The sequence below is a fragment of the Chionomys nivalis genome, chromosome 25 (assembly GCF_950005125.1).
Source record: "Chionomys nivalis chromosome 25, mChiNiv1.1, whole genome shotgun sequence".
NCBI classification, from domain to species: Eukaryota; Metazoa; Chordata; class Mammalia; order Rodentia; family Cricetidae; genus Chionomys; species Chionomys nivalis.
In genome coordinates, this window is record NC_080110.1 from 28,447,009 (window position 1) to 28,674,428 (window position 227,420).

The window sequence follows — 227,420 nt, forward strand, 5'->3', positions numbered from 1 at the left end:
AACACCGTCTATGTTTTTAAAAGGATTTGAAGAATCATCTGTCATGGAATTAAATACACTTGTTATTTCTCAAACAACTTTGTGTCTGTAGCCAGGACCTTATGCATGCTAGCTCTACCACTGAGTTATAGCCTTAGTTCAAAACTTTAAAAATTTGCCGGGCGGTGGTGGCGCACGCCTTTAATCCCAGCACTCGGGAGGCAGAGGCAGGCGGATCTCTGTGAGTTCGAGACCAGCCTGGTCTACAGAGCTAGTTCCAGGACAGGCACCAAAGCCACAGAGAAACCCTGTCTCGAAAAACCAAAAAAAAAAAAAAACTTAAAAATTTGAGGGTGGCAGTCTCACCAAGTTACCCATACTAGCCTTGAACTTGTGATCCTCCTGCCTCAGCCCCCCAAGCAGCTGAGACTACAGGCCTATGGCACTGGACCCGGTTTGTGGTTTCTTAACTTCTATGTGTGTGCTATTTGTATGTATTCATGTGTTGGAGGTATACTTGCATGTGTGTGTGTGTAGGTCAGAGGTCAACCTCAAGTCTTCCTCAAACTGTCCATCTTTGCTTTTCATTTTATTACAGTGATGTAGTGTGTGTGTGTGTGTGTGTGTGTGTGTGTGTGCATGCATGTCATGTGTGTATGTGGAGGTCAGATGGCAGCTTGGAGGAATTGGTTTTTCTCCTACCACGCGGGTGTAGGAACCCAGGTGGTCTTTGCCCACTGAGCCATTCTGCTGGCCTCCACTCTTGTCTTTTTAAGACAGGATCTTCCAATGTGTCCTTGGCTGGCCTTGCACTTGCTATGTGGACCAGGCTGGCCTCTAACTCATTGATATCTGTCTGCCTCTGCCTCCTGTGTGCCGGCCCAAACTCAGGTTCTTGTGCTTGTACAGCCAGCTGTCTCCCCAGTAGTTTTAAAACATCTTGCTACATAGCACAGGCTGGACTTAAACAGTCCTCCGCCTCTGCTCCCAGAGTTCTGGAATTACAAGCACACGTTCCCGTGCCCAGCAGCTTTTACTCTGTGTGTGTGTGGTGTTGGGTACAAACCCAGGGCTTCACATGCCAAGCAAATGTTCTGCCACTGAGTTACGGCCCCAGCCAGTCCTCAATGATGTACTTTTGACAGTGGCGGGTACAGGCTATGCCCCTCTTGGAACATGGCTTTATTGGACCAAACGATGTGCCGTAGTTAGGTGGGTGTGGCAGCTCAGTCATCTGCCAGCCTTTCCCCTACCCACAGAACCATCCAGCATTCCTGGTGGCAGTGCACGAGCCCTAACGGGTTAACATAAAACTTCCCCAGTCCCCTCTCTAACTTGGAATAATTGCGACCCAGTTAGAGTCAGCAAGATGTGAAAGGAAGTCGGTTGGGAACTAGAACATGTAGAGAAAGCAGTTAAAGCCTGGCAGGCAAGGCGGGGCACGCTTTTGATCCCAGCACTCAAGAGGCCAAGGCGAGAGACCTCTGTGAGTTCGAGGCCAGCCTGATAACAGTTCTAGTTAGCCAGGACCAAGTGAAAGACTCTCAAATAAAGTACCTTACTGCTCTAGCAGAGGACCCAAGTTTGGTTCTCAGCACCTCCCTGCTGGCTCACAACAGTCTAATCCAGTTCCAGGGATTTATCCAACACACTCTCCTGGCCTCCGGACACTGAACACCAGACATGAACATGGTACATATACGTACAAGCAGGCAAAATGCCCATACACGTAAAAAGAAGTCTAAAAAATCATTAAAAAAAAAAAAAACACATGGAGCCAGACAGTGGTGGCAAATGCCTTTAATCCTAACATGGGCAGGTGAACCTCTTGAATTCAAGACCAGCATGATCTACAGAGAGTGTTTCAGGACAGCCAGGGCCACGCAGACACGGCCTGATCTACAGAGTGTCTGGAAAAACAACAAATCAAAACAAACAAATCAAAAACGACATATGGGTTGGAGGGGTGGCTGGGCAGTTAAAAGCACTGGCTGCTCTTTTTTTTTTAAAAAAAAGATTTATTTTATTTATTTATTTTTTTTTTATTGAAAAAAAAATTTTCCACCTCCTCCCCGCCTCCCATTTCCTTTCCCCTCCTCCCGCCCCTCTCCCCCTCCCCCCACTCCTCTTCTCCTCCCTCTCCAGTCCCAGGAGCAGTCAGGGTTCCCTGCCCTGTGGAAAGTCCAAGGTCCTCCCCCCTCCATCCAGATCTAGGAAGTTGAACATCCAAACTGTCTAGGCTCCCACAAAGCCAGAACCTGAAGTAGGATCAAAACCCCGTGTCACTGTCCTTGGCCTCTCGTCAGCTCTCATTGTCTGCCATGTTCAGAGACCAGATGGTTTCAATGCGGAATTCTACCAGAACTTCCAAGAAGACCTAATACCTATACTCCTAAATGTATTTCACAATATAGAAACAGAAGAGTCATTGCCAAATTCCTTTTATGAAGCTACAGTAACTCTGATACCAAAACCACACAAAGACTCAACCAAGAAAGAGAATTATAGGCCAATCTCACTCATGAACATTGACGCAAAAATCCTCAACAAAATACTGGCAAACCAAATCCAAGAACACATTAGAAAAATTATCCATTATGATCAAGTAGGCTTCATCCCAGAGATGCAGGGCTGGTTTAACATACGCAAATCTATCGATGTAATCCATCATATAAATAAACTGAAAGAAAAAAACCATATGATAGTTTCATTAGATGCTGAAAAAGCATTTGACAAAATTCAACATCCCTTTATGATAAAAGTCTTGGAGAGATTAGGGATACAAGGGTCATACCTAAATATAATTAAAGCTATTTACAGCAAGCCGACAGCTAACATCAAATTAAACGGAGAGAAACTTAAAGCCATCCCACTAAAATCAGGAACATGACAAGGCTGTCCACTCTCCCCATACCTCTTCAATATAGTTCGTGAAGTCTTAGCCATAGCAATAAGACAACATAAGGGGATAAAGGGGATTCGAATTGTAAAGGAAGAAGTTAAACTTGCGTTATTTGCAGATGATATGATAGTGTACATAAGCGACCCCAAAAACTCCACCAAAGAACTTCTACAGCTGATAAATACCTTTAGTAATGTGGCAGGATACAAGATCAACTCCAAAAAATCAGTCGCCCTCTTATACACAAAGGATATGGAAGCAGAGAGGGAAATAAGAGAATCATCACCTTTCACGATAGCCACAAACAGCATAAAATATCTTGGGATAACTCTAACCAAGGAAGTGAAAGATCTATTTGACAAGAACTTTAAGTCTTTGAAGAAAGAAATTGAAGAGGATACCAGAAAATGGAAGGATCTCCCTTGCTCTTGGATTGGGAGGATCAACATAGTAAAAATGGCAATTCTACCAAAGGCAATCTATAGATTCAATGCAATCCCCATCAAGGTCCCATCAAAATTCTTCACAGATCTTGAGAGGACAATAATCAACTTTATATGGAAAAACAAAAAACCCAGGATAGCCAAAACAATCTTATACAATAAAGGAACTTCTGGAGGCATTACCATCCCTGACTTCAAATTCTATTACAGAGCTACAGTAATGAAAACAGCGTGGTACTGGCTTAAAGATTTATTTATTTAGTATGTGTACAGTATTCTGTCTCCATGTATGCCTGCATGGCCAGAAGAGGGCGCCAGATCTCATTACAGATAGTTGTGAGCCACCATGTGGTTTCTGGGAATTGAACTCAGGGTCTCTGGAAGAGTAGCCAGTGCTCTTAACCTCTGAGCCATCTCTCCAGCCTACACTGGCTGCTCTTGCAGAGAACTCAGGGTTCCATTCCCAGCACTCATAGCCACTCACAACTATCTGTCACTCCAGTCCCAGGGGATCTGACACACCCTCTTCTGAACACTGTGGACACCAGGCACACAAGTAGGGTATGGCAGTTGGCAGGTAAAAGGCCGATGCCACATAGGATTTTTTTTTTTTCTTGAGACAGGGTGTCTTAGAATTCTACTGCTGTGAAGAGACACCATGCTCAGGACAACTCTTCTTTTTTTTTTTTTTATAATTTTTTTTTTAAGATTTATTTATTTATTATGTATTCAGTGTTCTGCCTGCATGTATCTCTGCAGGCCAGAAGAGGGCACCAAGTCTCATTACAGATGGTTGTGAGCCACCGTGTGGTTGCTGGGAATTGAACTCAGGACCTTTGGAAGAGCAGGCAAAGCTCTTAACCACTGAGCCATCTCTCCAGCCCCCATCAGGACAACTCTTCTAAGGAAAACATTTAATTGGTGGCTTATGGTTTCAGAGGTTATGCCATTATCATCATGGTGGGACATGGTGGCATACAGGCAGACATGGTGCTGGAGAAGGAACTGAGAATACAGTCCCTATGATCTTCTTTCTTTCTTTCTTTCTTTCTTTCTTTCTTGTTTTTTTTTTTTGTTTGTTTTGTTTTGTTTTTGTTTTTCAAGACAGGGTTTCTCTGTAGCTTTGGAGCCTGTCCTGGCACTAGCTCTTGTAGACCAGGCTGGCCCTGAACTCACAGACATCCACCTGCCTCTGCCTCCCGAGTACCAGAATTAAAGGCGTGTGCCACCACTTCCCAGCACTCCCTATGATCTTATAGGGGCCAGTCACATTCAAACTACCACACAGGGTTTCTCTGTGTAGCCCTGGTTCTCCTGGAACTTGTTCTGTAGACCAGGCTGGCCTTAAACTCCCGAGATCCGCCTGCCTCTGCCCTAGTACTGGGACTAAAGGCGTGCGCCACCACTGCCTGGCTCGTCACACAGTGCTGACACTCCTCACATCAGGTATGCTGATGGCATACATGAGTTTGATCCCTAGACCCACGTATAGATGGAAAAAGTTGTGGCCCACACAAACAAAATTTGGGGAGGGGTTGTTTTTTGAAAGCCTCACTTTGTGGCCCTGGCTGGCCTGAAAGTCACAGAGACCTGCCTGGGGAGTGGGGGGAGGTCTTTGAGGAGCTCCAGGCCAGTCAAGGCTATACCGTGAGACTTTGTCTCCAAAACCCGATTTAATTAAAGTATCAGTGAGTTGCCTGGAGCCCAGCGAGTCATTTCCCTTCTCTCACAGCATCTATTTCAAATCTTTACCCCTTCTGTGGTCATCTCCTCCCACTTCCTCCTCAGCCTGTCAATCACCTCCCCATCTCCAAGGTGAGAATGTAAACAGTGAAGGCAAGGCTTCCAACCTTCAGGCCTCCTGCGTCCCTCCCTGCTGACTCTAGTTGTAGAGGCAGATCTGCTCTTGACTGTCTACAAATATTTCAGGACTGTGTGTGGCCCAGGTGACTTGGTTCTGCTTGATGCTGGACAGTGACAGTGTGTGTGCATGTGCATGTACGTGCATGCATGTGTGTATTGTGTGCATGTGCGTGTATGTGTGTGCGTGTGCATGTGCGTGTATGTGTGTGCGTGTGTATGTGCATGTATGTGTGTGCATGTGCGTGCATGTGTGCATGTGCGTGTATGTGTGTGCGTGTGCATGTATGTGTGTGCCTGTGCATGTATGTGTGTGCGTGCGTGTGTGCATGTGCGTGTACTGTGTGCATGTATGTGTGTGTATATGCGTGGATGTGCATGAATGTGCTTGTATGTGTGTGCGTGGTGGAAGAGGGCATAAAAGACCAAAGGAACAACCTGAGTAACCGAGAAGGTTATCTTTGAAGATCTGCAGGCAACTGGGCGCAGCTGGACAGAAATGTGGTCAGTACAGGAAATAAGTGTTTGAAGTCGAAACTGTGTTCCTTTCATGGTCTGTGCCGGCACGCTGGGCAAGAGCTCAGCCTGATCTATACCCGCCCCCTAATCTGTATCAAAGCACATGAAAGCTGATAAAAGCTGGTCATCACAGGAGGCTAAGGCAGGCGGACTGCCACAGTTTGAGTTCCAGGACAGCCTGGGATACAGACTAAGATCCTGTCTCTAAAAACCAAACACCCACGCTGTCTCACAACAAAACAAAAACAAAGTATGTGCAGACCGGGTTATGAATATGGAAGGATTTCAAACAGGGAGATGACATAAGAAGTACATTCCGAGGTGGGTGGGCAAACTGGCTCATCCGTCAAAGCCACCTGCCACCAACTGCAATAACCTGAGCGTGACCGCAGAACTCACTCAGTAGGAAGAACCACATCTTCACAAGTTATCCTCTGCCCTTAGCACCCACCAACCTCCACAAAACGAAGAACTTTTTAAAAGTACATTTTGAAGCCTGGGTTTGGTGGCACATGCCTTTAACCCCAGCACTCAGGAAGCAGAGGCAGAGGCAAAGGCAGGAGGATCTCTGTGAGTTTGAGGCCAGTCTGGTCTATATAGTGAGTTCAGGACAGCCTGGACTATAAAAAGAGACCTTGTCTCAAAAAAAAAAAAAAAAAAAAAAGTACATTTTGAAATGATCATTGTTTATTAAAGCCGAGATTACTATGTGTTCGGTAGTTTGTTCTCTGTGCTGTCTAACAGGCTAAAAAACTACAAGAAGACCGGGTGGTGGTGGTGCACTCCTTTAATCCCAGCATTCAGGGGCAGAGTCAGGTGGATCTTTGTGAGTTCGAGGCCAGCCTGGTCTACAAGAGCTAATTCCAGGACATGCTCCAAAGCTACAGAGAAACCTTGTGTCAAAAAACAAAAAATTAAAAACAAAAAACAAACAAAAAAAACCCTACAAGATTTCTAGGCCCAGCACAGACCTTAGAAGCAATCTGTGTTTGCTGGCACAAAAAGTTCCCAAGAGATTTTAAAGAACAGCTAGTTCTGTGACTTCTGCCTTAGAAAAGGAAACTGGCTTTATTTATATCTATATATTGCATCTCACACAGGTCTATAAAAATAACCCAGGAAGGGTTTCATAAACTACAGATCATAGGACTGCTCTATTACCCTTCTTTTCATTGCCGGTCAGCTACTGTCTTAGCAGCTGCGACAGAACCCCATGGCCGACATCAGGTTGGAAAGGAAAGGGTTTATTTTCTTATACCTCTGGGTGACAGTTTATGGTGAGGGAAGTCAGGACAGGGACTCACGCAGGGCAGGATCCTGGAGGCAGGAGCTGATGCAGAGGCCATGGAGGGGGCTGCTTACTGGCTTATTCTGCCTGCTTTCTCATAGAGCCCAGGACCTCTTCCCAGGGATGGCAGCACCCCCAGTGGGTTGGGCCCTTCAACACCACTGACTAAGAAAATGCCCTACAGACTTGTCAATCCCCTAGAGGCATTTTCTCAACTGAAGTTCCCATCTCTCAGGTGACTCTAGTCTGTGTCCAGTGACCTCAGACCACCAAGGATAACTGACCCCTCCTCAGCTTGACACACAAACATATCACCTTTCCTTTCCTGTTCATTTCCAGGCTCACACATTAATATCAACATCACAATATAAAACTTCCTTCCCGGGCGGTTAAGAGCACTGACTGCTCTTCCAGAGGTCCTGAGTTCAATTCCCAGCAACCACATGGTGACTCACAGTCATCTATAATGAGACCTAGCGCCCCCTTCTGGCATGCGGGCATACATGGAAGGAATGCTGTTGTACACATAATAAATAAATCTTTAAAACAAAACAAAACAAAACAAAAAAACAACTTCCTTCCTCCCGTATTGTTTTTTGATACCAGTTTCTCTGTGTAACAGCCCTACCTGTCCTGGAACTAGCTCTGTAGACCAGGCTGGTCTCGAACTCAGAGATCCACCTACCTCTGACTCCTGAGTGCTGGGATTAAAGGCATGTGCCACCACTGCCTGGCAAAACATCCCAAAATTTAGAAGTTCCATAGACTTAGACTTTAAAAACTCGAACACTAGGGCTGGCAAGAAGACTCAGTGGTTAAGAGCACTGGATGATCTTCCAGAGGACCTGGGTTCAATTCCCAGCACCCACATGGCAGCTCACAACTGTCTATAGCTCCAGTTCCAGGGGACTTGGCACCCTCACACAGACATACATGCAGGCAAAGCACCAATGCATATAAATAAATAAATTTGGGGGCGGGAGAGATGGCTCGGAGGTTAAGAGCACTGATTGTTTTTCCAGAGGTCCTGAGTTCAATTCCCAGCAACCGCATGGTGGCTCACAACCATCTGTAATGAGATCTGGTGCCCTCTTCTGGCCAACAGGCATACATGCAGACAGAACACTGTATACATAATAAATAAATCTTTAAAATCAGTAAATAAATCTTCACAAATTCACATATAAAAGTCCAAAGTTCGAATATTTAAAATGTTCAAAATCTAACTGTGAGCTCCTGTAAAATAAAAAATATAGCCAGCAGTGAAGACGCACGCCTTTGATCCCAGCACTTGGGAGGCAGAAGCAGGCGGATTTCTGAGTTTGAGGCCAGCCTGGTCTACAGAGCCAGTTCCAAGACAGCCGGGGCTACACAAAGTCTCAACCCCCCACCCAAAGTTACTTTCTTACATCAAGAAGGAAGAAGCAGTTTACAGTACAATCTGAACAAAGCAAAACTAAATTCCAACAGTGTAAACAGTGTCCAGTGTCTGAAATTCATGCCCGATCTGCGCTCCTCCAAAGGCTCGGGTCACTTCTCTGGCTCCACCCTCTGCAGCACACAGGGCCGTCTACTGGGCTCAGGCGGCTCCACTCCAATGCCGCTGTGTTCTTGGTGGTCATCCCTGGCACTGGCATCTCCAAATGCTGGGGTCCTCTCCTGCAACTGGGCTGCGCTTTCACCAACAGGCTCTCCTGGGCTCTCTTCAGGGACTCCAGGCCTGCCGCAGCGTCAAACCTCAGCGACTCTTGTACAGTCCCTTTATGTCTTCAAAGCGGTATCAGTGGGTGACTCTTAACACCACCAAGTTCAGCTGCCGGCATGAGGCTCAACCTTGGCTGCCTCTGGACCACAGCTTCAGTGCGCTAACGCGGAGGAAACACTTCCCGGGAGAGTTTGACCCAGTGAGTCACAGCTGACCCTTCAGCCCCCGCTGGCCAGACAGCAGAGGCCTCGCAGGGAAGGCTGGCGTCTTTGCTTCCTTCGGAAACTTCACTAGCCAGGCCTCCGCGTTCTGCACTGCTCCTATGTTTGTGTCTTTCCCACAGAACAGCCCGCCTGTAGGGTCCGAGGAGACGATGAAGACCCCCGACTTCAACAGTATGCGAGGGCAAAGAGCATTTAACATTACACCATGCAGGGGACCCTGAGAGAAGTGCGCAGGCTCCTTTTAACATAGCTAGTGGTGTTCCGGGGGACAGTGAGGTCATCACACCCCTAACTGGTCAAGTAAGCAGCAGTTACATTCTCTTATTTCTAATTGACTGAGGTTTAGTCTTATCATTTTTGGATTTCAAGGGGGTTGCAGGAACTGTCTTTGAGACCTTGTGGGGCAGACTCAGGCCTATGATGTGTGTTTTTCCTTTACCCCAATGCGAGGATGCAGTGGATAATTGGTTCTTGGCTGGGGAGGGGAACCTGTGTGTCCTCCTCAGAGACTCCAAACTGAAGTTCAGTTGTGAGACTGGGAGCATTTAACCCCTTCACACTGGGCTCTGAGCACTCAGCGCTTTTCCAGACCAGAGCTCAAATGCTATCACCGTCCTCCACAACCAAACAGCTAAGGCACACAATCGCTGCCCCAGGGATGGCACCACCCACCATGGGCACCCCCCCCCCCGCCCCTTGGTCACTAAGGGAATGCCCTACAGACCCATCTTCTGGAGGCACTTTCTCAGTTGAGGCTGCCTTCTCTCGGATCACGCGTTTGTGGCAGGTTGACATAGAAATTAGCCAGCCCACTTATCTTGGCTAACAATTTCTTTCTGTTGCTTTAGAAAGTAGGTGTTCCCCCCACCTAAGCTACTGTCCATCTAGTGTTTAAAAACCTAGTTGTATGGGGGAACCCATTACCCAAGTTTCTGAAACAATGCGCCGCTGTGCAGTCACCAAAACGTCTTCCCTTTCAGGGCTATGGGTGTTGTACAATCGGTAGAGTGCTTGCCCCGTGCAGGAAGCTCTGGTTCAATCCCAAGAACCTTGTAAACGCAGTTACTGGGGTAGATCACTCAAGGTCAAGCACACACCTCTAACTCTGGCACCCGGAAGGAGGAGACAGGTGGATCCCTGGGAGTCCAGACCAGCCAGTGAGGCCATTTAAAAGGAAGCCATGCCGGACGACCCATCTAACTAAGAGCATAGGTTGGGCTGCGTGAGATCTCTCCCAAAACACAAAGTCTTTCTTTGGGGGGTGATGGAGACTGAACCAGTGAGTACAACCGCTCTGCCTCCAGCCTTCTGTACTGTTGCTTCGGGGACAGCGGCTCGCTATATTACCCAGGCCGCAGTCCTCCAGTGCTTGTTTGTCCTTCCTCTGCCTCCAGACCGAGCTCACACATAGGCACCACCAAGGCTTCTTCACTGATTTTTCTTTCTGGTTTAAGACAAGGTCTTCCCGTGTCCCAGGCTGGACTAAGACTGCACAGCTGAGGCTAAATCTGAACTTCTAATTCTCTGGGTTCCACCTCTTGAACGTTAGGATTGTCGGTGTGTGCCACCACACCCGCTTTATCTAGTGCTGACCCTTGAATCCAGGCCCTTACAAACGCTAGGGAAACCCCAGTCCAAGAGAGCTGTTCTCTTTAGCTCCCATCTCCCCCGGATTCTACCACAGAGATAAATTTCAAGCTCTCGATTTTTTTGTTTTTGTTTTTTTGAGACAGGGTTTCTCTGTGTAGCTTTGGAGCCTGTCCTGGAACTTGCTCTGTAGACCATACTAACCTTGATCTCACAGAGATGATCCACCTGCCTCAGCCTCCCAAGATTAAAGGCATGAGCCACCACTGCCTGGCTGGATTTTTAATATATCCATTGGAAATGTGTATTTAAATTATATTGAGACTAATATTAGAATAAAGTGGGCATGGTGATACATGGCTACAATCATGGTGAAGTTCTGGACTCTATTAAAAAAACACTTTCAAAAATCAACTTCAGTGCAAGTTCTGAGCTAACGCGTCACCTACATACAAGGCTTTTCTCTAAAGAGTCCTGTAACTACATTAACGCATTCCTTCTCCCTCTCCCATTTTTTTACACCAATGAATCCTTCAAAAATGTGAAACAAGCCGGGCGGTAGTGGCGCACGCCTTTAATCCCAGCACTCGGGAGGCAGAGGCAGGCGGATCTCTGTGAGTTCAAGACCAGCCTGGTCTACAAGAGCTAGTTCCAGGACAGGCTCCAAAGCCACAGAGAAACCCTGTCTCGAAAAACCAAAAAAAAAAAAAAAAAAAAAAAAAAGTGAAACAAGGGATGTTGGGCATGGGGGCACAGCTCAGGCCCTCCAGCACCTAGAGGCAGGAGCTTCAGGAGTTAAGGCAAGATGGGGTAACATGAGACTGTCTCAAACAAGAAGAGGCCAATAGACATGCTGACGTTGGGAATTTTCTTTGCCGTGAATGCAGCATGTACACTCCATTCTGTTGTACAGATTTAATATTGCCTGACTATGGGGCAGGTGAAAACGGCTCGGTGGCTAGGAGCATTGGATTGCTGGGCGGTGGTGCCCACGCCTTTAATTCCAGCACTCGGGAGGCAGAGGCAGACGAAACTCATGAGTTTGAGGCCAGCCTGCTCTACAAAGCGAAAAACAAAGAAAAACCCTGTTTCAGGGGGAAAAAAAAATCAAAAGAGCACAGGATTAGGGTTCAGTTCCCAATATCCACCCTGCAGTGTAGAACTTTCTGTAGCTTCAGTTCCAAGGGATCCAATACGGTCTGGGACCTTCCCAGGCATCAGGCATGCAACGGCGCACATACATACATGCAGGGAAAACGATGTTCACTCATAAAAATAAAGGTCACTCATAAAAATAAAGGCTTGGGCACACGGTGGCACAGGCCTTTAATCCCAGCACTTGGGGGGGGGCATGTGGATCTCTGTGAGTTCCGGGATAGTCAGACCCTGCCTCAATAAACGAACTGGAAAAATGTTACCGTGTCTAACCACGAGAGTTATTTCATGGGACCAGAGAGACCACTCTCTCAGGTCCCAGTCTCAGGTGCACAGCCTCCAGGAATATGGTTTCCTGTATCATGTTATTTCTCTCCTTTCTGTTTTCTGAGACAGGATCTCGTGTAGATCAGGCTGGCTTGAACCTCCACCTCCTGAGTGCTGGGACCCGGAGCTTTGTGCTTGGTAAGCAAACACTCTATCAACTGAGCACCCATCCCCAGCACCCGTACAGTCCTTTTACTCTTCGGAGCTTTCTCCAGCTAGGGAGAGTGTGTCTGTTTCTGGCCACAAAGTTGGCTCGAGCCTCATTATTCCTACGGTGTCACTGGCAGTTTTCTACCCTGAGCTATTTCTGGTTCACTTGCTTTCACAGGCTCTAGTATGGGGCACCCCGCCAGAGTATTTACTCATCTGGCCCGGGACAGTGGTCCAGTTCCCTCTGCACCCAGACCTTTAGTAACCGCCAGGGAGAAAGGGCGAGCGCCCAGGCTGCAGAGCCCAGCGCGATATTTTCAGGGCATCTGTGAGCACGGGGAGGCCTCACCAGTAGCGTCTGGGGCACATGACCCGGCTTAACCGCAAATCTTAACATTTATTTCAGGAACCAGCTTCCTAAGAGCAAATGTAAAAATGAAAAAAATAAAAAAATTCAAACTTTACAGCTTCAAGCCACACAATTCCGCGGGCTTGGTTCTTAGCAACCGCAGGGAGGAAGCGAAAGCAACCTCCGCCCCGCCCCGCCCCCCAGGCTTGCAGGCATCCCCAGGCTTGCGGGCGTCCGTGGGCCCCGCAACGGTGAGGACCTGGGTGGGGACCTTCAAACCCTTTCAGTTCCGGAACCCGCGCACACTGCGGAGCCTGAGTCACCAACTGCCACCGCGGGCCGGAAGTCACCGCCACCTCTCACCGCGGGAGAAAGGTTTCCTGTGAGCCAGGGAGCGCGCACGGACTACGACTCCTGGCATGCTCCGCGGCCGCCGCAGTTAACCCTTCAGGGCCCAGAGCAGCCCTGCGTCTCGCCCCCGCCCCTTCCTAGCACCCGGCAAGGTAAGTTTTGCACGGTTGGGTGGGCCTTCTTTTCTCTAAGGTTTAGGAGTGTGAATAAGAGAAACAGGTGTGTTGTCTGCAGAAGGATTTCTTATTTTCCAAAAATGGGACAATTTTCAGTAAAAAGATTCTGACGCCCTTTTACAAAGGCAGACACATTATCACTCCCCAGGGCCTAAGTGGAATGACCGGTCTCTCAGAATGCTTACCTAAATCTTCTTTCTCCAAGAATAGAATAGCCAGAGCCTGCTCCTAGTTCCCAAACACGACCCCTCCCCTTTGCCGCGACTCAGAGCCAAGCTCAGGTTTTCATTCTGCTCTTGCTTGGGGTGTGGGTATGGGAATACCTATGGACCAGTCGGGATCCTGTAATCTTTCGGATTAGAGAGTCTAGGCTCCTGTCTCCCAGAGCCCTCCCTTTGTGTGTGTGTGTGTGTGTGTGTTCGTGTGTTCTCTCAAAGCTCCTTGGGCACCCTAGCCTTTTTGTCTGATTTGAATAACAGTACCTTGTGAGAAAACATTCTTTCTTGGGAAGTATATGTGGCAGATGTTAAACCTTGTCTACACCTGCGCCCCTAAGTCAGCACCAAGTGCAGAAGACGGGGCAATGCCATGTATCGGTTGCTGTGCATGGCTCCAGGTTGGGGGTAGCCTAGGGACTACATGTTCTAATGATCATTAAACTATGGGAATGGGCAGAAGAGAGTGGAAACACACCCCCCGCTTTATTTAAAAATTTTCAGAATTTATTTAAAAATTTCCCACTACGTTCCTAAACTGGCCAGCTCCCCACTCCATCCCCAAGATCTCCAATGCTTGGGCCTTCCACAATCTGAAGCTAACACAGCGGTTTTTGGAGACAGGGTTTCTCCGTAGCTTTTGGTTCCTGTCCTGGAACTAGCTCTTGTAGTCCAGGCTGGCCTTGAACTCACAGAGATCCACCTGCCTCTGCCTCCTGAGCGCTGGGATTAAAGGCGCGCGCGACCACTGCCCTCTCTGCGTTTTTTACCCCTCTTCCCTTCACTCCCTTCTCGGTAGCACTGGCGAACACCCTATTCTCATCCTGGAGGTTAAATCTGAGAAGTCTCCTGTTTCTTTCCCCTACCCTTAAAGGAAACAATGTTCTTGTCAGCTTTGGGGGAGGAGTGGTAGAAGGAAGAAACTTTGGGACAGGAGTCCTGAACTACAGGAGGCCAGGGGAGTGAAGGCAGACAGGCGTAACTCTCCTGTCCCTCACCCTTGCCACTGCCAACTGGCTCCCTGCCCCGTCCCTGCCCCCGCCCCTTGACATCCCAGACTCCCTGCCTATTTAAACAGAGATGGGTGTCCCATCGGCACACTGTCCTTTGGCCACCTGACATCATGCCTCCCAAGAAGGATGTTCCTGTGAAGAAACCAGCAGGGCCCCCCATCGCTAAGCCTGCTGCCAAGTCTGCAGCAGGGACCCCTCCAGCCAAGACCAAGGCTGAGCCAGCTGCCCCCCAGGCCCCTGCAAAAACCCAGGAGCCTCCTGTTGATCTCTCCAAAGTCGTGGTGAGTCCCAGGAAAGTGTGGCTTGAAAGGGGAGGTTCAAGGATGCGATCCAACCCAGGGAATCGGGGGAATGGGCGGGAATATGAATGAGCGCCGTAGGGAGATTGGGGGTTCCCAGGCCAGTTTCAAGGTGAAGGGAGAGCGGCTGTCTGCCCCAGGCTGGCTGTTTAACTCAAAAGACCATGTCTCTGAACCTCAGGAGGGGAGACCAAAGAGGACAGGCTTGTTAGACAATCACAGCTGGGGGCAGGGGTAAATTTAGCCTTTGTTCAGCCCCCAGTTATGTGAGGGATGCAGGACTCAGGGCAGTGGAGGGAGGGGAACAGGTGGCATGGGATTAGCTCTGTTCCCAGGGAACCGTCCCCCTTTAATTCCTCTTGGGATTCTCCCAAGGCCCGAGCCCGGGATGGGACCAAAGTGGCGGGGCTCTCAGCCTCATCCCTTTGGGCCCCTCCCCAGAAGTGGCTGCCAGTGGGGTGGGCGAGCCAGAGAGGGATTGAAAAGGCCCTGCCATCTCTCCTCTCCTCACTTCTTTTTTTCCCCCCTACAGATCGAGTTTAACAAGGACCAGCTGGAAGGTGAGGAGAAGCCATTTCCTAAACCCCACTGTCTAGTCCCAAGCCCCTGGTCAGAGTCTCTGCTCTGCAGCGCTGACCTTGAAGCCTCCCACTCTTGTCCTGGTTTCCTCCCTTGTTCTGCCCAGCTGCAGCACACAGTGCTTTGCCCAGCTCTAGCATAAGATGTCCAGACGAAACCTCCCTTCCATCTGGAGGTGATGGGACTACTCACCATCTCTCACCCTCTCCTCACACCTCAGAGTTCAAGGAGGCCTTTGAGCTGTTTGACCGAACAGGTGATGGCAAGATCCTGTACAGCCAATGTGGGGACCTGATGAGGGCCCTGGGCCAGAACCCTACCAACGCCGAGGTGCTCAAGGTCCTGGGGAACCCCAAGAGCGATGGTGAGAGGGACCCTGGAATATGCGGGTTCTCAGTTTTCCTCTTCTTCGAGATTGTATGGGACGCTGAGCTCCCTGTCTTTCTTATCTCTCTTTCTTTTGTGTTTTTGAGACAGGGTTTCTTTGTGTAGCCCTGGCTGTCCTGGAACTTGCTCTGTAGACCAGGCTGGCCTCAAATTCACAGAGATCCACCTGCCTCTGCCTCTTGAGTGCTAGAATTAAAGGCGTGCACCACCACCGCCCCGCCTCCCCTTCTTTTTTAACATGGAACGCTTCACGGATGTGCCTGCCGCCCTTGCACGGGGGCCAGGCTAAGCTCGGTACTGTTCCGCTTTTAAGTACCTGTGCTGCCGAAGCAAGCACCACAGAGCTCCATTTCCAGCCTGTAGCTTTCTTTCGTGCCCCTCTCCCCAGGACAGGGTCTCTATCCTAGCCAAGAGTGATTTTAAATTCTGATCCTTTACCTCCTGTCTACTTCTGCCTACCAGAGTGCTGGGATTACTCCTGTTTATGTGGCGCTGGATTTGAATCCAGTGCCTTGTGGAAGACAGGCAAGCCCTTTATTACCGAACCATAGCCCTGTTCTTTTACTCTTTGAGACAAGTTCTCTCTAAGTTGCTCAGGGTGGCCTTGACCACACTGGCATCTGCTGCCCTTGAACCTACAGCTCTATCCCAGCCCAGGTTGTTCTGGGACTAACTATATAGGCCAAGCTGGCCTCAAACTCACAGAGCGCTGCCTTCCTCTGCCTCTGAGTGCTGGGAAGGAAGGTGCGAGCCATCACCCACGGGTTAGCAGTTTTCTCTTTGTCTTGGGTGTCCTCACACTTCACTGGTCCCCAGCGCTCCCTTTTTAATTTTTCTGCAGACATGAGGAATCACTAAATTGTTTGGCTGGCCTTGAGTTCGCCTGGCCACTCTGCTCCCCACAGTGGCACTTTTCCCTGATGGGTAAGGAGACTAGGATGCCAGGCTGGATCTCAGGACTTCAGAAGCTGTCAAACACAGGGCAGGAAAACATCCTGAATGCTGAGGGGGATGGCGCTACCATGACAGGATGGACGTAACTGGATCCTCACCTCAGTGACCTCTCTCTCACCTCTCTCATCTCCAGAGCTGAAGTCCCGACGGGTGGACTTTGAGACGTTCCTGCCTATGCTCCAAGCAGTGGCCAAGAACCGGGACCAAGGCACATATGAGGACTACCTGGAGGGGCTCCGAGTGTTTGACAAAGAGGGCAATGGCAAAGTCATGGGGGCAGAGCTCAGACATGTTCTGACCACCCTGGGTGAGGCAGGGACCAGGACTGTGGGGTGGAGAAGGGGGTGGACCAGAAAGAGTCCGGTAAAGCCTGGAAGGGGATTGCTGTCCTGCAGTCGTGGGCAGGGACTGGAAAGGCACAATGGGAGGAACTGGCTCATCCAGAGGCTGAGGTGTCCCGCAAACAAGCAGAGAAGAGGGGATAAGGCGGGAGCCCCACGCCCCGCCCCGCCCCTCCCCCCCCCCCCCCCCCGTTTGCAAGCTGATACCATGCAAGTCTCAATCCACCGGTTCCAAGGCACTGTGGCGTGGGCCATGTGGAAAGAAAAGGGCAGGGTGGGAGGAGGAGAGGCTTGAGCTCATGAAGCGCTCTGTGTTTGGGGTTCAGGAGAGAAGATGACTGAGGAAGAGGTGGAGACTGTCCTAGCGGGCCACGAGGACAGCAACGGCTGTATCAACTATGAGGGTAAGGGGGCAGGAGCAGACCAGAGGATGAGGAGCCTTCTGTGTGGGTGGGGGCACCCTCAATTTCCTAAAGTTCGATGGATTACCCTGAAGTCAATTTCTGAAGTCCTCTCACCCCCTCTCGTGCAGCCTTCCTGAAGCACATCCTAAGCCTCTGAGCTCCCCAGAGTCCTCCCCGGCTAGTGTCGTCTTGAGGCTCCTCGACCAACCAGACAGAAGAGCAGGCAGTGCGTTTTCCCGATATGTGCAGCTCAAGCGCCAGTGCCGGACAACTTTCTTTTCCCGACACAAACCCAGCCGGGTCGGATACTTACCACCTCCCAGGCGGCTAGGAGCGCATTCCTGCCACTAGGCGGCACTTAGAGTTTTGAAATAAAAACATGGTTCCTGCTTTGGTCTCCGACTGTTTTCTTTTGAGAAAGGGGAAGGAGGGAAGTAGTCCTGTCTTCTGCCAAAGCCCAAATTCCCTGTTCTTTGTGCAGCTCTGGAGAGAAGCTTCCAAACAGTCACAACCCAGGCCTGGGGCGTTTCTGAGCGGAGGGTGGGGGCTTCTCACTTCATTACTAATGTAGTGATGTCATCCGCATGAGCCCAGACTAGCATTCCTATTGGGTGAAACTGCAGGTGACGTCGTACGCCATGGGACGTACTAAAGCTAGGGCTGGGTCGGGACTCGGAGCCATTACTGTCGGAAAAGGTCCTGCAGAGCTGAGCAGCCAAGATGGTGGGCCTCGGGTATCGGGAGATTAGGGGATTTGGGGCAAGGAGGGAGCCATGGGTCGGGGGAGAGAAGCCAGTGGATGTGGACAAAGGCAAGCCCAGGTCTTGGAAGGTTGTACGTGGGGGTCGGAAGGTCTAGGGCTCTGCCTCAGGAAGCGAGCCCTCACCTTGAAATAGGAGTCGGGGTTCAGTTTGTAAGGCCGGGATAGAAGCTTGCGGGGTTGGACTTGAGGTGCTGACCAGTGCCTTCTTCTCCGAGCAGTGTGACTTCACCGAGGACCAGACCGCAGGTAGGCAGCCTCTGGCCTCCAACTGAGGTCACCCTTACCGAGGGGGACACCCTCCGCTGGCGTCTACTCTCCGATCCCAGCTTGTCAGCTCTTCAGCATTCCCGGGAGATTGCCACATGGATTTCCTTCTCCTCCTCTCTGGATCCTCCATTTTCTTTTCTCATTCTTTCTTCCTTCCTTCCTTCCCCCTCCACTCCAGATCTGAGCCCCAAGCACTGGGCGAGTTTTAGGTGGTGTGGGTATGTCAAACAACTTGTTCGGTTACTGCCTGTTGTGTGTCGGGTCTACTTATGGCTGTCTTCTGCCCCTTCTAATCCGCCACTTTTGCCTATCCCGTGATAACTCCCCCCTCTCCCCCCTTAAGCTTGGATTGCGAATACTGTAGAGAGCAGTGCCTTGGTAATTGTGAAGATGGGTTCTGGGGTGTTTGCTAACGATGTGACTTAACTTCCCCCCTGGACCTCTGTAAGGGGAAGGGTGGGAAGTGGCCCGCTAGAATGACCCTAGATAGAGTCTCTAGCCGCTGCTACTTCCTTATATGGACAGGACCTAGCAGGGAGGCAACAAATTCCTAGGGAGTAGTGTAGTAGTGGAGAGCCTGCCTGCTGCGGGCTGGGGTGTGTAAACAGACAGGTGGATACCTCCTTGTGGCTGTGTCTTTCTGCGGGACATTTGAGTTGGTAGAAATAGATCCCTATGGGCAGTCTCGGGTGTACAGGACAGGGGATCCGGTTTCTCTAGCACGATTAAAGTTGAATTGGCAGCAGAGTTCTACAGTCTGGACTGGCTTAATTCCCAGTGCTATTGTTCATTTCAATCCTCAGAGTTCAAGGAGGCTTTCCAGCTGTTTGACCGAACAGGTGATGGCAAGATCCTGTACAGCCAATGTGGGGACGTGATGAGGGCTCTGGGCCAGAATCCTACCAACGCCGAGGTGCTCAAGGTCCTGGGGAACCCCAAGAGCGATGGTGAGCTTCTCAAGAACTTAGTGCGCCAGTGGGTTTATGGTTGTTCAGCTAAAAGCACCCCTGTATCTTCATAGGCTCAGCCAGTCAGTCCTGCAGACTCTCCCTTCTCCGCCACAGCCGTCTGTTCACTTGTGTCCCAAGAACACGAGTGGTTCTCTTGGCTGACACTTGTACCTCCTACACGCAGAGATGAACGTGAAGGTGCTGGACTTCGAGCACTTCCTGCCCATGCTGCAGACTGTGGCCAAGAACAAGGACCAGGGAACTTATGAGGACTATGTCGAAGGCCTTCGTGTGTTCGACAAGGAGGGGAATGGTACCGTCATGGGTGCTGAAATCCGGCATGTCCTTGTCACACTGGGTAAGGCTCTGTGACCTTGCTCTGGAGCTGGGCTGCCACCCTGATACACCTCACCTGTCACCCAGCTCTAAAATGACCCTTCCTCTGCAGGAGAGAAGATGACAGAGGAGGAAGTGGAGATGCTGGTGGCGGGTCATGAGGACAGCAACGGTTGTATCAACTATGAAGGTGAGTGTCCAGCTGTCAACTGGAGCCTTTGAGGAGGAAGTGGTCTTAGGGCACGTTAAGGACGGCACCTGAGGTGTTTTCTCCCTAGATTTGGTTCCAGAAAGGAGTCAAGGGGCAAGGTCCAGTCCAGCCTGGGAGGGGGCTGTTGGGTACACAACGATGACAGAAGGGTGGGTTATGAGTGGGAAGCAAACAGAACGTCTGTCCCCCACTGCTGACCCCTTCACCCATGTCTGTGTCTTCACCATTAATGTCTCTTCCTTCCTGCAGCATTTGTGAGGCACATCCTGTCGGGGTGACGGGCCCATGGGGCGGGTACGGCTCCTCCCAGCCTCTCCTCTAGTGTCTCCCTGGTGTTTCCTTTCTTCCCAACTGTGCTCTCTAGCCCCCGCCCATAGCTACTACCAACTGACTTCCTCCTGGCATGATTCTGCATGGAGCTGGCTCGGGAGGGGAGGGTTCCTCAATAAGGAAGCAGCTTGGGGATGTGGTACCTCCTTACTTCTCTCCGGTCTCTGAGGTTGGACTTACTTGGTGCTGGTGTCAGGGAATTCTCACCAGCTCGTCGAAAAGGCTTGCCTTATGGTGGGTCTTTGGCCCTGGAGCATGGAGAGTTGCAAAGGGGGGGTGGGCTGCTTGCCCCGTTCTGCTGCTATAACAAAACGGTTTTCTCCATCCCTCTGCTGGACAGCTTGGAGGTACCTAACCCAAAACTGTCCTCTCCTGCCAGTGGCTGACAGTAGCTCTAGGCGTAGTTGAGAACTCCTGCCTCTGCTGTGTTCTTGCTACTCAGCGTGGGGTGGGGGCTAACAGCTTCTGGGAGGGGAGCCAGGGACAGAGAGAACTGGTCACTCAAGGTGGCTCTTGGCAAACTAACCCCAGGGTTGGTTGCTGTGGCCATGTTCCTCATGCCACCTTCATGATCCGTGGTCTCCTGGCCCGTGGTGCACCCTCCCGAGCCCTTTCCTTGGCTTACTCCACCTCTCCCCACAGAGCTTGTCCGGATGGTGCTGAACGGCTGAGGACATTTCCAGACCCCGAGCTTGTGCCTTGCCCAGTGTGGGATCTCCCTGTGGCCCCTCCTAGGCTCCCTTGTCACAGCACCTTGCCATCTGGTCTCTTCTGGATGTCTGTCTTCACCAAATAAAATTCTCTCTTTGCCCTATTTGATTCCATTTCCTTTCCTGGTCAGGGTGAGGGAGGAAAGGGTGAGGCGGTACTGATGTCTGTTCTGAGACAAAGCTCAGGGCTGGGGGTGGGGTTTAGGGAAAACTGGATTAGGGCCTCATTAATGAAAGGTTTCCCTTTGGGGAATGAAGAAAGTCAAATCCCTACAGCTAGCGGTGTGCTTGTGTGTGGGGATCCTTTTGCTCTATTCTGGGTCAAGTTACATTTCTTGGCCTTAGGGCTTCTTTGAAACAGGTCCCCACCCTCCTAGGTACTGATCGCCTTTGTGGGAAAGCCTGTGGGTATTCACTGGAGCTAAACGGCCAGGACATATTAGCACAGCTACCGCCTGTCTTGTCCTGTCTGCAGGGCTGGGGGCCAGTGAGGACAGTGGGAGGCGAGTGCCTGCCTCCTCCCTAATAAGGGAAAGAATGTAGCCACTGTCTAAAAGGATTTAGATCCATTCTTCCAAGAGCTATTTCAGGGCAGGTGAGCACGGCTGCTGCAGTCCTAAATGCTGGGTTGCCTTTGGCCTTTTGTGGCAGGAGACTGACATCTGTGGGCCTGTGGTAAATGCCCAGTGAGGGACTCCAGGAAGGCTGCCCCCTCCCTAGCAGCCACAGGTAAGAGAACACAGGCATTCACAAGATGGAACTGAAAGCAAATTAATTTATAAAAAAAAAAAAAAATTAAGAAAAAGAACAAAGAAAAGAAAATTTCACAGAAAACTTTGAACAGAAGAAAGGTGCCAGGATGCAGAGGAAAAGAAACACCGGGACAGGAGGAACAAAGGGCCTGGCAGGAGGGGCCAAGCATTGGTGTGGAGCCTGGGATCCTGTCTGCCTCACGAGGAGGGTGAGGAGAAGGAACCGGAGTGCAGAGGCACTGAAGTTCAGGGAGCAGGGCCATGCCGTGCTGCCCCCAAATCTTTGTCCTCATTTGGGGAACTCCTAGCTATCAGTGAGGGTCTGTCAGGCTTGGTGGGAGAGGGCAGAAGTTAGCAGAGTGTCCCCACAGGTCTTAAGTGCTTTTCAAATTTTCAGGGTTTGCAAACTCCCCATCCTCTTAGAGCTCCCGCTTCAAGCCATCTAGGCTCTCACAGATACAACCAGAAAGAGCAGGAAGAACAGCCCCAACTGCGGCCCTTCCTTCCTCTATCGTCTACCATGGAATCCCCCCAAAATACATATCCCCACCAAATACACGTACGCTGACATCAACTAAGCAGGTGACTTTTAAAAACAAACACAGCTGACATTCAGAGGGAAGGTCATTGCTGAGCTGTGGCCTAAAACGGCAGCAATGACAAGCAGCGGGAGGCTCAGCATGGTAAACTGGAATGGGTGAGGGAGCTGACTTAGTGCCAAGGGGCTCAGGGAGACAGGCTTGGTACCCTAGGCCATCCCCATAGCTCGCCCCCAAACCTTAATTCCCCTTAAAATCTGCCCTTCCCCCTCAAAAAAAGTTATTTTTTGTGGACTCCAATATGTCTTTTTAAAACCTCCCTTTTAAAGGGTTTCGTTTTCACGATATCCACTTCAAAAATACAGTAGTCTGAAGGTGGCACCCTCAGAAGTGGTTAGCAGAATCTCCTATAAACATCTTTCCCTAGCCCTTCCTTTGAGGGCTCCATTTCCATCCTAGCCTCCCCAGGCCTGTTCCTCTCCCAGGCATGAGGAACATCTTTTAGTCAGAAGTCCGTGGATAAGATCTGGATATAAAACTGCACACCTCTGATGGGCATGGTGGGGCGGTGAGGGGGCATGAGGAGCTTTCCTTACGTAGTGATGAACTCTCCAGGCTCAGAGAGGTCCCAGAAGTGGGGGAGGGCTGTTCCTGGAACTGTGACCTCCATGGGGAGTGAGGGGGAAAGATGGCTGGCTGGCTCCTCACTGTGGAGGTGGCACAGGGGTGACTGTGCCTGGGCTCGGAGCTGTGGGGTCTGGAGGCAGGGGGGTGCTGGGGTCTGTGGAGAGAAGGAAGATGAATGAGCTGGAGCAAGCAGAGGAAACGAACCAGCCCCAGGCTCCACACACAAACTGGGCATGACATGCAGTGGGTGGGTAGATGGATGAGGTACCCACGCTGTTTAGCTTCTTTTCCCCAATACCCCTCTCCACCTGACACTGGGAAGACCCCAAACCATCTTCCTGCCCCCAAGAACTTTAGATAGGGCATCTGAATGTGGTGGGAACAAGCAAAGGAATGCCATCGTCATGCGTATGGGCAGCTAGTGTCCAGGTTTACAGCGGAGGTCCTCTGCGCACTGGACTCCTCCATGACCCACCAGTGAATGGCCCCAGCGTCATCCCAGAGGTGGCAGCTGCCAAATGGGGAAGTGGAGGACAGCCAGAGAGGCCCTTCCTCCTGTGTTCTAGTTTTACCAGAGTGCTGAGAACGGCTGTGGAAATTCTAGTATCTAACCCTTCACCCGCCTGCCCTCCTTCCCACCATGTGGAGCCCTCTCCCTCGCCCTTCTCCCCTCTTGGCCCCTTCTCACCTGGCAGTGGGCTGGCACTGGGCAGGAGGTTGCCCTGAACAGCTGCCACAATGGCAGGGCTCTGGGCTGCGGCGGATCCGAGCCCCGGCCCGAGAGGCAAGGAAGATGGCATGGTGGTGGTCGCCGGCAGGTTAGGATGTAGAGGGTTCGCCATGGACACAGGCAGGTTAGGTGGGGGGATAGTGCCCGGGGCAAACGGGAGATGGTGGTGATGCCCATGCAGGTTAGGAGGAGGAGGGTTAATACCAATGGAGTCAGCTAGACTACCAAATGGGATGATGGATGGAGCAGCAGGAGGAGGAGGAGGCGGCATGCCAAAAGGCAAACCCAAAGGAGCATTACCCGCCACGCCTGGGTGCCCGCTGCCTGGCACTGCCCCTGGCATCATTGAGGGAGGAGTTTGTTGGTTGGGGAACGGTGAGGGGCCTAGAAATAAAGAGAACAAAGACGTAAGAGGAGAAAAATCTTACACAGCAGCTCAAGCTTCCCTAGCCTGACACCAGAATAAAACTCCAGGTAAGTCTGGGAAGATATCCCTCTGGTCTGTGGACATAATAACGGAGTCCACCTGTAGAAACTTATCGTGGGCCCAGCAGGAATTCCCTTCAAAGGAACCAGAACATTGGCTTGGCTCTCTGCAGCCAACACACACTGCAGGATGCACACTCACCGTGGGGTCCAGGGGGGGGTACCCCTGGTGGGACTGCCCCAGGCTGGGAGGCTCCAGCTGCTTGTGGCTGTTGTGGCCCTGCAGCTGACCCTGCTTGCCCGATCTGCTCAGAAGGGCCCAAGCTTCCAGGAGGGGCCCCACCGCCAGCAGGAGCAGGGGCCACAGCTGCTGGAGCCACAGCTAGACCGTGGGCCGTGGGAGGCCCAGCAGCCCCAGGCGGGGGTATGGGCTGGGAGCCGGGGGGCAGGGTTGGTGGCTGCTGCTGCTGCTGCTGCTGGTGCATCTGCTGGAAGTGCTGCTGCCGGGCCCTCATCTCTGCGTACTTCAGCTGCTCCATGTGGAAGGCCTGCCGGTCAGCCAGGAGCTGCTGCCTCTGGTACTCCAGCTGCCAGTGCCAACAGAATACGGTCAGCAGGTCCAGATCCTTGGACGGACGCCTCGGCCCCACTTTTTCTTTTGGAAGACCCTATTGCTCAGGCTGGTGTATTGCTCAGGCTGACCCTTGCGCACACCCCAGTCCACAGACTCTAAGACCATCATGACTCCCGGCCACCCATGCTGCTCCTCCCTGCACTGGCCTATCTTCTGGTGTGGTTCCGGTTCATTTCAGTCCCAAACTCTGAACTTGTTACTACTCTGATTTGAAAATGCTTCCAGTTCTTATGAATTCAAGTTCTCTTCTCCCTTCAAGACAGGCTAAAAACTTAACTATTCTAGTGAGTCATCCTACATGGATTCACTGACCTCTGAATTTTGTTTTTGTTCTGAATCTCCCAGATTTGTTTGTTTATTTATTTTTAGAATCAGGGTTTAACTGTTATCCCTGGCTGTCTGGAACTCACTATGTAGACTAGGCTGGCCTCAAACTCACAGAGTTCTTTGCCTCCTGAGTGCTGGGATTAAAGGTGAAGAGTTTTAAAGTTACTTTTAACGATGTGTATGTATCTGTGTGGGTGTCCGTGAAAGGTCCCCTCGGGGCCGACATGGGTCTGTTCCCAACTGCTAAGCCAGTCTATGCCTTAGAAAATCTTCTAATATCAATTTTCTGGGTAGTTTAAGTATTGTTAACTGTTTCTGATACCTCCTATTAAACATCTGGTGTCTCTGGGGTCCTCATCTTCTACTTCTTTTTAAGTCCTCAAAGAAACTGACTTGATACTTGTCTGTCCTGTCTATTGTCCAAATTTACCTCCCCAGTATCTTATCACCTCTTAAATCCGGTCACTCACTCAACTCTAGGAAACTCTAGTAGAGAGGAAAGCACTCTCTAGACTAGAGATGCAGCGACCAGAACCCAGCCGCAGTCGTAGAGAGGAAAGCACTCTCTAGACTAGAGATGCAGCGGCCAGAACCCAGCCGCAGCCCACCTGCCCTACTCTCCTCAGCCTCACACCCGAGTCCAGGCTCTGGCAGGGCTCCAGGTTCCTGCTGACTCCCAACTGGAGCTACTCACTGCTTCTCGCTCCCGGTCCATTATTGTCTCTAGCTCCTCAAAATGGCGGAGTTTAATCTCTAGTTTCTTCATCTGGGTCTCCACCAGCAGGGCCACCAAAGACTTGATCTTCCTCTCCTCCACTGCAGCCAAGTGCTAGGTAAGGAATGTGACAGGGTCAGCCAGAGGACTCAGCTGCAGACACTCCAGGGGGAGAGGGAAGGACGGAGGCTGGCAGGTTTAAGAAGGAAGTAGCTGTGACCACAACTCAGAACACTATAACTATAATTTTTTTTAAATATTAAAAGCATGTAGAAAAAGAATAGCAAGAAATAAGACAGGTAAAAGAAATCAAAAGGCTGGAAATAGCCAACATAAGAGATTTAAAAGGTTAAAAGAGATGACTAACTCATTTAGGATAAAAATTCAAGGGAAGAGGCGGCCCTAAGGAGTGAGAAGGGAAGGTCTAGGTGAAGCGAGCAGCGTCTCTGAGGAGACCCTCACCTTGGCCTTGACCGCGGCAGCGGCCAGGGCAGCGGCAGCAGCTGTGGAGAGGTTCCCCTCACCAATGTCTCGCTCCACCTTTGTTCTCCTCTCCCCCTCTGACTCCACCGCCTCCTTCAGCACTTCCTCCTGTCCTTCTTTTGGCTCCTTGTCTTTCTCAGGATCAGCTGTGGCAGGACAAAGGCTGACTCAGCCTTCTGAGTGCACATCCTGCTCCTGCCCATGCGCGCCATGCTGGGCAGCTCACCTGCCGTGTCCCCGTCGCTCTTCTCGGACTCCTTCTCACTGTCCCCATCTTTCCCTTTCTCCTCATCCTTCTTGGGAGCCTCACTGGCTTCCTCCTTCGCTTCTTCCTCTGCAATACCTGCTCCTTCCCGTGGTTCCTGCAGTTCCAGAAGAAGAAAGGAAGACACTGGAGGATGCAGTTCTCACAGGCCCCGGGCTGTAACTGACTCTGACTTACTGCTCCTCTGTGTACGTGTGAAGTGTGTGCTGCATGGACATGTATGGGTGTGTAAACCTATGTGTGAACATGCCGAGTTCAGAGCAGGACAGGGGTATCTCACTGCTTTAAAGACAGGTCCACCTTCCAATGGTCCCACAATGGTGTATCAGGAACGTAAAACGATGCCAAGTTTTGTTTTTTTGTTTTTGTTTTTTAATGTATACAACATTCCTTCCATGTTTGCTTTCATGCCAGAAGAGGGCACCAGATCTCATTATAGATGGATGTGAGCCACCATGTGGTTGCTGGGAATTGAACTCAGGACCTCTGGAAGAGCAGTCAGTGCTCTTAACCTCTGAGCCATCTCTCCAGTCTCTTGTTTTTGGTTTTTCAAGATAGGGTTTCTTTGTGTAATAGTTCTGGCTGTCTCAGCCCCACACGACCCCTCCTTCCAGGAGACGGCCCCTCCACTGGATCCCTTATTCCACAGGCTGTACTCAGCAGCCTCATCCAGACCCAGGTCTCTCCCTCCGTACCTTCGGCTCCTTCTTCTCATCTGCCGCCTGGCCCTCTGCCCGGGCCTCATCAGTCCCACTTTCCTCTGGACCCATGGAGAAAGGTGAGAAAGGAGAGAAAGGAGAGATGTCTGTAAGTCCCATCTATGTGACAAGTTCCCAGTAGACAGAGCCTCAAGGACAGGACCAGAAGGAGCCACAGTCCCTAGAGTGACATCACGAGGGCAATAAACCCGTGGATTCTCTCCCATTTGTGCTGTGATGGGCAGACCACATGGGACAGCACAGGGCAGCCGGCTGGAACTGGCTCTTGGTGACGGGGAGAAATCTAAAAGCCGCTGCTCACCAATGCGCTCAGGCTCGTCAGAGGTGGTTCCCGCAATGCCGCTGCTTTCCAGACCAAAGGCGGGATCTGCCTTGCCTGTGACCTTGGCTGCTTCTTCCACTTTCCGCACGTGGGCTTCCACCAAGGCTGTGGGCACCTCTTCCTTCATTTTGGAGAACTCTTCTGTAAGACCCAGAGGGGGAGAGGCTGGGACGAAGCAGGAGGCCAGTTCTGGTCATCCCTGTGAACGCTTTCTCACAAGCCCATCTTCCTCTAAGAGCAACATGGAGTTTAGACAGGTGCCTGACCTAAGGCAGCAACAGACAAGGCCAGCAGGGCAGCCAGACTTGAGAAGGTTTCACTCTGAGTGTCTAACCCTGCAAAACAAACCAAGAGGGCCGGCCCCCACACCCCAAATTACCTAAGGCTGACTTCGCAGCAGCAGAGGCGACTCGGGGGTCGACGACAGAGGCCAGGAAGGCAACAGTGCTCATAACAGGGTTGCCCGACTGACTGAAGGGGATGGGCTGGTAGGCCAGAGGGCCTAGGGAGGCCTCCGAGTCCTCCAGGTATGGGTCTTCAATGGGAAGGCGAAGAAAATGCAAGATGCACTCATCCTGCGTGCGGCTCCCGACATGTTCAGACACTTTGTTCCAGTCATCCTTGTACATTTCCAGAGCCTGGTGGGAGAGGTGGAGACACAACTCCGCTTACTCAGCCACTTCCCTCCAAGGTCAGCTCCCCCCATCCTACTAAGGGCATCTGGCTTCAAGGCTCTTTGTGTTGTGGTATTTCTGTACTCCAGCTGGATCCAAGGGGGATCTCCAAGTAGCACTAAGAAAGGATATGGGATGATAAAAAGGCCCAAGTCCCTGACCTGGAGCTGTTCCTGGGATGGACCTGGTCATGCTCCACTCACACCAGAATGCACGAGAGCTCCCCACTCAGGGGCAGCTGGCACCCCAGCCACTTTGTCCTCACAGCAGAGCTCTCCTTGCTTTGCCCGAATTACCTCCAGGAGCAGCAGCGTCTCCTGTTCTGTCCACTCCCGAGTGGCGCTGGCTGCAGCTTTGCTCTGCAGAGAAACAGGTTCGTCAGTCAGAGTTAAACTGTGTGGAGCCAAGGCTCTCAAGCCCAGGCCGACTGCACCTCATACCTTGGAGGCGACATTCTTCTTTGTATACATGTCTGTGCGCAGTCCAAAGTTCTGCATGTCCGTGGGTTTCTCTTTGCCTTTGTCAGGAAAGTTGAGCATTTGCTGGGAAGCAGAGCTCTGCTATTTATGGAAGGGGAGAAGAAGGGCACATGAGTATAAGTGGTCACAGGAGGCAGAGAGACAGACAGACAGACAGACAGACAGACAGAGAGAGAGAGAGAGAGAGAAGGAGCTTCCTCCCCAAAGCCAGGGGTGCCCTGGCAGGACTTCCTCCCTCACTGCTGCAGCTCCTCGGCCCTCTGCTCTCTTGTCTCTTCTTTCCAGGCAGGGGCCCCCCAGTGAAGGGGCAAATAAATAGCCCAGCGGGGTCTGCACCCCACCTACCAGCTCTGGCTTGCCCTTAGCCGTCTCTGGCACCAGGTCATCCAGCTCTTTGCCCTTCCGCCCAGCCTTGGTATCAGCATCAACCTGGCGGCCCTGGGGGACAGAGCTCAGCGTCATGGAAGCTGGGCAGAAAGTGGCCAGGTCAAGGCCTTGGAGGCCTAGAGGTGCACTGGGCGGCCACAGCTCTGGGAACACTCATGCCACTGTCCCATGCTGCCTCCAAGATTAATTAGACATGTAGTTGGCATGATAGACATTTGTAGTGACATGTATCTACAGATGCTCTAAGGAGCTGGACGGCAGATCCTAATCCTAGATTCAGTATCTTGTATGAGCCACACAATGTTTTCTTCTCTGTCTAAATAATGTATGAAATGGAAATGGAAAAAAACAAGGTGACAATAATTATGAGGCAAAAATGAAAAAATATGGGAAACATGACAAAGTGTAAAAACTTCATACGAGTTATGGCAAGCCATGTCTCTCTCTGTTCTGTCTCCTGCGCTAGCCTGTCTGTGCCCTGGGATAAGGAGCAACTTCTCTCCCTCAGCAAGTGTCAGAGCTAACAGAAGGACGAAGCACGCGGACTCCTGCGGCCCCTTTCCAGCCCTCTGCTCAAGAAGAAGCCCTACAGCACCCCTGACTCAGTACTCTCAAACACACACAAATAAAAAGTGAACAGAAAAAGAAAAGTCCAAAGAAGTCCCGTCTTACCCACCCACCCTTGTCCCCAGTGCCCCTCACCCTACCTGTGGGGTCTTGGGCTGAAGAGGAACCAGCCCTGATGGTGTGTCCGCCAAGACATGGAAGTGAGACGTGGGTGGAGGCCCCATTGGGGTTGGTCGGCTCTCAGCATCTACCTGGTAGTTAATAAGACCCCATTGTTCCAGGAAGGCATGGACCCTGTGAGAGAAAGGAAGGGTGGGCCATATGGAAGACTAGTACCATCACCCACTGGTCACCGAGAGTGACATCCAGGTACACACCCCAGCCTGGACTTCTCTCCATGACCATCTCCTAGACGGCTGGTAACGTCCATCCAGCTGCCTTTCAGCTAAGGACACAGCCCTCTGTCCTGTTTTACATCACATTTCCGATCCCCTAAGTCCTGTTACATATGGCAGGGGCTTTCTCTAGGTGTGTTCTCCTGCTTATTCCCTATTTTCCTGAAGGCATCTGTAGCTCTGCCAAGACACACACAGCCGTCCTCTCAAACTCACTCTCCACGGAAGCAAGACCCACCTCATGATAGCGCAGACATCACCCGCCAAGTTCCGCCGACAGGCAGTGGATGTTAGATACTCCTGGGGATTCAGTCGGTAAGTGTCAATCATGAAGTTTCGATATGCCAGATAGCTTACAAGAGTCAGAGAGACGAATAAGAGGAAGAAAATTAATGTTTGTTGAGGCCCAAGGGGAGGAAAAATGAGAAAAGTGCTACCAACCCCTTCTGTGTGACAAAGAGTGAGCCAGGGCTACCTAACTCCACAGAGACGGCAAACCAGGTTCAGGAAAAATGTCTGTTTCCTAAGACACTAAAAAAGTCCTTGCCCAGCCGGGCGGTGGTGGCGCACGCCTTTAATCTCAGCACTTGGGAGACAGAGGCAGGCGGATCTCTGTGAGTTCGAGGCCAGCCTGGTCTACAAGCGCTAGTTCCAGGACAGGAACCAAAAGCTACAGAGAAACCCTGTCTCGAAAAATAAAAATAAAAAGTCCTTGCCCACGCAACTAGCTGATCAGCCTGATGCTGGAGAAGGACCTTAAAGGCTGCTTTTTTCATTTTCTTTTTTTTCTGGTTTTGAGACAGGGTTTCTCTGTATATCCCTGCCTATCCTGAAACTCCATGGGTAGTTCCAGGCTGACCTCGAACACAGAGATCTGTCTGCCTCTGCCTCCCAAGTCCTGGGGTTAAAGGTGTGCACCACCAGTGCCAAGCTGCTGATTTACTTTTTTTATGTGTATGGGTGTTTTGCCTACATGTATATCTGTGTAGTACATGCATGCCTGGTGCCCAAGGACGCCAAAAGGGGTTCTCGGTTCCCCAGGAATTGGAGTTGTCAACAGATGTGAGCCATCACGTAGGTGCTGGGACTCAAACCCAGGTCCTCTGCAATAGCGGTCAGCCCTTCATCGCTGAGCCATCTTTCCAGCCTTTACTGGTTGCTTTTGTTTTGGCTCTTGAAATTTTTACTTATAATTTTTTAAATTTATCATTTTCTGACACAGTCTTGTGTAGTACAGGCTAGCCTTGTGTAGACGGTCTTGTGTAGTACAGGCTAGCCTTGTGTAGACGGTCTTGTGTAGTACAGGCTAGCCTTGTGTAGACGGTCTTGTGTAGTACAGGCTAGCCTTATGTAGATGGTCTTGTGTAGTACAGGCTAGCCTTGTGTAGATGGTCTTGTCTTGCGTAATACAGGCTACCCTTGTGTAGACGGTCTTGTGTAGAACAGGCTAGCCTTCACCTTGATCTGCAGCATTACACATCCCAAATGCTTAGACTATATACCACCATCCTAGCTTTTAATTATTCATTTTTATTTATTTACTGATTTAGAGTCAAGGTCTCACATAGCCCAAACTGGTTTTAAATCTGCTAGGTAGCCAAGGATAGCCTTGAACTGCCTCTGCCTCCCAAGGGCTAGTATTACAAATATGTAACACTGTACTTTTTAAAGTTAGTTTTTACATACACTAGTTTTCTCCATTATTTACGCTTATGTATTCTTTACCTGTACGCACTCGCAATCCACAGCACACCTGTGGAGGTGAGACAGCAGCTCTCATGAGCTGGTTCTCTTCTGCCAGCACGGGGGACCCAGGGACCAATCGCAAGTCAGACTCAAAACTGCTAAGCCGTCTCACTCCCTCTCTCTCTCTTCTGTCTTTTTAAAACTCCATTATTTCTTCACACACTTCATACATTTGTATTTGCAGTTGTGTGTGTGCATGAGTACCGTGTGGATCCCACCAGGACAGCTAGCTTTCTCTTGTCATTTTTTTAATCAATTGTGTGTATGTGTGTATGCTCCAAGGCACATGTATGGAGATCAGAGGAGCACCTATGGGAGTCCACTCTCTCCTGCCATATGGATTCTAGGAACCCGTGCAGCTCATCAGGCTTGGTGGCAGGCACCCTTACCCACTGAGCCATCTCACAGGTCCTTTTTTGTTTGTTTTTGCTTTAAAAAAAAAAAAAAGATTTATTTTATTTTAGGGGCCAGAGACAGGGCTCAGAGGTTAAGAGCTTCCTCTTGCAGAGGACCTGCCTCAGTTCTGAGCACCCACATGGAGGCTCATAACACATGTAACTCCAGTTCTAGGGGATCTGATGCCCTCCTCTGACCCCAAAGGCACCTGCACATACATAGAGCATGTACAGAATACATGTATGCATGCGCACATAAATATGTTTAAAAATATCGAGGCTCATTTTATTGTTAATTATCTGTGGGGCATGCACATTGCATGCAGGATCTGAGTTGTAAGTAGTTGAGAGCCACTTGACGTGGGTGCTGGGAACCAAACTGGTCCTCTGCAAGAGCCAGTACACACTCATAACAACGGATTATCTCCAAACAACACTTCTTGGTTTTGTTTTTTTGTTTTTGTTTTTTGGTTTGAGACAGAGTCTCACTACATAGCACTGGCTGCCTTGGAACTCACTCTGTAGACCAGGCTGGCCTTGAGCTCACAGAGACCTGCCTGCCTCTGCCTCCTGAGTGCTGGGATTAAAGATGTGTGCCACCATGTCTGGCTTTTTTTTCCTCTTGAGACAGGATTCACTTTGTAGTTCAGGTTAGTCTGGAACTTGCTTTGTAGCCTAGACTGGCCTGGAACTTGTGTCTTGCCTCAGTCACTCAAATATTGGGATGTAATTTATATTTGAAGTTAGAAAGATTTAAAGCCAGATGCCAGTCTTATCATGATAATGATGTCAAGTTATCCCTAACTTAAGACCCCCCTGGTGTCACATGGGATGTCCGTGGGGAGCTACCTGTGTCTGGCGTATTATAGCTCAAAAATGGCAGCTTCTTGACTAGAGCTACGCAGATCCCAGCGCAGGCACTGGACCACTCATGGCGGCCTCCAGCTCCAGCTCCAACAGATCCAATACCCTCTTCTGGCCTCTGTGGGTTCTGCACCCACATATACATACACACAGACAATAACTTAACAAATAAAATAAATCTTGCCAGGCACCTTTAATCCCAGCACTCGGGAGGCAGAGACAGGTGGATCTCTGTGAGTTCTGGGCCAGCCTGGTCTCCTGGTCTACAGAGTGAGTTGCAGAACAGTCAGGGCTACACACAGAAACCCTGCCTTGAAGAAGAAAAAATACAAAGCCAAAAAAAAAAAAAAAAACCCACTCTTAATATTAAAAAAGGTAACTGTTATAAAGTATAAAATCAGACTCTGAGCCAAACTACAGGTCCAGACCCTGGTTTTACATCTTACTAGCTGTCAGGTGACACTGTCATCTGCTCCTCCTGCCAGCATCCTAGTGTATAAGCTAGACACAGTGGTCACCAGCCTCCTGAGACTAGTCAGTGCTGGGGCCGCTCTCGGGGACGTCAGCAGTTCTCATTCTCCGTTCCTGAAAGCATGTGTGGTAAAATGGGACCATGCCGTCTGGTAACCAACTCCCTGTCCTTCTGACGAACCCCGCCCTCCTCAAGAGGGAGAAAAGACGCCCCAACCCCGACCCCGACCCCAGCACACAGAGGGAGGCTGAGCAGCAGCAGGCGCAGAGGGAGCACCCCAGTCCCAGTCTCACCGTCCTGTCTTACAGTCAGGTGTCTTAGAGCCAGAGGGAGTGTGTTCCACATGGTACGCGTGGCACACAGCAGTGATCAAATTCAATAAACACCAACACACAGGCCCTCACCCTGGCCCTGGCTGGCACCAGATGTGTGGACGAGAGTGACTCACAGAGGTCTGCAGACAGCGCTAGGACACAGCTCCTGTGCACATCAGGCCCGGGTTCTGCTTTGGAGCCACATCCCCGCCCTGGACCTTACATACTGCTCTTCCAGAATGCACTCTCTCTGGTCCTTCCCTTTAGTTCCTTCTCATTTTTTCTTCTCTTTGAAAAAGTCTAGCTAGGAAGCCCACACTGGCCTCAAATTTGAGTTCTCGTTTCAGCCACCCTCCCACGTGTTAGGTCCACAGACAGACGTGAGCCACCAGGGCTGGCCTTGTCTTGTTTTCTTACCAGGATTTCAACCTAGTCCTAGTCATTTACATTTTAATTAAAGTTGCTGCACACACTAAGGTCATGTACATCACAGAGAACAATTATGACTGAAATTCTCTGAAGTCCACAGAAGAGCACACCTACTCATCAATCTCAGGTACACCTGAAGACCATGCTTTAAAGGCTCAGGCTGCAACTGCCTAGTGGCATCTATCATGTGTGCAAAAGCCTAACAGAGAGCCTGCCTGGATGTTGCTAAATCTGGAAGGGTGAAAGCAGAAAAGGCACCAAAAGACAGCCATGAGCTGAAATCTTACATCTCTGGAGTCTTGGACTTGTTCTTGCCGTTGAAGAACTCAGGGAGAGCCCTCCGCTCAATGGCGTGAACACTGTAGGAGAAATCACAATGGGTCAGGAGAGGATTTTAGGGGTGGAAGAGGAGTCCTAAAGGAAGTGTGGTCACGAAGCAGCCCTAAACTGTAGAGGGGCCAGAAACTCCTCAAGTGCTGGAGTGTCTCTGAAGGCAGTGCAACACCAGCCTCACTGAGGCAGAAGGACTGACGGACGGCTGGCCGTACCTGTTGTAGTCAAACCAGGCGGCGTAGCTGGGGATGATGATGTGATGGGTCTGCTCGGTTACATTGTCCTCGTGCAGGTCTGGATTCTTGGTCTGCTCCCCCTTGTTGCCTGTGCTGCTCTCGTCCTCATCCTATGATACGGAGGCTGCTGGACACACAGCATTCCCACTCCCCACCTAGCACCCCTCCGGTTCCTACACCCAGGAGCATGGACACTAAGAGAGGTGGTAAGGACGAGCACATGGGCCCTGGGGCTGTGAGCGGGCTGTAGCACTGAGCAACAGCTAGAGGACTCTACGGTGGGAAAAGCCCAGGCAGAAGGAACTACAGTCACAATCACAGAGAGAGGTAGAGCCCCTCTAAACTGGCTCCACCTTGCCCGTGGTCTCCATGCTTTCATCCTCCTGTTCATCTGAAATGGAAAGAAGGTGAGATGTAAGGCTGGAGCCTCCTCTGAGAGCCAGAGGGCTAGGGAGGCACTGAGCTCTCCTGCCGGGCACTGCCCACCTTAAGGCTGTCTTACCCAGGTCAGTCATGGTGCCTCCTTTAACTGGAGCTGACTCCGAGTCCTTCTTAGTGTTGACTGCCAGGAGAAAAGAGCCACTGTATTAGACATGCTGGCCAAAACCAAGCCCTCAATTCTCAACTGTTAATACTTTTACATGTCTTGCTTTCTCAAAAAACTCTAAAACAGACTTGTTAATTTACTGCCCTTACCCAACCAATGATTTCATTTAGCTTCTTTATCTATGTGTGTGTGAACTCCTGACTCGCCTGCCTCAACATCCTGAGGGCCATCTTTGACTGGTCCTTGTTTCCCTACATAATCTTTTATTATGAATTTGAACTAGATCATTCTATAGATAAGTAGTTAGATGCTATCCCTTGATGGCCTGGAACTGACCTAGAGCCTCATGCATGTACGCAAGTACTCCACCAGGGTTACAGCTTCAGCCCAAGCCTCTTGTGTTTGTTCTTTTTAAGAGTGTCTCATGTATTCGAGGCTTCCAACTCTCCAGCCCCAAGTGCTGGGGTACAGCCGGCATCACTACCACGCCCAGGTCCCCAGCACTCTTCCTTTTTTTCTTTTTCTCCCCAACTTTTTAATTTTGGCTTTGGCTTTGTGAAACAGTCTTATGCTGGAGAGATGGCTCTGCAGTTAAGAGCACTGGTTGCTTTTTTTTTTTTTTTTTTTTTGGTTTTTCTTTTTTTTTTTTTGGTTTTTCAAGACAGGGTTTCTCTGTGGTTTTGGAGCCTGTCCTGGAACTAGCTCTCGTAGACCAGGCTGGCCTCGAACTCACAGAGATCCGCCTGCCTCTGCCTCCCGAGTGCTGGGATTAAAGGCGTGCGCCACCACCGCCCGGCTTTTTTTTGGTTTTTCGAGACAGGGTTTCTCTGTGGTTTTGGAGCCTGTCCTGGAACTAGCTCTTGTAGACCAGGCTGGTCTCGAACTCACAGAGATCCGCCTGCCTCTGCCTCCCGAGTGCTGGGATTAAAGGCGTGCGCCACCACCGCCCGGCCACTGGTTGCTTTTACAGAGTTCCTGAGTTCAATTCCTAGCACTCACATGGTGGCTCACAACCATCTGTAATTGTAGTCCCATGGAATCTGATGCCCTCTTCTGGAGTGCATAGATACATGCAGACACCATATACATAAAATAAATCTAAATAAATCTTTTTTTTTTTTAAAGAAACACAGACTCAATTAGCTCAGGTAGGTTTTGAATTCACTATGTGGCTAAGACTGGCTTTGAACTCCTGATCAACTAGCCTGCCAAGCGCAGGATTACAGTGATACAGTTATGACTTTGCTTCTTCTTTTGAGATGGATTGGCTTTAGGAGTAATTCCCAGCCCAGGAAGGCCTTACACTACTTATCCCCTCCCGCCTCAGTCCTGCAAGTGACTGGGATTGTAAGAAGCCTATGCTATGCCACCAGGCCTAGTTGAATGGTTAGAGCGTAATTAATTTCTATTATTATTATTATCATTATTATTATTTTGGTTTTTTCAAGACAGGGTTTCACTGTGTAGCCCTGGCTGTCCTGGAATTCACTGTAGACCAGGCTGGCCTTGAACTCCTAGAGATCCATCTGTCTCTGCCCTCCGAGTGCTGGGATTTAAAACTATCTGCCACTAAGCATGACTTAGATAGTTAAACAAGGTTTTTTAAAAAAAAATGCAGGACTCTGCACCCCCGAGGCAGGTGCTCCACAATAAGCTGCACCCCAACCTAATCTTTGTTTGTTTGTTTTTGTTTTTTTCAAGGCAGGGTTTCTCTGTAGCTTTGGAGCCTGTCCTGGAACTCTTGTAGGCCAGGCTGTCCTCGAACTCACAGAAACCCACCTGCCTCTGCCTCCCAAGTGCTGGGATTAAAGGCGTGAGCCACCACTGGCTCGGCTCCCAACCTAATCTTAAACATCTTAAAGCAAAAGATAATTCTCCTCATTAATTCATACACAAACACTCTGGGCATACAGCTCTGCAAATCTCACCCTGGTCTGCATTTCTGGAAGTTCTGAGGCTAGTGAATGGGACAGAGACTGCAAGCCAGTACTGGAGTACAGCGGTCTCTATATGGGACCCTCATACAGCACAGCAGATGTCACCTCCGACATACAGAAGAAATGCAGGGTTTCTCTTTAGTTATTCCTGCTGCCCTTTACATTTTTCTTTTTTAAAAAATATTTGCTTTATAGCTATATGCGTACATGTGCATGTATGTGAACATGTGTAACATGTGCATGTGACCATGTGTAACATGTGTATGACCATGTGTAACATGTATGTATGTGACCATGTGTAACATGTGTACATGTGTGAACATGTGTAAAGGTGCTCCTGGAAGCCAGAAGAGAGCATTGGGTTCCCTGGAGAGTTTTTATTTAATGTAAGCCATCTGATGTGGGTGCTGGGAACTCCAGATCCTCTAAGAGCAGCATGTTCTCTTAATTGCCAAGCCATTTTTTAGCCCCAATGTTTTTCTTCTTAAAAAATTCAAATTTTTTTAAATACCCCAGTCTAGAGTTCTTGGGGCCACAAAACGGACACCATGCGGAGAAGAGGGAGGAGAAACCGCACTGGGACGTGACATAGATAAATAAATCTGCCAAAAGAATTAAAAAAAAAAGTTAGGCCAGGTGGTGGTGGCACACGCCTTTAAACCCAGCACTTGGAAGGCAGAGGCAGGCGGATCTCTGTGAGTTCGAGGCCAGCCTGGTCTACAAAGTAAGCTCCAGAACAGTCAGGGCTACACAAAGAAATCCTGTCTTGAAAAACAAAACAAAAAGTAAATAACTTTTGAGATGTATTTCTATGTGTACGAGTGCTTTTGCTAGAATGTGCTCCTCCTGCAGCTGTGCCAGAAGAGGGTGCTGGGTCCCATGGGACTGGAATTCGACAGCTGTGAACCATCACTATGGGAGCCAGGAATCAGACCAGGGGCCTCTGCCAGGGCTCAGCTCTTAAACACTGAGCCAACTGTCCAGCTCCCACCCCACTGTCCAGCTCCCACCCCACTCCATTTCTTATGATAATGTTTGCATAAGCTTTATAATGGCTTAAAGTAATGTTTTTGTAGTATAATTTGCATAATTTACCTTGAAATATATATATATATATACACACACATGTATACACATATTTAATGATTTATTGCATTGGTGTTTGCCTACACGTAGGTCTGTATAAGGGTGCTGGATCCTCTGGACCTAGAATTACAGTCAGTTGTAAGCTGCCATGTGGGTGCTAAGAATTGAACTCTGGAAGAACAGCCAGTGCTCTTAACGGCTGAGCCATCACTCCAGTCCCTTTTGAAATGTATCTTATTGATAGGAATGAATAATCAAAGCTATTAGGTTAGAGCGATAGCTCAGTCAGTAAAGTGCTTGTTGCACAGGCCTGAAGACCTGATTAGTCCTTAGAATCCACGTACAGGGCCAGGCACAGACATGGTGACATGACCTTACAATCACAGCATTGGGAAGCAGAGAAAAGCAGACTAGCCTGATCCTGAAGACCCAGGTCTCAAAACCCAAGGTAGAGGCAAGATAGTACAGTGAGTAACGGTACTTACTGCCAATCCCTGGAGCACAAGGTGAAAGGAGAGAACCAACCCCACAGCTGTCTTCTGACCTCCACATATGCACTGTGGCAAGTTCTCTCTCTCTCTCTCTCTCTCTCTCTCTCTCTCTCTCTCTCTCTCTCTCTCTCTCTCTCTCACACACACACACACACACACACACACACAAAATGTAAATAAATGTTAAATAACAAGGCAGAGGCTCCTGAGGAACGACACCTGAAGGTGCCTCTATATGCTTGTTGTGTGTACACATACACAAAAGGATTTGGAGGGCTCCGGCTGTAGTTCTGTGGTAGAGCATTTGCTAGGACCCAGGAGGTCCTAGGTTCTATCCAGAAAAGGAAAACAGGAAGTGTGCAGACAACTGCCATCAGCTGGAAGGATCAGACACGGATACAAAGCAAGAGAATTTCTCAGGGTAATGCTAATTTCACTGACCAGCTCTGCAGAACGGAAAGCTACTTTAGATCTGGAGAACCCACCCTTTCAGGAGCTTGGCACAGCAGGGACGGGGAAGAGTGGGTGTTGGCCATACCTGCTTTGGGGAGTGTCACCTCTTCTACATTTGGGACTGGCGAGGGCTCATCCATGTCTTTCGTCAGCTCTTCTTGCTCCTCTTCTCTGTGGCCTCGCTTTGACTTGGTGTAAGGTGTTGAGGGTCTGGGAAGGAGAGGAGAGAGAGAGTATCAGGGCAGAGATGGGCGGAACAGAGCCGTCCGCATAGTGATGGATGGTGCAGAAGGCTTCCTTCAGTGTAGGGACTACCACCATCAAGCAGGCATGTGAAGATTCCCTCCCCGTCCTCTCAGACACCCAGCCAGGGGCAGTGACTTCAAGAAGCATGCCTTTCCTTTGGCATGCACCACGTGGACAGCGCCTGTGGGCGCTGGCAAGGGGTCGCATACCCTTTCTTGGCGTTCTTCTTCTTAGCTTCTGGGGTCGGCGAAGGAGAGGGAGAACGCTTCCTCTTCTTATAGTTCCCCCCCTTCTTGTCCCGTCTGTCTGAATCCGGGCTGTTTACCTGTACATCAGAGAACTGGGATAAATGTCAGCCTCCAGCTCCCAGTGAGGCCTGTTCTGAGGTTTAAGTTAAATGCTCAAGAAAAACAAGCAGAGCCGGGCGATGGTGGCGCACGCCTTTAATCCCAGCACTCGGGAGGCAGAGGCAGGTGGATCTCTGTGAGTTCGAGACCAGCCTGGTCTATAAGAGCTAGTTCCAGGACAGGCTCCAAAGCCACAGAGAAACCCTGTCTCGAAAAACCAAAAAAAAAAAAAAAAAAAAGAAAAACAAGCAGAATTTCACCTCATCTGTTAGCGTCTTCGCCGAGATCTTCTTCCGTCGGGAAACAGGGCTTTTGTCATCATTGACTTCATAGTCTTCCTCATTCATCCACTCATTGAAGGTGTCTGTGTCGAGGATCCACTTGGCGTGAATCTAAAGTGCAAAGGCAGACCACATGGGGAGTTACCAGAAGAAAGGGCTCTGTCTAGAGACTCAACACAAGCCCAAGTGCACAGAGCCCCTGCCCCTACAGAGCACTAGTGCAGGGTGTTACTCCAGGGGTGGAGCGTAGTAAGGCTCACCTTCCGAGGTTTCTCAGGCGTTGGAGCATCTTCCACAGATGCTTCAATTTCACTAGCTGGGATCCACGTATCGTAACTGCCGGAAGAGATTCAGCATGAAGTCGAGACAACAGGATGGAGAGATGGGAACCGAGTGCAGCCTTGCACTTTCCTTTTCTTTCTCTTTCTCTTTTTCCCCACTGCACAGAGATGATGAAACCCTGGGCCTCTACCACTGAATTGTATAATTCCTGCCTTTTTCATTTACAAAAAATATTCAGCTTTTGATTTGCCCAATTAAATTGGGATTCTTTTTACCACAAAGCAATAAAAGTATATTATAAAATATTTCAAGCAGTTGGGTGTGGTGACTTATGTCTATTATCCCCACACTTGGGAGTTGAGGCAGAAAAACAGATGCAAGTTCAAGGCCAGCCCGAACTATATAGAGAATTCAAGGGCAGCCTGGTCACTGTAGTAAGATCTTGTTTCATAATAAAAATGCAAAAGAGGGCTAGAGATAGCTCAGTGGTGTGTAACTGGAAACACACACTCCTGAGCTCAAGAAACCATCAACAACAAAACAGGCTCAAAAACACTGAAGCCAGGCTTGGTGGTACATGTCTACAATCCCAGCACTCTAGAAGACAAAGCAGGAAAATCTTGTGTCTGTGGAAGCCTGAGGAACATAGTGAGACTCAGTCTCAAAAACCCAAATAGAAAACTAACCAACGAACAAAAACACAGAAGGAAAAAAAAACTTTAAAAAAAGTATGAAAATACTCTTAACATAGGCAACAGTGAGAATCTGAGGCAGAGGATTCCCTTGAGTCCAAGGCCAGCCTGGTCACACAGTTTGTCTTGGGTACCTGCGTCAGCTCATACCACTCCTTCAAAAATCATTGCAATTATGCCTGGAAGTGATGGCGCACGCCTTTAATGCCAGCACTCGGTAGGCAGAGGCAGGTGGATCTCTGTGAGTTTGAGGTCAGTTTGGTCTACAGAGTGAGTTCCAGGACAGCCAGAGCTACACAAAGAAATCCTGTCTTGAAAAACAACAACAACAACAACAACAACAACAAAATAATTACAATTACATTATACTTGGTATTTGTTTTCTTTGGCTAACTTTTTACAATAATTTTCTCTTAATCTTACATGCTTTTTTTTTTTAAACCCCTGAAAGGGAGGTCATACTATGTCTCCCTGAGGGATTAGAAGTCCTAGATTCAAGTGACTCTCCTTCTGGGTATCTGAAACTATAGATGCTAACTAGCATGTCTCACTTAAATTTGCCTACAAACTATGCATATTATATCACTTTAAAGGCTGCATAGTAGCCCAGGGTAATTATATACATCTTCAGAAACATTCATTTCCTTACTATCACACTGTTTTAACTTTTGTTTTGAGACACAATTTCACATAGCTTAGGCTGGCCCTAAACTTCCCAGAAAATCAAGGATGACTTTGAAGTCTTTGGCTTCTCAAGTGTTGAGATTACAGGTGAGTGACAACCTACAGATGTCAGACCGCAGAATGGCTCAGTGGGTACAAATGTTTACCACACAAGTCTGAAGACGTGAGCTGGATCCCAGAAACCCCAAATGGAGTGAAAGCACTGACTCCCAATCCTGACTTCCAGATGTGTATCTGTATACATGCAAGTGGGAGCACATACACACAAGTAAGAAAGAGAAGGCCAGATGTGGTAGAGCAATCCTTTAATCCCAGCACTTAGAAGGAGAGGCTGGTGGATCTTTGTGAGTTTAAAGTCAGTTTGGTTATAAAGCAAGTCAGGTTAGCCCTAGCTATAAGTGAGACCTTATCTTAAACAAATATGTACGCATGTATGATAAAAAGGAAAATAAATTGACCCAGGGAATGACACAGACAGCAAGGTTAAAGACCTGAATTCTATCCCAGAACCTATATGAAAGTTCTGGGCATGGTGCTGAGGAGATGGCTCAGCAGTTAAGAGCAACTATTGCTCTGGCAGAGGACCCAGGACCAGTTCCTAGCACCCACATTACGGCTCACAACTATCTGTAATTGCAGTTCAAGAGAATCTGTAGGCACCAGGCATGCGTGTGGTGCACACACATAAATGCAGATAAAACACTCATAAACATAAAATTAAACAAACAATGCTAGGCATGGTGGATTATGTTTGCAACCCCAGAGCTTCAGAGGTACAGACAGTAGGATCCCCAGGGCCCTCTGGCCATCCATTCTACAGCAATTGGTGAGTTCCAGGCCAATGAGAAACCCTGTCTCAAAGGAAATGGACAGCATTCCTGAAGATGACCTGAGGATGACCTAGGATCACCCCCCACACATACATGTGCATGCACACACGCAGAGTAGAAACACACATTAAAAACATTTGGAGTGGCGGTGCATGCCTTTAAATCCGGGAGGCAGAGGCACACAGATCTCTGTGAGTTCAAGGTTAGCCTGATCTACATGGTGAGTCCCAGGACAGCCAAAATTACATTAGTAGAACCCTGTCCTAAAACAAAACAAATACCAGGAACTGGGCACTGGGCATGGTGGTGTTCGTTGGTGACACAAGCACCAAGGAGGCTGAGGCATGAGTTCCAGACCAGCTTGGTAGAATGACCTGGTCTCAAAACAAACACCAAACCAAAAAGCAGTGGCTAGAGAGATGGCTAAGCATTTAAGAGCGATTGCTGCTCCTACAGAGAACCTAAGTTTGGCTCCTACCACCCATAAGGCGGCTCACAACATCTGTAACTCCAGTTCCAGAGAATCCGATGCTCTCTTCTGACCTCTCTAGGTACTAGGCACACACATGGTTCACAAACATACATGCAGGCAAACATTTATACACATAAAATAAAATAAAAAAAAATCTAGAAAAAAAGATCAAAGAAAAAGGGAACACACACAAAGTCAGTGTGATGGCGCAAACCTTTAATACCAGCATTGAGGAGGCTGAGATAGGAGGATTGCTACAAGTTTGAGGCCAGTCTGAGCTACACAGCAAGTTTGATGCCAGCCTGGATTACATAGCAAAATTCTGTACTTAAAAATACCAAAACAAGGCCGGGCGGTGGTGGCGCACGCCTTTAATCCCAGCACTTGGGAGGCAGAGGCAGGCGGATCTCTGTGAGTTCGAGACCAGCCTGGTCTACAAGAGCTAGTTCCAGGACAGGCTCCAAAACAACAGAGAAACCCTGTCTCGAAAAACCAAAAAAAAAAAAAAATACCAAAACAAGGAAATAAAAAACCCATAAACAGTGCCTTCTTGCTCTGCCAGATGGCTTCTGTGTCTGGCTGCTGCTGCTTCTCCTGACTACCCTGAGAACCCATCCTCACCTGTCAGGGTAGTAGCCCCAGTGCAGAAGAACTTGCTTGTCTCTCTTCATAACTGGTCGTACCCATTCCTCTGAGGATAGAGACAGAGAAGAGAGAGGTCAGCTGGAAAGAAGCACAAAGACCGACCAGACAAAGGCACTGAGCAGTCTCCTATTCTAGCAGGAGATGCAGGGTTGCAACGCTCAGAGCCTCAGGTGGCATACAGTGAACTAAGCTGCCCTTCATCCACTAGCCCAAACCACTGTAGCAGAGGACGAGAAAGTGGGTCTCACCTTCTTCTAGGTTCCCTGGGACAGGATACACAACATGGGAGGCACTGCTCTTGTCCTCGGTAACAGTTCCCTGGACAGACAGCACAAGAAAGAGCAGGTAAATTTACTGCCTTTTCAATTACTCTCAGGTATAAATCAAAGAATTAAAATGAAATCGCAGATTTGCCTCTCTAATGACATCTTTCATGCAGGGGTATTAAAATCAGTTTGTATTTCCTAGCAATACCACCTAAGTGGCACAGAAACACAGTGGCAGTGATGTGCTCGCACTGAGAAACGCCAAAGAGCTAAATGTCCCCACAGACAGCCCTCTGCACAGGATCTGCGGTGGACAGGTGTGGTGCTGCCTGTGTGTGCAGAGGCTCGAGGTCAACATGTGTCCTTTATTACTCTCCATCGTGTTTTTGAGACAGTGAACTCAGATTTGACATCTCAGCTATGTGAGTTGGTTGACGAGCCCCAGGATGTACTCTTGTTTCTACTTCCCAGCATTATCGGCATTGTCGGTCTGGACCACAACACCCACGTTTCACGTGTTCTGAGGATCCAGACCCAGGTCTTCATGCTTGCATAACACACACTGAGAGCCATCTCGCAGCCCTACCCATTGGAATTTGTTTTTGTTTTTACTTTTTTGTTTTTTGAGACAGGGTTTCTCTGAGTAACAGCCCTAGCTGTCCTGGAAGTCACTCTGTAGACCAGGCTGGCCTCAAACTCACAAAGATCCGCCTGCCTCTGCCTCCTGAGTGCTGGGATTAAAGGTGTGCGCCACCACCACATGGCACCCATGGGAAATTTAAAGTGGACTATATCTGCCTATCCATAATATCTGCTTCTTATTAAAAACTAGTTCCAAGCACTCAAAAAAAAGTTCCAGAAAATAGAGATTTTTGTTGAGGCTGTTTTAACAATATCACTCTATAGTCCAGGCAGGCCTGAACATACTATGTTGTCAAGTATGACTTTGAACTTTTGATCCTTGTGCTGCTACTTCCCATGTGCCAGGGCATATCACTGCACCTGATCCCAAGGCTGCATTCATCAGAAATCAGATATGGCATGTTCAGTAGAAGGTGTTCTCCTTCAACCATGACGATGCAGCCAAGGGGAGCAGTGACAACTCTATCAAGCCTGGGCACTGGAGCAAACGGGACAAGCACCACTCAAAGATGCTAGCTTTCCACTGAGTAGACAGGGCCACGGTACAGAGGAAAACGTGCCACAAGCTGTTTCCTGATGGAAGACACCATCAGTCATGGAGGAAGACAGTGTAACCATGGTAACAATGTGTAAACCAGTCAGGAGTTCAGAAGTCTCTGACTTGCCTCCCTCATACTCACCTGGTGTCTCTTAACAATGTCTTTTAATTTCCCTAGCAGTTTGGGCTCAATCTCTGGGCACAGGAAAATGTTAGGTCGAGACAGGCAATTATTCTGTGAGGAGAAGAAGTAGCTGAGATGAGGAAAGGCTGTTTTATGTTCTCACTGTGGAGAGGGAAATGGAGAGGGTTGTGTGCTGGAATTTTACCTGCACCAAGGACTTCTCAATGGTCATGAACATTTCCACATTGCGGTCCATGCGGGACGGGTTCTGGAAATCGTAACGCCGCCTTGTAAAGGGACAGTAACCTAGTCAGTTATATTCTTTGTCTGGGGAAAGGAGAGGGTGCAGGATTTTTTTCTCTCTTTTTAATTTATATTTTTATTTTACATGTATGACTGCTTTGCCTGCTTGTATGTACCATGTGTCTGAGGAGGCCAGAATAAGTCACCAAATCCCTGGAACTGGTTACAGAAGGTTGTGAGCAGCCATGTGGGAATGGGACCATGTCCTCTGGAAGAGCAGCCAGGGCACTTAACCACCACTGAGCCATGTCTTTAGTTTTGACAGTACATACTTTTGTCTTTTTTGTTTATTTGTTTGTTTGAGATAGAGTTTCTCTATGTAACATCCCTGGCTATCCTGAAACTTGCTCTGTAGACCAGGCTGGCTTTGAACTCACAGATCCACCTGCCTCTGCCTCCTGAGTGCTGGGATTAAAGGTGGGCACCATTGTCCCGTTTGGTACATAACTTCTTACCAAGGGAAATCAGGAGGTAATCTTGTCACAAATTTTACCCAAATCAAAGGGAACGAAGGATTCCTGGTCTCAATCCAAAAGGACAAAGTTTGAGATGTCCACCTAAGAGGCCTCTTACCAGACTTCACACCCCTCCCTCGTTCTTGGGGACTGTTCTGGCTGTGGCAGCTATTTTTCTGACCTATCAAAACAAAAGACTCGTAGCATTTCTAATGTGTTCTCTCACTTCAGAAGGACCCCAGAAAATAACAGGAATTGTCTCTGAACTAAATAACAGAGAGAAGGCGTCTCACCACCCCTGGTCGCTCTTGAATTTGTAAGCAGCTGCAAGAATGTGGCACAGGGATCCTCCTGCTTTGAAATCCAGGAAACATTTGATCTGCAGATTGAGACGCGGAGAGGTGTGAAAGTTACATTGTATATTTTTTTTTGTCACATAAAAATCCTGAACTGATCTCCCTCTCAAATGTTTTGTTTGCTTGTTTTTTCCTTTTTTCTTTTTGTTTTTTTCAAGACAAGGTTTCTCTGTGTAACAGTCCTGGCTATCCTGGAACTTGATTTGTAGACCAGGCTGGCCTCGAAGTCACAGAGCTCTGCCTGCCTCTGCCTCCTGAGTGCTAGGATCAAAGGTGTGTGCCACCCTGCCATTTGCTTGTGTTTAAGACAGTGTCTCACTATGTAGCCCTGGATGGCCTAAAACCCACACGTAGACCAAGTTAGGCTGGAGCTTTGCAGCAATTCCTCTGCCTCTATCTCCCGAGCTCTGGGATTAAAGGCATTAAACCCACGTGTCGTTGCACCACGTGACCTAGAGAAGGTTAGAAAAGAAACCAATATCCATTTTCAAAATGTCATTTTGGACCAAGCATTCTACTGGATTACCTCATGTAATACTGATGAAACGCTACAAAGTAGGCTATCAAATTCATGGAGAGATGAAATCATTAAGACTCATAAAGGTTGCCCCACAGCCCATGGGACAGAACCAGGACTAAACACAAGTTTATGCAAACTCACATCTCATTGCCCCTTCTCAGGGATTGCATGTATTAATTTATTGTGTCCATGTGTCCTCCTGGAGGTCTCTCCTTCCAGTATGTGGGTAGCTGAAGGGAACACTTTATCCACTGAGCCACCCCCTGTGTGGCACTGCAGACACAATTCAGGGCCTCTCAGGGCTAGGCACACGCTCAACCAGAGCTTTAGCTCCGTCTGTAGGCTTCCTGACTCAGCCGACCCAGGTTTATTCTTCTTTTTGCTCTTTTTTTTTTTTTTTTTTTTTTTTTTTGGTTTTTCAAGACAGGGTTTCTCTTTGTAGATCAGGTAGTCCTACCACTCACAGAGATCCACCTGCCTCTGCCTCCGGAGTGCCAGGATTAAAGCTGTGCCCCACCCTGACTGGCTTGACTCAGGTTTCTAAGTGGTGGGTATATCAGATGTGCGCCGCCATGCCTGGTCTCAAACCTCACTCTATTTGACTTTTTTCAGATTTATTTATGTGTATGTGTGTTTTGCCTTGCATGTGCATCACGTGAGTGAGTGCCCATGATGGAGAATCAGGAGGCCGTAAACTACCACGTGGGTACTGGGAACCAAACCCAGGCCCTCTGCAAGTGCTCTTAACCACCGAGCCAGCTCTCCTGCTCCCAAAACTTCACCCCCTTTTAAGAGGGCAGCAGGAGAGAGACACCGAAGGACTGAACCCCACAGTCTGAGATTGCATGCTTTTTCAAAATAACAGGAACAGTCAACTGGGGCTAGTTTAAGCCCTGATGCCCTGACCACTAGTGGCGACTTGCTGTAGGAAATAAATCTACCAAAATTATGAAATTTGTAAAAAATAAATAAATAAATAAATAAATAAATAAATAAATAAATAAGTGGGTTTTATTTTTGTTTTTCTTTTGAGACAGGGTCTCACAATATGGCACACACCGTCTGAACTGCTATGTGGGTCAGGCTAGCCTCCAACTTTTGATTCTCCTGCCTCAACTTCCCTAATTCTGGGATTACATGCACGCACATAGGGGGAAAAAAAATTAAAAAGCAAAACAATAAAAAAACTCCCCTTCCAGTTGGGAGGCCTCGTCCCCTCCCTTTGCACTCACCGGCAGTTTGGTAAGGGGTGCGTTGCTGACATGTTTGCCAAAAACCTCTTCCTGAAACTGGAGCAACTGCACAACCAGGCTCGACAGGGACTTGTTGGTCGGTGGTTCCGCCTGTATGTACTGGGGAAGGAGGGAAAGGAAGACAGGGATGGCCCACCGATTCTCTACCACCTCCCATTTCTTCCCCGTGAGTTCCTGGAAGCCCCTGGGGCAGACATGTCTTGTCTATATACAGAGGACTCCAGCACTCCTGAATTGTAGCTGCACCCCGACACTGGCACTGCAGGACACCCTGATATCTGGCCACCTCGTCCCCAACCAACAGTAAAATCTGCAAGGTTTATATAGAGCTCAAGGCAAGAAAACAAACATCCCTTTGAGGCTCTAAGTGACACAACGATGTATTTCTTGGGGGACCATGATAAAGGACCAGGTTTCCACACATACTGGTGTCTTAAAAGGGCAAAAGGGAGAGGCAGGGCAAGCGGACTTACAAACTAAGCCCGTACGTTTTGCTTCTACTGAAGCCAAACATGATGGTCATTGTTGGGTCTCCTCTCTAGCAAGGAGCGCAGACACTCCTACTTATTCCTTTCTGAGGACAGGAGACCTCAGACATTTCCATAGCCTGCTACCTGGGATCCTACCTTTCGGTCCTGCTCACAGAGCCAGGAGGCTAATTTTCTCTTTACCTTTTGACCCCTATTTCCTCTACCCTAATCGGAGTCAGCACCTCTCGGTGGGAGGTGTAAAAAGATCTGTTGTAACAAAAGAGTTAAGCACTTGAAAGCTGAATCAGGTCACAGCTGTCAATCCCCTTGGGGTTACAGACTTAAGACCCTAGTCTGGTCTCCCTTCAAAAGGTCAAAAAAAAAAAAAAAAAAAAAAACCGGAAGACTGGGAACCAGAGCCTCACGCTGGGGGTTCAAACAAGTCACAGAGGCAACAGCTGTTTGTCAAGAGTCTGACACCCACAGAGACCTCAAACGGTTCCAGGGCTAAACTCAAACCAGGATTAGAGGTGAGTTCTGAAGCTGTCCACTATTCTGACAGGCTGCAAAGCCAGGGTAGGAAGAAAGCTAGAGGGGAAAAGAGCCCTTAGCCAGGGGTAGTGAGGAAGCAGGCCATATCCAGGAAAAAGAAAAATGGCCTAGGGACAATGAAGACACGAGAATGAGATTTGTGTAAAAAAGGGGAAAAAGACAGGTAAGGGCTTCTGAACCCTTTTGTGCACCACCTCTATTATTTCCAGTTACGGGGTGGGGGTGGGGTCTAGCGCTAGGAAGCTTATCCCAGCCTCTGGACCTCAAACCCAAAGCGATGCTAGGCTGGGTGGCAGAGCGACTTTATTGTGAAGCCAAGGGCCGGGCTGAGGGGCTGCTGCCCTGGGACTCGCACGCCCCGTCCACCCTGAGGAGGTGCGGGGACGAGCCTGGGAGACAGGTGATTCCCCAGGTAGAGCCCCTTCCCACGGCCTGCTCCGCGCCTGGATCGCCCGCTGCTTTCTCCGTCTGTCTCCGGACGCACACAAAGCCAGCACCGGGGAGGCCTGGGCCGCGCCGGTACCTGGCTCGGCGGGGAGCTCCGGCGGGCGCCGCGGCTCGCACACCGGAGGAGAGCAGGCGCGCGACGGCACCCGGCCAGCCGGCCCCGGGCCGGTTAGCCGGGAGGGCGTCGGCTATCGCGCCCCGGGCCGCCCCGAGCAGGGGGCAGAGGGCGCAGAGGGGCACGGTGGGGGCGGGGTGGGGGAGGGGCGCGGAGGCCGCGGAGGCCGCGGGGAGGGGCGCGGCGGCCCGAGGGTGGGCCGGCCCCGGGGAGCGCGAGCCCTTTGTCCCGGCGGCCCCGGGGCGGCCCCCGTGCGGCCCGGCCGGCGTACCTTCTTGTAGTTCTTGCCGAGCCAGAGCCGCACGTTATCGAACTGGGTCACGGTGTCCGCGGCCTCGTAGTACTTCACGTTGGGGCCGCCGTCCTTCTTCCGCACCGCCATCTTCTCGGGCTCGGGCCCCGCCGCCGCCCGCCCCGCTCAGCTCAGCTCCCGCCTCCTCCTCCGCCCGCCTCCCGCCGCCACGGCCGCCGCCTCCCGCCGCCTGGGCCGGCCCCGGCCCGCCGAGCGCCCCCTGCCGGCGGCCCGGCACGACGCAGCGGCGGCGGCGGCGGCGAGAGCGGACGGACGCGGCGCACCCGGACCCGCGACGGGGCCTCCCGCTTGGTTTCGCGGCGGGAACGGGCTTCGACTCCCACCCCGCGGGGACGCGGGTCCCCGGGAGCCCCGCCCCGTCGCCCGAGCGGCCCGCACCGTGCACGTTCCGGAGGCTCCGAGCCCTTTCGCTCCCCAAACTTCCTTCACTTATTCGCATTTCTCTGCCAAGCCCACGGGCGCCTGACGCTGCGGGGCCGGTGCACCCAGCACCCTCTGGCGCCACCCCGGGGGCCTCGGTGTGATCTCCGGGTCCAGACAGTCGTCTCTGGTTAAGGAATCGGTTTGCCAGCCCGGAGCCCCCGACCCTGCCGGGCGCGGCGGGAGACGGGAGGGCGCGGCTCAAGGTGTGCGCCTCAGGGCTATCACCGCGACGGGGTCGCGGCCCCGAGCGGCCCCTTTCTGTAAGCGTGCGGCGAACCATAGTTTTGGGAGTCACGGTGGCCGAGTGGTTAAGGCGTTGGACTCGAAATCCAATGGGGTTTCCCCGCACAGGTTCGAATCCTGTTCGTGACGATAGGTTCCTTTTTCATTTCCCCTTTTCATCTACACGAGGAAGTAAAATAAATGGTCGCACCATTTCAGTAGGTTAGGTTGGGGTGGCAGAAACTCAATTATGAACACTTGTATTGGATACTAGGCCCTTTGAGATTATATGGGATAATGAAGGATATTGTTAGGGTGTGTGGGTGTTGTGCAATGATAGTTAAACCTGAAATTTCTAGGAAAAGAGGATATCTCCAAAATTTATGATCAGGCCTAGGAGGAAACCTATTGAAACTTGAGCGCTGTAGATCCCACGACTAAGATGATAACTTGGTATTCAATATTTATTAGGTAACAGAAACAGGTTCAAGCTAAGAACTCATCCTTTCTCAACCTCTTACCTTTCACTGTCCCCAGTTCTTGGAAACCTTGTTCTTGCTATATCTCATTTCCTGCATCGCAAAATCTTCTCCAAGAAGCTCTGAGAATTCATGGAGCTTTCTTGTATTTGTGCCGTTTCCCACTGCTTCCCCGCACCCTTTTAAACACAGTTCCGCTGCCTCCCCATCACCAAATGTCCGCATTCCTTCAATTCCACATGCGCTGAATCGCTCCAGCTGGGACCTGTCGTCCTCCCATCAACAATAAGTTGCGTACAAGGAATCTTTTTATTCGTTTGTTTTTTGAGAGAGTTTCACTGTAGCCCAGGGTGGCCTGCTGAGATTCCTTCTGCTTCCGTCCCCTGACTGTTTAAGATGATATGTTTGAGCCATCATACCCACCTTGAAAGGAATCTCTTCTTGTGTAACAAATTCTATTGATTCCGCCTTCTAAATCAGCCTAGTTTTCTCAAGGATGCAGTGCATGGAGGTTCTACCGCTTGTCACTAATCCAGCACTCAGAAGGCAGAGACAGGAGGATTTCTGGGAGTTCAAGGCCAGCGTGGTCTACAGAGTGAGTTCCAGGACAGCCAAGCTACATAGTGAGACCCTGTTGTAGGAATAAGGCTGCTAGTTAGTTCCCGGCCGCTTAGCCCCGAAATAATCACATAGAAACTGTATTATTTAAATCACTGCTTGAAAAAAAATCACTGCTTGGCCCATTAGCTCTAACTTCTTATTGGCTAACTCCCATATCTTAATTTAACCCATTTCTAGTAATCTGTGTATCGCCATGTGCCTGTGGCTTACTGGCAAGATTCCAACCGGCGTCTGTCTCTGGTGGGGCTACATGGCTTCTCTCTAACTCTGCCCTTCTTCCTCCCAGGATTCATCTTAGGTTTTCCTGCCTAGCTAAGTTCTGCCCTCCTATAGGTCCAAAGCAGTTTCTTTAATCACAGCATACAGAGGGAAGTCCCACATCACCCTGTATACCTCTGAGGAGCCGTTTATATATTTATATGTTTGGATATATTGGAGTAGCCACGCAGCCACTAAACCTTAACCCCTGCCACGGCTGCTTGTGTGGCATGACCTGACTCTTAACCACTCTTAGCAGGTTTTTACTGCACTCCGTCCCCTGGTCATCTGGCCTTGTCCCGGCTGTTTTGTGTTGACACGCTCTTCCTCATCCTTACTGTCCTCGGTCTCCTCTGGTTGGAGGTGACTTCTCTCTGGTGCACAATCCCAGCACTTCGGAAGACGAGGAGGAAGATTGCTGTTGGTTCAAGGTCAGGCTGAGTTGCACTGACTGGAGACTCAGCTCAGCTGGTTGAGAACTAGAATATGTGAAGCCTAGAACTACGTGAACTGGGTGTGATGAGGGCATCGGAAGTTCAGAATCATCTTCTGCTACAGACCCTGTCTTAAAACCACTAAAACCAAAACCTTCCTGATCACCTGCTGCTCATCCCATCCTCCACCCTAAACCATACAGGAAGTCTTTCTTCTGCCAAGTCCTTTTCCTTGCTATGTGAATGAATGCACGTGTGTTTTCGTCTTCATTCCAACTGGACTCTGGGTGTCCTGAGAGTTAGGGTGGTGTTTGGTTTTGCCTTGTTGTTTTTCGTTTGTGAAATCTCTTCAGCAAGGCTTTAAACACAGTTGTGATGAAAGATGTAGCACAGTAATTAGCAGAGTCTTCCCCTACCCCCCCCTTTTTTTTTTTTTGCATGCTTTCAGATTAAAAATCTGAAGCGTCAGAAGAACTGGCCAGCAGAGGGCAGTCGACAGCCATGTTGTGAGGCAGAGAAGGCCCCGCAGTTTACAAAATGGAGGTTGCAGAAGGAGGAGGAGCTCCCCATGCTTGGGAATTCATGAAGATCATCCCTTCCGCTCTCAGATACTCACCCCAGAACCTTTAGGTGTGAGACGCCAGGGTTTCTGACATGGGTGTGCAATAGGTACTTCGAATTTCTAGTTAGGCACGGTAGCACATCCTTGTGACCCCAGCAAAGATGAGGCTGAGTGAGGCAGGAGGATCATGAATGAGAGGTCAACTTGGGCTACATTGCATGTTAAGTTCAAGGCCAATTTGGGCTGTAATGAGACCCTGCCTAAAAAAAAAAAAAAAAAAAACAGTTTTAAAAGAATTTATTTTATTTTATTTTATATTTTTGGTTTTTCGAGACAAGAGTTTCTTCTGGCTGTCCTGGAACTCACTCTGTAGACCAGGCTGGCCTCGAACCCAGAGAGACCCACCTGCCTCTGCCTCCCGAGTGCTGGGATTAAAGGCGTGTGCCACCACCATCTGGCTAAAGAATTATTTTTATTGTTATATTATTTTACCATTATAGACATACTCTTTACTTTTTTTTACCCTTTTGTCTGCCCCAACAGACTCTATCTGTCCTTTGACTTCATGTTGAAGTAGATGAGCCGTCCCCTCTCTCGAATATTTACACTCCGCTCAGTGTTTGACTTCTCAGCTCATCTCCTCCCATTTATCTTCACTGAAGTTTACAATCCTGCTGTCCTGGCCGCCTATGAAATCTTCCATAACATCTTTGTCTTAGGGTTTCTATCGCTGTGACGAAACACACGACCAAAAGCAAGTTGGGGAGGACAGGGCTTGTTTGGCTGACTCTTCCACATCATAGTCCATCAGTGACGGAAGTCAGGACAGAAGCTCTCACAGGGCAGGAGTCTGTAGGCAGGAGCTGATGCAGAGGCTATGGGAAGGATGCTGCTTACAGGTTTGATCAGCCTGATTTCTTATAGAACCCAGAGCCACCGTCCCAGGGATGACATGACCCACAATGGGCTAATTAAGAAAATGCCTTATAGCTGGATCTTATGGAAGCATTTTTTTTCAATTGGGGTTTCTTCCTGTCAGGAGACCATAGCCTATTCAAGTTGTGTTGTAGAAAAATCTTTTTGTACACTATGAAGATGTGTAGCTCTCATTGGTTTAACAAAGAGCTAAGTGGCTGATAACTAGGCAGGAGGAAGTATAGGCAGGAGAGCCAGGGAGAACTCCTAGAAAAAGGGTGGAGCTGCCGCTCAGACACAGAGGAAGCACGACATGGAGAAGGTGAGGTAACAAGCCACGAGCCACATGCCAGCATGTAAATATGGGTTAATTTAAGTTAGTAATAAACCTAAGCTATCTGCGAGCATTTATAGTTAATAGTAAATCTCTGTGGGGTTCTTTGGGAGTTAACTGGTGAGACAAAAACTGCCTACAAAGTTGGCATAAAATTAGCCAGCACCACCTTGAAATTCTCCTGTCCCCCTGGATCAGTACTTCATGAAATCAGGACAGACAGAACCAGGCACCTTCACTTGGAAATTCCAAACCACTATTTTCTTGTTTGTTAATTTACTTAACTTAGACAAGGTCTTATTAGGTAGCCCAGGCTGTCCCAGAATTGGCTGTATAACCCAGGCTAGTCAAATCTATCCTCTTCCCGCAGCCTCTTCAGTGTTGGAATTGTAGGCAAGCTCCACCACCCCTGTTGGTTTGTTAGTCTGTGTTTGTTTGAGACAGAATCTCATTGTGTAGCCCTAGCTGTCCCGGAACTCACTATGTAGACCAGGCAGGCCTTGAACTCAGAGAACCACCTGCCTCTGTCTCTTGAGTGAATTAAAGGTGAGTGCCACCATGCCTGGCCTGTTTTATGTTTTAGGGTTTTACTATATAATCCAGGCTGGACTGAAATTTGCTGTGTTGTCTAAAATGGCCTCCAACTCCTGTCCCCTCCTGTGCTGGGGATTGAACCTGAGACTCTGCCAAGCAAGTCGTCCCCTGAGCTCTATCTCCAGCCTGGACATGAATTGCCAGTCCTCTCGCTCCAGCCTTCCACATGCTTGCAGTACAAAGGTCTAACACTGCCTAGTCCTTGAACAGCTCCCAGGACGGACCTTACTGGGGCATCTAGAGATTGAAGAAATGATGGCTACCCATGGACAGAAACCAGTTGAGATCGCGTAGACAGGGCTCTCTGATGGGGCAGCTACAGCACCCTGGAAGCTCAGGGTGTTTATTATATACAGTTGAACAGAGAGGCAAGGGTCAGGTTACTGAATATATCTGAAGGAGGTGTCTCTTTTTTTTCTTTTTTTTTTTTTCTTCTTTTTTTTTCTTTGGTGCCGTGACTCGGATGCGTGAAGGAGGTGTCTCAATTACAATATGCTGCTGAACGAGGAAGTAGGTCTAGTTCATCTCAGTAGAGGTCAGGGAAGAGGGATAAAGCTAAGGTAGACATGCTCTGTACAGACTACCAACTGCACGTGGATGAGAGGACGGCCTTGGCATCCCTCTGAGCCTCATGGTGGGTGTGACATCCTCCGTTCCCCAGGAAATAGAGTCTTTAGTGTGTGTGTATATGGGGTGTATGAGTACCTGCCTGTGGATGTGAGCCCGCAGCCTTCAGGGGTCCTCTCCACCGTGTGGACTCGGGGATCAAGCTGAGGTCTTCAAGCTTGGTGGCAAGAACCTTTCACTGCTGAACGATCTTACAGTGTTCTGTTTGGTTTGGTTTTTGGTTTTTGATTTTTGGTTTTTCCAGACAGGTTTCCTCTGTGTAATTTTGTAATTGTGTAGACCAGGCTGGCCCTGAACTCAGAGATCCGCCTGCCTCTGCCTTCTGAGTGCTGGGATTACAGGCTTGCACCACCACTGCCTGGCTGACAGTAGTTTTATTCTTATTTTTCAGATAAAATATTTGTCTTTTTAAGACCTCAACAAAAAGCCAGCCACACTAAACCTTATTGAAGAGAAAGTGGGGAAGTACACTTGAACGCATTGAACCACTTCCTAAATATAACCCCAGCAGTATAGACACTGAGAGAAACAATTAAATAAACGGGACCTCCTGAAACTGAAAAGCTTATGTAAAACAAAGGACACGGCCAAAAAGACAAAATGACAGACTACAGAATGGGAAAAGATTTTTACTAACCCCACATCAGACAGAGATTTGATCTCCAAAATATACAAAGAACACAAGAAATTGGTCATTAAAAAACACATAATCCAATAATAATAAAAAAAAATGGAGTACAGCTCTAAACATAGAACTCTCAACAGAGGAATCTTTTTTTTTTTTTTTTTTTTTTTTGGTTTTTCGAGACAGGGTTTCTCTGTGGTTTTGGAGCCTGTCCTGGAACTAGCTCTTGTAGACCAGGCTGGTCTCGAACTCACAGAGATCCGCCTGCCTCTGCCTCCCAAGTGCTGGGATTAAAGGCGTGCGCCACCACCGCCCGGCTTCAACAGAAGAATCTAACATGGCTGAAAGACAGTTAAAAGGAAATGTTCAGCATCCTTAGTCATCAGAGAAATGCAAATCAAAACAACTCTGAGATTCCCTCTTACACCTGTAAGAGTGGCCAAGATCAAAAACACTGATGACAACTTATGCTGGAGAGGTTGTGGGGAAAAGGGAACACGTCTGCATTGCTGGTGGGAATGCAAGCTGGTATAGCCCCTTTGGATGTCAGTGTGGTGATTTCTCAGAAAATTAGGAAACCACCTTCCTCAAGACCCAGTGATACCACTTTTGGGTATATATCCAAAGGATGCTCAATCGTGCCACAAGGACATGTGCTCAACTATGTTCATAGCAGCTTTGTTTGTCATAGCCAGAACCTGGAAACAACCTAAATGCCCCTCAATTGAAGAATGGATAAGGAAAATGTGGTACATTTACACAATGAAGTACTACACAGCAGAAAAAAATAATGACAGCTTGGATTTTGCAGGAAAATGGATGGAGCTAGAAAACATTATTTTGAGTGAGGTAACCCAGACCCAGAAAGACAATTATCACATGTACTCACTCATAGGTGGTTTTTTAACATAAAGCAAAAAAAGCTAGCCTACAAACCACAATCCCAGAGAACTTAGACAACAATGCGGATACTAAGAAAGAATTACATAGATCTAATCTACATGGGAAGTAGAAAGTACAAAAGGACAAGATCTCCTGAGTAAATTGGGAGCAAGGGGACCTTGTGGGAGGGTTGAAGGGTGGAGGATAGAGGCAGGGAGGGGAGCAGAGAAAAGTGTAGAGCTCAAGAAATATCAATAAAAAAATCAGAAAACAAGTTTGTCTCTTTGCCTTTAGCTTCCCATTATCTGAATATCTTTTGGATTAAAATTATTCTTTAATTTAAATTTCATATATTTACAACAGTTCTCCCTTCTCCTACCAACTCATCCCATGTAATTTCCTAACCCTTAAATTCATGGCCTGCCTTCCTTCCTTCCTTCCTTCCTTCCTTCCTTCCTTCCTTCCTTCCTTCCTTCCTTCCTTCTTTTCTGTACCCCTTCTTCCTTCCTTCTTTTGAGGCCTGGTTTCACTACAAAGCACAGACTGGCCTTGAATTTATTATTTTTTTATTTTTTATTTATTTATTTATTTTTTTTGTTGTTGTTGTTTTGTTTTTCGAGACAGGGTTTCTCTGTGGTTTTGGAGCCTGTCCTGGAACTAGCTCTTGTAGACCAGGCTGGTCTCGAACTCACAGAGATCTGCCTGCCTCTGCCTCCCGAGTGCTGGGATTAAAGGCGTGCGCCACCACCGCCCGGCTATTGGCCTTGAATTTATAGAAATACACTAGCCTCTACCTCCTGAAAACTGGGATTAAAGGTGTGCACCACTATGCCCTATCTCACTTTCTTATTGTCATTCTCTCTCTCTTACACACACACACACATGAGCACACACGCGCACACACACACTCATATAAACATAAACTGAGCGTGGTGGCATGTCTTTAATCCTAGCAGCACTGGGAGGCAGAAACTGAAGGATCTGTGAGTTTGAAGCCAGCCTGGTCTACAGAGGAAGTTCCAGGACAGTCAGGGCTGTACAGAGAGACCCTGTCTAGAAAAAAATAAAATAAATATAACCTGGTCTGGAGAGATGGCTCAGAGGTTAAGAGCACTGGCTGCTCTTCCAGAGGTCCTGAGTTCAATTCCCAGCAACTTCATGGTGGGTCACAATGATCTATAATGAGATTTGGTGCCATTTTCTGGCACGTATCAACACTGTATACATAATAAATAAATAAAAATCTTAAAAGAAAAAAATAAATATAACCTGCTGAGTTTATGAACAAACAGTGTTGTTCATGTGTTTTATGGCTAAGCACTGATTGGATAACTAGTTAGGGGGCTCAACCCTGGGAAAGACCAATTCTTCCTCTCTCAGCAATCATTAATTGTTTGTAGCTTTAAATCTAGAGGTGGGGCTCCACAAGATTTCCCTCATCCATGTTGGCATGTCAGCTGGTGTTGGACTTGTTCTTGTTTGGCCATATTGATGAGGATCCTTGGGTGCAGCTTCCTGTCGTACAAAAGACACAATCTCACAGCAGATGTCCTGTCCTCTGGCTCTTACAGTCTTTCCACCTCCTCTTCCTCAACGTCCCCTGAGCCTTAGATGTAGGAGTCGTGTTGTAGATGCGTTCATTGGTGCTGGGCACCCCGCAGTCGTTTCTCTGCACTTTGATCACTTGTGGCTTCCTGGAATGGTCTCTTGTCTGCTTCAAGAGGAAGCTTTCCTTGTGAGGGGTGAGAGCTATACTTTTCTGTTGTGGAGAATTAGCTAAAGATGCAAAGATGGGTTGTTTATGTTACGTTTGTTTGACTCTGTAAAGCTGTGTTACTTTGCCTGTCTAAAACACCTGATTGGTCTAACAAAGAGCTGAATGGCCAATAGCAAGGCAGGAGAGAGGCAGGGCTGGCTGGCAGAGAGAATAAAATAGGAAGAGGTGAGAAAAGAGGACAGAGGAGGAGAGGAGGGTGCCAGGGGCCAGCTGCACAGCCAACATGGAGTAAGAAGTAAAGACAGAATATAGAATACAAGAAGGTAAAAGCCCAGAGGCAGGAAGTAGATGGGACAATTTAAGTTAAAAGCTGGCTAGAAATAAGCCAAGTTAAGGCTGTATATTCAAATGTAAGACTAGGTTTCCATGTATTTGGGGTCTGGGTGGTGGGCCCCCAAAGAGTAAAGATTAACAAACCGACTACACTCATCTGTGGGTATTAGGATAACTATTTGGGATGCAGTTGGAAATTACACTGGTCCAATAATTGCCGATGCTAGGCCCTCTAAGCCCCATGACCTCACTAGCCACAATGGTTGGTCAGAGTCACCAGGCGTGAATTCCCTCGTCGAATGGGCCTTAAATCCAGTTCAACTCCCACTATTGCATGTTTCGGGTTATCCTGCCATTCTGGTCTTTGTGGTCTATAGATTTTATAGTTGGCAGGACTATTGATTGGTTTCCTCCTTTGGCAGCTTGCGCAAGACCTCCTGGTGTTTTGAGAGCTTGTCCTCAGCAGAGACTTTTGGATAGGATCCAGACCCAGGTTGATTTCTCTACGTCCTATTGATTTTTATTTATTTATTTATTTATTTATTTTTGGTTTTGAGAGACAGGGTTTCTCTGTGGTTTTGGAGCCTGTCCTGGAACTAGCTCTTGTAGACCAGGCTGGACTTGAACTTACAGAGATCCGCCTGCCTCTGCCTCCCGAGTGCTGGGATTAAAGGCGTGCGCCACCAACGCCCGGCTCTACGTCCTATTGAAACCTCTTCCTTTTTAACCTTTGTTTGTTTTTTGTTTTTTTAAGACAGGGTTTCTCTGTGTAGCTTTGGAGCCCGACCTGGGAACTCGCCCTGTAGACCAGGCTGGCCTCAAACTCGCAGAGATCCGCCAGCCTCGGCCTGCTGGGATTAATGGGGTATGCCACCACCACCTGGAAACCTTCTATTCTTCCCAGTAAAATATTCCACACCTAGGCAGGCTGGTGACATGTGACTCCATACGACAGCCAGTTCCTGCTGTCCTCATGGTTCTTCTCATTCTAAACAGCAGCAGGCTAACACCACTCTCCAGACCTCAACTACAAACCAAAATAGTTTTATGTAACTGATAAGATTCTTAAAAGTAATTAAATGTTTTATTTCTGAAAAAAAATGTTTTATTTCTGTGTATATTTGCATGTATGTGTAAATGCTGGTACCCAAGGAGGCCCAAAGAAGGCGCCAGATCCTCTGAGCTGGAATAACAGACAGTTCTGAGCTGCCCAACATGGGTCCTGAGAACTGAATTCAGATCCTACGCAAAAACAGCAAATGCTCTTAACCCACTGAATCACTCTAATTCTACACACCCACATACACACGGGGAGGGGACACAACCGTAGGAAGAATCCAGCACTCATAGCTTAATATCCCCTTTCAGTTTAATGACTTGCTTCACATTTTAAAAGGCTTGGCTAAGCGTCTGTGGTTTATCCTAAAGCAAATCAGAGGACTTGGGGTAAACCGACCTTACCCTACAACTGCTAGGCAGGATGGCATGCACGGACACTTGGGGAACTCCTGACAGCTGATTTACAAGCCCGCTTGCAATGATCCATTGCTTCAAAACTGTCAGTTTTACCATCTCTTCCTTTGTTCTCTGTAATTTACCTACGTCCCGTTCATTGCCTTCTATTTCTTTGTGCGTCTTCTCTAAGTGTAGCTTTTTGAGCTTGGTTCCAGGTACCTTGGGATCTCACTAAATGGCAGATGAGGTTAATTTCTGTCCCTCTCGCATTTACCTCCCACAAACTGGGAGTACAGGTGTCTCACCACAAGTAGCTTTATTATGAGGCAGGGCTGCTTGGTACATGGTCTGTGCTTGCCTCGTACTCACGGCACATTTCCTATTCCACCTGCGGAGTGTCGGGTGTACAGGTCAGCACCAGCTACTCTATCATCAGTACCGGTCCCTAGAGAGTCGGGATTACAGGTGAGCACCAGCTACTCTATCGTCAGTACCGGTCCCTAGAGAGTCGGGATTACAGGTGAGCACCAGCTACTCTATCGTCAGCATAGGTCCCTAGAGAGTCCAGATGACAGGCGGGCACCACCTATTCTCGTCTATCATTACTATCAGTCCCTAGCATATATTGATAGTCTCTGAGCAAATAACCCCCAAATCCATCTTTTATTTTTGAAAAAAATTATTTTGTGTGTCTGTGTGCATGTATACTCCATGTAAGCAGGCGTCTCCTTAAGTGCTTAAGTAAGCACTCCATTGGGCAGCAGTGACTCTTTTGTTGTTTATTTGTTTGTTTTCGTTTTTTCGAGACAGCTTTGGAGCCTGTCCTGGAACTAGCTCTTGTAGACCAGGCTGGCCTCGAACTCACAGAGATCCGCCTGACTCTGCCTCCCGAGTGCTGGGATTAAAGGTGTGCACCACCACTGCCCAGCACGGCAGTGGATCTTGTGAGCTGTAGTTACAGGTGGTTGTGAGCTGCTTGACACGGGTGCCGAACTCAGGTCCTCTGGAAGAGCAGCAAGCATTCTTGGCTGTTGAGCCATCTATCCAGGCCCAGCTCCATCCACAGCCCCCCTCCACCTCCACAACACACACAATTACTTTCTGGGTTTGTAAGCAGGCCTATCAAGGTCAAAGGACAGCGTGTCGGAGTCCCTTCTCTCCTTCATGTCTGTCCCAGGAATCGAACTCAGGCCAGCAGGCTCAGCAACAAGCACCTTTACCCTGCTAACAACCTTGCCAGTCTGGCTTTTCTGAGACAGGCTCTTTTTTTTTTTTTTTTTTTTGGTTTTTCAAGACAGGGTTTCTCTGTGGCTTTGGAGCCTGTCCTGGAACTAGCTCTGTAGACCAGGCTGGTCTCGAACTCACAGAGATCCGCCTGCCTCTGCCTCCCGAGTGCTGGGATTAAAGGCGTGCGCCACCATCGCCCGGCGGCAGGCTCTTACTTTAGCCTTTGGAACTCACTATGTGGATCAGGCAGGCCTTGAACTCAAGAGAGCTGCTTGCCCTTAACTCTCCAGTGCTGGGATTAAAGGGAAACACTATCATGCTCAGTTTGTTTTAATTTTTAATATTTTTGTGTTTTTGCGTATGCAGCCCCTGTGTATCTGGTCCTGTGGAGGTCAAGAGAGAGAGTCAGATTTCCTGGGTCTGGAATTATAGATGGTTGTGAGCCACCTTGTGGGTGTTGGGGGTCAAATCTCGGTCCTCTGCAAGATTAAGTGTTCTTAACCCCCAAGCCATCTCTCCAGCCCATTTCTTTTAAATATTTATTTATTTATTATGTATACAATATTCTGTCTGTATGACTGAAGGCCAGAAGAGGGCGCCAGACCTCTTTACAGATGGTTGTGAGCCACTATGTGGTTGCTGGGAATTGAACTCAGGACCTTTGGAAGAGCAGGCAATGCTCTTAACCACTGAGCCATCTCTCCAGCCCTCCAGCCCATTTTTTTTGTTTGTTTGTTTCTAAAAGATTATTTTTAAGAAGTTGTGTGTGTGACTGCTTTACCTTGTGCATTCCTATCAGGTTCCCTAGAACTGCAGCCACAAATGGCTGTGAACTAACATGTGGATGCCAACGATCAAACCTGGGTCCTCTGCAAGAGCAACAAGAGCTCTTAACACTGCGCCATCTCTCCAGGTCCCCTGAAAAGACTTTTATGTGTGCAGCTGTGCATGTATGTGGAGGCCAGAAGAGGCAGTGGATGGATGGGAACTGGAGTTAGCGGCAGCGGATGGACAGGAAGTGGAGTTAGCGGCAGTGGTGAGCTGCCCAAAGGCTATGAACCACTGACGTTTTGCTAATCCTCAGCCTACTCTTTAGACTTGCCAGGGTCAGGCTGGCCTTGAACTCTCAGTCCTGTCTCAGCCTCCGAAAAGTGCTAGGGTAACAGGTGTGGGGCACTAAGCTGGGGATCAAACCTAGGCTCTGTGAATGCTAGGCAGGCACTCTACTGAGCAGGCTTCACCTCTAGGCCTCTAAATGCATGTCTTTTCAGCCCCTTCTTTAATCCCAGCACTCAGGAGGCAGAGGCAGGTGGATCTCTGTGAGTTCGAGACCAGCCTGGTCTACAAGAGCTCTAAAACTCCAGCGAAACCCTGTCTGGGGTGGGGGCTGAAATAAATATTTTTTAAAAAAAGTGAACTAGAGGATGGCTCCTGTGGACAGGCAGCCTTTCTCCTCAGCCGTCCCTGTCACCGCCCAGTGGGCACACGAACAAAGTGGCCACAGTGGCAGAGATGGAGGCTATCTATTGCTCAACAACATGGCTACCACTCACCGAAGCTGGACAGGCTCCAGCTTCGACCCAGGGGCAAGCGCTGACTACGCTGGACCACTTCCTCCCCGGAAAGGACAACTCTCCGTCCTTACTGGAGTAGATACTTGTTCTGGTTATGGATTTGCCTTCCTGCATATAATAATGCCTTTGCCAAAACCGCCATCAGTGGATTTACAGAATGCCTTATCCGCCGACATATTCCACACAGTATGGCTACCAAGGAACTTACTCCTGAGCTACAGAAGTACGACAGCGGACCCGCGATCATGGAATTCACTGGTCACCACATGCCCCACCATCCTGAAGCAGCTGGCCCCATAGAAAGTTGGAATGGCCTTTTGAAGACAGTTACAGTGCCAAGGAGTTGGCAACAGCATGGAGGGGTGAGGCGGGGTTCTCCAGAAGGCAGTATATGAGTGCTTCCAGTCAGCATCCAGTATATGGTACAGTTTCTCCTCTAGTTAAGATCCACAGGTCCAGGAATCACGGGGTGGAAAGGGGGATAGCTCCATTATCACCCCTACTGACCCTCTAAGAAAAACGCCGCTTCCAGTTCCTGCAACCTTAAGTTCTGGCTTCAGATTAGGGAGCGCTTCTGCCAGGAGAATCAACATTTCCTTGAACTAGAAGCTTAGACTGCCTCTTGGCCACTTTGGGCTTTGGATGTCCTTACACCATCAGGCTAGGAACAGAACAGCAGTGTTTGGAGGGGTGACTGATCCGTATCACCATGAGGAAACTGGACTGCTTCTCCACCATGGAGGTAAGAAAGATTTTGTCTGGAGTGCAGATCTTTCAGGTTATCTTTTTGTGCAACCATGTCCTGTAAGTAAAGTCGATGGGAAACTACAGTCTAATCCAGGCAGGATGACGAAGGGCACAGGCCCTCAGGAATGAAGGGAAGGGTCACTCCTTGAGGAAAAGAATCAAGACCCGCTGAGGGGCTTGTTGAGGGTAGAGGAGATACAGAATGGGTGGAGAAGGCCGAAATAATACCAGTTAAGGCTACGTGACCAGGTGAAGAAATTATCATAACTGACCTTTCTGTCTGATTTTGTTAGGAATGTGTGTGCCGAATAGCTTTATGTCAACCTGACAAAAGCCAGCACTGCAGGAGCCGAGGATGCTTCACCTGAGAAAATGACTGTGGAGCCTGTAGGGCATTTTCTTAGTGACTGCCGGACGGGCTTGGGGGAAGACAGCCCATTCCGGGTGGGGCCCTCTCTCGGTTCATTAAGAAAGCAGGCTGAGCCAGCCATGGGAAGCAGGCCAGTAAGCAGCTCCCCTCCACGGTCTGTGCATCAGCTCCCGCCTCCAGGTTCCTATCCCGCTTCAAAGATGAACAGCGATGTGGAAATAAAAGTCAAACAAACTCTTCCCCACAAGTTGCTTAGTCATGGTGTTTCATCCCAGTAACAACCCCGAGGAAAACACCGCACTTGCACAGATATTTGTTTTCCTTCTTTGGGTTTTTTGAGACAGGGTTTCTCTGTGTGGCCCTAGATGTCCTAGAATTTACTCTGTAGTCCAGGCTGGCCTCAAACTCAAAGAGATCTGCCTGCCTCTACTTCCCAGGTGCCGGAGTTAAAGGTGAGCCCTACCACACTGGCTCGATTGATCATGTAATGTAGCATCAATTAAGAGACGGTATCAGTATTTGTTTTGAGTTACCAAGAGAAATATTCTTCAATTTACAATGTGTTTGTAGTTATATGAGGGATAGTTATATCATGTTAGGCATGACATTGGAGATATGATGGTATGTTACGTTGACAAGGGGTGGGTTTGTAATGGCTGCTCTTGGTTGTTAACACGACTACATCTGGAATTAATTAAAACTCAAGCAGCTGGGAACACCTGTGAGGGACTTTTTTTTTCGCTTAAATCATTTGAAGTGGGAAGAGTTACCTTTAATGTGGATTAAGGGGAAGACACACCCCCCCCTTAATCTGGGTCACACCTTTTCTTTTAAAAATATTTATTTATTATGTATACAATATTCTGTGTGTATGCCTGCTGGCCAGAAGAGGGCACCAGACCTCATTATAGATGGTTGTGAGCCACCATGTGGTTGTTGGGAATTGAACTCAGGACCTTTGGAAGAGCAGGCAATGCTCTTAACCTCTGAGCCATCTCTCCAGCCCTGGGTCACACCTTTTAGTGGCAGCCTAGAGAAAGGACATGGGGAAGGTGGCTCTTCTTTGCCTGCTTGCTCTTGCTGGCAGGTCCATTCCTTCGCTGGCACTAGGGCCTCCTCCTTCAGGATTCCAGCACTTGCTGAAGACCTGATGAGGTATGCAGCCTCAAGGAACAACTACTAGATTCATGGACTTTTCCATTGCCAGGCAGCCATTGCTGGACTAGCTGAACCACAGCCTGTAAGCGACTAATAGATCTTCATATTTACCATCGACCTACCTATCTCTCTACCCACTTACATTCTATAAGTTATGTTCCTCTAGAGAACCATGACTAATAAAAGACCCTTGTCTCAAAATAAAAACTCTATGGAGCATGTGTGGTGGCAGAGATCTCTGTGGGTTCAAGTCTGTGGAGGCTACACACTGAGACCCTATCTGTAAAAGAACTGTATAGCCTGGAAAGAAGACAGGGCCATTTAAGGCATTCAAAATTAACTGTGGGGGATGGAGAGGTCGATGTGGAAAGTTCTTCTGTATATGTGTTGTTTTATTGGTTAATGAATAAGATGATACTTGGGCCTGTGACAAGTCAGAATAGAGCTAGGCAGGAAAACTAAACTGAATGCTGGGAGAAAGAAGGCAGAGTCAAGGAGAAGCCATGTAGCCTCCATAGGAGACAGATGCTAGACAGAATCTTACCTGTAGGCTACAAACATGTGGAGATACACAGATTAATAGAAATTGGTTAATTTAAGATATAAAAGCTAGTCAAAAAGAAACATGAACTAATAGGCCAAGCAGTGTTGTAATAATACAGTTCCTGTGTTATTATTTCAGGTCTGGGTAGCTGGGAACGAACAAGCATCCTCCAACTACAAGAGATGGCTCAGTGGTTAAGAGTACTGACTCCTCTTCCAGAGGATGACCCAAGCTCAGTTCCCAGCACCTACATGGTAGCTTCACAACCCTTGTTTAATTCTAGTCCTAGGTGATCAAATGCTCTCTTCTGCTGCTCTTAGACACCATGCATACATGTGATACACAAGCACATATGCAGACAAAACTTTCATATACTCATACTTTAAAAAAAAAAACTGCTTCAAGGGGAAAAAGTAACAGGATTTGTCTGACACAGACACATACTTTCTCAGTGCTCCACACTGTGATTGCCAAACATTCTCTCTCTCCTCTTTCTCCTTCTCTCTCTCTCTGTCCCCCACCCTCACCCCAATACGTAGCACAGGCTGGCCTGGAACTGTGCAGAACAAATGGCCTCTGACTCAACAATCTTCCTGCTTCAAACTTCAGAGTGCTTGGACTACAGGTGTGCATCACAGCAGAAGGCTCGACACGGCCCGGGCATCACAGCAGAAGGCTCGGCACGGTCCGGGCATCACGGCAGAAGGCTCAGCACGGTCCGGGCATCACGGCAGAAGGCTCAGCACGGTCCGTGCATAGTGGCAGAAGGCCCAATGGTCCAATCAGTTTCTGCGCATGAAAGTGTGGACTCCAGAAAAAGAACATCCTTTCCCCAACTCCTGTGTCAGGAGAACTCCAATAGAGTCACATCAGCTCATGATAAAGGGTCAACTAGTTGACAGAGTTGAGGGTTAGAGAGATGGTTCAGTGATTAAAGAGCACTGGCTGCTCTTTCATAGGACCTGGGTTCAAACCCAAGCACTCACACGGTAGCTCCCAACCATCTGTGACTCCAGTTCTAGGGGATCCAATGCCCTCTTCTGGACTCTATGGGCAACAGCCATGCATGTGGTGTACAGACATACTACACACAGGCAAAACACTCTTTGGTGGTTTCTCACAGTAGGAAGAAAGTAGTAATAAATATGTTTAGCAGAAGTATGTGAGCACGTATTTGACATGTGTGTGCATACCCATAATTTCCAGGTGGTCAGAAGAGGATGCTGGACGTCCTGTTTTATTACTCTTATTCCTTCAACCTTTTGTTTTGTTTTTCAAGGCAGGGTCTCTCTGTGTAGCCTTGGCTATCCTGGAACTCACTCGGTAGACCAGGCTGGTCTTAAACTCACAGAGACCCGCCTGCCTCTGCCTCCCGAGTGCTGGGATTCAAGGTGTGCACCACCACACCCAGCTACCTTATTCCTTTGAGACGTCTATCACTGAACTTGGAGTCAGGGTAGAGACCAGCAAGCTCCAGTGAGCCTCCCATCTCTGCCCACACAGAGAGGGAGTTAAAAGACGATCTTGGCCATGCTCGGTTTTTCTGCATGTGCTGGGAATTTGAGCTCAGACCCTCATGCTTGGGCAGCAAGAATTCTTTCCTCCAGAGCTACCTCCCCAGCCCAGGGGAGTCCTGACCAGGGCTGAAGACAGCAGGATAGTGGTTCCCGCCTCCTTCCCTACAGGTATGTCAGGAGACCCTAGGGAGCAGAAACTTCCTCACTTGCTGTAGGCTTCCAGATTGAGTGCTGGCAAGTCTTCTTAGCGTCCCCCAAATGCAGGACCATTTAGGAAAGCAGAATTCAGGCCAAAGGCACACACTCCAAAGAGAATACAGTTGAGCTGACTGGAGGCAGGAAGGACAGAGCACGTGATGGATACACAGCTCCACAGACACTCGAGGCTTCGCAAAGTCAGTTTAGGGGACACCCGGCAAGGAGGGTGGGCAATGAAAACGCAAGGTCAAAGCAAGGAAGCATTCTTTACATAAGGGGAGCGATTAAGAATTTAAAGTTGAGTGAAAGATTTATTAGTGCAGGGAACACACGGACAGCAGAGAGAGCACAACAGAGAAGGGCAGACACCGGTGCGGAGGGCACGGAAGCTTTAGCCTCCTTGCTCATCCGAGAGTTAGGGAGAGACAGTGTGGGCCTGGGCGAGGCAGGCGGGCAAAGAGGAATGAAGAAATGTAGCAATCCAACTAAGTACAGCAGCCTTTCGAATACCTGAGCAGTGTCCTGGAGCTGGAACACCTGCCTTCTCCTTACGGTCCTCAAGATATATCCCTCCACCCCAACCCTAAGGGAGCCATGACTCTACCTAGACCAACAGCTGCCTGGAATGAAACTCCTGGAGAGAAGCTACTGTATGGTGAAGGGGAGCCCAGACACCGCCATTCGCACTCCAACCTACTGTTCCTCCTTGCTCGCCCTGCCAGTCACACAGGGACCCAGCAATGGCCCAGGGAGCCTTGAGTGGACCCGGGTCAGGCAGTGCATTCAGGCTGCACTTGGAGACATCTGATTTGTGCCCCATTTGAAGGTCAGGACCCAGATAAGCAGAAGTTTCCTCAGGAAACGGGAGAAGAGTCGCCTTCAAAATGTATATGCCGATTCTAGGGTTTTTACAAGATAAGGAGGGCAGGAACAAATTCTTCATGGGACACAGGTATTGTCTCAGATAGGGTGACGGGTGGGGGAGGGGAGAGGGGGGGTCAGAGTAGGTATCAGACCAAAGACTGTGCTGGAAAGGAAACATATAAGACAGGTCCTACCCAAACCCACCCTACCCGGAATCCCCACAACAGGAGCAGCAAAAAAAAGGTTTTAAGTTTTGATATTTTTTTCTTTTTTTTCCTTTCTTAAAAAAAAAAAAGTAAATAAATTAAATTGCCAACAATGTGGCCGTGCTGGAGAGCAGGAGAGCCATAATCAGGCCATTCTATGAGAACAAAAGTGGGTAACAGAAGGGATTTGTGGCTGCGAACATAAACAATGTTGAAGGAAATCAAACTTACTACAATCACAGGGCTGGGGAGGGGCCTATGGAGGTACCATGGACACGCCATGAGAGGCAGTGCCTATCCTAGCCAGCAGAGCCAGACAGCAGCTTCCTGCTGAGTGTATGAACCCCAACATCTACCTCCACCCCAGCCCTGCCCTTCCCTAATCATGAAAACGGGTGGGAAAGGAGAGTTCAATGGGCATCTCAGCGTCCTAGCCTGCACGGCAGGGGGCTGCATAGGGGTGCACTCGGCACAGAGCTCCAGTCTTCCCCAAGAGCCGTCAGTGGTGAGCAGGTCCTGACCTCGCTGCTTACTAAGAGGCTGAGCCCGCCTGCTCAGATGCCCTGGTTTCGGAGGAGAGGAACAGTTAGAGATTCCTCACTCCGCCCTGATCCTCTAGGGAAAACAAATGTCTTTGTGCTTTCTGAAAATGTTTGGGAGCCAGGGATCTTAGGCAGGAGAATACAGAAGTGGGGATTTCTCCACCCAGACTGAAACTTTACAGACATTTGGGGGAATGAATATGGCAACAGGCAGGAATTTGGGTTCACCCACTGAAAGGCTGACCGAAGTGCCCCAAGGTCCTTCGTGCCAGAAAAGCAGGGAGTGTGTGGCTCAATTACAATCTGTGGCATAAGGACAGGGGAGAACTCAGGGCTCAGCGGCTGGAGCAGTGGGCTCTCCAGTTCTACCTCTCCTGGCAGCCAGTCATGCTCTCTCAGATCTCCTCCACACCGTGCGCAAATATCATGACGAGCCCCGGCTCCTGTACCATGTCATCGCCCATATGCTGGTTCTCGCAGGCCATCACCACAACGGCCTGCTTGCCAGGGATGCGCTTGGCCACGTAGTTCTCATAGTAGCGCCGGTTCATCTGTCTTGTCTCTAGTGTGGCCAAACCCTGGGGCCAGCTCCGTTCATGGGCATTTTCAATCAGCTCGTTGACAATAGAGGCCGGGCAGCCACTTTCCACCAGCGAGCGCTTGATTACAGCCTGGAGCACGGCATCAGGCGTGGAGATCATCCCTCCCCAACGGGTCACTCTAGCAGGCTGGAGGGAGTTCACCCACCTGTGGAGAGGGTTGGGATGCTCATTCCAGATCATGCCTTCCTCTGCTCTGGCTTTTTCTCCTAACAGAAATGACTACCCGCTCTGCAGGGTAGTTGACTTTCTTTGCAGCACTGGTCCAGAAAACCTGAATCTTTGCCTAGTTGGTCCTGTCCAGGTCCCATCACTCACCATATTCAGCCCCGCGATCTAGACTGTTATTCTCTGGGTCCCAATGTGTGCCTAGCACGCTGCAGGGCCTGCTCCCCCCGAGCGTACTGGATGAAGAGCCTCTGTGCTCCAGTCTCACACTCACAGTCTGGGCATCAACTGTGCAGGCCTCCTCAACCTCCCCTGTTCACCTGCTGGCTTTCCCCGCACTTTAGATGCTTTCCCTGGACACACCCTGCCTCTCTGCTCTTTTTGTTGTTGTTTTTGAGACAGGGTTTCTCTCTGTAGCTGTGGAGCCTGTTCTGGAACTTGCTCTGTAGACCAGGCTGGCCTTGAACTCACAAGGACCTACCTACCTCTGCCTTCCTGAGCGCTGTGATTAAAGGCGTGTGCCATCACTGCCCGGCTCCTCTGGGCTGCAAATTATCCGTTTGGTTCTGAGTACCCCTCAGCTGACTCTGACAAACTGCATCCTCAGGTAGGGGTCCTCCTCCATTCACCCCAATGAACAAGAGATCAGTACTGGAGCTTAGGGTTTTGCTCCTCTTGCTGCCCGTCCTCCACCCAGCAGTGGCCCTGACCGATTTCTCTTATTGCTCTCCTTTGGGGCCTTAGTGCCAGGCCATGGAGCGAGAGACTGCACACCCATCCCGAATGACACTCACTCGAGAATCTCGTTGTACTCGATTGTCTCCTCCAGGTTCTGAAGGTTGGGGTTGACGCTGCGGATTGCACGCATGTAAGCCTTCAGCAGCTGGATGTCTCGCTTCTGTGGGGGGAAGGACAGCCAGAGGGGACGGTTGGGCCAGACAGAAATCTGAGAATGAGGGTGCTTGGGATATCTGCGGAATAGTACTACAAATCTCTACGAGAGGACAGGCAGGGCTGTCTCACCCCAGCTGTCTCCCCAGGACTTAGAAGAGTGGCTTCATGAAGAAGCCACTCCGCGGGTGTCAGGTGACTGAGTAACGTGAGTGGATGTAGGAAGTGAGGACATCCCAGCTGATTCTCTAGTGAGCTGTAGGCAGAGTATCTGCTGTGGTCTCACGGGGGAGTCTGTGATGGGCAGATTATTTAGGCATGCCCCCTCACTCGCTGGGCCCCACCTGTTCCGCCAGCTGGTGTTTGTGTTCAGCCGATGTCTTCTCCAGTTCTGCGATTCGCGTCTGCTGCTGCTGCACCACGGAGCGCAGGTGCTTAATGCAATTGTGATTTGGCAGCTCATCTTTGGGCATCTCCAGGCTGCAGTCCAGAGTGGGGTAAGAGAGAACAGGCTATTCAACAGGACATGCGTGCCAACGGCTTGTTCAGCTTCTTCTGTGACAGAGCGCTGCAGAGAGAGCTGTCCGCTGCTCACGCTCACACAGCCAACAATCTTTCCAGCCTCCTCTCTTCGTTTTCTTCTCCCAAACATGCTCCTGGCCCCATACTGAACTTCCACCCATCGAGACAATGTTGCGGAGGACCCCACCCCCACCAACACCTTAAGACAAGGTCTCGTGCGGCCCAGACTGGCCTCCAACTTGTGCCAAGGATGACCTTGACACTTCTGATCTCCCCCACACCCCCAACTTTGTGTATAGGAAGCAAGCACTCTACCAACTGGGAGTAACACATCCCCACCCCCACCCCATCTTCTGAGCCTCTAAGAGCCTGCCCGATTCTTAGGATGCCGTTCTAAATCAGGAGGGAAACTGCTGTGTCCTGTCAGGCTACTCTGTGGGAGTCTACCAGCACACATATTTCTTCTGGGCAGTTCTGGATCGCTGTTCCAGGTACCAGTGTTTCATCGAATATTTCCCACCCCACACAGACAGAAAATAGGGCAGAAGGGAACATGAGAGGCTAGAAACTAGAACAGGTAGCCTGATAGAGAGGATATTGGACTGGAGAGAAAGCAAAGTGCTTCCATCTTCAGTGTTATCAGAGGGCTGCTGTCCTCTTTTTTTTTAACAATACAAGAGCAAAGTGAGATCTGCGGGCAGGGAGCCGAGGAGGTCAGAAGTGTCCCTGCCTATAAGAGCGTAAATGGGAAGGCCTTATCTGAACGGGGTGGAGGGAGGGACTCTCACCCACAGCCCTGTTCACAGGTCACGGGCCGCTTCGGGTTGTGCTCACAGTCACTGAGGTGGGACATGAGGTTGTCAAGCCGGACAACAGCACTGCAGCCAAACACAGCGTTGTCACAGGCAATCTGCAGCTTTGACAGCATGTTCCGCATGATCCGGGGCACGGGGCGCAGGTGGGCGACCGTGACAACGCTGCGGTCTACCGGACACGTCTGCTGCTGAGAGAACCATTGGGTGATGCAGGCGTTGCAGAAAGCATGCTCACAGTGAGGTGCCTAGAAGGGACAGGGAGGCGCAAAAGGGACACAAGGGAATTATCAGGAGCTGAGAGCCTGGATCTGATAACCACGAAGCCAGCCAAGCCTCTGAGCTGAGAGCCTGGATCTGATAACTGTTAAGTTGGAAGTGTAGCCTCCAGCCCCTGGCATTCATTCCAGCCCCCTGGCCTGGGAGTTGCATTGTTCTGAACTCCAAATCCCAGCATGCCAGGGTATTTAAGTGGGCTCCCAGAGGAGAAAAATGTGGTTCTGGGTTTGCATGGGCTCCCTGCCTTTCTGTTTCCCCGCCATGTACTCAGCCACCCTAGAATGTCATTCTTTTTTTTTTTTTTTAAATATTTATTTATTTATTATGTATACAATATTCTGTCTGTGTGTGTTTGCAGACCAGAAGGGCTGGAGAGATGGCTCAGCAGTTAACAGCACAGGCTGCTCTTCCAGAGGACCCAGGTTCAGTTCCGAGCACCCACATGGAGCTCACAACAACTTCTAACTTTGGTTTCAGGGGTTCTGACAGTTTCTTTTCTAAATCCATGCTCGTGAATACAACCATCGTTACAGATGGTTGTGAGCCACCATGTGGTTGCCGGGAATTGAACTCACGACCTTTGGAAGAGCAGGCAATGCTCTTAACCACTGAGCCATCTCTCCAGCCCCTAGAATGTCATTCTTAATAAAACAATGGGTATTTTGATTTGGTTTGATTTGACCTAATTGGATTTCTTGCACCGGTGGAGCCGCCTTTCTTATTTTTACTTAACAATAACCATAAAGCCAATCAAGCCTCGGAGCAGGTTCTAGGCCCAGAGGTCCAGGGGTTGGTCACAGGGTCATGGCAAATTATAGATCTATTTGGGGCAGGGCGTTTTCGGGTCAGGCATCCGACTTACTTCTGTGTTTAAGAGTACAAATGAGTTGTGAGTCAAGATAAACAAGGTTATACAACAGTAAGAGACATAAATAACACCCAGGACAGTGGGTGATGACACAGGCATCAATCACTAATTGCTGACAGGACTGGACACACAACAATTGCTAAGACGTCTACAGGAAGGCAAGGTCGGCCACAGCAGATCCCAAGCTTGAAGAGGATTCAGATGCAGTTTAGAGGGGGCAAAACCTCACTAACCACAGCAGAAATAAGACAGTACAAGAGCTGGGTGGTGGTGGCACCACCTTTAATCCCAGAGGAGGTAGAGGCAGGAGGATTTCTGTGAGTTCCAGAAATCTATCTTAAAAAATCAAAGAGAGAGAGATGAGGGAGGGAGGGAGGGAGGGAGGGAGGGAGGGAACAAGAGTTGCTTGTGGCCGTGCATGGGCTCAGGCAGAAGTCTTGTGAGTGCCTGCCCTAGATGGCAAGACCTTGTTAGCCCAGAAACCAAATGGAGCTGGTGGATGACTCGGCAGGCTAAAGCCCTGCCAGCTGCTGCTGAGCTCCAGGGACTGCGTGTGTATTCACGAGCATGGACAGACACACTGAACAAACACGCAAGAAAACAATCCAGCTATGGGCGCCCATCTCTAATCCCAGCTCTCTGGAGGCAGAGGCAGGCAGATCTCTGAGTTCCATGTCAGCCTGGTCTACAGAGTGAGACTTTGTCTCAACAAACAAGCAACTGTCCCCTGGAATCCCTAAACAAACGGGCTGGAGAGATGGCTCAGCAGTTAACAGCACAGGCTGCTCTTCCAGAGGACCCAGGTTCAGTTCCGAGCACCCACATGGAGCTCACAACAACTTCTAACTTTGGTTTCAGGGGTTCTGACAGTTTCTTTTCTAAATACATGTGGAATTCTCTTTTCCCTCCCTCCCTCCCTCTCTCTCTCTCACACACATACACGTAAATAAAAATAAAAAATATTTTTAAGACACGAAAGGAAAACAAAAGATCCAACAACAAAGCAAATGACCAGAGTCAGGAAAACTTTCTTGAGAGGTCAGAGACTTGGCTATGTAGCCTCATTGTCCTTAGGCTTGTCCTACCTTTCCCACTCACGGCTGCTACACTGGGCTCCTAACCCAAGGATCTCAAGGTCCTGGCTAGTTGGATTACATAACCATACCCTGTTTTAAAAACCAAAGCAACCCCTCCTCCTAACTACCTCCCACAATATATATATACTCATTTCTTTGAGAAGGTTGGTGCCCTGGTCCCTGAGACAACACTTTCTGGCACTCAGCAATGGGCGACAGTACTTAAGTCAGGTTAGCTTTTGACTTCTTGGGTGTGCAAGTGCAGATGAGCCGTGGAGCTGCTCCCCCCTCCACCGTGGCTCCCGGAGACTGAGCTCGCCATCAGGCTTGTGTGGAATGTGCTTCATCCATCTCACAGGCCCAGGTTTCACTTTTTAGAGATTCAGAGACAGGGCTGGGGAGACCCAGCCTGCTGGAAGCAAACTGTCCTTTGACCACCACATGTCATGGCACACTCATGCCCACTCACATACACACACAAAATAATTCGTAAAATGTTAGTGGCCCCATGTTTTTTAAAACAAAGTCACTTTCTTATTTAGCTTCTCTAGGATCCCAAATTATATGCTCAATGTCCTTTATTTATGGCTAGAAACCAATTATGAGTGAGTACATCCCATGTTCCTCTTTTTGGGTCTGGGATACCTCACTCAGGATTGTGTTTTCTTTTTCTTTTTTTGGTTTTTCGAGACAGGGTTTCTCTGTGGTTTTGGAGCCTGTCCTGGAACTAGCTCTTGTAGACCAGGCTGGTCTCGAACTCACAGAGATCCGCCTGCCTCTGCCTCCCGAGTGCTGGGATTAAAGGCGTGCGCCACCACCGCCCGGCAGGATTGTGTTTTCTATTTCCATCCATTTGCATGCAAAATTCGAGAAGTCATTGTTTTTTACCGCAGAGTAGTACTCTAATATGTATATATTCCACACTTTCTTCATCCATTCTTCCATTGAAGGGCATCTAGGTTGTTTCCAGGTTCTGGCTATTACAAACAATGCTGCTATGAACATAGTTGAACAGATACTTTTGTCATATGATAGGGCATCTCTTGGGTATATACCCAAGAGTGGTATTACTGGATCTTGGGGTAGGTTGATCCAAGTCAGGACCACGAGGGGTGCACCCACCAACTGTGACAGTGGAACTGATCTATTGGGAGCCCACCAAGGCCAGCTGGACTGGGACTGAATAAGCATGGGTTGAAACTGGACTCTCTGAACATGGCAGACAATGAAGGCTGATGAGAAGCCAAGGACAATGGCACTAGGTTTCGATCCTAATACATGAACTGGCTTTGTGGGAGCTTAGCCTGTTTGGATGTTCACCTTCCTGGACCTAGATAGAAGTGGGAGGACCTTGGTCTTCCCGCAGGGCAGGGAATTTGGACTGCTCTTCAGTATCGAGAGGGAGGGGGAATGGAGTGGGGGGAGGAGAAGAGGAGTGGGGATAGGGGGAGGGGAGTGGGGGAGGGGCAATATGTGGGAGGAGGGGGAGGGAAATGGGAAACGGGGAGCAGGTGGAAATTTTAATTAAAAAAGAATAAAAAAAATAAAAAGAAAAAAGAAAAAAAAAACAAAGTCACATGTGGGCTATCCTATCTGTGAAGCAGCTATGTAGGGAAGGCAGGTGCCAGCACACCTGGTTCATCTTCAAGCCTCTAAGACAACAACCTGAGATCTGTCTGCTTTTCTCCTCTATTGCTACGAAACCATTCCAAGTTCCTATCACACCATCTCTGACCTAAATTCTTAAGCATGCCTTCCAACTGGTTTCTCTTGCCTCTTCTTATCCAGGCTGCATCTATCAGTCAGAACCATCATTTGAAAGGGCAACCGGGCTGGGGATACAGCTCAGTGCAAAGAACCTGCCTGGCAAGAACAGAGCCCGGCTGCCATCTCTAGCACCACAAAAAAAAAAGAACAAGAGAGCTAAATTCCTGGCCTCCCTTAAACACTTGCTGTCATCTGTAAGGCACTAACTAGAGAAGAATTGGTGAGATAGCTCGGAGGGTGAGGGTGCTTGCCGCACCTCATGTTTAGCACCCAGGACTCCTGTCGAAAAAGAGAATTGAGGGGTCTGGAGAGATGGCTTCGTGGTTAAGAGCATTGCCTGCTCTTCCAAAGGTCCTGAGTTCAATTCCCAGCAACCACATGGTGGCTCACAACCATCTGTCATGAGGTCTGGTGCCCTCTTCTGGCCTGCAGACATACACACAGACAGAATACTGTATACATAATAAAGAAATAAATATTAAAAAAAAAATAATAAAGAAAGAAAAAGAGAAATGAATTTCATAAGTTGTCCTCTGACTGGTGTGTTCGAGGACACACACGCACAGACACACTCTAAATGTGATTTTTAAAAATGTAATTAAATTACATTAGAAGATAACTTCTTTTTCTTTTCTTTTTTCTTTTTTTTTGTAATTGGAAAAAGATTTTTCACACAATCTCTTCTGAGTCCTTCAACAGGGAGTGAGGGACCTTGGAACACTCAGTCTTAAATGGGAATCTTCATCAAAGCCCTCAACACAGGGCTCAGGGGATCCTGAAGAGGAGGTGGGAAGATTTTAAGAGCCAAAGGGGACGGAAGGCAGCAAGGAATCAAGGCCTGCTAGACAAGACTGAGGCAGCATGCGCAGGGCCTGGGCCCAAGCCAGCTGGCATCCCAGCACTTCCCAGGGGAAGCGGACACGAGCCCCATTCCTAACTGAGAACCACCACGAAAGAAAAATTAGTTTTCCCTTGACCTTTAACAATTTTACTTTTATTATTTTCAATCATGTGTAGCTGTGAGTGTCTGAGGGGGACATGTACGTGAGTGTGGGTGCCCGAGGAAGCCAGTGGCTTTGGAACCCCTTAAAGCTGGAGTTAAAGCACTAGAAAGCCACCAGACATGGTGCTGGGAATTAGTCTGGGTTCCCTGGGACATCAGCGAGTCCTCGTAACCACTGCAACATCTCTCCAGCTGCAGCTTGATTTCAAAATCATTTCAATGTATTACCCATTCATAAATAAGTAAATAGTTCCGTGGTAAGACAAGCGCACACAGGCCCTTAGAAACAAACCGACTACCACGAGGGCCACCTGCCTACTCCCTGAGGAGGGGAACACTGGATACGGGGGCGGCTCCTGACTTTGGGCTCACTAACAACCATTCATCTCTACAGGTGATTCTCCTTAAATGACGGTGCCAGGGAGCAAACAATGCCCTGCCAAGACCGGAGGGAGCAGGAACCCCTGTGACCTCTTGACACCACTAGACAGTTGCTCACATCCATCGAAAGTGCCTTTAACAGCAATAGGCTCCAAAGACACAGAAAAGGGCCCTGGTTCCAGGACTGGCAGCCATTGTGGTAGACCTGACTCTGCTCCGTCCGGCGGCTGAAAACTGGAGAGGAAGAGTCAGCTCAGTCTGGAGGGAAGCCAGCCCTGTGAAGAGTCTAAAAGCAGCAATGAGATGACTGTAATTGGTGTCCTGGTTTGGAGAATTGTATCATCTCAATTGGCCAAGTGGCAAAGGAATAATTGGTATTTGCAAAACGAGGGCAACAAGGCTCATGGAGGAAGACGTCCCGTGCTCGTCTGTGTCAGGGAGATTCACATTACAGTTTGCCTGGCAATTCTGAGCTTCTCAACCTATCCCCGGAGAAGACAAATGACTCAGAGCCTGGTTGGGCTGGTAGAGAAAATGACCTATTGGCCTGGCAGCTTTCACATCAAAGAACATGGCTCCACCAAACCTCCCAGTAGCTCCCAGGAAGAAAATGGGGTCCCCATCTGTTAGATGCTAGACTCGAGGCAGGCAAAGAGGTTCCAGGGAGACAGCTGGGCACACAAAGCATTCGCTGTCGGAGTGCAGCACGAACTGATCAAACAAGCCTAGGTCATTCATGGACAGAACACAGACCTTAGAGTTCTTACAAAAAAAGCAACTACCAAGCCATTGTGGGAAGAAATACACAGCTGATTATTGGACACCACAAATATCTCAATGACCTCAGGATATCTGGCCCAGTTCTATATATACGCCAGGATGTCATTATTTTCCTTGTAACCACAAATTCTCCTCTGTATCAAAGCTCTCTGGGGGCAGAAAAGGGAGAAGAACACAGGGACCCCCAGGAGTCCATTCCTCAAGAGTATGTTCTTTGGTAGTTTTACCAGCATAGGCTGCCCCCGCAAACCTGCCCTTAGACCCACTCACCTGTACTGGCTCCTCCAAGACTCCACTGCAAATAGGGCAGATAAGGTCCTCGTCAACGTCCCCCTGGAAACGCGTTACGTCATACCCCATGTCTCATCACTGAAACCCAGGTCCTGGAAGCAGTAACAAGAAAAAGAGGTCACTTCAGAAAAAGCCGAATCGATGTGTTCAAAACACCTGCTCACTGCCAAATCCCATCATTCACTCAGTGGACATTCACTGAGAACCTGGCACCCGAGGGGTGCGAGGACTAATCCAGGGAGAGCAGACATCACATTAGCGCACACACATCACGATGCGATGCAAGTGTCCCTAGAGGCTGAGACAGACAGGACTGGAAGAAGGGAGCTTCTGAGACAGTTTCCAGAAATGTGTCCTCAGGGCAGTAAGAGCTTAGCTAGGTGGAAGGCAGGCCTGAGTGGTACAAAGAGCTGTCAAGACAGAGTCTAAACAAGCCAGCAAAGCCCAGGTCACCAAGAATTCCACGTGGAATTAGACTCCGGCACAAAGGCCATGAGATGTCACTGAAAGGTTTAACAAGGAGCTGATAACATTTTTCTTTTGTGCTAGAGCGCTTGTTTACTGTGCACGAGTCCCCGGTTCAATCCTCAACATCAAAAACTATCGCTGGGTGCCGGGCGATGGTGGCGCACGCCTTTAATCCCAGCACTCGGGAGGCAGAGGCAGGCGGATCTCTGTGAGTTCGAGACCAGCCTGGTCTACAGAGCTAGTTCCAGGACAGGCTCCAAAGCCACAGAGAAACCCTGTCTCGAAAAACCAAAAAAAAACCAAAAAAAAAACAAAAAAAAAACCCCTGTCTCGAAAAAACAAAAAACAAAAAAAAAAAACAAAAAAAAAATAAATAAATAAAAAAAATAAAAACTATCGCTGGGTACAGTGGCGCATACCTTTAGTCCCAACACGGGGAGGCAGAGGCAGGCGGATCTCTGAGTCCAAGGCTAGCCTGGTCTACAGAATCAGTTGCAGGGCAGCCAGGGCTACATAATGAGACCTTTTCTCAAAAAACCAAAACCAACCGAAAAGAACCTCATTGTGCCAACAGGGGAACGACTGGAGACAAAAACTGTAGGTGATGGTGAGAACCTGAACGAGTGCTTGTGACAGGGACGGAGAAGAGAAGAGCTGCTCTGCTGCCTTGGAGCTCACAAAGGTCAAACCCAAAGAAGTCAGGTTGAACACTGTCCCCGGCCTCTCTGTCCACCCGACCAACTGGTCAGACTTGAGTTGAACACATGATGTTGATGCTGATCCCTCAGCCTGTGATGGTCTTGAAGAGATGAGTCAGTTCTCAGGACTCAGAGTCAGAGCATCCAATTTTATTTTGTTATTATTATTGTGTGTGGGATGGGGACACACATGCCATAGTACATACATGAGGTCTGTGGTGGTTTGGATGAGGAATGTGCCCCACAGGCTTTAACACTCGGTCACCAGTTGGTGGTGCCACCACCTCATTTCCCATTCTCTCATTCCCTCTCTCTCTGTGTGAGGATAGAAGATGTAACAGTCAGCTGCCTGCTCCTATTCCTGCCAGCATCCAAGGCCTTCCCCACCTTCACAGACTCCAGTCCTCTAGAACCTTAATGCAAGACACGCTTGCCGTAAGTTGTCCTTGGTCACAGTGCTTCATCACAGCAACAGAAAGGGACTCGACAGTTATGTTTTGGTAATTTCCAGGCTCCCAAATTTTAAAAAAGTTTATATAGAAGCAAAACAACACCTTAGCATCACCTAGGAAGGCTGTAAGGGAGAATGAATTAAGAACCGCGTGTCATCTCAGCCCTCAGGAGGCAGAGGCAGGCGGATCATGGCAAGTTGGGAGGCGGCCTGCTCCAAACGGTTCCAAGCTACAAACTACACAGTGAGACTCTATCTCAGAAACAGAGCAGGCTGGGGAGATGGCTCAGGAAAAGTGCTCTAAGTGAGGACCATGCTGGGGAGGCAGAGATGGGAGCCCCGGGGCTAGCCAAATCGGTGAGCTCTGAGCTCAGTGACCAGTCCTGTCTGAGAAGATAAGGAAGGGAACAACTGGAACACTGGTCTCTACACGCATGCTCACACGCATGCACACAGCTGGTCAGGGCTGATGCTTCACTCACTGGGAGTATTTGGCAGGCACATCCATTGCTGTTCAATCTCAGCATAACAGAAAAATGAAAAGTAACAGTTTAGTTTTAAAAAAAAAATCTTCCCAGCGGCAGATTGGTGGTGTAGGGCAGCGGTAGACTGCTTGCCTATGTGTGCAAGCAATCCCCGACACTACAGAAAGGAGAATCTTTCTAGCTAGTGTACGGACACATCCCTTTATTCCTAGCACTGGACAGGCAGAGGGAGGAGGCTCGCCACAAGTTCTAGGCCAGCCTGAGCTATACAGTGAGTTCTAGTCTACCCAGAGAGACCCCATCTAAAAAGAACAAAACCACCTTCCTAACCTATAGTGTACACTCACACACAGACACACACACACACACAGAGAAAACATTTGCTGAGTACCACCTACACATCAAGAAGCATAGCAAATCCTAGCTCCTCTAAAGTGACTAATGGAGTCAACACAAGCTTTAAGGAACATGAATGCCTTCAAAAATTGACCCAAAGCCTTTAATCCCAGCACTCGGGAGGCAGAGGCAGGTAGATAGCAGTGAGTTTGAGGCCAGGACTGCCAAAGATACACAGAGAAACCTTGTTTCGAAAAACAAAACAAAAAGAAAGAAAGGAAGGAAGGAAGGAAGGAAGGAAGGAAGGAAGGAAGGAAGGAAGGAAGGAAGGAAGTTACTTGACTCAAAACTGACTTTCCAGATAACTTTTAAACAATTTTCTCAGCCTAGGCAACACAGTAATTTGGAGCTAGGAAGTTCTTTTTTTTTTAAGTTTCTCAAGACAGGGTTTCTCCGCGTAACCACCATGGTTGTCCTGGAACTCACCCTGTAGACTAGCAGACCTTAAACTTAGGGAGATCCACCAGTCTCGGCCTCTGCTTCTCAAGATCTGGGATTAAAGGCGTGTGGGCGGCTGCCTTGCACACTGTAGAATGTTAAGGACCTCTGACCTCTGCTGCTAGAAGTCTAGAGCAGTCCCCAAATGTGACAAACAAGCACCTTTCTGGACTCCGAGAGAGAAGAACTAGCCCTGGCTGACAACCACTGCTTTAGGAAGATGAAGTCAGCATTGAGGCGTGTGACACAGGCCTCTGACACAGATAAAAGAGCAAGAAGCAAACCACAAAGCTGTCTGCACGGGACACAGCTCAGGGACAGAGTGCTTGCCCAGCGTGCATTAAACCCTGGGCTTGATCTCAGCACTGATCAAAATAACAAAACAGCCAGAAATCAAAAGCAACTTAGTGTTGCGTAGTACAAATACTGAAGAGATGGAGGCAGGTGGATTGTTGAGTTTGAAGTCAGTCTGGGCTTCTCTGTCAGTGAAACCTTAACTTAGAAACCAAAAGCATGCCGGGTGGTGGTGGGGCACACCTTTAGTCCCAACACGCATGCGTCCTGGCACACTGTTACAGCTAGAATTAACCCAGAGCTCTGGTGTCCACTGAGATTGCCATGATGAACATAAATTGTTATGTTTTTAACTTTTTACTTTGATGATTCTGACTTATACTGACTTCATCCTGATTCTCAATTTTTTCCCCAAAGACAGGGTTTCTCTCTGTAACAGTCCTGGCTGTCCTGGGACTAGCTCTTGTAGACCCGGCTGGCCTCGAATGCAGTGATTCACCTGCCTCTGCCTCCCAAGTGCTGATTAAAGGTGTGCGCCAATACTACTGCCTGGCTTCTCAATATTTTTAAAATTTATTTTTATGTGTTTTGGTGTGTAGCTGGAGTATTTCTCTGTCCCGCCCAGTCCGCTAGACCAGTTTTTTTCCCGCCCACTGGATCCTGCAGCTGCTTTTAAAATAATCACTTAGAGGCTTAATATTAATTATATTTTTTTGGCCAATAGCTCACACTTCTTGCTGGCTAGCTCTACACACAAATTAGTCCATTTCTAATAATCTGTATATCGTCATGTGTCCCAAGCTTACCAGTAATGTTCTGGTATCTTACTCTTCTAGCAGCTGCTGGTGTCTCCCTGACTTGCCTTCTTTCTCCCTATATCTCTGTATGTATTTCCCACCTAGCAATATCCTTTTTAAAAAAATATTTATTTGGGGCTGGAGAGATGGCTCAGTGGTTTAGAGCATTGCCTGCTCTTCCAAAGGTCCTGAGTTCAATTCCCGGCAGCCACATGGTGGCTTACAGCCATTTGTAATGAGGTCTGGTGCCCTCTTCTGGTCTGCAGGCATACACAGACAGAATATTTATTTCCTTATGTATACAGTTTATGTGAGGATTAAAACATTCTTAATTAGAAAGGGAAAGTGTAGGTGCTTGATCCGTTTAGCTAAAGACATTTGGAGGTGACCTGACATGGCATGGTTTTTTCTGATACTTGATGAGTTAAGAATGGGGGGAGGGGAGGACAGAGGTGGGGGTGTTGTGCTTGCTCACGTGCTCGCTCTCTCTCTCGCGCTCTCTCTCTCTCTCTCTCTGCCAGATGTGAACAGATTCTGATACACAGGTGACCAGGTCCACAGCATGTAGTAATAGTATGTACACACACCACATGCCTGTATTATGTATGCACTTCACATGCATGTCTGGTGCCCATGAAGGCCAGAAGAGGGTGGTGGGTCCTCTGGAACTGGAGTTACAGATGACCTTGAGTCACCCTGTGGGAGTTAGGAAACAAACCCAGGTCCTCTGAAGAGCAGCCATTAACTACTGAGCCATCACTCTAGCCAATTCTCAAATTGTTAATATTTTATCACATTTGTACGTTTTTCTATAAAAACATGTAAGTGGATGTATTGTAGCTGAGCATGGGGCTTTATACACATGGGGCACAGAATACATGCGGGCAAACCATGCAAACACAAACAATAAAAATAGATTATCTCTAGAGGAAAAACTCTGAGAATAACATTTAGACTTAACACCTTTTAACGTAAACTTTGTTCATTGACAATTTCATACACTAAATGTTCTGGTCCTTTCTCATTCTCCTCCTTCGAATAACACCCTCCTCCCTAGACACCTCTCTCTCCCCTATCAACTAGTTTTAGCTTTAGTGTCCCCAGAGTTTAAGTATGGCTGTCTGTGTAACCTTCAGATTGGACTTTCATGAGAGATTGCTGGGCTCACCAGTAGATACACAACTGGTTTACAGAGATCATTCCAGAACAGCCAGGGTTACTCAGAGAAACCGTCTTGAAATACCAAAACAAAATCAAGCAACAAAAAACTGGCTAGTTAAATAAGAATACTGCTCATTTTGGGTTTGTCTAACATTTTTTCTGTACTAAACTAATGCTATTTGTGGTAAAACACCGGGAAGTGCTATCTGAACTCAGGGAATCAGACCAAGAGCAGAACTGCAGTCTGGATGACGCCTGTGACTCTATCTGTCCTGTAGCTCAAGGCTGCTAATGGTCTCTACCGCTGGGTTGCTACTTTTCCTTGGTGATGAATAACCGTACAAAGAGACTTTTGAGTGTGCATATGCCTAAAGTATTCTATGCAAGAAACTGATATGAGTTGACCATGGTGATGCACACTCTTTCATCCCACCACTCAGGAGCAAGACGCAGAGGGATCTTGGAGTTTGAGGCCAGCCTCACTGGTCTACACAGTGAGATTCAAGAGAACCAGGGCCTATATAGTGAGTCCCTATCTCAGAAGAAAAAAAAAAAAAAAAGAACTGATACGATCAATTTTCTTGATTTTGTATTTTGCTTTGTTTCTTGAAACAGGGTTTCTCTGTGCAACCTTGGATGTACTGGAACCAGCTCTGTAGACCTCAAACTCAGAGATCTGCCTGCCTCTGGCTCCCAAGTGCTGGGGAACTAAAGGTCTGCGCACAGCCAGCACTATCGCCAAGTGTTTTGTTGTCTGTGTATGTGTTTGCTTTTTGGTTTCTTTTTTTTTTTTCAATGTGCTCTGATGTTTTGCCTGTATACCTATGTGAGGGTACTGGATCCTGAAGTTAGAGACAGGTGTGAGCCACCATGTGGGTGCTAGGAATTGAACCCAGGTCTTCTGGAAGAACTACCAGTGCTCTTAACCATCTCTCCAGCCCTTTTGCTATTTTTTGTTTGTTTTTGTTTTTGAGGCAGGGTTTCTCTGTAGCTTTGGAGCCTGTCCTGGAACTCGCTCTGTAGACCTGGCTGGCCTCAAACTCACAGAGATCCATCTGTCTCACTCTCCTGAGTGCTGAGATTAAAGGTGTGCACCACCACCTGGCCTTTTGCTGTTCTTTTAAGACAGAGTCTCATGGAATACACAGGAACTGGCTCTGTGGTGGACTACCTTGAATTTCTGATCCTCTTGCTTCTGCCTCTCGAGTTCTGGGGTACAGACATTGTGCCATCAGGACCAGCTAGCTCTCTGTTTTTAACTTGTAAGAATGTGCAAAGGCAAACCAGCAAATTTAACCTCTGACCTCCTGCATTCCCTCCCTGGTTAGGATGCTAAGCATGTGCCTGAGGCCTACTTTATACAGGGCTGGGGGTGGCCCTGCGTTCCATACAACTGAGCGACACTCCTAGGTCTTAAGCCTTGACTACGAGAGAGTCTTGCATTCCCCTCATGACTGGAAGTTTGCATGGCTGCCAAATTTCTTCCTGAAACAAACTGCTGCAGTTAAAGCTCTGCTTTTAGTGCAGAAACAAATCTTTTTCCTGAAGCAGGTACAGGTTCCATGGGATCAGGCACCATCTTCTGTCCTCCATGGGTACCACGCTCACATGTGGTACACAAACCTACACTCAGGCAAAACACCTTACAAACAAAATAATGTTTTTGTTTTGTCTGGAACTCACTAAGTAGACCAGGCTAACCTAGAAATCACAGAGATCCACATGCCTCTGCTTAGAATTACAGGTATACACTATTATGCCCAGTTAAAAATAAATTTAAAACAAAATAAAAAAAAATAGCCCATGTAGTAGGGAGGGAAGGTGGTGGAGGAATCAAAACACATTATATGCACCTATGAAATTGTTTTAAAAAAATCTATCAAGTTAAAAAATCTAAAAAGTCAGAAAACTTTTTATGCTTACTTTGACAGCACGCATACTAAAATTGAAACAATAAAGAGAAGATTAGCAGAGCCCTGTCAAGAACTATGAAGTGTTTTTTTTTTAATTATGAGTGTGTGAGGATACAGCGTGTATGTATATGATGGAGGCAGAGGTCAGCATCAGCGTCTTTCCTCCTTATGTTGTTTTTTAATCAGTTAATTTTGCCCATGTGTACTAGGTCTCACCTGCATGTCTATCTATGTACCACATGCATGCGGTACGCAGGGGCCAGAAGAAGGTGTTTGGGTCTCCTGGAGCTGCCTTACAGACAGTTGTGAACCACCATGTGGGTGCTGAGAAACACTGAACCATCTCTTCAACCCTTAAGTTTTGAGAGAAGTTTTCTCAATGAACCTAGAAGGGCTAGACTGGCCAGCAGACCCTAGGGTAAGGGGCAAAGTTCAGTCATTATACCTGGCTTTGACACGGTTGCCAGAGATCAGAACTCATGTCCTCATGTTTGTCTGGGTGGGCACGTTACTGACTCTACCTGTCCCAGAGTTAGAAGACTTAATCAGTATTTTCATCTTATTTTATTTAAGTTTGTGTGTGTATATATGTTTGTAGGCACATGCACACCATAGCTTGAATGTGGAGGACAGAGGCTAACGTATGGAGGTTGGTTCTCTCCTTCCACCATGTGGGTCCTGGACTGGACTCAGGTGGCCGGCTTAGGGGATAGGTTCCTTTATACACCGAGGCGTGTCACAGCCCAAGACTTTCAAGTTTACTAGCTAGAGTGGAGGCTCACACTTACAATCCAGCATTTAGGAAGCTGAGGCAGAGGGCTGATGAATTTCATGGAAGCCCTGGGTATACAGACAGACACGGCTTTAAAAAACATCAAGTATTTAGAGCTAGAGACGTAGCTCAGTTGGCAGAGGACTTGATTAGCATGCAGCCAGCCCCAAGTTTGAGCCTCAACAGCACATAAACCAGGTATGATGGGAAACACCTAATCTTACCACTCGGGTAGTGGGCACAAGACGATGAGAGGCTCAGGGTCATTCTCAGCCACACAGAGTATGAGGCCAGTCTGGACCACGAGATACAGTCTTTAAAAAAAAAAATAATAATCCATGCACGCAGCAGTCACACCTCTGAGAGGTTAAGACCCGTTTAATCTACATAGTGAGTTTCAGGCTAGCCAGGGCTTCACAGTGACACCCTATCTCAAGAATAATAATAACAATAACCAAACAAATACATAAATAAATAAATAGACTATCTGGGACTGGAGAGATGGCTCATTCTGCTCTTAAAGAGGACCGGAGTTCAACTCTCAGGACCAACAGCACAGTTCACAGCTGCCTTTAGCTCTAGCTCCAAGGGATCATATAATTAAAATACATTTAAAAATTTACTGGTGTGTCTGGGGTGCTGTTGAGATGGTTCAGCAGTTAAGAGCACTTGTTGCTCTTATAGAGGACCCTAGCTCTATTCCCAGAACCCACATAGTGCTAAAAACCACTTTAATGTCAACTCTTTTCTGCCATTCACTGGCACTACATGTACACAGTGCACAGGAAAAAAGACCCCACACATAGAATTACATAAATTTTTAATACATATGCACGCAATAGTAATTTTAAATGTTAGAAAACTTCACTGACATTTGTTTTATTGTTTTTTGCCATACCTTTCCTACAGTGATAATGGCTTGGGATTTGTTTGTTTGGGAGAGAAGAAGGGTCTCAGAGAGCAAACACAGAATATCATGTTTTATTCATACTGAGGAATGACGAAACCAACATTTACTGACCTTTACTATGTGTCTGTCATGATTTTAAGCACTTTTAGCCTATTAACTAATCCTAGACAATTCTCTGATGTAGACACTATCATTATTCACATTTTAATGAGTGACAGAGGCACAGAACTTAAAAAGCTTGTCCGGAATCACAGGACAAACTGGTGGTCAAACCAGATTCAATCAAAGCCAGGCAGACCGGCTCCAGAGCCGTGCCGCTGTGCCACAGCGTGGAAACGCACGCTATAAACTGTGCACTGCAGCCCTGTCTTTACAGACGCAGCCTTTACAGTGGCGCGCACAGGGCTGGGAGGGGCTCAGGGCACGAAGGTGTCTGGTGCTCAGCCTGATGACCTGGGTTTAATCCTTGAAACCAACACTGTGAGGAGGGAAAACAGCTTTGTTTTGGTTTTTCAAGACAGGATTTCTCTGTGTCGCTTTGTCGCGTGCCCTGGAACCAGTTGTTGTAGATCTGCCTGCCTCTGCGAGTGCTGGGATTAAAGGCATACGCCACCACTGCCTGGTAAGAAAACTGAGTCTTACAAGTTGTCCTCTGATCTCACACACGTACTATGACATACCGAGTACATGCCCACACATGAACATACACACACTTTTTTATGTAATAAGAAACCAAGATGGTTTTAAAAGAAATCTAGATGTTAGACTTCTGTTTTAGCTCAAGTGTTACATTTTTGCAAGATTTACTTAACAATTATCTTTTTCTGTCTTGTTCTTCCCCCCATGTACATATGTGTTTGTGTGTTTATGTGTTTGCCTGTATGCATGAGGAGTCATGTGTACCTGTATGTGTGCAGAGGAGGCTCCAGGCTGACACCAAGACTCTTCTTCCCTTGGCCAAAGCCCAGCTCTCACAATCACCACTTGTGCATCAAGTGGTGTAAACGTGGCCGTGGAGGTCTCCCCTCGCCCTTTCTCTTATTCTATTTTTTTTTTTTTTTTGATTTTCGAGACAAGGTTTCTCCGTAGCTTTTTTTTTGGTTCCTGTCCTGGTACTAGCTCTTGTAGACCAGGCTGGCCTCGAACTCACAGAGATCCACCTGCCTCTGCCTCCCGAGCGCTGGGATTAAAGGCGTGCGCCACCACCGCCTGGCCCTTTTTCTTATTCTTAAGTGGCAACACAGATAGCGGCTCACGTCTCTAGTACTAGCACTTGAGAGGTAGAGGTAGGAGGATTCCTAGTTTGAGCTAACTTTGCCTACATAACAAATTCCAAGACAGCCAGACTACACATCTAGAACTACCCCGAGGCCCCCTGAAAAAGCCAAGCATGGTGGCTCACACCTCAATCCCAGCACTTGAAAGGCAGAAACAGGAGGGGTCTGAAGCTAGCTTGGTCTATATAAGGACCTGTCTTAACAGCCTGCCTGCACCTCCCTGTGCTGAGATTACAGATATGCACCAAGTTTGGTTTTATGTGGTGCTAGGATCAAACCTGGGGCATTGTGCATGCTGGGCAAGCGTTCTAGCAACCAAGCTTCAATCCCAGCACTGCTAGGCTAGGGTGTAGCTTAAGGGAAGGACACCTGCCTAGCAGATCTAAAGCTCTGGGCTCAATGCCTAGCATAGAGACATGCAAGGAGGGAAAGAATTAAAAGAGGGAAGGAAGGAACGAAAGGCAAGCTAGTAACGCCTTAAAAACACAAATTACATGAGATTCTCATGGCCCTAAAAAAAATACCATGGCATGTCCTCTGACTACACAGACAGCCAGGGGAACAGAAAGCTTCTAGTGGTTAAGGAATTTGCAGCCCCTCATGGTCCCTACTTATCAAGCCAGAGTTATAACAGCCTGTGGAGATGCTAGGTGTGTGGTTTGGGATGTAGCTCCTTGGTAAAGCACTTGTCGGGCGTGCTCAAGGTCTTAGGTCTAGAACAGAGCAGCAAAGTCAGGTATGTTGGTGTCCCATTTAATCCCAGCACTCAGAGGCAGAGGCAAGTGGATCTTCTGTGAGTCTGAGGCCCACCTGGTCTGCATAAGAAGTTCCAGGACAGCCAGGGGTAGTAACCGAAAGTCCTATCCCAAAAAACAAAAACAAAACAAACTTACCAGCAGCACAGGCATGGTTATTTCTTTTTTAAAGGTGTGCTAGCTAGTTTTATGTCAACTTGACACAAGCTAGAATCATATGTGAGAAGGAGCCTCAATTGAGAAAGTATCTGTGTAAGATTCGGCTGAAGGCAGGCCTGTAAGGCATTTTCTTAATTAGTGACTGATGTGGGAGGGGCTATCCCAGACTGGCGGTCCTGGGTTCTACAAGAAAGCAGGCTGAACAAGCCATGATGAGCAAGCCAGTAAGCAGCTCTTTTCCATGGCCTCTGCATCAGCTCCTGCCTCCAGGTTCCTGCCCTGCTTGAGTCCCTGTCCTGACTTCCTCAAGTGATGAACAGTGACACGGAAGTGTCAGCCTCTCCAACTTGCTTTTGGTCATGGTGTTTCATCACAGCGACAGTAACCCTACCCACGGAGAAAGAGGTACCAGGGTTATGGGGTATATGACCATGTTGCTTTTGAGAGGATTGTGGGACGACTTGGGGACTATGGGCTAGGAAATCCACTGAGTGTTCAAAGCTGGGGGCTCTGTCCTGAGGAAGAGAACTGGGGGGGGGGTGCCTGGCTCCTGAACCTGCAGAGGGAAGTGACAGCCACCTAAAGACTCTATCGGGGTCAGCTGGAATAGAGAAATTAGCAGTGACTGAGACAAGACTAGCATCACTGAGGGTAAGAAGACCAGGCTGGCCTCAAACTCACAAAAATTTACCTGCCTCTGCCTTTTAAGTGCTGGGACTAAAGGTGTGTGCACAGGCCTTTAATGCCAGCACTTGGGAGGCAGATGCAGGCAGATCTCTGAGAGTTTAAGGCCAGCCTGGTCTACAAATTGAGTTCCAGGACAGCTGGGACTGTTACACAGGGAAACCCTAACTCAAAAAAAAAAAGGTGTGTGCCACCATTCCCAGCTCTTTAAAGCATGCACATTCATTCACAAATGCATTCACACATGCTAAGGCAAGCATTAGAGCAGCCATCTTAACTCATGACATATTTTAAGGTGAATGGGCATGTTGTCCCCATTCTCAACAAATGGGGAAGGGCAAGTGAGAGGTAAGCGATGCAGTCTCTCTCCTCCTCCACTCCCTCAAAATATGTCATCCTATCTCTGTCTCCTAATAAACAGATCTAGAAAGAAGTGATATTCCCTTGCATTAATCCTCACATACAAAAGGAACTTGAGATAACCTAATGCTAACTACTCAGTTTAAAATAGCCAGTCTCTACTTCATTGGTTTTCATCAGCATCTCAAGTCAAACTCTCGTGCTCACTTACTTTACTTTTTTTGAAGTAGCCTGGTTCAGGAGCAGAAAATAAGGCTGCTCAGGGCTGGGTTTCATCTCCATTACTTCACGTAAGATGGGGCTGGTGAGGTGGCTCAGCAACTAAAGGTGCTTGATATACAATCCTGGTGACCTGAGTTCAACCCCTGGAACCCACATAAAGGTGGAAAGAGAGAAGCGACTCCACAAAGTTGTCTCTGACCTCCACATGTACCAAGGCACAGCTCGCGCACCCTGTCATGCAGCCACACTACACCAATTCTGAGTCTGAGCCTTAGGTCTAATGCTATCCTGACCAATCTGTACCCTGGACATCAGTTTTCTTACACTGTGTAACAAGAACATCCTGGCTATGCAATTTCCAAAGCACTCTATAGTTTTTTTGATTTTGTGATTGAGAATATAAAATATAAAACAAAAATGGATATGAAGTGGAAATTATATTACAAAAGGCACTTAGCTTTCCCACCAACTAAACTCCTTCCTCAGCAAATCTCTTGAAAGGAAGTGTGCTGTGGTATAATCTTTCTGTACACTGTGAATATATGTTGCTCTCATTGGTTGATAAGAAAAGCTGCTTTGGTCTATAGCAAGGCAGAATATAGCTAGGTGGGAAAGCCAAACTAATACAGGGAGAAAGAAGGGCAGAGTCAGGAGAGATGCAAGCCAGCCATCCAAGAAATAAGATTTCAGCAGACCAGTAAAACCCATGTATCACCCATGGCCACGTGGTGATACATAGATTAATAGAAATGGGTTAATTTAAATGTAAGAGCTAGTTAGTGATAGGCCTGAGCTATCAAAAAAAAAGGAAGAAATACAGATTTACAAAAATACAGTTAATCAAAGTTATAGCCATGTTAGTTAGGTTTCCTAGATATACAAAGAAATATTTCAGATAGCTAGGTATTCTTCAAACATTTCAAAGACCTACAGAATATGCTATTTAAAATGTTTTAATAACTTAGACTTTTCATGACAGTGAGACACATCTGCTCCTAGCAGCACCAATATATTCCAGAGAAGATGATGGGCATCAAACAAACTCCATATGAAAATTGTTCTCTTTATAGCAAAAGTTAGCCATGTGGGCAAAGAAACTGCCCTTGCTTCAACTGTTAACAGTTACTGTCCAAACTGGAACAGCCGGAAACAAGAAGGCAACAAACTGCTGAACTTTGCTAAGACAAGGGAGAACAGTACTTCAAAATTCCCCGCTTCACAGAAGAGTCTGTCAGACATGCTAGTCCGGTAGGTCAAAGATGGATGCCTCAACATTGCAGAGGAACCTTGGTTGACTGTTCAGGCAGCCAGCTGTTTCTGTCATTTCTTATATTTTTGGAAGTCACTTCCTGTTTACTCAGGTAATATTATTTCCTCCTTGGGTCTTTAATGGAGTTGAATACTAGCTAGTTATTATCATAGTTTTTCTTAATTATAAATAAGGTAAATTAGATATAAAACTTTAAACTCACCAAAATAGGATAATTATTTTAATTTTGCCTAATACAAATAGGCTAGATATAGTAACTGTAATTCTTACTTGATAACTGTTTTATTGTCTGTAATTTCACTATATTAAAGTTGAAACTTTTCTTTTTGATTAGACAGAAAGGGGAAAATGCTGTGGGAAATCCTTCTGTATGCTGTGAGTATATGTTGTTTTCATTGGTTGATAATAAAAGCTGCTTTGACCTATAGCAAGGCAGGAAAGTCAAATACAGGGAGAAAGAAGGGCAGAGTTGGGAGAGACACAAGCCAACCTCCCAAGAAATAAGATGCCAGCAGACCAGTAATGCCATGGCCACGTGGCAATATGTGCATTAATAGGAATGGTTAATTTAAATATGAGATAGTTAGTGATAAGCCTGAGCTATAGGTAAAACAGTTTGTAAGTCTCTGGATGATTATTTAGAAGTGGATGTGAGAACAGAGAAACCTCCATTTACAGAAGCAGCTTCCTATTATAGCAGGAGAAACTGTAAACTGAAACTCTCTTCAGAACTCAGTTTGCCCCTTTATGAGATGGGGGAGCAGGGCTGCCTGGCTTCTCAGCTCTATTTAATCCTAGAATGCCAGAACTGCCATTTACCAGAGATAGGTTCTGAGTATGCAGGCCTGCTTGTCCTGGACAATTCACATTCACAGCAATCCACCTGCTTCTGCCTCCCAAGCGCTGGAATTAAAGGCGTGCACCACTACACCTGGCTCAGAGGACTTTTAAAGTTGAGTTTCTTTAGTACATTTAATTGGGAGTTCTTCCTCTCTTCCTCCCTCCCTTCCTTCATGTGTGTGTAGTATGTGCCAGTGCCACTCCTGGGACCTGACTAGCTCTAACCCCCAATGTCTGTTTATAAGCTTTTACAGCTAGTGGGGATTTGAACTTGGGTCTTTTTGCTTTCACAGCAAGAGCTCTTATGCACTGAACCATCTTTTCAGCCCTAAATTCACTTTCTTGAAGAATTCAGAGGGCCTACAGTTTTTTATTTGTTTGTTTTTCGAGACAGGGCTTCTCTGTGTAGGTTTGGAGCCTGTCCTGGAACTAGCTCTTGTAGACCAGGCTGCCCTTGAAATCACAAAGATCCTCCTGCCTCTGCCTCCCAAGTTCTGGGATTAAAGGCATGCGCCACCATTGCTGGGCTGGGCCTATAGTTCTTTAAGAACCAATCAAATGTCTGATTTAAGGCCTGCCAGGCTTCGAAAGACAGCAGGGACTCCCAGCTGTCCAGCGGCTCACAGCACTGTTTGTGTGGTCAATCCAAATCTCCTTTCATCCTAAGTATACAATCTTCTTGCCAACCGAGACTTGTAGGGGAAAGAGAAAACATGACTCTCTTCTCACTAAGGAACAGGTATAATCCAGTGAGTGTACAAAATGAACAAAATAAAACTATCAACAATGAGTGAGGTAACCCAGACACAGAGACAATTATCACATGTACTCACTCATAGGTGGTTTTTAAACATAAAGCAAAGAAAACCAGCCTACAAACCACAATCCCAGAGAACTTAGACAACAATGCAGACACTAAGAGAGACTTACATAGATCTAATCTACATGGGAAGTAGAAAGTACAAAGAGACAAGATCTCCTAAGTAAATTGGGAGCCGGGGACCTCGGGGGAGGGTTGAAGTGGGGAGGGTAGAGGCAGGGAGGGGAGCAGAGAAAAATGTAGAGCTCAATAAAAATCAATTTAAAACTATCAACAAAATTAGAGACACAAATAGGATAGCATGCATTCATTGCAGAAAGCTTCAGGGAACCAGGTTTTCGAGGTCAGGAGGAATCTTCACAGAGAAAAGAAGCAAGTCTGAAATGAGATTCCAAATCCAGGCTGTTTACCTTCCAGGTGGTGGGGGCAGGCTCCCTGTTTACAAGGTTCCAACCCCCTGATGCCTCCGCTCTGGGCTACTCAGGAAATGCTCCAAGGATTCCATCTTGTTGGCTATTCTCCAACTGAGCCTTTCTTCCTAGTGACAAGTTTCATGGCCAAGGGGTGGGTATGATGTCACAATCAGGAGTAATCTAAAAGGAACAGGGAAGAAAAAAAATGTCAGTAGGGAAATGATTGCCATTTAACAGTAGGGGTGGGGAATGGGACTTGTGGAGACCTGGTGGGCGGGGCGTCCAGGTGGGCGGGGCATCCAGGTGGCAGATGAGAAACTCCTCTCAGGGCTGCAGGTTTCTGTACCACTCTACAAACGAGGGACTTGGCCTAGTAGAGTAAAACACAGCGAGTGGAGGGAAAGAGACAGCAGCAAAGGTAGAAAGCAAAGCTACTGGAGGCAAGATTTGTTTAAAAATATATAGGAAAAGAAAAAGGAGGGTTGAGTCTGTAGCTCAGGGGTCGATTGCTTGTGCCTACAAAGTCATGAACTTCATCCCAGCACCACACAAACTGGGGGAGGGGGTAGTGATGCAGGCCCATAATCTTAGTGTTCTGGAAGTAGAGGCAAGAAGATCAAACTTCAAGGGTACCTGGGGCCCTGACACACACACACACACACACACACACACACACACACACACGGACTATTCCTTTACACTGTGTGAATATATGTCGCTGTGATTGGTTTGATAAAAAAGCTGACTGGCTGATGGCAAGGCAAGGTTTTCGGGGTGGAGAGAGTGCTGGCTGGGGAGAAGGCAGAGTTGTAGGACACACGAGACAGAGAGGAAGCAGGGTGGGAAGGTGTGCAGAGGAGGTGAATGAGCCTTGGAGCAGCACCAGATGAAAACGGTTGAGTTATAAGCGCTATAAACAAGCTGAGCTATGGTTGAGCATTTATAATTAATAGTAAGTCTCTGTGTAGTTATTTTGGAACTGGTTGATGGGGATATACATACGCATTAATTTTAGAAAATTATTTTATCTCACTTTTTATATATGGGGTACAGCCTCCTAAGTCTGTGCATCACACTGTGCCTGGTTCGGGAACTCATCCACTGTTACTGGAGTTACAGACAGCTGTGAACTGCCTTGTAGGTTTTTGGCATTGAACCCTGGTTGTCTGGAAGAGCAGTCAGTACACTTAACCACTGAGTCATCTCTCCAGCCCCTGTATTTATACTTCTTTATTCAGCATATGAATTCTTATTTTTCCTGTACTAGCCTCAAATGTTTGCAAAGTGCTTTCTCGCAAATTATTTCCTGTCAAAAGAATTCTGGAGACCATGAGTGGGTAGGTAGCTCATGCCTGTCATCCCAGCACTCAGAAGGTGAAGTAGGAGAATTCTGAGTTCGAGGCCAGCTCCAACTACATAGCGAGCGTAGGATGCATGGCCAAACCTTGTCTCAAACAAAAACAAAACCAAAACTGCTGGCTTGAGATGCAGCAGCAGAGAGCATTTGCACTGCCTGGCATTTACAGGGCACTGGGACCCAATCCTTAGTGCCACAGAAAAAGCCCTGAGCTGGACAAGATGGCGCATGCCTGGAAGCCAGGACTCGAGTGGAAAGGCACTGAGTTTCAAGCCAGCCTGGACAGCACAGAGACCCTGTCTCAATAAATCAAGAAGTCTATTTCTAAAATGTGTCCAAACCCAGTTTTCAATAAGAGAGAATTAGGTCAAAGCAGAAATGCTGGTTCACACCGCAATCCTCGCACTTGGGATCTTGGGATCAAGGGCAGGAGTTCAAGGTCAGCCTGGCCTATATGAGACCCTGTCTCAAAGAAAAAAAAAAAAAAATTTTAAAACTTTCAAAACGCAGCCGGGCAGTGGTGGTGCGCGCCTTTACTCCCAGCACTTGGGAGGCAGAGGCAGACCGATCTCTTGTGAGTTTGAGATAGGCTTGGTCTACAGAGTAAGTTCCAGGACATCAGGGCTATACAGAGACACCCTGTCTTCAACAAAACAAAAACAAAACCCAAAACATCCAGGTCCCACCTTCCATGTGGAGAACATTATTTGACAGAGACAACCAAGAATGCAGCTATAGGTGCAAACTGGGAAATACTGCTGAAGGAAATCAGGCTTTAAAAAAGGAGAGAAGGGGGGGCTGGAGAAATGGCTCAGAGGTTAAGAGCACTGCCTGCTCTTCCAAAGGTCCTGAGTTCAATTCCCAGCAACCACATGATGGCTCATAACCATCTGTAAGGGGGTCTGGTGCCCTCTGCTGGCCTGCAGGTATACACACAGACAAAATATTGCATACATAATAAATAAATAAATAAATAAATAAATAAATAAATAAATAAATAAATAAATAAATAAAGGAGAGAAGGGCTGGAGAGATGGCTCAGTGGTTAAGAGCATTGCCTGCTCTTCCAAGGGTCCTGAGTTCAATTCCCAGCAACCACATGGTGGCTCACAACCATCTATCTGTAATGAGGTCTGGTCCCCTTTTCTGGCCTGCAGACATACACACAGACAAAATATTGTATGCATAATAAATAAATATTTTAAAAAAGATTTAAAAAAATAAAATAAAAATAAAAAAGGAGAGAAGAGGGGTGGGGGCTGAGACAGGAGGATCACTGCAAATTCAAGGTCAGCAGGGGCTACAGGGTTGGGCTACAAGTAGGTTGACCCTTTCTCAAATAACTGGTAAGGAGGGAAACGTGGGGTGGTGTTCCAAGGCGGGCAGCTTGGCAGGTTAGAGCAGCGGGGCTGGGCTCACTAGAGGCAGAGCCATGCCTACAGAGATGGAACCAAGTCCAGGCAGTGACAGAGAGGAATACTAACCAAACTCCTGCTAATCATGCTTCTTGCATCATTATGGTGTGTGTACCAATAGTTCAAGGGCTATGTTGGGATGAAATAGGATAAAGATTTTTTTTTCATTTTTTTATTATTATTGTTGGTTTTTCCAGGCAGGGTTTCTCTGTGTAGCCCTAGCTGTCCTGGTACTAGCTCTGTAGACCAGGCTGGCCTCGAACTCACAGAGATCTGCCTGCCTCTGCTTCCTGTGTGCTGGGATTAAAGGCGTGCGCCACCCCCACCCAGCGATGATACCCAGTGATGATGACGACTTTTATGAAGAACATACAGTCTCCATCTCCCGAATACGGAACATTTGCTCATCAGTCCACACACTCAACTGCAGCATGCTCAGCGTGTGTTCTCCAATGAAGAGACGAAGGTGTAGAACCTGGCCCTTTCTCTTCCTGGCGGCCCAGAAGAGAGTGCAAGAGCTGATGCTCCTCTCCACTACTTGTTCCCCCGAAACACACACATAACACGGAAGACGGAAAGCTTCCTTCCTTTGCACAATACTCCATTTCCCAACAATCTGGCACACACACCTGGACCTCAAAAAATGCTTCCAGGAAGAGGGATTATTGGCTATACTCAGTCTCCTAGGGTCAAGTTTCAGACCCAGAAACGAAAAGGCTTCCGGCACTGGGAAAACGGACCAGAGACTGTCGAGCAAGCAAAGAGCCCGGAGAGAGAGGTCTTGGGTTATTCCAGCCATAGCTCTGCCACCCGACAACCAGACAACTTCAGATAAGCCATAGTAACCTTTTAGTTTTCAGTCTCTCCAACTGTCAAACAGAGATGAAGACACTTCCCTTATCGTACATAATATCATCTCAGAAATCAAACAAGATAATGGATATAAAAGGAGATTCTAGACTGCTATTAGTTGTGGCAACAGGAAAGGATAATAAATTCACAGGGACAAGAGGAAATGTATGACATTGTATGTTCCTTCTTTTCAGTTACTGGGAAGCAGGCCCTGCCACGGGGTCTACTGGAAACAGAGACCTACCAATACCTTCTCTTACCCCTCACCTTCTCTTACCGCTATTCAATCCCATTCTTTCTTGAGGAAATACTAGCAAACAGCAACACTCTTATTAGCTAAAACTATTGAATAAGAAGTACCTGCCAAGATTCTCACAGGTCAGGCTCTGACAACAGTGGCCTTCGTGACCGCCACATTTGCTACCGGTTGAGACGAAGCTAGCTTCTTAGTAGGAAAAGTGTATGCTAATCCAAAAACACGCTCAATCCTTCTTGCTTTCGGCTCTTTCTCCTGTTCCCTGCTCTCTACCCACCAACTGTTCTGCCTCCTTGGGCTGGGGTGGGTTCCCAGTGTATAAAGTGAGGAGATGATCGTTCAGACGGGAGAGCGGAGCTGCAAATCATTCAGGGGCAAGGATGTAAGGAATGTAAGAGTCCTCCACGGAGGGGTGGGAGGGGAGAGGAGCGGCGAAGGAATAAAAGAGAAAGACAAGGCTGCCAAAGACAAGGCATGGGAAAGAAGCCAAGCTATGGCGCTCGGAGGGCGGAGGTTTGGGTTCCGCGGTTCCTGCCAAGGCTAGCCCCCAGAACGTTCCCTTCCTCGCCTCCAGGCCCGTCAATCATTGCCATTTAAACTCCACGTTGTCCCCTAGCCCGAGCGGTCTGCTCCTCCCCGGTCCTCAGGCCAGCACCAGGCCACTCCCGCACTTCCAAGGCTTCCCTACTCCAAAGGACCTCCCCAAGCTCCAGAGCCCCCAGCTCACCACCGACTCCTCCCAGCCGAGCTAGCTCCCTTCCTCCATTTTCCGCTTCCTCTCGACCCCCGGCACCTCCGACCCTGGCACCAATCCACTGGGACCTCGCCCCCTCCGCTCCCCTCCCCTCCCACACCCTGGGTTAGAAGCTCGCTCAGGCGCGTTACGCACCGCTCTGGACGCGGCCTGGGTTCTCCGGACGCGGGGCCAGACTGGAGCTGAGGCCACGGCGGCCGCGGGGTAGCCTGGGTGCCGGGTCTCAGCCTTTCCCGGCAGGGGAAGGGAAAGGGAAGGATGGGGAAGAGGGTTCCGACCACTCCTGGTTGTCTTGGACTAACCCTTTGCCACGCCCACTGCTGCTACGCAACGGGGCGGAAGCCCGTCACCAAACCCCGCCCCTTTGTTTAACTCGGTGGCGACCCGACGCTCCACGCGAGCTGCCTACGCGGGACCTGGGCTAGCTAGGCCTCCGCTCGGGGCCGGAAGTTCTTCAGGACCCCAGCTGGGACTTTATAGCCGTTTGGGAGGGAGGACTGTGTCCTTCAGGTGTGACAGTCTGGGGCGATCCTGGGTGTACCGCCCTGCTAAGTCGCTCCGCGTTCGATAATGCACGTCTCAGGTGCTAGAGCTGATGCAACACCGGGGCGAGACAGCCTCGGGGCAACTGGTGACCTGCTGTCCTCCCAGCCCCTCAGTTTCCAGAGCTGTGGTCAGCCTCGCCGAGCCTCCCGACCTTGTGACTCACTGTCATGGGAATGGATAACAGCAGTTAACTTGGAAGGCTGCGGGGTGGGGAGGGAGTGTCTCGCCGCAAAGCTTTGATCAGGGGTGTTCTAAGGGTCGCCCGCCTTCCAGCCGCACACTCTTGCAAGCATCCACAATGCCTCTTCAAAAAACCCAGAGCTCCCTGAAACACTAAAGGGTTTGATTCCCTAAGGGTGCGACGCCGTGATTGGAAGGATGTGGGTAGGAGAGAACCTGGACTTTGAGGAAAATCATGGTGGAGTTTAAAAGCCTCTGTGATAGGTAAGGGATTAAGCAAGACAAAAAGTGAAATTACGTTACCTCTTAGGCTAACTTGTGTCAAACAGTATCTGTTATAGTATCCTTTCACAAGGGAAATACACATTATTACATAGGTAACTGGTTTATTTATAAGAATACAGAGCTAGCGGTGCGGTGGTGGCGCACGTCTTTAATCCCAGCACTCGGGAGGCACACACAGGAATGTCTCTGTGAGTTCGAGGCCAGCCTGGTTTACTGATTGAGTTCTAGGACAGGCTCCGAAGCTACAGAGAAACCTGTCTCAAAACAAACAACAACAACAACAAAAAAAAACCCAACCAAACAAACAAACAAAGCAAGCAAAAAAAGAATACAAAATAATACAGAACTTTTGAAGACACTCTTGACAATCCAAGGAAACAAAGTTCTGAGTGGTTTCGTGCTCCAGGAAACCATAAGGTCCAGTGAGAAAAGAAAATAGGAACCAGACATGCCTTGTGAACCAAATGAAACTTGCTTTTTTATGTCCTGGGTTCTATTTCTGCCACAAGGAGACTGAGTTTGCCTAATGCCTTTCTATGGGTAAATGCCATTGATGCTGAGGTCGAATAGTGTATTAAAGATGAAGGCACCCTATGGGAGGAGGTGGAAATTTTAAATAAATAAATATAAATAAATAAATAAATAAATAAATATGAAGGCACCGTTTGCGTAAATTCCTGCCCTGTCTTAGGCATCGCTTTTTATCGAACTTTCCATTTTCATGTGTAAAAATGGAATTTGTTTAAGAATCGCAGAGAAAAGAAGCGAAGAGACAGGCTGGGATTCAAACTTTTGTCCGCTGCATTCCAAAACCCTTGGACCTTTTCTCCATTGTGCCACTACTTGAAAAGGAAAAAAACTTGAAGTCCTTTCTCTGAGCCGAAGGAATGAGTGATAGTTGAGGCGCCCCCTGGTGGTCCGTCCATCTTTTCTCCTACGGAAGTAATCTCCCGCAAGGCTCCTTTAAAGCCTAAACCCGCCCCGTTCGCGGCGCATGAATATCGGAGTCTGATTGGAGAGGCGGTAGCTGGAGGCGGGACACTGGAGAGCGCATCGGTCCCTATTGGCTGGAGGAGGTCAGGGGACACTTCCGGGAATGTTTGCGCTCCCGCGTTCTACTCCGCAGCATCCGGGGGCAGCTAGCCCCCTGGCTCCCCCTGCGGGTGGCTTGGCGGTGTGCACGGTCCCGCCTGCCGGCTGGGTGGGTGGTGGGCTGTGGGTGGGGAGGGGATGGTCCGAGTTCTGGGTGTGGGATGAGGGTTCAGGAAGATCTGCGGAGTAAGATTCTGGTCCCTGGCTCTGCACCGGGTTCCCTAGGAGTCTCCTTTAGCCTCCCTGCTTCGGAGCGTGAGACTAAAAGCATCCTGACCGAGGGAGGGCCAGCCCCTAAGCATCTTATCCAGAGATCTCTGAGTTCTGATCTTGAAGTACGAGGCCCCCAGGGAAGTTCATTTCTCATCTCCTAGAAGGGTTAGAGAAGGACCAAGGCTGCCGGATCCCCGCCTGGTGTGGTGGGTAGGCCAAGCGGGAGCATGGGGACGAAGGCTCCAGACCTTGAGCCTTCATCTCCCGTTTCCACTTCCAGCGGGGTGCCGCGGTTCGGGAAGCATGACGACCGAGACCTTCGTGAAGGATATCAAGCCCGGGCTCAAGAACCTGAACCTCATCTTCATTGTACTGGAGACAGGTGGCTATGCATGCGCAGTGGACTCGGGGGGTGGGGGGCGCAAACGGGGAGGAGCATGGAGAGTGGGGGCACACGGGACCACCGCCTGCGTTCTGAACTTGTTGCCTGCACTGGGCGGACACTCCCCAAGGCCCTCTAATCCCTCAGACCTGCTGGCACAGGAGCTAGCTGCCCGTGGGAAGATAGTAGCCAGAACTCTAGATAGCCTAATGCCTCAAGAACCACGCGGGCCTTTTCCACTCAGGGCTCTCTCCATGGTGCTGGACCCTCCTCTCTCACCCCCACACCCACGCATAACCTCCTGCCTCCAAGGAGGGATATGAGCATATGAGCTTTGCTCAGCGTCTACACTTTCGCCTCACTCAATACCCAGACTTCCGCTACCACCACCCCACTTGTAAGACTTTAATTCAACCCCCCATGTATTTCTTCCCTCAAAGGCCGAGTGACTAAGACCAAAGACGGGCACGAGGTTCGGACCTGTAAAGTAGCAGACAAAACGGGCAGCATCAATATCTCAGTGTGGGACGATGTGGGCAACCTAATCCAGCCTGGGGACATTATCCGACTCACCAAAGGGTAAGTCAAGGCTCCTAGCAGCAACAGCGGGAGGGTGTGGTTAAAAGTCCCCACGCTTTTCTCAAGACTGAATCCTGCTTGCCCCTACTCCACCCCACAGGTATGCTTCCGTGTTCAAGGGTTGCCTGACACTATACACCGGCCGTGGGGGCGATCTGCAGAAGATTGGCGAGTAAGTTCTGCCTTGGGAATTTGGGTAAGCACTAACTGCTCCAAGTCGGAAAGTTACGGTTTCCCAGAAGGCATCGCAGACAAGCCTGTGCAGGCCACACACCTCAGGGCCGGATTTGTCTGTGGCCCAAAAGATGGCTCCAAGGCTTTGGCTTCTTTCCTTGCAGATTCTGCATGGTTTATTCCGAAGTTCCTAATTTCAGTGAGCCCAGTCCAGAATATAACACTCAGCAGGCGCCCAACAAATCGGTGAGTCCCGGGTCTGGAGAAGAGGTGCAAATCAGCGTGGTGCTGAGGAGGGTCTGAGTGTGTGACCGACCAGCCTGTCAATCTGTGCTTTCAGGTGCAGAACGACAGTGGCCCTGCTGCCCCGCCAGCTACCACAGGACCCCCTGCTGCCTCTCCAGGTAAATAAGCCCATTTCTTTCTGCCCACCTGTCCCTTCTCTCAAGGCTTTTCCGTCTACCACCTAGGTCTCCCTGTGCCTTCATTTGCATACCTCTTCAGTAGTGGAAAGATGTGGAGACCTGTCCCATCCACGGACAGAACTACAGGGCTCTCTCCTTTTGCCATGAGTCAAAAATAAAAGGGAAATGCTTTCTCCACAGTTGCCAATGACTATTGAGAGCAAACAAGTTTATATGGACCATATTTAAAATATTCTTGTAATAAGTCCATATATACACACTCGTATATATAAATATACGCAGTCATAAATTACTAAGTGATGGGACTATATTCGGAGAAAGAGTTACATACACACATCCCTTGATTGTGTGGCCTACTACATCCCTAAGCTATGTGGCATGACCTATGGTTTTCTTTTTAATTTGTCGTTTTCCTTTTTCTTTTTCTTTCTTTTAATACAAGGTAGGCCAGGCTGGCCCAAATTCACAAAGAATTCCCTGCTTAGGTCTCACTAAGGGATTAAAGGCATGTGCTACAATTTTAAAAATCATTATATTGTTATTTAAGTTTTCATGAGCATAATCCCAGCACTGGGGAGATGAGACAAAAGAATTGTCACAAGTGCCGAGCAGTGGTGTTGCACACCTTTAATCCCGCACTTGGGAGGCAGAGGCAGGTGGGTCTCTGAGTTCAAGGCCAGCCTGGTCTACAGAGTGAGTTCCAGGACAGCCAGAGCTACATAGAGAAACCCTATGTTGAAGAAACAAAAACTAAACAAAAAACAAAAAGAATGCTAAATACTTACGCAGTAACATATGATCACATGGTAACTGATTATAAGTGATATGATCCATAACTGTGTGCTGTGCCTTTTTAAGGCCCACTGCTCTTCAGGCTGCTTTACACCACATCACTGCAAACACATCCTGTTGCCTTATGCTGCAACTGCTCTGGCTGCAGTAGCAGTAGGCAATGGGAAGTTTTTGATCTGTTGTAGCCAGCCAGGTCACAGAGCTAGTTCCAGGTCAGCCAGGACTACACAGAAAAGCCTTGTCTCGAAAAGAAAAAAAGTGATATTTTTTTAATCTATTTTTACTTTATATGTATGTTTTGCCTACATGTATGTCTGTACCACATGCATGCAGTGCCCAAGGAGGCCAGGAGGTCATAGATCCCCTGAAACTAGAGTTACAGATGGTTGTTAGCTGCAGTGTGGATGCTGGGAGCCAAACCTGGGTCAGCTGGAAAAGTAGCCAGTGCCTAAGCCATTTGTGGCCGTCTTGCTCTGTCTGGCCGTTGCTGACTGAGACCAAAGGCCATGTATCCAGTTACAAGCAAAGAGAATGAATTTGTGCTTTCATGCTGGAGCTCTTAGAATAGGCCACCCAAGCCCGGCACAGCAGTCTGCACCCTTGATCCCATCTCTGTGAGTCACCAGCAGGTGGATCTCTGAGAGTTCAAGGCCAGCCTGGTCTACTTAGCAAGTTCCAGGGCAGCCAGGGCTATGGTAGAAGGAGTCTGTCTCAAAACAAAACAAAAAAAAATGAGCCACCCACAGTGGACTGAGTCTTCCCACGTGATTAAGTTAATTATAGTCCCTGGCAGACAGGCCCACAGGTCAACCAGTGTAGACAGTCCCTCATTTGATATGTGACTGTATATATCACCTACTGGTTCTGGCTTTGTGGAGAACCTCCAATGGTATAATACAAATCGATGCTATTTCATTGCACTATAAAAATTAGCATCTGCGGTGGCACGTGCATTTAATCCCAGCACTCGGGAAACAGAGGCAGGTGGATCTCTGTGAGTTTGAGGCCAACATGGTCTACAAAGTGAGTTCCAGGACATCCAGGGCTGTTACACAGAGACACCCTGTCTCAAACACACACACACACACACACATACACACACAATCAGCATCTCTGTTTTCAGTTGAAAATGACTTAAGGGCTAGAGAGATGGCTTGTTGGTTTAGAGCACTGACTGCCCGTGTAGAGAGCCTGGTTTGGTTCCCAGCACTCTTTCATGGCAGCTCGAGAATCTGCAACTCTAGTTCCAGGAGATCCAGCACAATTTTTGGCCTTATGTGTCCTGGTCGGCTAATGTGGGCACTCATGTGGACGTCAGAGGACAGATTGTGGGTGTCATTTCTCCTACTGTGTGGGTTCCGGGGACAGAACTCAAGCCGTCAGGTTTGGCAGCCGCTGTCCTTATCCGCTGAGCCATCTTGCCAGCCTCATGACGGTATTGTAGTAGTGGCGATGGTGGCTGTTTTAAAATAGATCTCATGTAGCCCAGGCTGACCTCCAACTGCTAGGTAAGGCCTAGAACTCCTAATCTCCCCAGTGTGTGTGTTTGGGGGGGGTTGCAGGTAGGGGGCTCCATGCTCAGTGTCTTGCTAGGGGTCAGCCCCAGTGATTTGTGATCGCCAGGCATCTTAGTTCCCCTCTGTTGTCGTAAGTTATCCTGGCAGCTAGCAGTGTAGGGGAGGAAGGACTTTCTCGTTCACAGTTACAGGTTACATGTAGTCCATCAGTGAACGGAAACAGCTGGTCACATGATGTGCACGGTCAGGAGCAGAGAAATGGTGCTGCCCACAGCGGGCTGGGTCTTCCCACATTAATTACAATCTCCCATAGACATGCCCACAGGCCAACCAACACAGACGTCCTTCTTGCCTCTTACCATCCTCCCGAGTGATTCTAGGTTGTCAAGTTGGTATAGTAAGAAACCATCACACATGCTGGGCGGTGGTGGCGCACGCCTTTACTCCCAGCACTCGGGAGGCAGAGGCAGGAGGATCTCTGTGAGTTCGAGGCCAGCCTAGGGAAGGGCGGTGATGATACAGTAACTGGCGTTTCACCATCTCACATTGGTGACTCCATTTAAATATTTAAAGTACAGAGGTGTTGGGATCAGCAAGACGGTTCAGGAGGTACTCGACATCAAGCCTGACAACCTGAGTTCAATCCCCAGCGCATCCACGTGGTAGACTTCTGAAAGTCGTATGCATGTACACACACACGGGCGTACACACAGTAAATACGGAATATTTGTGGGGGGACAGGATGTGATGAACAGCTAAGAGGCTCCTTGGTGGTAGAGGGATTTTCATTCAACAGAAACCTCAGCCCTTCTGCCCATGTTGCTCCATTTACAATCACCTTGGGCCTTAGGACATTTTTCAGAGGTCTTCGAGCCTTGAACCAAACAGCTAATTTCAGGTGTGATTCCCAAAGAACATATACCAGAGTTCATGTAGCAGCTCCCAAAACTACCAAAGGTTCCCATTCATATCTGTAATCTATTGCTTACTGCACTCTATTTATTCAGAACTGCCCGCCTAGGGGATGGTGCCACCCACAGTGGACTGGGTCTTCCCACAGCATTAATTACAGTCCCCTTTATACACACCCAACAATGTAGACAGTCCCTCACTGACACTTCCCAGGAGACTCTAGGTTGTGTCAAGTTCATAGTTAAAATTATCAAGCCTTCCCTGTCGTGATGGTCATGGACTTCCCGCTGAACTGGAAACCCCAATAAACTTTTATTTATATAAAAAAATTGAGGCTAGGGCCCCATTCATACTCACAACAGTCTTTTTATGCTTGGTCAGCATTCAGGCAGCTGTGCGTGATGACCCATTCACACGCGGGGGTGTGGAAGTAGGCCTTGAGGATGGGCTCTTACCTTAACTAATTCTGTGTTTCTTCTCCTACAACCAGCTTCTGAGAGCCAGAACGGGAATGGACTAAGCACCCCACCAGGCCCTGGTGGTGGCCCTCACCCCTCTCACACTCCCTCACATCCCCCCAGCACCCGAATCACTCGAAGCCAACCCAACCACACACCTTCTGGCCTTCCCGGCCCCTCCAGTAACCCTGTCAGCAATGGCAAAGAAACCCGCAGGAGCAGCAAGAGATAGCAAGAAATGAGTTCTCTCCTTCCACCATGACCACGACCCACGCGTCTCTGCCAGAGAACAAGACAGTCTTCTACTAGGCTGCTGGCTTTGAGACTGGAGGGTGGAATCGATTGTATTTCAGCCACTACGTTTCCCTGAGGGGTGCTGAGCAGTGGCCTTGTGCACCTCAAGCTCATGCCTTCCTTGTCCTGCTGTTGCTGCCTGTCCCCTGGGATCCAGGGCCCTCTGCCTGCCCTCCTTCCTCTGGAAAAGACAGTCTGCTTTTTTGTGTGGGATATGAGGGTCTAACTGAGAACCCTTCCTAATAAATGCACCCAACTCTCTTCTGGACTCTGTTTTTTTGTAGGAAAACCAGTTAGTTAGCAAGTGTGCTCTTAGGGAGTGTGGCGCCCAGGCAAGGAGGCCTTAGGCAAAGCAAGCCTGCCCCTTTAAGGTAGTGTCCCTCCCCTACCCCCTCCCTGCAGTGACCCTTGTCCAGCCTTGCCTGCCACAAGAAGGCTGGGTGCCCCTTCCTCTGGTGTCCTGTCTCTTGGCCTGCTGTCAGGTAATGCCAACCTTAACCCCCCTCCCCCGGCCAATCACTCTAATCAGACTTTGATCCCCTGATCTCAGGCCAGGTCAGATGTCAGAAGGGAGCCAGCCCTGTTCTGGTTTCTTTTCCTCAACAGGGTTTCCCCTTCTTCGTTCATTGATTCCAGAGTCGTGAGTGCGGGCAGGTAGCACTTGCTGAAATGGGGAATTGCTAAGAGCGGTTTCCCCCTGAGCGCATCTGCCAGTGCTACTTACTGCCTCTCCCCCGACCCTCAGTTTAGGGGCACCTTGGTCCAACTTTCCAGGGAAGGAGGGGATAGGGTTGGAAAGAGAGGAAGCTCAGTACCTGATGTAAGGTACCTGGGGAGGTGTGTTTTCAGAAGGCTCAGTGGTACTGAATGGGCTATAAATATTTAAGAGGAAAAAATCTGAGAACCCATGTTCCTAACCATGTGGCTTCCTTAGGGCAGGTGGTGGCCCCTCCCCAGTCAAGACCCAGTAGAGACGACTTTTGACCTCCTCATCCCAGAGACCAGTGAACCATTAACTCCTATATGAACCTTCCCACACTTGCCCCACCCCTAACTCCGCCCCAAAGCAGCTGGGAAAGGGGGGACCTGTCCATTTCAGCCCTGGACAGGACTTCCATTGCATCCGAAAGGTTGAACTCCTGACTCGGGAATCTCTTAAAGTCCACAGTGAGGACTTCCAGGGACCTGCGGGTGACACCTCTCACACTGCCAGCGGGGGTGAGGCCCTGCATATTGAGGGGGAATAGGGAGGCGGGGCCAAGTGAGAGGTGGGTTTGGGGAATCTGAGATGTTGGTCTACTCTGGGCCAGATGGAGGGAGAATGCCGGTCAGGCTGCTGCTGCAGAAGGCAGAGGAAGGGACAGGAAGCCTGAGCGTGCAGAGCCTGCTGACGGTCCCAGCTGAAGCTGCATTAAGTGCACGCGACCACTCTCCCCAGCTGAGCTGAAGAGCAGAACCGACCTGACCCCACACCCTCCTCCTTGTTCTAGGACACAATCCTCAGCATGCTCAAAGGGAAATAGAAGTCAGAACCAGAGCCTCTAACCCGTACCGCAGCGATGCGGCCCCCCGTGCACCAGCTGTTGGCTGGCCTGTGCATGGGGGTGGTCTTGGGCTGGGTAGGAGGCTCAGCCCCCAGCCTGGGCCCAGCTGAACAGGAGCAGAACCACTACCTGGCCCAGCTGTTTGGCCTGTACGGCGAGAACGGGACACTGACGGCAGGGGGCCTGGCCAGGCTCCTCCACAGCCTCGGGCTGGGCCGAGTTCAGGGGCTCCGCCTGGGACACCACGAGTCTCCGACCGGGCGGGCTGCACCCCCAAATGGCGACAATTTCACACACAGGTATTAATCTCTCCCAACCCCCAAAAGTCCCAGCTCCCAGCTCCACTCAGGGCTCGCAAGTTGCCTACGTCTGGCTTCTTGAATCCTCTAGCACCCAACTGCTCAGTATCCTTGAAGGTCTTGCTAACCTTTTCATTCTCCCCTCCAGATCCTTAGGGTCGTAAAGTCCTTGCTCTTGGTCTTAACATCTCCAGGCTTCTCGGCCCCAGGCCCACAGCTACCCATTCTAGGCTCTCCTGTAAATGACAGCTCTCAGACTTTCCTGGGACTGACTATGGCTGTCTCTCTCCTTCACAAAAGCTCTCAGGAGCCGGGCGGTGGTGGCGCACGCCTTTAATCCCAGCACTTGGGAGGCAGAGGCAGGCGGATCTCTGTGAGTTCGAGACCAGCCGGGTCTACAGAGCTAGTTCCAGGACAGGCTCCAAAACCACAGAGAAACCCTGTCTCGAAAAAACAAAACAAAACAAAAAAAAAAAAAAACAAAAACAAAAAACAAAAGCTCTCAGGAGACTCTCAGGGCAGATGTCTGGGAACTTGGGGAAACTGACTCTTAATCCATCTAATCTAGACTACAGGAACCGGAGCTGAGTGTTCATGTCTGGGCAGGAATGCCTCTGAGTCCTTCAGGCTGGGGTGACTTGGAGGAGTCAAAAGCCCCTGACCTGCCCCACGAGCCAGGGCCCTCGGGCCTAGACCTCTTTCACAGGCTTCTGCTGCTGGACCATTCTTTGGCTGACCACCTGAATGAAGATGTAAGTGTGATGGCCGCTAGAGAGGGAGCAGGAGCACGGGACTAGGTGGCCTCAAGTGTCTGAAGTCAGTAATTGTTAGGATACGTTATTCTAATAGTGAAAGATATCTCCTCTGACCAAATTGCCACACTTAGCACACACACACACAATCCAGAGAAGTAGCTCAGGGTAGGTGTAGGTCAGTGATGTGGAGTGTCCCGGAGATGACAGCCCCGTCTATCTAGAGAAAGTCATTTTTCCCCTCGTTCCACATATACAAGAAGGCAAAGCTGTCAGAGCCTGAGATTAGTTGTCACGCCCCATCAAAAGCAGCACCCGGCCTAGGCTGGGTCGACACACGACAGGGATGTTGACTACAGATGTCGGGTTCCTTTCCCTTCGAGGATTCTGGTGTGGCGGGCTCTAGTCTAGACGCCAAAACAGCTCCATCACTAGAGCAAAGAAACTGCCAGAGCATGAGGGGGATCGACAGCAGTGCCCACCAGAAAGCTGAGAAATTTGACTAGTAGGACTGAGCCCTCACCAGTGACTACAGACATTGGTCATTCAGTTCCCTTATCTGCCCCCCCACCCCGTCTCTAATGCATGTGCCAGTGTGAGCCAGGGGGATCCTGACAGAACTGGGACTCTGTGGAAGACACATGTCAAGATCTTGGCTGTAGTTCACTGTGACTCCCTAATACACAGTCCTCTCCTCAATCCCAGTGTCTGAATGGTTCCCAGCTGCTGGTCAACTTTGGCCTGAACCCTGTTGCTCCTCTGACCCCTCGTCAGTTTGCTCTGCTATGCCCAGCTCTGCTTTACCAGATTGACAGCCGTGTTTGCATCAAGACTGCAGCTCCAGCACCTCCAGGAGATGTACTGTCTGGTCAGTGAGTGACCGAGTCCCTCGCTAAGAAAAGGGGCTCCCTGGGGCCCACCCTCTCTTTGGTGTCTCTGCCCACATGGTGCCTCTGGGCCAGCCCTTGCCTGACATTAGCCCCAATTCTTCCTTCCCAGCCCTGCTTCACAGTGCCCTGGCGGTCCTGCTGCTCAGCCTCCCTGCTCCCCTCTCCCTGCTGCTGCTGAGGCTCCTGGGACCTCGTCTGCTGCAGCCTGTGCTAGGTTTCCTGGGGGCCCTGGCCGTGGGCACTCTTTGTGGGGATGCATTGCTACACCTGCTGCCTCACGTATGTGAAACTCCATCTTCATACCCTGACCCAGTGGCAGTTAGCTAACCTCCATGGATCCTTGTGCTCCTAGCCATAGGACCCCCTCCCCAGGTCCTTTCTGTCAGCTCCTACATCCTAGCCACCCCCCACCCCCCGGCCCCTGGCTTCAGCCACAACTGCCTTCTACTGGGATATGAGTAAAGCTTGATACCCCTTCTCTGGGAGAAGGGGATGCTATGGGGTGGGGGGGTCCCAGGGTCTGCCCTGACCTACTTTCTGACAGGCGCGAGGAGGGCAGCACACAGGACCTAATGAGCAACCAGAAGAGGACCTGGGTCCGGGGCTGTCGGTGCTTGGTGGCCTCTTTCTGCTCTTCGTGCTTGAGAATGTGCTAGGACTGGTGCGGCACCGAGGGCTCAGGCCAGTGAGTGACACCTTTTCTACTCCTGCTAAACCCAGAGTCCTAGCGGAGCCAGGACCGGGGCGACATGTGCTCCTGGGCCTTGGCTTGCTTGGCCAAAACTGCACAGGACTTGTCCGCTACTGAGTGGGTACGGGTTTCTTAGCATAGACCCAGGACTTCTGGCCAAATGGCTTTTCTGTGGTTCATATCAACAGTCAACAGAGTGAAATGCCAGCCTGGGAAAGGGAGGAGGTCAAAAAGCATTCTCCAGGTGCTGGAGGTGGAACCAGGTGTTCATTTTCCCAGCTGCTGGCCCAGTTTCCCCTTAGCCCCTGGCTCTGCTGCCTCCTCCACCAGGAGGGATGCCCTCCCATTTCAGAGATGCTGCAGGCACAAAAGGGATCTTGGAGAATCGAACCTTGACCCAGAGGATGGCAGTGGGATGGTCCTTCGACCCTTACAGGCAGCTCCAGGTGACTAGAAGAAAACACAAGTATACTACCAGCCTGTGGTTCCCACTTGCAGTTACTAACACGTGTCCCGGTCCTTCTTACTGCAGAGCCAGAGGTTCAGGGTCAGAGGGAGATCAGCCAGTCCCCACCAGCTCCAGCCCCTCCTGGGCACCGAGGCCACAGTCATGAGCACCAGGGTGGCAGCGGCACCAACATTGCATGGATGGTCCTTCTGGGAGACGGCCTGCACAACCTCACGGACGGGCTCGCATTAGGTGTGCGGTCACGGGAGCAGAGCGGGGAGGGGGCTCTGAACGAGCAGGACAGTGAGGTACCAGGAAGGTACGAGAGGTGAGGGAACCAGAGGGAGGGCAGACAGCAACTCCCATCTTCAAGAACGGATTCTGGATTCTGCTGTGCCAGGTGCTGCCTTCTCTGCCGGCTTCTCCAGCGGCCTCAGCACCACCCTGGCGGTCTTCTGCCACGAGCTGCCCCATGAACTGGGTAGGAATGGCAAGAGGGGGGCAGGTGGGGCAGAAAGGAGACCTCCGCAGAGTGGAGCTTGGAGGTGAACAGACACAAGTGAGGGGCAGCCCGACTCACCCTCCTGTCCTGTCCCCCAACAGGTGACTTTGCGATGTTGCTTCAGGCAGGGCTGTCCTTCCGGAGGCTGCTGCTGCTGAGCCTCGTTTCTGGAGCCCTGGGACTGGGGGGTGCGGCCCTCGGGGTGGGGCTCAGTTTGGGCCCTGTCCCCCTCACTCCGTGGGTGTTTGGGGTCACAGCTGGGGTCTTCCTCTACGTGGCCCTTGTGGATATGGTGAGACGTGGGATAGGACAGACAATTCAAGGATAGTGGGTAGGTGGGTGTGGGGGAGAGGAAGTGCTAGCTTATTCTTCTCCACCTCGAGGTCTGGAGAGGATGGCCCAGAAGTATCCAAAGGTGGGGGGGCATAGGATGGGGGCAGGCTTGGTGGCATACACCTTTAATCCCATTACTCACTCAGGAGGCAGCCTGGTCTACAGAGTACTGTAGGCCAGCAGGGCTAAACAGTGAGCTCTTACCTCAGAAGTAAACAAGTATGTCACAGGTAAGAGCAGAGATCTGAGAGTCTCCTTCCTTCCAGCTGCCAGCCCTGCTCCGGCCTGCCGAGCCCCTGCCTGTGCTCCACGTCCTCCTGCAGGGGCTGGGTCTGCTGCTGGGGGGCAGCCTCATGCTTACTATAGCCCTGCTGGAGGAACAGCTACTGCCCGTGGTTCCTGATGGCTGATGGGGGCCAGTGGCAAAGGATCCAGATTGCCCTTCCTTCCCCCAACCACAGGAACGGAGGCCAGACACAGGGCCAGTAGGAGCAATAGGATTTTAATAAACAGAACCCATCCCAAAGCCATGACTACGACAGTTGTACTTGCACCAAAACAGCATAGAAAACCAGGGTGTGGTGGGAGGGCTCAAAGCAGGTTGGGGGAGGACAAGAGTGGGGGCCTGGAGAATGTGGGGTGCATCAGTCTTCAGGGATAGCATTGTGCTTTAGCCCAGGTAGGAGGGGGAGGGGCAGGGCAAATGCACCAAGGTTCCCGTTTGTGTTTTTTCTGCTGCCCTCAGCACCCTGGGGTGCAGGTATCTGGGCTTTATTGCTGCCCACCAGCATTAAACACCCCTGACCCCAACACTAGCACCACAGGTGGATCCGGGATAGGGGGAAGGGCAGGAACGGGGAAATTGCTTAGAGAAAGATTCAACTAGAATCCAGTGAATTGTGCTCAGTTCTCTTTACTTCCTACAACCGAGTACATGGGTCACAGGGTGGAGGGTGCGACAGGACATGGAACATGCCCCTCCGTGCCCCCCAACACACCTGCACACAGGATGGTGGTGTCTGCAGCATCACAGGTCATGCAGGGCATGGGGAAGGGGAGGTTCACACACACATAGTTGCCCACAGTGGGTACCAGACAGAGAACACCCCTGAATATACACAGCTGTACATGGGGAACCCCAGGTCCCCACCCAACCCTCTCCCCTGTCTTGCTGTTCCCCAGCAGGGGAACTGTATTGCTTTGAGAGAGCCACCCTGGGGCTGCTCTGCCAGGCACCCTCCCCTCCCACCCACCCCTATTTTGGCACATCTGCAAGACACACGGCAGCGAGAGTAGGCACCCTCCCTCCCAGGCTTCTGTGGCTTGGAGTTGGGGAAGGGGGTAGGAGATACCACCCTCCGTCTTTTCCCTAGCCCTTCCCAAACCCCTGCCAGACCCACTCCAGCCAAACCCACCCACCCCCGAAACACACACACACTCACACACACAGCTGAGCTATCCAGGAATACGAGTGAACGAGATTGTCCAGGATGGGAGCAGAGGCGGGAGGAAGGACTGGAAGCAGAGGCCCCACCCTGGCATGGGTTAGACTGGCACAACAGCTACTTTAGTGCAACTGGAGGGGCGCCCAGAGCGAGGTGGGAACAAGAGGGCCCAGGGTGGGTCCCCTCGTCACCCGCCATCCTCTGCCCTCCCAAATGCAGTGACAGTGTCCCCCTCACACCTACGTGGGCAACAGCAGCCTCAGAGTCAGTACCTTCAAGTAATTCAAAGAGCAGACCCTCCCCACCCCAACCCCTCCCATCTCTGGGAATTTGGTCGCTTCTCTACAGGGCTGGGTTGGGAGGAGAAGCCCCAAGTCAAACCCTTCTTCTCTACCTCCCTCCTCCCCGGCCACTGGGCTGGTCCTCAAAGACTCCTTCCTCTGTCCTCGCCCAGGCTGGGTGCAGGCCCAGAGGGTTGGAGCCACACAGAAGGAAGAGGCTGCATTGCTCCCTGCCCCTCCCCAAAGGCAGGGTTCAGACTTGGCAGGAGAGATGGCCATACTGGCTTGCCCCGGGAGCAGGGCTAGGGTCTGTAAGGCTATTTTCCTTTGCGGTGGGAGGGGGGCAGGGAATGAGTACTGGGTGTGGTAGAGGGTGAGAAACAGCTGAATGGGAAGGAGGAAGAGGAGGAAGGGGCCTCCCCGCGGAGCATAGTTACAGGAGTCATTTCAGCAAAGAAACGCTCGTGTGCATAAGATACACAGTGTGCGCACTCCCAGCCTGCCAACCTGGCCCCACCCCACCTCTCGGGACCCCTTCCAAGACCACAGAGAGGGTTTTGGGGGTACAGTTGTAGAACCACCCCCATCCCCAGCCTCTTCTCCCCTCTGGTCCGGGAGGAGGAGGAGCTCGGCTGGCGGACAGCGGTGGAAGCGGTATTGTTTTCCTTTGGTTACATATTGAAGGCAAAGGTGAGCTGGACTTACAGTCAACACGGACAGGGTGAGGAAGGAAGAGGGGCCATGGCTGGGGTCAGAGAGGGAGGCGGCCCTCCTCAGCCCCTCCACCCCAAGGAACACATGTCTACATGGGGTGGCAGTCCCTCAGTCTCATGTCTCCCACCCCCCACAGCACCAAACAAAAGGAGAAGCCCCCTCCCCCAAGGGCTACTCCCCACCCCAACCTGGGCTGTACATTCAGTGGTTCTCAGCAGTCCTATGGCTCAGGGGGCCATGGGGTGGGGGAGGTGGCCCACCAATCTTAGAGTCTCAGTTGGACAGTGGCAGTGACCTGGGTCTGTGGTCCATCCCAGGACCCACAGTTTGTGCCATTTGTTTTTTCTGAAGGATGGTACACAACCCTACAAAAGCCACCGCCCAATCAGAAACATCCCCCTAAAATCGGAAACTAAAAACTGGCTCTTCTCATGTCGCCCCGACTCACGCGTCTGTTTCCCTGTCTCCTATGTAGCCCCGCTCGGCTCCTGTGCTGGGACCTCGGGCTGCCCCGGGTCTCACGTAAAATGGGTCTTTTCACAAAAGTGCTTATTACTCGATGCAAGTGCTTTAGAGCTGCGGTGGGGGAGGGGAGGGGAAAAGGAGCGGGAAGGGGATATTCCCTCCCCACCCGACCCCCTTAAGATTGGGGGGCATTCTGCCTGTTTTACTTCTCCACACCCGTTTAAGTCAAAGAGGTTTAAAACAAAATCTTAACATGACAATAAATATGCAGTGGCCATGAGGATGGTCAGAATGCTTCAGAGACAGCGGCGGGGAGCCCAGGGGGTGCGGGATTTCCTTTGGCATAAGGAGAGGAGGCTGCTGGCCCTCCAGGCCCCCTCACACCACATGAGGGACAGAGGGCTCCCTGTCATATTCCCAGCACTGCTGACACTGTGCTCAGGACAGCAGGGAACAGACAGCCACCAGAAATCTCATCTAGCAAAACCAAACAATGGGGCTCCTGACAAATGCTCAGTCAGGTTCCTTCTGTCATCGTCAAGCAGTGAAAGGAGAACACGACTGATGCCCCAAGTCATCCCCAGGGGAACCATTTCCCTGCTCCCCACGCCCGCACCACCTAATTCCCAGCACCAAGATGAGAGGGAGGGGGTGAAATGGGAAGGTTTTAGGGAAGAGAATTGAAGTTAGGGGCAAGCTATGCAGAACCAGCAGGGTGGGAGTGGGGGCGGCAGCCCTTAAGAGAGGTCACATTGATTGTCGTCTAGGGAAGGAGAGGGCATGAAGGGACGTGGGCAAGAGGGGCATTGCAAGGCCCTTTGGCTTTGAAAACAAAAATAAAAACTAAAAGCTGCACAAACAATCCTTCTCACCAATATGGTCACGCGGAAGCCTTGAAATGGTTTAGGATCTGAGGTGGGGTAGCAAGACACAGAGAGATAAACAGGGACCACAGAAAGGAAAGTCGAACACCCCAGGCTTCTGGGAACCAGCGTGAGGTATGGTGCAGGGTGTCTGTGGGGGGAAGGGCTCCCTGGGACAGCCCCTCTCCCATCAGCTCACCCTCGGCAAGGGTGGCAAGACATTCAAGGGACACAACTGAGAAACGGGTAAGAATGTGAGTAGAGCGAGTGGGGTAGGGAAGGAGGTGGAGGGGTCCCTGGGAGAGACCCCTGGACTGTGTAAACGAAGCCCATCCAGTTCTCAGTTCTCAGGGGGCAATACTGATGGCAGCCAAACTGGGCAAGGATGCACGGTGGGGGAGAGGGGCAGGAGCTCTATTCAAGTTCTGTGTCTTGGCCCCTGGCTGAGGTATTGCGTGTGAGGAAGGGACACTGGGTTACGGGACTGGGTCCGACTGTGCAGAGGCTCACCAAGGAGATGCATGGACGGGCATCTGAAGGGACCAGGGCCAGACGCAATGCTACATTTAAAGAGAGCACCGCCCCTTCTCGTTCCAGCCCAGTTTGGCTTCTCAGGTACATTCTAGGAATCGTATCCGTGCAGCGCCTACTCAACCCCATCTCTCCCCACGCTAGGAAGGCAGGGACTGAGCCTCAAGGTCCATCTGTTGCTCCCTTGACCAGTGCTTCTCCTCACTGGAGGAGGCCTGGTTCCCTAACAAGCAGGCCCTACACTGCCCCTGTCCTTCCCACCATCTTTGGCTTCATATCAGGAACGACTGGGGCAGTGGGTACTCTCGGACATGACAGAAGGTGGAGACAGACAGGGGCATGGAGGAACTCCAGGACTGGGGGACACAGGAGGAAGAAATGGTCCCTACCTCCACTCACATGCAAACACATGCCTGAAACACAGGACACACTAGGGCTGTACTTTTGAAATGGGCAGGATATTAATTTGTTTCTTCCCCTAAAGAATAAAATGCTTACTTAAAAATTCATGACAAGCCTCAGAATTCAGGGAGAAGAGAGCCAAGGAGGGAATGGCCACAGGCTCCCCTCCCCGAAAAGAAGTTAAAAGAAAGAAGCAAGGTTAAAGTGCGTGGTTGGAGGCCAGGCTAGAAGTAGGGGAGGGAGCAGGCTGTGGGGGCAGAAGCAGCCCTTGGTTTGCACATGAGGAGCCAGGGGAGAATGTGGGATGAGGGCCAGGTTCAGTAGTTGCTGCTTCAAGTGTCTGCATTTGAATTTTAGGGATGATAGGATATGGGGGGGAAGCTCTAGGCCCCAGTGCTAAATACCCTCCCCCCTCATCCTCTAGCTGCCCCTGAAGGGGGAGGGGGACACCCCCAGAGTGCTCACACAGTACCAGAAATTAAGGCTTCTCACTGCTGCAGGGATGGAGGGGCCAAGCAGGAAGGCAGTGATGGGTATGGAAGAAAAGGGGGAATCTGCCTGGCAGCAGGGGAAGGGGGGACAGAGAGGACAGTCAGAGGGAGAGTTGGGGGAGCTGGCAGCAAACAGGGGAAACTGAGAGATGGAGTCAAGGAGAGGAGCCAGGCATTTAGCAATCATTTTGGGACACTTGGCAGAAGGGGGTGCCCTGGGGGTACCAAGAGCCTGGGGTGCTCCCTGTGGGTCCCAGACCTCTGCCAGGCCAGGATGGTGTGGCAAAGGGGTAAGCAGCTGCTCCCCAGTGCTTCCTCCCCCACCCCACCGCCCAGTCGTGTTCTCCTTTAAAGTGCCCAAATGTTTAGACTTCCTCTAATAAATAGAATAAGGTATCAGCCGCCGGCAGGGAGAGGGACACTGGAGGGGCTACTCGGAGTAGCAGCCATCTAACCCAATGGCGCCATGCCGCTCCTGGCTGTAGGGACAGGAGGCCCCATGAGGCAGGGCGCCACAGCCACCCACCGTCTTGGCGGCTGCGATGCCGCAGTTCTTGAGCAGGCTGAAGCTGAAAGGACTGACGGCGTCCTTGGGTGGGAAAGGCTTCATGGTGGAGAGGATCAAGGCCAGGCAGTCCGCCACATCCTTGTTTGGGGCGCAGGCCAGTGCTGGGGTGTGACCTGCGGGCCAACGGGAAGGACTGAGTACTCTGGGCACTGGAGGGGTACCAAGAGGGGCAGGTGCCCACCGTAGTCAGAAATCCAGGTGGCAGGGGCTGGAGAGATGGCTCAGCGGTTAAGAGCATTGCCTGCTCTTCCAAAGGTCCTGAGTTCAATTCCCAGCAACCACATGGTGGCTCACAACCATCTGTAAAGAGGTCTGGCGCCCTCTTCTGGCCTTCAGGCATACACACAGACAGAAGATTGTATACATAATAAATAAATATTTAAAAAAAAAAAAAAAAAAGAAATCCAGGTGGCAAGGGCCTAGGGAGGCCCACGGCAAACTCTGACTGCAGGGTAAAGGGCAGCAAGCACACAGACAGCAGACTGGGGTGTGGGAGGCCTTCCTGACCCTGCCAGATCCACCTCATTCCACCAGATCCCCTGTGAGACTTAGAACACTGGTATTGGGCCCTGATCTCAAGAGGTCCCCCGGGAAGAAAATCTCACTTATGGCAAGGTGAAGAAGTCACCTCCTGAAGAAGGCCCCTGACCCCAAACCCAGGAGAGGCAGAGGGCTCTGGATCCCACCCACCTTCTTCATCCACAGCCAGCACTGTGGCCCCACGACTCAGCAGGGCCTGCACCACAGAAGCAAGTCCATTCCGGGCAGCAATGTGGAGTGGCCTTAGAAGACAACAGAGAAGGGGACACTGAGTAGGATGCCAGGCTGTCTTGCCACCCCACGGTGGGTGACAAGGACACTGAACAAATACTGTGAGCTCCAGGGAGCCCCTGGAGTATAGGTTGCTTTCTTCACCCACCTGCCTCCCCCAGCCAGGAGCCCCTTTCCCCGGGCACTCACATCTGCAGCGCACTGTTGGTAGCATTGATAAGGCCAAGGTCTTGGGTTTCTGCCAGGATCATGAGGGCACATTTCTCATGGCCCTGAGGAAGAGGACAGAAAGTGGACACTTGTGGAGTAGAACCCTAACAGACCACAGGGCAGGAGCAGTCTATCCCACAACCCTGAGCCACTTTCCCGAGCCTGCTCTGGGCAGTACCTTGCTACAAGCCAGGTGCAGGGCAGTGTTCTTGTTCTCGTCCAGCACAGTCAGGTCTGCCTTCCCGCGATACAGCAGAAATTCTACAAAGGGAACAGGACAGACTGATGCCTTCCCCAGAGCAGTAGCCAAACCACTCACCCTCTGTCCACAGGAGGTGGGACACCCCTTTGGGTTTTTTGTTTTGTTTTGTTTTTCAAGACAGGGTTTCTCTGTAGCTTTGGAGCCTGTCCTGGAACTAGCTTTTGTAGACCAGGTTGGTCTCAAACTCACAGTGATCCACCTGCCTCTGCCTCCCAAGTGCTAGGATTAAAGGTGTGCGCCACCAGTGCCCGGTGACATCCTCTTGTATTATGAACCTCAGGTCCCCATATGCCCTCCAGGATGGGCTGGCCCACCCCATCAGCATCCTGTCACAGTGGCCCCTACACACCCACAGCAGCAGTCTGTCCGTTCTCGGCTGCCGTCATTAGCGCAGTGCGGCCAGTGTGGTCAGTGGCATTCACTTCTGCTTGATGTTGCAACAGCATCTGGAGCCCAGAGACATTATCCGCAAAGGCAGCGGCGTGAAGGGGGGTCCTGGAGGGGAGGCAGAGTAGAGTGAAATAGGGAACACTCTTCTGCAGGTGCAGAAACCAGAGGATTCCTGTCACTCACCGTCCTTTGGCGTCTCGGCTGTTCACAATCTTGGCACCCAGAGCTCCCAGCAGCATCTCTGTGGTGCTGTCCTGGTTATTAATTCTGGAGAGGGGAGGAGGGATCATCAGAAGCAGTGAACTAGAGGACTCCCTGCCTGAGCCCGGGTCCCCCCGGAGAAGGTTGATGCACATACACTGCACAGTGCAAAGGAGTGAAGGGGTTTCCCTCCAAGTATGAGAACGGGCTGTGTTCAAGTAACAACTCCAGACAATCTTCATGTCCTGGCACAAAGAAGAAAGCACAGTAAGGGTGAGAAAAAGCAAAATCCTCCATCTGTCCTGTCCTACCTCTGGCCCTCCAATCTACTTCCAGATCCCCTTCCGACTACATAAATCCCTGTGCCTGCCAAAGGCCCCACTCGTACCAGTGTAGGAGGCCCAGTGCATGGGCGAGTATCCACTGTAATCGACACCAGCATCGAGGGGGTCTGTGGAAAGGGCAGCCTGCAGCAGAGTCCGCAGCACTGCAGTATGGCCACAGGCTGAGGCCAGGTGAATAGGGGTGCGGCCCTTAAAGTCTCGGCACAGCACAAATGCATCATGGTCCAGCAGGGCAGCCAGGCAATCCTCACAGCCAGTCACTGCCTGCAGGGCACACAGAGGTCAAGTGGTGAGAAGCCACTCTTTTTCCAGTTGCTAGTTGCTGGGGGCTGGCCCAGCAGCAAGAACTATTTCCAGGAATCCGTCCTTTCCACGATAATTCTAGTGTTAGGGGCAGCAGCTACTTTCCTCATAGGCAGAGTGGCCAGAGTCAATCCTGAAACTCTCGGAACAAAAGACCAAGCAGAGGGTGAGGAGACTGAGGCCCAAAGGATTCTGTGGTTCTGAAAGCCAGGCACACCTGGAGTCTTAGTTACTCAGGAGGCTGAGGCTGGAGGATCCCTGGAGCCCAACAGTGGAGAACCAGCCTGGTGACAGAGTGAGACCCCTCAAAATCAAAAGAGCTGCTGGGCGCGGTGGTACACACCCAGCACTTGGAGACCAGAGGCAGGCAGATCTCCGAGTTAAGGACAGCTTGGCCTACACATTAATTCGGAGCCTGCCAGGCTCCATAGCGAGATCCTATCTATTAAAAAAACAAAACAACCCAACCCCTCCCTGAAAGGACAGCAGCAAAGGCGAGAAGGGCAGCAAGCACAGTCTGGGTGGGCAATGGCTGAGCATGATGACAGACAATGTCACCAGAGCGGAGGGGCACTCAGAGCAGACAGGCCCGGGAAGACTCAGAGGCAGAATCCTATTCTAATTACTGACACTGATGCCCTGCTGCCGGGGGTCCTGTGCTCCCACCCGGAGCCTGTAGGTAAGCAACCTTATCCCAGCAGCCCACTCACCCCACGGTGGAGGGCGGTGCGGCCCCGGAGGTCAGCAGCATCAGCCGTGGATCCTTTCTCTAGCAGCAGATGTACACAGTCCACGTGACCATTCATAATGGCCAGCATCAGTGGGGTTCTACAGAGCAGGCAGGAGAGAGGTGAGGGAGAAAGGACAAGGGTCTGGCAAAGGGGAACACACACCCCTGGCCCACACTCACTGTCCATAGGCATCCATGACATCTGTGATGTCAGCTCGCTCCCCACTGTCAATCAGCAAGTGCAGGGAGTCAGTGTGGCCAGAGGCAGCTGAAAGAGAAGGGGGCCTCTGTCAGGACAGTGTCGGGAGGGAAGAAGGGCTCAAGGACTGAAGTCCTGCAATGGCCTAGGGCAAGGAGAAAGCTTCAGGTAGGAAGCCATGAATCAAGACTTGGAGTTTCCGTCCTCCTTGCCCTAGAGCACTTCCCAGCCCTACTATTCAGGGGGCCACTAACCAGCAGCATGCAGGGGTGTCCACTTGCGTTTACGCTCCTTGATGAGGGCAGAGGCACCGTGGGCCGTAAGCACCTCCACACACTCCGTAGAGCCTCGCTCCGTGGCCAGGAAGAGCGCGGTCCGGCCCTTGTGGTCCCTGACATCCAGATTCACCAGCGTTTCCGCCAGAGTCTTCAGGGCTTCACAGTGACCGTTGTAGGCCTGTGGGCAACCGACAGTCAGCTGATGACCGTCCTCTTCCTACTCTGCTCTGGGACTCAGGGGAGCTCCAAGTACACACAGTCCGTGCACTCTTTCCAGACAAGCCGCCTGCCGCATCCCAGTGAGAATGCAGACACAAGCCTGGCGGGGGCTCAGCGGGGAAAGGTGCTGTACAAGCCTGAGAACCTGAGCTGCAGCCCTGGAGCCCAAACACAGGTAGGAGAGCTTCACAGGCACACCATGGTACACACATGTCCATGCACACGTCATCATCATTCACACACACAATCATACTAAGTAAAAAACTTCAAGTTATTCTTGACACCTGCGAATGGTCGGGTCAGAACAAGAAGGCACAAGAAGACATGGACTCACAGCTAAGTGCAAAGGGCTGACAGGAATGGTGCTCTCCACATCCTCCAGGCAGTTAAAGGACATTTCTAAGAGCTGCAATGAGCAGGAAAATACATGCTGAGGTTCTGGAACATCCAAGATGTGGGCCCCCCTGCCACTTACAGGAACCCCTTAATCTCCCAACTCAACTGCCCCTGGCTTTGCGACCACGAACCTGAAGGCAGACTACAGCCCTGCTCCTGCCCCCTCCCCCAGGCCAGGTTCTCGTACGTACCAGTTCGAGGTTCTGTCTGTTGCCATAGGCGGCTGCATAGTGCACAGCTGTGTAGCCCTGCCTGTCCCGCAGGGAGGGGTCTGCACCATTATCCAATAAGAACTCCAGACAGCTGGGAAGCCAGGGATAGATTGTCAGGCAGGGATAGGCCCAGCCCAGCAAAGGTGCAGCTGAGGGGGGGGGGGGGCAGGGAGCAGGGGCAAGGGAATCCCGCAGGCCAAGTTCTGTTCTGAGCAAGTTCTCTAAATCCTGCCCACCTCGTCTTCAACCCTACACCTGGGCTACCAGCTCCAACACTGTCCTTTCCTCTGTACCCTCTTCCAGAGAACACGGGCACATGGTTGGCTAATAGCCTGCTGGTAGAGGTGGGTATGCTCATTCCTGCCTCCAAACCTGCTCCTCCCCAAATGGCTAAAGTCCAACTCACTGAAAACTCAGACTGCCTTGCTCTGCTGTCTGGGGTCTTCCAAAATACCCGTTTGTTCCCTTCTCAGGGTTCCCTTGGTGCTCTTCGCTTCCCTTAGTCAGAGTTGTAACAGTAATGGCATTTAGCAATTACTCTGTGTCAGATACCGTGTAGTAAGCATCTCTGCCTATCCATTTAACTGTTGCAATCATGCTCAGAGCTAGATATTTTCATCCCTACTGGAGCTGAGAAAACCTAAGCAGAGGGGGAAAAATACCCTCCAAAGTCGCAGAGCTGAGGCTCTGACCCCTTCAACATCCCCGCCCCAGGTCTTTCTGTGTAGCCATTGAACTCACTCTGTAGACTAGGCTGGTCTCAAACTCAGAGATCCATCTGTTTCTGCTTCCTAAATGCCAGGATTAAGGGTGTGCGCCACCAGGCCTGGTTTTCTTGTTTGCTTTTTGAGCCCCTGTAGCCTAAGCAGGCTGTAAACTCACACTGTAGCAAATGACCTTAAGTTCCTGACCTTCCTACTGTATCTCCTGAGCACTAGAATTAAAGGCCTGTGACACCATGCCCTACGTTTTCTGCTTTTAAAGTCAGGGCCTCATTTAGTAGCCTTGGCTGTCATGGAAGCATCCATATAGACCAGGCTGGCCTTGAACAGAGATCTGCCTCTGCCTCCCAAATACTAGGATCAAAGGTGGGTACCATAATGACCAGCTCTGTTCAAACTCAATTTCTGAATTCTAAGACTTGCAGACAAATCACGAGGACAATGAGCTTCCATACACCTCACACTCAGTCTCCCATGGCCAACTTCTTACATCAGTGATACGAAAGCTCTTTACCTATGGTTTTTTCTTTTAGTTTTTTCTGAGACAGGGTTTCTCTGTGTTTCTAGCTGTCCTGGAACTAGCTCTGTAGACCAGGCTGGTCTTGAACACACAGAGATCTGCCTGCCTCTGCCTCTTGAGTGCTGGGATTAAAGGTGTGCGCCCCCCCCCCCAGCTGTTTCAGACTTTTTAATGAGGCTTATGGAAAAACAATTTCTCCTATTCATTTATGTCACTAGTTTTCAACTAATTTTGCCCTCTAGGCAAACAGTCCTTGATTGGAAGCGTCACCCCAGTCCCTGGCATCCATTCTGGGATGTTTGGTCATAAATATCACCTCAGCTCCTTATCACACCCCTATATCCAAGAGTCTGGAATGTAAAGCTGGGGGCATCACCCCAGCCCTCTAACACCCCTATATCCAAGAAGTCTGGGATGACTGGAAGCCCCTGGCCTGGGAGTTGCCCTGGCTTGGACTCCAACTCCCAGCTTGCCAAGCGCTGACCCCTCCCCGGGGAGGGTCGGGACCACTCCCCCAGGCTATTTAGACTTGCGCTGCAAAGAACACTTGGTTTTAAAAAAAAAAAAAAAAAAAAAGCCGGGCGGTGGTGGCGCACGCCTTTAATCCCAGCACTTGGGAGGCAGAGGCAGGCGGATCTCTGTGAGTTCGAGACCAGCCTGGTCTACAGAGCTAGTTCCAGGACAGGCTCCAAAGCCACAGAGAAACCCTGTCTCGAAAAAAAAAAAAAAAAAAAAAAAAAGAACACTTGGTTTTGGGTTTGTGTGCCTGTGTGCATTTTCTTTCTTTTCCTTGCCGTGCTCTCCCGGCCACCCAAGTGTGCCATCTAATAAAGCCGGGCACTTGATCTGTTTTAATCTGGTCTGATTGGATTTCTTCGTGCCGACACATAGATTTTTCCTAACAGTACTGAAGAAATTTTTGGTCGTCACATTGTTTTGATGTTGGGAACTGTTTTAACATTGTACTCTACCCCCACACAGCCGTGGAGTAACTCAACTGTCCTGTTTTGTCTGAGAGAGGTCTGACTGTGTAGCCCTGGCTGACCTGTAACTCACAATATAGACCAGGCTGGCCTCAACCTCTGCTTCCCGAGTGCTGGGAATAAAGGTCCATCTTTCATCCTTTAGTACCAGCTAGGAGGTGGCCCAGCAGCATACTGCCTGCCCAGAATGAACAAAGATCATCCCAGGATCCATCCCCAGCACTCCAGTACCTAGAGCCACACCTGGAACACGAAGAATGAACATTCGGTTAAGAAGTCTCATGTATGTAGTTTTCCCAGCTTTCTAAGGGGCACTTTTAAGCCTCTCCCTCAGGACAGGGGCTATCTGTCATCTTTTTTCACCACAGGCAGGGCCCTATCACCCCACACTGCTAGCTAACTGACAAGGCAGCACTGGCGGTGGCCACAGCAATGAAGACTCAAAATGGGCGGGAGGATAAAGGGCAGGTGGCACTGCAGGGAAGGCCCACGCCAGTGTCCTCCGTACTTACAAGAAGGCCTCCTTCCTGCGGGATTCCTTCAGTAGCTCATCCTCTTCAGCATCGTGGCTGGAAGCAGTGTGGGGTTCCGCTCTGGCATAACAGAAGAAAACGGTTAGGAGATCTAGGGGAGACAAAGGGTTTACAAAGAAGCAGGTAGGAGCCTAACCTCCGGTAGGTGTCAGAAGCAGCAGCGTAGTGAAGAGGAGAACAGCCTTTACAGTCAGCCTCGTTGACGCCCGCCCCGGCGGTCACCAGTGTCACTGCGCACTGATAGCTCCCGTTGGCAGCTGCATAGTGCAATGGGGTCCTGGGGAGCATGTTACAGTATGAGTGAGAGACTCAGGGACAGATAGAGCAGGCCCAGACGTGTAGTAAAAGAGTACACAGTAACACGCTCCTCCTCCTCCCTCCATGGCCAGCCCTGGGCGCCCTGCATATGAACTTGCCTTCCAAACTTGTCTCTCCTTCTCAGGTCTGCCCCACTGCTCAAAAGCAAATTAAGACATTCAACATTCCTAAAAGAAGACCAGGCATAAGACTGAGAGCCTTGAAGCTGGGCCACCAACCCAAGGAGAAGCTGAGAACGCAAAAACAGACCATCTCTATCGGAACTACATTTACTGTTCAAGGTAAGAGTCGGGCAGACAGTGGGGACCCATGCCCAGCTCACAAGGCCTGGAAGGAAAGGACTCACCCTCCAGAAGCAGCAGCATGAAGACAGGTGCGGCCAAGGCTGTCAGGTGTGTTGATGTCAAACCCAGCAGAGAGCACATGCTCATTGCTGAGTGAAGACACGATGCTGTACAGCTGACCTGGAGGAGCACACCAGCCACATATGCATCCAGGAGCCTCAGCCTCCTCTGCCCCACCCCCGCCAGTCAGCACATACCTGAGGAAAGAAGCTTCCGGCAACAGTCAGAGAATCCAAAGAGAACAGCTAAGTGCAGGGGAAACATGTCGTGGATACCGCGCCTGGGAAGAGGTTGAGGGGCTCAGCGCTGGGGCCAAGGAAGGACCAGTTATAGAGCTCCTTTCTGTGGTCTCTCACTGCCACCCTAGGAGTCAGGGGAAGAGGGTCCCCAAACTTCCCTCTGACAGCATCTTAGGGCCTCTGTGTTTGATGTGAACCGCACGCACAGTCCCGCTGCGGCCGCAACTCACCGGGCGGTGTCCGCGCCATTGGTCATCAGAGTGCTGATGAGCAGCTCGTGTCCGTAGCGAGCGGCCACATGTAGTGGTGTGTTCCCAAATTTGTCAGCACAGTCGATCTCGCTACCTGAGGCCAGGACACACAACCCAGGCACACCTCAGGCTCAGGTCTACTCACACCAGGCAGGGAGCACTCGAGGGCTCTTTATTATAGGTTGGACTGAACTAGGCATTCTCCATGCTTTTTTTTTTTTTTTTTTTTTTTTAAGCCTCAGACTGGGAAAAGGTAGAGTTCCAAACACCTATCTTGAGTGGAAGATGGGGTGGAAGGAAGCAGGGGGTTCTAGGTCCCCTGGAGGAAGAGAGCACAAAGTCTGAGCCCTACCATTCTGAATGAGGATCTGGGAGCGTGTGAAACGGCCATGGATAGCAGCCATGTGCAGAGGACTTTTTCCTTCTTTGCTCTGTGGAGACATGTTGGTGTTTGTTAAACGTAGAGCAGAAACTGCCCTGTGTCCTCTTTGAAGAGCACATCGACCAGGATGGAAATGTGACATGGTTGCCCAACCACAGTCTCAAGGCCCTGATAAGACCTAACCACCCAGGAGACCAGTGGGTAATTGCCCCAGGAGAGCTACGTGGAGCTATTAATATATGTCTCCTCCTCTTAGGTACCTGGTAGTTGACATCAGCCCCGTTATTAACCAACAGCTCCAAGCAGAGGGCGCCATTGGTGGAGACAGCAGCCACATGCAGCGGTGTGAAACCCTTGTCGTTCGGCTGGTTGACGTTGGCTCCGGCGTTCACCAGCTCAATGGCCACAGCATCCTGGCCCAGGTAGCAAGCGATGTGCAAAGCTGTGTTTCCAAAGGCGTTGGGCTCATCAATCTGGGTTTCCAGGGGAGGGTATGGGTTATCAGTTGAAACAAGGCTGGAAGCAGCCAATTAGCCTAAGAGTCCTAGAAATCCCACCACGTCAGTCCCTTCGGGTTTCTGCTCCAAAAGAATAATGCCATTACATAACATGAGCCTTCTTCAGGCCCTTCCACCGTGCCCTTCCAACCTTCAGAAACCACACCAATAGCCCCAGAACCGCCCATCTCTACAACAAATTCTGACTTCCAATTCCCTGTCCTGAACACCGAGACACAGCGTTTACTGCTCTGACCTCAGCCCCCATCCGGAGCAAGTACTTCACCACTTCAATCTGGCCGCTGGCCGCAGCTGTGTGGAGCAGCCCGTAGCCCTTTCGGTCCTTACAGCTGAGGTCTGCTCCACGTGCCACCAGCAGTTTCAGGACCTCCAAATGCCCTAGGGAAAGGAGGGAAAAAAAAAGTTGGCATAGGGTGAACCCAAAGGCCCCAAGCTCCTCCCCAAAGGCCCCAAGCTCCTCCCCCAAAGACCCCAAGCTCCTCCTCCCAAAGGCTCCAGGCTCCTCCCCTCCATAGACTAACTTCCTATCCCTGTCCCTTTCCCTATGGTGTCTCTCACCTAGGAAAGCTGCCCAGTGCAGCGGCTGCCGCTCCTTTTTATCACAGACATTCAGGCTGGCTCCCTTATTGAGGAGCAGGTTAACCGTCTATATGAGGATAAAAAAGACACAGACAGGTTCATGCCCTCAACCTACCCAAGGGCAGAGCCTGCTGATCTCCTGAAAAATAGATGGCAGCCTGGCATCTTTTCGCTTCGTGTTTACAGTGCCTGGGTAGCAGCTAGTGCCTCTGTTCCTGAGCAAAACAATCTGGGATGAGGCACCACAAGATGCCACTGGGTAGCAGAAACGAAGGCTCTCTTGGGTGCTCTGCCGGCTCTCAGAATCTGACGGGTCTCTGCAAATGTGCTGGACAACATGGACTTTCTCATCATAAAAAAAGACACATACATAAAAAAATTTCCAGTGCCCCACGCCTTTAACTCCAGCACTCCAGAGGTAAAGACAGGCAATCTCGGAGTTTGAGGTCAGCTTGGTCTCAGAGTTAAGTTCCAGCTCTACTTAAGGAAACCATGTCTCAAAAAAAAAAAAAAAAAAAAAAAAACCAAAATAAAATACAAATAAAAATTTCCATGGAATCTCAAAAAGTCCTCCTGAAGCCGGGAGATCCCAACACTCGGGAGGCAGGGGCAGGCGGATCTCTGTGAGTTCGAGACCAGCCTGGTCTACAGAGCTAGTTCCAGGACAGGCTCCAAAGCCACAGAGAAACCCTGTCTCGAAAAACCAAAAAAAAAAAAAAAAAAAAGTCCTCCTGAAGTCCAAGTCGAACTTCAGGATAAGTATTGTGGCACATGCCTGCAGTAACTTAACTAGTGCTCAGGCAGGAAAACTGTCACAGTTCAAGGCTGTCTCAAAATAATAGCTAAAAAGAGGGATGTAGCTATGGTTGAGTAGTTGACACTCACCTACCAACGAAAACAGCAGAAAGCAAAAGAATTTCAATCTGTGGGTTCGGAGTGCAGCTCAGTGACACAGCCCTTACTGAGCATGTAACACAGTCGTTTAATAAAAAACTCAGAGCCGGGTGATGGTAGCGCACGCCTTTAATCCCAGCACTCGGGAGGCAGAGGCAGGCGGATCTCTGTGAGTTCGAGACCAGCCTGGTCTACAGAGCTAGTTCCAGGACAGGCTCCAAAGCCACAGAGAAACCCAATCTCGAAAAACCAAGAAAATAAGCCGGGCGGTGGTGGCGCACGCCTTTAATCCCAGCACTTGGGAGGCAGAGGCAGGCGGATCTCTGAGTTCGAGGCCAGCCTGGTCTACAAGAGCTAGTTCCGGGACAGGCACCAAAGCTACAGAGAAACCCTGTCTCAAAAAACTAAAAAAAAAAAAAAAAAACAAGAAAATGAATAAATAAATAAATAAAAATAAATAAAAACTCAGTGCAAACTGGTGATGGTAGTGCATGTTTTTAATTCCAGCACTCAGAAGGCAGAGGAAGGGAGACATAGGTGAGTTCAAATTCAAGCCTGGTCTAAACTACACAACAAGTTCCAGGCTAGCCAAGCATACGTAGTAAGACCCTGTCTCAAAAACACACAAAACAGTCGGGCATAGCACACGCCTTTAATCCCAGCACTCGGGAGGCAGAGACAGGTGGATGTCTGTGAATTTGAGGCCAGCCTGGTCTACAAAGAGAGTTCCAGGACAGTAGAGCTGTGACATAGAGAAACCCTGTCTCGAACAGACAAAACAAAATCCCACAAAACCCTCAATCTAATACAATCATTCATTTGCTGCTTGAGCCCAGATGTTCGTTTAACTCTCTGAGCTACTCCTGCCCCAGTCCGGAAACACGTGAAGAGTAAGTGGGTGGGGAAGGGGAGACTGCCCAGACCAGCATGGTCCTCACCTCGAGATGCCCACTGTGTACTGCATGGTGCAGAGCACTGCGCCCGCTCCTGTCAGCCACATTGAGGCTGCTCAACAGGGGTGCCAGAGCCTCAGCACACTTGGTGGCCCGGTTGGCAGCAGCCACATGCAGTGGTGTCTGCCACAGCTTGTCCCGGGCATTCACATCAGCTGAGTGTGCCAGCAGCAGTCCCAGCACCTTCTGTGGAGGAGCAAGGGACAAGAGAAGATAAAAGGAGAGCAGGAAGTAAAACAAGAGGGAGGAAGCAGGAGGGTTGGCCGCGCTCCTTCCCAGGGTAGCCTCTTCCTCTTCTTTTCCTCTACACCGTTCTCTAACCTGATCTCAGCTTAAACATCTTTGCAGAGAGAAACAGATCCTTCTTCCCCAAGCCACCCTCCGATCATCCTCTATCCAGCGCCTAAACATCTTCACTCACACGTACCCCCCTCCCTAGGTGAGCCCATACACCCCAAGCCTACCTGCAGGAAAACCAAACGCTCACACTACATTAGTGGCAAAAACACCCTCCCCACAGCCCTTCCTTGGGCACCAAAATCGAATCTATTACCCCAACAAACATACTGGATCCTCTCCCAACTCCTGCCCAAAATGCCCCCCTTAGACACTGCACACATCATTCTACCTGACCTCAAGCTTTTCCCCGCCTAGCAGCTGGAGCTAAGGAAGTGATGGAGGATCCAGGAAGAGGTCTTTCCCTCTTTTCAAGGTTGATGACACCATGGCACGGGACTCCACAAACGAGTTTGGCCCCTTATGCAGTCGGCCTCCATGTTGTGTGAGGGGCAAGGACGCATCACTACTTGCCACCCCATGACAACTAGAGAAATCTTAGTGCCCAGAGGGGGACCAGACTTAAGGTGGCCCCCTGGGGAGGGATGACTCACTCAGGCCTGGCAGCAGGGCCCCCGCAGTCTGCCAGCCCAGTGTTAAGCTCTCCCTGACGTCACATCAGCTGGCAGCACTCAGCCCCCCTTACCAGCCAGTTCTAGGGGCAGGAAGGAGGGGCCAGAGCCTGGTCTCCTCCCTGCATGGGGCAGAATAGTCCACAGGGCAGAGAGCTGAGTTTCTCTAGCCCTTCAACCCATCCTTTGTGGAAAGGTGAACTGAGGTAGGGTCCATACCTCATTTCGGGAAGCAGCGGCACGATGAAGAGGGGTCAGCCACAGTGTGTCCTTAGCGTTGACATTAGCACCTGTGTGGACACAGTTTCCTATTTTGTTGGGATTGAGGGGTTGGGGGAATGGGAACCTCAATGGACAGAAAGGCACATTCCTGGACCAGGCACCCGCAATCAACCCGTGGGTATGAAGAGTCTTCTCCCCTCCCTAGGTGCCACACCTTCCTGCTCCCCACTTTCACCTGACATTAGTAGCAACTGGAGGATGGGGACATCGCCTACGTAGGCAGCAGCATGCAATGGGGTTCGCCTCTCTTGGTCCTGGAAAGGCAGAAAGAGAGGCAGCTGCAGAGAGAAATTATTCTGGACCCTGGCTCAAGTATGAGAACTCCAAGCCCTTCCCTACAAATCCCTTCCTCTAGGTTCTGCAGGGTCTCAAATCCCTATACGGGGATTCAAAAGGCAGCATCCTGGGAGGGTGGAGTCAGGGACACCGACTGAGAAACCTACTCCTTTTTCCAGGAGGGGTGGGGGCGCTGCAGACCCCGATGGTCGAGAGGAGAACATCGTTCTCTGGGTATCCCCAGAACCCGTTGGTCGGTGCTCCATGCCTGACCAACCCTTAAATGCGGAGCAGGCTCTCATTTCGAAGTAGAAAGAGCTGCAGTTTCATCACAGCAGAGGAGAAACGGAGCCGCCCCACTTGTGGGGAGGGGTCCCGAACACCAGAGCCCGGATTCCGGCTGCCATCCTCCCCAACTCACCAGCACATTGATGTTCTCCTTCTGCGAGAGGAGGGAACGCACTTCCTCCACATCTCGGCTAAAGATGGCCTGGACCAGGGGCGGCTGCAGGGAGAACCAGCTTTCAGGGAGCGGGCCAGAGCCAGAGCGGAACCGGGAGGTGGGGGAGCACACAGGTTGGAGGGGGGCGTCGCTGGAGGGGCTCCGCTACAGGGGTCCTGGCTGCAGCAGATTCCGGCGGTGCCTCCACCGGTCGCCAGGCCCCCAAGGACACCGGCTCCGCGGACGGCAGCACGGCGTGGGGCGCGGCGGGAGCCGCGGGAAACCCCGGGCTCGGGCCCAGCCTAGGCCGCACATCCCCAGGCTCGCGTGGCGGCGGCGCCGGGCCCTGGAAGGAGGACGTGGGGAAGGGCAGGAGGGCTGACCTGGTCCGTGATGCTGAGGATCCCCATGGCCCGGCCCAGGCTCCGTCCGCATCGAGCTCGCAGCGGCGGCGGCGGCGGCAGCGGCGGCGGCGGCGGCTCCACCGGGGACACGGGGCGGCCCAGGCGGCGGCTGCGGCGGCGGCTGCGGGGAGAGGGCGGCCCCGCCTACCGGGGGGCGGGCGAGCGGGAGGCCGCAGCGCTCCCTGGCGGCGAGCCTGGGCCGGGCCTCAGGGCGCTCTCCGCACCGGCTGCCCAGGCCTCGCTCCCTCCGCCCGCGCCAGGGCGAGCGGGGCGGCCCAGGCTCCTCCGCCAAGCGCGGGTTCCTCTGCTCCATCGCCGGCTGCGCCGTGCTCGCCGCTGCAGCCTGGCGGCCCGAGAGGGCCCCACAGGGCCATGGCACGAACTCGGGTCTGATCCGCCGGGGACTCCCAAACTCAGGACCATGCTGCGGGCTAGAATCCACACAACCCACATTGCCCCAGCAGAGCAGACGCCTCCCGACCGCACTCACACCCTCAAGTCCTCTACAGATAGGAAAAACTCGGTGTATGGCGACCTGAGGCTTATATAGAGCCCCAGAACGAGTCTCCACTGGGGGGAAAGAAAATAGCAAGACTGCTAAATTGCAGAGAAATCCCAAGAAAGACTCCTGTTTCAGGAAGCCCCACAAAAAGCAGAACACCTGGCAGCTGGAGAAAGAAGGCCTCTAAGACCAACAGAAGGGACACCAACCAACTCCATTAGTACCCCGCTGCTGGTTAGGGTAGTAACGCTTTAAAGAGTGGTCAGTAAAGGCAAACTCCCCTTTACCCACTGGAGAGGAGGGAGGAAGAGAGGAAGGAAGAGAGGGAAGAAGGGATGAAGGAAGGAAGGAAAGAAAAGGGGGAAAAGGCAGTTAATCAGGGACAACTGGTTGGAGGGAACTGGGGGAATAAAGAAAAGTGGAGTTTGGTAGATTAGTACAATTTATAAAAAAAAAATGATCCAGAGACAGGCATGAATCATGCCTAAAATTCCTACACACTGGAAACTGAGGCAAGATTGTGTGTTCGAGAACCATCTGGGCTAAATAATGAGACGCAGTGTAGCCTAGTTTCTTTTTGGGTGCTGTAAGCGTTACTACCAAAAACGACTAGGGGAGGCAAGGGTTTATTTCATCTTACACTTCCAGGGCACAATCCTTCTTCGAGAAAAGTTAGAGCAGAAACTCAAACACTAGCCAGAACGCAGAGCCAGGGAGATGAACGCTGCAAGCGACTCAAGTTGAACTAGATTTCTAAGCCAGCTCAGGACCACCTGCCTAGGGATGGTACCACCCACAGTGGGCTGGGCCCTCCTACATCAATCGTCAATTAGCAAATGAGAAAGTGTTGGGGCTGGGGAGGTGGCTACCCTTCCAAAGGACCCAGGTTCAATTCCCAACACCCACATAGCAACTCAGAGCGGTTTATAACTCCAATTCCAGATAATTTGGTAGGCTTCTGGCCTCTCTGGTCACCAGGTATGCATTTGGTGCAGACCTAGATATGCAGGTGAAACAATACATGTAAGTTAATAAAAGCTTTTGCCGACGGGTGGCGGCACGCCATTAATCCCAGCACTAGGCGGCAGAGGCAGGTGGATCTCAGTGAGTTCGAGGCTAGCCTGGTCAACAAAGCAAGTTCCAGGACATCCAGTACTATTACATAGAGAAACCCTGACTCAAAAAACAATAATAATATTAAATTAAATTAAAATTTTAAGTTAAATTGAAAAGAAGGAAAGGTCGGGCGGTGGTGGCACACAGCTTTAATCCCAGCATTCAGGAGGCAGAGAGCAGGTGGATCTCTGTGAGTTTGAGGCCAACCTGGTCTACAGAGCAAGTTCCAGGCCAGGACTGGCTGGCTCCAATAGCTACTGAGAAACCCTGTCTCGAAAAGCCAAAAAAGAGGAGAAAAAAAGAAAAGAAAAAAGAAAATCCTTTGGCATGCTCTCAGGTGAATCTAATCTAGGCAATTATATCTCTCTTTCTTTGTTTTTTTGAGACAGGTTCTCACTATGTAATGTAGCCCAGGCCATTCTGGAACTCCCTCTGTAGACCAAGCTGGCCTCTAACTCCCAGAGATCCATCTGCCTCTGCCTCCCGAGTGCTGGAAGTAAAGGTGTGCGCCACCACCGCCCAGCTATAACAATTATTTGAGCAGCAGGTGTAAAGGACCTGAATTCAACTCCTGGGCATCACATGATAGGAGACAACCATGTCCTAAAAGTTGTCCTCTGCCCTTCACATACAAGCTTCAACACATAAGCACCCCTGATTCCTCCAGTCTCAGGGGACCCAACATCTGGTCTCCATGGGCTCTTGTACCTCCCCTCTTCCCAGATCACTATGGGTTGTGTCAAGTTAACAATAAAAACTAAATAATGCCAGTGGTGGTGAACTTTAACCCCAGCACTCAGGAGGCAGAGGCAGGTGGATCTCTGTGAGTTCAAGGTCAACGTGGTCTACAGAGTGAGCTCCCGACAGCCAGAGCCAGAGCTTTTACACAGAGCAACCCTGTCTTTAAAAAACTAAACCAAAGCTGGGCGGTGGTGGCGCACGCCTTTAATTCCAGCACTTGGGAGGCAGAGGCAGGCGGATCTCTGTGAGTTCGAGACCAGCCTGGTCTACAAGAGCTAGTTCCAGGACAGGCTCCAAAACCACAGAGAAACCCTGTCTCGAAAAAACAAAAAAACAAAAAAACAAAACAAAAAAAAAACTAAACCAAGCCAGGCAGTGGCACATGCCTTTAATCCCAGCACTTGGGAGGCAGAGGCAGGTGGATCTCTGGTAGTTCGAGGCCAGCCTGGTCTACAAGAACTAGTTCCAGGACAGGCTCCAAAAGTCACAGAGAAACCCTGTCTCGAAAATCCAAAAAAAGCCTGGCGATGGTGGCGCACGCCTTTAATCCCAGCACTCGGGAGGCAGAGGCAGGCTGATCTCTGTGAGTTCGAGACCAGCCTGGTCTACAGAGCTAGTTCCAGGACAGGCTCCAAAAGTCACAGAGAAACCCTGTCTCAAAAATCCAAACAACAACAACAACAAAAAAGCTAAAACAAAACAACACTTGCTGTTTTTACAGAGAACACGGTTCCTGACACCATGTAGCTGCTGACAGCTGTTGGTAACTCCAGTTTTTGGAGATTCAACGCCTTCTTCTTTTATTTATTTATTATATAAGCAGTATTTGTGTGCCTACAGGCCAGAAGAGGGCACCAGACCCCATTACAGATGGTTGTGAGCCACCATGTGGTTGCTAGGAACTGAACTCAGGACCTTTGGAAGAACAGACAGTGTTCTTAACCACTGAGCCATCTCTCCAGCCCTCAACAATGTCTTCTGACCTCTTCAGGCTCTACATAAATGTGGTGCATTTACATACATGCATGAAAACACTTATACACGTGAAATAAAAATAAATATTTAAAAAATTACTACAATTATTATTATTATTAATAACTATTATTGTTATTATTTTTTTAAAGGTTTACTTATTATGTATACAGTGTTCTGCCTGCATGAATGCCTGCAGGCCAGAAGAAGTACCAGATCCCAGTATAGATGGTTGTCATCATGTGGTTGCTGGGAACTGAACTCAGGACCTCTGGATGGGCAGCCATTGTTCTTAACCTCTGAGCCACCTCTCCAGCCCTAATTTGTTTGTTTGTTTTTTTAAAGACAGGGTTTCGGGGCTGGAGAGATGGCTTAGTGGTTAAGAGCATTACCTGCTCTTCCAAAGGTCCTGAGTTCAATTCCCAGCAATCACATGGTGGCTCACAACCATCTGGAATGAGGTCTAGTGCCCTCTTCTGGCCTGCAGACATACACACAGACAGAATATTGTATACATGATAATTTTTTTTTAATATTTATTTATTTATTATGTATACAATATTCTGTTTGTGTGTATGCTTGCAGGCCAGCAGAGGGCACCAGACCCCATTACAGATGGTTGTGAGCCACCATGTGGTTGCTGGGAATTGAACTCAGGACCTTTGGAAGAGGAGGCAATGCTCTTAACCTCTGAGCCATCTCTCCAGCCCTGTATACATGATAAATTAAAAAAAAAAAAAAAAAAAAAAAGACAGGGTTTCTCTGTGTAGCCCAATCTGTCCTGGAATGCACTCTGTAGACCAGGCTGGTCTTGAACTCCCAGAGATCTGCCTGCCTCTGCCTCCTGACTGCTGGGATTAAAGGCATATGCCCCCAATGCCTAGCTTTAAAAGACTTATTTTTAACTAAAAAGAGGCTAGGGTTATAACTCAATTGGTAGACTGCTTCCCTAGCACGCTTGAAGCCGCAGGCTCAATCTTCAGTGCCACCCAAGACTGGCTGTGGGGTGTACACACATGTAATCCCAACCACTCAAGAGGCTCAGGCAGGCTGATCACATGTTTAAGTCTTGCCGGAACTGTAGACTGAGTTCAGAGTCAGCCTGGACAACTTAGTGAGATCCTGTCCCAAAAATTAAAAAAAAAAAAAAAAAAAAAAAAATCCAAAGAGGGCTGAGAGAGAGTTGAAAAGTCACCTTATCAGGTAAGTGCATTCTGTTCCTGTACAGGACCGGAGCTGGTTCCTAGCCCCCGCACAGAGCTCACAACCACCTGATTCCAAGGAATCTAATGCCCTCTTCTGGGTCACCACAGGCACTCGTGTGCCTCTCCATCTTTTAAAATTTTTTAATTTCTTTTTTTTGTAATTTATTTATTTGTATTTTATACACACTCGTGTTTTACTTGCATGCATGTCCGTGTAAGGGTGTTGGGTCCCCTGGAACAGTAGTCACAGACTCCTGTGAGCTGCCATGTGGGTGCTGGGAATTGAATCCAGGTTTTCTGGAAGAGCAGGCAGTGCTCTTAACCACTGAGCCATCTCTCCAAGCCAGGTGGTGGTGCATGCCTTTAATCCCAGCACTAGGGAGGCAGAGGCAGGTGGATCTCTGTGAGTTCGAGGCCAGCCTGATCTACAAGAGCAAGTTCCAGAACAGGCTCCGAAGCTACAGAGAAACCCTATCTCGAAAATCAAAACAAAACAAAAAGCTATCTCTCCAGCTCATAAATCAGGTTGCAACAAAGGGAAGAGAGAGCTGAGGATACAGTTAATGTTAAAATGGTGTGGGCAAAATGTCTCAGTGGATAAAGGCGCTTGTCACCAAGTTTTTTTTTTTTTTTTTAGATTTATTTATTTATTATGTATACAACATTCCTTCCATGTGTGCCTGCAGGCCAGAAGAGGGTATCAGTTCTCATTATAGATGGCTGTGAGCCGCCGTGTGGTGCTGGGAATTGAACTCAGGACCTCTGGAAGAACAGCCAGTGCTCTAAACCACTAAGCCATCTCTCTAGCCCTTGTCACCAAGTTTTACGACCTAAGTTTAATCCCTGGAACGTATACAGTGGGAGAGGAGAACCTACTTCTGAAAGCTGTCATCCCTCACCTACACACAGGCCATGGCACACACATGTGCATTCGAAGGCTTATGTGTACACACATAAGTCAGTAAATAAATAAATGTGAAAATGGTTGGGGTTTTTTTGTTGTTTTTTTGTTTTTTGTTTTTTTTTTTTAGTGATAGAATGCTTGCCTAGCATATGTGAAGTCTTGGGTGTCTTGGGTTTAATCCACACCATTACGAACTGAAAAAAAAATTGTGGGGCTGGAGAGATGGCTCAGAGGTTAAGAGCATTGCCTGCTCTTCCAAAGGTCCTGAGTTCAATTCCCAGCAACCACATGGTGGCTCACAACCATCTGGAATGAGGTCTAGTGCCCTCTTCTGGCCTGCAGGCATACACACAGGCAGAATATTGTATACATAACAAATAAATAAATAAATAAATATAAAAAATTGTATCACACACCCAACACCTAAGTATTGGTTTTTGTTGTTACTGTCTGTTGGTTAGTTGGTTTTCTAAGCCTAGGAAATCAGCATCTGGGACAGGCACTTTATATCTGAGGCAGAGGAACAGGGAGGAGACAGAAACTGAACCCAGCAGAGGGGCACATGGAAGCTAGTGTTTTAGCTTGCCATTGGGTGTGAACTTGGCCATTGGGTGTGATGGGCGTCCAGGAAGGGCTAAGCTGGGCTGTGACCCAAGGAGGCGGAGAGGAGCACACACCCTCCACTGCCCAAAATAGCTTAGTAACCTGAGGAATGGAGGTAGGGGTTGAGCTGGAGTCACGTGCTGAGGCCTGACTCAGGAGTGGAGGTGAGTGAGGGACAGAATCAGACTGACCCTCTAGGCAGCTGGAAAGAGGAAGGGCCGGGGGTTAGCTAGTTACTATTATTTAGAGCAAGAAAGACGAGAAATAAAGGAAATGATTTAGTAACATTGTCACATCTGGAGTTCAGAGTGAAGCTAAGAGCTGGAACTGGTGACATAGGCCACCTATGCACACAATGGAACTTTCTGGAGGTGGTGACATCACTTGTGTTCCCAGTACTTGTGAGGTCCAGGTAGGAGGGTCAGGAGTTCAAGGTTCAGAGCATCTTGGACTACTAAGACCTTGTCTTCAAAACCAGAGATTGTTGGAGGTGGGGGTTCAGCATTTAGGAGCCCTGGCTGCTTTTCCAGAGGACCTGGGTTCAATTCCCAGTATCTACACAGAGGCTCATAACCACCTGAAAGCCTAATGTCCCCTTCTGGCCTCTGAGGACCCCAAGCACACACACGCATGTTTGTGTGCACAAACATACATTCAGCCAAAACACCTATACACATAAAAAATTAAAAATAAATTGGGTAACTCTAGAGTCTCTCTCTCTCTTCCTCCCTTTCCTCCCTCTTTTTTTTTCCTTTCTCTATGACAATGTCTTATTCTGTAGCCCAGGATGGCCTCAAATTCACTATGTAACCTACTCTGGCTTCAAAATAACCCTGAGTTCTGAGATCCCAAGTGTGCAGAACCAAGCCTGATTTGCCTTGCCTTTCTTTAGACTGGTTTTCATTCTTCTAACGTAACAATTGGCACACAGACTGTAGCACAACCCACTCTATGACAGACCAGTGGAGACCATCACACAGTCCTTAGCACAGCTGACTCCATGATGGAAATACCATTCAGATCATAAAATCCAGCATGTAGACTGTTTACCTGCCAAAAAGGAAAACAGAGCCTAATCCATCAAAATCCATAGTTCTGGGAAATTCTCTAATGCACTAACCTTGCTTTTTGGCTTCTGAAGTTCTGCTTCAGGCTAACAGTTCTTGTTAACTGAAGCATATCAACCAGGATATAGTTTTTGTACTTAAAAAACTCACCCTGAGAAAGTCTCGGGGCTATGCCGGGATCCTGAACACACAGTAGAGTTGCCAGCTGACTGATGAAGGCTTTCTATTGGCTTACCCCCATGTCTGAGCAGTCTTCTTTGGTGTCTACCCCACAATTCTAACAAGGATATATACTGCACTATACTAATAGGTCAGTAGGTAGAAACTTGGGGTTTTTAGAAGGATGGTGGGGTACACTTTTAGCCCCAACACTTGGGAATCAGAGGCAGACAGACCTCGGGGGGGGGGTGTGAGGCTAGCCTGGAAGTAATTCCAGGGCAGTCAGGAATATATAGTGAGAATTTGTCTCAAAACAAACAAGAAAGGAGTTATAGCCAAGTATGGTATCATAAGTCTGTAACCTCCACATTTAGGAGGAATATCAGGAGTTCAAAGCCAGCTTTGGTTACATAATAAGTTTGAGGAAAGCCTGAGCTACGTGAAACCCTGTCTCAAAACCAAACAAAACAGAAGGTTTTTGCTTGTTTGTATTTTTAAGAAACTTGTAAGTTATGGCAAAGTTATTGAAAATAAAGCAAACACATGAGACAGTGAATGAGAAAACACAGAATACATGCTTGTTTACATTGAATTCTGCATTCAGGGCAGTACTGCCTGGGTTCAGTCGAGAGTCTTCCTGGAGGAAAACATGGAAAGAACTGTAGATGGCAGGGGCACAACAAGAGCTAACGGAGTGAACTAGGCAAGGATTAAGCGGAAGTAATTAGCTATTTAATTAGTTGAAGAACAGCAAGCAAATTGGTTTTGTAGGGCTACTGGACCTTAGGGATTCTGAAACAAGTTAGCTCAGTGAAGGCAGAGTGCTAATGAGGTCATAGTTCAGTCATGTATCCCAGTTAACTTCTCTCTTTTCCTCAACATGCTCCTCACTGCTCACTCCGAGCAGCTGTCTCCTACGTCAGAGGTGAGTCCAGACCAGAGAGTGACGCTGACCTGACAAGTCGGCTGCCTTTCAAGGTCATGCGCCCACAGAACACCACTTCAAACTGGAAGGAGATTCCTCCGGTAACTGTAGTGAGGAAGGGAAGAGGGCACACCAGGCCCTCCCTGAGGTGAGAGAGAGAAAGGTGTCAGAAGAAGAAAATAAATGAAAATATTCTGTAGCTGGGGGTTTCATGCCCTCAGGAAGGTGGAAAAAAGGGAGCAAAAGGAAAAGAGTTATTTTTTAAAAAAAAACAAACTTTTTATTAAGTGTGTGTGCACGTGTGTGTGTGCATGCGTGCACAGGTCAGAGGAGAAGGCTCTTTCCATGCAGGTCCTGGGTCAGGCTTGGCAGCAAGCACCTTTACCCACTGAGCCATCTGGCCAGCCTGTCTTGGCTGTGAGATGGGATCCAGGGCCTCATTTGTGTAAAACCATTCGACTTGCATCACAATGTAGCTTTGCCTGCCTGTCCTCTCCCTGCCACCACCTTCAATTATCAGTGGTGACAGTCCCAACGTCCTTAAATTCAGCACAGAATTGTGTTTGCTCTTGCATCCATCTAGGTCTAGTCTCTTTCTAATTTGTAGTTTGTTTTTCTTTTCTCTTTTTCTCTTTTTCCTTTGGTGTGTGTGTTTGTACAGTGACCTCTGGAAGAGCAGTCAGCCAGTGCTCCAGCCCATATATTTTTAATTAATCAGCAAATTTCTTTTTCCTTAACTTATTTTTATTTTATGTGCATTGGTGTTTTGCCTGCATGTATTTCTGTGTCTGAAGATGTTCGATTCCCTGGAACTGGAGTTACAGATAGTTGTGAGTTGTCATGCGGGTGCTGGGAATTGAACCCAGGTCCTCTGGACTGTGCTCTTAACCACTGAGCCATCTCTCCAGCCCCTGTTTGTTTCTACTTTTATCAAGGGCAATTGTTTTCTCCTTGAATCATGGGAAGTAATAAGTGGTATTCACTGTCGGGCTTGAACTGTGATATCTCATCTTCCATTGAGTACACGTTTTTCCAGACAACGATGGTTCTTTTCTCTAAAAGTAAAATTTGGCCAGCTGTGATGTCTCACATCTGAAATTCCAGCAACTAGAAAGCTGTGGCAAGAGAATTCCTGTGAGTTTGATGTCAACACAAGTTACAGACCAAGGTCATGTCTCAAAAAAACTCCCTAACATGATCGCCGCCTGAGGTTCATACCTGAAACCACAGCAGCCAAGAGGCCGCAAGGACCTCCGAGAGCTCCAAACCAGTCTGGCCTACACAGTGAGGGCGCCTTAAACAAACAAAACATGTCTTATGTTTGGTTTGAGGCTAAGGCTTGCCTCAATGTGTAGATCTGGCTACTCTACAACAGGCTATGTAGCCCAGGCTGGCTTGAAACTCGTGGCAACCCTCCTGCCTCGGCCGCTGACCTCTTCTCATAAATATTAAGGGGAAACTGTGTTCCTAGGGACGTTCGTGAAGGACTGCGAATTCAAGGCCAGCCCAGGAGAAGAAGCTGAATATCTTGTCTACAATAACGAGGAGGGGGGGAGAGGAGGGAGTGGAAAGCGAGGGGAGATTCAAGTCAGCCCAGAGCTTGAAACGTTAATATCCTTTTCCAAAGACACAAATCAGCAGCAGACACTGCGAAGGCCACCGAGCTGAGCGGGAGCCTCGCAATGCTAAAGGGCTAGTGGAGCCCTAGCTCGGGACAGCTACGGACATATCTGCCGTTGACCCGCCCACGACGTCGCCTCTGCGCCTACGTATCAGGTCCTGTGACCACAGCCTCGCCAAGTAGTTTGTGCCAGGCGACCTCGCTCCCCCAGCTATCGCTACAGCTCCTCAGACGCGCACCCGGCGCCCTTGCTCTCTCGCCAGAGGTGTCAAAGAAACTACATCTCCCGACAGGCAGCGTTGCCCTTTCCTTCCTCCCTCGCTCTCCCACTCCAGATCCCTGGCAACAGCGTGACGTGACGGGACTCGGAGCTGCGGTCAGTGCTAGCCTACCCGGCGCGCGGGCTGGAGCAGGGAGAAGGCATCCGGAGCCCGCGCCCGCCGCCCTTCCCGCCCGGCCTCCTCCGCAGCCGCCGCAGCCCCGAGTGCCAGGGACGGGCGCGCGCATGGCCTCTGCGGGCGCGCGGAGGCTGCCGGCCCCGACGCGCGCGGCCGCTCGGAGCTGCTGCGGCTTCTCGCTCCGCCCGGGCACGCGCGCGGTCCCGCCCCCGCCCCCGGGCCCTCCGCGGCCGCCGCGGCCAGTGAGGTGAGAGGCGGGCCCGGGCATCCGCTCGGGACGGGAGGGGGTCGCCCGGCCGGCACCCCGAAGTTCTGCGGTGGAGGGTGGCAGCCCTTATATGGCGGGCCGGAGAAGGGTCGGCATTGGTAGTGCCCTGGGAGCCCGACTGGAGCTCTGGAGATACAAGTTACATGCTCGGGGTGGTGCGTGCCAGCCTCTTCTCGGCTTCGCTGGCGCCCTGGCTTTGATGGGCCCGGCCGGACCGTGGACACGGGGATGCTACGAGTTTGCTTGCAGCAGTAGCGTTGCTCCAAAGGCAGCTGGCACCTCGGCCGTGTCCGTCTTTTTCCCATCCCCACCCCTGGCCCTGTCCTCAGCCGCCCTCGACCTTTCGCACTCGTGACTGCCTGGCCAGCCAGCCAGCCTCGCTAGCTGGAGCAGGTGCTGGGGGGAGAAGGGCTTGCCCGAACGACCTTCCTCCGCGATGCATCCCTCTTCCCCTTCACCTGGAATTGGCTGAATACAAAAAAAGAACCGTGACGCTGCCTCTCCTTTCCTTTTGGTGCTAGGTTTCTGATTTCCTGTAACCTCTTCTTGCCTCGCGCTGCCCAGGTCGTGGCGGCCGAGGCTGGCCTACCTCCCAGTCGTTCCTTCATGGGCTTTGCTGCCCCCTTCACCAACAAGCGGAAGGCTTACTCGGAGCGTAGGATCATGGGGTGAGCAACCTTCTCTTCCACTCCAAATAAATAACCACGTGCTAATAGTTGATAAAATCCATATTGAACCACCCACCTCCCCAGCAATGTTTTTGCTGCCAGCCTCCCAACCTAAATTTCCCTCCTCGGTTGCTCTGCCCGTGCATTAAATGAGTCTAGAATTGGGTTACCTCATAGAAACGTTATCAAGTACAGGCAGACCTGTAATCTCAGCTCTGGAGGCCAGAGGCAGGATTGCAAGCTTGTAGTCTCCCTGGGTTACATAGCCCAGAGCCTGCGTTGTACACGTACACTTGAGATGTAGCCTAAATTGGCCTTGAACTTCTAACTATCCTGTCTCCACCTACCTCTCTAGAGCGGGGATTACAGGCGTGTGCCACCATGCTGGTTTCATGCAGCGCTGAGGATTGAGCCTAGACCCTGTGCATGCTAAGAAACCACTTCCCAGTTTTTTTTTGTTTTTTTTTTTTGAGCCAGGATCTCATTATATACCCCTGACTGTCCACCTTGTAATTATATAGACCAGACTGGCTTCTAACTCAGAGATCTGCCTGCTTCTGCCCCGAGTGTTGGGACTAAAGGCTTGCATCACTATACCAGGCTTCATTTTTGTTTTGTGACAAGGTCTTATTATGTAGCCCTGGCTGGCCTGGAACTCCAATGGCCTCTGCCTCCCAAATGCTGAGATAAAGGCATGCACCACCATGCCTAGCTGCAACAAAAATGCTTTTACAAACTTAAACTATAGGGACTGGAGAGTTGGCTCAGTGGTTAAGAGCACTTGCTACAAAGGACCCAGGTTTGATTCCCAGCCCCACATGGAGGTTTACCACCTCTTCAAGCGCCAGCACACACATCGCACACAAACGTACACGCAGACAAAGCACTCATAAAAATAGGCCTAAAGATTGTTTAACTATGAAATGGTTTAATGACTCCAGCTCCAGAGATCTTGCATCCTGCTCTGGACTCTGTAGGCACAAGCACTCATGTGCCCATACCCTCCCCAAACATACACATAATTAAAGAGAACTCAGTAGTGACGACTACATGCTTACAACTTTAGCATGCTGGAGACTTAGGCAGCAGGATCCCTATCAGCTTCACCCCACTAACCTGCACTACAGGCTACACTGCTAGACCTTGTTTAAAAATGGGGTGGTGGTGGTCAGATGGCTCAGGAGAGTTTGATCCCCTGGATCTACATGGTGGAACGGCAGAGCCCACTCGGGAGTTGTCTTCTGATCTCAGAGTGCACTGTGGCACAGCTCCCACACACAGATAAACAAATGCAAAATACTACGTAATTATTTGAGTCAGGTCTCTCTATGTAACAACCCTGGACGCCTTGGAACTCACTGTAGACCACCTGCCTCCCGAGTGCTGGGATTAAAGGCATGTGGTACTAGAAGTAACATTAAAGAAGAAAAAGACACGGGGTATTATTTTGAGCCTCGTTATGTACTAGCTGCTAGGCTGAATGGGGTAAGCAATCCTAAGTGCTGAATTACAGGTGAGTACTACCACACCCGTTTTTTTTTTTTAAGAGTTTTAATGATGTGTAACTATATGTGGGTGTATGCACATACATGAGTGCAAGTGTTTTTGGAGACCAGAGTTGATTCTCCTTACAGAAGTTGTAAGCTGTGGGTTCTGGAAATCAAACCCAGGTCCTCTGAAAGAGCAGTCAGTGCTCTTAACCAATGGGCCATCTCTCCATCCAGTGTATGTGGTGCTGGTGACTGAACCTAAGGCTTCACGCCAAATAAGTGTTCTACTAACCGAACTACGCCTCCAGTCTGTACAGGTAGGTATTTTACATGAACTGTCCCATTTCGTCCCCACAAACAAATGAACCGAGTATTATTTGCCCGTGTATTATAGATAAAAGAAAGGAGGCATAGGTAGTTTACCTAAGACCACAACAATAAGTTGTAGAGTTGTTCCCAGCACTGCTGAGGCAGGAGGATCATGAATTGGAAGCCAGCTTGTGCCCATAGTGGTTCAAGATCAGCCTGAGCCACAAAATATTGTCTTTTTTTTTAAATATTTATTTATTTATTATGTATACAATATTCTGTCTGTATGCCTGAAGGCCAGAAGAGGGCGCCAGACCTCTTTACAGATGGTTGTGAGCCACCATGTGGTTGCTGGGAATTGAACTCAGGACCTCTGGAAGAGCAGGCAATGCTCTTAACCACTGAGCCATCTCTCCAGCCCCAAAATATTGTCTTTTCAAAATAATCCAATGGCCCAGCACTTGGCACCAAGCATAAAGACCCAATCAAATTTAATTCCTCAACTCCACAAGCTAGAACTGGCTGCTTTTTCTCTGCTGTCCACACGTTCCATACATACATATACAAAATAGTAAAATGGGGGGCTGGAGAGATGGCTCAGAGGTTAAGAGCATTGCCTGCTCTTCCAAAGGTCCTGAGTTCAATTCCCAGCAACCACATGGTGGCTCACAACCATCTGTAATGGGGTGTGGTGCCCTCTTCTGGCCTGCAGGTATATACACAGACAGAATATTGTATACATAATAAATAAATAAATATAAAAAAAATAGTAAAATGTAAAAAAAAAAAGAAAGACAAAAGACTTGACTATCAATAAAACTGACATCCTGTCATCTAAAGCCTCTATTGGGATAAAATAATGTATCATCTTGGTCTCTTTGGGTGCCTGGTTTGTGGGCAAAGATTGTGTCAAGGCCAGTGGCAAGGAGGACCTTGACCCAGCCGGCAGCTCTTGGTCTCTGATTCCTCTCGTCCTAGGTACTCAATGCAGGAGATGTATGAAGTCGTGTCCAATGTCCAGGAGTACCGAGAGTTTGTGCCGTGGTGTAAAAAGTCACTGGTAGTATCCAGCCGTAAGGGTCACCTGAAAGCCCAGTTGGAGGTTGGGTTTCCACCTGTCTTGGAACGTTATACCTCTGCGGTCTCCATGGTCAAACCACACATGGTCAAGGTGAGGCCTGTCTGGGAGGATTCAGGGTATTTTCCTTAGCAGTTTCATATTCAAGGGTTATTTTTGGCCTTTCCTGTAATTACTTGATTTCTACATGTTAAGTATTCGCATAACATAAAAGTCAATTATCGTGGTGGTGGTGCTGGGCCAACCCGACATCACATACTATGCAAGTAGTTCCACGAAGCTAAACCCTCAGCGGCTCTCAACTTTTCTAATGCTGTGACCCTTTAATACAGTTCCCCATGTTGTGGTGAGCCCCAACCATAAAGTTACTTTTGTTGTTACTTTGTAACTATAACCTTGCTACTGTTGTGAATCATGTGACCATCCCTGTTTTCGGATGGTCTTGGGTGACGCACAGGTCGACAATAGGTGCTCTAGCTCCCTCTTAACAACTGCAGTTAAGCCGGGCGATGGTGGCGCACGCCTTTAATCCCAGCACTCGCCTTTAATCCCAGCACTCGGGAGGCAGAGGCAGGCGGATCTCTGTGAGTTCGAGACCAGCCTGGTCTACAAGAGCTAGTTCCAGGACAGGCTCCAAAACCACAGAGAAACCCTGTCTCAAAAAACCAAAAAAAAAAAAAAACAACTGCAGTTAACTAGCCAATTGTATCCTATTCTAGGCAGTTTGCACTGATGGCAAGCTCTTTAACCACTTAGAGACTATTTGGCGATTCAGCCCTGGTATTCCTGCCTACCCTCGAACCTGCACTGTGGACTTCTCGGTGAGTCAGGTTTCGTGGCACAGACCTTGGACCAGGCATGAGGGTAAAACTAAGCACTAAACACTTCACTACGTATTCAGAGGTCTAAGTCTCTATCAGATTTGCATTTTGCTCAGTTTTAAGTTACATTACTTAGGTGATGTCTGGAGGGGGATGTAAAGAAGGCAGTACAGATTAGTACCCTTCCAACATGGTCTTGAAGTTTCTGTCTCTTATGCATTTCCAGATTTCCTTTGAATTTCGTTCTCTGCTGCACTCCCAGCTGGCGACCATGTTTTTTGATGAGGTTGTCAAACAGAATGTTGCTGCCTTTGAGCGCCGGGCGGCCACTAAGTTTGGTCCAGAAACAGCCATACCCCGTGAACTGATGTTCCATGAGGTGCACCAGACTTGAGACAAAGAATTGCTCCCTTGCCTTCACCCCCTCTTCCCACCCAATTTTTATTTATTTGTTTTGGCTCTTGCTCAGAGAGAGGTCTAAGTTTTACTTCTCAATTCTTCCTAAACTGGGCTGCATGCTGGCTGGACATGTGGGGAAGATAGCACATACACAGCAAAGAATGCCTTGTGCCCGCGGCCATTTCACACCGAATAAACCCAGAGCTGTAGTCTTTGGACCAGGTCAGGCGGATATAGTAGTAACTTCCTCACACAGAGGTACTAGCTGGCAAGTAACTTTTACCCCACTAAGATTTCTCAGGAGAAGCAAAAGGCAACCTGCCTCAGCTTAGGAACGTGTCCATGCTGTCTGACGGGTAGAAAGTGAGGAGCTGCTTCACATCAGTGCCACAGAGCAGAGGAGGAGGAATTCCTTAAACAGTGTTGGGATGTACCTTTTTCTTCCACGTGGCCTGAGTTTTTATAAAACTTCAATAAATTGTGACAGTGTGAATTTGCTTTTTTTGGTATTGTTTCTCAGGGTAGGGGCGGGGGTAACATAACAAGCAGAATAGAAGTCACAGCTTCCTTTCCTGTGAGAATGAAGGTGTAAGGCAGCCTCTTGGACACGGCGTCCCTGCTAACTATAGTAGCATGCCCTGCATGCCAGGACCTACTACCTACCTTCTTGCCTATTTATAGACTTTTTTCCAGAAGGCCAGCTGTAGCAGGACAGCCTTAGATCTTCCATAATCTAATGCCCCCAGGACCACCCCTTATTTTGGGAGGCCTCCTTAGGGAAAGTAGTAAGGGAGAGGCACTAACTATAAGCACCCTCTAGTGTCTAAGTCTGGAGGTAGCAGTCCTCCATTTGTCCTTGGTACAGTTCTTGTCCCTTTCACCCACTGGGCTAGACCAGCTCCTGGATTAGTCAGGCAAGTACTTATGAGGTCTCTATAACAGAGAGGGATGGGGGTTAAAGGTAAAGGACTCCCCAACCTTGGGAAAAAGACTGAACGTCTTTGGAAAGCAGCCTTTCCTCTGCATGTCCTACTCGCCCGAAGAAAAAGGGATATACAGAATCACTTCTTACCCACTAGTGCAGACCTTCCTACCAGATTTCTTACCTCATAATGATTCTTTCAGGCCTATGTAATAGCAAGCTCAAGCATTGTTAATAAAAACATTTATTATTTTTCATTTTATACAGAACAACCTGAAGTCTGCATCATGACTTAACATTTACCCAGGGGTTTACAGTGTGTCCATCTCAACAGTGTGGTGCTGGGGTTTGGGTTCCACACAAACGCAGGCAGGAGTCTGGGGTAAGGAAGGAGCACAACAGGAGTGTATCTCAACCCTTTCTCAAAGAAAAGGCAGTATAGCTTCTGAGTCACTGGAAACCTGTGCAAACGGGGTTGCTAAGATAACCACCATACTGTGAGCTCGTAAGGGAAGAGCCAGAGTGACACCGATAAATAGAGGGACATGTCCTAGACGCAGGGATGAGAAGGCGGCTCACTGTTCTGAACGCCCTCAGCCCTAGGTCCAACTGATATTCAAAGGGAACTACGTCCAATCGCAAGTCATTTTTCTGTTCAAAAAGAAAGGCTAGAACCCCTGGGACCAGCCCGTGAAGAGGCTGGTCATTCCTGAGCCCTTGTTCCGTGTGCCAGAGCATATTAACAGGAGAAACCAAGGTCAGAAGAGAGTGGCTTATGTTCCATGGAAGTAAAAGGCCTAGTTCACATTAAGTACTGAAAAGCCAAATGACTGGGAAGACCATAGATCACAGACCTGCTAAGAGGACCCTAGCCGAGGCTAGGACAGGGAGACCCAGAGCCTCCTCAGCAGAGGCACAGCAGGTATAGAAAGTCTGGGAGGAAACAGAACACTTGCAGACCTTAATTTAATGATATAATTTAAAGAGAGAAATAGAATCAAATGCTGGGTACCAGTAAAATAAATATCATGCCATTTATGGCCACCTGATAGCATCAAAAGTTGCCAAATAACCAATATTCATTTCCAGCTAACCAATAGATCTTTCTAGGAAGTGCTTGCATACACAGGAAAAGGCCTTAGGGTTTGACACAGCTGATACCCAACGTGATTCCTATGGAAACAAACGGGGCCTGGCCCTGGCCTCAGTGGCTCAGAGGGCTGGTAGGGTAGAAGCAAAGCTTCACAGAGTGACTGTAGCTTTTCTGTAACCTGCTTTGACCTAAACAAGAGGAGCCAGACTCTCACTCTGGAGATGGTGGGTAGCCAGATCTAACCTGACCAGCCAGACTCTCACTCTGGAGACGGTGGGTAGCCAGATCTAACCTGACCAGCCAGACTCTCACTCTAGAGACGGTGGGTAGCCAGATCTAACCTGACCACATGCATTAGTCCTGGTCATCCTACAGTCGGTAGACAACTCATACCAGGGAGGGAAGTGAGCTGGTGAGGGAAGAAGGGGTTGCTTTTCATCTTTTAAGTCTTAATTTATATTTTAACTTCAAATGTATTTTCAGTGCCTCGGATACAGGTTAATCTTAAGTCTTAAAGGCCCCTGAAACAAAACAAAATTATACTTTATTTTAAGCTTCCTCGTTTTCTTATAGTCAGTTTCCCGCAATCTCCCGTTTTACCCTGACTTAGAGTCCACAAACTTCATCAGACCATCCGTGCTCATGGACTTGGGCCTCTCTAGAGGGAAGCCTAGGGCTCTGCTCCAGATGAGCTGTGCCAGCACACCCAGTGCCCTCGACACTCCGAACAGGACCGTGTAGTAATTCATCTCCTTCATGCCATAGTACTGTTAGGGTAGAAGAGAAAAAAAGCTTTATTAAAAGCCAGAGACAGTGGCACACACAGGTCTATGGCAACAAAAACCTTAGAGACTCCATTACCCCTTTTATTCATAGTCTTAGCCCACTCAGCCTTAAATAATTTGAAAGAACATTAGGAAAAGTAATACAGCTGCAGCTCAGTCAAGAGCTCAACTGTGTCAAAGGGCTCTGTGAGGGAGGCTAGTGGAGACCCTGCTCTAGGGGAACCTGGTGCTGTAGACCTGAAATTCTATCTACTTTACTTAAGAGGCTGAGGCAGGAGGTCAAAAGCTTAAGGCCAGAAGCCAAGGAAACATCTTGGTTGGTAGACGGTTTGCCTTTCGAGACTGAGGACCTGAGTTCAGATTCCCAGCATGCACACAGAAGCAGGGTGTAATGGCATATATCTGAAATCCTGTGAGCAGGACGACCCTGGAGCTTGTCACTATGAGTGGAATCAGTAACCTCGAGGTTCACTAAGAGACTCCAAAAGGTAAGATTAAAAAAGTCTCCAAGCCAGGCGGTGGTGGCGCACGCCTTTAATTCCAGCACTCGGGAGGCAGAGGCAGGCAGATCTCTGAGTTTGAGACCAGCCTGATCTACAGAGCTAGTTCCAGGACAGGCTCCAAAACCACAGAGAAACCCTGTCTCGAAAAACCAAAAAAAAAAAAAAGTCTCCAAAAAGATGAAAAATAACAGAGGAGGGGGCTGGAGAGATGGCTCAGAGGTTAAGAGCATTGCCTGCTCTTCCAAAGAGTTCAATTCCCAGCAACCACACGGTGGCTCACAACCATCTGGAATGAGGTTTGATGCCCTCTTCTGGCTAGCAGGCATACACACAGACAGAATATTATATACATAATATATAAAAAAAAGTAACAGAGGAAAACACTCAACATCACTTCTGGCATCCACATGCACATAGATGTGCCGGCACACACATAGACACACACATTTACCACCAACTAACTAGAAAAAGTGCCAGGCCTTTGTTCTAAGCACTTGAAGAGGCAGTGATCTGAGTTTCAGGTCAAGCTGTTCTACATAGAGTTCCAAGCCAAAAGGGCCCTGCATGAGGCTTTGGGTTCCTCGCCCTTATTCTAATTAGGGAGTTTTGTGCACAGCAAAGAACAAAATAGTGGCACAAGTGAGAAGGCAGGCGGGAGAGAACGGACTCACCTGGAGCAGCACCCCACTGTGAGCATCTACGTTGGGCCAAGGATTCTTGGCCTTCCCTTGCTCTAACAGGATATTGGGCACAATCTTGTACAGCTGAGCAACCAGCTTAAACAGAGGGTCGTTAGGCAGATGTTTCAGAGCAAACTCTCTCTGGCAGGAATACCGTGGGTCAGTCTTCCTTAGCACTGCATGACCATATCCTGGGACAACCTGCAAAGGGGAGAAAAATCACAGAGCTGGCATATTCAGGAAGAATTGTCCCCTTCATTTTCAGGATCATTTGGTCCTGATGGTTCAAGCAGGACTGTAAATTCAAAGTCAGCCTGGGTGATTCAGTGAAAACCCTGTCTCTAAATAAAAAGATAATTCAGTCCGGCGGCAGTGGCGCACGCCTTTAATCCCAGCACTCGGGAACTCGGGAGGCAGAGGTAGGCGGATCTCTGTGAGTTCGAGACCAGCCTGGTCTACAAGAGCTAGTTCCAGGACAGGCTCCAAAGCTACAGAGAAACCCTGTCTCAAAAAAAACAAAATAAATAAACAAACAAACAAACAAACAAACAAACAAACAAACAAAGCAGCGGCTGGGAAAACAGGTGGTAGAGCCTTGCTAGCCAGAGATGCTGGATTCAAGTCCAAGCATCATAAAAAAGAAAACTAAATCCACAAGGCAAACAAATGGGGAAACAATAAAAGAGGCAGTTTTCTAGCTAATGCAGGGGCTGCTTTTATTCTTTTTTTTTTTTTTCCAGGTCTCCATAGCCTGGAATTTTCTTTCAAATTTCAGTGTTTGGGTCTTAGTCTCTTTCTTACCCGTCCTGAGTTCAGTGTATTCCAGATGTAGTCTCGTAACTTCTCATCTGACACGTCTTTGCCAACTTCCTTCTGTAGCTGTGTTAGCCAGACAAGCACTTCCTATGGGAAGTTTACGATGGGAAGAGGAATGTCAATACACATGCCAAGGAAAGGGTGTCAAGATGGGGGACAGATCATGTGAGTAAAAAACACAGACCAGGAAAAAGAAAGCTAGTCTTACCTGATTGGCTAGTCCATGGAGCGGCCCTGCCAGCCCATTCATGGCTGCTGCAAAGGCCAGGTAGGGGTCTGAAAGGGCACTGCCCACCAGGTGGCTTGTGTGGGCACTTACATTACCACCCTCATGGTCACTGTGGGGACATGAGGCAGAGCCAAAGTGAGAAAGGAAAGGGCTGATTAAAACAGACACTGCTTTTCTCTTGTCAGATCCTGGCCTTCTGCGCTCCTGACACCCTAGTTGGTCAGCTGTGCCTACTCCCTCTCCCCACCCCCACTTCCACTGTTAGGGTCAAATATAGAGCTCAAAGCATGCATTAGCACTGAGCTACAGTCTCAGCTATCTCCCCCATTTTAATAATGGTGACCAGAAGAGGGAGCTCCTGGAAAGCTGACGGACTCAAATCAGAAGCAATTCCCCTAAAGCTTTCAGTTTTCTTCCTTATTTCTTGCCAAGTTTCAATCCTTACACGATGTTTCTACCCATACCCCTTTGCTATACAGGTCATCTGTTCCCAGATAATAACATTAAGGAGCTTTAAAATGTAGTCCTACCCCTACCCTCATTGCTGGGTATGGTGGCACACGCCTTTATTCCTAGCACTTGGGAGGCAGAGGCAGCTCTGGGGGATCTTTATGAGTTTGAGGCCAGCCTGATTTGTACAGTGAGTTCCAGGACCAGGGCTATGTAGAAAGATTCTCCCTCCTGGGTGCTGATATTAAAGGTGTGCACCAACACCACCCAGCTCAATCCAGGCATTTAAGGGGTATAATTATTAAATTATCTTACCTGTGGATGGTGAGGTACAAACGCATAAGCTCGGTGAACTGTGCATCAGTATAGCCTAACATATTGGTAAAATTGTGGGACCAGTCCAGCTTAGAGTCAATGGCCCCAATGCTGCTGCCTTCCCGGTAAAGATTCCGGTAGATCTTTGCTGCCACACAGGGTAGCTTCGCAATCAGGTCCATACAATCTTCATAAATCAACTGATTAAAGAAAGGATGGAGAAAAGGGGAATTACCTACAAAGCATTAGGCTGCAATATTGTTTGTCCTTCACAGACAGTGTCTGAGTTGACCGCTGTATGCTGGGTGGTTATATATTAAGTATATTTCAAGGTACAGAATAATAATAACCATGTACTGAGTAAATTACTGCCTCCTAGGTTTCTAATAACCCACAATTCTCCATTGTTTCCACCCTCCTCAACGTAAGAGCATGCATACACGTGCTGAGGTTCCTCAGTTAAGTATCAAAGTAAACCGTGAACCTGATGTGCCACACCGCGATGTGCTGAAGGTAGCAGAACTTTACACTAGACGGACATGCTAGAGGAGAGGACATCACCTTTACATCTTCAACAGCACATAGGTCAGAGGACGGCTCTCAAGTCCCTTCCTTCCTGCCGCCTTTATGTGGGTCCTGGGACTGTACACGTGCTTCTACCTGTTGAGCCATCTCACTGGCCCGTTTCCTAAAGTTCATTCTTTATTTCTTTATTCTAATGTTTACTCTTATAGTTAAGATTGCATTGAAAATTTATTACATATGTTAGGAGTCAAACAGTGTTGACCAATTATTGAATAGCAAAAGCTTCAAGGTTTTAGATACGTATTATGCTAGATCTATTATACAAGGTTTTGAAACACGTATACTTTGATAGAAAACTTGTGCAGCATGTAGGTGGCCTGGACTCGATGCCTAAAAGTACATCCAAACATGGGTGGAGAGACGGTTCTGCAGTTAAGAACACTTGATCTTGTAGAGGATCCCGGCACCCAACATAGTAGCTAACAATGATTTCTAACTCGGTTCAGAGGATCCACTGCCCTCTTCTGGCCTCCACAGACACTGCATGCAGGTGGTGCACAGACAGACTTGCAGCATCAAAAATAAATCTTGAAAAATATACCAAGAAGAGTACACTAACTGGTTATTGAAAACACATACACAAGTAACATTAAACAGACCAAGCAGGTCATATTTACCTATTTATACACACGCACGCACACACATGCACCAACAATTAATGAAAATAGACGTAATAAATCTGAAAGAGAGCAAAGATGGCTGGGTCTGCAAAAAAAAAAAAGGACAGGCAGTGGTGGTACACACTTTTTTTTTCCTTGAAGAGTCTTGTATGTGAATAAACCCAGGCATAATTGCCAGGCTGTGATGGCACACGCCTTTAATCCCAGCACTTAGGAGTTAGAGGCAGGTGGATCTCTGTGAGTTTGAGACCAGCCTGGTCTACAGAGTGAATTCTAGGACGGCTATAACAATTATTTGAGCAGCAGGTGTAAAAGACCTGAGTTCAACTCCTGGGCGCCACATGGTAGGCGAGAACCATGTCCTGAAAGTTGTCCTCTGCCCTTCACATGCAAGCTTCAACACATAAGCACCCCCAATTCCTCCAGTCTCAGGGGACCCAACATCTGGGCTCCATGGGCTCTTAAACACATTTGGTGCAAATAAACTCACAATGGCTCAGATATATACACATAAATAAACCTTGAAAACTGTTTGCCTAGTATGCAAACAGCACTCAGTCATCCTCAGCATCTCATAAAATGGTGCGATGGCAAGTGCCTATAATCCCAGTATTCAGAAAGCTGAAGGTTCACGGGCTCAAGAACAGTGTGGATAATACAGTGAGTTCAAAGACAGTAGTAAGTGCTACCTACATAGCAAGATCCTTTCAACCACCACCACCACCGTTTACAAAAGTGATGCACACAAGGGAGGTGGGGGTTACTTTCCCTATGCCACAAGATGGCTTAGTCAGTAAAGGGCACACTACTCAAGCACTCAAACACGAGCATTTGAGTTTAAAACTCCAGCACCCTTGTAAAAACCCAGGCAAAGCAACAGTATCTATAACCCCGATGTTGGATCTCTCAAGTTTATTGGCCAGTCAGACTAGCCAATTCAAGGGGCTTCAGTTTCAGTGAAAGACACTGTCTCAAAAAATAAAGTGAATGTAAAGTGGAAAAGATAAGACCCTTGGTGCTGACCTTTGGTGCACGTGAGCGTGCATACACATGCACACACACACACACACACACACACACACACGTCACTTTTCATTTTAGGATTCTACAAACAAGACGTTAGTCTTTGTCTCTCCTGCAGTATCTTAGGTGGTCTCGCCCAGAGTGACTGGCATCAGTCCTCCTAGACTACAGTGTGATTAGCTATCAGTCCTCCTAGACTACAGTGTGATTAGCTATCAGTCCTCCTAGAATACAGTGTGATTAGCTATCAGTCCTCCTAGACTACAGTGTGATTAGCTATCAGTCCTCCTAGACTACAGTGTGATTAGCTATCAGTCCTCCTAGACTACAGTGTGATTAGCTATCAGTCCTCCTAGACTACAGTGTGATTAGCTATCAGTCCTCCTAGACTACAGTGTGATTAGCTATCAATCAGTCCTCCTAGACTACAATGTGATTAGCTATCAGTCCTCCTAGACTACAGTGTGATTAGCTATCAGTCCTCCTAGAATACAGTGTGATTAGCTATCAGTCCTCCTAGAATACAGTGTGATTAGCTATCAGTCCTCCTAGACTACAGTGTGATTAGCTTTATCACTCATCCAAATCCTAAGGCATCATAAAAATTGTCCTTATTTGGGGCTGGTTCAGTGGACAGTGGCACCTGACAAACTGATCCATGGTACAAACTCTGTATGAGGAGAAAACAAATTTCTAAGCTGTCTTTTGATCTTTACACACTATGAGTGCACAAACAAAATATAAATTAATAGGCAAAAAACCAATTCTCTATTTTCTTTATAATTTTAACAAGTCTTATAGTAAATTTTTGTTTTAGTGTTGGGGATTTCCTCAGTTTGTGAAGTGGATTCCTCAACTAAGCAGAAGTGTTCTTCACATTCAGGTACTCCGAACCCCATTACAGTCCAACCACACAGGCTCAAATTTCCTACCTCCCAGTACTTGGTTCGGTTGATTCCCTCTGCGTAGGCACGCGCAAAGTTACTTTCACTGTTGAGGGCTGTGATGGCTGCACTGAGCTGAGACATGGGGTGCAGGTTAGTAGGAAAGTTGTCCAGCATGGTGACCACATGAGAAGGCAGAGCTGCCCTTTTGGCCCATTCTTGTGAGAGCCAAGATACCTGTGAAAAAGTAGATTCGCTCAGAAATGCCTAAGTAAAGATAACCCAAAGGGTGCAATCCTCTCAGACCCAGTCAGTCCCTGCTCGCTCCTCAGAAATGCCTAAGTAAAGATAACCCAAAGGGTGCAATCCTCTCAGACCCGGTCAGTCCCTGCTCGCTCCTCGAAGCACTCTATAAACCCCAGCTATGGGCGGATGAAGATGAAATGCGGAAGACTAGAGAAAAGCAAGGAAGGGATCGGAAGGGCCAATGTTGACCGTACCTGTTCCTCTGTTGGCATCTGTCCAGTTACCAGCAGCCAAAACAGGCCCTCAGGTAGGGGTTCTTCCCCACCCTTAGCCTTAGGCAGTAGTTTCTGGCATTCAGGGATACTATGTCCTCGGAAACGTATGCCCTTGAGAAAGAAAGTGACAATTGTGACCCAATTTATTAATCTGTCAGTCATAGAACAGACTAGTCCTAATCATCAGTGGTAAACACACTCGACTAAGCCTGAGCACCTGGGTGTGATCCCCGGGACTCACACAGTGATGCAAGAGAACCAACTCCCACAAGCTGTCCTCTGACCTCCACACTTACAATGTGAAACGTGGGACTTGTACCTGGGCACCTGTACGTGAACATGTACAAGAACAAGTATTTACTTAAAAGTTTACTTTATGTATGTATGCATGTGTGTATGTATGTGTATATATATATAATTTATTTATTTACTTATTAAACAAACAAACAAAAAACAGGCATGGTGTCACACTCCTTTAATTCCAGCACTTGGGAGGCAGAGAAGACAAATCCCCGAGTTCAAGGCTAGTCTGTTCTATGTAGAAAGTTCCAGGACAGCCAGTGCTACATAGAGAAACCCTGTCTCAAACAAAACCAGAAATAAACTGGCTCGAAAAAAACAAAATAGATAAAACCACAAAAAAAACCAAACAAAAAAAAAAAAAGGGAAAAACTATATTAAATAATCGTTGTTTTTTTGAGGCAGAGCATGTCTATATAGTTCTGGCACTCACCTTCAAATCAGAGATCTAACAGCCTCTGCCTACTGGGTGCTGGGACTAAAGATGTGGCTATTTCTATTACTTTCAACTGTGTGTGCACGTAAGTGCCTCAGTTTGTGTGTGGGTGCAGTATGTCTTCTTAATTGCTAAGTCGCCTCTCTAGCCCCATAAATGTGTTTTGTTTTTTCAATAAAAAAAAGGACCTGCCATGAGTTCAAAGCCAGTCTGGTGTATAACTACAAGTTCCCGGCCTGCCAAGGCTATAACTTCAAACAAAAACAAAATCCTATTCTTCACATATTTATCCTGCCTTTGCTCTCTTATTCTGTACTGAGGTGCACGAGAGGAAACTGTTTCCAGCTGTCCTAGTCTGCACTTGTATGGACAATCACGGTGGATAATGGCGTCTTACCTCATCAGGATCGAGAACCGACGTCTCATACACGAGTCCCTTCATGCCTCTCATGCCGCCATACATCTAAGGAGAGAAGGGCGAGCAAGCGTCACAGACCCGCCTGCAGCGGCTGGAGTTCCTGCGCTCAGAAGACCTTTACTCTCTCACCCACAAGACTGTATTTGGGAGGTAGGTTCTGGGGGCTGGATTTCTAGAACTGAACCAGTGTTCTGTCGAAGGCTGCTAGCTCAGGCAACGAGCATTTGCACCAGGTCACTACTGTTTCTTTAATGTACCTGCCTTTGCTTCCTTTTCTTATCTGTATTTTATTTTTCCTCATGACCATCCTTAATCCCCTCCACATTCCCAATGATGAGCTAAATGAAATTAGATCTATTATGGGCAAAGGGGAAGGAGCACTGACTGAAGGCTGCTCCAGAGATTCACTGGGCCTGCAGTCTAACTGGATGGCCGTGACAACAAGCAGAAGACAGTCTGGCCCTAGCCGAAGCTGGGAACAGAACTATAAACTGCATCTATCTTTGTCATAGGTGAACAAGGTTAGGCTTAATTATAAATTTGCAGGAAAAAAAACACAACTATTCTCTAAGGAATACCATAAAACCTAACATTTCATTGTATACCAGTAAAGAAAATGGTACCTTTGTGGCATACATCATCTAAGACACCACAGCCCTTACCATATCCACAGTGATTTGGCCAACCACTGTCTTCCCATGCTGTTGTCTGAAGGCTTTAATTCTGGCCTGCTCCTTAGGTATCAGATTGCTCAATACATCTTTCAAATTCTAGAAGGAGAAATAGAAGGGTTAAGAGGTCGGAGAACAGAGAGCTTCCTACTATGAAGAACACATATGAAGACTGCACAGGGAGGAGTGAATGGGAGACGTCCTGGATATGGATTAAAAAGTCATAGCTGGAGAGATGGCTCAGTGGTTAAGAGCACTCACTGACTGCTCTTCCAAAGGTCCTGAGTTCAATTCCCAGCAACCACATGGTGGCTCACAACCATCTGTAATGAGGTCTGGTGCCCTCTTCTGGCCTGCAGGCATACACACAGACAGAATATTGTATACATAATAAATAAATATTTAAAAAAAAAAAAGTCATAGCCGGGCAGTGGTGGCGCATGCCTTTAATCCCAGCACTCGGGAGGCAGAGGCAGGTGGATCTTTGTGAGTTCGAGGCCAGCTTGGTCTACAGAGTTTCAGGACAGTCAGGACTGCCCCACAGAGAAATCCTGTCTTGAAAAACCGAAAACGTCAGCCACTCAAGAGGCCAAGGCAGAAAGATGAGTGAGGCCACCCTGTTTCAGGAATTTGATAAAAGGGATATAAGACCCTGTATTAGAATTTAAAACAAACAAACAGTACATTTTATTTCATTTAGGGGTTAGGAGCATGCTTTCGTGGTAAAGCACTTGATACCATGTGTGAGGCTCTGGGTTTAATGCTCAGCAGTACAGAAACTAAAGGGAAAACATTTGCTGTTTCCACAGTACTACACCACTGAAGAAGAGGCTGGAGGGATGGCTCAGCGGTTAAGAGCTTTTCCAGAGGACCTGGGTTCAATTCCCAGCACCCACATGGCAGCTCACAACCATCTGTAACTCCAGTTCCAGGAGATCTGACCTACATGTAGGTAGGCACAACATCAATAAACATAAAATTTTTAAAAATATTTTTTAAAACAATAGTAATAATAATAATCACAACAGTAACAATCATTGCTTAAGTCCAATAGACTTAAGATAATAAGGCAAGTAGTTGCCAAACAGTCTGTCCTGAAGTCAGACTGCTACAATGACTCTGCGTCCTTGACAGACCTTACCGTGGAAGAAGCACTGGCATGCCGGACAGCAAGAACAACGCAGGATGAGTTCTGCAAAGAGATCAAGACAAAATCCTTATGAACACCCTTCCCTTTTTAAACCAAGAAGCTGCAGTGACTTTCACCTTAAGGACAGTCTGACATAAACTTTTATCAGGCCATAAACAGTCCTGGCAGAAGCCTGCTTCTCATACCCTCTAAGAGCTTGTCTCACACACTGGGGTTGTGATCCAGATTTAACTGTCAAGTTACTGCTGCTGCAGTACTCTCTCCACCCTGTGGACAGCCTTCAGGCAGGGCAGCCTTTCAAAGGAGCATTTCTAACCCTCGGGCTTATTTTACTTCCTGAGAATCAGACAAGAGCAAGCAGGGTGTTGCATGTAGTGACTGTACAAAGACGCTAATCACAACTAATGCACACTTTAGCTAATCACAACTGATGCACACTTTAATCATGTTGTCTTGCCCCCTGAAAAGAGGAATAAATAAATTATCCACCTACCATCCTATAACTCCAGTTCTGGGGAATCCAGTGCCTACTTCTAGCCCCTGCAGGTACCAGGCATTCAAGTGGTGCTCAGGCACACATGCAAAAACACCCATTCACATAAAATTAAAAATTAAAAGAAAAAGGAAAATGAAATAAATTAGAGGAATTTTGAAGGTAGTAAGTCACCCTGGGAACTATGTGTGACATCTGTTTTTTTTTTTTTTTTTTGGTTTTTTCGAGACAGAGTTTCTCTGTGGCTTTGGAGCCTGTCCTGGAACTAGCTCTGCAGACCAGGCTGGTCTCGAACTCACAGAGATCCGCCTGCCTCTGCCTCCCGAGTGCTGGGATTAAAGGCGTGCGCCACCATCGCCCGGCTCGACATCTGTTTTTAAGTGTCAACTTGAGAGTATTTCTTTAGGATTTATTTACTCATTTAGTGTGCACTGGGGCTCTGCCTGCATGTTTATCTGTGTGACGGTGTCAGATCCCCTGGAACAGATGGTTGAGCTGCCATGAGGGTGCTGGGAATTGAACCTGGATCCTTTGGAAGCGCAGCAGTGCTCTTAATATCTGAGCCATTTCTTCAGCCCAACTTGAGAGAGTATTAAAAACACCTCAAGTAAAGATGTTTCCAGAAGAGATTAGAATGGGACCCTGAGTGGACTCAGTGGCTCCTCAACATGGGTATGAACCCCATCAACAGGGCGCCTCATAGAGCAAAACCAGGAAAGGTAAATCAGCCTCTTGTCTCTCCCAGCTAGAAATACTTTTCTCCAAACATAGACACCAGACCTCTGCCTCTGCACACATGACTGACTGACACTGGCAATTCTCAGGCTCTCAGACTTACGGACTTGAACTGAAACCTACTACCACTATTCCTAGTATCCTGCTCACTTCTATAACTGTGTGAGTATGCACACATATATACATAGATATACACACAAATATAATTTTTATTTTTTCAGTCAAAGTTCCTTCATGTTGCTCTGGATGGCCTTGAACTCAGATCAACTTGTCTCTGTCTCCCGAGTTCTGGGTTTGGAGGTGTGTGCCACCACTTGAACATTTTCATATATTATCTATGTGCACTGTACACAAACACTCTTACTGACTCTAAACAATGACTAACAAACTATCCAAAATGATCAAGGAAAAATTCTTGTTAGACCTTTAATTACGACAAACACAGAATACTTGATCTGGAAAGGAAAGCTGCGCATGGGGTGGTGCGTACCTGTGACAGAGCCAGGCCAAGTCTGCAGAGATGGCTCGGCAGCAGGAGCACGAGCTGCTCTTCCAGAGAACCCGGAGTTTCCAGCAGCCACACTGCAGCTCACAACCATCTATAACTCTAATTCTAAGAAACCTAATGACCTCTTCTGCTTCCACAGCCACCAAGCACAGATGGTACAATCATACACACAGGCAAAACATCCAGACAAAAAATAATTTTAAAAAATGGAAAACTAAAATAAGGTATGAGAATGTAACTCAAGCACTTGTCTACCATGCACAAACCGTGGATTACCCTGCCCCCAGCACTCCGGAAACGTTACACAGTGATGCTTCTTATAATCCCAGCACCCAGGAGGCACAGGCAGGAGAATCAGAGTAAGATCACCCTCAGCTGCATGAATGTGAGCCCAGTCTCCAACCAAAAGAGATTACATCCCCAAAATAAATAAAAACAAATAATGGAAATTCAGACTTGGATCTCAGACTTAATTTCAATCTACAGTTTACACGAAAAGCACAGCAAGTCCTAAATACAGACCTGCCATTTTCATCCTGTTGCCTTGGCTATGAGACCCTAACATAAACCTCACTGTTCAATTCTCTAAAATGGTAATTAAAAAGCCAATGTTAGGGTGTGGGAGATGGCTCAGTGGGCAAGAGTGTTTACTCTGCAAGCTTAAACATATGCATCCTCATAAAAGCCAGATATCAACACTAAATTGTATTTTGTTAAATCTCGAAGCATTTTGATATCAAATAAATGTGACCAGTAAGTTCTTTTTGGAATGTTTTGGCATTTATGTTAAATGCCATTTCTAGTCCATAACTAGTATTTTGTAAAAATATAGGCTGTTAGAAAAAAAAAGAAAAACACTAAGAACAAAATAGGCATAGCAGCTTATAGCTATAACTCAGAAACTGGATCCTAAGAGTTTTGGCCAGTCAACCTAGCCAAAAATGTGTGAGCTTCCTGTCCCAAGGCATTAAAGCAGACAGTGACGGAAGACACCCAAACTTGTCCCTGGCCTCTATACGTACATCTACCCGCACACTGACACGCGGCATTCACCACTGGTCTTGTATGGCATGGTGGTAACATCCTTATAATCCCAGCACTACAAAAGCTGAAGCAGCTGAAGACTCAAGTTCCAGGCTAGCCTGGGCTACAGAGAGAAACCATGTTTTTGAAAAAAGAAAAGAACCAGGTGTCATGGTCACAGGCCTATAATACAATCAGTTGGAAGGTATGTAGAGGGAGAGATCAGGAATTCCATATCAGTCTCAGCTATACAACATATCCAGTCTGAGGAGCCTAAGCTATGTGAGAGCCTATCTCAAAAGTGGGAGGGACAGAGCGTTGTATTGGCTGTAACAATCCATCAAGTGCCCAAACTCTGGTTTAGTCAGAATTCATCAAGGAAGAAATCTGTTAAACCCTAGGAAAGGGTGAATGGCTAATTTCATTTAATAATAAGACCTCAACTTCCTATTTTCTTGAGAGGGGTATCATTTTTAGCTTTTTTTGAGATAGGATCACTTATGGTACAGGTTGTTCCTGAACTCACCATATAAACAAGGCTGGCCTCAAACTCCTGTTCCTTCTGCTCTCTTCCAGTGCTGGGACAGCAGGTTTTTCTGAGACAGGGTGTTCTGGAACTCAGCATATAATCACACTAACCTGGAACGCCTGTCAGTACTCCTGCCTAGAGCCCTCAAACTTCACCGGCAGCACTAGGAGCGCTGTATAGGAGGCACTTGCTACCCGGTGGTTTCCATAGAGAGCTGAGAATTGCCTTACACAGTATGCTCAGGTCACACCACTGATGGGGCAGGCGAATCACTTCTCAACGTCTTCCCCCCAGCTCCTCCTCAGCCCTGGAACTGTGACAGCTGAGATTTTGGCATCTGGTTGCTTGCCACAAGTAGTCACCTCACTGATCAGCAGCTGTCAGGTGAGGCAGGCAGTCACTTCACTCAATAGGTCAGTTCCTTCATGGGGAGAGCCAAAGAGACTGCTAAAGCTTGGTGAATAATGGCTGACAGCCAGGAGTCCCTACCGGGGAAAGTGGAAACACCACAACCATTATGAGGTTTTTGTTTTCAAACTCACATGCTGGTGCCTTGAGCTTGCTCATTTTATTTGGTTGTTTGTTTAGGTTTTTTTCAAGATAGGATTTAATCTGTGTAACAGTTCTAGCTAGGCTTGAACTCAAAGAGATCTTTTTGTATTTACTGAGACAGGATCTCATGTAGCCCAGGCTGGCTTTGAATCCACGCTCCTCTTGTGGACTCCTTAGGGCTGGGATTACAGGTGTGCTTATTTTTTACCATAATGATGGCTTGTTTCATTTCTCAGACAAGGTCCCACTGTGTAGCCCACACTGCCTGGATCCTGTCTTGGCCTCATGAGAGTGGGACCGTAGACACAGGTATAGCCCTGTGAGTCTGCTGTCACTGATGGAAGTGGAGTACGGTTCTCAGATGTGCTGACGACAACAACAACAACAACACATCACCGCCTCCATCTTACAGGGCAATGAGGGAAAAGACCAATGAGTTATATGGAGGTAATGCTTCAAAGAACTTTTCTATATTACTTAAGAATATGCCTGCTAACAGGCTGAAGAGATGGCTCAGTGGTTAAGAGCACTGGCTACTCTTCCAGAGGAGCTGGGTTCAATTCCTGACACCCACATGGCAGCTCACAACTGCTTGTAACTCCAGTTCTAGGAGATCTGACACTTCACATCAATGCACATAAAATAAAGTTAAATAAATCTGAAAAAAGAATATTCCTGCTAAAATAGGACAGTGAGAAAACGTGAACTACTACTCCGCACTCCTGAACCTTGTTTGGATAACCACTGAATACGGTTGTTAGACCCTTATTCCTCTCATCGTATTAACACTAATTCCTATGAAGGGTTCTCTTTTACAGGGACATTTTTTCTTTGCTCTCCACCCTAGGCACCTCATCCTATATTCCCAGGACCTCCAACATTAAAGATTTGAGAGAGGCCAGACATAATGTCAAAAGCCTTAATCCCAGCACTCAGAAGAGACAAGCGTATCTCTGTGAATTTGAGACTAGCCTGGTCTATACATAGAGTTCCAAGACAGCCAGGAATACACAGACCCTGTCTTTAAAAAAAAACAAAAGCTAGGGTAGTGGTGGTGGAAAGATGGCTTGATGGCTAAGAGAGCCTGGGTTCAATTCCCAGCACGTACACAGTGGCTCACAACTGTCAGTAACTCCACTTCCAGGGTATCCATTGCCATCTTTTGGCCTCTTCAGGTATCAGGCATGCACACAGTGCATAGACAAACATGCAGACAAAACTCCTATACACATAAAACAAAACAGAAAGAAGCCTTGAGAGAAAGCACCCTGATTTTAACAAGACACTGTCAACAACAGATGGCAGAGCAAGGGGGAAGCACATACAATACCAGAACTCACCCATAACCAGTAGGAAGAATCTTAAGCTACAGGGCCTTCTAATGCAAAAAGAACTGCTTGTATTAAGAAAAAAGAAGCTGGGTTGTGGTGGCTCACCACTTTGATTTGATCCCAGAACTTAGGAGGCAGAGGCAGATGGATCTGGTCTACAAAGCAAGTTCCAGGACCGCTAGGGCTGTTACATAGAAATGCTGCCTCAAAAAACCAAAATAAATGAAAGAAAAAGAGAGAAAACAAGCAAGCAAACAAGCTAGGAGTGGTGATGCACTATGGAGGGAGAAGCAGATATATCTGAGAGTTCAAGGTCAGTTTGCTCTATACAGTGAGTTCCAGATCAGCCAGGCATACATAGTGAGACTCTACCAAAAAGATGATGGGGCAGGAGAGATGACACAGTGGCTCAGACTGCCTTACCGGAGTTCAGTTCCTAGCGCCAATGCTGGACAGCTCACATCCCCTGCAACTCTAGCTAAGGGGGGGGGGGGAAGTTGCGGGGTTAGGGGGCTTGAAGCCACTGCTCTCAGAGGGCAAACACAAACACACTCAGAATGAAATAAATCAGGCAGAGTACAGTGATGCTCACCTTTAATCCTAGCACTGGAGACACAGAGGCTAGACAGACCTGTGAATTCGAGGACAGCCTGGTCCACACATCAAGTTCTAGAACAGCCAGGGCTATCTCGTGAGACTTTGCTTCAAAAATAAATAAAAACTGTCTCCTTATCATATCAATCTCAAAAACAAATAAGACATGAAGCTCTGTCATGGTGGTGCACATTTATAGTCTTATCCCTTGAAAGGGAAGTTTAAAGCATGCCTCACTTACGTGGGATCCTGTCTCAGAGAAACTCAAAGAGAAATCAAAGAAAAATCAAGTCAGGCGGTGGTGGCGCACACCTTTAATCCCAGCACATGGGAGGCAGAGGCAGGCGGATCTCTGTGAGTTCGAGGCCAGCCTGGACTACAGAGCGAGTTCTACACAGAAAAACCCTGTCTCAAAAAAAAAAAAAGAAGAAAAGAAAAAAGAAAAAGGAAGGAAGGAAGGAAGGAAGGAAGGAAGGAAGGAAGGAAGGAAGGAAGGAAGGAAGGAAGAAATCAAAACATACAACGAAAAAATTTGGCCTAGGACAAAGAATCCTCTTTCCAGAACCAGGTCAGAGAGAACTAAAGGCATCGGAAGCCTGTGTTTCACAATGGTCATGCTGGAAGTCAGCCTGCAGGGTTTGGGCAGGCTACTCACAGTCCTAGTAGAGCAGTCCAGACCTCACACGCTACCCCCAATGCTAACAGTAGTTCTCTCAATAATTCTGTCATTTCCCTTTAAAAATGTTTAACCACGGAACTATTTAAGTGCTTGAGTGACACAGACAGACACACCATGGCTTTGGTGTCAGAGAACAAATGAAGGAATTGATTCTGTCTTTCCAACATGTGGGATGGGAGTGGTCATCAGGCCTGGTGGTCAAGTGCCTTTACCTGCTGAGCTATCTTGCTGGTTCCCACTTGCCCCTTTCTATCAGTAGGAAGTCCTACTTGCCTACAGGTCCACCAATTATTCAGACAGGAAGACCATAAAAAATAACACTCAAACCTTCGAAAAGGACTGAGTTGCCAAACAGAAAACAACAAATAGTCTTAGCTTTTTGTCTCAGCAGAAACTTATTCTGTTCTTTAAGTCTGCTTATTTTATTACGTATTTTTTGGTTGATTTCAAACTCACAGAGATCCATCTGCCTCTGCCTCCAGAATGATGTAAATAAGGTAACTGCCAACATGCCTAGCTTATAAAATTTATTTTTAAAGATTGCTTTTATGTCCGAGTATGCCATTGTGTGCAGGTGCCCAAGAAGACCAGAAGAGGGCATAGGATCCTCTGGACCTGGAGGTAAGGCCACCCTGCATGGGTGCTGGGAACCAAACTCAGGTCTTCTACAAGAGTAGTTCCTGCTCTTAACGGATTCACCATCTCTCCAGAGTCAATTTACTGTTTGTTTGTTTGTTTGTTTTTTTAACGTATTAACCTTTACTACTTTTAATTTAGAAAGTTATGCCGGGGTTGGTGAAAAGGTCCAGCAAGTAAAAGCACTTTCTGCCAAGCCTGATGATCTGCGTTTGTAGGAGAAAAAAAAAATGAATGCGTATAAACTGTCCTGACATCCAGAGTGCTGTGACACACACCAGACACAAGTTGTCACACACACACTAAAGTACTGATGTGTCACCTCAACACTTTCCTGGAAATACTAAATGATTTCCTTACTGCTGCTAGTTTGCTTTTGTTTTCGGCTCCTAAGACTCTGCTCTAGGTTTTACAAGAATCCATTCCTAAATCATGTGAAAAAATAAACTGGGTGTGGTGGGTCACGCTTGTAATCCACATCACACATCATCAGTCCAAAAACTATAAACTGCCAGATTCTATCCACGTCTTCAGAATCACGATGTGACCACACGATGTGACCACACGATGTGACCAGTACCCAGGTAGTAACGGCCCAGAGTCTGGGCAGCTGTGAGAACGAGCAGACGCCGAGCAGACGCCGAGAAGACGCCGAGAAGACGCCGAGAAGACGCTGAGCAGACGCTGAGAAGTTGCCTCATTGCTTCAGATTCCACACCCTACTCATCCTCCCCAAAGGTACTGACACGAGGCACAGGAATTACTATGTGGCTCTAGCGCAGAGTCACGTCTGGTTTCCTGGGCTAGCATGCTCAGATTCTAAGAACCAGAAATGTCATAGATCCCTTCTCAATTACACTGACCACACTTCTGTCCTTGAAGCCTGGCCATTTATGCCCTGACTTCATATTCACCTGCTCCCAATTTAAAGGCAGGTAAGAACAAAGAGACTTATCTCACAATTAACACAAGGCAACCTCCACTTGGTCAAGGAAGGTAAATACACAGAGATCGGAGCCCCGCCTTCAAACGTTTCAGGTGTTAAGCATAATTTCATGGGAGAAAAATGATTGCTTTGTTGAAATTAACTTCGGACTAGGGTTTATAGGGGGCATGCTGCAAGTCACTGTTAATGTAAAACTGCACTGATCTTTTCAACTTTCCAAACATCCTCATCTAGAGAAGGAATTCTCACTGGTACAAAATTCCCTTCAGGGTGGATGAGGAGGATGGTACAAGCCTCTAACTCCAGCACCTAGGACAGACTTAATGGGGATCAAGAGGTCTTGCCAGGTGGTGGCAGAGTGTGCCTCTAATCCCAAGCACTCAGGAGGAGACAGAGGTAGGTGGATCTCTGAATCAAGGCCCATCTTGTCTACAAAGCAATTTTCAGAACAGCTAGGGTTAAGAGAAACCCTGTCTCAAAAAAAAAAAAAAAAAAACCACCAACAACAAAAAAAAAACCCAAAACCTAAACCAAAGGAAGAGAAAGAGCCCTGGACCAGACTGGGATACAGGATGAGATTCTGTCTTAGCCCTTTTAGACGGGGCTACCTAAGCATGCTGACTTCAAAAGCCTCCAGGTGAACCTATGGACCTATTCAATTCCTAGCCTAACTACAGACCCAGACACCCGTGAAACACCAGGACAAAACCCAGGTCAAGTATGGATAGGTATAAACTACACACCTCCTGGCCAAGATCTATTTAGACTGGGGGCAGGGGGATAAAAATAATTTTTCCTTTCTAATTGTTTTTAATTTTGCCCTTAACATGTAGTCCCCAGCTGGCCTGAAACTTTTGGGATGTGAGCTCTTCCTACATTCCTGTCTCAGCTTCTCCAGTCCTGCAATCACAACCGTACATTAGTGAGGTAATTCCAGCACATGCACACATGGGCACACACACTCTGGAGAGTTATAAACCTTGGGTCTTACACACTCAAAGCAAACACTCTATCTCTGAGCTCTATCTCCTTATTTTTACTTTTCAGGGTTTCTCTGTGTAGCCCTGGCTGTCCTGGAACTTGCTCTGTAGACCAGGTTAGCCTTGAGCTCACAGAGATCCGCCTACCTCCCGAGCGCTGCTGAAATTAAAATGCGTACACCACCACTGCCTGGCTTACCTTCTTAGTAAAGCCTCTTTTAATATTAAAAAGTAAAGATTTATTACCAATGACTAATCAAACTGGACGCTAACTTAGAAATTAGCTTAGGCAGATAAGAGCGATGCTGATATAATAAGGCTCCTCAAAATTCCAGTTATACTGCAGACTCTCAAAATTCTACTCCTTAATTTTGTTAGGCTTTTACAGTTTTATGTTTCTGTTTGTGGTTTTGTTTTATTGTTAACTGTTCTCTCTCTGTGTGTGTCTGTGTACACATTCATGCTGTGTGTCAGAGTGACTTCAGGCGTCTTCCTCTACTGCCCTTCACCGTATTAACTTTTACAGTCTCCCATTCAAATCTGTTTCTGCTAGCTGACTGGCAGAGTTCCCATCTTGTCCCCACTCTTCCTCCATCCCAGCACTATGAGGGTTATAGGCACATGTAACATAGGCTATTCTTACACCGTGTACTGTGACACATCTAAACAGCCAACAGCTACAGCAGGGACTTCTGGACAGAGAGCTGGCGGTGTTGCCAGCGAGATGGGCAAAGCAGAGTAAAGGTAGCCAATCCACATAAAGGAATGTAGATTACAAGAGATGGGTTCATTTAAGTTAAGAGCTAGTGGAACAAGCCTAAGCCATAGGCTAAGCTTTAATTAATAACCTTTGTGTCATCTGTTTTTGTGAGCTGGCAGCCCCCCAGAAAAGTCTGTCTACAAGGTAGGGATATGAACTCAGGTCCTTATGCTTGCCAAGAGCAAAGCACTTACCCTTTGAGTTCAAGTTTAATGGAACTCATTCTGTATGCAGCCCAGGTTGACCTTGAATTTGGTTTTTAGTTTTGTTTTCTTTTTTATATTTTTTGAGACAGGGTTTCTTTGTGTAACAGTCCTAGCTGTCCTGGAACTCGCTTTGTAGACCAGGCTGGTCTCGAACTCACAGAGATCTGCCTGCCTCTGCCTCCCAAGTGCTGAAATTAAAGGTGTGCCATACTGCTTGGTGACCTTGAATTTGTGAAGGTTCCACCACCTAAGCACCCAGGATCTGCTTCTGGGCTTTGCTCATTTTAAGAGCATTCCTCTTACCCCTTTTTTTTGGAGGCAGGGTGTCCTGTAGCTCAGTATGCAGCTTCTGTCTCCACTCCCCAAGTGCTGCGAAGACAGGTACGCACTGCCACACCCGATGCAAGGCAAGTACTTCACCAACTAAGTCCAAAAGACTTCTAAGGTTTCCAGAATGGCAGCACAGTCATCCCCAAAACATTCTGAGATTTCCTAGGGCCCTAACAGATACGATAAACTCAAAAGGTAAATTCAGAGACTTTTTCAAGTTAAGTTGTGTTAAGACTATCTGGTCTGGGCGAGCAGCTCTGAAATGATCTAATAATAGGTCCGCTATTCTGCCAAACACTGTCTAAAGCTTGCTTCATTTCCCAAGAGGATTCCTTACCCAGTTCCCTGGCAGCAGGAGTAGCAACAGACAAGGAAGACAAGTATCTACCAAGTAAGAAGTCTCCACCTTGTTTCTGGGTGCTTGCTCAGAAGAACCCCAAGATAAATTCTACAGGTTTTGTGGCACACCTGGCAACTATGAATTACACAGATCAAGTCAAAACCATTCTGCCTTTCTTCTTTTCTCCAGGTATACTCAGCTTCAAGCTGTCTACGGAAGAGAGAAACCCTAAGTTCTTTACAGAAGTCAAGGTCGTTTGTGGGACTGTCCCCACTTGGAGTAGGGGGCTGAATCTCTGCTAAAAGCGCCGAGCTACACGGAGCCCAAAGCAGCGATAATCTGAAATTAGAGTTGTTACTTGAACTTGAATTTCTGGATTCAAAAAAGGCAAAAATGTCCAAGCCAGGGTGTAAGAGGAAGTACTCTTGGTTAGAGGGGACTTAAGACTAGCAGGAAAACCCGCACAACTAAGGAGTACAATTGGTCATGTGACCTTGGTTGGTGTTACTCCGCTTGCCGGTCTTCATTTATTGGCCTGCAGCTTGGTGGAACAACCTTTCTGGTTCTTGCTCGAGTCATCAGTGATATTCTATCAGCAGGTTTAACAGAAATGCCCCACCCTATCCTAGCTCCTCCTATGTACAGTTAAGACTCCCAAGGACAAAGAGGTGCTGGGGGCTCTACCCTGACAAAACTGACCCGGCCGGGTCACTCCAAGGCCTCAATTACAATGAGAAACGGAACAGGTCCTGACAGGACTCTTCCTACAAAGCAGAGCCCAAATTAGCCCCGGCTCCAGCACATTCGTTCACCCCCCCACTCCTCCTCCAAACATTTCTATCCCCCAACTCCGGCTGCACGCCACACCTCTACTCTCGGGCCCTTCGGCCAGAACCGGCATCCCTGACTTGACCTCGGATGTGACAGTCAGACCGGGCCCGGGCGGCCGGGGATCGCAGGCCGGCACCGGAAGGAAGGGCTGCGCGGCACATGGCCTAGCCGCTCCGGAACGGCTGGCGGCCGGCCAAGGCCGGGCCCCTTTAAGGCGCGGAGGGATGCGCTCCGGGGCGGGAGGGAGGCTCGGTGCCGGAGGGCCTGCGGTCGCCTCGGCCCCACCCCGCGACGACGCGCTTCCCTCCCTGAGCCGCTCACCTTGGCTCCCCAGAGCCGGGCTGCCGCAGTGAGGAGAGCCATGGCGGGCGAACTCCGGGACCTGGCGGGAAGGAACGCGGGGAGAGAGAGAGCTGCAGCTCCGACGGGAACGGTCGCCGCTGCAACGGAGACCGCGCCAACCGGCGGACAAGGTTGAAAGGAGGCGGCTGCGGGAGAGGGTGGACGAACCGGCAGAGGCGCCCAGCCCAGGGTCCTCAGCGAGGCCCCGCCCCCCGGCCGAAACCCGATCCCGCCCCTCGCCGGGGAGTCCCCGCGGGCTCGGCCATTGGTCCGAGGTGGAAAGGGGGCGGGACTTGAGCCACTGACAGATGTTCTGGCGGGGAGGATTGGACCATGCGGATTAGGCTAATTAAGAGTGGGTGGAGAGGGGCCCGTAGGTGTCTTAGGATGTGCCTGAGAACTCAGTTAACTTCCTTCTTTGGCTTTTCCCTTTGCCCTTAACACATTTCGGATTCTCCAGAGAATGCGAAAGATACCGCTCCAGCATGCGACTTTTGAAGGTCACAGCACACAGCAACTGACCATCGCATTCCACCACCCGCTTGGCACGCCTCTTAAAGAATGTCTTTGGCTAATGGCTTCATGGCCATGGAGGTGACATCGTTGGGAAAGCAGGCTATGATGCCAAAGTTGGCTACTCGATGAAGATCACTTGAGAACAGCAGAAATTCTGGTATTGTAGATACAGACCCCACTATGTGAAGAAGAGCAAAAACAGGGGCCTGAATATTTAATAGGTGCTGTTTGTGAACTGTAGGGAATCTAAGTCTTACAAAGCCCTCTTAATGAGAAGGCGCCTGCATCTTTCAGTCTTTGGGTCCTGGACTTTATTACTCTGTCATTCTTTATACAACCCCATAGAGCCATCCCATTTCACATTCAGCCACAGGCTGCAAATCTGCCTTCCGTCCAAGACCAGGCATTAGACACTCCCCGTTTTTGTCACATCATCCGCAGTATTTCCAAAGGGCTTTGGGACACTTTTCCTACTTGGCTCTCTTACCCTCTGCTCCTCCAGAAACCATTGCACTAAATGACACAAGAATTGAAAATAATCTTACACATCGCTCTTAACCTCAGAACTTTAGTACTTTCCTAAGCCTATCTTTGTAATTGGCCTAAGGGTGGAGGGAAACTGACCCAATGATCAGGGCACCTTATCTACAAACCCCAAGCTCCAAGTGAACGATCCTTTTATCTTCCCACATGGCGGGCGGTAACAAAGTGCAGAGGTCTCAGCACCCATGAAGCCAATAGTCCTTGTTTATAGCGGATGTAGTTTGTGGCTGAGGCTTGGAAAAGGAGAAAGAAAACCCTCATTTCCCCAAATTCTCTCATAGGCAAATTGAGACCTGCCCAGCAGTTCTTCTGGCATGGAAATCAGATAGTTCTTAGGAGAGAGGAGCCACACCCTGGAGAAGCAACGACCCCAGCTAGTGCCCCAGGAACTTCAAAGCTTCACTGATCAATATTTGCTCCCAATTTAGCATCTCACATAGAGTTTCCTCATAACCCCAGAATAGTTTGACCTGGCTGATTCCCCCTAGTTAATAATCCACAGAGACCAGCTAGCAGATCAGAGGGTCTGAACTCGAGTGCCCTAAGAAAAAGAGGCTTTCCCCATCAGGTGAGACTATGGGAGGGACAATTATGGGGTGGCCACAAGGGTAGCTGGAGTTTTAATAACTGCAGAGAGAATCTGGGGACAGTAGTGCTTTAATTCCCTTGGTGTAGGGTCCTGGATTTTAACATCCAGATTTTTTTTATTTGAAGTTGTTCGATCCTGATAGTTATTATTATAAAGTAAATATGAAAGCCTGAAGTTGAAAGGGACCGCGTGGAACTTCCCAAAAGTTGAGTCTGTGTTATCAGTCTCTGTTTCTGGAATTAAAAACGTAGATTCTAAACTGGTTGGTGGTGGTACACAGCTTTAATCCTAGCACTCAGGAGGCAGAGGATAACTGAGTGTTAGGCCAGCTTGGTCTACAGAGTGAGTTCTAGGGCAGCCAAGGTTACCCAGAGAAACCTGTCTTGGGAGGTAAAAAGTGGCTTCTAACATGCTATACTAATCCTCAAACACTAAGCCACACCCCTAGCCTATGGTTTCTTTCTGAACATAGGTGGGAAAATTAAGGCTTCCATGAATATAATAAGTAAATTCTAGGCTCAAATATAATCAAGTGAGTGAGAAGAAAGGACAATAAAGAAGGCCCAGACTTGACCTCGTTGTGACCTTGGGAGGATTTAAGATGCACAGGGACAATGGTGCCCCCTGGTGGTCCAAAACAAATAGGAGCAAAATCCTCACATAGGCCCCAAATCCCCTTAATCCCTTAACATTGTCTCCTATAGCTAAAATAAACTTCCTTACCTGGTAGACAATAGCTTGCTGTCTCTCTGTGTGTGTACATGAACATGGGTATGGTTCCGTGAGTCTTACACACGCTAAGCCATGAGCTATACCAAAGCCCTGTTTTTGAAATTTTGAGAAGCCAGGAGTGGTGGCACGTGTATATAATCCCAACATTTTGGAAGTGGAAGCCGGAAGATCTGGAGTTCAGGGTCATCATTGGTCACACAGTAAGTTCAAGGACAGCCTGGAGCATGTGAGACCCTGTCTAAAAGAAAAATTTACTTTGAGGCAAAGGCTCACTAGAACTTCTTTTTTTTTTTTTTTGGTTTTTCGAGACAGGGTTTGGCCTAGAACTTCTGATCCTCCTACCTTGACCACTGGAATAGCTAGGGCTGCCATGCCCAGCTGACAAAAGGTGTACTTAGTGCTTACTACATCAAGTTACTATCTAGCTATAATACATGAGTCATCGTAATTAATCCCCACAACTGGAAAATATGTAGTAATAACTTTAAAGAGGAGGAAACTCAGATAAAATATCTTGCCAAGGGCCATTGCTCATAATTGGCCTAGAATTCAGACTCAAGTCAATCTCATTCCAGAGCCAATGTCTGCCAGGCTTTACCATGGACTCAATATGTGCTGGGATCAAATCCAAGACATCCTGCATACGAGGCAGGAATCTTACCAGAGCCACACCCTGGCCCCAGATGATGTCCTGGAGACGTGGGCACAATGCCTTGCTATAAAGATACTTTGAAAGATAAGAAGTATGCAGTCTCACCCACCTGTAAAACCTTTGCACACCCATACTAATATATATAAAGAACTATGTAGTCTCACCCACCTGTAAAACCTTTGCATGCCCATCACTGATATATATATATAACCTGAGACACCCACCCTAGTACACATACAAGATGATTTAAAAAAAAAAGAAAAGAAAAGAAAAGAAACCTAGCAGCTAAAATGACGAAGGTGAACAAGATGGATGCCATCTTTCTTGCAGTGGCAGGGATCAAACACAAGGTTTCAGGAACACTAGGCAAGTGTCCTACATGTGAACTACAACCTGTTTTGGTGGAGAAATGGTGGGTTTTGTTGTTGTTTCTTTTCTCTTTTTTTCTTTTTTTTCTTTGGTTTTTTGAGACAGGGTTTCTCAGTAGCTATGGAGCCAGCCCTGTAACTCACTCTGTAGACCAGGCTGGCCTAGAACTCACAGAGAGAGACCCGCCTGCCTCCACCGCCTGAGTGCTGGGATTAAAGTCGTGCGCCACTATCGCCCGGCTGAGAAACAGGGTCTTATACCATTGATCAGGCTGGCTTCAAATTCCTAGGCTCAAGCAATCCTTCTATCTCAGCCTCCCCAACGGTTGACAACTGCGTGTACTGCTCTTCCCGGCTCTACAACAGGCCGCTGCTTTTAGACAATTTGGCCTTGAACTCATGAATCTTCTCCACATCTTCAAAATGGCTGTCTGGAAAAACAGGATGTAATGCTTTTCTAGTAGTGATCACCAGCACCCAGAACACATGCACTCGAGCGCGGAGGTCATTGTCAAACACATTTTAGAAGTTTTTCCTTTCACGCAACTATTAGAGATCGCATGGAAACGCTTCATGGGGGGGTCGCAGAAAGGTCACTGGTTTAGGTGATGGGGTGGTGGAGTCTTCTGCACTAACTAGCAAGACCTCTTAACCTTGCGAAGTTTGCTTCTTCATCTATATAATAATGACACAAGGCAGAGGGAATGCCTTGAATCCCAGCACTTTAGAGGCAGAGAAGCAAGCAGATCTGAGTTCAAGACCAGCCTGATCTACATCCGAGATAGCCAGGGTTACATAAAGAGACCCTATCTCAAAAATAAAAAATAATATATATTGGGGTATGGAGGTGCATATCTGCAACCCCAGCAACTTGTGGCTGGGGCAGGAAGATTGTGAGACCAGCCAGGGCTACATAGCAAGACCCTGTTCCAAAAACACCTCCAAGCAAAAAGTGGTGGTACACCTTTAATCCCAGCACCTGGGAGGCAGTTGCACATTGGTCTACATATAAAGAGGTCCATCCCAGCCAGCCAGGACTACATAGTGAGATCCTGTCTCAAAACCAAAACAAAACAACATTCCAGCAAAGGAATAATGCCTATTTTAATGTTTTTTCTTTTTTCTTTTCATTGTTGTTGAGAATAAAATTCAAGAACTTGCACATGCTGGGTAAATTCTTCCTTCTTTCTCCTCCTTCTTCCTTCTTTTTCTTTAGGTTTTTTTGAGACAGGGTTTCTCTGTATAGCTTTGGAGCCTGTTCCAGAACTCACTCTGTTGACAATAGTTTCTGACCTGCCCAGTCCCGCAGTAATTCAGTTCCAAAGAAATACACAGAGGCCTACATTAATTATAAACTGGTTAACCTATTAGCTCAGGCTCTCTTATCAACTAGCTCTTACATCGTACATTAACCCATTATTCTTGTCTGTTAGCCACGTGGCTTGGTACCTTTTACCAGCAAGGCATTCTCATCTTGCTTCCTCTGTGATGACTGCAGACTGACTCTTTCCTCGTCCCAGAATTCTGCTGTTCTGGTCACCCCACCTCTACTTCCTGCCTGGCTACTGGCCAATCAGCATTTTATTAAAACAATACAATATAAGTGACAGGGTACAAGACCACAGCTCCCAAATGTACCATACCAGCATATATCTAGTGCATGTACATTCATGTAAACATTCACAAATACATACAAAAATTGTTTTTTCTTTTTCTTTTTTTTTTTTTGTGTGACAAGGTTTCTCTGTAGCTTTGGAGCCTGTCCTGGAACTCACTCTGTAGACCAGGCCTCAAAGTCACAGAGATCCACCTTTCTCTGCCTCCCAAGTGACATTTTAAAATATATATATATCTTTTTATCAGGCAGTGGTGGAATATAGCCTTAATCCCAATACCTGGAAGGCAGAGAGGCAGACAGATCTCTGTAAGTCCAAGGCTAGTCTGGTCTGTAGAGTGGGTTCCAAGACAACCAAGGCTACATAGAGAAACCCTGTCTCAAAAACTAAAACAAACAAATAGTTTCTTGAACTTGGTGGCACATACCTTTAATCCCATCACTCAGAAGGAAAATCAGGCAGATCTTGGTAAATAAAAGGTCACAGAGAGACAAGGACAGCCAAGACTATATAGAGAAACCCTCAACAAAAAAACATAAAAATAAACACATCAGAGGCTCACAATCACCTCCACCTCCACGAGGATCTCCAACTGTGGACACGTGCACCCATGTGCACAAACTCACACGCAGACACATAAATAAAAAATAGTAATTTTGATTAAAAAATAGTAATTTTTTTTTTTTTTTTTTTTTTTTTTTTTGGTTTTTTTTGGTTTTTCGAGACAGGGTTTCTCTGTGGCTTTGGAGCCTGTCCTGGAACTAGCTCTGTAGACCAGGCTGGTCTCGAACTCACAGAGATCCGCCTGCCTCTGCCTCCCGAGTGCTGGGATTAAAGGCGTGCGCCACCATGCCCGGCAGTAAATTTCTTTTTTTCAACAAAATCAGAGTTGCAAAGATCAGGTGAAAGCATGCTGGTCGCGCTGGCATGTACCTGTGATTTCTTTATTTAGGAAACTGAAGCAGAAAGACTTAGCATTGAACACCAGCCTGGGCTACATAGAATTTAGAGCAGCTAGTACTACATAACCACACATAGTTTGTTCCCCGTGCCCCCCCCGCCCCAGAGTATTAAGGAAATATGCTGGTTTTTGTGTGATTGAATATTTAACGTACGTTTCCTGCCCTGTGCTATCAACCCCTGTCCAGCATGGCAGCACATGGTGTCACCCCAGACCTTGCAAGTTGTGACAGGGTGATGTCAGGCCTCAGGACAGGCCCGGGAGTACCAGATCAGCCTCAGAGTATAGCAAGACCTTGCCTCAAATCAACAACAACAGTAATAAAGGACCTGGCTTCTGCTGTCTCGATTAACAGCAAAACAGAAGCGAAACACACAGCAGTTGAAGAACACTTGCTTCGCGTGGGCAAAGCCCTGGGTTCGATCCTCTTTCAAATACTGGTTTTTTAGGCAGGATCTTACTGTATAGCACAGGCTGATCTTCAACTTGAAAGCTTCCTGCCTCCACCTTCCAAGCGATCAGGTAACAGGCCACAGGTGCACAACATGGTAAGACTTTTCTCTGTTGGGATTTTGTTTCATTGCATAGGTTGGTTTCCACCTTGGCCTCTATAGTAACTGGAACTACAGGCATGGGACACTGGATGATATTGCTGAAGGATGACATTTTCCTTCTAATTTTTAAAGTTTTATTTATTTTATGTATATGATGCTCTATCTGCATGTACACCTGCACACCAGAAGAGAACAGCAGATCCCATTATAGATGGTTGTGAGCCACCATGTGAGTGCTGGGAATTGAACTCAGGTCCCCTGGAAGAGCAGCCAGTGCTCTTAAACACTGAGCCATCTCTCCAGACTCCTACATTTTCTTTCTAAAATTAAAAATTATTTACATGAGCCATTTGAGCGTCTAGTACCCATGCAAGTCGGAAGAGGGCATCAGATCTTCTGAAACTAGAGTTACAGACAGTTGTGAGCAGTCATATGGGTGCTGCGAACCAGTGTTCTAAACCAATGCCGGGACTGGAGAGATGGCTCAGTGGTTAAGAGCACCATCTGCTCTTCCAGAGGTCCTGAGTTCAATTCCCAGAAACCACATGGTGGTTCATGACCATTTATAATGGGTTCTGGTGCCCTCTTCTGGTAGAACACTGTATATTTAATAAATAAATAAAATATTTAAAAAAGGACAATATCATTAAGAAAAAAATGTTAAACCACTGAGCCATCTCTCCAGCCCCCAGAACTATTTTTTCATATAAGATCCTGGCTACATCCAGACTCTGTCTTTTGGAAATATCTATTGAAGCTCTTCAACTTCCTGATAAATAAATGAGAAGATATCTAAGGCTTAAATAGAACTTGATTTGCAAGATTAAGAATATAGGTTTAGCCAGGCAGTGGTGGACGCTCCTGTAATTTCAGCCCTCAGGAAGCAGAGGCAGGCGGATCTGAGTTTGAGGTTAGCTTGGTCTATAGAGTGAGTTCCAGGACAGACAGAAATTTTGTCTTAAAAAGGGGGGGCGGGGCTGGAGAGATGGTTCAAAGGACCTGAGTTCAGTTCCCAGCAACCACATGGTGGCTCACAACCATCTGTAATAACATCCGATGCCCTCTTCTGACCAGCAGGCATACATGCAGGCAGAACACTGGATACATAATAAATACATAAATCTTAAAAAAAAAAAAAAAATCCTCAATCTGTTTGGATGCTCACCTTTCTAGACCTGGATGGAGGGGGGACCTTGGACTTCCCACAGGGCAGGGAATCCTGACTGCTCTTTGGATTGGAGAGGGAGGGGTAGGGAGAAGTGAGGGGATGGGGGAGGGAAATGGGAGAAGGTGGAAATTTTTAATAATAATAATAAAAAATATCCTGTTCCACTCCCAGCAACCCCATAAAGCAACAGTAACAACAAAAAGTTGAACCATTCCTTCAGATGCCCTAAGGTATTACTTAGACAAGAATGTTTCTAAACTCTGATACATCTCAACATCAGGATATTTAAGAAGTTTCAAGAGAGCCGGGCTGTGGTGGCGCACACCTTTAATCCCAGCACTTGGGAGGCAGAGGCAGGCGGATCTCTGCGAGTTCGAGACCAGCCTGGTCTACAGAGCTAGTTCCAGGACAGGCTCCAAAGCCACAGAGAAACCCTGTCTCAAAAAAAAACCAAAAAAAAAAAAAAAAAAGTTTCAAGAGGTAGGTATCTTAGATTTTTCCACAGTATGTCCAGGACAGAATAGCCTACTAGATTATCAATGGCTTCTGATACGTGAGGGTAAAACCTTTCACGGTAGCCGGGCGGTGGTGGTGCACACCTCTAACCCAGCAGGAGGATCTCTGTGAGTCTGAGGCCAGTCTGGTCTACTGACCAAATTCCAGGACAGTCAGGACTGTTTCAAAGAGAAACTGTCTCGAAAAATAAAAAACAAACAAGAAAATCTTTCCCAGTAAGAAGTGTTTATATGTATGCACACTTTGTCTGGATGCTTGTCTGTCAACAGAATCAGATTCCCTGGAACTAGAGTTACAGATGGTTGTGAGCTGCCATGTGGAGGCTGGGAATTAAATCTGTGACCTCTGAAAGAGCATCCAGTGTTCTTAAACGCTCCACCATCTCTCCAGCTAAGTGGGAGGAGTATTTCTGAAACAGGGTCTCATGTAGCCAAAGCTAGCTTCATACTTGTAATCCTCCTGCATCAGCCTCACAGGTGCTGGCACACTTTTTTTTTTTTTTTTTTAGTTTAAATGAATTGTAATTGTTTTTGTTTGCTTTTTGTTTTTTGCTTTTAGAGACAAGGTTCCTCAGTGTAGCCTTGGCCATTTTGGAACTCACTCTGTAAACCAGACTGGCCTGGAACTCACAGAAATCCTCCTGCCTCTGCCTGAGTACGCCAACACTGCCCAGCAGTTTTCCAGAGATGTTTACATGTTAGACAAGCATTTCACCACTGAGATATCCCATGCATGAGAAAGATCACTTTAATTGCTGCTGTTTGCATCAAACCCAAAACTTAGGGCTAGCAAGTAAGGCCTTTCATTATGCAACACGCCTTACCTCCTCTGTCCCTATCGGAGAAAGCCCTGTTTTTCAGCTGAGCTGGTCACATCCATTTTCCCCTTCCTGTCTCTGCTCCTGCTGGTCCCTCCATCTGGAAGGGCAGAGGGAAGAATAGTAGTGTGTCTCCATTATTTCCTTCTAGACCAATTCCGAACTCCCACCTCCAACGTCTTCTCAGCACAAACACAAGGACTCCCTACAACGTGTTACGTGCCTCCGCCCACACAGCCGCTTCTCTTCTTCACAGTGCCGTAGCAACCACACACAACACTGAGTACCTATGCTTTAGAGATGGGACAGGATCCCAGAAGACAAGAACTAAAGGGCCAGGGCCTAACTTAATGCTATCCCAATCCCTATACTCTATCCCTCCTTCTTCTGTCTCTCTGCAATCCCCTACCTCCAAACCTAACATAAAGGCTAAATTTGGGCATAAAAAGACAACACAGTTTGTAGTTTTGGTTCCAGACATTCTTTCAGTTCATTTCCATAAAAACATAATATAAAAGGCAATGCCGCCATTGCCCCTCCTGGGGGTGTTCCGTCAAGTTGGTCTCAGCTGCTCCAGTGATTCATAGCTCATCATGAGATCTCTGCAGGGCATGGTCACAAAGATCTGCAAACAGCACGTAACAGTTTAAAGGGAACGGCTGCTCTCCCACACATACCCCTTCCAAGAGAACACCCCAAGCCAAACCGACACCCACCACCATTCTTCAAAGAACATGTTTACAAATGACAAATGGCCCCCGCTGCTCTCTCTCCTCTGTCTAAGGCAATGGAGACACAGATTCTGAAAGCTGAGAGGTAGAGAGCAGAGAGAGCTGACTCCAATCCCGAGGGCGTGGGAAGCCAGCTGTGGGGCATCAATCGGAGGTGTGTGGGCACACTCTCCTGTGTGTGGGTGGGGCCGTGAGCACAGGCAGCAAAGGGGAGAGGCTTACCTGTTCGCTTACTGCAAAGTCTGTCTTTAACGTTGTCAGACTCTCGGGAAAAGAACTCAAGAAGTTCATCTTCATACTCCTCCACGATGCTCTCACACTGTTAACCCAAGGGCGAGAGGTGACATGGAGGGCAAAGACACTCACCCAACTCTCCACTTGGTGTTTTTTGGGGGGATTTTTGCAGGCAAGGTGTTACTAGCTGGCCTGGAACTCACTATGTTGACCAGGCTACCCTCAAACTCATGGTGATCTTCCTACCTCAGCACCTTAAGTGCTGGAATTACAGACATGCAACACCACACCCGCCTCTACCCTCCAACTTCTGCCAGCTACTCACCGCAAACTTGAGGGTGCCGCTGATATCTGCATCGATTCGGATGCCCTGTAAGTCTAGCTCACTGGACTCTCCATTCCGGCTCACAACACGGACGTAGTTCTTGCGGTGGGTGGAAGGATCAATCTGTTCCCCATACTCCTTCATGCGGTCACACACTTCCTCGAGCAACTCTGTGAGGTGAGCCTCTGAGCGGGCATAAGGTACCTGGAAACGCACTCAGCCTTTGGTCACTCCCTTTTACAAACTTACTTTCCCTTTTAAATCTAGCTCAAACAACTCATTAAAAAATAAATAAATAAATCTTCCCTAACAGTCAATAGTTTCTGTCTGCCTGTCCTCCTTCCTTTCACACATGTATATTTTTGTTGGTCTTCTGGAACAGGGCCTCACCCCGTGGCGTTGACTGGCCTTGAACTCACAGAGATCCACCGGCATCTGTCCCCAAGAACTGGGAGTAAAGGAGTGTGCTACCACTCTGGGCAAATGTACAATATTATTTTAGCTGATTATAAAATCCCAAGGAATAACACAGGTACCATTAACTCTAAATTTTAGGCAAAAACCACTTTGATTAACTGCAATCAGTTATGCTGTTTTCCTGTAACTTCCTCAGTTCTGGGGACACAGGTAGCAGACTTCTTTCTGTTCAAGGCCAACCTGTTCTACATGGTTGAGTCCCAGAACAGGCAGAGCTGCAAAGACAGACCTGGCCTGAAAAAATAAAAAATAAACAAGCAAACAAAAACTGAAGAGGTGGTATAGGTTCTGATAATAGCACACCAACACCCTTTCCAAGACTGTTTCCTTTTAGGGGCTAGAGAAATGGCTCAGTGGGTAAGAGCACTGGCTGCTCTTCCAGAGGACCTGGGTTCAGTTCCCAGCACCCACTTGACAGCTCAAAACTGTCTGTAACTCCTGGGGATCCGACACCCCCAAACAGATATGCAGGCAAAATACCAAAGTAAAAATAAATTATTTTAAAAAAGAATATTTCCTTGTATATTACTTAGTAGGTATAACTTTGTGTATGTATGTCTTTTTTTTTTTTTTAATGTTTATTGGTGTTTTTCCTGCATGTGTATCTGTGTGAAGGTGTCAGATCCCCTGAAGCTGGAGTTACAGACAGTGCCGAGCTGCCATGTGGGTACTGGGAACTAAACCTAGGTCCTCTAGAAGAGCAGCCAGTGCTCTTAACCACTGAACCATCTCTTCAGCCCATGTATGTATGTATGTCTTATGTTTCCAACTAATAAATTTCTTGAATACAAATACTTTCTTTAAAAAGATTTTTATTTTATGTATATGAGTGTTTGCTTGCATTTATGCATACCTAGTGCTCACAGACATCAGAGGAGGATGTCAGATTTTTAGAATGAGTTATGAGTCACTACGTGGGTGCTGGTATCTGAACCGAGCACCAAACAACAGCAAGTGCTTCTAACCACTGAACCATCTCTTTAGCTCCAAGGAAGACTCTGAGAACATGTAAGGGTTACAGGTGAGTACTGCGTGCAGGGTTTATGGGGTGCTAAGGACTGAACCCAAGAGTCTGTGCGTGCTAGCGTAGCACACTCTCATCTGAACTGCACTCCCAGCTGGAAAAGACCTTTTATTCTTTTATAAATAGATGTATGTATCTATACTGCTTTAGTGAAACAAGAGTCATTATGGATGAGGGTGTGGAGAAAGGGACTGGTCAAGGCTAACTCCTACAGCAGAAATAATGAACTGAGGTTTGGGGCCAGGAGGTACATAGGTTATGAGCTTCCAGCCTCTCCCAATAAGCCCAACTGTTCTGTTGTCTGTCTGTGAGGCAGAGTTTCAAGTAGTCCAGGCTGGCCTTGAACTCCTGACCATCCTGTCTCTACCTCCCAGTACTACGACTACAGTCACTCAATACCGTATCAATCTTTCAGACACAGAATGTTCTGGTTGGCTGTTTTTTTGGTTTCTTTTCTCTTTGAAGACAGTATCTAATTCTGTGGTCCAGACTGGCCTGGGACTCAGGGAGATCCTTCTGCTTCAGCCTCTGAGTGTTGGCTTATTACAGGTTATAAGCCGCCTGCTTTCTTCACTTCTGAACTAAACCAAGTTCCGAGTCGTAGCCTCGGTGAGCTACTTTATCTGGGAATAGTTAAGTTACCTCTACAACTGACTGGCTGCCGTCTGGATTGATCCGGAAGGATCCCATCTGAATGGTCTTCTTGGGGTCCACCCGGGCAATTTCCCACTCTAATTCATCCACCAGAGCCCTGCAAGCTGGTGCCAGGGAAGAGAACAGGGGTGGGGATGAGGAGAATGGGCTCGACCCAGGGACTTCTATCCATCCTTGTCCGGACACCTCCCAAAGGTCGGCTTCCTCCCGCTTCTCCTTGTCTTTGTGCCTTTACCTCCACAGTGTAGATCCTGGCTCCTTCGAGCCCAAGCAGTTCCCAGCAGGACCCCCGAAAGTAGGACCAGCCAACCCCAGCCTTTCATCTTTAGCGTAATGGGGTCGCTCCACCTGGATTCATGTGAAAATAAAGCACAGGTGTGAGGAGACAGCTCCATTTCCCCCCTGCCTGCCACCCTCCATCCCAAGGCCTTCAGAGGTTCTACTGTCCAGGAAAAAGGCAAACACACACCCGCGGGGCTGGAGTTCCCTGGGGGTGGGAGGGTGGGGGAATGGGAAGTGAGAACTCAGTTCCAGAAACTCCTCCACAGGTGACGGCCTGGTTACAGATATTTCAGCACTGGACGCTGAGGGCTATGCAGTAGCTATCGGATGGAGATTATCAATCGTGCGAGGACGACTGGCAGAAAGGGGCTGCCAAGAAGGGAGGCCAGCGAGAACACTCCATAACTAGGGCCCATGCGGACCTAGCACCAAGGGTTCCAGAATCCCCATTTCCACTATGTAAGTAGTTCCCGTGCAGACCGGTCCCTTTTCAAAGGACTCCGCCATTGCTGTCGCTCAGGTCCATCCCCAACCTCAATGTGCCCACAGCCTCAGACGCTCGCATCTGTCCCACCTCTGCTCCCACGGCCGCCGCCGTGGCTCAGGAAAGCCGCCGGACTCTCACTTTTTGTGGCTCCCAGCCCTAGCAGCTGTCTGGGAGGAGCGAGGCTGTCCCGGTTTCTCCAGAGCGATCCAGCGCCCGCCAGGTTCAGGGTGGCCAGGGACTGCCTGGCCCAGCGGTCCGTACCGAACTAGGGACCTAGGCAGAGATCGGAGGGTGCCATGCGAGCCCCCACGGGAAACTGATCCTAAACCCGCCTCTCCAAACTCTCGCGCGAACAGGCAGCTGAGGAGCGCCTCAGAGGCAGCGAGGACCCCTTGGAAGGTTTAAGGACCCAGACTTGCGTGGCGAATCCGTTCACGTGACCACCCAAAGAACAAAGGTAGCCTAGCCGAAGGTGAGCACCGAGTGGTGCCTGGGAATAATGCATCAGTCCAGGCGGGCTAGGACTTCCAAGTAGATGCAATTAGTGAAAGCGAGACCTAGGTTTCACTACACAAAGAGTTTATCACAAAGGAAACTACATTTCCCAGGAAGCACTGCGAAATCAAGCTTTGACAGTAGCTACAGGTCTTTTTGTCCGGTTTCTTTTTTTTTTTTTTTTTTTTAAAACTAGTTGTTAGATTCCTCTTGTGCCATATTAATAAATTATCGTGATTAGGTATGTGTAGGGAAAATTACTTTTGGTACTATCTGCCTTTTCATGCGTTCTTGGAGAGTCCTGTAAGTTATCCTCTGAGGATAGGGACGGGACTGCTAAGTTAAGTTTATTTAATATTAGCTCTCAGGCTGTGAATTTCCTAGGACGATTTCCCTGAACTCCCAGCACCTCGCTGATACTATTATAGGTTCTTGGAGGCAGGGTCTTGCTGTGCAGCTCAGGATGACCTTAACTCCCCGTCCCGGACTAGTCACAACTGTTAGGGTTACAGGCAGACACCAAGCCTGGCTCCACAGGTCTTAAGAAACTGGATTTGTGATCTTCTGTCTTTAGGGTGCTAGGTAACTACAGCAAAGACCGAACGCTGTCCAGGGGAATTTACATTCTTCCTGTTTCCACCCATTTCAGACTCCAGACGCCAACCTTCATTTCTAAGTGTGAATCTGAACACAATTTGTCTTTGTTCGGTGAATAATGAATAAAACAGAGGGGAGGGCAGAAGCCAAAGAACTGCACCAGCAGTTTTCTAATGAGATAAAAATATTTTTATTTTATAAAAACATGCTGTTTTAAGCAAATTTTCTTAAAAAATAAAACAAAACTCAAGATAGAATGTATGGAAGACAGATACTTGTCAGCTCAGCTTCCTCCACACTGGTTTGATTGGCCCATTAGGATTCCACACGCTGGTCCGTCCAGCCATCATCGCCATCATCTGTCAGGCAGCGGGAGGCTTGCACTGTCTGGATCTTTTGTACTGGCACCGTCCAGGACTTCAGTTCTCTAGCTGGGGACTCAGTTCTGAGTCTAGGAGCTTTTTTTTTTTTTTTTTAAAGATTTATTTATTATGTATCCAGTGTTCTGCCTGCATGTATGCCTGCACACCAGAAGAGGGCACCAGATTGATTGCTGGGACTTGAACTCAGGACCTCTGGAAGAGCAGCCAGTGCCCTTAACCTCTGAGCCACATCTTCAGTCCTATTCTAGGAGCTTTTTGTTCAGATATCAATAATCCAGGATATTTATTAAGAATACCAAGTATTGCTGGGCAGTGTGGTACAGGCCTTTAATCCCAGCATTGGGAGGCAGAGGCAGGCGGATCTCTGTGAGTTCGAGGCCAGCCTGGTCTACAAAGTTGAGTTCCAGGGCAGGCTCCAATGCTACAGAGAAACCCTGTCTCGAAAAAAACAAACAAAACAAAAAAGAATACCAAGTATTTTCCCCTGGGTCAGTTTAGGCTTTGCAGAGGATAAGGAGGGACTCTGGCTTCCAAACCGACTGCGACAGTTTTGCTGCTTTCCAGTTCTGTGAACAGCACCATCTGCAGGCCCTGAGCAGATCCAGTTCCGGAGTGGAGAGGCCGCCTCTCAGGCAAGGGCAGGTCACAGTGCCAACACTGAGGGGAAGACAGCTGTATCTGTCAGGAGACAGAAGCAGTGAGACAAAGGGTGAGCAGAGACAGCAGAGACACTTCCTGTGAAGACAGGACACGAGGAAGAGGAGGGCACGGCATGGCTCTTCCTCAGATATTTTAGGCTGGGCAAGCAGCTTTAGACTAATGGATAATTTAAAAAATAAAGTCCAAGCCAGGCATATGCCTTTAATCCTAGCACTTGGGAGGCAGAGGCAGAGGCAGGCAGATCTCTGAGTTCAAGGCCAGCCTGGTCTACAGAGCAAGTTCCAGAACATCCAAGATTACAGGAGAAACCCTGTCCCCCAAGAAACAAACAAATAAATAAAAATAAAAAAAATAAAGTCCATCTCACTGACTGGTAGAAAATGAGGTGATCTGTAAACCGTCAGCTGCTTCATGAGTAGAAGGTAGGAGTACATGCCACCAAAACCCGCCCACCCCAGCTTCCCTGGTCTCAACCCAGCCTTACTCTTGGGACTTGTCTGGCTTTCAGGCTCAGGCACCTTCCAGTCCATCTTCCGGCCCTTCTCATAAAGCCCCTTGAGCACCTTGTGGAAGGACTCGGGTTCAGTGCCATTCTTGCTCAGCTCCAGGTACTTCCGGTAGAGTTGAAGTGCTGTGCGGGCATCCTCAATGCTGTCATGGGTCTCACCTTGAATCTTCAGGTCTGCATAAATACAGTGCTTAGGGACCTCACAAAAGAAAAGGCACCCCATTTCTGACACTCAGAAAACTCCCCTACAAGTTCCCCTAATCCCATGCAGATTCCCAGTCTCCCAGAAAACATTTTTTTTTTTTTTTTTTTTTTTTTTTTTTGGTTTTTCAAGACAGGGCTTCTCTGTAGCTTTAGAGCCTGTCCTGGAACTAGTTCTTGTAGACCAGGTTGGCCTCGAACTCACAGAGCTCCGCTTGCCTCTGCCTCCCGAGTGTTTTTCAATTTTTTAGAATTATTTTATGTGTACCGAATGTTTGCCTGCATGTATTTATGTACAGGTGTGCGGGTGTGCATGGTGACCATGGAGGTCAGAAGAGGGCTCCAGATTCCCTGGAACTGGAGTTATAGATGGTTCTGAGCCACCATGTGAGTACTGGGAACTGAACCTGTAGGTCCTCTGCAAGAGCAAAAGGTGCCTCTTAACCACACAGCCAGCTCTTCAGCCCCAGAAAACATGTTACTGACAGTAGCTGACTGAAACCATTAGCAGAAAACACATTTTAATTCTAAACTGAGAAATCACTAACTGCTCTTCATTCCAAAGTCTCCTGCTCTGTTTCTGCTGGAGTTTTTGCTTCTGTTTTTGTTGTTGTTTTTTTGGTTTTTCAAGATGGTAACAGTCCTGGCTGTCCTGGAACCCACTCTGTAGACCAGGCTGACTCAGAGATCTGCCTGCCTCTGCCTCTCAAGTGCTGGGTTTAAAGGCGTGTGCCATCACTGCCTGGCAAAACTTTTTTTTTTCTTTAATTTATTTTTTACATGTGAGTGCTCTGTCTAGAATACATCAGACCCCATTACAGATGGCTGTAAGTCACCATGTGGTTGCTGGGAATTGAATTCAGGTCCTCTGAAAGAGCAGCCAGTGCTCATAACTGCTGAGCCATCTCTCTAGTCCTTGTTGTTATTTTAAGACAGTATCTCCTCTATGGCCCAGGCTGGCTTCAGATTTCTATAGCTGAAAGCATTAGTCTCTTTATGCTTCCTCCTTTTTATTTGGACAAGGTCTTCAGTAGCCTAGGCTGCCCTTGAACTTATTAGATTTAGCTGAGACCAATGCTGAATTTGTGTTTCTTCTGTGTCTACATCCTGAGTTATGGCTGCAGGCAGGCATGTGCCACCATGTCCACTGTCATGCTAGGCAAATACTATCGACTGAGCTCTATACCCTGCCCCCAATGTTCTCTACCATTATCAGTACCACAGGGTATACAAGGTAGAGCAGCTCACCTAGAAAGTACCAAGCGAGAAACCGTAGGGAAATCATTCGCTTTCGGGGCATATGGAACAGGTAGACTGTGTCAAGAACTTGGTCCTTGGGCACCTGGCAGGGATCAAAAGCGCAGAAGACTTAAGATAAATGATCCATACTCTCCCACTCCTAATACAAAATATATAAACCAAGAAGTCCACCTTCAAAAGTAGCTCCTGCTAGACAGTAGTGTTGTACACCTTTAATCCCAGCACTTGGGAGGCAGAGGCAGACGGATCTCTGTGAGTTTGAGGCCAACTGCCTAGTCTACAAGAGCTAGTTCCAGGACAGGCTCCAAAGCTACAGAAAACCCCTGCCTCAAAAAAACCAAAAAATAAAAAAGTAACTCCTAAGTCAGCAAGATAGTTCAGCCGGTAAAGGCATTGCCACCAAGCCTGACAATCTCAAGGATCAACGCGATGGAAGGAGAGAATCCACTTCCACAAGTTGTCCTCTGACCTCTACACATGCAATGTGGGACTCTCAGGAGCTGTATGAGCACACAGACAGACAGACAGACACACACACACAAAAAAATGTAATTTTGTTTTTAAAGTATGGTGCATGGGAGTGGTAAGAACAGATTGTGTGAGCCGGGCGGTGGTGGCACACGCCTTTAATCCCAGCACTTGGGAGGCAGAGGCAGGCGGATCTCTGTGAGTTCGAGACCAGCCTGGTCTACAGAGCTAGTTCCAGGACAGGCTCCAAAGCCACAGAGAAACCCTGTCTCGAAAAACCAAAAAAAAAAAAAAAAAAAAAAAGAAAAAAAGAAAAAGAAAAAGAACAGGGGGCTAGAGAGATGGCTCAGTGGTTAAGAGCATTGCCTGCTCTTCTAGAGGTCCTGAGTTCAATTCCCGGCAACCACATGGTGGCTCACAACCATCTGTAATGAGATCTGGTGTCCTCTTCTGGCCTGCAGGCATACATGTAAACAGAATATTGTATACATAATAAATAAATATTTAAAAAAAAAAAAAAGAAAAAGAACAGATTGTGTGGGAAGAAGGCTGTATATTAAAGAAGAAAAGATGCCAGGCATGGGGGCGTATGACTTTAATCCTAACAGGAGAAGGTAGGTGGATCTCTGTGAGTTTGAAGCTGGCACGCTCAACATAACTAGTTACAGGGCAATCAGAGCTACACAGTGAGACCCTGTGTCAAAATAAACAAACAAGCAAACAAAAATGAAACAAGAAACAACAGTAATGCCATCCGGTGGTGGTGCACACCTTTAATTCCAGCACTCTAGAGGAAGAGGCAGATGGATCTCTGTGAGTTTGAGGCCAGCCTGGTCTACAGAGTGAGTTCCAGGGCAACGAGGGCTATTACACAAAAACCCTGTCTCAAAGAACCAAAAAAAGGCAAAGAAAAAAAGAAAAAACAATAATATTAACAACAAAAACACTTCTAAATAAACCCTGTCCGAACCATGAGGTTGATGACCCGGAAGTCCTTCTGCAGACCATGACCCACAAACTTGACTCCAATATCAATGAGAAAACGAAGCTTTAAGTAGGTAGACTTGAGAGTAGTGAGGTGCTTGGAGGAAATTTTTGCATCAAGGTCGCCTGGCTTTATCCCCGAGTATTGAGTCAAGTAATCTACTACCTAGGGACAGAGAAAAAGACAAATCAATGGGACACGAGAAGATGCCATCTCTTCCTACCACTCTCCCCAGGGTCCTCAGACACTCTATGCTCACAGGGCTGTTCCCAGCGTTCTCAGACACTCTGTGCTCACAGGGCTGTTCCCAGCGTTCTCAGACACTCTATGCTCACAGGGCTGTTCCCAGCATTCTCAGACACTCTATGCTAGCACAGGGCTGTTCCCAGCGTTCTCAGACACTCTATGCTAGCACAGGGCTGTTTCCAGGGTTCTCAGACACTCTATGCTAGCACAGGGCTGTTCCCAGGGTTCTCAGACACTCTATGCTCACAGGGCTGTTCCCAGGGTTCTCAGACACTCTATGTTCACAGGGCTGTTCCCAGCGTTCTCAGACACTCTATGCTAGCACAGGGCTGTTCCCAGCGTTCTCAGACACTCTATGCTCACAGGGCTGTTCCCAGGGTTCTCAGACACTCTATGCTAGCACAGGGCTGTTCCCAGGGTTCTCAGACACTCTATGCTCACAGGGCTGTTCCCAGGGTTCTCAGACACTCTATGCTCACAGGGCTGTTCCCAGCGTTCTCAGACACTCTATGCTCACAGGGCTGTTCCCAGCGTTCTCAGACACTCTATGCTCACAGGGCTGTTCCCAGGGTTCTCAGACACTCTATGTTCACAGGGCTGTTCCCAGCGTTCTCAGACACTCTATGCTCACAGGGCTGTTCCCAGCGTTCTCAGACACTCTATGCTAGCACAGGGTTGACTTCAGTGGTCCCTTCATATCCTAATACCTGCTCCTGGGTAGAGATGTAGTCATCAATGAAGGGGATACCCTCATTAGGCCCTTGGCCCCGAACACAGGTGATCCTTGCTACTGACATCTGGCTTGGTTTAATAGTAGACTTGGTACCATCACTGCGTAACTCTGCTTCTTCCTATGTCACAAGAATTAATACAGACATCAGAGAAATACCTAAAATTACTGATATCCTCAGAGTTCTGTTTCTATGTCCTATCTTTTTAGTTGTAGTTACCTCATTAAGAGTGACAAACTCGGCATCAAGGCCCACCAGGTCCCCAACCTGTGGCATCTCATTCAGCATCAGTGGAATAAAGGTAGTATGTGTTTTCCGCTGCTTCCGTGCCAACGAGGCTTCTGCCAGCAGCACACTAGCCTCAATAGGGTTCTTGACTGAAAAGGAGAACGCAGAAAAGACGGGAGCTGGAGAAATGGCTAGGGGGAGACCCCAGGACGGCTGCTCGAAGGCCACTGGTTTATATTGTGATCTCTCTCTCTCTCTCTCTCTCTCTCTCTCTCTCTCTCTCAGTCTTTAAAGATTTATTTATTTATTATGTATCCAGTGTTCTGTCTGCATGTATGCCTGCAGGCCAGAAGAGGGCACCAGATCTCATTACAGATGGTTGTGAGCCACCATGTGATTGCTGGGAATTGAACTCAGGACCTGTGGAAGAGCAGCCAGTGCTCTTAACCGCTGAGTCATCTCTCCAGCACTATTGTGATTTTTTGATAAGCAAAGAAACTGAGTAAAAGGAGAGTACCTGGGCTGGGCGGACGACTCGGCGGTAAAGACACTCGCTGCCACGTCTGACAACCTAAGGTTGATCCCAGAATCCACATGGAGGAAGGAAAAGACCTATTCCCACAGACTACTCTGATGTCCACATCTGTGCTGTGTGTGGTACTAATACACACACACAGAGTAAATTAAAATGTAATAAAAAATTTAAAAAGATTATATCATAGTCTGATATACTACAGCAGATCAAATCAGAAAATTATCAAGAAGTAGACCAAGAAAAAGATAAAAATGATTGGAAAGAGAGAGTATGATTTTCACTTTGAACCTTAGCTTACAAAATCCAGAAAAGCAAAGCTACAGAGAAACTATTGTCTAAAGGTAGCAAACCCCCTGAAGAGAGATCCCATCTGAGGGGCTGGCAGTGGCAGCTGCCAGGCTCAGTGGTGAAGCACTTGCTTCGCAGGCCTGACAACACAGGTGGAAGGGAGAACTGAGGCTACAAAGTTGCCCCTTGGCCTGCACACACAGTAACAATAAATAAACACAGTAATAAAGAGCATTTGGAAAAAGATATCCTGTGGGGCCATTCTCATTCAAACCACTACAAAAAGGAGATGGAATGCTCAGAATCAAAATCATCACCAAAGTCATTTTTATAAAGCTTCCTCCTTCCTTCCTCACGTCACCCTCAGAATTTTCAGCTTCAAAATTAATCAATTAGTTAATTTCATTTTGTGTTCTTGAAAATGGTTCCCACTCTATAGCCCCGGTTGGCCTTGAACTGACTATGTAGTCCAGGTGATCCTTGAACTCATGTCAATCCTCCTGCCACAGCCTTTTGAGTGCTGGGATTACAAGAAAGAATTACCCTCTCCAGCCACCTTCTAAACTTAAGACCTCATCAGCAGGAATTTCTTTACTATGCCTGGAAGTCTTAACCACCAGTCAACAATCCTCAAAACTACAAAGATATCCCCCAGGTTTTCTTCTAAAGTCCAACTTAAACTGCCTAAGCCTTTGTGATGGAGGAGTTAATTTTATTGGTTAAATAAAGAAACTGCCTTAGCCCTTTAATAGGACAGAAAATTAGGTAGGCGGAGTAGACAGAACAGGATGCTGGGAGAAAGAAGCCGAGTCAGTGAGTTGCCCTGATTCTCCCACTCCAGACAGACGCAGGTTAAGATCTTTTCTGGTAAGCCAGCTCGTGGTGTTACACAAAATATTAAAAATGGGTTAGATCAATATGTAAGAGCTAGCCAATAAGAGGCTGAAACTAATGAGCCAGGCAGTGTTTAAAAGAATACAGTTTCCATGTAATTATTTTGGGTAAAGCCATGCAGGCAGCCGGGTGCCGGGGACGCAGCCCCGCCGCTCATATTACAACAGAGTGGCACCCAACGTGCTAATGAACTCCACGTAAAACCTGAGAGGGCTTAAAAAGGACACAGAGAGCCGGGCGGTGGTGGCGCACGCCTTTAATCCCAGCATTTGGGAGGCAGAGGCAGGTGGATCTCTGTGAGTTCGAGACCAGCCTGGTCTACAAGAGCTAGTTCCAGGACAGGCTCCAAAACCACAAAACCCTGTCTTGAAAAACGAAAAAAAAAAAAAAAAAAAAAAGGACACAGAGAGAATTTAAGACAGCTTTTTGCTGTTTGTGGGTTGCATGCGGCAAAGAAATTGTCCTGACTCAGCAACAGGAAAAAACTGGCTGTTTTAAAATGCCGGCTTTCTGGGCTGTGCTGCCATTGCGATCTCTGTCTGGCTCCTGCTGGAGACAGAGCTTTTGAATGGAGCATTTGGAGTAAAGTGCTATGGCTTGCTTGATGGCAATGTGGACTGCTATGTGTCTAGAACTGCGTGTGGCTCAGGGGCACCAAATGGCTCTAAGGCAGGAGGGCTCAGCTCCGCCATGCTGAACTGTGCTGGTCTCAGGCAAAAACTACCATAATTACCATAATAACAGCACAGTTAAGGTTTGGACTGAGCAGGACACAGGCGGTACCGTATTATCTGTACATGGTGCAACTTAAGTTTTTAAAAAGTGCTTAACATTTTAAGAAATGCTCCTGGATAGTAAAAAAATTACAGATTCACAATAAAACTGATTCAGACACTGTTGGATAAATGTACGTAGGCTTGAGAGAGAGAAAAAAATATATATAAAAAATAAAGTTAATGTCTTAAAAAAAGGGGTAAAGTCTTTAAAGAGACAGAGTACAGTTATAGATTAAAAAAAATAAAAAAAAATAAGCCACGTAAAAATGAAAAATGCACAGAGAGTCTGGATTCTTTGTATTATTGTGTTTTCTTTAAAATTTCTGACTGTAAAGGAGCTAAGTACAGAGAGACATTTCATTATATGGGCTGCCAAGCTAAACCAAAATGGATATAAGGGTATTATGATTTCAGAATATGGGTCTAAGGATATGATGCTTTGGAGAGGGTCTTTTGTTTTCACAGAGGATGAGACTCTGTGGATTGCGTCTATCCCAATATGGTATGATAGACCACGCCCTCCTGAAAGGTTGCTGTGAACACCTTCAGAAAATTACTTCATTCAACTGCCGACTAAGATGACCCTGGCACACAGGTTACACCATGAAAGATCTGAATACAGCGCCCCCATTCAACAGAAAGCAGTTTGGAGAGAAAAAAACTGTGCCCATATTCCCAAATATTGTTTATAAATGTTCTTTTACATTTAAAGGGCGATATGATATAGATATGAATAATTTGCATTGGTATAGATTTTAAGGTCAATTTTGTTATATGTATATGTATTTCTGATCTTGATTAAGGTATTGTGATTGTGTAGTTCATTTAAAAATGTAATGTATAATTAAAAAATATAGGTTGCTAATGGATAATCATAAATAATAGTCAAGCTTGTAGTCACGTTAGTTAGATTTTCTAGATATATAGAGATATATTTCAATTAGGCATTCTTCATATCTTTCAAAGACTACAGAACATGGCATTTAATGTTTCAATAACTTAGGGCTTTTCATGACAATGAGACATGTCTGCTCCTGGCAGCACCAATCTACTTCAAGAGGATGATGGGCATCGAAGAGGCTCCTTATGGAGTTTGATAGCCATTTGGGCATGAAACTGCTCATGCCTGGACTGTTGCATAAACTGGACACAAAGAACTCACAGAAAAAGGACTGCTGAACTTGCCTAAAGGTGAGATGGTCTTTCGGGGTTCCTGACTCATGAAAGAGTCTACGAGACATTCTACAGGACACAGCAGAAAGTGACTGAACTGTCTTTGAAATTTTCCTACTTCATGGAAATGTCTGCTGAAAACTATGGGCCTGTAGGCTGAAGATGGATGCCCCAACGGTACAGAGGAACTTTGGATGACTGTCCAGGCAGCAAGATGTCTCTGTCATTTCTAGAGTTTTCTTATTTCTTGTTTACTTAGGTAATATTATATCCTTCTGGAGTCTTTGATAGAGTTGAAGAATAAATAAATAGTTATAGTTTTCCTTAGTTATGATAAAAGATAGATATAAATATTGTAACTAATTCTTGCTTGACAACTGTTTTGTTATATGTAATCTTACTATGTTAAAGTGAAAGCCTTTCTTTTTTGTTTAAACAGAAAAAGGGGAAATGATGGAGGAGTTAATTTCATTGGTTAAATAAAGAAACTGCCTTAGTCCTTTAATAGGACAGAAAATTAGGTAGGCGGAGTAGACAGAACAGGATGCTGGGAGAAAGAAGCCGAGTCAGTGAGTCGCCATGATTCTCCCACTCCAGACAGACGCAGGTTAAGATCGATCTTTCCTGGTAAGCCAGCTCGTGGTGTTACACAAAATATTAAAAATGGGTTAGATCAATATGTAAGAGCTAGCCAATAAGAGGCTGAAACTAGGCCGGGCGGTGGTGGCGCACGCCTTTAATCCCAGCACTTGGGAGGCAGAGGTAGGCGTATCTCTGTGAGTTCGAGACCAGCCTGGTCTACAAGAGCTAGTTCCAGGACAGGCTCCAAAGCCACAGAGAAACCCTATCTCGAAAAACCAAAAAAAAAAAAAAAAAAAAAGAGGCTGAAACTAATGGGCCAGGCAGTGTTTAAAAGAATACAGTTTCCATGTAATTATTTTGGGTAAAGCCATGCGGGCAGCCAGGTGCCGGGGACGCAGCCCCGCCGCTCATATTACAACACCTTTGGGCCACTCCACATCACTTACTGTTCAGGTTGTATCTGGAATTGAGATTCCTTTTGACGTAGTACAGGATAGTAGGTACTTTCCAATTCATGTCAAACTGCACAGCTTCATACTAGAGGGGGTAAAACACAAGGGGCAGGAGGGGTAGCTCAGTAGAGTGCCTGCCTATTGTGCATAGGCTCTTGGTTTAATCCCCAGCATTAAAATTCCCCACTCTAGAACAAGAAACAATACAATGTCCTATCATAACAATGTATCTCATTACTTCTCATCAAGACAGGCAGAGGCCAGGACCCAGGTACTATTTAAAAAAAAAAAAATTTCCTGACACCATTTATTTCCAAAGCTTCCTCCTTCCGTTGTGAACCTTGCAGGCACTCATTAGGGGCCTGAGAATAAAAAAAGCCAAACAGTGGTGATGGAACAACCCTTTAATACCAGCACTCAGGAGGCAGAGGCAGGCAGATCTCTGTGAGTTCAAGGCCAGCCTGGTCTACACAGCAAGTGCTAGGACAGACTCCAAAGCTAAAGAGAAATTCTTTCTGTCTCAAAAACCAAAAGCGAACAAACAAACAAGGAAAGGAATACTAACAAAGACAGGTGGATAAAAGGGGGAATGGAGCTGCAATTACACCTGTAATCCCTGCACTCTGGAGGCTGAGGCAGAAGCACAGTGAATTAGAGAACAACCTGGCTCACACAGCAACACCCTCTCTCTATCTTCCCATGAAAGGGGGAACAGAAACGTTTTGATTTACCTTATCAATAGGTTCAATAAGAAAGTCATTGAAAAGATACCACTGCTGGTGAGTCACACCCTGTGAAGAGAAAGAGCAGTGAAGCTGGTCTACTTACACCAGCCGTGGGACCGCACTGCAGCCATCTCCTCTAGGAGTGTTTTCCTGGTACCAACGGACTCACCTCCTTGCGCTGGTGGTAGGTCTCGCCTACTTTGATGTGAGCCACCAAGCTGCCTCCTGTTCGTGAGTCCAGGATGTGTACCACAGTAGCCATCAGGTCATACACATAGACACCATGCTCCTCCTCTGCCCTGGCTGGACCCCACTGTGAGGGGGTACCCAGGCTACTAAGCTATGTTTAAGGATTGGGGTTTGGGATGGGGATAAAGGGAAGAGGGAAGGAACTTCGGGGAATGGGGAGTCAGGGCAGATTATCTTCATCTTAATTCATCTATGACTTCCAAACACTAAACTGAGTTATTCTGGAAAACCCCACAACTGGCAGACACCCTTTATTCTTGTCCTTGGTCCCGGGTTCCACCATCCCCTTGCCCTGCCTTCACTCCCTCTCTTCTCCCATCGTTCCAACAACCTGCGTCTCATTCCCATCAGTCCAGTTGTAAACTTCCAGCCCTTTGTTCTTGGTCATCTGCATGCGAATGGAAAACGGAAGCCAAACATTCTTCAGCTCCTCAATGGAGGAACACAGCAAGCCCTCTGGACTCCTCGGTTCCTTCCTATCAGGACAGAAGAACGAGAAATGTGCTCTGAAGATACGTAGCCATTTAACAGAGGGATCACCAAGTAGTCCCACCATTTGATAACATGGTACCTACCGGTCAGCCAAGGTAAACTCCTTGTTCTTAATATCCCCACCGTATTTCTTCACCGCTATTTTGAAGGCAACCTGAGCACACAGGAAAGACATCAAGATTCCTAAGAACATAATCATACATAGAAGTAAAACAAGTAAAAAAAATAAAAAGAACGCTTCAAAAGTCCTGCTTCCAACCAGGCGGCGTTGGTGCATGCTTTAATCCCAGCACTCGGGAGGCGGAGGCAAGCCCATCTCTGAGTTTGAGGCCAGCCTGGGTCTATCTACAGAGTAAGTTCCAGGACCGCCAAGACATAGAGAAACTGTCTCAAAAAAACTACACACACACAAAAAGGTCATGTTTGCAATCATCACCTCAGCTTGTGATCTCCAGAAATCAGCCTCTTTTGAGCTATTCACTTCACAGTTAATGACAAGAATGTCTGGCAGATGTCGGATGTTGCGGGTCTGAATCTGAAGAATGAAACAAGGAACAGCAGAGTCTATAGAAAAAGGGACCTGGAGCTCCTCTTCCCACCCCCGTAGATCCCTGGAAGGCAACGCTGGCAGTCCCGGAGGCAGACCATGGACCACCATGGCCCGCAGCCGCTCACCGTGGGCTGGTACTTCCCACAGCTGTCGCACCAGGCTTGCGTGTTCTGCTCCAGGCAGATACTCCGCTTCAGGACGTGAGCAAAGTCATAGTTCTTCCCGGCTTTGTCTGAGGAGAGACTGGATACTTCACTCCAAGCTCTCCCCTCCACCCACTAAGGTGTTAACCAGGTAAGTGAGGGAGCCCCCCCAGCCCAGCTGCAGGGTCTACCACAGATCTACCCTCAGGGTAGGAGAGTGTGAAGAGCAGAGTGGAGGAGGCTCGCACAGTCTCGCTGCCACAGCGGCAGAGGCTGCAGTTCTCCATCTCACAGCTGAACAGCTGCCCGATGACAGAGTCCCCTGACGAACAGAAACTGCTGAGAGCAGAGAGAGCAGCATATATACAGAGGGTTAGAAGACCCTTTAAGTCTCAGGGGCCTGCTTTGGTGGCATTGTTCTCGTCCAGCTCCATACCTTCCTCCAGCACCTCGATAAGCCTGGGGGACTTCTAGCTCCTGCATATCCTGGTGCAGCTGAGTGAGAATGAAGCGGTTCCACCTCTGGATAAGCCTGGCCAGGCTGCCCTTGCCTGAAGCCTCATCCGAATCAGCCAGGATGAGACCCAGTGCTGAGGCCTCAGGAATCGTGCGGAATGCCCGAAGAAAATTACTGCCCTGGAAGAGGGTTATGTTGATGAAAAAGGGTTACTTTCTGTTCTGTGCCATTTGCACGGCAATGCCCTTTTCAACCATCCATCTTCTGCCCCTTGCCCTTTTCAGTGTTCCCAAACTCGAAGGACAGACCTGACAAGGATCGCCGCGAGAAAGCTCCAGCATATGGAAAAGGAAGCTGAGCTCACATGCCAGGCAGAACTCCTTCTGGCACAGGTGGTTCTGGATTAGACAGCGAACAGGCTCCAAGAAGTAGAGCACCTGGAGGGAAGAGTAGGAGAGCTGGTGCGGGAAACTGGGAGGGGGGAAAAATGGGGGTGCTCTGTGAGCCACCGGAATACAAAGCAGGACTCCACTGAAGCTAAGGAGCTCACAGAGGAGACTTGAAGTACGGGGGGTGCATAGGAGATGAGGCTTGACTGAGGAGATCTGGAAGAGCAGAGCAGGGACTAAGGGGCAATGGGAATGAAGAAAGGCAGGAAGCGTGTTCAAGCTCAGGAAGAGCCAGCCCTTACCTGGATCATGCAGTTACAGTAGGCATTGGGGATATGGGGCTCTAATCCAGCAAACAGTGTCTTATTGTAGTGCTTGAAGTCAAAGTCTTCCAGCCCTAGCTTGGAATATTTGATGGTTACCTAAGGCAGAATAGTTTGAGCAGAATGAGTCAAATCTTTTTCCAGAAGCTCCCTCCTGGGTCTAGAGTTGTAGAGGAGACTTATTGATTAGACTCAATGATTTTCCATATAATACCCTTTCCCCCACATCCCACAAGAGCCCTGAATCCGTGTCTCCCAGCACCTTTCGGTACTTCTTAGAAACCATGTGCAGATGTGGCTCTTCTTCTCGCCCTATCGGTGACTCCGTGACTTGGCTGAAGTTGTCAAATTCACTGTCCGACTCCTTTAGTCGATAGGGAATCTAGGGTTTGTGTTTTGAAAAAAGAGGAACTCTGTTGGATGTCTTAAGCAGCTTTGGCTTCCCCTTTACTTTTTCCTGTCTGTTCCTGGTTTTTGTTTTGAGACGGGGACTCACTATATACCCCTTGTTGGCCTGGAATTCAGTATGTAGACCAAGCTGGCCTAGAATTCCGCCGTTGCCTCCTAAGTGCTGGAATTAAAGGCACGAGCCACCACATCTGACTGTTATTTTGTTTGCTTTGAGGCAGGGTCTCATGTAGCCAAGGCTGGCCTCAAATTCAATATGTAGCCAAAATCCCTTGACCTGTCCAACCACCCAGGGCTGGGGTGGCCAATGTATGCCACATCGCCTAGTGCTCACTTAATTCCTTTTTTTTTTATTTTTCAACATAACTGTGCTTACAGAAATATATCCACATCGGTTAATGAAATGCAATTAAATTTAATTTGTACATGGTTTATGATTTTAAAAAACCAACATACTCGGGAGGCAGAGGCAGGCGGATCTTTGTGAGTTCGAGACCAGCCTGGTCTACAAGAGCTAGTTCCAGGACAGGCTCCAAAACCCACAGAGAAACCCTGTCTCGAAAAACCAAAAAACAAAACAAAACAAAACAAAACAAAACCAACATGCCTGCCATCTAGTTTATTTTTGTCTATTACAAACACATAAAAGATCTACCACTAAAATGCTGCCAACAGAGACAGAACATCGAGACGTGTGTCTTTGGTTTGTCTCAGAAAAGGACACATGGGCTGGAGCGACGGCTCCACTGTAGAGAGCACGGCTGCTCTTCCAGAGGTCCTGAGTTCAATTCCCAGCACACACACGGCAGCTCACAACTGTGTGAAACTCCAGTTCCAGCGGACCTGACACCTTCACACCAATGCGCATAAAACAAAATTTAAAAAAAAAAAGGAAAGTAACACATATTACCATATTACACTGAAAAAGGTTATAAATTTGGGGCAGAGTGAACCTGATGACCCCCAGTTCAATCCCCAGATCTCAAGGTAGATGGAAGAATCAATTCCTCTGACCTCCACATGTGCTTGTGACACACACACATCTATAAATAATCATTTTTAATGAATTTTAAAGTCCATAAAATTGTCATAAATGCTGTAATTTTTTTTATATTTATTTATTTATTATGTATACAATATTCTGTCTGTGTGCCTGAAGGCCAGAAGAGGGCACCAGACCTCATTACAGATGACTGTGAGCCACCATGTGGTTGCTGGGAATTGAACTCAGGACCTTTGGAAGAGCAGCCAGTGCTCTTAACCGCTGAGCCATCTCTCCAGCCCAATGCTGTAATTTTACACCACTGCCATTTACTTCCTGAACATCTGTGACTATTCTGTTATTGTCAATGTTTTCACCTCCATAACCATTTACCCTATCTATTTTGTTACGTTGCCCTTAACTGCTCCAGCCCGAGTAACAGCTTCCCTTTGAAAAGTTCTGGGAGAATGCTAATGACATTCTTTTGACATTTAAAACCAAGATATAAATAATTTCTGTTGTTGCTAATGTCTTACTTTCAACCAAATAACTTTTTTGTTTGTTTGTTTTGTTTTTCGAGACAGGGTTTCTCTGTAGCTTTGGTACCTGTCCCGGAACTAGCTCTTCAATAACTTTCCTAAGGGATAAAACCACATCATCTCTGACTTAGACAAGCCTAGCTCCTTGAATTCTGTCCACACACCCTAAACCTTTACTATCTAAGAACGAAACAAGAACTAGTGAAGGTAAGAGGACACAGTGGCCCCCTCTGAACACACCTGATTGCGCAGCCTGGTGCGAGGATTGGGCGCGTAGCCAATGAAGCCCACTTTCTTCATGGTTCGAAGAATCTCTGCATCCACAGGTGGTGCTCGCCTATAACCCAGTGTCGTTCTAGGGCTTGAAGGCTCACGACAGCCACCCATGCCTTTCCCAACCCATGGGTTCAGAAAGGGAAACAAAGCCTTTAAGGCAGACAAAAATAACCATAGCAGTGGAGTAATAATCAAGCTAAAAGAAGCATCTATTTCCCTGGGCCCCACCCTCCCTCCGGCCCAGGGGCGAGGTACAACCTGGGAGCAGGAGCAGAGTTGGCAGCAGGCCAGTCAGAAAGCAGCGTGTCAGTGGTGAGAGGAACAGGAATAAGGGAGAGAGGCAGCAGGTCCTGGCTCCAGTCCAGAGGCGGCAATGTGTCCACAAGACAGGGCAAAGCAAATTCAGTCTCACGGGAGTAGGGGTTGAAGGACGGTTCAGGAGAATCAGTCCAGAGATGCACACAGCCCTCAGAATCCCCAAAGGCCAGAGCCTGCTTGCTGGCTGACACATCAAAAGTCATCAGCAGAGGGCCCACGGCACTCACATGAAAGATGTCGGCTGGGTTGGCCAGGCCTGTGGGCTCACAAAACTGGCACTGACCTAGGAGGGAAAAGAAAAGCCAGACCAGTGAGCCATGAAAAGTGCAAAGAGAAGAAACCCTTTACACTCTTACCCTCTTTATTTTTTTTTATTTTTTTTAAATATTTATTTATTATGTATACAATATTCTGTCTGTGTGTCTGCCTGCAGGCCAGAAGAGGGCGCCAGACCCCATTACAGATGGTTGTGAGCCACCATGTGGTTGCTGGGAATTGAACTCAGGACCTTTGGAAGAGCAGGCAATGCTCTTAACCTCTGAGCCATATCGCCAGCCCTCTTACCCTCTTTATTATCAGGAAGATGGACACCAACATCCTGTGCCTAGACACAGAGAGAACTCCGTCTCATGCGTTCTCATAGGCACAGAAACTTTACTCCCCAGCTAAGGGCAATTCTCAAGTTATTTTATTTAGTTGTTTGGTTTTTTTTTTAATTTTAAGAAATTTTTTCCAAGACAGGGTTTCTCTGTGTAGCCCTGATTACCCTGGACCTTGCTCTGTAGACCAGGCTGGCCTCAAATTCAGAAATCTTCCTGCCTCTGCCTGCTGTGTGCTGGGAAAGGTGTGCACCGTCATGCTCAGCTAAGACTAATTTCTCAATTGTGTGTACGTGTGTGTGGGGGGGACACACACGAGTGCAGGGGTGCAGAGGCTAGAAGAGGGCATCAGATCCTCTGCAGCATCCTGTTAGGTGCTGGGCACTCAACTCTGGCCCTCTGTAGAGCAGCAAACCGCCTCAGGCGCTGAGGTCTTTCCTCGGTCTCCTTCCACTTTTGTCTCTGACTTCCTGAGACTGAAGCCAGAGCTTGGCACCTTGTGGGCAGTCATTCTGTCACTCAGCTACAGCCCCGGTCTGCCTGTTTTTCTTTTTCTAGACGGAGTATCACTATGGTGCCCAGGTAGGCCTTCCATTAGTTCTGTAGCCCAGGCATGGATTGGACCGAAGTGAAAACCTGGGAGCCTGACAGATGGTTATTTCTATCCCCAACAAAGAGGCATACAGGGATTACTTCTGGTGGACGAGTTCTCTGCTCACCAACCTGCCCTCCCCGATGCTGACCCCTTTCACACCTGACTGGGAGATGATAGCAAGGCGGGAGGTGTACGTAGGGATGAAGCGCAGGAAGGCAGGGTCCACGTGGACTTGAAGTGGTGTGATGGCACGCATCATGCGTAAGTCATACACCTTGAGGAAGCGGTCACAGGCCAGGCCGGTGAGGCGGCTAGAGAAGCCACAGGCAGCCAGCAGGTTGCCATGAACATCAAAATCTGACAGACTCCCTGAGAAGGCATCAAATTCATGCTCCACTTTAAAACTGCGGAGGTCTCGCAGGGAAACCTGAAAGAGAAAACTGTTCCTGCCACCTCTGTGACAGGGAGGAGACTCCGCCACCAAATTAATCCTACAAACGTCCTGCCAAAGAGGACAAAGGTTCAAGGATACTGATGGAGCAAAGATAGGCAGAGAGGAGTGCCAAGAAATAGAAGGGATGCCCCAAAGAGTTCCTTCATCTTTTTTGCCTCCAAGGCACCTAGCTGTAGAAAATGTCAGGACCCAAGAAAATCTCATGCACAGAGTAACACATTAAGCAGGAAGTGATGTCATCCTTCACACCCCTCATCTTGAATCCAACTGGGGAAAGCAGACCCCAGTATCTAGTGAGGTCTATGGTGGAGGACCAGGGAATCCGGTTACCTTGCCAGATGTATGGCCACAGAAGAAGAAGCGATTTGTCTGTCTCATGATGGTGACTCCGGGTATCTCCACTGCATACTGAGAGAAGCAAGAGAAACCAGTGAGAGGACACTCCCCACAGACTAAGGGACAGAGAAGTCACACAATATATCAGTGCATTTCTGGCCCAAGCACACCCCCACCATGACCTCAGGTCCCATACGGGTTTTTCCTGGGTTCAGCCCAGGTCTGCACCTTTTGAGTCTCCTGGACACTGTTCAGGTCGATCTCCAGCACGTGGTTCTGCAGCCCGCCGATGAGCAGAGTGCTGCTGTCAGTGAGCAGAAGACTGTGCATGTCCTCGCACTCATCCAGCCTGCGTGAGAAGGGCCAACAGGCCAGGGGCTCGCCAGCTGCCAATCCTAGCTTCCTACGTTTCTCCCTTCCCAGCTGAGCTGGAAGACCACTTACAAATAGTCAAATATGATGAGTCCCCCGCGGGCCGTGTACTTGAGGTTGTTCTTGGTGAGGAAAAGGATACCGTTCTCCAGGCTCTGGATCTGCCGAATGTCATCACTGCCATTGACCTGGAAGGATGAGTAGCGCTCCAAGGCTGGACCGAAAAAGGAAGTGGCATGGCCCTAGCAAGGATGAAAGCAACACCTGAGTGGAGGGGCAGGAACACCCAAGACACATGGCAGGGACTGCACATTCTTCTTCAGCCTCTCCTCTCACCTGTCCTTCCTGTCTAGGGGCAACTGAGGCATAAAGCTAGGAACCAGGACTCTTGGTGATAAAAGCAATGATTAATACCTTATGCTAATGCACCATAGTATTAAAGATGTTTTCATTATTCTTTTTTTTTTTAAATATTTATTTATTTATTATGTATACAATATTCTGTCTGCGTGTATGCCTGCAGGCCAGAGAGGTCACCAGATCTCATTTCAGATGGTTGTGAGCCACCATGTGGTTGCTGGGAATTGAACTCAGGACCTTTGGAAGAGCAGGCAATGCTCTTAACCGCTGAGCCATCTCTCCAGCCCTGTTTTCATTATTCTTATTTGTGTATGTGTGTATGTATCTCAGACAGGCCGGAAGAGAGCACCGGATACCCTGGAGATGGAGCCACAGACAACTGTGAACTGCCATGTGGGTGCTGGGACTCAAACCAGGATCCTCTGGAAGAGAACAAGTGGCCTTAACCAATAGAGCCATTCCTCCAGCCCCAAATTATTTTTGTTTACCCAGCACAAAATAGTTATATAAATTCTCATTCTTACAATGACTCTGATCAATAGGTAATGCTTCAGTTAATTAGAGATTTGTTTCTTCTTCTTTTTTTTTTTTTTTTTTTTTTTTGGTTTTTCCGAGACAGAGTTTCTCTGTAGCTTTGGTGCCCGTCCTGGAACTAGCTCTTGTAGACCAGGCTGGCCCCAAACTCCCAGAGATCCGCCTGCCTCTGCCTCCCGATTGCTGGGATTAAAGGCATGCGCCACCACCGCCTGGCTAGAGATTTGTTTCTTCAGAAGGCCAAGGACACAAGCTGATCCTCCACTGGCCACTTGTTCCATAGTAAAGTCTTAGGGTGGTTTTTATTTTTGGCTTTTTTTTTTATATATATAATAGGGTCTCATACAGTGCAGGGTGGCTTGGCACTTGCAGTGCAGACCAGGATGTCCTCAGTTACACTGATCCTCCTGCCTAGGCCTCCTGAGTGCTGAGATGAGAACTGGCTTCATGGCCAAATCTTTTTGTTGTTGCTTTTTGAGACATGGTCTATGTAGCCTTGGCTTTCCTGGAACTGCTATACAGACCAGGTTGGCTTCAAACTCAGAGACCCTCCTGCCTCTAGAGTCTCAGTTTGGTTAAATCTTCATGTCTACCAGCATGAGAGAACCCATACTGAGCCAACGTCATAGGCCAGAGCACAAGACTGTGAAACACACCTCCCTGCTGTCAATCATTCACTCCTGCCTTCTGGCTCCATTTTCTGGCTCCTTATGTGCACCCCTTTTTTGTTAGAGAGAGGGAGTTATCATGAAGCCCTGGGTGTCAGGTCTCTGCCTCCCAAGAGGGATGAAGGCGTGTGCCTCCAGACCCAGCTTCCCCTTCTTTTGATTATTGAAAGGTCTGCCTTCTCACTCTATCTTCCTAGACAATCTCATTTGCTCTCAAGTGCTTTTTGCTTTAAATACACTTGTGCTTGACTTTTGTTTTATTCACTACTAGAGATCAAAATGCTAGGTAAGTACTCGGCTAAGACACATCCCCAGCCTTTTTTACTTTATTTTGAGATGGAGTCTGGCTACAAGTACTAGATGGCCTGGGCTTTACAGGAATCTGCCTTGGTTTCTCAAGTGTTGAGTTATAGGCAATGTGCCTACCTTGAATCCCATTTCAATTTTCTCTCTCTCTCTCTCTCTTTTTTTTTTTTTTTGGTTTATTAAGGCAGTTCTGGCTGTCCTGGAACTTGCTTTGTAGACCAGGCTGGCCTCAAACTCACAGAAATCTGCCTGTTTCTGCCTTCCAAGTGCTGGGATTAAAAGCCTTGATTCATGAACTGAGTTTTGTTTTTTTAACTGCTTATTCCAAAGCTAAGCCTTATAAGCAAGTTCGTACCTAGCAGTTGACTTACTAATTTGAGAATGTGGGAATATAGCTCAGTGATAAAGACTTGCCTACACGTGAGGTACTGGGATTATATTCAAACACTAGAAAAGCTGAATTTTCCCATGCCTTAGGCATATGAACTATGTGTATATGGGGAGTTTGATCCCAAGGCCTCTTGAATTCCAGGCAAGAACTATCACTGACTTACACCCCCAATTCATGTTGTGTGCTCTTCATCCTGCTAAAAAAGGGAATATAACATTTTGAGTGAGGTAACCCAGACCCAGAAAGACAATTATATGTATTCACTCATAAGTGGTTTTTAAACATAAAGCAAAGACAACCAGCCTACAAATCACAATCCCAGAGAACCTAGACAACAATGAAGATTCTAAGAGAGACATACATGGATCTAATCTACATGGAAAAAGAGAAGATCTCCTGAGTAAATTGGGGGCATGGGGACCTTGGGAGAAGGTTGAAGGGGAGGGGAGGCAGGGAGGAGAGCAGAGAAAAATGTAGAGCTCAATAAAAATCAATAAATAAAAAACAAAAATAAAGGAAATATAGATTAAATGAATAAGTGCCTATGTTTCAGCTTCCAACCCAATATATGGCTTTTTTTTTTTTTTTTTTTAGTTCAAAGCCAGGCATGTGGTGCCTGCTTAGAATCCCAGCACTCAGAGGAGGTAAAGGGAGGCAGATCTCTGAGTGTGAGTCCAGCCTGGTCTACAAAGTGAGTTCCAAGACAGTCAGGACTATGAAGAGAAATCCTATCTCAAAAAAAATTTCAACCAGGTACTAAAGTCCAAGGTCATTCTTGGCTACAAATCCAGTTTAAAGCCAGCCTGGGATAAAGGAGACTGACTCAAACAAACAAAGACAAATAATTTAGTACATTGGAGAGATGGCAGCAGAGCCGCCTGGAGGCCAGCACGTTTAAGAAGTTGTGGTCCCTGCTTGCTCACTCCCCACTCTGGATGATACCCTGGGGATCTACGCTGAGGCAACTTCCCTCCCCTTCACTCCAGCTTCTATTTTGTGAGACAAGGTTTCACGGAGCCCAGGCTAGCTTCAAACTCAGGCTAGTAGCCCGTGATGACCTTGAACTCCTCTTCAGGCCTGTTTCTCCCTAGGCTAGGACTACAGGTACTTAACACACTCTTCACACTCCTATTTTCCAAGACTCACTCAGCTTCACTCTTGTGGCCCTTTCTGACCCTTGCAACCCTTCACAGATACTTTTACACTGATATTTAAGGCTAGGAGACCCCTCATTTGTGTGCCTTTCTTCTCTCACTATATGGTGGATTCTGTGAGAGCAGGAACTTTGTTTTGTTGGTGATGGTTACTATAGCTGTCAAGCTAGCCTACAACTTGCCATCCTCCTGCCTCAGCCTCCAAGTTAAGGTTACGGGGTGTGAACAACCACACCTATCTAAGGTCTACGTTGTATTCTGTTTTATTCCTGGTGCTTGTGCAGCAGTAGACATGCCTTACTGAACTGAAAACATCAGTGAAAAAAAAAATCATTTCTCCTAATGGGAAAACAATTCATGAATCATTAAACGGTAAATAAGTAATCTAAGGTCTTCCAGGAACCATTTGGCTTCACAGCATATATAAATACACACTTTAAAATTAACACTGAGACTAAAATCAGAGAGAAAAGACAAAATGATTCTAGTAGGTACCATTCTACAATTATAAGTCAGGTGTAGACCTGGTGCATACCTGAAATACCAGCACTCTGAGGTTCAGACAAGGCTGCTCCTGGTTCAGAAAAGTCACCCTGGGATGCATAGGAAGTCCCAGATAAGAAAGTACTACATAGTGAGTCCCTGTTTCAAACCCCCACCCCGCTCCTAATTCTAAACTGGGTAAGAAACTAAAGATTGGGTATGGATGACTATATACTAAGTGATGGTAAAGGTGATCAAAACATGGGACCGAGCTCTGCTTAGTGACACCACTTATAGTCTCGGCACTTTGGAGGTCAAGGTAGGATTGCAATTGAGGCTGGCCTAGGATACATAGCAAAACCCTGTCTTGAAACCAAAAACAGGAGTGGGCATATTGCTTAGTGAGTAGAATGCCTGCCTACTAGGCAGAAAAGCACTGGGTTTTTATCCCCAGCACCACATGAACCAAGCATGGTTTTGGTGCCTATATTCCCAGCACTCAGGAGACTGAGGCAGGAGGCTCAGAAACTCAAGATTGTCCTTTGCTATACATAAAGTTCAAGGTCAGACCAGGAAATATGAGACCCTGGCTTTAAAATAACAAAATAAAATAAAAAACAGTCAGACATGGTGGCACACAAAACTTAGCACTTGCGAGGCAAAAGCAGAATTGCTGTGAGTTCAAGTCAGCCTGGACTATATATAGAGAGATGTCTCAAAACAAGACAAGGGATGGGCAAATGGGCAGAGTGGGGTGCCTTAGGAGACCAAATATGTAACCAATCTCTGGAGCCCAGATTCCCCAGTTCTTTCTCCACTCCCTTCTTTTTGTTTTAAGAGATCCAGCAAACTCTCTGCACTCCGACTCAGTTTTGACTCCATGCAAAGAGCTGTGCTCAGATAAAGACTTCTAATCCACCCTCTCAGGCTGCGGAAAAGGGTCTCGTTCTTACCCCATGGCTCCCCACCCATAGCATCTCCTCATGTAAGTCAAAGTGGGAGACGGACACGGGGACTCCCACTTCAGCCACCACGCTGTGCAATTCAGAGTAGACACCTTCCATGATGTGCACGGATTCCTGGACGGGAAGCGCCTCCAAGGCCACTCCCTCTGGGTCCAGCTCCACATTCTGTAGCAGACTTGGGTTCAGGTGGGCATCCAAGACCGGATCCAGGGTGGAATGCATAGCTGGGGAAAAGTCGGCCAGGCCAGGATCCAGACCCTCAAAGTTCATGGCGATGACGGGCGAGGCTCAGGCCCGAGTCACACCCTCCCTTGCCACGACTCCTACGGACATCTGACCCAACCTTCAGCAGGACAGCACCAATGGGCCTAGAACGGACATCCTGGCCTGCAAGGGAAGGAGGCACCTCAGTCAGGGCTGGTGTCTTCTATGTGGACAGGACAATGAGGCAGGCACAAGGGCCGAAACTGCCAGGCAGATGAAAGAAGCATGCAGGAGGGGGACACGGGCGGTGTTGCAAGGTGGGAGACCTGTGTCCTTCACGCCGCACTCCTAAACTTTCTAAGTTCCCTAGCATCCCACCACACGAGCTAATCTGACTTCCCTTTCTCATGAACCACAGGGCGAAGGGAGCAGGTATAGGGAATGGAGTTTGAGAGAGGTCTAAGATGCTTGCTTCCTAGAATTGGATGTGAGGGGAAGGGGTTGGTCAGTGAAGAGAGCCAGACAAGTCAGTTTCCCAGAATCCTTCACAGTGGTTACCCAGCATTCTCCAGGGGGTGGGTAACAAGAACGGCCAGTTACCCACAAACGGGGCGGGGGGGGAGGGGGGAGGCAGAGAAACAGATCGCTACCCAGAATTCTCTGGGCGAACCAGAGAAACTGGTTACCCACAATTCTCCCCCGGCGCAGGGGACGGGAGGGGAAGGAGGAGGGCAAAGGTCAGATGTGTTCCTGGGATGCTTACGGGGAATGGGTCATTACCAAGATTTCTCCATGGCGGATATTTTGGAGCGCGTGGAATTCAAACGAGTAGGGGGGGAGAGAAAGCGCCGTCAGCTCCGCGGGAAATTCCAGTTTCCCTACTACGCCCCCGCGCCTCTAGCTCAACCTAACCCCAGCAAGCCGGGCAGAGGATTGGCAGTCGTCGCTTCCAATCAGCAGAGGCCTGGGGCTCGCCCCAGCCAATCAGGAGGAGCCAGGTACAATCCGTCCGGAGGAGGCGTGTGACGCCAGAGGTCCGTCAAAACAAGGTTACGGAATGCCGCTGGGGACAAACTGAGTCAGGCGCGGTGTGATGAAAAGTAATCCCTTCAGTTGTCAGCCTTGTCAAACGAAATTAACTTTAGGCTTGGAAACTACGCCTTTGCGCTCCCCGAATAGAAACTGACCCGAGGGGGGCCGGAGGCTAAGCACGGGGACGCGCCTGGTGGGTATTCCCGGCGTAGCGGGGTCTACCCCTTCGTCCTGCTGTGCCTGTGAGCCATGCCGCTGCCGCCGACCCTGCGTCCCGAAGCTCACTGGCATTTCCTATGACTGCTAGATACGGGGAAGAAAAAGGAAGCGGGAGCATGACTTCTAGGTTGACCCAAGTGGCCACCTTTTCTATATTTCTAAAGGCATCCAACTGAAATTCCCATCCATGTTTGTATCGCCCCCAGAGGTCCCCAAAATTTTCCCAAGAAACAAGACTCCCGGGTTGTCAAATTCCCCTAGACCGTGGAGTAAAGACATTGTCCTTCAGAGGGAGATAAACAGTTAAGTTGAGTCGGTTGAGTCAACTGAGGCATGCATACGCTATCAACAGCCCTTCTGGGGGATTCTTGACTAGCCTCCAACTCAGAGATCCGACCGTCCCTAATTCTTCTGTGGGAGGATGTCACCATGTCCGACAGATTCTGGGGACTTGGCTGTGGACTTAAACTGCTTTAGAATTAATTGGTCCGGGCTGTGAGATATCTTAGGATACTCAAGCTCAGCTGTCATAACTGCGAACTCACAGAGTTCCGCCTGCCTCTGCTTCCCCGAGGGCTGGGATTAAAGGCGTGCGCCACCACCACCCGGCTCCCAACTACTGTTTTTAAAGTCCTGTACAGGTAATGGTCCACACCTGCAATTCCTGCTTTCTTAAGGCAGAAGCAAGAGGACCCCACAAATTCGAGGCCAAATTAGACTACATAGCAAGGACACCAGGCCAGTTACAGCTACACAGTGAAGCCCTCTTTCAGCAAACAGTATAAAGGCCAAATTGTGGGATGCCCGTGAAAGAAATTCCTCACCAATAATAAACTTTTCCAGCATTTCCTGGGCCATGGAATAGTGGGGACATACTTGTAATGACAGTAATCCAGAGATAGAGGCAGGAGGATTAGGGGTGCAAGGCTAGCTTCTGCTACATAGCAAGTTCCAATGTAGCCAGGGTTGCAAGAAACCCTGTTTGAAAACAACAACAACAACAACCCCCCCCCCCAAAAGCCAAGCTATGTGGGTTTGCAAACCCAACACTGAGGAGGCAGCAACAGACGGATCTGTGTGAGTTCAATGCCAGCCTGATCTACATAGTGAGTTCCAGGTCAGGGAAAGCTACACAGTAAGACCTTGTCTCAAAAAACACCCCCCCTCCAAAAAAAAAACCCAAATCAAAAACGTCCTTCTTCTCAGAAAGGTGAAGAAAGCTTTCAGGATGACACAGCCAGCACAGTCCCTGCTGCCATGTGTGAGCACCTGACTTCCATCCCTGGGACTCGTGGTGGAAGGAAAAGGTGACACCCAACATCTGTCATCTTCACTCATGGACACACACGTAACACATTTCTGCACACATAAGAAATAGATACAGCTATTTTATGAAAGTCAACTGCTAAAGCATCTATTTAGCACATGTAAGCACCTAGCAGGAACAAAGCCCGAGTTTAACCCCAGTGTTTCCAAAAACCAAATAGTCTCTGGGCTGAGTCTATAGGTCAATAGTTTAGCACCTGCCTAGCATACACAGGTATAAGAAGCTCTAGGTTTACAACACACACGCACACATCCATGTCTGTGTGCTCTCTCTCTGATTTCTCTCAATAAAAGCAAGTAAGTAGAACTTCAGGAAAGGACGTGAGGTAGAGGTAGGTGGATCAGTAGTTCAAGGCCATTCTCTGCAGTGTAGTGACTACGCAGCCTGGACTACAGGAGACTCTATCTAAAAAACAAAACCAAACCATAAAAGGGGCAGGCAGGAGGACGTAGGCACTTGGTATTCCATACTCCATGGACTCCTATATCAAAACAGAAAATACCTAACTCAAAGGATCTCTGACATCACAGATTCTAAGATTTAAATTTTCACACACAAAGCTAAGTGCTAAGAGGCTTAGACAGTTCCTATACAGAAATCTCTACACTGAGGGCTCATAATTCTCATAATTTAAGAGACCTCAGGAGTTAAAGAGCTTGAGATACATGGAATAAATAAGTTACTTTTGGTTTTGTTGAGCTAAATTCTCACTACGTAGCCCAAATTGGCCTTGAAATCCTGTCTCAGTGCTCCCAATACTGGGGATAGTGAAGGGTGTCACCACACCCCACTCAAGAGTCTACTTTATTGCTGGACAGTGGTGGTGCACACCTTTAATCCCAGTGCTTGGGAGGCGTGCGGATCTCTCTGAGTGCAAGGCCAGTCTGGTCTACAGAGCTAGTTCCAGGACAGCCTTGGTTACACAGAGAAATCTTGTCTAGAAAAAATAAATAAATAAACAAAAAGACCGAACGGATAAAACAAAACAAACAAAAGACTAAACTGCAGTCTATGAGCCTATGAGGTGAACCTGATGCAGATCTATAATCCTTGTTAAATTAGGAAGTAGAAATTTAAAGATCCAAACCAGGTGTGGTAGTGCTCACACCTTTATCCCTACAGGAGGCACCTGAGGAAGGCTGATCTCTGAGTTCAAAGCCAGCCCGCTCTACACAGTGAGTTCTAGGCCACCCAGGCTACATAGTGAGACCCTGCCTCAAAAAAAAAAAAAATTCTGGGGATCTGATGAGAACTTGCCTAGTATGTGTGAGGCCTTAGGTTCATTCTCCAGAACCACAACAAATAGGGGAAGTGTGAAGTCAGCGGGAAAGATGCCTCAGCGGGTAGAGGTGCCAGCTGCCAGAGCCTGGCAACCTGAGTTCAGTTCCTGGAAAGCACACCAAGGTGGAAAGAGAGAACTGACTTGAATGTTGTCCTCTGATGGCCACAGGCGTACTGAGGCACACATGCACCCACACACGTGGTAATTTTAAACAATTTTTTTAAAGATTTATTTATTTATTATGTATACAATGGTCTGCCTGCATGTATCCCTGCAGACAGAAGTTGGCACCAGATCTTATTACCAGTGGTTGTGAGCCACATACGGTTGCTGGGAATTGAACTCAGGACCTCTGGAAGAGCAGTCAATGCTCTTAACCACTGAACCACTGAGCCATCTCTCCAGCCCCAATTTTAAACAATTTTAAGCATTTTCTCTTTTCTTTTCTTTTTTTTTTTTTTTTTTTTTTTGTTTGTTTTTTTGAGACAGGATTTCTCTGTAGCTTTGGAGCCTGACCTGGAACTAGCTCTTGTAGACCAGGCTGGCCTCAAAATCACAGAGATCTGCCTACCTCTGCCTCCTGTGTGCTGGGATTAAAGGCGTGCACCACCACCGCCTGGCTAATTTTAAGCATTTTAAAAAATGTTTATGTACGTTTTCTTTCTTCTCTCTCTCTCTCTCTCTCTCTCTCTCTCTCTCTCTCTCTCTCTCTCTCTTTCTTTCTTTCTTTCATGCCTGTGTGAGGATGTCAGATCCCCTGGAGCTGGAGTTACAGTCAGTTGTGAGCTGCCATGTAGGTGCTGGGGATTGAACCCAGGTCCTCTGGGAGAGTAGTGCTCTTAACCACTGAGCCATCTTCCCACCAATTTTTTTTTTTTTTTTTTTTTTTTTGGTTTTTCGAGACAGGGTTTCTCTGTGGTTTTGGAGCCTGTCCTGGAACTAGCTCTTGTAGACCAGGCTGGTCTCGAACTCACAGAGATCCGCCTACCTCTGCCTCCCGAGTGCTGGGATTAAAGGCGTGCGCCACCACCGCCCGGCTTCCCCACCAATTTTTTAAAAAGTAGAATCTGAAGGCAAGTTGTTGGCACCGTAGTTCTAGTGGTCTGTGTTAAACTACTTATCTCCGCCCCAGGCTCCCAGCTGTCACATGCAGTATGTAGTATAACACTTAACGCATAGAATTTCTTGTGAGACTTAGGTTAATGCACATAAAGTGCTTAGAGCAAGTGCACAGCAGAACGTGAGGGCCGGCTGCACGTTAGTCATCATTATTACCCACCTGGGGGACCTTCAGCTGGACTCGGAGGCTGAGCATCCAGCTGGAAAGGCCTGTCTAGGAGTGTCTTCTGAATGTGATTTGCATAACGGTTGAGGGCCAGCTGACGTCAAGAGCTTCTTGAAGTCCTACGTGAGCCGTAGCCTTGGAAATGGTCCCAGCTGTGAGACAGCCCCACAGTCTCCCCACGGACCCTGCTTCCTACTCCACTGCGAAAGCAGCAGGAAGTGAAACAGCCCTGGGCCTACAGCTCGCCCCGTCCAGCTCATCCCGCCTCCCTTTCCTTATCTTTCCTTCACCTTTCAGCTCCTTTTAGGACTCTCGGGACATGGACCAGAGGTAGCAAAAGTAGCAGAGACACTACACAAAGTGGGGTGGACTCCCCAGACAGCCTCTCAATTCCCTTATTCCATTTCTACCCATCCTACGTAAACGAACCATCTCTCCCCCAAAGTGAGTCAAACCTACAGTGCTGGCAATGTCTCATCTAAAGGTAGGCATACCTGCCACAGCATCCTAATGACACGTGAGCCAGACGTTTCACTGTGGTTCAGAACAGTCCCAAAGGGTTCTTGCTTCCACACGCCTTGCTAAAATCGGAAGGATACAGAGATTGGCATCCCTGTGCAAGGATGACATACCAATCCATAAAGCATTTTATATTTTAAAAATAGACTCTGAAGCCGGGCGGTGGTGGCGCATGCCTTTAATCCCAGCATTTAGGAGGCAGAGACAGGCGGATCTCTGTGAGTTCAAGGCCAGCCTGGTCTACAAGAGCTAGTTCCAGGACAGGCTCCAAAGCCACAGAGAAACCCTGTCTCGAAAAACAAAAAACAACTACAACAAAAAAATAGACTCTGGGTGGTGGCACACACCTTTAATTCCAACACTCGGGAGGGGGAGGCAGGCAGATCTCTGAGTTTGAGGCCAGCGTGGTCTACAGAGTGATTGCCAGGACAGCCAGGGCTACACAGAGTTTCTATGTGTCAAACAAACAAAAACAAAGTCCTAAGGGAAGGGAGACCCCTATTGAGAACATGTCTCTCAGAGGTACAGTTAACTTTGAGAGCCTTCCATGTGGTCGTCTACAGTCTCATTCTGACGTCCAAATTGTCCTAGGTCCCTCCGTGGGGCTGGGGCAATTCCAGCTCTAGACCACCCTCCCCTCCCACGTCCAACCTCACGCTGTCAGTTGCTTCCCTGGTTTTGCGTCATGGGCGGTGATGAAATCAGTCATCAGTGGATTTTACCCGTGGATGCAATAGGCTGCAAGCCCAGCATGGATCACTGCACTGCACCTTCAGCTGCTCAGAACTTGTAGCGATACTGTTCCAGCCATGGGGTAGGACGGGGTGGGGGTGGAACGTCGAAGTTGCATTTCCAGTCCTTGTTTCCGCTGGTTCCCTGAAAACTCATTGCCTCAATCCCACAGAACTGAGGACAACCTTAGGCTAAGTGGAATGAGAAGTCAAGCGGTTCTTAGCTGCATTATCACCCCAAAGTACCCTTCCCACTGTGAGGGCTGGCACAGTAATGTCTTACCCTGCCCTGAAAGGGCATCTCAGGTCACAAAGTTCTTTCACGGTTACTGTTGCCTCCAAAAGCAGGACCACCCAGTGAAAAGAACACCCTTTCCCACGGTGGAAAAGAAGGGCTTTGTTCTCACGTAGATGGTATCATACAGGAACCAAAGTTCATTTCAAACTGAGCTCACCATGGGATTTGGCGAGGAACAAATGCTGCTTTGGTTTTTCCTCGGGCAAGAGGAAGTGAGGAAATCAGAGTGGGATGAGGTAAGAATAATGCCTTGAGAGGCAAAAATATCAGACGGATTGCACGGGAAGGAACTGGAGATGGCATGAATTGAAATATTCGTTCCTTCGCCGCCCCGGCTGCAGCCATCTCTGTTCCTGGAGAGTGTGACACACGTCCCATCCTCAGCCTCTGGCCACAGCGACCTCACCGCTCATTTCCCCTGGAACCGAGGAGGCATACCTGGGCTCTCCACAGAGGGAGATGATGCAGGGAGGGGAATCCCACCTGCTCTGAGTCACCTGCTAGTGTAAAGGGCGGGTCTTACAGCTCAGGGACCTTAAAAAGAGACTGCGAGACAAAGGGAAGAAAACAGGAAGCATCTTAGAAACCGGACTACAAGAGTCAGAACAAAAGGAGGCGGGTGGAGAGTCCACCAGGCCTGCTGCAGGTCACAGAGCCAGCCGGATTTGAGAAGCGGACAACACGATGCTGGGTTGTAGAGGCATGCTACTGCTGTGGCTGCTGCCCTGGGCGGCTCACGGCCGGACGGTGCCTAGCAGCAGCAGCCCTGACTGGGCGCAGTGCCAGCAGCTCTCTCAGAATCTCTGCACACTGGCCTGGAGTGCACATCCCCGAAAGGGACCTATGGTAAGTGTGAGCTCCTGGAGCCATGCAGAAACCTTTGCAAGCCCTCGAAGTGTGAAGTGTGATGTAAGCTGGGGCCCTGGGTGGACTCTGGAGGGCTGAAGGTCATCACAGAATGAGGGAGGACAGAAGATGAACTTTGGGGAGAGCCTAAGAGTCCATTGGAATGCAAAAGTACTTGTGTTGCCAGGCAGTGGTGGAGCACACACCTTTAATCTCAGCACTCAGGAGGCAGAGGCAGGCAGATCTCTGTGAGTTCGAGGCCAGCCTGGTCTACAGAGTGAGTTCAAGGGCAGGCTCCAAAACTGCACAGAAACCCTGTCTCAAAAAAGCAAAACAACAACAACAACAAAACCTTATCTCATCCTCCCTTGGCCCCATTCCAGGATCTGCTAAGGGAAGAAGGAGGTGAAGAGGCTAGAAATGACGTCCCGCACATCCAGTGTGGGGATGGCTGTGATCCCCAAGGACTCAAGGACAACAGCCAGGTACCATCCAGATAATGTTAGTACATCTAGGGCAGGGGAGGAATGAGCTGGCATCATATCGACCCCTTGCTAGGTCTGAGATGGTAAAGAACTGCCGTGGGCTTGAAGCCGGCCTGAGCTACCTGGCGTAGGTCTAAGGCCACAGCCTGAGCTAGTGGGATGCTGTCTAAAGAAGAGGGAGAAAAGAAGGCAGGGCACTGGAAAAGAGTATCCATATGTTTTCATTGCTTCCTTCTTTCCCTAGTTCTGCCTGCAAAGAATCCACCAAGGTCTGGTTTTTTATAAGCAGCTGCTGGACTCAGACATCTTCACAGGGGAGCCTTCTCCACTCCCTGATGTGAGCCAGCTTCATACCTCTCTACTGGGCCTCAGCCAGCTCCTCCAGGTATGAACCCGGGGTCTGGAGGATGGGACTAGCCAGTGTCCGAGACGGAAGCTGGGAGCTTAGTATTAGAACCCGTTCTGACTGTGTCTTGTGTCCTTTCAGCCAGAGAATCAGCACTGGGAGACCCCACAGAGGCCTAGCCTGAGTCCCAGCCAGCAGTGGCAGCGTCCCCTTCTCCGCTCCAAAATCCTCCGAAGCTTCCAGGCCTTTGTGGCAACAGCTGCCCGGGTCTTTGCCCATGGGGCAGCCACCCTAACTGAACCCTTAATGCCAACAGCTTGAGTATGGCACCCAGGTTCCCAGCAATGATAGGATCAATCTACCAACCCAGGCATCTATAAGCCAACAAGCTAATTGACCCATTGGTACTTTTGGTTGTTGTTTTGTTTTGTCTGAAGGGCAAGGGCAGCTTTACTGGGGTGGGGGGGGCGGGGATCAGAGCAGGTAGCTCCCTAGAGGATGGAGATGAGGAATAAAGTCATGGCCTTTGCCATGGAAGCTGGCAAGCAACCGGATGGTGGAAGGGGCGGGAGCACGTCAGGGAAGCAATGAGAAAGGCCAGAGCACCAGAAAAAGTGAGCCCAAGCAAGCTCGGTGCCTGCCTGCCTAGTCCCTGAGGACAAACGGCCAACGTGGACCGACTGTGACTTCACCTGGGACAAAGCTGCATATTTATTAACCCGGAAGGGAGATTTGGGTATTTATCCTTGTAACAGAAGTTTACAGGATTATTATTTATTATATTTATAAGGAATTATGTATTTTTCCAATAAAGACTTATTTATGTGTCTAATAACTCTCTGAGTCTAATTTCCTTTCATTCTTTCTTTCTTGCTTTCTTGCTTTTCGAGACAGGGGTTTTCTGTGTAATAGCCCTGGCTGTCCTGGAACTCACTCTGTAGACCAGGCTAGCCTCGAATTTACAGAGATCTGCCTGCCTCTGCTTCAACCGTGCTGGGATTAAAGGCGTGCGCCATCACAGCCCAGCTTTCTTGACTCTACTTTCTTTTTTTTTTTTTAAATATTTATTTATTATTTATACAATATTCTGTCTGTGTATATGTCTGCAGGCCAGAAGAGGGCACCAGACCTCATTACACATGGTTGTGAGCCATCACGTGGTTGCTGGGAATTGAACTCAGGATCTTTGGAAGAGCAGGCAATGCTCTTAACCACTGTGCCATCTCTCCAGCCCTCTACTTTCTTTTTTTAAAAAATTTATTTATTGTTATTTAAATGCATTGGTGTTTTGCCATGGGTGTCAGGTCCCCTGAAACTGGAGTTATAGACAGTTGTGAGCTGCCATGTGGGTGCTAGGAATTGAACCCTGGTCTTCTGGAAGAGCAGTCAGTGCTATTTTTTTTAAATAATAATTTTAATGAATACATTGAAAGAAAAGGGAAGTTAAAATCTGAAGAGGAACCAATGCATATCGGACCATTTCTAGATTAAAGGCAAATATTAAGGTGACCGCTTTTATAAGATTCAATTACAGTTTGTAGAGAGCAGACAAAGAGATTGATCAACAGTTAAGAGCACAGATTATTCTTCCAGAGGGTCTTAGTTAAATTCCTAGTACCCACTGCAGGTGACTCACAACAGCCTGTGACTTCAGCTCACAAGGATCCAATGCCTCTAGTCCATATGCACGTGGCACACACCTTCACACACACATAGCCACACAATTGATGAAAAATGATTTTATACATTTTTATTAATATTTATTGAGCTCTACATTTTTATTTGCTCCCCTCCCTGCCTCTCCCCTCCCCTCTTCAATCCTCCCCCAAGGTCCCCATGCTCTCAATTTACTCAGGAGATGTTGTCTTTTTCTACTTTCTACTTCCCATGTAAATTATATCTATGTAAGTCTCTCTTAGTGCCCACATTATTGTTTAAGTTCTCTGGGATTGTGGTTTGTAGGCTGGCTTTCTTTACTTTATGTTTAAAAACTTCTTATGAGGGCTGGAGAGATGGCTCAGTGGTTAAGAGCATTGCCTGCTCTTCCAAAGGTCCTGAGTTCAATTCCCAGCAATCACATGGTGGCTCACAACCATCTGTAATGAGGTCTAGTGCCCTCTTCTGGCCTGCAGGCATACATGTAGACAGAATATTATATACATAATAAATAAATATTTAAAAAAATAAAATTAAAAAAACCTTCTTATGAGTGAGTACATGTGATTATTGTCTTTCCGTGTCTGGGTTACCTCACTCAAAATAATGTTTTCTTGTTCCATCCATTTTCCTGCAAAATTCAAGCTGTTGTTATTTTTTCCTGCTGTGTAGTACTCAGTTGCGTAAATGTACCACATTTTCCTTATCCGTTCTTTGATTGAGGGGCACTTAGGTGGTTTCCAGATTCTGACTATGACAAACAAAGCTGCTATGAACATAGGTGAGCACATGTCCTTGTGGCACGATTGAGCATCCTTTGGATATATACCCAAAAGTGGTATTACTGGGTCTTGAGGAAGGTTGTTTCCTAATTTTCTGAGAAATCACCACACTGACATCCAAAGGGGTTGTACCAGCTTGCATTCCCACCAGCAATGCAGGAGTGTTCCCTTTCCCCCACAACCTCTCCAGCATAAGTTGTCATCAGTGTTTTTGATCTTGGCCATTCTTACAGGTGTAAGATGAAATCTCAGAGTTGTTTTGATTTGCATTTCTCTGATGACTAAGGATGTTGAACATTTCCTTAAGTGTCTTTCAGCCATTTTAGATTCTTCTGTTGAGAATTCTCTGTTTATGTCTGAACCCCATTTTTTTTATTGGATTATGTGATCTTTTGGTGTCAAATTTCTTGAGTTCCTTGTATATTTTGAGATCAGACCTCTGTCTGATGTGGGGTTAGTGAAGATCTTTTCCCATTCTGTTGGCTGTTGTTTTGTCTTTTGACCGTGTCCTTTGCTTTACAGAAGCTTTTCAGTTTCAGGAGGTCCCATTTATTAATTATTTCTCTCAGTGTCTGTGCTGCTGGGATTCTATTTAGGAAGTGGTTCCCTGTGCCAGTGCATTCAAGTGTACTTCCCACTTTTTTTCTAGAAGGTTCAGTGTGGTTGGCTTTATGTTAAAGTCTTTGATCCATTTGGACTTGAGTTTTGTTCATGGTGATAGATATGGGTCTGTTTTCATTCTTCTACATGTTGATATCCAGTTATGCCAGCACCACTTGTTAAATATGCTTTCTTTTTTCCATTTGATATTTTTTGCTTCTTTATCAAAGATCAGGTATTCGAAGATGCATGGATTGATATCCGGGTCTTCTATTTGGTTCCATTGGTCCTCCTGTCTGTTCTTTTGCCAGTACCAGGCTGTTTTCAGTACTGTAGCTCTGTAGTAGAGTTTGAAGTCAGGGATTGTGATGCCTCCAGAAGTTCTTTTATTGTACAGGATTGTTTTGTCTATCCTGGGTTTTTTGCTTTTCCATATGAAGTTGAGTACCGTTCTTTCAAGGTCTTTGAAGAATTTTGCTGGGATTTTGCTGGGCATTGCCTTGAATCTGTAGATTGCTTTTGGTAAGATTGCCATTTTTACTATGTTAATTCTGTCTACCCAAGAGCATGGGAGATCTTTCCACTTTCTGGTGTCTTCTTCAAAGATTTAAAGTTCTTGTCATACAAGTCTTCCACTTGTTTGGTTAGAGTTACTCTGAGATATTTTGTGCTATTTGTGGCTATTGTGAAGGGTGTTGAATCTCTGATTTCTTCCCCCCAGCCCTTTTATCAACTGTGTATAGGAGGGCTACTGATTTTTTTTTTTTTTTTAGTTAATCTTGATTCCTGCTACATTGCTGAAGGTGTTTATGAGTTGTAGAAGTTCCTTGGTAGAATTTTTGGGATCACTTACGTAAACTATCATATCGTAAGCAAACAGTTTGACTTCTTTTCCAATTTGTATCCCCTTGATCTCCCTTTGGTGTCTTATTGCTCTAGCTAGGACCTCAAGAACTATTTTGAATAGATAGTGAGAGAGTGGACAACCTTGTCTTGTTCCTGATTTCGGTGGAATCACTGGGAGTTTCTCTCCATTTAGTTTGATGTTGGCTGTTGGCTTTCTGTAGATTGCCTTAATTATGTTTAGGTATATTCCTTGTATTCCTGCTCTCTCCAAGACTTTTATCATGAAGGGATGTTGTATTTTGTCAAAAGCTTTTTCAGCATCTAATGAGATGATCATGTGGTATTTATTTTTCAGCTTGCTTATATGGTGGACTACATTGACAGATTTTCATATGTTGAACCATCCTTGCATCTGTGGAATGAAGCCGACTTGGTCATGGTGGATGATGTTTCTGATGTGTTCTTGGATTCGATTTGCTAGTATTTTATTTAGTATTTTTGCATCAATGTTCATGAGTGAGATTAGTCTGTAATTCTCTTTCTTAGTAATGTCTTTTTGTGGTTTTGGGTTTCAGGCTAATTGTAGCCTCATAAAAAGTGTTTGGCAATGTTCCCTCTGTTTCTATTGTGTGGAATAATTTAAGGAGTATTGGTATTAGTTCCTCTTTGAAAGTCTTGTAAAATTCTGAGCTGAAACCATCTGGTCCTGGGCTTTTTTTGACTGGGAGACTTTTGATGACTGTTTCTATTTCTTCAGCAGTTATAGGTCTGTTTCATTGTTTATCTGGTCTTGATTTAATTTTGGTAAGTGGTATTTATCCGGAAAGTTGTCCATTTCCTTTAAGTTTTCCAATTTTGTAGAGTACAGGTTTTCAAAATATGACCTGATGATCCTCTGTATTTTCTCCGTGTCTGTTGTTATGTCCCCCTTTTCATTTCTGATTTTGTTAATTTGGATATTCTCTTTTGGTTAGTTTAGATAAAGATTCATCTATTTTGTTGGTTTTCTCAAAGAACCAACTCTTGTCTCATTGATTTTTGTATTGTTTTCTTTTTTCTTTTTTCAAAATATATATTTATTATGGATACAATATTCTGTTTGCATATATGCCTTCAGGCTAGAAGAGGACACCAGACCTCATTACAGATGGTTGTGAGGCACCATGTGGTTCCTGAGAATCGAACTTGCGTCCTTTGGAAGAGCACGCAATGCTCTTAACCGCTGAGCCATCTCTCCAGCCCCTGTATTGTTTTCTTTGTTTCTATTTGGTTGATTTCAGCTCTCAGTTTGATTATTTCCTGCCATCTAGTTCTCTTAGGTGAGTTTGCTTCTTTTTGTTCTAAAGTTTTCAAATGTTCTGTTAATTCACTAGTGTGGGATTTTTCCAGCTTCTTTATGTAGGTGTTTAGTGCTATGAATTTGCCTTTTAACACTGCTTTCATTGTGTTCCATAAATTTGGGTATGTTGTGTGGTCATTTTCATTGAATTTTAGGAAGTCTTTAATTTCTCCCTTTATTTTTTCCTTGACTCATTGATGATTCAGGTGAGCATTGTTTAATTTCCATGTGCTTGTGGATTTTCTGGAATTAGTATTGCTGTTGACTTCTAGTTTTAGACCATGGTGATCTGATAAGGTACATTGGGTTATTCCAAATTTTTTGTATTTGTTGAGGTTTGTTTTGTTACCGAGTATGTGGTCAATTTTTGAAAAGGTTCCATGAGGTGCTGAGAAGAAGATATATTCTTTTCTGTTTGGATGGAATATTCTGTAGATGTCTGTTAAGTCCATTTGAGTCATAACATCTGTTAGTTTTTTTATTTCTCTGTTCATTTTTTTTTGTCTGATTGACCTGTCCAGTGGTGAGAGGGGAGCGTTGAAGTCTCCCCCTATTAGTGTGTGGGGTTTAATATATGATTTAAGCTTTAGAAGTGTTTTTTTGACATATGAGAGTACCCTTGTATTTGGGGCATAGATGTTCAGTATTGAAATTTCCTCTTGATGGATTTTTCCTGTGACTAATATGAAATGACCTTCTTTGTCTTTTTTGAGTGATTTTAGCTTGAAGTCTACTTTGTTAGATATTAGGATAGCCACACCCGCTTGTTTCTTAGGTCCATTTGATTGGTATATTTTTTTCCCAACCCTTTATTCTGAGACGATGTCTGTCTTTGAGGTTGAGATGCGTTTCTTGTATGCAGAAGAAGAATGGATTCTGTTTTCATATCCAATATGTTAGCCTGTGCCTTTTTATAGGTGAGTTGAGTCCATTTACATTAAGGGATATTAATGACTAGTGGTTGCTATCTCCTGTTAATTTAGTTTTCATCGTTGGTGATGTTAATTTGTGCATTTTTTCTTCTTCGGCATTTGCTGTAATGAGATCATCAGTTGTTTGTGTTTTTGTTGGTGTTGGGTTGGCGTTTTCCTTCTAGTATTTTGTGTAGGGCTGGGTTTGTGGCTAGGTATTGGTGAAATCTAGATTTGTCATGGAATATCTTGTTTTGTCCTTCTATGGTGATCGACAGTTTTGCTATGTTTAGTAGTCTGGGCTGGCATCCATGGTCTCTTCATGTCTGCAAAATGCTTGACCATGACCTTCTGGCTTTCATTGTCTCCAATGAGAAGTCAGGTGTAATTCTGATAGGTCTACCTTTATATGTTACTTGGCCTTTTTCCTTTGCAGCTCTTAATATTCTTTCTTTACTCTGTATGTTTAGTGTTTTGATTATTATGTGGCAAGAGGACTTTTTTTTTTTTTGATCCAGTCTATTTGGTGTTCTGTAAGCTTCTTGTATCTTCATAGGCATATCTATCTTTAGGTAGGGAAAGTTTTCTTCTATGATTTTGTTAAATAATTTTTCTGTGCCTTTGAGTTGAACTTCTCCTTCTTCTATACCTATTATTCTAAGATTTGGCCTTTTCATGGTGTCCCATATTCATGGATATTTTGGGTTAAGCTTTTGTTAGATTTAATGTTTTCTTTAACTGATCAGTCTATTTCTTCTATCGTATCTTCAGCGCTTGAGATTCTCTCTTCCATTTCTTGTATTCTACTGTTTATGCTTGCATTTGTGGTTCCTGATCTTTTTTTTTTTTTTTTTTTGGTTTGTTTTTTTTTGGTTTTTCGAGACAGGGTTTCTCTGTGGTTTTGGAGCCTGTCCTGGAACTAGCTCTTGTAGACCAGGCTGGTCTCGAACTCACAAAGATCCGCCTGCCTCTGCCTCCCGATTAAGGGCTGGGATTAAAGGCTGGGATTAAAGGCGTGCGCCACCACCGCCCGGCCCCTGATCTTTTTTTAAAAAAATATTTATCTATCTATCTATCTATCTATCTATCTATCTATCTATCTACCTACCTATCTATCTATCTATCTATCTATCTATCTATCTATCTATCATTATGTATACAAGATTCTGTCTGTGTGTATGTCTGCAGGTCAGAAGAAGGCACCAGATCTCATTATAGATGGTTGTGAGCCACCATGTGGTTGCCGGGAATTGAACTCAGGACCTTTGGAAGACCAGGCAATGCTCTTAACCACTGAGCCATCTCTCCAGCCCAGTTCCTGATCTTTTTCTCATGATTTCTGTTTCTATAATTCCTTCAGCTTGTGTTTTCTTTATCATTTCTATTTCAGTTTTCAAGTCCTGGATAGTTTCTTTTATATGTTTGATTTCTTTTTCTTGGTTTTCTTTTTTTTTTTTTTTTTTTTTAATATTTATTTTATTTATTTATTATGTATACAATATTCTGTCTGTGTGTATGCCTGCAGGCCGGAAGAGGGCACCAGACCTCTTTACAGATGGTTGTGAGCCACCATGTGGTTGCCGGGAATTGAACTCAGGACCTTTGGAAGAGCAGACAATGCTCTTAACCACTGAGCCATCTCTCCAGCCCCTTCTTGGTTTTCTTTAAGAGATTTGCTGATATCTTCCAATTTTTTGTTTGTTTTTTCCTCCATTTCTTTATGGTAATTTCTCATTTCATCTTTAAAAATTTCAAACATCCTCTTGAGTTTATTTTTTAGATCATTTTCTTCTGGTTCATCCATATTTGGTTGTTCAGGTCTTGCTTTTGTAGGGTATTTAGGTTTTACTGGTGTTGTGTTGCTCTTTGTGGTGTAACATGTGATCTTACCTTTTCTGCTCATCCCTTCCTCTAATAGGTGTGGCTGGGACTGTCTGAGATTCTGTTGAATAATCTTCTAGGTGCCAGCGAATCCAAAGCTCAGATGGTTGTTCCTCATGGTACAGTCAGTGCCACAGTTCTAGTTAACCCATTGGTTACTCCTTGTTCCTGGGGGTAGCTCGATGCTCCTGTGCTTTGCTCTGCTCCCTCGGAGTTTGCTGTCTCAGGCCTACTTTGGCCTAGGCTGCTGGCTTTGATCTGTTTCTGTAAATCCTGGTCTGGATCTCCTCCTGCAGAAGTCCCTGGATTGGAGCTGGACCTGTTCTGGTGGAGATTGCTGACTCTGGATCTGGTCACTGGCTCAGTCTTGATCCGCCAGTGTTCTGGGACTGGGTTGGCTCCCAGGACTGGATTTGCTCCTGGCTCTGCTCCTGATGGAGCTGGTTTCCCCAGGCTCTCTCTGTCCTAGGGGTCTCGTTCAGTTCCACTCCTGTAGAACTTGTTGCCTTGGGGTTCCTGTCTCTGCCTTCCAAGTGCTGGGATTACAGGTGAGCATCGATGCTCACCCATTAATTATGTAGGTGTTGAAGCTCCACACCCTGGTCTTCACACTTGCCTGGAAAAGGCTCTACCTACCAAACTATCTCCCCAACTCTCCTGACTTCCATTTTAAAACAGGGTTTCACACCAGCCTGTCTGGAATTTATGGCAGTTCCTGCCTCAGTGCTGTGAGCTCTCACACCTGGTCTGAATTTTTGGTGTTTGTTTTTATTGGGGTACTGCTATGTAGTCCTGGTTGGCCTGGAACTTCTTGATATATTGACCAGAATGATGCCAAATTCAGAGCAATCCTCCTGCCTCTGCCTTCCAAGTGCTGGGATTACAAGTGTGCCACCAAGCCTGGCAACATTTTGGTTTGACTTCTCAGACAGCCCAGACAGGCTTTCTGCTTGTGGCAGGCCTCCTTCCTTGACTTCCCTGATACATTGCTTTCTTCCCTGATTTTGTGGCCAAGGGTGTATTTGGCCAAAGGCAGGAACTCAGATCACCACAGAATCACGTCAGAATTGTGTTTTATCGTAACGTTGGGGATTGAACTCAAGGCCATGGGTAAGCCGGGCAAGTGCTCTACTACGGTGCAATAGCCCTAGCCTTCAACTTCAGTTTTGAGAGGGACAACCAGATGAGGAAGATGAAGGCAACTCCCAAGGCAATGTGATTCTCCCTTAAGGATATCTGTAGACTCCTTCAGAAGTTAAAAACTTTAGTTTCAAACAAAAAGAAGAACAAGAGGACGCCACCAACAAAGCCAGAAGTAGTGGTTGCACATCTTTAATCCCAGCACTCTGGAGGCAGAGGCAGGAGGATCTCTGTGAGTTCCAGGACAGCCAGAGCTACATAGTGAGACTTTATCTCAAAGCAAAACAAT

The 227,420-nt window shown here is 48.1% G+C and overlaps 12 protein-coding genes, 1 non-coding gene and 1 pseudogene across 31 annotated transcripts; 8 read left to right on the forward strand and 6 right to left on the reverse strand.

The window, feature by feature from the left end:
* Nucleotides 1-12,727: 12,727 nt before the first annotated feature.
* Myl6b (myosin light chain 6B) lies at nt 12,728-17,596 on the forward strand. 2 transcript variants are annotated; one of them, XM_057757719.1, is made up of 7 exons: nt 12,728-12,991; nt 14,288-14,524; nt 15,075-15,102; nt 15,342-15,485; nt 16,596-16,769; nt 17,130-17,207; nt 17,336-17,596. In XM_057757719.1, the coding sequence occupies exons 2-7, from the start codon at nt 14,354-14,356 to the stop codon at nt 17,362-17,364; spliced, it is 624 nt and encodes a 207-aa protein (XP_057613702.1). In that variant the 5' UTR covers nt 12,728-12,991; nt 14,288-14,353; the 3' UTR covers nt 17,365-17,596. The 2 variants fall into 2 exon arrangements, with proteins under 2 accessions (XP_057613702.1, XP_057613701.1); XM_057757718.1 differs by having other exon boundaries at nt 12,729-12,991; nt 14,309-14,524.
* Nucleotides 17,597-17,865: 269 nt separating this feature from the next.
* On the forward strand, nt 17,866-20,878 carry Myl6 (myosin light chain 6). 4 transcript variants are annotated; one of them, XM_057758224.1, is made up of 7 exons: nt 17,866-17,930; nt 18,189-18,216; nt 19,041-19,184; nt 19,372-19,545; nt 19,636-19,713; nt 19,984-20,028; nt 20,707-20,878. In XM_057758224.1, exons 1-6 carry the CDS (start codon nt 17,928-17,930, stop codon nt 20,010-20,012), a joined length of 456 nt encoding a protein of 151 aa, XP_057614207.1. In that variant the 5' UTR covers nt 17,866-17,927; the 3' UTR covers nt 20,013-20,028; nt 20,707-20,878. The 4 variants fall into 4 exon arrangements, with proteins under 4 accessions (XP_057614207.1, XP_057614208.1, XP_057614206.1 ...); XM_057758225.1 differs by lacking the exon at nt 19,984-20,028; XM_057758226.1 differs by lacking the exons at nt 17,866-17,930; nt 18,189-18,216 and adding an exon at nt 18,432-18,455.
* Nucleotides 20,879-21,531: 653 nt separating this feature from the next.
* Nucleotides 21,532-50,056, reverse strand: Smarcc2 (SWI/SNF related, matrix associated, actin dependent regulator of chromatin subfamily c member 2). 11 transcript variants are annotated; one of them, XM_057757499.1, is made up of 30 exons: nt 49,910-50,056; nt 48,034-48,153; nt 46,219-46,304; nt 45,373-45,454; nt 45,186-45,278; nt 43,846-43,915; nt 43,574-43,643; nt 40,253-40,328; nt 39,972-40,103; nt 39,574-39,689; nt 39,204-39,328; nt 35,107-35,166; nt 34,958-34,995; nt 34,584-34,714; nt 34,323-34,394; nt 30,054-30,167; nt 29,561-29,714; nt 28,812-28,904; nt 28,428-28,544; nt 28,284-28,346; nt 27,693-27,951; nt 27,293-27,454; nt 26,968-27,032; nt 26,234-26,369; nt 25,987-26,153; nt 25,504-25,638; nt 24,051-24,435; nt 23,723-23,806; nt 23,381-23,446; nt 21,532-22,846 (listed from the first exon to the last, which is right to left on the reverse strand). In XM_057757499.1, exons 1-30 carry the CDS (start codon nt 50,018-50,020, stop codon nt 22,770-22,772), a joined length of 3,459 nt encoding a protein of 1,152 aa, XP_057613482.1. In that variant the 5' UTR covers nt 50,021-50,056; the 3' UTR covers nt 21,532-22,769. The 11 variants fall into 11 exon arrangements, with proteins under 11 accessions (XP_057613482.1, XP_057613481.1, XP_057613483.1 ...); XM_057757498.1 differs by having other exon boundaries at nt 28,428-28,547; XM_057757500.1 differs by lacking the exon at nt 23,381-23,446 and having other exon boundaries at nt 28,428-28,547.
* Nucleotides 50,057-50,664: 608 nt separating this feature from the next.
* Nucleotides 50,665-50,746, forward strand: Trnas-cga (transfer RNA serine (anticodon CGA)). The gene has a single exon. It is a non-coding gene; the product is annotated as a tRNA-Ser (tRNA).
* Nucleotides 50,747-68,051: 17,305 nt separating this feature from the next.
* Nucleotides 68,052-99,350, reverse strand: Rnf41 (ring finger protein 41). 2 transcript variants are annotated; one of them, XM_057758088.1, is made up of 7 exons: nt 99,169-99,350; nt 94,397-94,579; nt 78,796-78,908; nt 72,348-72,559; nt 71,382-71,517; nt 70,941-71,044; nt 68,052-70,126 (listed from the first exon to the last, which is right to left on the reverse strand). In XM_057758088.1, the coding sequence occupies exons 3-7, from the start codon at nt 78,883-78,885 to the stop codon at nt 69,775-69,777; spliced, it is 894 nt and encodes a 297-aa protein (XP_057614071.1). In that variant the 5' UTR covers nt 78,886-78,908; nt 94,397-94,579; nt 99,169-99,350; the 3' UTR covers nt 68,052-69,774. The 2 variants fall into 2 exon arrangements, with proteins under 2 accessions (XP_057614071.1, XP_057614070.1); XM_057758087.1 differs by having other exon boundaries at nt 72,348-72,619.
* A 1,769-nt stretch (nt 99,351-101,119) lies between these two features.
* On the forward strand, nt 101,120-107,137 carry Nabp2 (nucleic acid binding protein 2). Its single transcript, XM_057758268.1, has 7 exons — nt 101,120-101,245; nt 101,630-101,731; nt 102,172-102,310; nt 102,411-102,482; nt 102,649-102,730; nt 102,825-102,888; nt 106,621-107,137. Exons 2-7 carry the CDS (start codon nt 101,653-101,655, stop codon nt 106,818-106,820), a joined length of 636 nt encoding a protein of 211 aa, XP_057614251.1. The 5' UTR covers nt 101,120-101,245; nt 101,630-101,652; the 3' UTR covers nt 106,821-107,137.
* Nucleotides 107,138-108,441: 1,304 nt separating this feature from the next.
* On the forward strand, nt 108,442-112,751 carry Slc39a5 (solute carrier family 39 member 5). Its single transcript, XM_057758130.1, has 10 exons — nt 108,442-108,725; nt 109,294-109,477; nt 110,183-110,345; nt 110,477-110,646; nt 110,912-111,052; nt 111,411-111,504; nt 111,591-111,758; nt 111,907-111,987; nt 112,110-112,300; nt 112,608-112,751. The coding sequence occupies exons 1-10, from the start codon at nt 108,442-108,444 to the stop codon at nt 112,749-112,751; spliced, it is 1,620 nt and encodes a 539-aa protein (XP_057614113.1).
* Nucleotides 112,752-113,609: 858 nt separating this feature from the next.
* Nucleotides 113,610-132,294, reverse strand: Ankrd52 (ankyrin repeat domain 52). Its single transcript, XM_057757529.1, has 28 exons — nt 132,144-132,294; nt 131,740-131,823; nt 131,218-131,296; nt 130,980-131,050; nt 129,838-130,038; nt 127,985-128,072; nt 127,662-127,804; nt 127,169-127,381; nt 126,879-126,957; nt 126,506-126,620; nt 126,234-126,316; nt 126,039-126,156; nt 125,791-125,859; nt 125,511-125,651; nt 125,354-125,434; nt 122,596-122,707; nt 122,343-122,414; nt 121,766-121,967; nt 121,493-121,580; nt 121,293-121,410; nt 120,324-120,543; nt 120,093-120,180; nt 119,918-120,001; nt 119,694-119,839; nt 119,261-119,343; nt 119,062-119,144; nt 118,792-118,883; nt 113,610-118,214 (listed from the first exon to the last, which is right to left on the reverse strand). Exons 1-28 carry the CDS (start codon nt 132,168-132,170, stop codon nt 117,964-117,966), a joined length of 3,231 nt encoding a protein of 1,076 aa, XP_057613512.1. The 5' UTR covers nt 132,171-132,294; the 3' UTR covers nt 113,610-117,963.
* Nucleotides 132,295-142,164: 9,870 nt separating this feature from the next.
* Nucleotides 142,165-147,894, forward strand: Coq10a (coenzyme Q10A). 2 transcript variants are annotated; one of them, XM_057758091.1, is made up of 5 exons: nt 142,165-142,624; nt 143,167-143,313; nt 146,091-146,283; nt 146,947-147,011; nt 147,238-147,894. In XM_057758091.1, exons 1-5 carry the CDS (start codon nt 142,485-142,487, stop codon nt 147,377-147,379), a joined length of 687 nt encoding a protein of 228 aa, XP_057614074.1. In that variant the 5' UTR covers nt 142,165-142,484; the 3' UTR covers nt 147,380-147,894. The 2 variants fall into 2 exon arrangements, with proteins under 2 accessions (XP_057614074.1, XP_057614073.1); XM_057758090.1 differs by having other exon boundaries at nt 142,169-142,624; nt 146,910-147,011.
* Nucleotides 147,895-148,553: 659 nt separating this feature from the next.
* On the reverse strand, nt 148,554-171,795 carry Cs (citrate synthase). Its single transcript, XM_057758089.1, has 11 exons — nt 171,606-171,795; nt 159,803-159,853; nt 158,653-158,760; nt 157,970-158,035; nt 156,816-156,947; nt 156,364-156,552; nt 153,204-153,403; nt 152,418-152,547; nt 152,195-152,296; nt 151,385-151,594; nt 148,554-150,192 (listed from the first exon to the last, which is right to left on the reverse strand). Exons 1-11 carry the CDS (start codon nt 171,645-171,647, stop codon nt 150,022-150,024), a joined length of 1,401 nt encoding a protein of 466 aa, XP_057614072.1. The 5' UTR covers nt 171,648-171,795; the 3' UTR covers nt 148,554-150,021.
* Cnpy2 (canopy FGF signaling regulator 2) lies at nt 158,684-185,267 on the reverse strand. Its single transcript, XM_057758092.1, has 8 exons — nt 184,960-185,267; nt 184,339-184,451; nt 184,092-184,207; nt 181,949-182,152; nt 181,612-181,708; nt 180,665-181,283; nt 159,803-159,853; nt 158,684-158,760 (listed from the first exon to the last, which is right to left on the reverse strand). The coding sequence occupies exons 2-6, from the start codon at nt 184,424-184,426 to the stop codon at nt 181,240-181,242; spliced, it is 549 nt and encodes a 182-aa protein (XP_057614075.1). The 5' UTR covers nt 184,427-184,451; nt 184,960-185,267; the 3' UTR covers nt 158,684-158,760; nt 159,803-159,853; nt 180,665-181,239.
* Nucleotides 185,268-186,143: 876 nt separating this feature from the next.
* Nucleotides 186,144-210,557, reverse strand: Pan2 (poly(A) specific ribonuclease subunit PAN2). 3 transcript variants are annotated; one of them, XM_057757813.1, is made up of 26 exons: nt 210,387-210,557; nt 209,391-209,789; nt 204,614-204,783; nt 204,398-204,518; nt 204,164-204,241; nt 203,539-203,806; nt 202,126-202,468; nt 201,832-201,928; nt 199,925-200,044; nt 199,642-199,761; nt 199,259-199,387; nt 198,930-199,129; nt 198,696-198,829; nt 198,476-198,582; nt 198,237-198,335; nt 197,884-197,954; nt 197,640-197,784; nt 197,229-197,372; nt 197,066-197,125; nt 196,329-196,419; nt 191,626-191,783; nt 191,383-191,526; nt 190,415-190,594; nt 188,965-189,058; nt 187,492-187,689; nt 186,144-187,025 (listed from the first exon to the last, which is right to left on the reverse strand). In XM_057757813.1, exons 2-26 carry the CDS (start codon nt 209,670-209,672, stop codon nt 186,991-186,993), a joined length of 3,588 nt encoding a protein of 1,195 aa, XP_057613796.1. In that variant the 5' UTR covers nt 209,673-209,789; nt 210,387-210,557; the 3' UTR covers nt 186,144-186,990. The 3 variants fall into 3 exon arrangements, with proteins under 3 accessions (XP_057613796.1, XP_057613795.1, XP_057613797.1); XM_057757812.1 differs by having other exon boundaries at nt 198,696-198,832; XM_057757814.1 differs by lacking the exon at nt 210,387-210,557 and having other exon boundaries at nt 198,696-198,832; nt 209,495-209,701.
* A 4,756-nt stretch (nt 210,558-215,313) lies between these two features.
* On the forward strand, nt 215,314-215,409 carry LOC130866690 (U6 spliceosomal RNA; annotated as a pseudogene).
* A 1,482-nt stretch (nt 215,410-216,891) lies between these two features.
* Nucleotides 216,892-218,297, forward strand: Il23a (interleukin 23 subunit alpha). Its single transcript, XM_057758237.1, has 4 exons — nt 216,892-217,145; nt 217,529-217,630; nt 217,875-218,015; nt 218,118-218,297. Exons 1-4 carry the CDS (start codon nt 216,984-216,986, stop codon nt 218,295-218,297), a joined length of 585 nt encoding a protein of 194 aa, XP_057614220.1. The 5' UTR covers nt 216,892-216,983.
* The last annotated feature ends 9,123 nt before the right edge of the window (nt 218,298-227,420 follow it).

Coding starts and splice junctions, on each gene's coding strand:
- Myl6b (XM_057757719.1), top strand. CDS start 14,354: ATGCCTCCCAAGAAGGATGTTCCTGTGAAGAAACCAGCAGGGCCCCCC. Junction 15,486..16,595: donor GGGGAACCCCAAGAGCGATG/GTGAGAGGGACC, acceptor TCTCATCTCCAG/AGCTGAAGTCCCGACGGGTG. Junction 16,770..17,129: donor ACATGTTCTGACCACCCTGG/GTGAGGCAGGGA, acceptor TTTGGGGTTCAG/GAGAGAAGATGACTGAGGAA.
- Myl6 (XM_057758223.1), top strand. Junction 19,185..19,371: donor GGGGAACCCCAAGAGCGATG/GTGAGCTTCTCA, acceptor TCCTACACGCAG/AGATGAACGTGAAGGTGCTG. Junction 19,546..19,635: donor GCATGTCCTTGTCACACTGG/GTAAGGCTCTGT, acceptor CTTCCTCTGCAG/GAGAGAAGATGACAGAGGAG.
- Smarcc2 (XM_057757491.1), bottom strand. CDS start 50,020: ATGGCGGTGCGGAAGAAGGACGGCGGCCCCAACGTGAAGTACTACGAG. Junction 28,347..28,427: donor AGAAGAATGTCGCCTCCAAG/GTATGAGGTGCA, acceptor GTTTCTCTGCAG/AGCAAAGCTGCAGCCAGCGC. Junction 27,033..27,292: donor TGACGAGCCTGAGCGCATTG/GTGAGCAGCGGC, acceptor CCATGGGTCCAG/AGGAAAGTGGGACTGATGAG.
- Rnf41 (XM_057758087.1), bottom strand. CDS start 78,885: ATGGGGTATGACGTAACGCGTTTCCAGGGGGACGTTGACGAGGACCTT. Junction 71,045..71,381: donor AACACCAGCTGGCGGAACAG/GTGGGGCCCAGC, acceptor TTCCCCCCACAG/AAGCGAGACATCCAGCTGCT. Junction 70,127..70,940: donor GAGTACAACGAGATTCTCGA/GTGAGTGTCATT, acceptor CCCTCTCCACAG/GTGGGTGAACTCCCTCCAGC.
- Nabp2 (XM_057758268.1), top strand. CDS start 101,653: ATGACGACCGAGACCTTCGTGAAGGATATCAAGCCCGGGCTCAAGAAC. Junction 102,311..102,410: donor ATTATCCGACTCACCAAAGG/GTAAGTCAAGGC, acceptor TCCACCCCACAG/GTATGCTTCCGTGTTCAAGG. Junction 102,889..106,620: donor ACCCCCTGCTGCCTCTCCAG/GTAAATAAGCCC, acceptor TCCTACAACCAG/CTTCTGAGAGCCAGAACGGG.
- Slc39a5 (XM_057758130.1), top strand. CDS start 108,442: ATGCGGCCCCCCGTGCACCAGCTGTTGGCTGGCCTGTGCATGGGGGTG. Junction 108,726..109,293: donor GGCGACAATTTCACACACAG/GTATTAATCTCT, acceptor CATCTAATCTAG/ACTACAGGAACCGGAGCTGA. Junction 111,053..111,410: donor GGCACCGAGGGCTCAGGCCA/GTGAGTGACACC, acceptor CTCCCATTTCAG/AGATGCTGCAGGCACAAAAG.
- Ankrd52 (XM_057757529.1), bottom strand. CDS start 132,170: ATGGGGATCCTCAGCATCACGGACCAG. Junction 130,039..130,979: donor CCGCTGCTTCCCGAAATGAG/GTATGGACCCTA, acceptor GCTCCTCCACAG/AAGGTGCTGGGACTGCTGCT. Junction 119,840..119,917: donor AGCCGAGACGCCAAAGGACG/GTGAGTGACAGG, acceptor CCTCCCCTCCAG/GACCCCCCTTCACGCCGCTG.
- Coq10a (XM_057758090.1), top strand. CDS start 142,485: ATGGCCTCTGCGGGCGCGCGGAGGCTGCCGGCCCCGACGCGCGCGGCC. Junction 142,625..143,166: donor CGGCCGCCGCGGCCAGTGAG/GTGAGAGGCGGG, acceptor TTTTGGTGCTAG/GTTTCTGATTTCCTGTAACC. Junction 147,012..147,237: donor CCTGCACTGTGGACTTCTCG/GTGAGTCAGGTT, acceptor ATGCATTTCCAG/ATTTCCTTTGAATTTCGTTC.
- Cs (XM_057758089.1), bottom strand. CDS start 171,647: ATGGCTCTCCTCACTGCGGCAGCCCGGCTCTGGGGAGCCAAG. Junction 156,553..156,815: donor AGATGCCAACAGAGGAACAG/GTACGGTCAACA, acceptor ACTTTTTCACAG/GTATCTTGGCTCTCACAAGA. Junction 150,193..151,384: donor ACAGTGGGGTGCTGCTCCAG/GTGAGTCCGTTC, acceptor CTACCCTAACAG/TACTATGGCATGAAGGAGAT.
- Cnpy2 (XM_057758092.1), bottom strand. CDS start 184,426: ATGAAAGGCTGGGGTTGGCTGGTCCTACTTTCGGGGGTCCTGCTGGGA. Junction 182,153..184,091: donor GCAGCCAGTCAGTTGTAGAG/GTAACTTAACTA, acceptor GTGCGTTTCCAG/GTACCTTATGCCCGCTCAGA. Junction 181,284..181,611: donor ACTTTGCAGTAAGCGAACAG/GTAAGCCTCTCC, acceptor TGCTGTTTGCAG/ATCTTTGTGACCATGCCCTG.
- Pan2 (XM_057757812.1), bottom strand. CDS start 209,672: ATGAACTTTGAGGGTCTGGATCCTGGCCTGGCCGACTTTTCCCCAGCT. Junction 204,784..209,390: donor TATGGGTGGGGAGCCATGGG/GTAAGAACGAGA, acceptor CATCCTTGCTAG/GGCCATGCCACTTCCTTTTT. Junction 198,336..198,475: donor GTGGGAAGTACCAGCCCACG/GTGAGCGGCTGC, acceptor TTCATTCTTCAG/ATTCAGACCCGCAACATCCG.
- Il23a (XM_057758237.1), top strand. CDS start 216,984: ATGCTGGGTTGTAGAGGCATGCTACTGCTGTGGCTGCTGCCCTGGGCG. Junction 217,146..217,528: donor ATCCCCGAAAGGGACCTATG/GTAAGTGTGAGC, acceptor GCCCCATTCCAG/GATCTGCTAAGGGAAGAAGG. Junction 217,631..217,874: donor GACTCAAGGACAACAGCCAG/GTACCATCCAGA, acceptor TTCTTTCCCTAG/TTCTGCCTGCAAAGAATCCA.